The 247,403-nt window shown below is 46.2% G+C and overlaps 1 protein-coding gene across 3 annotated transcripts; it reads right to left on the reverse strand.

The window, feature by feature from the left end:
• Positions 1 to 47,295: 47,295 nt before the first annotated feature.
• Positions 47,296 to 203,595, reverse strand: GABRA3 (gamma-aminobutyric acid type A receptor subunit alpha3). 3 transcript variants are annotated; one of them, XM_054040638.1, is made up of 10 exons: positions 203,562 to 203,595; positions 150,192 to 150,323; positions 144,929 to 145,050; positions 91,841 to 91,908; positions 85,890 to 86,110; positions 74,651 to 74,733; positions 68,246 to 68,389; positions 65,758 to 65,910; positions 60,835 to 61,046; positions 47,296 to 50,618 (listed from the first exon to the last, which is right to left on the reverse strand). In XM_054040638.1, exons 2-10 carry the CDS (start codon positions 150,278 to 150,280, stop codon positions 50,286 to 50,288), a joined length of 1,425 nt encoding a protein of 474 aa, XP_053896613.1. In that variant the 5' UTR covers positions 150,281 to 150,323; positions 203,562 to 203,595; the 3' UTR covers positions 47,296 to 50,285. The 3 variants fall into 3 exon arrangements, with proteins under 3 accessions (XP_053896613.1, XP_053896612.1, XP_053896614.1); XM_054040637.1 differs by lacking the exon at positions 203,562 to 203,595 and adding an exon at positions 166,290 to 166,606; XM_054040639.1 differs by lacking the exons at positions 144,929 to 145,050; positions 150,192 to 150,323; positions 203,562 to 203,595 and adding an exon at positions 101,490 to 101,628.
• Positions 203,596 to 247,403: the final 43,808 nt, after the last annotated feature.

Here is a 247,403-nt window from a genome sequence, read left to right on the forward strand (position 1 = left end):
TTGCTATTGCAGCTAGAATACTGAAATCCTCTTCTCTCTGTCCCCCTCCTTTTCTCTGCCTCTCTCTCTCTCTATTTCTTCCTTCTGTGCTTCTCTCCCCACCCCTCCCAAACTCTCCCACCCTCCCTCCGGCTTTTAATCCTTCCTTTCTGATCCTTTTGGAAAGAAGGGTCAAAGTTGGGCATTTCTTATCCTACTCCTTGGCAGAAGAGGAGCAGAGCGAGTGAGAGGGAGACTGGCAGGGAAGAGGAAGAGAGATGCTCAGAGGTCTCACGCAGGGTCCTAGCTCCCCCCCGTTTAGTGCAAGGGGTGGAGGAGGCCTTCTCCTTCCCAGCAGGGCAAGGGTTAACAGCTTCTTCTTGCTCCTTTCTTAAAGGGGAAAAAAAAAAGCAAAAAAAGTTCAGTTGCTGTGCTGACAAAGGCTGTATCCAGAAATCAAAGGGAAATGCCTATTTGTGTGTCACCGAGTTACCAAACGGAAGCTTTTGGGAAGGCGAAAACCGGAATTCATTAACTTGTGTAAAGCTCTCGCTCTCCTCCTTCACCTAACGAGACATGACAAGGTCGTCGCTCATTAGTCACATTGTAGCGTAAAACCTCGTGCAACGTTTTGTTAAAAGCTGGGGAGCGAGGCTGTTGCTAGCAAAAATGTGCCAGAAGCAAATGCCAGCAATGCTGAGCGAGGCTCAGCTCGGCCAGTAGAAGGCGGCCTCGCACCCAGAGCATTGTGGGTGCTAATGCACTAGAAAGCATAACCACTCACTGCCGCCTCCATGGGGTGAACCTCTCTGTGCACAGCCTTGCTCCTGGGTTACATCCAGGTCTAGTTTCGGCCCATCAAAAAATAGCCAGGGCCCCAACTTGCAAGTGCTCATGCATGGGATTCTCACTGAGTGCAGTGGGCATCTCTTGAAGAGTTGGGATCCTTCACTCTAAAGGACATTCCGAAACCCAGCTTTTGTCCTGTGCCTCCCAGAGCAGCCCAGGCAACTGGGTATCTTATTGCATCCCTCCTTAAACTCTCCTTTGCCAGGATGCCAACAAAAACTTGACCAAGCACAGTGGGGTCCTGTCCAGGGCTGGGGGTCCTAGGCACTAGGATAATAATAATAAATAATAACTGACTTGTGCGCTATTGCCAATGCCGTTCTGTTGGGGGATTTGCCGTATAGGGAGATAGTGCTCCTTTGTGCAGCCATCAGGAGACCTGTGGGCTGATCCCAGCTTTGCCACTGATTCACTGTGAGACCTTGGGCAAGTCATTTCACTCTGTGCTCAGTGGCCCCATCTCTTAAACAGGGATAATATGTGTTCACCTTTTCAAAGCACCTTGAGATCTTTGACTGAAAGACACTGAGAGGATTATTGAAGAACAATAATCACATCCCGCATCTTGTCTCTGGGAGCAGTTCGTTCTGCTGAGCCAGAGGTGAAAAGGCTGTAACACAGCTTGTAAGGAGAAAGGAAAGTTGGTCTTGTGGCTATGACACTGGTGTAGGCCTCAGGAGTTCTGGGTTTAATTCCTGGCTCTGCCACTGATTCACTGGGTGACCCTGGCCACATCGCTTCATTTCTCAGTACTCACTCCCCCTCTGTTAAGTGCTGATAACGCTTCCTTTGTTTAGCTTGAAAGGATGAAAGTCTTACATCTCAGTGCAGCCCCTGGCCCAATGGGGCCCTAATCTCAGATGGGACTTCGGGATGCTACCATAAGACAAACAGTAAATAATAGTAACACACCTGGCCAATTTTGCAAGGCTGGTCAGTAGCAAGGCAGCCATTGCTGACTCTTGCTGCAATCACCTTAAGCAGTGAAGCGTGAGATTTGACTACCCATCATAAACCACAGGAGCACAGGTGGTCTCACGGGAGCTCCAAGATGGAATGTCCTTTTATTAAGTGGCTGTGTATTATGGTTGTTATATTCACAGCAGTTTGCAATGAGCTGGTGGGGTCTCTAGGAAGGTAATGTCAGAAAGAGTAAATAATGCAGATCAAGGCTGCAGGGAGTGGGGGGTAAAAAGGGCTCTTCATACTCCAAAGAAGGTCTGGGGGGCTGAAACATGCTGGGAACATTGGCTCCTTCATTAAATCTGGCCTCCATTTCGATTTGTACTGTGCGTCCTGCTTGACCAAAACAGCACTGGAATAATCCCAGCAAGCAGGAAGGCTTGTTTTCGGGGTGTGTCGGAACCACTGAACCCTGGGGATCCAGCTGACAACAGGAGATCTGGACTTTAGTCTTACAGAGCTTGCTCAGATACAGACCCGTATTGCCTGCCAGGGGAATTTTGCTGGAGTAAGAGTGCAGGATCTGGCCCTTGGGTACTATTCCTGGCTAGGCCCCAGGGACCCCTGAGCCTGAATCCCATCCCAGCCCAGGGTCTGATGACATGGGCAAGTCTCTGCTCCACTTTTCCCCTTCACAGTGCTGTTCACAGTCACATTCATGAATGTCTGCAAAGTGCTTTGACATCCCTGGCTGGAAGGGACTAGGGAAGGACAAAGCATTATTAGTGTATTGCTCCACCAGGTCTCCTGGGAGAAGTTTCCTAGCCAGCCTCTTGTTCTTTACTTTACATATGGAGAGATACCTATCTCATAGAACTGGAAGGGACCCCAAAAGGTCATGGAGTGCAGCCCCCTGCCTTCACTAGCAGGACCAAGTACTTATTTTTGCCCCAGATCCCTAAGTGGCCCCCCTCAAGGATTGAACTCACAACCCTGGGTTTAGCAGGCCAATGAGCTATCCCTCCCCCCCTTACATTAGACCAGAAGGTACCTCTTGCTTCACTTTCCCTGCTGTTCTGTTCTCATCCAGGTTAATACCAGGCAATGGGTACTAGGGCCCTCCAGACAGAACAAGGTTATCCAGTGATAGGCTTACAGCCTCCCATCCACATGCACAGCCATTTTAAATGCACCGTGCTGGTTCTTACACTTGGCTGAGGTGATGGTGAATGATGACCCCTCTTCCACATTTATAATAGCAGGCTAGTGCAGAAGGTGAAGGCTGAGTTTAATACACCTTCGACTCCTATCTGCCTGTCACTTGCACTAAGAGGTGGTGGAGAGCTGGCACCCTGGTCACTCGTGCAGTGGCTTCCCTCTCTAGCTCACCAGTAAAACTCAGTTGATTGTTCTCTTGCCTGCAAAGGGTTTGAATGGAGTTTGAGCTTATGCTAATATTAATCAGAAGTAATTCTGCTAATTCAATGGGGGGAAAGCTGGTGTGAGAGAGGGCCCAGGCCTTAGGTGCCTACTCTCCAGGAGAAAACCAGGCCCCTGGCATTGGCAGATTTGTGAGGTGTGGAAGCCCACAGGTGGAATATGAGTGGATGTTGCAAGCCAGGGTTGAAGTTCACTGGCAGAGCTGTATGGAGGCTGCCAGGCCCAGAAGAGCAGGGTGGGATGGGGGTGCATCACAGAGTGGAATGGAGACTCTGGGACTAGAATGACTGGGGATGTCTGCAGGTCAGGATGGCGGGGCAGCGGCAGAGTGGGGTTGTGTCCCAGAAGTGGAATGGCAGAGGGTGCCGACGCTCTGGATTGAGGTGAATTTGCAGTGTTGCTTGGGGAAAGCTGGCACCAAGCCTGCCCACCCTCTCTCTGGCACTGCTCTGTGTTATCAGTCTGGCAGCACAGCTAGGGGTGCTGTCCTTTCCGTGGGGTCCCTCCTCTCTGGCTTTGGTTGGCAGCCCAGGAAGCTAAGTGTCCTTTGGCACATTTGGCAAAGAACAGGGGATAGTTCTGGCATCCTGGGCAACATTCCCTGTTGGAGCAAACCAGGTTCTAACGGCCTAGGTACGTATGCTGCAAAGCTGCAGTGGTTCCTAGGGTAACCGCTGCACTTTCAGCCCCCGAGCCTCCTCTCATAGACTCATAGATTCATAGACTTTAAGGTCAGAAGGGACCATTATGATCATCTAGTCTGACCTCCCGCATGATGCAGGCCACAAAAGCTGACCCACCCACTCCTGGAATAGTTCTCTCCCTTGACTCAGCCATTGAAGTCCCCAAATCATGATTTAAAGACTTCAAGTCACAGAGAATCCTCCACCAAGCGACCCCTGCCCAGCAAGTGACCAGTGCACACCAGTGCAAATTGAGGCCAAGCCCATTCAAGTGACTGGGGTAAAGATGCTCACAGTGTCTCCTTGTAAAGCCCTCTGGAAGACACTGAGTAGGGTATCCTCCTCAAGCACCAACCTCTTTTCTACAGTACAAAGTGGCCTGTTCTGTTCACCCCGTCAGGACATTTGTTCGCCATCACAGGGCATTTGTACCTCTTAGGCTCACTAGAAAGCCCCAGCATGGCGGCAGATGCTGCATCCTAGCTTACGCATCATCAATAACCCCTCCAGCTGGGCTCCGACTCCACACTCATTATGGCTGGCGATGATGTATGAAGCAAAGAGGACACAGCTTGATTTTCAGGTGCCAGGTTGAGCTTGCTGTGCTGACAGGTAGAAAGATTTTGTTTTGACTTGTAAGCTGAACAAACATGACAGGGGAAAGTCACGGCAGGAGAATGAAGAGGGACAGGACAGCAAGGCACCGTTGTTTGCAGATTTGCTTTTCTAGCTCCTCCCCTGCTCAGATTTTAAAAGGTTAAACCACTGATGGGGTTAATGTGTTAAAGGAAGGGACCCGTGATGGACACAAAAACATCAGACACGAGACACTTGAAAGAAAAAAACATTGTAGGGCTTATATAGGGATGGGTGAAGTCAGGGCAGTTTGAAGGCCTGAATATCTCCTTGAGATGCTAATTTATTTTGAACTGGGAGTCATATAGATATAGATAGAATTGCAGATATAATATCTTATCTGGAAACTATTGTAAATATACACACTACAGAAAAACACATGCATCCATACTCACACATGCAATGTGTTTTTCCAACTAACAGGAAACCTGTGCTCTGTATTAAGGATAGAAGGACCCACCAAAATCTGGACTGACATAAGTGAGGGCCTGTATATGGCAGGGCACTTACCTCATCATGGGAACACATCTCATTCCTCTTTGCTCCTTTTGTCCCAGCCTTTCTATTTGTTTTCCTCCATCCCCTCTCTACTCACCTTATTCACCCACCCAGCACAGCTGAAGGCAGAGTAAGCATCCTCCTCAGGGCCCTACCAGTGTGTCTCCGCCTTGCTCCAGGGGGATCCTTTCTTAGGCTGAGAAGGAAGTGCAGTTTCCATGGCCCATTCAGTCTGGCTCTTCTGCTGAGGCTGCTAACAAGACTGCTGCCAGCTGCGGCCAGTTGTGGTAGTGATTTTATGCTGTGGACATTTGCGCACTAGCTGGTCTAAGAATACTAACTCGTTTCTCTGTCTCTCTCTTATTATATCATACAGGCCATTGAACAGCCATTAGATGCTGAAACTATATTAATAATTCTACAGAACATTCATGCGATAGCTTTCGCCCCTGAAGAATTCCAAAGCACTGCTCTGGATATACAAACTGCAGCGAAGAGAGCAAACTCTTCAGCTGTCACTGAAATGCAGCTCTCTCTGGGGTGAAACATTTCCACTTCGTAGCTGCATACAGCCTATGTCAAACTGAACCTTCAGGGGGAATTGAGGAAGATGGAATGTAAGCTTAAAAGCTTGTCTCTCTCACCAATAGAAGTGGATACAATAAAAGATATTAACTCACCAGCCTTGTCTCAGTTGAAAAACCTGGCATTCGGCTAGGAAGTGGGGTCACCACGGCACTTCTTATGAGGGTTCTTTAATGACTGTGATTTCAGGATCTAGATCTTTCAGACGAAGGCACCTGCAACCAGAGGCACCGGTACAGGGGGGACCCAGGAGGCCATAATCCCATCACTTTTAAAAGCAGGAGGGCTATGACATGCCACTTTTTACTCTCCGTAAGGGTGAGCAATGGGGGTGGGGGGGTGGGAGGGTGTTAAGGGGGGAGAGAGAGGAGTGAACAGGGGGCGGGGTCATGCGGGGGAAGAGGCAGCATAGGACTGGTGCCTCAGGGGAAGAGGCGGCGAGGGGGCAGGTCCACAGTTCCGGGGCTGGTGGCCCCCTGACTTTTAGGGAGCTTCCATTGTCCCTGCCTGCAGCAGAATAAGCTCCCTATCCCCATATTGGTGCAGTAGTTCAGCACTGACTCAGAGAGACCAGTGCCGCTTACCGACTCACCAACACAACTTCCTTGCGTGTCTCCTATCTAAGTGCTAACCCAGCCAGAGCCTGTTTAGCTTGTGAGATCTAACAGGCTCTGGGCTCCAGGCATTCTATTGCTACTGACCTGGGCAGGATTCAACATAGCGAGCTAGTGAGGCATTGCTTCTTTCGCATTATTAATCCCCCGAGGCATTTCTGTCCTGAGACGTGGGGATTTCAACGACTTCTTTATATACGTGCTCTGTAATGTTTATTCAGTAGTAAGCAACTTTACTGCTCATGTGTGTCTGACTTTAGCTTAGGGTGACCAGAAAGCAAGCGTGAAAAATCAGGATGGGGGGCGGGGGATATACTAGTTGCCTATACAAGACAAAGCCCCTAATATCGGGACGGCTGGTCACCCTAGGTTAGCTCGTGCCTTTCACAGTGCAATTACCAGCTACCTGCTCTGGCGTTCATATTTGGGTACTGAGCACTGCACTCTGTCCTGGACTGGGTCTTTGGCCATAGCATATTCGCAAGCCTCAAGAGCTACGAGGTTTTAACGCAGCAATCAAAGGTTTAACTCAAGGAGCTCTGTGTAAGGAGAAACAAAAAGGTAGGGTAGTTCTGCTCACCTTAGTGCAGGCGGGACACACTTCCTGTTCCAGCTACAGAGACCTGGGAAATCCAATAGTCCCAAATTCTAATCCTGGCTCTAGCACGGTGAGGCCAAATCACTTTGCCTTTCCAGCTCAACTTCCCATCTGTAAAATGGGGATAATATGACTTACCCACCTGCTTCACAGGGGTGTGGTGTGGGTTAATTAGTTGGCCTTAGACCCTCAGGTGGTGTCAATCAGTGTCATTCCAGCAACTATAGAAACGTCCTGCTTTCCTAGCCACCAGAAAGCCTTTCGTTTGGGTTGCCAGTGTTCTACTATGACACAAAAGCAGGGGTTGAAAATACAACTGTGACCAGGGATCTGGTTTTTCCCAGCTTGAGATTCTCTCAGTAGAGCCTCTCTGCACAGCCCCCCAAAGTGAGCCACCTCGAATCGTGCCACTGTTCAAAACCAAGAGATGATCCTCTGCACATGGTGAGGGATTGACTCTGATTTTCATTTAACCTTTTGGAACAAATTATTCCCTGTATTCCATGAAGCCTTTTCCCCCCAGGGTATTATTTCTTTGAATATTTGCTATGTCTTTTCAGCACCTCTTCATTTTAGTTTGCTCCCTCCAGAGAGCCCCTGGCTTGCTTTGGTTCATAGAAGGGGATTTTTCTTCTCTTAGAAGAAGTGACAGAAGCCCAAGAAATGCGGGGGCCTTAATTCTTCAACATCATTGGTAGGACTTGTGGTGGCCCCTAGGAGCAGTCCCGGAGCAGGACCCATTGTGCTAGGTGCTGGACAAACACAGAACAAAAAGACAGTCCCTGCCCCCCAGAGCTTACCTTGGGAGTAGCCCCTCATTGCTTGGGACATCTCTCAGGGTGTGCCAGAGCTGTGCCGTGAATCTGAACTCCTCCTGCCAAAGTGGGGGGCCTGTGAGAACTGGCTCGGAAGTCCCCCTCCTCACTTTGTAGTGGGGTTTTGCAAAAGCAAGTGACCCAGCTTTGCCCAGCCTTAGGTGGAGAGATGCCTTCTATCCCTACCTGCTGCAACCCAGCCCTTAGGGTGCTCAGCACAATGCTTTTGGGCAGGGAGTACAGAGCATCCCACTCAGCTGAGCCTGCAGGGGAGTGAATGAAACGAGCCATGCTCAGGGGTTAAGTAAGGGGGAAAGAATCACAGCTCCCCCCTCCACTCACAAACCTGGGGGAGCAGGGCTCTCATACAGCCCTGCTTGGCTAGTGTGATGAGAGCTCTGTTTTACCCATAGCCCAAGCTGGGATTTGGTAGGATGCTTTAAAGATCCCAGGTAGTCTCCCAATACCATGTCGCACCATAGATTTAGGGGAGGAAACACCAACCCTGTTTCCTGCCACAGCTTAGAGGTCTCCCTTGAAATACTGACCTAGATCGACCCTGCTTAGAGCATGAGCTCCCAGGCCAAGCTAGTCTAGCTGCATGGCACTATAAACTGCCATGCTCTGATGTGCCTGTCTTTGTCCCCAGGTGGGTCTCCGGAGCTCAACAGGTTGAGATCATTGCTCCAAACCAGCCCATTTCATGGGTGGCAGGAGTGTACACATCTGTACACAGCAGCCTCCTTCCTACACAGCTCTCACTTTTCTTCCCCCTCCCCGCCCCACCTTCACCAGCAGTTGCTCAAAGCTGCCAGCCTGCGTTTGAAGTGCAAAGGAGCTGATGTTGTGAGCTGCATTTCTTCCACACTCAGTACCCTCTAGCTTTTACACTCAGAAAATAAGAGGCGCCCAAGTGCCCCTCCCTCCGTCACCCTCCCCTAATGAAACAGAGACGGGGTTGCTGGGATCTGGTAATTGCCATCGCCAGGAAGGAGAGATCTTCCCATAATACTCACTAAGCTCCAATCTTAATCTTGTTCGTCGCTATTAAGTCTGGGGGAAATCAGGCTGATACGTTTAAAGAAGGCAAAATGAAAAAGCTTCAAGAGGAGGCTGAAGTCTCTTCAGGAAACTGAAGGGGAATAATCTTCAAAGGCTCCACAAACCAGCCTGCCTGAGCCCAGCAGAACTGAATGAGTAACAAGGAGCTTGGCGGTTAGATCCTCATGTTATTTGCCTCTTTCAATCCCTGGCAGGGAGAAGATAGAAAGATTTTCAAAGACACCTCAGGGAATTAGGCACCCAGGGCACCTAACTCTGTTAGGGTTTTCTGAAAATCCCAGAGCTTGGCAGGTTTTTCTAAGGAAAGCCCAATGCAGATCCCAAGAGTGGTCCCTTGTCCCTGGACCAGCAGAGGCTGGGAGAGCTGTGGACAGGGTTCTCGGTCCCTGGAAAGGAGAAGAAACCCTTGATATCACACTCTGGTGGCTCTGCCCAAGCGACTTGTGCCAAGCCCTTCCTGGCGAGAAGGATGTTTGGACTGAATGAGGGGGGTGTGGGTAAATGGGGTGGAGGGGAGGAGTGCCCCTTTGAGGAAGGAAGGAATTCCCAGGGTATTGTGGTGTAAGGTTCCAGCAAGGGTGGGATTAGACACTGGCTTTGGTCCAGCTGTGTGGGTGTGGGGGCTTCTGGCCCCAGCACTCTGTCTGACAAGCCATGGGGGAGGAGACAGATGGGAATCTAGGAATCCTTGAAAGCAACCGGATTCCATGCAGTTCCCACACCCGCGGGATTGTCCTACGCCTGATAAGGGCTTCATCCTGCCCACAATATAGGAGTAAATCCCCCATGACTTCAGCAGGAGTATCCCCAGGCAGGAGAGCAGGCCCCTGCAGGGCAAGAGTGACACAAAGAGACACAAGGGACCAGGAGCGGTAGAGAACAAATGAGAGATCAGAAGCCTGAAACAGAAAAAGGATATGTGCATGTGTGAGGGAGAACAGGAGCGTTCACCTACTGTGAACAGGAAAGGACACGCATTGCAAACTCCTCCCCCTCCCAGCTGCCATGTCATCCCCAGAAGGGAGTGCTGAAGGGCTGCTGGCCAAGATGAGGTGCTGGCACATAGAAAGCACATAGGCCGAAGATCTGTGGAGTTTGCAGCCCCGGAGGATGTCAGATTACCTGCCCTCATGGCTCCATGCCCCAACTGCCCCTCCCCAGTCCTGACAGAATGGACCACTCAGCTAGACCCTGGCTGCTGCACTCTCATGCCCTGTCCTTGGTGGAGAAAGGCTGTGGAAGGGGACTTGCGCCTTCTCAGGAGTATACAAGTATCACATTGCTGGCTACTCAGCCCTAATAGAACATGCCATGTAGAATGGCTGTTCAATGATGCCTGCCCCTGGCTGGCCAGAGCACAGTGCATGGAGCTGCATTTGTGCAGAAAGGAAGGAGGTGGATGCCCTATTAGCTACCTTTCCCCCCTGCATGCCCCTCCCCCCATTCCGTCTCCCCTCCCCCCCATGCCCTGCAATGGAGCCCACCTGGCCCAGTGACAGCACCAATGCAGAGCTGTAGGTACAAGCTGACAGACGGATGTCTGGATGCAAGGATCTGGCTCAGGTTTATGCTGAACCCTGCTTTGGATTTAGGGTCTGATTAGTAGAGACATGCAGAGACTTCAAGGAAAAGTTGGGTCCCAGCTCTCCTCCGGCGCCTAGTTCCCTTTCGCCAATGGCAGCATTAGGACAGCGACACCAATACGGTTAATGGGCTCTGACAATGAGTAGGTTTTGGAGCACAGCTGAGCGGACCTGCCTGCCGGTATTACACATTCGCTCTGATTCGTTGTGCCGTTCTTTGGTGACAGCTGCCACTTGGAGGAAGCCGAGGCTGCTGGGTACCCCCATCCACCCGCTGGATGCATCGATTCTGACAGAGGCTGTCCGCCCCCGTGGGCGAGTGCGCAGTGGGGGAGGCAGCTGACATCAGCAGGTTTGTGCTTCCCTCCTCTCTGGGTTTCTGGGCTGACATGCCTCGAGATAGACATGTGGGCTGTCAATCAACCAACCTGGCCTGTTCACGCACTGCGCGTGCTCTACAGCCACCCTCGGTGCCTTCCATTCTGCCAACAGGGTACACCCACCCCCACGCCAGGCACGGACCTAAGGCATCTCCTAAGATGTCGCGTTGCACTTACATAACGCCTGCACACTCATGCCCAGACACCCTGCTAGCCCAAGGGAACACTCCAACCCCAGAGGGATCAGGAGAGATCAGTAGCAGAATAGAGAGGCTTCTGTTTCAACCCTGTCCCAGGCTAACAGTGAACCACAGTGGTTGTCTTCTGATGGCGGCTAGTAGCCTCTGAGAAATAAGTGGACAGTGTGAGCCTAGTTCCTAGTGGTCTGGGGTCTGCATGTCCATTGACACTCTTTGGCCCTCTTGTCAGCTATCCCAGGGGAGAGGCAGGAATGGAGCTGCTTGGGTACTGTTGATGACACCAACACTTTCCAAGGTACTGTATGGCTACCACCGAGAGCTTCCTCAACTTCAGGATGGAATTTCTTATCAAAACCAGGGACCCCCATCCCACAATAGCCTGGGGGGGTGGGGCACTCTGCTAGGATTCAAGGCCCTGCTCTGAATCAGGCAGAGCAGAGACCTGATGCCGGGTCTTGACATCCCAGGTAAGTAGCCTGGACATTGGGATATTGGCCAGGCTGGTAGCTCGCTTTTGTTTTTCATGAAAAAGGTTTGTCCCGGTGCAGAATGGGAAGACTTCTGTGGTTCAGGAACATCATCTCCTGCCCGGTTCTAGTCAGGAAGTCTGAATCCCTCTGGAATCCCTAGGGCTCGGGCTTCCGGATGTAGGGTTGAGGCGCAGCAGCAGAGAATTGTGGGGACTCTTGTCCTGCCATTGCTGATCTTGTAACAGTTCTGGGGACAGAGGACTTCACTCTCCAGGGCTGTCAGGCCAGTGCCATCCAACAGCAGTAAAAGTCACTTTTAAAAACCCCAAACCAAGCAACTAAACAAGTCATAATTACACCCATGCAACTCTCCACAGTCCACATGGCTCTCCATCCCCATCTCTCAAATACCTATGCAGATAAAGCCAAAAACAAAACAAGTACAGATCAAGAGACCTCTGCCTTTCCCCTCCAGGCAACGGTGAGGCGCCTTTTCATTAGGGACAAAGAGATGCAAATATCCTGAGTCATCACATGCAACTAGCAAGGTAGCACCCACCAGAACAGGGATCTAAGTTCCCTTGTGAACAGCCCTACAGAGGGCAGAGGCCTTGTATCAGAAAAATCCCATGGACAGGGTGAAAACCATAATAATTGGGATGGGGGGAAGGCCCAATCAATCAACAGATAAGAAAATAAACAAGTATGGTTCACTGGTGGTGTTGGATGAGATGGCAGGGAGCATACTGACCTAGACTCCAATTTTCACCCAGAACTCAAACTGAACTAGAACAGAATGATCTCAGAAGTTCAAAAAACTCAGATAAACTTTGCTAAGGTTTCCACTGTTCCAGCTGGAGCCAAGACTGGAGCAGAAGTGCCACAATCCCTCCAGAAAGATCTTTCTCCAGGTACAGTCAGGAGCAGCAAGCACTGGAAATCTCACAAGAAAACTCTTTTTGAAGCCCACCAAAGGTTTGCATTGTCAGATGGGCACCGAGGGCTGAGGCCTCAGTACATCATAGTGCTAAGTAATCCTCTTTATCCAGCATCCGAAGAAGTGGGCTGTAGCCCACAAAAGCTTATGCTCTAATAAATTTGTTAGTCTCTAAGGTGCCACAAGTACTCCTGTTCTTTTTATCCAGCAAAGCACTTAAGCACATGCCTAATGGCAAGCACATGAATAATCCCATTGAAATCAATGGAACTACTTAAAACATGCTTAATTGCTTTGCTAAATTGGGGCCAGAGCAATCAGCAGCATGTGGGATCAAGCCCTTGGGTTCTTCTCCAAGCCAAACCCCTAAACTTTCTAAGGTTTCTACATGCCTAATAAAAGGGGATTTAAGACTTCCCTGGTAATTAAAAACATCACAAATGCATTTCATTGGCATGTGGGATCCTTACAGATCTTACCTGCCTCACCATGTGCTTGTTTGCAAAGTACTTTGAGAGCCTGGATGGTAGCTCCCATGTAAATTGAAAGCATTTATTATTAGTGTCTATTATTACAGTTTAATCTGGTTCAAATGATACCATGCACATCATACCCAGAGTGCACATGGAGAGGAGAAAGCCACAGAGGGCACAGCAGAGGATTTGGGCTGATGAGGGGCAGGAGAGGGTTGGGGAGAGATCTTGGGGACAGGTACTGACTTGGACTTTCAGAGACAGAATGAGAGAACCGGGCTGCTGTACTTCCCATAAGCAAAAAGCCAAACACCTATTTTTTTAATCTAAACAGTCTTCATTTAAGATTCAGGAAAACTAGCAAAGAAAGAACAGAATGTAATGTATCCATGAGAGAGCATAGTGCGTGTGACTCGCTCTGCAACATTCTGCATCTGAATTGAAACACAAACTGACTGTTGCTTCCCAGCTTCACCCCTACAGGAGGCAGGAAAATCTTCCACATTTAAAGGTGCGGTACACAGACAATAGAGAGCCAACATTTCCTTCCCGGAAAGCACGCGGTCCAATGAGACAGCCAGCAACATGTGATAGATAAAGCAAAAGCTTCCGTAGTTTGCCCCCAACCCTCTCCCCCCAAAAAGTAATTCCAAGCGTTGGGGAAGGAGGAACTGGGACAAATGAAATGAACGGAACAAGTATGAGGAAGTATGGTGAGAGACAACTTCATACAAAGAAGACAGAGGGACGTGGCTGCAAATGGAAGGCAGAGCGTAAGGAGAATGACTGGAATAATAAGTGACGGATGGATGCCTTTGAAGGGGACTCAAGTATCTTAGGTCTCCAGTCTGACCTACTTAAATCTGTCATAATCTGATGCAGAAACATCCTCCAGATTCTAAATATAAACTGCATTCTTTTTTATTTAAATTGCTTCCCTCTGCCACCATGAAATAAAACTCTAATCAATAGCCAGTGCTAACGTACTGCAGGTACCCACTGGGCTTTTGGGCACAGCTGAGGGACCCACCATCTAACAGGGGGAATGCCAGTGACCCAGGTCCCTATAATCCCACAAAACAAGCAATGCCCAGAACTGGAAACATCGGGTATATCTACACTGCAAGCAGCAGTGGTGCTGCAGCATCTGGAAACATACCTGTGCTCACTTTGATCCAGCTAGCTCCAATAACAAACAGAGAAGCTGCAGCAGCACAGGCGGCACAAACCCACCCAGGACCTTTTATACATACTTCACGAGTAGCCCATGCTACCACAGCTTCACTGCGATTGTTACTGGAGCTAGCTAGATCAATGTCACCCCTCTGATTGCAATGTAGGCACACTCTTAATACAAGATGTGATAAAACCCTGTCACAACAGTGTAACTTGTTTGTAAAATACTGCACTAGCGTCCCCTTTCACAGGTGGATGCTTGGCAGCACATAGCTACCGGGGGTAGGGGGGCAGAGGGGAGCTACTTTGTGCACTGCCCTGTGGCTGTGTAGTGTTTACTAGCTTTGTGTTTGTGAGTGAGGCCAGGGGAAGTTGCCCTGCAGTGGCCAGTTCACAGAGAGATTATGGGACCTACTACTGGTTATGAAAAGTTATGAATGGGATTATATGACAGGGCTGCCTGTAACAGCAGGGGATTGGACTAGATGACTCAGAAGGTCCCTTCCAGTCCTGTGTCCTGTCAGCTAAGGGCTTCTCGTTCTTGCTGATTACAATGGGAGACAGACTGCGCCTCTCCAGATCAGGCCTTATGTAACCTTCCTCTAGAACAAGAACCCTGCTCTGTGTGACGCCAGCTGTCCCCTAATCATATTGGTTAATCTACTGCCTCTTCTCCCTGCTGGCTGCCTACTTCCTTAGGATGCCCCAACAAAAACACCCCTCCATCTGCCTTGCCCCAAGGAGATACCCCTGTGGCCTGGAAACATCATGCAGCACACAGTTCCATAGCGTTTCATCCTGTGTATGGGGCTCCTTTAGCCTGTCCCATGTGACGTTCATTGGAAGCTAAGCCTCCTAGCTGGAGCCCTGCTGCATGGCAGTTACAGTCTTTGCCCAGGAGCACTGAGCTAACCAGGATGTTAGTCTACATGGGCCGGCTAGCCTCATGGGTGAGGTATTTGCCCGGTGTATAAGTCGAACTGTAACCAGGGATACTATAGTTCCAGGGCTTCTTGCCATCCTTCTCCTTTTGCAGCCACTGTAGCACTCACATCTATTCTTTGTGGCCAGTGACTTCAAGGACCTCCAGATCATCCTTGACTATGAAGTAGTAAAGCAATCCATTGGCACATTGGAGATGAATCCTGCACCAAGGAGAGTTTTGCCACAGTCTTCAGTGGGAGCTGGATGGGGACTCAGGTTGGCATTCTTAAAGGGACACTCTCAGGGTAAATATACTATATAGAAACAAAACAAAACAAAAGGGTCAAGTTTTCAAAAGCAACCAAGCAATTTAGGAGCCAACCCTTTATCCAAGCTTCCTTACCTACATTAGAAATAAAAATATGGCTGATTAGAATGGAAAGAAATGTCAAAATCTAATGGAGTTTTCACTAATTATATGCACTTTTTACATTTATCTCAGCGATGACAATGAAATTAGATGAATTAGTTTCCCTTTTGTTGATAGTCCACTCCCACTCAGTTTCCTTGGCAGGTTTTCATCCACTAGCACAATGCTGCAACTGTTTGAACTGATAAGTATTTTTAAACTTGTGGAATCTTGGAGGAAAAAAAAATCAAAGAAACTTTTCATGGGCTTAAATTTTGGGCCAAATTTAAACTGACAAATTTCCTGCAAGCAACAGGAGGGGCAGAAATTCTTATGTAGCAGAGAGAAAAAGAAAGACCTGATAGGGAAAATGCATTTAAGCTTTTAGGAAGGTATTAAGCGTAATAATCAAACAAAAAGAAAAATCCTATCAAAACAAAGGCACTTTAAGGTCTGAGCTTTTTGAAAGTGTTTTTGAGTACTTGTAAAAAATGTTGCCTCAATAGATTTCAAGCTGAAATCCTCTCTTTATCTTTAATTTTCCATTTGTGGTACTATTTGGTTGGTCACCTAAGCCACAGGGTCTTGTTTCTGTTCCTTGATTGGATAACTAAAGCTTTTATTAAAAGGAAGAGGAAAATCAAAGAGATTTGAAGATGGCCGAGTGAACACTTTTGGTGTGAAGCTTTGCACAGATACAAATTTGTACAACTGTTAGTGAGTTCTTCGCTTTCTGTGAATGTTCTTGTGAACAACAACAACAACAAAATCACATGAACAAAAGAAACAGGGTTCCATATGACCATATGTTTATTTGCACCCATGCTGGTGAATATGTCTGTGCAGCATTCACCCTGCTACAAGGAGAGAGTAGAACAGTTCATTTTGGGGGCTCATCCACCCTTTGGTCTCTCTGTTGCAACTGCCAGAAAAGGGGCCCACCAGTGCTAGCTGCAGTGGTTATTGTGCAATATTCACACCTTGTCTGTCATCTAGGAACTTGATTGGGACCCACTCTCACCAGCTGTCCACTCCTGACCTAGGCTGGATTTGCACTGCTAGAACGAGAAGGCAGCTACTAATTCCCTATGCCTTTCAGTGCCTGCAGTGGTAAGATCTTTCTATTGTTGATGATGATGATGAATTAATTACTAGTATACAATAGTGTCCAGAGCCATGATTAAGATCACAGCACCATTATGCCCCGTGCAGGACAAACACCTAAAACAGTCCCTACCCCCAAAGACTTTATAATCTACATAGACAAGACAGGCAACAGTGGGAGAAATGAAGGATTATTAGAACACCTAACACACTAAACTTCCCATGCTCTCCCCAGGTAAGGATTAGCTCTTGCTGACTCCTGCCTTGCTATCATGGTGGAATGCCTGTTCCTAGGTAATAATGTTTACTCCCACACTGATGCCTTTAGTTAACGGAAGCATTCTGAAGCCCCTTGTGCCCTGCTGCCCCTTTAAATGCCACCCCAGCTTGGCAGCAAGCCGGCATCCCATTGTCTTGCAATTTGCAGAGCGGCTGTGTCACACTGAGGTGATCAATTTGTGCCTCAGCAGTGCCAGGTCTCCCATGTATGAGTGCAAGTCATTTCATTAAGGCCCGGTCTGCATGGCCAGCACTGGCCCTCTCTCATCAATTTCGTTCCGGTAATGGATCTCTCACCGACCCCTGCTCCTGGCTGAGCAATGCAAAATCTGCTAATTTGATTGCAGTTCAGCATATTGCCTCTTCCAACAACAGAATTTTATGGGTGAGGGTAAGGGGTTTACTTGAAATTATTCCCTTTAGATCCATTAAAGGGATGCTAAGTGCTTTTCATAGTTACTCTCCATTAAAGTTAATATCTCTGAACCTGGAAATCAACATTTCTTTCTCTACCAATTTTCCCTTTTCATTTGGCAAGTAGTTAGATTTTTCAGCCACTCCCTCACTTAACCCCCCATCCTTGTGCTTCTTGCAGAGTGTAGGGGTCCTGTTCTCCGCCCCACAAAATAGAAGTAACTTCCATTGACTTCAATGGGTTGGTTCTATTATCTTTCCATCCATCCCCTCCCTCTGACCATATTAGTGCTGTCTCTTTCACCCAAGCAGTTAGCCAATATTGGGGGCCTTATCAGGTTGTTTCCATCAGGTGAAGAAATGATTATATGAGTGTGATATGATCTTTGATGCAATCCTGTTTATTTACAAAAAATGTGCACAGAGCCCTGTTTTCCTGAACACACTAGGAACAAACAGCAGGGAGCTTCCTTACTCACAATTTCCCAGCCTGTCTTTCCATAGTTCTGCGCACCAAGTAGTGCTGTCCTTCTGCAACCTCTCAGGGCTGCACTCAGTCCTGCTTCTTTCGCTGTCTACCTCTCTCACACACAGCTTGACAAGCAATCCCCTAGCATGTGCATTTTCAACCAGTCCTAGAGAAATGCCTCAGGCCACGTAGCTTAGCCCTGCTTCACTGTTGGGTTGACTGCCTTGGGCAGTAGCTTCTACAGTCTCTGGCTATCTTAAGGGCGATTAGACTGCACATCAGCTTCAATGAGTCATGTGATTGTCTATAGATCAAAGACTCACCTGATGACCTCCATTACCATCTTCCAAAAGAACAATATCTATCTGTCTTAGAGCTAATGTAGATTTTTTACAGAAAGTTTTTTGTCAAAAAAGACCTCTTTTCAAAAATGAAATTTTGTAAAAATTGTCAATATTATCAACATTTTCCATGATATTTAACCAATTTTTTTGTTGACATTGTTTTTTAATTCATTGCAGAAATTTGTCATTGACTGAAAACTTCATTTTCTTACTGAAAGCTTGGGTTTGATAAACAAAATATTCAAAAGTGAAAAAAAAAATCAAAATTTTTTCTCAGTGAAATTGTTTTTCCATTTCCCAACCGGCTCTACTGTTATCTAGTCACCCATTTCAAATGTGTGGCCTTGATATTCATGTGTTTAAACATCTTTCTTTTGACCATTTTACTCTACTCTTCCGATAAATACCTATCCACTATTACTAACATCTCTTTACTAATCCTGAGTAACACACTTCGCAATAAAACCTTTGTCCTGCTCCATATCATCCTGTGTATATAGTGTTAGTTTCTAGGAAGATGTGCACAGTTCTGAATGAGGTTTCGACTATGGCTTGGAGGAATCAGGACTAGCTTCTGAGTTCAGATATGACAGCATCAAACTGTTCATTAGATTTTAGTCCAAAGTGGTGGTGATTATTATACATTATTTGCTAAGCACTGAAGACGTGCTCTTGCGCTGTACAAGACACAAACAGTCCTTGCCCTGAGTAGCTTACAGTCTATCAGACAAGTACAAAGAAGAGAAGAGAAGTAAAGTAAAGTAATGTAATGTAATGTAATGTAATAGCAGGGAGACAGATAGCTCAGTAGTTTGAGCGTTGGCCTGCTAACCCCAGGGTTGTGAGTTCAATCCTTAAGGGAGCCATTTAGGGATCTGGGGCAAAAATCTGTCTGGAGATTGGACATGCTGTGAGCAGGGAGTTGGACTATATGATCTCCTGAAGTCCCTTCCAGCCCTGATGTTCTATGATTCTATGCTATGAGGCATCATGATCTTCTTTCCAGGGATGCTGGAACAATTTTTATAGTGGGGGTGCTGAGAGAGCCATTGAACCAAACTGTAAACCCTGTATATAATGGAAACCATTTCAAGTCAGGGGGTGTGGTAGCACCCCCTATACCCCTAGTTCCAGCACCTATGCTTCTTTCTGATGCTGTTGTTGCTGGAGAAGCAGTAAATCATGGATTAGGGGGTGTGGGGCTCTTGGAAGCATGCCTGGGGAAAGGACAGATATCCTGAAGCATTCTGAAGCCCCTTGTGTCCGGCTTCCCCTTTAAATGCTATCCCAGCCTGGCAGCAAGCTGGCATCCCATTGTCTTGCAATTTGCAGAGTAGCTGGGTCACACTGAGGAGATCAATTTCAGAACCAGAAGTAGAAAACAGGTCCCTTCTGGTGTGGTTTTAGTGTCAGGGATTCAAACATGAGCTCCATTCCCTGGAAATTCAGGCTGCTGTTCCAGGGATTGATCTGAAGTTCTGGTTCAATCCCACCCCTACTGTCAGTTTTTCAGGACAGATTCAGCTCCCTGTTACACCCATCCAAAGCCAGAGTTAATGGATTTACTCTAGATTTACTCCAGCATAGCTGAGGTCAGATTCTTGCTCATCATGTGTACGTAATATGGGCCAGATCCCTAGCTTGTGGGAATCATCCTAGTTCTATTGGCTTGAAAGGAGCTACGCCGCTTTCCAACAGATAAGCAGCTGGCTGTGTCTGTTTACAAATATAAACAAACAGGCAGATCCTCCCTGAGTTAAACTGGCTCAGCTCCATGAATTTCATGGAATCACACCGACTGGCACTAGCGGAGGAAGTAGCCAGCCCAAATACGATATTTCTGCCAGTTACTGGCAATGATGGGTGAATGGAACATGGAACATATCAACTATATACATAGTGGACCAGATCCTCTGCTGGTGGAAAGCCCTGAAGTCAGTAGAGTTATACTAATTTTCAACAGCTGATTTGGCCCATCTGGATAAAGGGTAGCTACCCACATAACAACAGGAATTATGGTGTGTGTGGGCGGGGAGGGGTTAAAATTTCCATTACATTTGAAGCACATGGTAATTTTTTCTTAGGGTCCTAGTTGTCAGGCGTGATTGCAGAGCAGTTTGTGTATCAACATTCAAAACAACCAGCGACAGGTCAGGGGAATAATTGAAAATGTCACACAGTGCCAGATACCCAGAACAATTAGATCAACAAACTGCATGTTGGTGTCTTTGCATGTGAGGCCAAGATTCTATCTAGGTATTTTGTTTTCCTCCTCCTCACCCCCAAAACCTCTGAGTGTGTTCAGGTCTCAAAATAATGGATTTTCTTTTTTTATCCTCCACTGTTGCTCACAGTTTTGCTGGGGAGTGAATTACAATCTCTGCTCCTTCTGTCACAAAGTCTGATTTCAGGGGAATAAATCTCACCTCCAAGCCCCAGTCAAGGCATCAAGGACTGCGCTCTGTGAAGAATATAGGAGAGGGAGCTAGATATGCGGTTCTGTCTCCTACTGTGTCTAATTCAGGTGAAGATAAAGATAATGCAATTACGTCAGTCACTTTTTAGTGCCCTTTGCAGACTCTAGGATCCCTTTTATCAGGCACGGTGGCCATTTTCCTGGGTTTTCCCCCATTTCCAGGAATGCCGGTATCTTTCAGCTGTTTATTTTTCTTAATTATTTCTATAATGCCTATTACTACAGTATGGAAGTACTGAACAAGTTAAGCTAGATCTTCCTACTGTTAAGAGAAGCAGTGTGGCAGGCTGGAATTGAGGAGATGTGTTTTTGGGCCTTGACAATGGCCTGCTGGGAGATCTTGGGCAAGTCACTTCCCTTCTCTGTGCCTCAATTTCTCCATCTGTAAAATGGGGGTAGTAATACCAGCCTACATTAAAAAGCGATGTATGGATGAAGAAACCCTGCACAATGCTGGCAATTATTATTGTTCATGGAGAGGTTGCGCTTTGCCCTGGTTGGGTTAGAGATTTTCTTTCTAGATATTGTGTGCAGGGACTCCCTCTCAGTTTAAAGGATTCTGGGGATCAAATCTTCCTTAATCCTTGGGGATCTGTTATTGCCTTATTTTCCAGACCCCCTAACCTCTTTCCACTTTTCCAGGGCTTGATACCACCTGTCAGCCTGAGGGTTGTTTTCCACAAGCTATTGCAGCCCAGAGATTGCAATGCTCAATAAAAAGAAATGGGCCATCCTGCCTCCAGGAATAGCCAATGCTACTGGGCAAGGCAATACACACACTCACACCCCATAATGAGACTAGCTACCTGGGCAGTGATCTCATCTGTGGGTCTCATTCATCAGAGCTAGCGCACACATGTTTTCTCAAGGTGGAAATTTCACCTCCAGATCAAGAGCAAGTTTTGAGGACTGGCTGCTCAGAGCTGGGTTAGGCCGATTCAAATGCCAATCACCTGGGTTAATTCTGCAGTAAAGACAAACCTTCATAGGCTAAATTTGCTCCTGCCACATGAATTTGGCCTGTTGCACGTCTAATATATTTTATAGAAAAAAAACCCACATGAAAACTTATATTTAACAGAGCAGCTCAGACTTCATTCTCAAGGCCTCTTTGGTTAGCAACTTGCTCATTAACTATTCTGATTTCTACAACTGTCCATGCTATTTTCAACTCTTTGCCAAATAGTTTTGCATATTTGCTGTTCATGATCATGAAGTGTTTGTAAGTCACTATTCATGCGATGTGATTTAGCTGACCAATCACAAGTTATCCTTTCCATGCCCTGCCTGGGTGACAAGTGATTTTAAACAGGTGAATAATGGCTGAGACATTAATGTAATAGTAAGTTTCAGACTAACATGTATTTGTGCTTATGTGACAATTTGAGGAAGGCAATATGCTAATGGCAGGTACAGGGTATTTTTCCTTCCCCTGTACCTCAGTTTACTGTGGTTTAGGGTTCTCATGACTTTGATATATAGATTCATAGATTTCAAAGCCAGAAGGGAACAATGTGATTGTCAAATCTGACCACCTGTCTAGTACATGACATATTAATGTGTTTGAATGAGAATCTTTTTCAGAAAAAGAGCCAATCTTGATTTAAAAATTGCCAGTGCTAGAAAATCCATCATAACCCTTGGTAAATCGTTCCATTGGTTCATTATCATCAGTGTTAAAACTTTACTCATTACTTCCAGTCTGAATTTGTCTAGCTTCAACTTCCAGCTATTGGATCTTGTTATATCTATGCCTGCTAGATTGAAGAGCCCATTATCAAATATTCATTCCCCATGTAGGTACGTCTAGATTGTGATCAAGTCACCCCTTCATCTTCACTGTGTTAAGCTAACTAGGTTGAGCTCCTAGATTCCATCACAAGATATGGTGTATATATTATACAGAATTAAATCTCTAATAGGAGAGTGACACAAATCTCTACAAGGAAAACATCTATAGGAATATAGTAGTTTACTTATAACCATTGAAACAACTGTGAATATTATCAATTGACTCTTCTGAAGACATCACTTTCAGGGGTTTTTACTACTTGTTATTCTCATAGTTCAAATGAGAAATATAATTATGCCTGCACAAATACACTTCCCTTGGGCTCTTCTCTGAGAGATTTACCCTTCTGAGTCACTGTGGAATGATGTTCAATCCCTCGGTAGGGCACACCAACTCCTTAAAGTCTGGGAAACAAATGATAGTCCCACAGCCTCATTCCAACTCCTGTTGAGTCTCTGCAATATCAGCCTGCAGTTTGCACAGCCTGTGGAAATTCTAACAATCTTTTTCTCCAGTGAGGTGAGGGAGCCTGCAGTCTAAATGTAATACGCTGGCAAGGTCCCTAGAACACAATCTTTACAGCAAACCCTCCTGGTTCCTGTGCTGCTTCACTAATGAGCCCTGAATCCTCCTTCTCCATTCTGTCCCCCAATCCTCTTCTTTATAAACTCCTCCCCTTGAGTTCCCATTGGTTCCTCCCTTAGTGGGTGACTCTGGGTATGTTGTGCCAGACTGCCTGCCCACAATGGAAATCACCTGAGTAGCTGCAAGCAGCTAATGCATATGCCTAGCAGCCACCATACCCAGTTTCTGGGTGACTCTAGACCACCGTTTCACAAATGCAGCCACCATGGCCGCATGTGGTCACCAGGGGGTTTCCCTGCAGCCATGGCAATTTCTTGGGCAGTGTGTGTGGGGGGGAAGAACCATCAGCCCCTCTCCTTCATCCCCCTTGTTCCTGCATGCGCCACTTCTCTGGAGACACAGGTGGGACACATAACGCTTCAGGAGCATGGTGAGGCGGTGAGGAAGGGGTGAGAAGGAGAGTGGCAAGGCGAGCAGTGCGCGGGGGGGGGCCTGGGGAGGAGTAAGGAGGCAAGCAGCGAGCCAGCAGCAGGGTGAGGAGGCGGGCGAGGGGAGCTGGCTGCGAGCCAGGGAGTGAGGAGGCGAGCAGGGTGTGTGTGAGGAGGCGAGCAGTGAGGCAAACACTGGAAGGGGGGTGAGGAGGTGAACAGCGAGCCAGCAGGAGGATGAGGATGGCTGGTGGGTTAAAAATCGGGGCAGCCAGAATGGCTAAGCAACAAAAAAAAAAAAAACCTGCGGCGCAGCTGGAGCGGCAAAGCAGGAAAAACAAACAAACAAACAAACAAACCTGTGGCCCAGCCGGAGCGGCAAAGAAGGAAAAAAAAAAAACCTGCGGAGCGGCCGGAGCCAGGGTGCAGGGGGACTCCCTGCGCTGCAGACATGCCCCGGCTAGCGGGGGGGAGGGGAGGAAGCGGAGGGAGAGAGAGAAGGGGGGCGGCCAGAGTTTCAGAGGGGTGCTCGCCACACAGCCCCGACTGCTGCACCGCCTGCCAGGAGGGCTCTGTGCCACTCCGGTGGGCGGGGAGGGAAGGACGCGGGCTGCCCTGCCAGGCTGGTTACAGACCTGGAACCGGCTGGGGCAGACGGAGTGCGCAGCCCGCTCCCAGCAGGGTGCTCTCCTCCTCCCCGCCACCGCCCCCTACAGGGCGGCTGGATTGGCAAAAAAAAAAAAAAAAAAAAAAAAAAAGCGGCTGTGCCGCCCTAGGATTGGGCGGAATGCCGCCCCGTAGAATCTGCCGCCCCAAGCATGCGCTTGCTCGGCTGGTGCCTGGAGCTGGTCCCAGTAAGGAGGGGAGCAGCGAGCCAGCAGAAAGGTCACGATACAGGCAGAGGGGTCTGGCTGCGAGCAGGGGAGTGGCGAAGCAGGCAGGGAGGTGTCTGTGGCAGGGGAGTGAGGAGGCGAGTAGCGGGTGGGGGAGTGAGGAGGGACACAGGAGGCGAGCGGCGGGTGAGGAGGGACACAGGAGGTTGGTGGAGGGTCAGGAGGTGAGCAGGGGGCACATGGGCAGCAGATGGAGCCCCCCTTTGGGGAGGCTAGCCCCCGACTCCACCCCTTCTGCCCACGCTCCCCTTCCAGCACCTGGAGCCACAAGCCCTCCGCCCGGAGAAACTCAGAGTGCCTCCCTGCCCCATGGCCGGAGGAGCTCTGGGCTGGCCGAAGCCCAGAGCGCCTCCCCCTCGCCCGGAGGAGCCCTGAGTCAGCCGCAGCTGTGCGTCCCCTCCCTTCCCTGCCCGAGACCCAAGCCACCCAGATATGTTTTTCATTATTATTTGGACTTTTATTATGTCAAAGCATTTTTAAATTTACTTCAGAATTGTTATACAGACAACCATTTTTACCAAAAAAGCAAAAGAAACAATAATAAAAAAGACAAGAACGTGCAAAGCACCTAATTTGTGTTTCTTTTCTGTTAGGTCCAGTGAAGAACCTATTAACTGTGCATGATTTTTCTTATCAAGTCCGCAAAAAAAACCCCCAAACCTTACATAAATAAATTACAATGATTTGGATGTATATATGTGCATATTACTTTATTAACTTTAGGAAAAATAAATAATGTTAGGAAAAAGTGTCAGTGCGGTGGCCGCACTCTGAGGCCACCAAAAAATTTGTTGCAAGAACCTCTGCTCTAGCGCATCCAGCAGAGTCATCCTGCCTGGCTCTGGCAAGATTGCAAGTACATCGAGCCCCCTAAAATAATAACAAGAATTTCATATCCTTTCATGGTTCCTTCCCATATTTACACCCCAGAATGCTGTGGGTTACATTGAGATTTGTGTGCTTTTATTTGCAAAATATTCATGAATCAGGGTTTTTGGTTTTTTGCTTTTTAACCTTTTGACCAGCTATAGCATTTACAAGGAAAACCAAAAAAAGACAATATGAGCCAGATGCCATGTAGATAAGTTAACAGTGGGGGATAGAGGGAGGTGTCTACATATACTGACATTTAAAGTCCTTGATTTCACAATCCGCACCTTGCATTAGACAGATTGTTGGGAAGTTCTTTGTATTTAATTCTGCTGTGCGTAAAATTGTGCTGTATATCTATGGAGCAATGTGTAGCTTTAACAGTGTGCTTGAGGCACAGCGAGAGCCTCTACACTCATGTCTTGTCCCTGAAGGTCTGTCCTGATCGCTAGTAAAACAAGCTCAGTGCTCTAAACTACCACTTTGTTTGGCATAACTGGCAGTCTCTGGTCAGAAGAATACCAGGAGTGGACCAGTAAGAGCTTCAGGTCAAGATGGAGGTTCTCTTCCCCTCCCCTACTCCAAAACAGTGCAGGGGGAGCTCGGATCAGGATAGCTGAGGTGTTGCTGATGTGGATGGGAGTTCATTGTCTGAGCTGGAGGCGGGTTCATTAGCGGCCAGTGCCAGAATAGCGGGGAGGCTGGGGGTCAGGACTGAGGTTCATTTTCAGAGCTACCCAGAGGAATCTTGCACAGCACCTGTCTATTCTTGCCTCTAGTCCTCACCACTGGGGACTCTCATTTACATAATCTTGAAAATTTACCTTAGAAAATTGTAAAATAAAAGGGAACTAGAGCAGCAACCTGGCGGTGTTCGCGCGAAGAGCTGCAGCAGAACCCCTGACTTGTGTGAGAGTCTCTCCTCCCTTCTTTCCAGGGATTTAGGTGCACCAGTCCCACTGAAAGTCACTGGAATTTGCACTCCTAAATCCCACAGGTGTTTCTGAAGATATCCCCCTGGGTAAAAGCCGAGGCTAAAACTTTTCAAACCTTGGTGCCTAAAACTAGACTCTTAAACCCACGTGTCAAGTGGGATTTTCCAAAATGCCCAGTGTTGGTCTAACTCTGCTCCCACTTAAATGGCTGCTGTAGCTGGCTTCCATGAAAGCCATGCCAACTGCCATGGCAGTTAGGCCAAGGCTGAGCAGTTTTGCAAATGCCACCCAAAGGCATCTTAGTGAGTGGCCTGGTTTTCAAAGGCGCTGAGTACCCAGCAACTCCCATTAACTTCAGGGAGGTGCTGTATGCTCAGCAGTTTTGAAGATCAAACAGTTGATATAGATACCTAACTATGGATGTAAGAATTAAACTTTAGGCACCCAATTGGGATAAATCTTGGCGAAAGCTTCGGAACATAAGAATGGCCATACTGGGTCAGACCAATGGTCCATCTAGCCCAGTATCTTGTCCTCCCGCAGTGCCCAATGCCAGGTGCCCAGAGGGAATGAACAGAACAGGGCAATTTATTGAGTGATCCATCCCCTGTTGTCCAGTCTCAGCTTCTGGCAGCTGGAAGTTTAGGGACACCCAGAGCAGAGGTTGCGTTCCAGACCATCTTGGCTGATAGCCATTGATTGAACTCCGTTATACTTTTGGCCTTCACAACATCCCCTGGCAATGAATTCCACAGGTTGACTGTGCATTGTGTGAAGAAGTACTTCCTTATGTTTATTTTAAACCTGCTGCCTGTTAATTTTATTGGGTGACCCCTGGTTCTTATGTGAAGGGGTAAATAACACTTCCTTAATCACTCTGTCCACACCAGTCATGATTTTATAGACCTTCATCACATCCCTCCTTAGTTGTCTTTTTTCTAAGCTTCTATTTACATGCTAAATAGAACGGGTAGAATAGTGTACAACTGGAATTCCATCTCTCCCTGTCCTGCTTCAAACATGAGGTGAGTAGGCTGCATTGCCATTCATTCCCCATGTCTTTTTCTTTAGTATCCCAAGGCTACATTTCCTCAGGTGCCACACTAATTGCTCTCTGCTGGGTGCCCCAATTTCACAGTGCTGTCTGATTACAGGGTTCAATAAATCGCCACCTGGTCAGTTTATTTTTACTGGCTCAGCTGGGTTTCCCTTTGTTATTCCCCACCCCAATGCTAGTTGCAGCTGAACTGAAATAGGCTTCCTTTTGTAAGTGCCTTTAAGAAAATAAAGTTTCCTTTATATGAGAAAGTGATAGGTGCCTCCTTGACTATGGTAAGTGCTTCCAAAAACTAGTCCCCCAACTGAGCCTAAAGGAAGAGCCAGGATATTTTAGGAAGGCATCAGCCCAAAAGGTTGAGCATTAGGATCTTGCTCCTACAATGACTTAAATGTATGCTTAACTTTATGCACAATGAATAATAATCATACCTAGCTCTTATATAGCACTTTACATCCGTAAATCAACCTGTGGAACTCTTTGCCAGAGGATGTTGTGAAGGCCAAGACTATAACAGGGTTCAAAAAAGAACTAGATAAATTCATGGAGGATAGATCCATCAATGGCTATTAGCCAGGATGGGCAGGGATGGTGTCCTAGCCTCTGTTTGCCAGAAGCTGGGAATGAGTGACAGGGAATGGATCACTTGATGGTTACCTGTTCTGTTCATTCCCTCTGGAGCACCTGGCATTGACCACTGTTGGAAGACAGGATACCGGCCTAGATGGACCTTTGGTCTGACCCAGTATGGCTGTTCTTATGTTATGTTCTTAGACCTCAAAGCACTTTACAAAGGAGTTCAGTATCATCCTCATTTTACAGATCGCCAAACTGAGGCACAGAAAACTGAAATCACTTGCCCAAGGTCATCTGGCTCTGCGTTCCAATTCAGTTCTCTATCCACAAGGCAACACTGCCTCCCATTGATTTAATTAGTCCCATTGACTAAAGTATTTGCAGCATCCGATTCTTGGAATTGTGTGGAACTCTGCATTTCATTCTGCAGGAGTTTGTGGGAACTTTTTCTTGGGTCTGGGTCTGAATTTCATTTTGGGGTCTGGGTTCAAACTGAAAAGTAATTGAAGATTTAGAGTTTCATCTGTTTTTTGCATCCAAACTGGGAATCTCAGTTCTGCACCCCAGTGATTTTTCATTTTAGGGTGGGGAATGCTCACTTGTGAATCCGTAAGGCATGGATCTGTCCTTATGATTCCAAGTCAGACTCCAATTCAGAAGGGCCATATATTCCTCATTCTGGACCAGATGACACCTAGTCTGGATTCTCACAGGAGCTGTGTATGTTCAGCATCAGGCCACTTAGTTGCCTGAATTTGGATTTAAGTACCTAACTTTAAAAGTGCACAGCAATAAAGATGGACCCAAGGTGCAAAAGTGTGGGTCTAGATCCCAATTTGTGCACAGTCTGGTGTGTTTTGAAGGCAACATTTGGATGGAATCACAGATGGTGACTGTGATACCATCAGGTCCTACTACCCTTGATATGCTGAAGCCAATCAGAAAAATGCACATTCACATGCAAGTACAGTTCTTAGGCTCTTCAGTTGACTTGCTGAATGTTGACTGGCCTTTTTAAAAATGCCTTTTCTCCTTGCTATTTTATGATTCATTAATTGATACCGGGGGGCGGGGGAAGGGAGAAGAGAGAAGGCTTTTTGGTCAACTTGCTACCAAGCTGACAGAAATTCTTTTTTGTGTGACAGGGGATAATTCTGGTGGAATGACCAATATCCCCAGTCGGGAAACCCAATTCTAATCTAAAAGGCAGTGTGTGTGTGTTTAACTCAGTTTGCCTTATAAGTGTTTTAGGATATCTTGACTATGAAAAGCACTCTCTCCATCCAAATTTCATTCCATCTCCTTCAGACAAGAAAGCAATTTAGTGTATAAAGTATTTCAGTGGGACATTTGAAATTTCATTTGCTGAAATTGTCCTTAGACTTTGAAACCATGCTGAAATATGTCAAGTGAAGGCAATTTCAAAACACTTACCTGTCCTCTTTGTGTGAGCCTCAATACCAAGAAGGTTACCATGACAACAAAGCCCACTCTCCAACTGGTCGAATTAATTATTTGTTTTCAAATGATGTCACTATTAGCTGTACTTCAACCAAATTGCGCAAACCATCTCCATAGACAACAGAACTACAAAAACCCCAGTGATGCAGGCCAACAATTATGCTCTAAAATTAGCAAAGGAAGTAAAATGTCATAAAACAATGATCTTTAACCTATAAAAATATATAAAAGGCCATTAAATAAAAAAACAAACTCTAAACTTCTTCATATGTATAAAAAGAGAATAGGTCTGACTTTGATAAAATTTGAGCTCACCTAATTAATACAATTGCAGGCAAAAATTAGTCCACTTACCCAATTTGTGTGCACAATCCGAGTGCAAATTAAGCGTGCAATTGTTCTCACGTTAATGGATCCAAAGTTTGTAAACATGACTCTCAACATGATCTGGTAGCACTTTTTTTGGCATGTCTCAGAATCTCACTTTACAGCTCTGCTCTTTGTGGATTCTGTGTTGGATCAAAGAGCATTAGGGCAGATGTTCTGTATTGCAACCCACATCATGACATAGTCCCTGCACAGACAGATCAAACATACAGGATGGGCCAGATCCTCAGATAATGAACTCTGGTGTATCTTCAGTGAATGGCAGAGCTGGCTGGACACTGGAAAATGCCGATTCATCGCATTCAAAATGTTTTGCAGGAATTTGCCAAATTAGATCTGATGGAAGATGGGCGGATTTTGAAACATGCCTGCCAGTTCATCCACCCAGCTCCTTGGCAATCTGCCTGGCAGATTGCCTCATTATCGGGGCTCTAGGGTCTTTCAGGGACCACAGCTCCAGGATGGCCCAGCCATGCAGACTGCCTCAGCATCAAGGACCCCAGGACTTCCAGGATCCTTGCCATAGAGCTGGAAGCCCTGGCAGCAACAGCTGAGCCTAAAGCCTTAGAACTTGGGCTCCCTGGTGAAATTTTGTTTCAAACTCTTGGATCTGATCCAAACTATCTGAGGTTTGCACAAGAATAGTGGGAAGCTGTTGTGGAGAGGAGGGCACTGGGGAACCTTTTGCAAAGCCAGGAGATAATACCAAAAGGATTGTCTTCCCCTTAACCAAAAGGGTACCAGGTTGTTGCCAATTGCAATATGCTTAATGCAGTTCCAGCTTTCAGATCAGACCAATGATAGGAACAGAGGGTTCGTGATACCGGTTCAGATGATTGGCCCATCAAGCCCAGTATCTGCCTCTAGCAGTGACCAACTCTCGCAGTGAATTCATAATGCTATATGTGATTAGAGAGATGTCACAATGACACTCCTTTGCTACGTATCCCCAAAACGTTAATAAATAAACAGCTTCATCTGGTTGGGAGAATTCTAGTCATGATAAAAGGGGTTTGTTCATGGATCCACTTATTCCTCAGCAGTAGGGATGCCAGGCATCCATTTTTGACCGGAACACATGGTCAAAAATGGACCCTGGCAGCTCCGGTTATTTCCTGCTCCATCCTGGAGCCCTCTCCTGAACCCTGAAACCCTCATTTTTGGCCCCACCTGGAGCCTGTACCCCCAGCCCAGAGCCCATATTCCCCACACCCCAACTCCCTTCCCCAGCCTGGTGAAAGTGAGTGAAGGTGGAGGAGAGCGAGCGACAGAGGGAGGGGGTATGGAGTGAGCAGGGGTGGCGCCTCAGAGAAGGGGCAGGACAGGGGTATTTGGTTTCATGTGATTAGAAAGTTGGCAACCCTACTCAAAAGAAATAATTCTTCATTTTCCCATGAAACATCAGGTATTGACAATGCCGGAAGCCATACTGGATAGAGGGGTGAGCTTATTATGCTCAGCAAATCCTGTGATTGTGTATCTGCTTATAAGCAAATTCTCTCTCTCTCTTTCTTTCTTTCATGCTGGCTAGACCTCGCTGCGGATGTCAGTGCTCCATCTACATAACAGGTGCGGCATGATTGAGGACAACTTCCAACACTGCCCCATCAATCTGACTCCTGATCTGCAGCGAGCAGTTAAGGCTGAGAGGAGAATTCAGACTCTAAGGCCTTGGCTACACTTGCGAGTTGCAGCGCTGTAAAGCCGCCCCCAGCGCTGTAACTCACTCCCCGTCCACACTGGCAAGGCATTTACAGTGCTGTATCTCCGTGGTTGCAGTGCTGCATGCAACCCCGAGAGGAATAGTGTGTTTTGCGCTGCCGCTGCAGCGCCAGTGTGGCCGCCCAATGCGCTGTGACTGGCCTCCAGAAGTATTCGGCAGTATCCCACAATGCCTGTTCTAGCCACTCTGGTCATCAGTTCAAACTCTACTGCCCTGGCCTTAGGTAACCAACCATGTGACCCACCCTTTACATTCCCCGGGAATTTTAAAAATCCCCTTCCTGTTTGCTCAGCCCGGCGTGGCGTGGAGTGCTATCAGCGAATCTTTCCAGGTGACCATGCCTCCACGCGCCAAGCGAGCCCCAGCATGGAGCAATGGCGAGTTGCTGGACCTCATCAGTGTTTGGGGGGAGGAAGCTGTATGGTCCCAGCTGCGCTCCAGCCGTAGGAATTATAATATCTTCGGGAAGGTATCAAAGGACATGATGGAAAGGGGCCATGACCGGGACGCCCTGCAGTGCAGGATTAAAGTGAAGGAGCTGCAGAGTGCCTACCGCAAAGCCCGCGATGCAAACGGCCGCTCAGGTGCTCCCCCCGCGACCTGCCAATTCTACAAAGAGCTGGATGTGATACTTGGGGTAAACCCCACCTCCACTCTGAGCACCACCATGGACACTTCAGAGCCTGGGGGGGGGGGAGGAGGAGGAGGAGGAAAATGGGAGTGAGGGTGGTGGGCCGAATGGAGAAACCCCGCAATCCCTGGAGCCATGCAGCCAGGAGCTCTTCTCGAGCCAGGAGGAAGGTAGCCAGTTGCAGCAGCCGGTACTTGGTGGAGGACAAACAGAAGAGCAGGTTCCCGGTAAGCGGTTTTTTTTTGGGGAAGGAATTTTTTCGGTGCGGGCTCTTTGGGAGAGGAGGGTTAGGCATGCATGCCTAGATGCGGAATAGTGCATTGATGTGGTTTATCACATCGCGGTAATCGGCCTTGGTAATCTCCTCGAATGTCTCATCCAGAATGTGTGCAATGCGCTTGCGCAGGTTTATTGGGAGAGCCACTGTGGTCCTTGTCCCAGCCAGGCTAACGTGTCCCCGCCACTGTGCCGTGAGGGGCGGGGGATCATTGCTGCACACAGGCAAGCTGCATATGGGCCAGGGGGGAAGCCGCATTTGCAGTAGAAGACCCTCCCTTGCTTCTCAGGTCACCCACAGGTCACTCGTCCAGGACGAACTCCTGTGGAAAATGTTGGGACAGTGTTCAGCGTAGATGCCCCCTGCAGCTGTTGGCTCTCCCCAAGGCACAGAAACCCAGAGGACAGTGCAGCCCTGAAACAATCAGTCCCCCTTACTCACCATTTTGAGACTCCCGTGGGATATGTGTGCTCTGTTTCGGACGGGAAAATTATGCTATTGTGTAGACCCTGTGTGTTTTCTACTCCTTAAGTGCGGGGGGAATCATTACTCTGTCTGGTATAAACAATGCTGCCTCTGTTAAATGTTGCATTTTGTCTGTACAGCTGCATCAACCGTGAGACCTCAGCAGTCCCTCTTACCGCCTGCTCTGAGACTGCAAAGATGCAGGAAGAGACCGCGAAAAAGCAAAGAAGACACGCTGCAAGAAGTGATGCGGCAATCTTTTAAAGAGAATGAGAAAGCACAGGACTGGAGGGAGAGAGAAAGCAGGATCCTCCAGGAAAACGCAGCGCACCGGCGGCAAAGCATGGAGCACCGGCAGCAAAGCATGGATCGGCTCATAAGCATCCTGGAGCACCAAGCAGACGCTAACCAGGAACTCGTAGCTATGCAGAAGGAGCAGTACCGCAAACGCCACTCCACCTACAGCCCTTGTCCCAAAACTCTTTCCGTTGTGCCCCACTGTCACCTCCAACCCACTTTCCCCAAATTCCGTGTTCTTCACGCCACCCACTGCCTCCAACACCAGTATCTTCACCATCCAGCCCTGAAAACCACGACCCTTAGCCTCTGCACTCAACCCCCATCACCATGCAGTATAGCTATCCTGAAGTGCAGCACTCATCGCACAGCGCACAGCACACCAGACAGGACATACGCGAATCTGTGATTGTACCATTCCCCACTCCACCCCCTTGTTTCTTTTCAATAAATAATTTTTTTTCTTTTCAATAAATGGATTTTTGGCTTTGAAAACATTCTTTATTATTGCATAATGTAAAAGACTGCTTAGAACAGGAAATAAACAGGCACTGCAAGTCTGCTTGTCTGCTTAGCAAACACTGATTCCTAAAGATTGGAACTACTGCACTTCACTCCCGTGCAGGGCACCAGATATCACTGCTGGTTTTCAGCCTCAAATTGCTCCCTTAAGGCATCCCTAATCCTTGCAGCCCCGGGCTGGGCCCCTGTAATAGCCCTGCTCTCTGGCTGTGCAAATTCCGCCTCCAGGTGTTGAACCTCGGAGGTCCATGCCTGAGTGAAGCTTTCACCCTTCCCTTCACAAATATTATGGAGGGCACAGCACGCGGATATAACCATGGGGATGCTGTTTTCGGCCAAGTCCAGCTTCCCATACAGAGATCGCCAGCGGCCCTTTAAACGGCCAAAGGCACACTCCACAGTCATTCGGCACCGGCTCAGCCTGTAGTTGAACTGTTCCTTGCTGCTGTCAAGGCTCCCTGTGTAGGGTTTCATGAGCCACGACATTAACGGGTAAGCGGTTTCTCCAAGGATCACAATGGGCATTTTGACTTCCTCTACCGTGATCTTCTGCTCTGGGAAAAAAGTCCCAGCCTGCATCTTCCTGAACAGCCAAGTGTTCTGAAAGATGCGTGCGTCATGCACCTTTCTGGGCCAGCCTGTGTTAATGTCAATGAAATGCCCACGGTGATCCACAAGCACTTGGAGAACCATAGAGAAATACCCCTTCCGATTAACGTACTCGGATCCTAGGTGGGGTGGTGCCAGAATAGGAATGTGCATCCCATCTATCGCCCCTCCACAGTTAGGGAACCCCATTTGTGCAAAGCCATCCACTATTTCCTGCACGTTACCCAGAGTCACGGTTCTTCTGAGTAGGATGTGATTAATGGCCCTGCAAACTTGCATCAACACGATTCCAACGGTTGACTTTCCCACTCCAAACTGGTTTGCGACCAACCGGTAGCTGTCTGGAGTTGACAGCTTCCAGATTACAATAGCCACCCGCTTCTCCACTGGCAGGGCAGCACTCAATCTCATGTCCTTGTGCCGCAGGGTGGGGGCGAGCTCCTCACAGAGTCCCATGAGAGTGGCTTTTCTCATCCGAAAGTTCTGCAGCCACTGCTCGTCATCCCAGACTTCCATGATGATGTGATCCCACCACTCGGTGCTTGTTTCCTGAGCCCAAAAGTGGCGTTCCACAGTGCTGAACATGTCCGTGAATGCCACAAGCAATTTTGTGTTGTACGCATTATGCGGCTCGATAGCATTGTCGGACTCCTCACTCTCACTGTCACTTTGGATCTTAAGGAATAGTTTGACAGCCAAATGTGACGTGCTGGCGAGATAAGTCAGCATACGCCTCAGCAGTTCGGGCTCCATTTCCCGCAGACAGATCGCGCTGCAACAGAAACCATTGAAAGATGGCGCCAAAGGTGGACGGAAACAAAGGGATTTCTGGGATGCAAAGCGATGCATCACGGAGCATTGGGACAGGACCCAGAATCCCCCACACCCACGCCCCCTTCCCACAACCCACGGCGCCAGAATGGGAAGAGGTGCTCTGTGGGATAGCTGCCTATAATGATCCGCTCCCAATGGCACAGCAAATGCTGCAAATGTGGCCACGACAGTGCGCTGGGCAGCTGTCAGTGTGGACAAACTGCAGCGCTTTCCCTACTCAGCTGTACGCCGTCAGGTTTAACTCACAGCGCTGTATATCTGCAAGTGTAGCCAAGGCCTAAACCTATTCAATCCTCTGTGTGGAAACTCCTTGGAAAGGGACTGAGACAGCTGCTTGTGTCAGGCATGGGCCATCACACACCATCAGATGAGAAAAGAATTCTGGTCATGACCAAAACAGACCTGGATTGACCTGGACCACACTGGGAGGAGAGTGGTCTATGCCTTTAACTCCCACAGCCCGTTCTGTACTAAATTAGGCAGACACTGAGGCTGAGTCTTGCTTACTCCATTCCTGTTCTTGTGGTAGGTACCAGGGTGTGTGTGTAGAAAATAAAGGTGGCTTTAAGTCTTTGCATTCCCCGTATCCTAGGGCCATATAGTGATCTAACCAAGCTCCAGTGTGAGTTTCCTATGAGCCCTGGAAAGCAGAGAATAGCTGTAGTGCAGTGAAATCCAACAACATATTCGGCATACCTGTGATCCACTCCCTATCCTGAGGCCTGGGAGTAGGTCCTTCTGCCTATTCAACACTTAGCAGGTAGGTTCTCTGCACAGGAGTGTTTCTTAGGGAACCATTTCTGCCTACAGTCAGGCCATATCACACTGCCTGAGTAGTGTCAAGGGGACTAACCATAGCTGGGAAGCCAGCCTATTGTCTCACATTGCTAAATTCCTGGAGCCCCTATATTCTACCACTTGTCTCCCCCCTCCCCAAGCCTTCCATGGAGAATGGAGAGGATAACATGTTTCTCTACATGCACATGTAAAACACTGAGAACCAGGGGCAGTCTAGAGAAACTATGCTTTATAGGAGGAGAATCTGCCCTGCTTCCTATTCTTCTCAGGATTTACAAGTGGGGAATTTACCTCCTTAATTTTAGCTAAGTGTGAAAAGGGGGGAGGGGGAGGAGCATCATATAAGGTTTTTTTGACACCTCCAGTTTAAATGAACAATATTTGTTTCTTGTTCAAAAGCATGAAATTCCCCACTGGGTTTCAATAAAGACTACAACCTGCCATCCATGAAATTATGAAGAATTAATAAAAAATAAGTCTCATACCAATTAATTTAAAATGGCTTCATGAGACACACTAGCAAATTAAAAGAAAAAAATCCAGCTGCCACGTTCCTTTAAAAGCAGTCCATCTCTTTAAGCACAGATGAAAACAGAGAGGTTGACTTACCTGCCCAGTCAGTGACACACACCGGGTCACTTTTGGAACATGGCTATCAGCCATAGCGGGCTCAGCAATGCTGATTATAATCAGGGTCTTATTTTCGAACACAATTGACAATTCATAGAGTCTGTGATTGGAAATGCTGGTCCCGATGGGAGAATTGAGAATGCAGCACTGATCAGTCCAGATGCAATCTTCTTTTACATTCTAGCAAACAATATCCCAGAGCCCAGCGCATTCTTGTGGCTACTATCTGTGATGAGCTGAGTGCATTTTTTGGTACTTATGAAAGCAAAGGGGTTGATACTGATTAGAATCAAGCCTAGTGCAGGCAATGCTCTATACCTCCTGAGAGTTGCTAAGCATCTTCCAAAATGTGCCAGGCTAGCTTTTCCGCTTAGCTCTGCCAACACGACTTAGTCTCAAATCACCAATACTTCAGGATCTTCTCATAACATTAATTGCATCCAGTTCCTTTTCTGCTGTTCCCTCTGCCATTTCAATTAATACATCAGGCCAAAATAAGTAAGATTTAACTTGCAACAAACCCACCATTCAAATTTAAGGTTCTTCCCACATCTCTCTCTGTGTTCCTTTCTCCTACCCTTTGTCTGACTTGTGTAGCTGGACTGTAAACTCTTTGGCGCTAAGTCAGCTCACTGCACAATAGGGTCTTGTCGTAGGCTGTAGCCCTTTAGCTGCTCCCTGCAGGCCCCTTTAAATTGCCCTCACCTGGTTCCACCCAGACTGGCAGCAAAGGCTTGTGAAACAAACAGAACACCAAACAAAACCTACATAACAAAAGTACTTTCCTCCCAGGCATCTCTGCTAAGGCACAGTCTTCCAGCCTTCCTCCACCACTTAGGGGTCAAGTTAAACCACTTCAGTCCTTTCTCCCCTGGGCAGGGGGAAGTCATCCAGCAAGCAGTCCTTCTCCTGCTAATGGCTCTCTCCTATGAGGGAAGAGGCAGATTTATAGGCTGCCCTCTTTTCCAGAGCTTGTCCTGATTGGCTGGGAGAGATGGGAGCCTTGTCCCACTCTACACTACAAGGCTCCTCATCCTGATCCCTTAAAGAAACAGTAGCCTGGGGTTTATCCTCAGACACTAGCTATTATCCTGGAACCACTTCCAGTCTCCAGCATCTGTCCCTGCCATTCAGTAGGTAGTCATCTGCTCCGGAATTCCTGATTTGCCCCTCTGGCCTTAAAGGACCAATGTATCCTATTACAGGCCTCAGTCTTGACTGGAGTCTCTTGTTATTCCTATAATACAAATAGGTAATAACATTATCTGTTGTTTCTAATAAGCCTGTATCTAAGCACTTGCTCTACCAGTGCAATTAACACTCTCTCCTGCTATGCCTTCTCCTACTGAATTCTCCTGGCTCTATTTACTTTTATTAGTACTTCACTTCTTTGGACAATATCATCTGTTCCTCTTTATTCCTTCTTCCCCAAATTCAAATAAATAAGCAACACTATAGTGAACCTCTTTTCATCAGTGTATTTTTGCTTTCAGAATCAGAAAGATCTTTCCACACTAAGCCCAACCCTGTGGAGTTTTGACTAAGCAAAACGGAGTAACGAATAAGAAAGGACTTCAGGTTCCAACAGCCTAATTTTTCTCTTTCTTTCTTTCTTTCTTTCTTTCTTTCTTTCTTTCTTTCTTTCACACTCCTTCTTCAGGAATAAACATATGAGCCCCCAAGTCCAAAGCCCATGGTCACCATCCATCTGCCACAGCAGCTGTGAGCCTGACTGTCCCTTATTCTCCTATGTCATCTGAATCTTGGAGCAAGAGGGTGGATTGAGCTGAATACTGCAAATTCCAATGCATAACTTTTTGTTCAAGGTTGCAATATGTTTGGAGATATTGTCCTGCCAGCAAGCCTCCGGTGCAGCATCCAGATGGCATGCAAGGAAATCCAGGGAGGGAGAATGGTGTTTCACTCCTCTCTCCACAGAGCCTCTACAGTAGAGCTGGTTAAAATGATTTTGCACACTACTTTTTTTCCTAAAAAATATTGGCTCCGCCCCCACCCTAAAACAAAACGTTTTTGAGAACAATTGCCAGCATTTTTGTCATTTCCATGCTGTGTTTTATTGCAATCTTTCACTTACTGAAAACAGTATTTTCTTAGTAAAAACCCATGTGCCATTTATCACTAGCTGCATGCTGAGGGTAAAGTACATGTCGTGAGGGCCAGACTCTCTGGGGTGGATGATTTCATCTAACCTAATCTATCTAGCTAAAGACTTTTAAATATTTCAACCATAATAATGTTATTTGTGCCCTAAAGAATTTAGTCCGGTAGAAATCATGCTTTGTTATTAAAGATTTATAGGTTGCCAAACTAAAAAAATGTGTTTTATGCAGACTAAAGATATCATCACATTTAGCTTGTAAAGCAGTCAATACCATGTTCCCAGCTACCGTGCCAACTAATATTCTCCAGTGTAGTCAACCTTCTATGCCATGCTGGGTTTGGTGCAATACAATTCTGCCCCCTCTTTCTTCTGTTCTGGCACTGCCTAGCAAGAAATAGGTTGGATTTTATACATTTTTTGAGGCAGAAAGGACCATTATGAATATCTAGTCTGACCTTTGCATAGCCTGGCCCATTGAATTTCACCTGGGGATTTCTGCATCGAGCACGTAGCTTGTAGTTGAACAAAGGCATTTACTGTAGTCATACCTGTGATTTTTAAATCATAACACTATAGTGCCTGTTAAAAAAATCCTGCAGTGGTTCCAAGATATTTTATTTTCCATGGAATGTTTCTTTTTAAATGGGTAATATATTTACTACGCTCTGTCAATGGGACTACTTCTTGCATACGGTGGATGCATCATCCAGGCTCCGAGCACCACCTCCCGGCTCACCATTCCCTAACACATCAACTCCCCTTTGGAACTCAGCACATTCTGCTTGAAGAAAATAAGTACTCAGAATTTGTTAAAATATGAATTTTTATTTATTTATTTCAGTTGGAGTTTGAGAGAGTATGTAGAGCGGATGGCGGGATGATCTAATTCAGTGAAGAGACTGTACAGTCCTGTCTGGTGTAGTATAGCAGGCGATTAATAAGGAATCTTCCTCATCCACTCAGATCACTGGTCTCCGTCATCCAGTTTCTCTTTCAAATCTCTCTTCAGAAATTTGTTCTATTTACTTGCTTAACATTTTCCCTTGCTTTAACTTTCAAAAAAGCTAAAAGCTGCAAAAAATCACAGGACTCTGAGCCCCGCCAATTAAAACCGGGCGAATTAGGTTTCCAGCAAAGGTTGAAAATTACACTTCAGAAATACAAACAGCATTAAACATTGCACCAAAAAGCATTCGAAACACACATCTTAGAGACCAAGAGAGAGAGATATCACAGTTTCCATAAGAAATCCTTTAAGAAGGTCGCTAATAGCCAGTCAAGAAAGAAAATAAAGTCAACAATTTTTTTTTAAAAAAAATCTCTATTTCTCAAGTCGTTAATTATTTACAGCTGCGCTCTTAGGAGTAGTAAGAGGATTGTCATGCATTAAACTGCTGCTCGCTAAGTTCTTTCCCATAGTGGAGTAAAGACAGTCTTACAAGATGGGAAACAAAACAGAAGAGGCAGCATGGGAGGAGATTCAACTTGAGGCAGCAGAACGAGGCTGTCTCTGGTGTTTTGTTGCATTGCGATGGACTGCCTTGGCATTTTGCTCATGAAACGTTACTAACATCTATGATCAGACACCAATGCTGCAGCTAAAGAAATGGCTGGTGCTGCCATCTTGAAGTCAGATATTGGTCTATGGCACTCAAAGGGCCAATGGGCAGCGAGAGTCTAAATGATTTGTTGTCACATGACAGGACAATAGGGCGATTTGAAAATACTACCTCATCTGTTTAATTAAAGGGACACCTTCAACTTGAAATCTAGTCCATTAAAAGAAATGTGATGAAAATTACCCCTGTTCCACGATCCTACTCCCAGGTTTTGGGTTGTTACAATCAAATTGTTATTATTTTTAATGTCCCCCGCCCACTTCCTTGTTGCTGCATGAAAAGCAACGGGGAAAACTGGCTGACTATAGAGGGGAATGCAGAAAGTCGCAGATCCTACAGTATTTAGGCACCTAACTCCTATTGAAATCAAGGGGAGTTTGGTGCCTAAATACCTTGGAGGATTTGGGCCAAAGTGCCAAATGTACAAAATAAGCCAATATTAAGACAGAAATGGGGTTTTCAAGTTGACGGTCCCTTTAAACAGCATTGAGTAAAGGCTGTATCCAATACCCTTTGAAGTCAGTAGGAGTCTTTCTGGTGATGCCAATGCATATTGGATCGAGCACTGTGCTAGCTCACTCTACTAGGTAGAAGGGATCCTTAGAGCTAGGTACAAAAGTTTCTCCACATTGGTAGGTAACGAGTGCTCAGTGGTACTTAAAAAGTTGTTTGACAGAAAACATCTCTTCCCTTAGGTTTGTGTGAAAGTCACACTTCACCCAATATTGGCTTTCATGGTATTTCTGGTGATGAAACATCAGCACCAGTGCAGGATCCAGCCCTTATTCATTAAGGCTTTAGACTTTCTATATCAGGACATGCACCATTACTATTGACTTCAAGGGACGTTGCACATGTGTCTGAAGACAGAACTGAACCTGATTTGTTTGTGACTGGTGATGTTCTTGGCTTTCTAAATATATCATACAGTAACTCCCCTCAATAACTAGTTGTAGTATAAAACGTTCTGCTGTCCTGCGATAGAACATGAGAGACTGGCAGCTGACGATGCAGCTGGAGTGTGGACAGAGAAGCCAGAGAAAAGAAGTAAGGGAGTTAAACCAGGCCACCACTGCAAGAGGATCCACTGTTGTTAATGCACACTGAAACAGCTATGTGATGTCCATCTTATACGTTCGGGTGGGTATCACCACAACCTGTCTTTGGCTTATACTGTATGATAGTTTTGCCCCACAAGAGCCAGACCCCAAATACTTAACCTGCAATGGTTGAACTTTTGCATAATAGCACCCCATTTTGGCCACAGCCAGGAACTGCTCGCACCCCAGCTCTTTGATGGTACCAGAAGCTTGATTTGCTCCTGGCACTGTCTGCTGGAGCAGCTTGGGACACTCTGTCCCACCCCACTGTAGAAGCATCTTCTCAGGCCTCCAGGCTTCCCTCAGGCTTCCCTCAGCAGTCAGGTTGCAAGATCACTTTCTCTCCAGGGATACAGAGAAGCCTGGGTGACTGAATGTGAGGCTGGGTGACTGGCTTACTGGGTGTGTGGCTGGCTGGGTGGAGATGACTGGGTGTGGGTGAGGAAGAGAATGAATAAATGAGTGGGAAGATAGTAGCGGAGGGACTGAATGGAGGTGGAGAGCAAGCGAAGGAAGAAGTAGGAAATGAGGAAAAGAAGAAGCTGAGAAGATAGAGAATAGAAGCTTGAGAGGCAGAAAGGGACAGGAAACAAGGTAAACATGGAGCAGGGCAGATTTCAAAAACAATAATAGAACTGAAAGCAGCTGGGCCTGCAGACTGTGGTTGACTCCTATAGTAAAGGGGCCAAGAGTGGACCAAGTGCATGTGTAATCTACACACATTCTGGGTGTGGTGTTCTGTCCCATCTAGTGGCACCGAGACCTCTTAAAGAGATAGATAAAATGAGTCTGTTCTACAGCCAGTTGGCTTTTAGCTCTTGCAGTAGAGGCTCATGCACTAAGCTCCAAAGATCCCAGGTTTGATCCCGCCTGCCAACAACTGGGGTCTGTCAGCGTTACAAGTGGGGGCTTATCTGGGATTCCCAACTGGGAAGTCTCTGAAGCTCAGGACATGCTTCCTCAACTAGGGGAAGTATGTAATCCACACACATCCTGGGTGCGGTGTTCTGTCCCATTTAGTGGCACTGAGACCACTTAAACAGAGAGAGATAAAATGAGTCTGCTCATTAGCTAATTGACTTTTAGCTCATGCAGTAGAGGCTCATGCACTAAGTTCCAGAGGTCCCAGGTTCAATCCCACTCGCGGATAACCAGGGTCTGTCAGTGTTACACATGCACACGAGTGGTCTCTAGAGAGAATACCTGGTGGTATGGGCTGCTTTGCCTGTCTCGCTCATCACTCTTGAGTCATGCTGGTCAGCCCGAAAAAACCTTGACACCGCTGACACCATACCGTGCTATCATGTTACCTCACTTTCTGTGTGCATGTGGCTATAGAGCAAGGCATATATATGTGTCCCTTTCTGGTCACATGCAATATTTCCAAGGTCTGTTCTAAATATCGCTTAAAATATTGTGCCTATCTGTCTATACTAGGTGCTTGTATGTCCCCTGCCACTGCAGGGTCTGAAAAACTCCCAAGTATTTAGCAATCACAATCTCTCTCTTTTTCTTCCTTCCTAGCCTCCAGGAGAAAGCTTGATTAGTTCATGGAGCTAACTTTGTTTTTGCTTGTGTGTTATTTGTGCCCACCTGGCATGGATGCTGTGCAAAGCCACGGGGAAGAGAACATAAATGACTTCCTGTGCCCAGCTGCAACAGACCCTGCTGTCAGGCCCCAGGAAGAGAAGAAACACAAGTGAATCTCTGTGTCTCGCTGGAACAGGGCCTGGGGACAACCCCCCTCCTCCTCCAAGAAGAGAGGAATCAGAACAGGATTGCTGTAGTTAGCTGGAATGGACTCTGGGTACAACCCCCATGAAGAGAAGCAATTAAACAAGATTTCTGCTCTCCCCTTGGCATAGATGCCAACCAGAGAAGGGTTTGTGGCTTTGTGTGGCCACCCAAGCATGTTCTGAACAGCTAGCTGGCATTACCGGATAGTCCAGCTCTCCGTACCATTTGGCTAACTGCATTTTTGAGGGAATAATTGAATTCAGTGAGGTGGGCATTTGAAAGTCATGCAGCCTTCCTGACAGTGTCCTACCGCCCCTGTCAGTAATGAATGGGCAGCGTCAGTAAAAGTTGTGCCCTATGTCGGTACATTTTCCTGACAGGTGCTTGGCGGCCCTTCTGGCAGTGTCCTTGGTACCAGGCAACAATCCATTACCGAGCCCCGAATACAGATTGGATTCGTTCTCTCGCATCCCCATGCTTCCTGCTGCCCCCGGGCGATTTGGGGAGGATCTGAGAGGGACTCGGATCTCTCCTGGCCCTGTTTTTATGCAGATGTAGCAGAGAAAGAAAGAATTTAATAAAAATGGACATTTCCCCTGCTCTAGAGAGGAAGTGTTTTTACTTTTAAATATGCCGAGCTTGTGAACCACAACTCCCCCCCCACCCCCAAGCACTTGGCTGCCTGAACAATAACAAGGTCAAATACTAAATATTTCTGCCTTGAAGCCATCAATATCATACAGAGCCATGGCCTCTTGCCAAACCGCCTTCAGGAGCAGTTTAGCTCGACACAAGGAGAGGATTGTTTTTACTTTGGCATTAATAAAGTGTTTAAGTTTTCATGAATGCTCAGTCCTCCCCCCCTTGCTGGAAACCACAAAAGACCCTGAACACTGTAGATTGAGGGAGAGAGAGGAAGATGGGAGGGCATTTGATCTAGGGGCAGGTGACACCTCAGAGTCACATGAGAGATGGGACCAAAGGGGGAGGATCCCATCCAGGTGCTTCTGGCTTGTGGCTGCACCATCCATTGATCTGCTCTGAGATAGCATGAGAAATCCTTGGCCTGTCAAGTACCCAAACTCAGAACAGCATAAACCAATTCAACAGCTCATGCCAACACACAAAGTAATGGGCTACTATAACATGCTGCTTCCTTAAACAGTGCTAACTGTGCTAGCCCTTAGGTAGGCATATACCTTTAAGAAACATTTTCCTTTAACAGCTCTTTCTCTTTAACAGCATTACTTCTTGAGCACACCTGTCCCTTTAACACTGTTGTCTCTTACGCGGGTTTATCCTTTTAAGGTGTCCCTGCATTTAACAGCATGATATATTAAACTGCTCTGTCCCTTTAACAATCTTATCCCATAAGCACGTCTCTCTCTGCAAAAAGTCAATTTCTAGAGCAGCTTCATGCTTTTCACAGCTCTGCTCCTTGAATAGGTTTATCCCTTCGGCAGGTCTATCCCCAGTAAAGTCATTTGCTCAGTAATTTTCCTTTAACAGGACCCCTCTCTCTATGAGCCTTGCTCCCTCTGTGGGAGCAAGTGTTAGATTAAGGTGTCAGCTCCACTTGGGGCACTGGAGATCTCAAGTGAGGTTTATAAAGGTGCTGGATCTCTCACCAGTCTAACTGGCTTGGACCAAGAAACCCCTCCTGGTCTGCACAAGACATGCATGGCCGTGTCTGCCTGAAGGAATATACCATTGACCCTCTGCACTGTGACATCATTCCTTGATTCCTTAATCATTTCTTTAGAAGAGGAGCATTATCAAGAACCCATTACTACTGTCTCCCCTATCCTCAGCTGTGTGGTCTTGGAACTGCTGGACACTGATGATAATTCGCACAGTTCGACTGAACTTTCTCTGCCTTTGTTTCCTTCAGTCCCCTCCCACCCCATCACACAGTCTTTTCACTGCAGACTCACTCCACCTCAGACCTTCTTCCCTGCCCTCTTCTCACTAGCTCTGTCCCCCTCCCTCTTCCCTTGTTTTTCTGTTGGCTAATCCCTCCCTAACTAAACTCCCACCCCCCAAAAAATCATGGCACTTGTATAGTGTCTGCCACCATCACACTGATCGCTCTGCTTGCATCTTATATTTAGAGATGGTCAGAAAAGCTTTGACAGAACCGTTTTCCATCAGAGGATGCAGTTCTGTCAAAATTGAAGCACTTCATGACATTCTGTCAATTTCACCAAAATTTCATTTAACAGAAAAGGAGGGGGGAAATGTTCTAACAATATCAAAATGTTCTGTTTTGACATTTTCCAAATAAGATATTTTGATTTTTCCTTTCATTTTGATTTTTTAAATTGTGGCTTATATATATTATAATATAATATGGACTAAAAGAGGTCAAAGTCAACACAAAACATTGAGATGTACCTGAAACAAGATAGTGGGTTTTTAAAATTTATTTCATGGAGAATTTTGAAATTTTGGGGTTTCATTCCTAATCAGAACAAAATCAAATGACCCAATATCAAATTCCTCCATGAGATAAAATTTCTCTTCTCTGCCCAGCTCTAGTAGTTCCTGTGTCTGCCTTGTTGGTTTAGAGTGTAAGCTCTTCAAAGCAAGTCTCTCTACTCCTCTGTGCTTGCTCAATGCCTAGCACAATGGTGACTTAAGCACTACCATAATAAGCATGACTGCTAATAATCTATAAGCTAGTGTTAAGCACAGGCCTTATCTGGGGTTCCTTTAGAAAGGTAAATTGATGAACAATCTAGTGTTAACTGGAAGGACATGTCCTAATCTCAGCCTCCAATAGAAAAGAGCATTCTCTGTTCCCTGATGTCAGCTGGCAGGGAGTGTTAAATCATTTATTTATAACTATTTTCCCAAAACGCTTCCTTGCTTGGAAGCAAAACTACAAATCCTGTTTGTTTTGTTGTTTTTTTAACCAAAGGATGCTGGTCTCTCTGCCTCCAGCTGGCATTCTGCAGCGCACATCAGTGCCAGGTTTTGGTGGGAACGCACTTGGCTTTTGCTTAGTGTTAACACACACACAGGAAGTGAGCAATTTATCAGGCAGACATCTAAAATCTAAGAGTAACATGGTGGGGTGACCCATTATCACTTCACCATCACTAGCCACCTCTGTAAGAATAACCGCCCCAGAGTGTCAAGTATCAGAGGGGTAGCCATGTTAGTCTGAATCTGTAAAAAGCAACAGAGGGTCCTATGGCACCTTTGAGACTAACAGAAGTACTGGGAGCATAAGCTTTCGTGGGTAAGAACCTCACTTCTTCAGATGCAAGTAATGGAAATCTCCAGAGGCAGGTATATATCAGTGTGGAGATAACGAGGTTAGTTCAATCAGGGAGGGTGAGGTGCTCTGCTAGCAGTTGAGGTGTGAACACCAAGGGAGGAGAAACTGTTTCTGTAGTTGGATAGCCATTCACAGTCTTTGTTTAATCCTGATCTGATGGTGTCAAATTTGCAAATGAACTGGAGCTCAGCAGTTTCTCTTTGGAGTCTGGTCCTGAAGTTTTTTTGCTGTAAGATGGCAACCTTTACATCTGCTATTGTGTGATATCTCAGGAATGGCAATATACAAAAACCTGTAGGAGAACACTTCAACCTCCCTGGCCACACAATAGCAGATGTAAAGGTTGCCATCTTACAGCAAAAAAACTTCAGGACCAGACTCCAAAGAGAAACTGCTGAGCTCCAGTTCATTTGCAAATTTGACACCATCAGATCAGGATTAAACAAAGACTGTGAATGGCTATCCAACTACAGAAACAGTTTCTCCTCCCTTGGTGTTCACACCTCAACTGCTAGCAGAGCACCTCACCCTCCCTGATTGAACTAACCTCGTTATCTCCACACTGATATATACCTGCCTCTGGAGATTTCCATTACTTGCATCTGAAGAAGTGAGGTTCTTACCCACGAAAGCTTATGCTCCCAGTACTTCTGTTAGTCTCAAAGGTGCCACAGGACCCTCTGTCGCCCCAGAGTGAGAAAACAAGGGGTTGAAAGGCTTCATGCTAGATATGGGCATGAAACACACTCTGAAGGCTAAGGGTGAGACAGATGAGAACATCCATGTTGAATGAGAGTTTCCAAAAATCACCTTAAGAAAACACTCACTCAGAGAAACATCAACCAAGGCCTCTCCCATCTCTTACCTTGCCTAAGGCTTGGGCCTGGCCCAAATGTGGATAGAAGAGTTCCAAGGAATAGCCAGGCTGTGGCCCTGATAACTCAGTAGGCAGCACACTTCCCTGCGTGTCAGTTTGGAATCAGTGTCCCAGTTAGGGGTAGGGGAGGTGAGGGATCACCCTACTGCTGGCCGCGGCATTTTTCAGAAGCCGTGTAGGGGCTAATGAGAGCTGCTGGCAGTTTTCAGTTGGTTTAACCTAGATGTTTGCTTTATAAATAATTTAGCAAGAGTTATAATAAACAGACATCAAAGAACATTTCCAGGAAGCAGGACTGTCAGCAGCAAGAACACGCCTAGTGAGACATTGGACAAAGGGATCTGTGCTTCCCATGGTGGAGCGGCTGAAGGGGATGAATGCGCATATCCAGTTGGACCACGTTGCTTATCACTGCTGAGGTCATTGTGACATTGCAGGGCCCATGTTTAAGTTTGCATTCGATAGAATACCTTTTGTAAACACCTGATATTCTTTAGTTACCATTTTATTGCATTTGCTTTCATAGAGTTTCTATTTCACTCACTTAGCTTGACTATGATCGCACATGACTATTTTATGACATTCACTTTGTCTTGGCTAGTTAAGAAAATGACCTGGAAATACTTTCCAAAACACCCAACTGACCCTTGGCAAAGGGCTGCCCCCTGGTGGCCATGAAAGAGGCTGTCAGCAGTTAGCCCTTGTGGTGTTAGTCGCAGAGTTTGGGGCAGAGATAATGTTAGCTCCAGGGGTGTTAAAATAGCAGTGCTTGGAATACTTAATGGTGTCAGTGCCCCGGGGGTTAGAGTAGCCTGTTTGCCATAGGGCTGGCTTTAGTGGTATATGGTAATTTAGAGAAAGGGTGTTTGTGACAGCAATGGTGTGACAGTGGTGTCAGAGTAGAGGAGGTTGCAAAAGCTGTGGGGTTAGCCCCTACATCCTGGCAAATTCCAAAACTGGAAGGCCCTCTGCAGCCTCCCTGGTGTATCCTAGTTATCGTCACCTTTTCATTGTTTGTCATTGATGTAAAGTGATACAGCTGCTGTACCCCACCCCAGTGTCACTTCCTGCAGCGGCAGGTAAGGCGAGCCTTTGCTGGGAGCTGAGTCAGCTCTCTGGTATGACAGGCATTAAGGAAATATCACATTCGTTCGGGGTCTGTGTGCTCCTCACTCACCCCTGAGCGGAAGGGAGCACAAGCCTGTGGATGTCAGATTATCCCACATCTGTCTACTGTGGGGTTCTTGCACCTTTCTCTGGGGCTGGGAACAGTCAGAGACAGGATAGTGCAGCAGATGGAGCATGGGTTTGATCTAGTCTGACCACTCCTAGGCTCCTGTCCCAGTGGCTGTGAGAGGACAGCCAGTGCAATGCTGCCATTGAGTCAGTGGAGGGATAAGAAGCTGTGGGAGCATGTCTGTGTAATAAGAGCTCATCCACATGAGTAACAGTTGCACAGTCTAGTCCTAAATTCCCTGTGCTTCCCTGCTCTGATCCTGCAGTCCCCATGAATATTGCAGGAGGGCATGTACTGTTCTTAATAATCAATTAAGCCTTTGCCCACCAAGGGTGAAATTGATCCCTGAGGGCCAGAACCAGGCCAATGCACCATTTAAGTCCCACTGGTGTTAGTGCCCTGCATAGGTGTCTATTTCACCTGAAATGCACATGGGTGTACACAGAAAGGAGGCCACATGATGCTCGCAGGCAGCGAGCCGGGCTGCCAGCAGCCTCCTCGCAGAAGCCACATGACTGCATGGGGGCAGATGAAGGTGACACCAAAGAATCACTGGCTGGGGGCAGGAGAGTGTACCAGATGCAGCATGTAATTCCCGACATCTGGGCAGTGTCCCCGTATGTCCAGACTAGTGGGAAAGGGGACGGGAGGAGGAAAGGACAGCTGGGATCCCAGCATATTGGCACAACTGTTGGGAAAGGTGTGGCTGACCCTGGCTGGTGGGAGGGGGTAAGAGGCTCTCTCAAAGGGAGCAGCCTGGGGATTCAGGTCTGGTTCTGACCTCGCTGGCCAAACTCCATTGGCTTCAATAGAGTCCTTCCTGATTTACACTCGTCACAACTCCTTGTAGCCCCTGCCCCCAAGTCAGGATCTCCTCTCCCTCTTGTAAGGAGAGAGTCTTATTCTTTCATAGCCAAGGGCCAACATTGCCACTGCACTAGGGCTCCACCTTATCAGAGCAAAGATGCTTCCTGGGCCGGGCTCCAGTGGGACTGCACATCTTGGTGCCATGCTGCTGCTAACACTAAGGCCCTGTCCAGTTCCAGACACCTCCCTTGTCATGTTTCACCCTTAGACGGAGAGGTCTGTAAAAGCTTGTAGCTTGTGGCAGGAGAAAGGATGATTTTGGAGGAATGGGAGTGGGGAGGGGAAAAGTTAATGAAGAGGAGGAGGAGGCAAGGAGATTGGAACAATAGGAAAAAAATAAAGCCACCCATCAGCCCACACATTCCCTTCCAGCTTATAACTTTCCAAGGATTTGGAAACCTCTCCTCAGCTTCTGGTGCTCCTCACCGAGGTCAATCACTGATTCACCCTGAGGACACTTATGTGTCTCTCTGTCTAATGGAAAGCACCATATGAAGTGTCCACTGGAGGCACGAATAACTAATGTTCTGCTTGTTTTCACTCCATTAGGAGAGGGTGGTAGAACTGCAGTGGAAGAGAATACTCTGACAGGGTGCTCAGTTCTGCCCAGAGAGAGGGAAGGAGGATGGAAGGCAGATGGTTGGGCAAAGATGGAGAATTGGCAGCCCTGAAGATGTCTACATGACACTGCAGCCAGTTACATGACAGCTACGGCCTCACCCATTGCGTTCAAACATGAAAGCTGCATGTGGCAACTGACTATGGTAACACAGAGGTTGCCTTGCAGTGGAGGCTATGCAGCTCCCTCAACAGCTCACAAACCAGTCGCTGCTCTAAGAATAAAGCTACTGCAAAGAATAACACAGTAAGTCAGCCCAACTGGCAGGATGTCCACAGAGGTCATTGCATCCTTGAAGGCCCTATGCTTCCATGAGTCTCTAAGCAATAGTGATCCACAAAACCAGGGCAGTCTATCATAGGGTGGGAGTGAGGTTGAAAAACACACCAGCCGGCCTCAGTAAAGCTTAGCATGGAATGAAAACAGCATGCAAGCAGCTTTCATTTCACAGGGAGTCGAGGGGGAGAGACATGGGCGGGGTGAGGGGGGGGACAGGACATCAGACCCATGATGTTAGAGGCACACATTTTTTTCTAATCCTTTTTTATCATCAACAGCAAAAAATAAACTAAAATAAACCAAAAAGGAGTTAAATAAATATCACAGTTTTGTTTACATTAAAAATGTTCTAATATAATCAAAATAGGTCAAATTAATATTATTAATAATAATAAATCAAACAAAGAAGAAGAAGAAAGCCCCGGAGAATTCCTGCCTGGATGGCATTCACAGATGGAAGGTTTGTGTGGCTGCGTTATTGTTTGGGGATCATGCCCTTGATGGCCGATTCCCGGTTTACATACGTGGCCCAGTAGACAAGGTTGAAAATGGCGAAGAGGACGGGAAAGACAATGCGCGACATCTTGTCCACCTTGCTGACGCTGTTGTAGGTCTTCTTGCTTTCCGGGGGCTTCTCCTCCACGCGGGGGCCTTTGGGAGGCATGGTGGCAGTAGCGGTGGCAGTGGCGGCAGCACTCTTGGAGATGGTGGGCAGGCCAGGATCCTTGGCGATGTTGAGGGCGTACGTTGTGCCCACAATGTTGTAGGTGTTGTTGGCTTTCTTGGCCAGTGCCACCGGCTCTTTTTTCTAGGGAAGGGGGAAAATCTGTATCAGACCATGTAAAAGTGTAAGGAGAACATTCCCCCTCTCAGCTGGCAGCTGTGTGGGTGGCAGCTGTACTATGACCCAAAGGAAAAGACGGTGGGGGGAGAAGACTAGTGTTCAGAAGCCTCATCATCCCTGCTCTACTTGGACTGCTGAAGATGGGGAAGATAGCGTTCTGGATTCTCCTCTTGCTTACACCAGTTGGAAACAGGAGTCACCCCCTAGAAGTACAGCACACAGTGCCTAGCACTATGGGGTCATGGGACTCCTACATGCTACTGCGATACAAATAACCACCCAAGGTCAGGTGCTCAGTACAGTGGTATCCCCTTAGCAATGTTCCAGTGGCACAACGGACAGATAGCCAACATGCTGGCTCTGCTCGAATCCCTCCCTCTTCCATGTATGTAAAACCAGCACCTGACGCTACGGGGAGGCACTTTTGTCTCCACCTCATCTGGGCTGAATCTTGCTCTGGCACATGTAAGGAGTCACACGGTAACCGTGGTGTATGTGGGAGGAGAATCAGACCCAATGAGCTCAGAGTCCTGGGAAAGAGCTCGAACAAACTATCTACCCCTGCTTCCTGGCTCATGTTGTGGTGAGGAGCATCACTGATACGGATTAGGGGTTGCCATGTATTTGTATTTGTCCGGTGGGACAAAGTGAATTACCTTGAGATACCGGGCTATATCATCGTGACCTTTGTGTCTCCATGTCAGGATTCCTGTAACCATGCATGATGACACTTGATCGTGGTGCCATGATGCAACACCACGTGCTGCCTCCATGCCTCAAGGGCAGGTCATCCACCTTTTGCACTGCTGTGCTGCACAGTATGATGTCATGAGGATCCAAATACGTCCAAGGGACCTTTTAAAGTGCCTCATGAGCTAGGCTGGCAGGATGAAGGACAGACCCTGGCAATCAGGCTGGCCCATGGATTTTGGGATGGTGGGCATGGCAGTCCCAGCACTGAGGGAAGTTTCCATCTCACCCTCCTGTCTACGGAGTGCTGCACCTTCCCCACACATATCCCCTCTTACCAGTCATGAGGCTTATATGACAACCAAACTGCTAGCAGAGTGAGCTGATGGGAAGGGAACTTTCTGCAGCACGTGAAGAAGCTAAATTGGCTGTGGGTTAGTCACGCTGCATGAAATAGAGATGCAAAATGGACAACGTTAATGGCAGGTGGATGGCAGGCTCAGGTTTACCAATGGTGGAAATGGAGTGTGTGTGTGTGTGATGGGGGGGATTTGGGCTAGGAAAGGGGATAAAGAGGAGATTCGATGTCTCGAGGATGAGACCAGACCCAGCGAAGGAAATCTGGTACGTATTACACAAACTGACCTCATTCATGTAATGAAAAGCCCAGGGAGACTCCGACAGATCGCCCATACATCCCACTCTACGCTCATTGCAGCTGCCACAGAGCAGATCCAGGTGCCAGAAGTGCAAGATGTGGCATCCTAGGGATTTATGCTCACAATGACACATAGGTGCAATGAGTGTTTGCAGCCTTAATGTGGACAACAGTTGCTAGCAGCAACTGCTTTACGAAGGGGAAAGCATTTCACAGATGTGCCTGCTATACCATGTAGGCAGCACTGCCGAACATTCTCTGGCTATGGCTGGAACAGACCAGCCGGAGCTGCTAGGACAACAGCCTGGGAGGCAAGAGCCACAAGAGAGGCACTAACCCACTGCATAATCCCAGATCAAACCATTCTACTTGTTGTGACTCAGACACACCCGGCATGAAGGTCTGTAAAAGCAGAAACATCATTGCAATCCCTATGCTGCACCAGTGCTGAATAAACAGCCTGCCCAGTGGGAAGCCTGTAGGATTCTATTCAGCCCCAGCCTCCAGCCTGGTGAATTCGTATCAATCACTATCTTTAGGTCTGGAGGGAGGGCTATCAGGCGATGGGAGCCCAATTCATCCCCCGTGTCCTCCATTAACTTCACTAGATTTCCACCAGGGACACAGCTGACTCTCTCACTGTATATCCCTGTCAAACATGGACATAATCGCCAGAGTGCTGACTGAATAATGTGATGCCATCAGAGCTTTGAACATCACATTACATCACCCACCTTTTCCAAGCGCCTGGCCTTTGAAGTGCCTGTCAGCAGAGCTGGCCCACCTCTTCATTGTGCATAGCACTAATACAAACTTAATTCCTTTTTTGGTTCACAAATTGTTCACTGAGCCAACCCGGCTTATCACCTGGATGTTTTTTCTACTTCCTTTGACTGCTCACCACCCATTGTCCATGATTTGTCAGCTAAGTTCCTGCTCATAGGCTGGATGACTGCAACTTTTAAAACGGAAGGAGCCTCAACAAACCCACTGCACTATCTGCTATGAATGTTCAAGATAAATATTAACCTTTGCTAAAGTCTGTGAAACCTTCAGGATACCTGGGTATTTCCAGGAAGATGCTGCCAACTTCAAAAAACATGTCAACAACAAATATTAAGACCACAAGCATCAAAGCGAACCTGACTCAGTGATTGTATTTGCAAAGGTTTTTTTCCCCAATTGCTTGTGCTCCGAAGGCGGTACGGTCCAGCCAATCAAGCCCCTGCACTCCCATATGTACCTGGCTATGGCCATTAACCCTGCGTCTCCCTCTCCTGCGAAGGGAAGATTCAGCAGTGTTCTTGCAATCTCCCGTACTAAAATGTGTCATTAATCACATAGGGTGAAATAAAGCTCCAGTGGCTGGGTTTTGTGAAGATCACTTAGCAGAGGCTGGGATAGGCCACCCCAGAACAGCAACACAGTCCTTTTCTAGCCGCTCTTCAATCTGTAGACTGCAATGGCAGCAACTGCTCTTCTGCAACCCCTAGACAGGGTGGTAGGGCATGGTCCATACCCAAAGCTCCTCTGCATGCAAATTTAGTTGCAGGCACCCTCCTGCAGTACCTGGGGCATAGAGACTCCCCCACCTGTCTACTCTTTCTGCAGCCTCACAGTGCTGCTGAAGCACAGGTGAATTTTACCCCTGTTACCTCAGGAAAATTTGACAGTCCACAATGCATGTTCAGTGGGATGCTACAGGCAGCAGCTGATCATTCTTTAAACCCGTATCCAATCAATACATTAAGTGATGGCAGTTCCAATAATAACTCCTGCAATTGCACAAATAGAACTGCAAGTGACAAAGTGCAAAGACTGACAAAACTAATGATCAGGCCATGATTGTAGTATTTTATTGAGAAGGTGGTAAGGATTGCTATTATCTTCAGTGGTTAACTGAGCAACTGATTAATGATCAATTAATTTGATCAGAGCCATGATTAATTGTACATCCTCAAAGAAGGTGAGTTGTATGAGCATGTTGCTAGCCATCAAGAGATACATAAAGGTTTGGAAATGTTTTACCATTTAAACACTACATATACTGTGATTACTTCTTATTGTAGCTACAGGGTGTAGCAAGATTATTAATACGTAATAATGGATTGAAAGAATGATCAATTACTGCTTGCAGAATTCTACTGAAAGTGCACTGTGTTTTATTTTATTGTTAATCAGCCATGTTACTGACTGGAGATGAATGAGAGACTGCAACTGACATGACATTTCTCAGCCTGGACAGTGTTTCCCTCCAAGAGGTGACCTTGCCAGCCTGGCGTAAGCATGTGAAAAGTTGCTTGGCATCTTTTACTCCTGGCACTCGCTATAATGAAGACATTGTAGCTAGTGAACTCACTCACTGAAGTGAGTGCCTTCCCGTTGGCTTCAATGGGCTTTGGATCAGGCCCTTAAGCCCTAAGGAAGGCAGGAAGTGCAGGAATGCTTGAAGCCTAATAGCCTTTGACTTTCAACTGCTTGGGAATGTGGAGTGTGATGACGCTTAGAGCGGTAAGGCTGTGCACACATTGTAATGAGTTTCCGAGGGTACCCTGGTAACCGAGGCTCAGAAGCTCAAGAAATCAGATTCTTGAGAGATTGGCACACATGGTCTGTCCTTAGGTTCCCTGGGCTGTGTCTTATATAGTTGATGATTCGCGCAAGATTTCAACAAGGAAAAACATGTTTATTACAATCAGATACAAACCAGTCCTCTGACCTCCCGGCGTGTTTATTTGTGTGAGATTCCCTTTGCTAGGGAAATAGAAAGGAAAAGTGGAAAATCAAAAAGAGCAGAAAAACAACCCAGGTCCTTTAAAACCAGTACAGGTCTCACCATTGGGAGAGAATGTGCCGTCACCCTCCATCATTCATCACAAAGCTGACTTTACACACTGCATTCCTAATGGAGGAAATGCCGGGAAAGCTAGCGTGACAAGACATACATTTCTAGCGCATTATAGACCTCTCATCACATCATGTTCTTGAGACAAGCTTCCCTCCTCCCCCTGCCGTACACACACACACACTGGTTGGCAATGAGATTTTTGCTGAATCTGATTCTGTCTATATATAGCTGAGCCTTCTCCTTTGAGAGACAAAAGCCATGACCCTGGAGAGGTGGGTTTCATCCCCCACTCTGCCATTGACTTTCACTTACCTTTTCTGTGTCCCAGTTTCCCAGTCAGATAGTGATACCTACCTACCTCATAGAGGGCTGGGAGGATTAGTTCACTGCCATTTGTAAAGCACATTTGGATCTTGGGCTGTGCTAAAGAAATGCAAAGGATCTGTCTTCTGCCATTATTTATAGATAGGGTATTTGTATGTTGTAGAACATGGTTTGATTGCTCCCTGAAACATTTTCAGTTCAGGAAATTTTCAATCTTGGGTTTGGAAGGGCACAGTGGACTCTACTGCTTCAGCTATCTAGTGGGAAAAGTGTTGGAGGAGGGGCTACAGAGTTGGCATGAGGACTGGATCAGAAGGGAAAGTGTTTTCTGAAACAGTGGCTGGTGTGTTTCGAATGATAGGGCTCGCACACACTGGAGACTGGATCCCATACAATGAGGGTGTTGAATGTAGCACAGACAGGTGGCCAGGTAGCAAGTGCTGAACAGGACAGGGAGCACAGAGAAATGCAACCTTGCATTAATGAGAATGACGCATGGCCACCAAGGGACTCCTGCCTATTAGCAAAAATGTAGCTAAGCACCTCATTCGTATGATGAGGATCATATTTATGCCCATGTGGCCTCTGACATGCTTATTCTTCATTGTCATCCATCCCACTCTTTCTTCACCCTGCATACCTGTAGGGGAGCAGATAGACCAGGGGCCTCCAGCTTGCTTTTGCTCAAGGCAGAAGGCTTTGTTCAGTGCTTAACCCCACTCGTGCCCATGTGTAGCCTTTCCTTTTGTTTGTGCTGGTTGGAGCGCAAAACCTTTGCAGGATCAAGGCCCGAAAGCAGGCAGGGCTGAGAGAAGGATGCAGCTAACCAGCTGGAGAAGGGAGAAGGAGGAGGCATGGCCAAGGAACTGCAAGTAGGCTATATCAATGGGCCTTTGAAGTGAAACCAATTTTAGGGCTAAAAGGAGCCAACGGGCAACACTGACTACCCAAGGTACAGGATAATGGAGACCTGGGTCTGCGGACAGCAAGTAGGTATGGGTGAGAGAGCTCAGCAAGCTCTTGTTTGCTCTCGGGGGGATGGGGAGAAGCAGCTAGTAGAGATGGGCCCGAGCCATTAAGTTTGGATCTGGTGCATAACTTTCTCAAGGTTTGACAGTGATCCGATTGGGGATTTGGTACCAGTCCATCTCCTCTGGTGAGGGTGAGAACAAAATGAATGCACTGCGTACAGTAACAAAGGGGAAAGAAGAAACCATTCCCATATAAACCGTTTTCAATATTTGAGTTTGCAGACTTGCTTTATGTGATGTTCACTGGTGAGCAGATGAGGCACACAAATTCCGCGTCATTCACTCACTCACTCACACACTGTTCATACTGTTGTTCTCACAAACACAAGGGAGGGAACAAAGATCAGAGACTGAGTGAAAGAGTTTTGCTTATTTTTTGGGAATGTTCTTTGGTGACATTCACCCAGAGAAGACAGGTGCCTGAGAGAAGGAGAAGAAGCTGCCTGAGCTCAACCTCACAAGTGATTAGAACCATGGCCTGAGGACCAGATGAGAAAGGAGAGATATCCTCTCGCTGCCTGACATGGGACTTTACACTGCTGCGTTTCCAGGTGTCTGGTTGCAGCTACTCCAATTGGGAGCTGTTTTGCTCCCAGACGTTCAGGTGAGTGCAGAGCAGGCAAGGAGAAAGAACTAAGTGGTGACGCTTGTACAGACAATGATGCCATTGCAGGGAAGTGGCAGGTAGACAGGCCCAGAGGACGATCCCCTGAAGATGCCCCACCCTCAGGGAGGGACACTGTTTCTGGGTGGCACAATCATTGGCAATTTTTATTCTCACAAGTTTGGCGGCCTTTCCAGAGTCTGGTGACAAAAGCCCATTAGAAGTGATCTCTCTGGATGCCAGTTGCAAAGATCACCATAAAGGTGGCCTGCATAGATTCCGGCAATGACAATCTCACTGCAGTTGGTCCCTTGGGATTACAGTGTGGTCAGAATCCTCTCTAAGGCAGCCAATCTAGCCATGAGTAGTGGGGAATCCCCTCAGATGTGGCACCTCCCTTCAGAGGCTGCATCACCAGAGTCCAGTAGCAACACTCCCCTTAGATGCAAGCCATCTCCTTTCCAGCGACGAGGCTCTCTCACCACAGAGGCAGTCCCTCCAGGTTCCATTTGGGGGGACCTCCTTAGTGGGACCACTCTGGGGATTCCAGCGGCGAAGTGGATTGTCATGAAACCATTCATCTTTCATGGGCACCTCAGCCTTTTCTCCTCTCTGATTTATTGCTGCATTCCAGCACACCACTGGAGATTGCTCTTCAAAATTGATCCCCTGCCCTCAAACAAAATAATGTCACTGGGCACTAGAGACCATTCTCCAGTTTGATCTATACCCCCAGGTCCGTGGCAGCAGCTCTAACCTTGTGAAATAGAGCTATTGCAAGAAATTCTTTGATCCAACAGGGCGCAGCACACCCCCTCCTTCTTAGGAAGCAACTAGCGATGGTGAGACACAAAAGGCTTATCGGAGCTTTGGTTCCAAGAAGCATTAGTCAAACCATATCAGGATCTGGGCTGGGGCTGGGTGATTTTCTCATGAGATCTGTGGTGCTTTCTGATTTTGCTTGGATGTGAATTGCAAATAATGCAGCATTTTGGCATTTCCTAGCTAGGGCCCAACACAGATACCCTGTAGCTGGGCTGTAAATTACTGGACAGATGAAGGGTGAGGAAAAGGGGAAATAACACACCAGCAGAATGCACCACAATTTGCCTGGTCCTCTAGACCTTTGGTGCCTGTAGTGAGAGGGCAGATGTCCAGGTGGGGGAGGTCAGCAAGTTAGCAGATTCTACCGAAGTCCTGAAAAAGCAGGATGACTCCATGAAGTCAAGACACCCAGTCACTCTAATTGATGGGTTGTGTGGGAGAAGTTGCTGCTGGCTGTGCCATAGATAAAGAGAGGATTTTAGCCTCAAGGGCTTTTAATCTGGCCCCTTTCACGAGTGCTAATAGTTACATCTTTTTCTTCTTCTTCTCCCTCATCAGGGGCTGGGGGACTGGGTAAGCATCCACTACCTTCATTGGGCCGAGGCAGCTCTAGGGTTCACTTGCTTACCATCGTCTTTGGCACAATCCACCCACTGCTTCCTCAGCTTTCCTTCGGGTCTCTTTCCTATCCCCACTCTTGACATCCTGCCTTCACCAGGTCCTCTTCATTCATCTTCTGTATGAGACCAAATTAGCAAAGTCAAGCTTCCTGGAGTCTGTCAGCTACATCAAGGACTCTGACTTCCACCCTAAAGCTTTCATTTCACAACCTGTCTCTTTGTGTAACTCCTTTTATTGTGCAAAGGCATCTTATGGTAAACACCTATAGGCATTGAACCTGCTGCCTCTTTACTGCCCAGGCTTCTGCACCATACAGCACTGTGGGTGCATCATTGATCTAGACAACTGGGCTTTTAGTAATAATCACAAGGGTGAATAACAAACCCTCTGGTTTCAGGGACAGCTTTCCAAAGACCAGAGCTCAGCTTGGGCATATCACTTGGGTATATCACTGTTAGTTCTACTGCTGGTACAAATACTTCTAACATTGCCAACATCCAGTCTTAAGCCAGTAGGGTGTTTTTGTTTTTTGTGGGTTTTTTTTTCCAGATTCAACCACCTAACTTGTCATTTGTTTCAAGATCAGCTCATTGAAGGCTGAAACTGAGCCAGCGAGGAATCATCATAACACTTTGCCTGGAAACATGTCAGCAGGATAGAAAAGCAGAACAAATATGGCGATGTAGCTAATTCCCAAGCCCCATGAGCCCACTACTCTTCCTGGAGTGCTCTTTTAATAGTTGGTGTTAGACATGGTGGGAAAAAGAATAGAACATACGTTGGAGATGGAAGGAATCTGGTCAGCTTTCCTGATCTGACCAGAAGTGGGTGAAGCTCATAAGGATGGATAAGCACCAGGTAGGTAAGCACCCAAAAATGTTTATCTGACCGTCTTGAGCTGCAAATTTCACAGGAAAGGTTCCCCTTGGAAGATTTTGGGTACTTCACGTATCTGCACTGCATTACTGCAAGGACAAGATTTTTCATAGTATCTTCGTGCTATTTTAGCACCTCTGATTCAAAGAGAGCAACTCAGAAATAAAGGAGTTTTTTTTAAAAAAAAAAGTTAACTGAAGTTTTTTTTTTTTTTAATTTAACTTCTGGAGTCATTTGAGCTGAGTTTGGTTTAAGTGGTGGGTGAAGGGCCATATCTGTCCTTATTTTATCCACTCTGTTCTGCCCATTCCTAAATATGACCCAACCAATTGAGGTCCGACAGATCTGATCCGACAGCCACTGACGTCAATTGGAGTCATTCAATTGACTTCACTGGGTCTTTAATCTTTATGGGCCAAATTCAGCCCTATCGTGTGAGGTTGATCTCAATGGCGTTGCACCTGCTTCCATCAGGTCTCAATTGGCCTTACAGAACCACTCTGCTAGGCCATCTCTTTTGAAGTGCAGACTCAACCTGTAGCATCACACTGATGTAAAGAAGATCCAAGGACCCAGAAGAGGCAGGGAATCAACATTAGAGGTAACGAGGGCTGGGCTTGCTATGGCAGGGCTGATATTGGCTCTAGTTCTTTAATCTGCCCCCCATTTGCATGTTGCCCCCCTCTTTGACCTTGTTTGCAATGCTGCTGCTCAGTCAAAATCAAAGGACTGAACTACTGAATTCCCTCTCCCCAGATCTTCTTTCAGTGATGCAAGATATTTGCACACGGTCCCTCAACAGTTCCGAGCAGCACATCATGCAAAAAAAAAAAAAAAGTGCTCCAGAACCAAGAACAAGGACAAAGCTGATTTTGAAATTGATTCAATAAATATAAACAAGGGAGCAGCGTGCAACAAGCAATTCCTCTAAGCAGCCCCAATTAGATCAGCATGGAGGGAGGAGGGTGTCAACGAAGGCCAGCGATGGCTGCCACAAAGGAAGCTGTCAGAGAAGCTGATCCGAAGCCAGAAGAGAAAACCTGGGTGATACCCATTTATTTTCTGCCAGTTGCCACTTCGGATCACTCTCTGCCCCCCCCAGTGTAGCCATCTGCCAATGGCTGAGGGTAACACAGAGCACCTGTTAAAATCACCCTCCCTCTGATATGCCTGCTCTGCACTGGGGGGAAAGCATGGGGCATCCACCGTGACAGGTGGTGAGGGAGCAAGAAGCGTGAGGCTGGCGGCTTCTCTTCTTCAATGGGGCCAGCATCCCACCAAGCACCTGGCTTTGGGACTTTATGCTCACGCATCAGGGCAGCAACATGGCGCAAAATGCAGCAGGCAGTGAGCAAAGGAAGAGAGAAATTGAACCACACAGAGACGTGCACAGATGCAACCAGAGAGAGACAGACACACTTACATGAGTGCACACACGCACAGAGAGAGGAACAGATGGAGACATGAGTGTTGTAGGGATTTTTTCCCAGCTAACGATAAAGACAATGTATTGCACCAGCCCTTTCTCCTTCCACCCCCAAGAACCGCTCCAGTCAAGACCTGAATTGATGACCCCAGTGAATAGCATCCAGCCTACCGGAATGTGCCGGGCTGCACGTTACCCACTCCTGGTCCCAATGCAGCTCTCTCGTGGGACGTTTCTTTGCCCTCCCGTGCTCCCTGGCCTTGCCTACAGGACTCACCTTCATCTCCTGGGCCTCCAGCACCTTCTTGCCATCCCAGGCCCAGCTCCGCTTGGTGAAGTAGTTGACAGTAGCAAACTCGATCAGCGCAGAAAACACAAAGGCGTAACAGACGGCTATGAACCAATCCATGGCCGTCGCGTACGCCACTTTCGGTAAGGAGTTTCTGGCGCTGATGCTCAGTGTGGTCATGGTGAGAACGGTGGTGACACCTGCGGGAACAAAGCAGGAGAGGACAGTGCTGTCAAAACATGCAACCATGTTTGTGTGCCTGGTCAATGAGCTCTCTCTTCCCACTCTCTCTTTGACCTCCCAGGAAGAGATGCCATCACACCCATGGACCAAATGCACCAAAGGTGCAGGTAGGGCCAGTCCCATTGATTTCACTGGGCCTGTGCCCACTTACCTCAGCAATGAGTTTGGCCAGATGCGGGATTCAGGAGGCCTGAGTTCCATTCCTGGGTCTGCTACTGGCCTTCTGGGTGACCTTGGGTACGTCACTTCACCTCTCTGTGCCTCAGTTTCCCCTCACATCTCTTGTCTACTTAGGATGGCAAACTTTACGAGGCAGGGCTAATCTCACTATGTGTTTGTACAGAGTCTAGTACACTGGTGCTTCTGGTTGCTACCATATAAAACAGCAAACAGTGGTAGAAGTGGTAAGGTGCAGCCAGACAGGCAGATCTAACTGGACATTTGTGAAGGAGCTGCTATTAGGACATTTAAAATTGTGTTTTGAGGAGTATTTAATACCTATCTGTCTGTGCTCCCCTCCTTAATTCCTCCCACAAGAAAATAACTAACACTTAAGACTTATACAATCTTTTCCATCTGCTGACCTCAAAGAACCTTACAAAGGTGGGTGAACACAATTAACCCTATTTTACAGATGGGGAAACCGAGGCACGGAGTGGTGACGTGTATTGCCCAGATCACACAGAAAGTCTCTGGCAGAGCTCGGAATAGAGTCCAGGTATCTGGACTTACAGGCTGGAGCTCTCACCACTGGACCACGCTATCAAGAATTTTTGCAATTATTCATTGCGAAATGGCCTTTTAAACAAATGACATTCTTCATGAAAAATTGTTAACAGTGTCAAAGCTTTTCAATTCATGTGAAACTCGTGTCTTTTTCAAGTTCAATACAGCAACCTGTATTTCTTTTGTGGACACAGAATATCTCAGAAGTATCCCTAGCATACCATACCACTTCAACACGACAAATAAATATATGTTTATCTGGTAAGGTGGGGTGGAGTTTAGTGACCGGCCTGGAGAGTGGGCTTCTCTCCACAGCATGCAAGTTAGACGTGGTTGGGAATTTGTCAATGAAACTTTTTTTTTCCCATCAGAAAACACTGATTCATTGAAACCGACACTGTTCCTGAGAAAGGCTGTGTTCCAATAGATTTTTGGACTCAAAAATTAGTTTTTAAAAAAGTTTTGAAATTGTCAGAAGATTTCATTTTGATGTTTCTGAAATGAAAAGCTCTGGTTTTCCGGTTCAAAACAAGATTTCATTTTGAAATGTAAGCCATTTATAGTTTTTACAAAATGGCAAAAGTGAAATGAAATGTTTCAAAATTATTGAAACCTGAACCGAAAGGCTTTTTGCCTTTTCAGTTTACAAAGATTTTCTAGATTTTGACTTTGTCCTGATTCAGGATGGGTTTTTTTTATTTTTAGATCTTGAAACTTTTTATGGGACAGGAAAAAACATTTCCCATCCAGCTCTAATACAAGACTCCCCCATAGCTCCCTGCCCATCTGCCTCAAGCATGATCTGCAAAGAGGAACTCTGAAGGGATGTGTCTCCATGGTATGTTCAGTTTTGGCCTCCCTGCTTAGACTGCAAATACGGGTGCCAGCTCTGGGGCACCCTGCCCCTGAGCAACTGGACTGAGATCAACCAATTCATTTCACACAGGCCAGCACACATGGAGATCTGGACCAGCAACCTGAAAGTGAAAGACTCCGTATCCTATTATCCATTCTCAGAGCCTCCAGCTTCCCATACATGTGCATTACCAGGAAATTAAACAGCTTTCCCTACTTCACTTTTCTGATATCACTCACCCGGGGAGGAAATTTCTACATTTCAAAGTTTTCTTTGCTTTGGATCTTATAAATGGACCCACTTTTCTTTTCTTTTCGTTTCTTTTCGTTTCTTTTCGTTTCTTTTCTTTCAATTGCCAGACATTCACTATTTAATGTTTTTATCAAGAACATTATTGAAATCCTTCATCTATTAGAAACCTGGTGCGAGGCAAATGAACAAGGTCAAAAACTTGGTTGAAAGGGTTTCTGCTATTACTGACTGTGACAATAGTTACTGTCTTCCCCACACCTCACACAATCTAAGGTTGCTATCACCTGCCATCATAGGTAGAAGATTAAAATATCATGGGGGACGGAGGGGCTGGGTCCAGCTCTATCCCAGCCCAGTGCACAGGGATCCAGAGGGGTGGGGAGTGGGATGCTGGAGTGCAGGCCTGCCCCGAACTCACCCAAGCAGAGATGGCTCCACTCCTGTCCCATGGGGCTGGACTCAGGGGATGGAGAGTGAGCCCTCCCACCCTGCATTCATCCTGGCTCCATCCTGTCCCATGGTCTGGGCCCAGGGATTGGAGAACGAGCCTGAGCAGCGGCGGCTCCATTCTGACCTTTGGTGATGGCCTGGGCCAAGCTCCTGCTCCGGCCAGTTGGTTCTCACCACTAGGGGAAGGCTCAAGGCGCCCCCTGCACATGGCATGCATCGGGACTGTGACTGCAGAGATGGGCATGTGCACGGGGGCAGCCAGGCAGCTGGTGAGATGGTGAGGTGGATAGATTTTGGGGGGCTGAGCCCCCTCTAGCTCTAGCAGACTGCCACCTACACCTGTCATGCTTAAATGGAGCCCTCTCTAATACCAGCAATGTTGTAGAGGGAATGAGGAGACCCTGGTCTCAGGCCTTGGCAAGTAAGTGAAGGAGGAATTCATTTTAAAATAGTTTGTTAATATATTTGTAACTCTGGCCCGACCTTCTGCCTCTGACAGCGAAGTGAAAAGATATTGTGTAAAGAAACCAAAATAATTACAAACAATTTAAGGCTCAGTCCTATTGACTCAGAACCAGGGATCAGCACATGCACAGGTCGGACCAGTAGCGTAATCTGCAGTACGAGCTGTGTATGCAGACCCATAGCCCTCTTCCCCATTGACACCTGTTACATCCCGCAGCCAGTTCTGTGTAACTGGCTTATCAGTATCAGGATTCTTGTTATTATTCAGGAGAGCTGATCAGGAATTTGTCGACAGATAGTTTTTTGCTGAAGAATACTGATACTTTGAAACCCAAACTGTTTCTGTGAAACAGGGTCAGTTTCGATGAATGCACTGACTTGAAAAATTTGGGGGGGAAAAGTGTCAATATTGTCGAAATGGAAAATTTCAGTTTTTGTGTTGAAAATCTTTTCATTGTTAAAATAGGGAAAAGGTCAGAAGCGAAACAAAACATTTTGAAATTATCAAAACAAAACATTTTGACTGACCCAAATTGATTTTTTTAAACATTTTTGGTTCATGAAAATTGTCAATATTCTGAGTTTTCATCCCCATTGGGATGGGAAAACTTTTTGATGTCTTGAAAATCTTCATGGGAGGAGAAAACTGTTTGCTGCCCTGCTCTATTACTCAGCACTGATTTGGCATCACTTGGGGTTTTCTCACTGATTCCAATGGCTGCACTATGGGCTATTCTGAGGAACACAAATGGTGTGTAGGGTGCTGTGGGAAACACAGGGGAAGGAATGGAGCTCACAATCTAAATCAGTCATATTTCCAGTAAAAAACACTCCCCACCAAGCACAGTAAAATCTATTAAATAGCAGAGACAACAGAATGTTCTGTTTACGTGAGGGGCCACTGGACAATCAAATTACATTAATTTCTGCCTGGTTCTGCCAACAGATCAACAACATCCATGATCAGTCTGAGAGCTAACAGTGTTATCCAGGGCACCTGAACTCGGTCCACTGCCTAGAGAAAACCAGCAGCAATGCTGTCTCCAAGTTGCACCTAGGCCTCAGTCCTAACTAGAGGGAACGCAAGGCCGAAGGTAGATTCTGCTAGCATTGTAAACCTTCTCAATGACCTTCCCCACGGAGGGCAGGTTTTAACCTAAGTGCTAACTCCTAGGCTCACGGATTTCAGGTAATGACTGGCTAACTACAGAAGAAAGGCTCCGACACCTGCTCCTTACTCATCCTGACTTCCTTCTTGCTTCTCAGCCATCCTCATCCTGTTCTGAGTTGCCTCCCTCCTTGCCTCTTCTGTTCTCAAGGTGCCTCTTTCCCCCTTGTGTCCCATGTGGCGCATATATATAAGCGGTTAGGCTGATTAGAATCCAGGCCAGCAGTGCTTCGGAGATCAGGATTCTGGTTACTTCAACTTGCTGCTTGCCCGCCAGATAGGCATTAATAAGAAGTTTGAGGAAGGATAAAACCCCCATCACTAACATTACTCCTTAGAAGTTAAAATGAGAGGTGGCAACAGACACAACATATGCCTGTCTATGCCCCGGGGCTGGCATACTTCAGCAGAGGGCAACGGTTCACGTGAATCCAAGGCACCTATTAATAGGTGAGAGAGAACAGACTTCACTGATCCCCAGCACAGCTCAGCAGCCCTGCACACTAAACTGATCCCCAAGCAGAGGGCTAGGGATACTTCGGAGATCCCTGTGTCCACAAAAGAAATACAAGGTTCACAAATGAGACCTTCAGGTAGCACAGGGAGGAGCACCAGACAGATTAGAAGACACTGGCAGGCAGACAGACAGGTGTGGTGCCATTCCCTTCAGTACTATGGTTACCTAAGCAGCCATGGTTGCTCTTCCACTGAAATCCCTCACCCATCAGCATACTGCATGTCAGAAACTCACCGAATACAGTCCGGGCGGGAACAGACTCCCTGTTAAGCCAGAAGGAAACCTGTGATAGGATGACTGTCATAATGCAGGGCAGGTACGTCTGGATCACAAAGTACCCAATCTTCCGCTTGAGGTGAAAGTGCGTGGTCATGACGACATATTCCCCTGGAGGGACAGCAGGTTAGAGCAGAAAGCAGCAGAACAGTTGTTACTTGCCAGGCCTGAACCAATAAATCCTCAGTCCAGATCTCACAGTAGCATTTTTATCCCCAGAGGGCATGAGTCGTGTGAACATCCCGGTCCTGTAGGGCTGTATCACCTGATATTGCAGCATGTGTATAAATTACCATCTGACGTATTATGATACCTCATGATAAAGTAGATCATACCACAATGGCATGAAACTGGTATATATTTGTTGCAATACAAAATTGGGGTCTATGTCACTCTTGTATACAAACATAGAGATTGCTTTGCATGTGGGTAGGTGGACGTTGGTGAGAACTGTCATCAGCCAGAGAAGTGATATAAAGATCCAAGCACTAGAGCCCCTTTCCTCAGGACTTGACAAAATGAAAGCAAACCAACTGAAAACCACTGAGCAACAATCTCCAGTGGCTTTCCCTGCTTCACCCAGCCCAGAAAGAGAGAAGACACACCCCTCCCACCTGCTTCTCTTCTGAACCAGCTTCCACTCAATTTTATACTCCCCCCCTCCCATGCAGCCATGTGATAGGAAGGGCCCAGTAACCCTTTACAGACTGCATCACCTTTACCTTGTCACAGTAGGAGTCTGGTACTCTCTATGGTTTGACAAAAGACGTTATGATCTGTCAATACCCAACTCCTCCCTCGTATCGTTCATTTGGAAGGTCGGGACAGGATGCTGGTTGTTCAAGGGTTGGGGTGTGACCCAGTGAATTATGTCTATTTGCCATCTCTATTTTCCTTCCCCTCCCTCTGCCCCAGTGCTCAGGGTAATGCTGAATCTTTCAGTTTGGCTTCATCACTGCTGGAACACGGTGTTCTTTTGTTTTGACTCTAGCTCTGTTAAGCCATTCTGCATTGGTGTCTTTTGCAGATTTCATACCATTTCAGCCTATTACTTTGTTATTATTTTTACTACAACTTGAGGGCAGAACTAGATCAAATATTATAACATTTAGTTCTCTGGACTCCCCACATGTCCTCAAGGGAGGCGATATGAGCTGTTAAAGACGGATACAATTAACATCAAGTGCAACAGAGAGGAAATATCCTAGAACTACTGGCACACACACACACAGAAGGAGAAAGTTAGAAGAGACACACGTGGGGTAACTGCAGCTCTCTGTACCTGAATTCACAGGGGAAAGGGAGGAGCGGCAGATGGGGAGAGAGAGAGATGATTAGTATTGGTCATTAAACAGAAAACATTTGTTTGGGACACTCTTCTAAAACTGATGTAATATTTGCCGAAGAAAATTCAGTGAAAATCAGAGTGAGCAACATCAGCATGGTGGCCTCTCTTCACCCGTGACATTCTTCTGGGAGACTGGAAGTTCAGCCAATTCAACTGCACCCCCAGGTGATGAGAAGCAGCTGGGCAAGGCGAGAGAGTTACAAAGGCACACGTGGCTGTTAGCTGTCTGAATTGGTTTTCAATGGGAGTGGGCAGAACGACGCCTGTCTGCCAATGGAAGTGAATGGCAGTTGGGCACCTAACTGCCATTTGTGCCTATGAAAACCTCCCCTGACACTTCCTCTCCTGCTCCATTGCCCAACAGAATATGAGCAGGTGTCTCTGCTGCTGCAGATGCTGTGTGGTACCTTATAGTGTGGATATGCTCCATCTACAAATACCCCAGCATAGGGAGATAAGCTCTGCAATGCTGGGGTAGGGTCCTGAAAAAACTGGATATATTCTATCCGCCAGTCTTCCTAGCTAGGCATTTTTATGGCACTCGACACAATGGTACCTGAACACCAGCATCATGTTATGGAGCTCTCCTTCATAGCATGGACATGCTGTGTCCACTCGAACAGCTGAGTGTCACATCAGGTGACCCTGTGCAGCTGGAGATTCCGTCCACCATAACCTAGGAATGTTCCCTCTCCCACCAGCCAGCTTGTTCTTACGGGGTGCTGTGCTGCTTATCCTTCAATACCTCCCTCGGCTCTGTCCAACAACAAGAACACAGCGTGGTGTTAAGGAGTGTTGTGATGCCCATGCATAGCCTGGACTGCTAGAATGGCTCCATCTCCCATCATCCCAGCTTCGATCTAAGGCTACTGTGATGCTGACCATGCTATTCTTGGATATGATCCACTGCTTGCAAGTGTCACTGGAATCACTAGAAGTTCTGCCTTTGACTGAGATACCCCCTGTGGCTCCAGTTTACTTTGCAGACATGATGGACCCAACCACGACAAAAATATACATTCAGTTCACATGGGAACACCCCACCTGACAGCTCACACAGCTCTTATGTCCACTTCCAGCCCCACCTCACTCCAGTACCTGTACTGGATCGGACTGTCTCTGTTCCGACCACATGGCCCAGGAGGTCATACTGATTCAGGCGAGATCCACCTTTGGCCACTTCCACTGATTTATCCTTCCCCAACGTCCAGGAGTAGATCACCTCTGTCTTTGTGTAGGCATCTGCAGAGGAAGAGGAGGAAGGAGGTCATGCTTCTGACCAGCCTAAAACATACCAAAGATTTGGGTCCACATTCAGCCCCGGTGCATCTTCAGAGGAGCCACAGCGAATAATATGGTCAGTTAAGTCTAACCACCAGATGACTTTAGAAACAGTTAATCATATAACCAAAGTCAGGGCTGTCTGTCGGATGTTTAGAGTTTAGGGAGGGGTCGAAGGACACTTTAAGGGGCAGCGCACTCCCCTTTAACGTTCTGGTCTACCTGGCAGTGACTTGTCATTTCTGAACACATTGGAACATGGAGAGCTAGCTGCTTCTCTCTGCTCTAGCATCTGCCTCAGATATCGGTTGGGCTGCGTCAGAAACAGAATCTGGATCTGGCAGGCCTGGGTTTCCCAAATCACAGCTATTCTGCATACAGAAGCTCCTTTGCTCCTAACTCCGTCCATGCTTTTGAAAATTTGCCCCCTTTATTAAATGAGGCCCATGCCACCATACAAATGGCATGGACTTTCTCCTCAAAGAGCTTCTGAGCTTCCTCTCTCTCCTCAGTCCTCTATCTTCCCTCCCCAGGCAGGCAGCTGAGCAATCAACTGGGCTCTACTCTGTCCTCTGCAGTGCTCAGCCTCCATGCCCCTGCTCCATTGGGGCCCTCACTAACACACAGTCACCAGCAGATTGGTCGGGGATAATTAGTCTAATAAGCTGGGGATCTGAGGAGTGCTGGGCTCCAGCCACTGGAGGGGTGTGTGCACTTTCTGCTGAACATTAGGTCATTTCTTACCAGGGTGAGAAGGAAAAGGCAGAGATCGCCTCACACTCACCAGCCTGCAGCTCTTGACACCTGCCATTAAGCTCCCCCCGTGTATGTGAAAAACTGGCTCTTTAGAAAGTTTTCCCTCCCTCATTCTGCTCCCTCCCCCAGTGTTCGGCACTGTGCAAGAACAAATCGGTGCTCCAGCTACCTGCTTGGTTACTGTCTCCATGCACCCCTCCCCTCCGCCAGCCTCCCCATGTGCTCACACACCCCTTCAACCCTTCCACCCCATTCAAAAACATACTCATGTTCACACCATCCCCACCTGCACTCCCCCCTTACACTTGCATGCACAAACACCCCACTCACACTTATACATACTCACATGCTTGCTTTCTCACTATTTCCGACCCCGCAGCATTCAAAAATCATGAGTCAGGCTCCAAAGAACCATGAGATTGTCTTAAAAATCATGAGATTATACACAAAACAATACATTTTGGATTCTTTGCATTTGCCCTCTCGGGCGGGAGTGTTTAGAGAGTCACATTTTCAAGATTTTCACCTCAATCAGGTGGACTGGAAATGGCCTCATTGTAAAAAAAATTATAGCTGGGGTTTTTGCAAAATCACAGGACTCCAGGAGCTGGCACTTGAAGAAAAACACCAAATATCATGAGACTTGCAATATGCTGATAACTCTGGTCTCTTTTAACCTCCCACCTCCTTTCCCCCTGCAGTAAGCCAGCGAGTCCCCCTGGCTCAGCAGGGGAGTTGCTAGCTGTTTCACTGGAGGGTAAAGAGAAGTGGAATCCCATGTACTTCACTGCCACCTGCTCCTCTCCCCCCACTAGGGAAAGAACTTGCAGCTCAAGTCTATCTCAAATCCCTGTCCCCTCAAAAAAGACATCTAATGGGCCTGAGTTCTCCTGGAAGTACTGCAGGGGTGGGAGGAGGTTGTAGACAATGAGGTGCATACCTTCAGATAGCTCCATGGCAGTCTGTGATGCAAGTTCCCTGACATGGGTGTTCAGAACCAGGGACCTTCCCAGCCAGCCAGAGGCCATTAGCTGTACCATAAGGGTCAGATGTCAAGATTCCTGCTTTAATCCACCCCTGACTGCAGCTCCCTGAAGTGATCACGTCTACCGCAGAAGCCTGCTAAACAGATGCTGGGAAAGGACACTGACAAGAGATTATTAACTCTTCCCCTTTCCCTAGGTTTTCCCTACAAGACCCAAAATGAGACCAGGATATTTTTCTGCAGGATCGATGATGGGTCAAATTCCAGCCTGTGAAGTTTTGTGGGACATTGTGGGTTGAAACTTCAATGATTTGTCTAATTAAAAAAGAAAAGCCATAACTGCATTTTCGCTTTTGGCAAACCTGTTAAGTGTTAAGGAATAAAAGGTGATTTTGATGAATGGGCGACGTTTCTCTGTGCATAATGGTGCTGTGTAAGCACTTCCAGCGCAGCTCAGCTAATGCATCTTCAACCTGACCAGCAGCGCTCTGCTTTTCCAAGCCTGCCCTTCTCCCACCTCTGCCAGTGCACCGGCATCCTGATCTGTAGCACCCCCTTTTATTCCAGTCCTGGATCCCCACAGTCAATGCACCTTAATCTTAGACTAGAAACCCTCCTGTTATTTCAGTGCTAGACACCCCCCCCCAGTGTTATCCTGCATGCAAATAAGGTTGTCAACTCTATAACAGTTGTCCTCTGGGACAAAGGCATTCCTTGTGTCATGTAGCAGTGGCACAGATATTTTGGATCCGTTTAAAGCCCTGAAGATATTTCTGGTCTGTTTAATATCTTCGTTGCACAATGTGGGGCAGCCCAGTCCAAATCAGGACTGTTAAGTGGCACAACTCCTGCAGCATCCTCTGCTTCCCTAGTCTTGGGTGTCCCCGGCATAGATGTCCTACTTTGAGCCAGACTGCATGGTATTTTTCTGGTGTGTGTGATGCTGGCAGACCAGGTGCCAGCTCATGCCATGTCTCAATGGATCACTGACAAACACATGGCTGAAATCGGCCTGGCTCACCTGTGTGTTAGTGTTGTTAAAATAGGTGTTAGAGTTATAAGAATGTGTTTAGTGTTTAGACTTTATTGAATGCTTGTAAGTTGCTGCATGCATTAATCTCATCTACAACATATATCCCCATATTGTAAGGCAATATTTGAGCCATTGTGTTGTAAGCCTCTGTGACTGTGTAAATCATCAGGCAGGAGAGAGACATTAACCAGTGTGAAGCGCTGGTCTCCAACAGACGGTGTTAAGTCCTGCCCAACAGGAAAGGTCCATGGACACCAGACAGACTATTGTGGAACATTAAAGAGGACCAAAGATGTTTGTTTTGCCCTTCCCCCCCATGAAGATGAGTCATGCAAATGGATTCCTCCTGTCAGCTGTGTTTGTCACTAAGAGCACAAATGAGGAGAGAGATAAAAACCTCTAATAAGACGGAACAGGATCTCTCTGCTGCTTGGACTCTTGGGGACAAGGTTTACTAGGCATAAGCTAGAGATCCCTAGCGTTTAGCCTGGGTTAGCCCTAAAGGTCACAAAGAGCTTGCTTATTATAGAAGCATCTATTAGTTTTTGAAACTTAAGATTGTAACTCATTTGTGTTTATATATTTACCTGGTTTAACCTTGTAAATAACTCTCGTTTCCTTTTCCTATTTAATAAACCTTTATATATTGAGAGACAAGGTGGGTGACATTGGGCAAACTTCTGTTGGGGAGAGCAACAAGCTTTTGAGCTTACACAGAGCTCTTCTTTAGGTCTGGGAAACATACTCAGAGAGTAGTAGAGCAGGGGTGGGCAAACTTTTTGGCCTAAGGGCCATATCTGGGTATGGAAATGGTATGGCAGGCCACGTATGCCCAGTGAGGTGGGGGAAAGACTCTATGAGGTGTAGCATGGCGTGCTCTATAAGGGATGTTACCGAGGTGGAGGGAGAGGGGACCCATGGGGTGTGGCGCCGGGGTGGGGTGGGAGGCTCTACAGGGGTGTTACCAGGAACTGCTAGGGGCCCTGCTGGCAGTGACACCAAGACAGCTGCACCAGGTACTGCCATGGGCGAAGGCACCGTAGCTGGGACGGTTGTGGCCCCTGGCCGGTTTTGAGGCTCTCAAGCATGGAGCTGTAGGAGATTGGGAGGGGATTGGGCGTGCTGCCGTGTAGCGGGGGGCTGCCATGTAGGGGCGGGCTTCCAATCCCGGAAACAGCATGGTGAAGTCGCGCCTGCGCAGCGTGGCTCTGCGTGCTGGAAGTTGGTGCTCATCAAGGGAATTGTGAGTCGGGGGCTGGGGAGCGCTGGGTGGGCAGAGTAGGGAAAGCCCCTGACCCCGCTCCCTGGTAGGAGCTCAAGGGCTGGATAAAAACATCTGATGGGCCAGAAGCAGCCCGCGAGCCGTAGTTTGCCCACCCCTGTAGTAGAGTGTCCTGTGAGTACATTTCTCAGACTTGAAGAAGAGCTCTGAGTAAACTCGAAAGCTTGTCACTCACCCCAACAGAAGTTGGTCCAATAAAAGATATCACCTCACCCACCTTGTCTCTACAACAATACTGCATACAACAAATCTTTATACAGTTTATTATAGGATTGGCTATGAGACAGGTTAAGATTTTGTCATGGTTATTTTTAGTAAAAGTCAGGGACAGGTCTTGGGCAATAAACAAAAATTCACGGAAGCCCATGATCTATCCCTGACTTCTACTAAAAATAACTGTGACAAAATGGGGCTGACAGGGAGGATGAGAATTTGAGCCCTGCTGTGGGAGGGGCGGGGGGAGTCCGGCACCTGCCACCTCTGCAGCTGACAGCTTCAGGGTCCCCCGCACTGCCCATGGCAGCTGACAGCTGTAGAACTCACAACCAGTTTGAGGATTGTGCCCTGGTTCCTAACAGTCTGCCCTGAGCTTGGCACTCATGGTCTTGAGTCACTGCAGCATGGCATGACAATGTGCACATACATCTCCTAGGGAGCACGGAGATACCTTCAAACTCATTTCACTTCTAGTCCTTGGAACAATGTGCACACAGGGGTTGGTTGGTGGGTTGGTGAAAAGTGAAAGCTGCTGTGCAAAGCTTGGCTCCCTGCTTTCGAGGGACCGCTCTACCCTGCAGCCACTGGGAAGGCTGCCACCGCTAAGAAGTGGCATAGGGACGAGAGATTGGCAATGATCCATTCAGCTTGCCAGGATCCTCAGAAACCTGAGCTGAGTTCTGCTGAGTCTTTAAAGAATATGTCTGGTGAGTTAAAGGGACACTGCAGAAGCCCTTTAAGCCTCAGATCTGACTAAGCCTAAACTCCTTACAACTACGTGGTGACCAGTTTCCTGGTCTGTGGGGGGATTTGCTGAGGGTGCACTCCTCATGGGGGTATAGGTGAGGTTTTGATGCCATTCTACTGAAAGTATGAGCCGTGTGCTCAGACACTGTGCTGATGGGTGCCGTATGGATACTGATCATAATCACGGCCAGTTTTATAAGCTCTCAGCTTCTTATTTCAACACTCCCATCATTCAGATACTGAAATATTAAAAAAAAAAAAATGACACTCCACCACTGCGGGGGCCTGCCAAAAATGTGTGCGAGAGTCTCCTTCCTCTGCCCTCTCCCTCCAGGCCTGCGATGGGATCTGAGCTGCAGAGCGGATTCCAGGCTTTGCTAGTGTAGGAGCAGATGCTACCCTTGCCCCAGAGCAAGCTGCTCTTCCTCTGGGACTCTTCTCCTGGAGTGTCTATCCAGGACACTGTTTTGTTTAGTTGGGAATAGGTAACCCTCAAGGGTTAAAGTAGATTGAACCAGATGGGCAGCTCTCTGCTCACTAGGCAAGGAGGTGGTGGCTATGTGTAGAGCTATGCAGAGGAAGGTGATTCTGTTTCATGGAGGATTTAGATATTTCAGAATTTGGTTTTGTTCTGATTGGGAATGAAAACAACCAATTTCAGAATTCTCCACAAGAGGGAACAGAGCCCCAGCTCCAGGACAGCTCAGCTGGCAGGTACTCTGGAAGTGGGGACCCTGCCCAAGAGCCCCGAGTCTGACAGCTTGGGAGTTCAATAGTTCAATAAACCCTATGGACAAAGGTTTCATCAGAGAAATGCCACCAGCTCCAGCTCTGTGGGACAGAGAGCTGTGGGGGGAGCACTGCTTACCCAAGCCAGAGAGAGGTGAGTGAAGCTGTTTGTCCCCGTACTAGCCTGGTAACCTTACAGTGAGACCCAGGGTCACTTACCCATCCCTGGAGTCCAAATTACCTGCAGCTGCACACACACAGCTCCTATGGACCACAGTGGGAACTGCTGCACAGCACAGTTTGATTTCATTATATGGAGCACCTGGCAAATGTGTGGGTGCTGTATGATTAACAATAATGCCATCTAAAATACCTGACTGAAGGTAAATTAAATAAATAAGCTACCAGCATATGGGCACACAAAACTGTACTGTGTGCCCTTCTCCCTTTAAGAAGGTTGAATTAGGCACTTACAGCTCCCAAATTTCAGCGGGCAGGCATGCACGTCCATTGGGAAGTCCTCCAGGTGCATGGGGCACTCAGCGTGAATGGTTAACCTACAAGACAAACATAGGCCATCGTTGTAAATGCTCATCTGCTAAGGATCCAGCATGGAGCTGCTGCTGCAGCTTCTTGTCCCATATCCACCAAAGTCTACACAGTTTTAAAATGCTGACTACTAGCAGATCTCTTGGCAGCAGGGCCTTGGGTATGGAGAGAACAGGTTGCACTCAATTCTTGCCACCTTCCCCATTTTGCAAACTGAGTCCTACCGGCCAAGTTCACCTTTATCCACTAATTGCCATCTCGAAAATCTATCAAAATCCTGTTCATTTGTTTGCCTATGCATTATGTGCGGAGAGATCATTAACACCTCGTTCTAGCAATGCCAGGGGTTGCATTGTGGACCTTATTGCAGAGCTGATGGATTATACATTCAGAGTCTCCACATGCTATATGGTTACTAGGGTTAGACAAACCATCAAAGCACTTCAGAGAGTAAAAACCTGGGAAGAACTGGGCACAGCTCTTCATTACCTTCCTGAGCTCCCTGGAATCCAGGACAATGTGCCTTCTACTACAGCAGGGTACAATGTACGCCCCTAAGCATGCCGGCCAGACGGACTGGCTGATGAAGTAGGGGTATCTTTAGGCCACAGTTCCACTTCTTCCTACTCCCTTATGGCCCCCTGAGAGGGTGCAGAGATACAGACCCTGCACTTTGGGAAGGGCAGGGACTGTGATTGTGTCTTGCTGCTGTGCAGAGGAGGGGATTGTTTGTCAGGGACTCCTTGAGCGCACTCCCCGACTCTCTCCACACATACATCCTTGTGAATCCATGGAGCAGCAGGACATAATGTGGTCCTATCATCACTTCACCTCCACATTAACATGCAGCTGATTCAAGGGTGGGGCACAGCAACCATTATAACAGCACCAATGACACTAAAGTACTTGGGGCACACATGGAGGGGACTGATAATAAAAGGATTCAAGAAAGTATTTTTATTCAGTCTAGAAGCTTATGCTCATTCTTGAACTATTGCAACTGGCGGTGAAAGTTTGCAGCTGTTTAATATACACAGAAGGGAGCCAGAACAGAAGGGGCTTTAGAGACCCCAAATAACTCTGTTGAGAATTCAGATGGTCAAGAAAGGTTCCTATGGCTTTGCTAGAAGGCATGGCTGATGGACACTGCAGGTAATGGAGCTAGACCAAGGCTAACGTTGTCTTAAGAAGAACCTAGATCACAAAGACTAGCTGAAAATTTTCCATTGCAATATTTTTTGATGAAGAATGGCTTTCACCAAACTGGAATTTTTCACCAAAACAAAATATACTTGTTCATTGAAAATGTTCAGGTTTTTGTAAAAAAAACAAAACAAAACAAACAAATCCAAAGAACCCTGAAGAGATTTTGTCTTTCAGATACCAAAAAGAAAAAAATATAATTTGGGAGTTTTTGACAAAACCCAAAAAAATTCAAAGAAAATTTCTGATGAAAATGAAGAAAAAAAAAAAGATTTTGTTGAAATTTTGTGTAGAACAAAAATAAACTTTTCTCAAGCAGGTTTACAGATCATTGTTGTGAAGCAAACCAGAAACAATGCACTTGGGAACCAGTAGATCCAGGTATCTGGATCTACTGAGGTTGACACAATTGATCAGTTTCTGGTATGACATTCCCTCGGCAGCCACACTGAAATCACTGGGATAGGGTGACCAGATGTCCCGATTTTATAGGGACAATCCCAAAATTCAGGCTTTGTCTTATATAGGCACCAATTACTCGCCACCCCCCATCCTGATTTTTCACACTTGCCATCTGGTCACCCTACACTGAGATTGCATGGAGCGTATGTTTGTGCAACATTATTGTGAGTCAGTAGATGGAGCTGCTACAGATAGCACTCTGAGTTCTGTTCAACTGAATACAAAAGCAGATAGGTCTTGCAGAAATGCTTATTGTCAGCTAGCTGTTCACTGAACAAATTTTGTTAGAAAATTGCTCTGATGCAACGTGTTGTCATGTTTGTCCTGCTGGGTTAGCAAATAAATCTTGTAGTGATGGAACTGGATATCACTTCCAGGTAGAGGGGTCTGGTGACTTTATAATTCCCACAAATCCTCACACTCCCATCATCTAGAAACACACACTATAAGAACAACACATTCTCTAAACTTTACAGGTCCCTATTTCTGCAATTCTTCTGATTGCCTTTCTATAGGTTCTTGCAAGGCCAAAGAGGCAAGAGAAATGTAAGTCTGACACTTTTAACAACATGCCTTTTTGCTTTTATGCCTTTCACAATCCCATGTCTGAATGAAATGCAGATTTATATTTTTCTTGTAATTATATCCACAGGACCTAACAGGCCGTGCAGAGCTGCCATTCCCAGTTCCTGTTCCACCTCCCAACCCCCATGGTGTAGAGGAAGGGGCAAAAACAGGGAGTGGCAGGGAAGGGCCATGGCTAGAGGCCAGGGCACACTGGGCATACAATCCATGTAGGACTGCTGCCAGCTGGGCCCAGACTGGTGCACAGAACCCACTCTCCTGGGCAGGGTAGATCTCAGTGAGGGTCTTTAACTTGTTAGGCAAATGACTGGAGTATAGTGAAGAGTAATTTCCTTCTGTGACAGTTAATGGGAAAGGCAAACAGGACCACTTGTACCCTACATTGGCCTGCTAGCGTCCCAAAGTCTCTCTCATCTCCACCCCCATGTTCCAGTACTACGCCACTTTCTCTTCACGTAACAGGAGCACGTTTTCACTTGTATGTTTCTTCAGCAACTACAGATACTGGGGCACTTCTGCCAGTTTCCGTGATCCTATTTACATTATTGATATTAATCCTATATGGAGCATGGGAGACTTGTTTTTGTGCCCTACACACAGATGTGAGCAGGGCTATAAAACACCAGCTCTCTCACTAGGGAGAGGTCCTGCATATTTACTGTGCACCAGACTGAATCCTGTATTCCCAGTGGGGATCGGTTAAATGGAAGTCAATGGGACTAGTCATGTAATGGCTCCCCTTTGGGAGTGAGGGGCTCCCAATCCAGCCCACAGCTGGTGAGGTGCTTCATACTCCTGGCTGAGTGTGATCTGCTGCCCAGGCCTCTCTGACCCCAGCTCCGGCTTTTTGGCCTGGAACAGAAATATTGAGCAGTTTGAAGTAACATCCCCAAGCAACAAAACCACATATGCTGCCCCCGGTTTGCTGATGTCCTCTTCACTCCTCCTCATGTGCGGACTGGACAACAGGGCACGTAGGCAAAGGTATCTTTCAGTGCCTGATCCAAAACTCACTGACATCAATGGAAATACTGCCATGGGCTCTGTATCTGGTCTGATGTTTGCAGTCCATTTCCTTCGTTGGGTTCACATACTAACACTGCATGCACTACTTATTCCAGCTTCAGTTCCTATGTCTTAATTCTAGATTTCTGATCCCAAATATAAAAGGCAGACAAGCAAGCTCCCAAAATGATTGGGGACGAACACCCAGAAAATCAGATACACTTGCTACTTCTCTTTGGTTTCTTAAGTGAAGCGTCTCTCTCTCAGCTACAAATTTGTTTGGGGAACTTAGCATTTTGTTAGCTCTTCTGTCAGGTCTGCATAGTTCTTATCACTCCGTCCTTGAGGGAGACATATGTCTTTCTGGGCTGCAAATGTCTCTTCTCCAGCTAGAATGGATTTTTTCTTGTAACACCCTTCAATGTTATTGGCATAAAAATACTGTTGGGACCTTGATGCATGCATGGGACTGTTGGTGCATGAACTTCAAACTTCCTTGCTGTTTTCATCCATGTGGAAATTGCCCATTTTACCATCCATGGCCTGTTTTACCCTTTCTTTTAGCCGCCTTCTTCGGCCCAGATCCTTCTTGCTTCACTGATGACCTTATCATTTCAAAAGCACCCCAGCGAGTTGATTCCAAAGTCATCCCGCCCAAAGGACATACTCTCATCATTAGTGCTTTTCTAATAAGCCAAATCTGCCTTTTTAATTAACTATACAGGGCTAGATGCTCAGCTGCCATCAGTGTCCCCTGGGAGTGGCTGAGTCACGGAGGGTACAAAGATGCTGGTTACAGACCCCAGATTTTTGGGTCCCTGCCACGATGGTCCTAGTGTACTTTAGAGCAGCGCCAAGGCAGTCTCTCCCACAGCTGCACCTTACATTAGCAACAACAGTATCCACCTGGCCTTCAGCCTCAAATTCCTCAATCTGGCTGCCCATAGATCAGAGCAATCAGTCTTTTTGACTGAGGTGTGAAGGATCCAGCACAAAGTGTTCCACATCTGTAGGTGGAATCAGTATTGTAAGTCTCTGGACACTTCCGATCTGCTTGACCTTGTCTGCATCTGTTTCTGTGTATCACAGATGTTTGCATGCCTCTGGGCATTGCTGTAGCCCTGCACAAGCCAGAATGGCCAGAGACGGCTGCCATGGCCACTTCATGTGAAATTGCAAATGTATGGAATGGATGGAATTTCAAGCTCAAAGAGAATTTTACTAGCTGATACCAAACCAAAAGGAGCCCATCCCCCCACCACAAAACAACAGCTTCTCCCCATCCCATAAACTGGGGGAATATGGGGGTCCCTGAAATTATACAGAAAACTAAACATTGAGGTCTTGAAAAACCCTGGGAAATGAAATGGCTAAAATGTTCAGGCAAAATCTCACCTGAAACTTTTCAGCTATTTCAACCAGCCAAAAAGTTAATGCCTCAGATAACATGACCAATGGTAGCATTTTCTCACTGTAGGGAAAAGGGGAATAGGCCTTAGAACTCTCTCTCTCACACGCAAGGGCACACAGGGGCAGGCATGTGCTCTCTCTCACACACACATGCACTCTCACACGTTCTTACACACACATATTCTCACATGCAACTGTATGTGCTTTCACATACTTTCTCTCACACATGTGCACTTTCATATGCACTCTCTCTCTCTCTCTCACCCACACACACACACTGTGCTCCTCCACGTACACACACTCCATGGCTTTCACACATGTGATCTCTCTCACACACACTTCCTCTCTCTTGCACATGTGTGTGCACACTCTCACACATGTGATCTCTCGCTCTCTCATACCCCAGCATGCTCACTCTCTCATCCTGCTGTGCACTAATTAGCTAAAATATTGATGTGGACTCTGAAATCAATCACAGCTCAGGAGAGGAGACATCCCTCCCTTTCCCCTCTCCCCCCAGATGGCCTCTCCTGCTGAGCCCTGTTCCTGGCCCAAGGACTCTTCAGGACCATATGCTTTGCCTAATGAAATGTCAAAATGTCAGACTAAGAGGAATATGTCTCATTTCTCAGGCAATTACCACAGCCTCTGCAGCACTTGTGCAAAAAGACTTGTTGCAGAGCTAAGCTATCCATATTTACTGCAACACTACAGCGAACAGAGACAACAGTCCTATCTCAGAGGTGCAATGCCATCTTGGGGCTCAGATAGTTTAGCTGTGAAATATCACTACGAATCCCAAACAGCACGTGATGATTGGCTGAGGTACCTCTGACCTGGCCCTGGGCAAATAACGGATTTTTCAGTTCAGTGACAGAAATGAAAACCCTGGGGAAAAATTTATTTTGGGTCAACCTCAAATAAACATTTTTTCAATTTTTTTCACCACAATGAAAAATGGATTTTTTTTTTGTTTAGGGTCAAATAATATGTTTAATTTCACTCAAAACAGGATATTTCATTTAATTTTTTTAAAATCCTTTGTTTTGTTTTGTTTTTAAATAAAATGAACTAGGTTTCACAACAAAAGCTCATTTCACAACAAAGAGCTGAAACGTTCTGTTTCGAAAATGTTGCACTGAAATGTTTTGACGTAAAAAAAAAATGTCTTTTTTTTTCTTGGCTGAAACTATTCACTGAATCTGACCCAAACTCATAAACGGTTTCAATCAACTCAAAACTGCAGTTTTCAGCAAATAAATTATTGGTCCAAAACATTTCACCCAGCTCTAGTTGATCTCATAATCCTACCACTCTACCCTCTAATCAGTAATCTTCTCTGTCCCACCCACCTACAACACACTTTTTGTTTATAGTGGTCTTGAAATCACCCTGCAAGCGCTAAGTTTTCTCCTCTCCTGCTCCACCCCCAGCAGGAACAATCTGACAAAAATTAGACACACAGGAAGAAATTATGTTTTCCTTCATACAATCAGTTGAGTTCCTTTAAACAGCTAAATCCAATGGCAAGAAGTATGTATCAGGCTAAATACACCTCTCCGGGGCTGATGGTACTACAAACTACTTCAGCTTCAGTTCTCATGGTTACCATGAGATTATCAAAACCTTTGATGTGTCATTATCGCTCATGCAGTTAGCTGTGTAGTGCTAGCGGATGAGCTATAGACTCATTCCAATTTCTTGGAGTTAAATGCCACAGAGGGTCCTGTGGCACCTTTAAGACTAACAGAAGTATTGGGAGCATAAGCTTTCGTGGGTAAGAACCTCACTTCACCTTACCCATGAAAGCTTATGCTCCCAATACTTCTGTTAGTCTTAAAGGTGCCACAGGACTCTCTGTTGCTTTTTACAGATTCAGACTAACGCCTGCATCTGTAACTTTCACTCTATGCATCCGAAGAAGTGAGGTTTTAACTCACGAAAGCTTATGCCCAAATAAATCTGTTAGTCTTTAAGGTGCCACCAGACTCCTTGTTGTTTTTGTAGATACAGACTAACACGGCCACCCCCTGATACGGCTACTCCTCTGATACTTGAAGTTAAATGTGATAATCCTTCGGTCTATATACGGTACAAAAGCATTATAGAACCCTGTACAGCACCAGAGACTCTGTTTATGCCAGTTATATCATTTTGGCTTTGTCCTTTCCTATACCTCACTTTGCTATCCCAGGCTATTCCTTAATAATCACAGGTAGGCTGAACAGGTGGGGTTCAGCTCTGAGTTGGGTTTAGGCTCCAGTCTGGGGTTTGGGTTCAAGGCTGAGTCACTTCTAGGATTCAGAGTTTGGATCTGCCAGCACTGAAATCTCATTATTGTTTTCAGGAAATTTCAGCCCCAAAAGGCAGTATTTCAGCCCAAGATGGGGATCATCTGGTCTTATGAGATTTCTGCCATCTAAGACTGGTCCTTGCAACTGTTCAGCTGCACACAAACTGAGCAGGAAAATAGGCCTCTTCTGCTGTTGGATCCAACATGGAAGCTTAATTGTAGAGACAAATTTGGCTCTTGGGACTGAGATCTCAGGCTTAATGTTCCAGCTTTTGGTCCCTCTCTGTTAATAACAACTATGGAATCTGTGACACCTTTAGCAAGGGCAGAACTCAGGCTGTGTCTATGCTGAGCTTTCTCTGTAACTTCCTCACTGTTCTACCACCAACGGTAGCCACAACAGTTTACTAGTTTTGCAGTCCCTTTGAAGACAAAGAGCTGCATGTATTTCACTAAGGAGATAATTTGGTCCCCAGAACCTTTATTGCTTGAAGATGGTGCCTGAAAACAAAAGAGCCCAGCTTGCCTTTCAGGTCCCCAGTTGAGTTTGCAGGGCTGGCAATCAAAGAAAACATCTTTTTCCCTGCTTACCTGAGCACATATAATTTGGAAATCACAGAAACAATACATGTGTAAACCCCACAATGCCTTTTTTTAGTTGCTTTGCAGAGCAGAAGGACTCTTTAAGGGCTAAGTTCTCAAAGTGTTGTGCTCTATGCACAGAATTAGCCATGTGATATTTTCATACATTTTAAGGCCCGGAGGAGGAATCATTATGATCATCTAGGCTGACCTGAATAAAACAGCCCACAGATTTAACTCTGACATTCCTGCATCAAGCCCATTGCGTCTGGCTGAGCTATTTTCACACCCTGTGCAGATCCACATACACTCGTTAGTCAGTCTGGGCTCCAGAGCTACATTTCGACTGTGGGAGGCTGAATGTGGCTTTTGTGAACTACATGCGCCTGAGACTTGCTCTACAAACTGCGGCTGGCCTCAGACAAGGCAGCAGAGGAGCACTGCATAACAGGACTAAAGCCCCTGTGTTCTACTGCTGTTCCTCCAAGCAGGTGGGAAAGTAGGGAACCAGGGCTGGCTCCAGGCACCAGCTGACCAAGTACATGCTTGGGGCGGCACCTGGAGGGGGGCGGCGCTCCGGCCGGCTGGGGAGAGAGGGGCCACGGCCGGGCTCGCCGCCCTCCCCCTGGTGCTCCGGCCGCCAGGGAGAGCGGGGCTGCGGCGGGCTCGCTGCCCTCCCCTGCCACGCTCCCTGCCGGGGGGCCGGGGGCAGTGGGAAGCTTTCTTGCCTGAGGCGGCAAAAAAGCCAGAGACAGCCCTGTAGGGAACGGTAACACTGATCACTATAACTCAGCAACCAGGAGGAGGAGAACACAGAGAGGATATATTTGTGCTGGAGCTGGGAAGGCCATAAAACAGTCCAGGTGGGATGCCCTGACACCGTGTGCTGATGTCTGCTTTGTGACGCTGCGTGAGAAGGTTGTGTTGTGATGCTATGATATCTCTGGATACTAAGCTGCAGTTGGTTTGCGCAGTTCAGTGATGAAGGGGCCTCTCTCCAGGAGCTATGAATACTGTCACACGATGCTGGATGCATGTGTCAGAATTGCTGTTCCAGCAGAGCGGCTACAGATGAATGCAAACTCTTGGCGAAGAGAAGTTTGGTTTCCTAACAGTATAAATAGCATTGGAAATGCCTCTATTTGCTTATTTTAGCATTTGATGCCTCTAGGGGGCTGGACTAGGAGGGACCCGCTGCAAGCTTAGGGAGAATGCAGTATCTCGTGTGTCCAATTGCATAGTGCCATACTGAGCTAGACTGAACACGTTGAGTAGAGGGAGTGCAGAGTGACACCTTCCCAAGGGAGCTCAGAGAGGTACAATCAGTTCCCAGGCTCCCCACTGCATAGGTCTGGGGATGTGTGCATGCACCACCATGCTATCAGGACTGTGCAGCCCCATCCCCTCTAGTGTGACTAGGCTGGGCCAGTTCTGAGGTGGGGAGGGGATCAGGGCACGGATCTGCCCCCTCACTGCTCCTTTTAGAAAGCTGCACACACCTGGGGGTCATGGAAAGAGCTGTCTCTGCACCCCTAAGGGGCAGGATGCATGAGGTGAGGGGAGGCTTCTTACACTGGCCCTGATTCTGAGCACCCTTACAAAGGTACTGTCACAAATCTAGTCTGGCCCACAGCAGGTATTTCCTTTGAGGCCATGGGGAAGAAGTCATGTTAGATACATATGGGACAAAAAGTCATGCTGCATTTCTGGAAAGGGGCAAACCCTGAAGTAGTATGCTTGAAATGGGCACTTTCCTACACAGAGCACTGGCCATTTTTTTGTTACTAGAGCTGTGTGGAAAACAGATTTGCTATTTCATAGGAAATTCTGCGATATCGGCCTTTTCGTGTATTATGAAATGGAACCCAAAACATTCTCACAATTCCCTTGGAAATAAAATTCCATTTCTTCGTTTGCTGGTGGTTGATTGCAATGCTTCGTTTTGAGAAAATCAAAACATTTCAATCCAATTTCAACTGTGATTAATCACGTTATATTATACAAATTGGAAACAATACGTCATTTTGAAATGAAAAATCAAACCGTTCTGTTTCAGAAGGGACACTGCCCCTAAGAAGTGCAGAGGCTGCTCTTTCACCCTTATCACAGTGTTCTGTTCTGATTAGTTTTTACAAATGAAATTTCATCAAAACTGACGTTTCGATTTCAATGAAATGGCAATGTCAGTTGGAAAATTTCCAACCTGCTGTGTTTGTTACCCTGTTCTTTCTAAACTTTTCGACTACACTGTCCAGGGCCATCTCTTACAAAGCCTCCAACTTCAGCGTGACCCACTGCAGCCAAAGTTCCAAGCCAGATGTTCAAGTAATGCTGCTTTCATAAAGAGTTGGAATGACTTTGCAGTGACTAACTCAGCTGGATGTGGAAAGTTTGGATTGCAGCAGAGCTACTGGTGCCATTTGATATTTTACCTAATGAAAAGCCCTGATCTTGGCTATGGGCTGCTTTTGGTATCCAGTGCCATGCGGTCTCTTGGGAGTAAATACTGAGAGATGGTGAACCACTGAAGGGATTGCAGGGATTCAGCATCTCTCAGGATGTGGGGTCCTTGCTTTGGGCTAGATCTGTTGGATCATTCATTGTGGTGGCTTGTCGCTCTCTTCTCTTATATCCTTGTAATAGACTATTTGAGGCCAACTATTTTTCAGGCTTTGGGCTCTGATGACCCTTGGGCTTCATTCTTATGGCCTCTCATTCCACTTCCATGTAGATGCTCTACACATCTATAACTCCTTATCAGCATTTTCAGATTCCCTTCATCTCTGTGTTCCATGTTGTCTTGTGACGTCTCAAGCTGAGTGCAAGCTAACCTTTAATTAATGCAGAAAAATCCAGAAATGATTTTGGGGGGTCTTATTACTCATTCTCTTAGGTATTTGTCTTTGGGGTCTGATCATACTGCCCAGCTTCCCAGGCATGTAGAGACAACAAATGCATTCAAGATAGCGAGGCACTCAGATACTTATGATAATGGAGGCCAGACAGATATGATCCCTTCTGACCTTCAAGTCTATGAGTTTATGAGATTGAGCCTTCTCTTACTTGCATTAATTTAAAACCAGTGTAACTCCACTGAGTACAATGGAATCACTCCTGATTTAAAGTGAGTGCAGTATAGTGTAAATGCGACTTCCATCCTGATGCAGCAGCACCTTATACTCACTTTTCACAGGTTTAAATGAGTCCACAGTGGTGTGAGGCAGTGGAGCATCAAGCCCAGTATTTTCACCTCTTTACTCAGGGACACCCTGTCATTTAGCCTCTGTGCCTCAGTTTCCTCATTGGAAACAGGAGCATATTGATCCTGAGAGACCTACATCCCAGGACCGCAGTGAGGATTAATGAATGTATGAAATGTGCTACCGAAATGTTAAGCATTGTTTTCCAGTTGTAGGCGCGATAGCTTGTTGACACTATGCAGATTAATCTGCAGCTCAACTGTCAAGAGATTAAACTCATTTTGGTCCTTAAAAAGTGGGAAGCTTGCACAGCCCTGGACAGAGCATGCCATAGGATCACCTCAGCTCGGGCCCTGCCAGGGCCTAGGGCTTTCGCAGAACCATGGGCTCAGGTTCTGTCCATGCCCAGGATAGGCACACCTACCTCATGGTGTACAAAAGGGTGCCATTGTCCACCAGGCGCAGCAGCTTGTTGGGTGTGGTCATGTTGTGGGCCACTGATTTCTTGCCATTGTGAAAGAAGGTGTCAGGAGTCCAGATCTTACTGGCCAGCAAGTTGTTAAGGGGGAGGACCTTCATGGGGCCATCAAACTTAAGCCGCTCGTCTCTCCAGGACTGCCGGAAAAAGACATCAATAGTGTATTCCTAAGGGGGGAGAGGAGAGCAAATCAGACCTGATTTTATCTAGTTCTTCATTGCAAGCCACCCCGTAAGCTCTAGAGAATGAAAACCGCTCCCTTCATTGAGTGCAATGGGGTTTTGGGAGCACTGCACTCATGATTGTGGACCGGAGTGGCATTTCAATCATTGGAGTGGGAACAAGAGGTATTTAGCAGGGTGACATTCTCCAGGATTGATGAGACCATAAGGTAAGCTTGAATTGCTACCTCTGGTATAATGACTTTACATGAATACCCCATAGTATTCATCTACATCTTTCATCTCAAAGTGCCCTATACACTGTACATATGCCATTGGGATCATACACCAACCAATGAAATGCAGCCACCCCTAGAGTGGCACTGCTCAGCCATTCTGTATCAGCAACATTGCATAGCAGTTTCAGGATAACAGGAAGCAGAGGATGCAACTGACACAGGCAGATCCTAATGATTTCAACTCGCGTGCTTAAATATGGATTCAGATGCCTAACTTTATGCAACCATCAGGGCCGGCTCCAGGCACCAGCTTGGCAAGCAGGTGCTTGGGATGGCCTCTCCGGAGAGGGGCGGCAGGTCCAGCGATACAGCTGCAATTCGGCGGACGGTCCCTCACTCCCGCTGGGAGCGAAGGACCTTCTGCCGAATTGTTGCCGCAGATCGCAATCACGGCTTTTTTTTTTTTTTTTGGCTGCTTGGGGTGGCCAAAACCTTGGAGCTGGCCCTGGCAACCATGTTTGAAACATCAGGACAATACTCTAAGTCACTTTCAGTCCTAAATTGTTGTGCAGTGCTGCCAAGCACCATCAAACAGCTACCACTTTTCACCCCAGAGGTGGCTGCATTTCAGTGATGTGTGTAACGGTTCCCACATATGAAAGGTCAGGACTCGGGGATCCTGCAGGCATGCCATTAGCACTGAATTAATAATATAGAAATCAATTTTATTCACTGGGAGAACAGAAATGAACTTTCCCAAGAACGAGGAACCCAGAAATGCAGGAAATGTGTTTAAACCTGGATAAAATTACAATTAGGATACTGCACATGGGGCCAAATTAATCTTGGTGTAACTCTTTTTGAAACCAGTGGGGTTACACTAACGCTGAATTTGGTCCCTTAGAGGCTTGGGCTCAGGTCTTCAGCTGAAGTAAATTGATTACAGCTGCGTGAAATTTGTCACACACTTTTTTCGTTGAAAAATTCAGATTTGGTGACACCAAAATGTTTCATGAATTTCTGTTGGTTTTGCCAAATTTTTCATTTGCGGAAAAACGTTCTGAAAAGAACAAAATGTTTCATTTTGACATTTTCAAAATGCAACTTTCCAATTTTTTCAGTTTAAAATGACTTTTCATTCTTTAATTTTTAAAATAAAGTTCAAAAACATTTTAAAATGGTGGAAGCAAAACATTTCATTCCCACAAAAATAATTTTTTTTCAGCTTTTCACTTCACCCATAATTTTCGGTCCAACCTGAAATGATTTTTTTCTGACTTTTTGAAACTGCCAACAAACTGAAAAATCTGTTATTTGTCCAGCTCTAAAATTGATGTTATTCCATTACAATCAATGGAATGATGTGGATCTACTACAGCTGTGGGTCTATGCCTTCATTTTTTTCTTATGCTGAATCAAACAGAAATCTGACACATGACATCTTCGTCCAGATGCTGCTGACCACAAAGTATAAATGCCTAGCATCAAATTCTGCCCTGCTGTATGAGGAATGCAATCCAAGCTAAACAAACAGGAACACAAGAGTGTGCCAGGCCAGGGGCATTTGTTCCCATGATTTCTCCTCTCTGAAATCCCCTGTAAAATTTTAACCTGCAGTCTGTAATTTGACCGTGGTCCCTTTGGGAGCCTGTAAACAACCATCTTTAATAGCGAGTGCAGCAATCTCTCTCCAAGGCCCCCTGAATGATTCTTTGGCAGCGTGGGGACAAGAGGCCCAGCAACAAGTACAGTGAAACAAAGCCCTCTGCTCCTTGCCATGTCAGGAGAGAAAGAGTCCTTGTCAGAGGGAGAAGAGAAATCTAGTTCAGGATCTTCACTCTGATGAACAATTTCCAAACTACACCACAGAGAACACAAACTCAGCTCCTCCTTTTCTCCTTCTGTACTAAGAGTCTAATCCTCAGAAGAAGAGAAACCATGGCCAGGGTCTCTTTCCTCTGGCCCCCAGTGTTCTTCCCATGTGAGCGCAGTCCCTCAGTTCAGATTCACCTCCTCCCAGTGCCTGCGCCTGCACACCATTCAGGTGAACCAAGAATTGTAGGTCATATTCTTCTCCAGCCAGGGCTGTGACTAAAATCCATGCCAGAGAACCACAGAAACATGGCTCACGTTCTTCTCCTCTGCAGGGCCCCTCTCCAGAGTCTCATCTTTGTTCCAGTTAACAAGCTGAGGGACAGCTGGAATACCCAATATCTGACATTAATGTGGACCTTATCAGCCAATGCTTTTCATGTTGAATAGCTCGTGAGTCTGGAGTCCCCTCGCCCCCACACGTCAGACAGAAGCAGACAACACTCCTCTGTAGTTAGTAATCAGCTGCTCTCCGCTCTCAACAGCAAACATTATTTGCCTCACCTCCCAGATCCCTCATCATCATTATAATCTGTCTGAATCTGGATGCACAAGGCAGACTTTCAAGTGCAGATAATGATGGCTGTGGTACGCACAGGGGGCTGGATCATCAGACAGATGCCAATGTGGAAGGAGTGACTTCCTCACTTTTCTATCTAAGATAGGAGAACAATCCTGAGAAAGGTGCAAGTTCATCCTCCTTTCGCTGTGCGGTTCTCTCTTGAACTCCCATTTCAAAGTGTGCTCAGTACCAGAACTGCACGCAGTAGCACATCTGCTATGTATGGGCAAAATCTATGGAACTAAAGCATGCAAGGGGAGAGAAAATTTATTATTCTTTAACTGTCTTTCTAATTTTAAATTCATTTTGTCAAATCACACAGCGGAGAATAGTTTCCTCTTTTCAATACCTCATATTTCTTCTTCACAGTTCATTATCCATGCTCCCTTAATCAAATATGCTCCACCTTGGAAGTAATTATCAGATACTCCCTAAGGGCTGGGATTGCTGAATATATTATTGGTCTTTGCTGCGGTGTGAAAGAGAACAAGATGGATAGAGAGAACTCAGATGAGATTAATACTCTCAGCTAGAGTGACATTAACTTAACTTTTAACCCTGCCAGGAGTGGTCCTTCCAAAGCAAGACAGATTCCTCTGATGGGGGGAGGCATCAAAATGAAATTCAGAGATTTAATTCTCCTCTAATCCTCTGATCACCAGTGCTAATAGTCTGTGGGGGGCCCCGCTGGTAGAGCAGCAGGACAGATGTCCATGGCTGAATGAACATGGAGAATGAAATCCTCTAGGGTTCAGAGGTTTGGAGGAAGGTTGTTTCAGGACACTGATCCTACCCAAGCCTGCTTGGTTTCAATTCTTGTCCCCCTGCTAGGGAGAACCTTCAAGCCAAAGTGAGCATCCAGCAGCGTGGGGAAATCCAAGACGAAATGACACTCAGAGATGAGGCACACACCAGGGTGTCGGTCCCCACTAATGATGCCAGCATGTAATTTAAAAATAAACACAAACTACAAAATCCTCTTTTTGTGCAATACAAGCTGCAAGAAATGCTTTTGAGAAAGCTCACTATTAATTATGCTCCAGAGTTCTGTTTTAATTAGAAGACAAACTGTTGAGGGAATATAAACCTAGATTCACTCCTCAGGCCTTTTCATTAATAATTTTCCTTAAACATATCAGAATATGCCAGTCAGTTCACTTGTTTTCTCTGTCTCGCTTACCCTGTATAATTGTTTCAGGCACTTAGAGCAGTTTGGTGAAGGAAAGGGGATGATCCATCCCTCTTACATAGGGTCAGAATCTGACACTCTTACTAAGTAACTTACTCCATGAGTAGTCACATTGAAAAAAGCGGGGTGGGTTATGAAGAAAGATGCTACTCAAGATGAATAAGGGGGGCAGAATCATGCTGTAGGAAGCTCTTGCTCTTTTGGTGGTACCCCCCAATTTGCTTCCCTTTGCACTCACTGAAAAAACCCACAAAACACCCTCGCTTCATCAGGCAGGAAAAAAAGGATTAAAAGACATGATTCATGCTCCTCTAAATCAAAAGAATGAGCAGGTGTCTGAAGTCACGCAGCCTCTTCTTGATGGGAAGCGGCACAACATGTCCCAGCAATTGGAGATACAATAAGATGTCATTGGACCACATTAGAAAATACTTTTGGTTTCCATGGACTTCCTTCTGGGGGTAAACATGTCTCTCCTCCCCTGTCCCTTCCATTCACTTGGAAGTCGCAAATGGCTACGCTGAGCAATGAAACATAGGGAGAAATCCTGCTCCCTACCCCCACACTGATGTCAATGAAAAATACTCATCAAGTTCAATAGGCCAGGATTTCACCTTTTGGCCCATGTCTACACAGAGATAAAAAACCCGCCTTATGCCCACAGCTGTCCAAGCCAGGATCAGCTAACTCGGTTTCATGGGGCTCAGGCTCTGGAACTGAAAAATCTTTGTGTAGATTTGTGCAAAGCCTCCAGCCCAAGCCCAAAAGACTCTACATAATAATTTTTAGCCCTGCAGCCCAAGCCCCGCTAGCCTAAGACAACTGACCTGGGCCAGCTGCAGCTATGCTGAGTGTCTTTTAGCCCTGTATAGACGTACCCGTAGTGTGCAAAATAGAGCTGTGTGAATAACTGATTTTTTTGTTTTGTGAGCAGTTCTGAAAAATAATAATAATAATAAACAAGAAATAATTTTGGGTCGACACAAAATGAAAAATTGTCAAGTGTTTTTGTTGAACCAAGAAGTTGAAAAAAATTCATTTCAAGACAAATGAAATGTTTTGTTTGACCCAAACCAAAATGTTCTGTTTCAGTTTGAGCATTTTTTTCAATATGTCTACATTTTGGAAATTTTGAAACAAAAAGTTGTTCTGAATTGAGCAATTGAAATGATTCATTTTGATAATGTTGAAATCTTTTGACATTTGTAGACTGTTTTTTGTTGGTGCTTTTTTCTCAAAATGACCAGTTCAACAAAACTGACATGAATTTGCAAAACATTTTGGTGTTAACAAATCTGCATTTGTCACTGAAAAAGAGCTTTGGTTGAAAACCTTCACCCAGCTCTAGTCCAAAGGATATTGACAGAAATTCCTTCACAGATTATTGTACCTGGATTTAGAGTAATGCCAATGATTATGTTTGGTGGATTTCCAAAAACCAAAATGAAATTGAGAAGGAGAAATGAAACCAAAATAGAGTCTTTTTTTTTTAACTTCTATTGCAACTGCTTTCTGTGCTAAGCTCCCACCAAAAGCAACAGAATAGGATTTCTTGATATTTGTTACTGAGGAATGAGACCTCATCTAGTTCTGTGATTTATGCTGTACGAATTTATGCTTCCTGAATTACTGTGACCGTTGCCCTCTTGAAGATATCTCCAGCTCCATATCTGCTGGCTGCCACTATTGCAAATGACAAATAGCAATGCACACTACCCAGATTTTATGCCTGAGTAGAAATTTCACAGGCAACCTGGATAGATTTCTTGCCACATTGTTTCTGTAGTTCATACTTTTGTCCAATTAACCTGGAACAAGAAGAATGCCCACTTCCAGTGTCCCAGAGTCAGACCTCTGTGATCTACAGCACCTACCATGTCTGTATCTGAGACAGGGCCGAAACTCGTCACATAAATGTCTGTCTTGACTTCAGTTACGCTGTCTGGGAAAAACAAGAGAGAAAAGTAATTAGAGAAGTATTTTCATTTGCATAGAAACGATTTTAGCATTTCATTGTGTTTTGTTTTTTCATACCAGATGCCTCCTTGCTGTAGTGTTGAATTGTCATCTCCATCATGTTGTGAACAATGGCCAATTTTATAATTCATAATAGGGCAAATTCACCTCTGGGACAGCTCCATTGACTTCCACAGAGTTACACCAAGGATGGATATATCCTAGTACATTCAGACAGTGCATATTTACATAATGTACACAGTCACACAATGCACAATTTTCTATGGTTCTATCCATCTTAAATACAGAGGTAAATCCTGATGTTGTGAAACTCTAATCCAAAATCCCTTTGTATTTGCCAGCCTGATCAGTAGGCCATTGAATTTCCCCCCAGTTTTAAGAAACCCTGGTTTTGTTAAAGTTTTGGGTTTCTTTGACTGTGCAAGAATCAATATTTGGATTGCCTTTCACTCTCATCACATTTGCTGTTTTCCTGCTTGTCTCTTTCATGAAGAATGATAGCTCTCGAAAAGCTAGTATTGACCCATCTGCTATAATCTCCTAGCTGCCAGACTCTACTACCTGTATTGATGCCAAGTAACGTCTTATTCCAGGAATAGCCCAAAATCATTGGGAGGCCCCAACTCAGGAAAGCGCTTTAAGACGTGCTTATCTTGAAGCACTTGTAAGTCCTATTGTCTTCAATGGGAGTAAAGCATGTGTTTAAAGTTAAGCATGTGCTAAAGTGCTTGAAGCCAGGTGTAGTGGGATGATCACCCGCTCCTGCCTTAAAAGGCTTAAAACATCCCAGGGAGAGGGCTGTGGCAGGGAAGGAAAAGCAGGGCTGATTGGGGAAATCAGGCCAAGTTGGCTTAATGAGGGCCCAGCTGGCCCTTATAAGAGGGCTGGGGCCAGGAGCCAGAGACAGACTCTCTCTAGCTTTGAGAGGGAGGGACCTGGCTGCAGGGAGCTGAGAGAAGGTACCTGGAGTGGAGCAGGGCTGGGGGAAGGTCAAGGGAGCTAGGGAGCTCCGGCCTGAAAACTCCCCAGGCTGCGGCCTAGTGGAAGGCCAATTAGGTACTGGAGTTGCAGGGGGCAGCCCATGGGTAGGCAGAGGCAGCCGGTCCAACGCCCACTTGCCTATGATGAGTGGCTTTTACACTGCAGTCTGCCTCAGTGAGCGGGGGCTAGATGGTGACTGGCAGTAGTCCATGACTGAGGCAAGGTGGGGATAGAGTGTTGGGGGTTCCCCTGGGTGAGGAGACCCTGAGACTGGGGGGGTATTGCCCGGGGGCAGCACCCCAAAGACAATGGGCACCGGGTCCTGGGAGGGACACGGGGGCCAGCGGCAGTGGGACACTGGCCTGCAGAGGATGCTCCAGAGGCTAATTCCCTGAGACGACCAGCAGGAGGCGCCGCAGCGGTGAGTCGTGTGCCATGACACCAGGTCAAAGTTAAGTATTGTTCAATGTGAATAATAATAATAGTAGCTAGCTCTTATACAGCACTTTTCATCAGTAGATCTCCAAGCACTTTACAAAGGTGTTCAGTATCATTATTCTCATTTTATAGATGGGGAAACCAAGGCACAGAATGAAGATATGACTTGCCCAAGGTCACCCAGCATGTCAGTATCAAAGCCAGGCCTCCTGGGTCCTAGTTCAGTGCTCTACTCACTAGGTATCTCACAGAAATGTGGCCAGATTTGGCCCCTAGAATGGAAGACTTCCATTAACAGATGTTAGTCTAGTCCTAAATTGATTATGTGCTCTCACTTCCTTTGAATGAGACTAGATGTCCAGAATGGTACCTCCTGATGGAATTGTCCATTTGAAGCCACTAAGAGAGATTCCTGGCTTCATCTAAGTACCTAGCATTGGCTGCTGTTGTAGATGTGATCCTGGAGTAGAAGATGGCCCATTGATCAATTCAGTTATGGAAATTCCTCTGTTCTCAGAGGGATAGTTTGTCACGTTTCAATTTATTTTGCGGCATTATGAGGCTTCATTCTGCAGTTCAAAGTTTTGCAACTAAAGTAAGATAATGCATTCTGGCAGGGTTTTCTCCTTAATGGCTAAAATATAGTATACGTGTCTCTAGTTATTATGATTGGAGAGCTTCCGAGGCAGCCTGTGGCTGATATTGTTGTGCTATATATGTAACCCTTGATCTTGTCTTGATTCTGTAAAAGAAGGTTAAAGAGAAATATATGTGCAGTACACTTTCTGAAGTACATAGTAGTCAATTAGGCATTTTTGTAAGCCAAGCAAGTTACTTTGTAATACTTAGAGGCTCGGAGTATCTCTCCATGTCCTTCCAAACAGGACCCAAAATGAGACACATAGCAGGGAAGAAAGTTCTACTGTTCTAAGGTTCTTTTCTTTAACATGCACTACTTTTTCTCCCTCTTCCCTTTCAGCATTCCTGACATCCATAATTTACAGCACTAATCACCATGCTGAGATTCAGGGCCAGCCATGGTCCCTGTGGTCTGCAGAATGAAATATTTTGAGGCTCAGACAGAAATGTGTTGAGATGTTGCAAGGGAAGGTGGATCAGCGAGAGGATCTGTATTTCACGAAGTGACCTGCAGGTCTCAAGTGTTGGAGAACTGGCACAGGAATTGACGAGCAGATGATAGCAGGCTTGTGGGGGGTAGAGAAAACTTTGGTACATGCTTTTGAATGATCTTGGTGGCTTTATTTCTAAGCTCGCGTTGGGCACAGTCCCAAGGAAGATGACTGGTGTATTTTTTGCAGACTCTTCTTAGTAAGGTTAGTTTCAGCATAACTGAAACTCCCACTGTCTCCATACCAAGCTTACCAATGAGGCCTCTGTAACAGAAATAGCTGAAGAGTGGCTGGGCCTAGGAAGTTGTGAGGGGGGGAAAAAACAAACAAAACAAACTTGGATGGATCTGACCTGATCCAGGGTCTCAGTGAATGCAGCCTATTGTAAATTTTCCAGTCCCTAGACTCTACGGTCCCTTTGCTCCTGCAGGATATAGCAAATCTCACTGAATTCAGTGGGATTTAGTGATACCCTTTATTAGGAGAATACGGCCCAGGATTTTCCTCATCTGGACATTGGCATGTGCTTATCCATTGAGACCTGCAAACCTAGGATGAAGGTGCACATCCAGTAACAAACTTGCCAGGTTACTAAGAGGAGGACAGACAGAACAGCTCACCTCCCTACCCTGCTGATGACTCATTCACACACTCGGACCGAGAGAGCGCAAGTAAGGACTGTCGCACGACAGGACCTCACAGTGCAGTGAAAAACAAAGCCACGCGCATGATGTACTGGGACAGAGACTGTTGGATCCAAGTGGATGGGACCATTTGGTAATATAAGCTCCCAAGGGCAATGGGTTTTCCCTGGTCTAGTATGTACTTATTCCTTCCCGTCTCCTTGCATAAATGATAGTTCTTAATATAATATATAGACAGCTGCAATCACAGTGTGACAATGTATTGAACAGTCCGTAACTGCATCATGTCAAAGACTGCATGAATCATAATCGAGAAAGCGAGTGTCAGCCATCAGGATGTCCAGCAGTTACCATTCATCCAAGTGTCCATTTAATTAAAACAGTCATAGTCACAGGGATGTTCTGGAAACCACAGGTCAAATGGCCTCAGGAAAAGCGCTGGGCAATGGCCTCAAGCTGTAGCCAAGACTTGCTTGGTGCAGTTGAGGAGGGGAGGGGACAAAGGTGGCTGTAAATATCGCCACCTTTGTGTCCCCCTGTTCCTGGGACTGAATGGGGACCAGACCAGTTACCAAGGCTACCTCTAAACTAGACCCAGTTGCCTGTAGCCCAAAGGGACTGTTGTTGCAGATGGGGTCATCAGGGCAGAGGGACACCATAGTCATTCAACCTCTCTCTCAGGAATGAACCTAGCATATTCTGGCCAAATCCTCTTCCAGTCTTTTTGTCTGTTACAGGCCTGCATCACATTACCTTCGACAAGAGCATGATGATTGCATCTTTCACTGACCATGCTTTCACCTTGGTCCAAAGATCACAGTAAGTCACATCTTACCACCCACACAGAGCTCAGGGGCAGCACCTTGCTTCATCCACTGTGCCCCCTAAGCCAGAGAAGCCAATTTATCCTGTAGATTCTCTACATCTAGACTATCTTGGCCATTCACCCTCATGACATGGCCCCGAGAGCCCCCCCCGCTCCCCCCCAGTTTCTAGAAAACCCAGACACACCTCTCTACTCCAACAGACTTGGGCACAAATTCCACTCTGCTTGCTGCAAATGCTACTGAATTCAACGGAGTCACTCCACACCAATACATCTTGCATCTCGGCAAGGGGTTGGACTTGATGACCCTTGCAGTCCCTTCTAACCCTATGGCTCTATGGTTCTATGATCAGCACAAACAGTGCTCTGTAGGGGATAAGGGGACTTCAGACAGTGGATCCCAGAGTCATAGAATTGCCAGCCTCAGTTGCTCCTCTTCTGGGCCATTCATCCTCCAAGCCTCCTCTGTGTGACAGCACCCAGAGAGACCCCATAGGCATGCTGCCTTCCACAAACCCTGCCCCCATAAACCCGTGTGCCTGGGGGACATCCCTGGTCATACAGGAGAGGCAGAATCTGACTCTCCTTTGAATTAGAAGGATTCCCACAAAAAATAGCTGCTACTCTCATAGAAATTCCAGTTGAGCTGTGAAAGTTGTAACTAACAAAAGCACAAGCAGATCACAGCAAACTACTGTCTTTGGGATTAAGGCCATTCATGATCCTAGCAATATTATGCAACCCAAGGACTTCTGCAATGCATTGCATATAGCACTGTATGAGTTCATTGGCTCTGTGGCAGGGTGGATAAAAATCAATTATTTCTTTTTAAATAAAAAAATGGATTTTTTTATTTAAATTGGATTTTTTTGATAAAATGCTTTTTGATAATTAAAACTATCTTTAGATAGGTTTTTTAAAGATACATTATAGTTCAAAGATATCTCATCATGGAATAGGGATTATAAATTCTAATTCTCTAGTATGAGACAATATATTCATGTAATGTTTAAGAAAAGTTTTGTAAATGAGTTCCAATAGTTCATAGATTAGGGACCCAATCTTATGGGGTTCCACAGGCTTCTGTATAGATTATTTAGGTTAATCTTGCTATCTATCCAATGGGACTCAGTGCTCAGTCTAGAAGATAACATCAGAGATGCTTAGTTTTTCAGTTCTCAAACTGTGGATTTGTGTCTCCAGAGGTAACTGCTTGTTAATAGCAAAAATGTTTTTAAATAAATAATATATAGAGGTGAGAAATAACAGCCCTCAACTCTATTGTCCCTCTGCAAATTTGTGTACACAGAGTCAATCCCTTACCTCTCTCTAAAAGTGCAAAGTTTCAGAAAGTTCAACGAATAGAAGATTGTTGGGGGTGTAAGAGATCTGGACAAGGAGAAGAAGTCTGGAGATAAATGTGAGAAGCGATGGTCATATGCTTTTTTGTTAAAATATTATATGTTTGCTGTTGAAGAAAAAAAATCCAGAATACTTAACATTGTTGTTTTAGTTAAATAAAACAATTTAAATGTCTGTCTGGTGATGTTCTCCTCCTAATACAGCATGGCAAGAAAATCCTCCAAATATTAATGATTAACCTGTTGAATTGGAGATAGTTGATCTCCCAATGATTTCATAAATATCTGTTTCAATTACCTTTGGTAAATGAAATAACCAAACAATCATTTGTTTTCTGATATAACTGTAAAACTAATCTGAATAGTTTTCAAAATCACTGTTTAAAAATGTATAGTGTGTACCTTCTAAAAATGAAACCTACACCTATCTCTGAGTTGTGAAGAATATGTATTAAGGTTATAACAACCAACAAGAATGCACTTTTATGTAGAAAACCATGAGTAAATCGAGTCTTCCTGACAAGTGATTTAAACCAAATCCACCCTGCTCTGTGATAATGATACATTCTCTCCCTAGCAGAATCCTACAGATATTTAGCTTGGAAAAGCAAATATCAGGAACACATTGCACCTGTTTTTACCGGGGCAGAAAGCAAAGAGCAGCCTTTTCTATTACAATCCAAAATACAATGCAGAGTAGCCTGGCTAATTCTCCCCTTCCTAATCTGCAGACCTGATCATTTGCCCATGGAAATCTGGCCATCTCGCCACACATCTCAGCAAATATTTAATAGCTGAGTGCTGGATCACGGCCACTTCAGCGCTTTCACCAAATCTGCTGCAGAACATTAAATAACAGTTGGTTCTTCTCTAACATCTTCCCACCGAGCCTCTCAAAGCTGGTTGCACACAGGGCCAGCTCCAGGCCACCTCCAGATGAGGAAGCACATTCTAAGGGGCGGCATTGCGGCTATTCTTTTTTTTGCTTCAGCAGGCCTGCTGCCCCCTCCCCCCCTTTTTTTTTTTGCTTGAGGCGGCAAAAAAGCTAGAGCTGGCCCTGGTTGCACACATTCATGAATGAAGCCTTGCAGTCCCCTTGGAGGCAGGTTAGTGTTATGATCCCCATTTTACAGATAGGGAAACAAAGAGAAAGAGACTTGCACAAGGTCACTTAGGAAGCTGGCAGTTGACCAGGGAATAGAACGCAAGAGAGTCAAGTTCTTAGCCCACCTTTCTCCAGTGTAGGACGTACGGTGCACTGTGATGCAGTGCAATTTATTAATTAACACTAGTATTGATACTGCAGCAGCACCTAGAGGCTCCAATCAGGGATCTGGGCTTTGCAGCGCTAGGCGCTGTTCAGACACAAAATAAAGACACAGTCCCTTTCCTAAAGAAGCTAATGACAAGAAGTAACAGGTGGCTGTAATAATAAATGGGGAGGGATAGCAGAAAGGGAAGAATGAGGCAACTACAATAAGTATCTGAGCAACACACACTCTGCATGCTGGGTCTATGCTGATTCCGGGTCTGCGTATCTAGGACAGAGTCATTAACCTGTAGGGTAACCAGACGTCCCGATATTATCGGGACAGTCCCGATTTTAGGGGACTTGTCCCACGTCCTGACCTTACATCAGTCGGGACGCCCTTTGTCCTGATATCGGGGACCGTTCAGACCACAGCTGCAGCGCCGCTGCTTACCGCTTCCTGGGGCAGCTCCTGGCGCCCGCCCGCCAGCAGGAGCGCCGCGTGCTGCAGGGGTGGGGCTTGAAGGCTCCGGAGTGGGCAGAGAGCCCTCTGCCCCCCCCCCACCCGACCCGACCTGACCCGCAACCCTAGGAGCTAGAGGGACCAACCTGCCGGATGCTTCCCGGGACAGGAGCCGCCCCAGGTGAGCACTGCCGGGACTCCCCATCTCGCCCCCTGGCAGGTCCCTCTGGCTCTTGGGGGGGGGGGGGGGAAGGAGGGGCTCTGCATGCTGCTGGCGCCTGTAAGCCCTGCTCCGCAGCTCTGGCAGCTCCCATTGGCGCTTTTCCCGGCCAATGGGAGCCACAGAGCTCGCGCTTGTGGTGGGCACAGCATGTGGAGAGTGTGGAGACTCCCCTCGCCATTCTCACCCAGAGACCTCCCAGCTGGGCTGGTGAGTTCGGCCAGGGAAGGGGGCAGGGTGTAATGGAGTGAGTGTCTGGGAGGTGTGTGGGGTGCTGAGCTGTGAGGATGTGGAGGGCGCTGGGCAGTGGGGGAGGTTTGTGTGTTTTGGGGTGCTAGACAGTGGGGGCCTGTTGGGGGGTGCTGGGCAGTGGGGGAGATCTGTGTGTGTCAGGGCGCTGAGCAGTGCGGGTCATTGTGTTGTTGTGGTGGTGGGGCTGTGGGGAAGGGCACTGGGAGGGAGGGGAAATCTGTGTGTATTGGGAAACTAGTGAGTGGGGGGTTCTGTGTGGGGTGCCGGGCAGCTGTGGTAGGGTTGTGAGCAAGGGGGTGCTCGGCGGGGTGTGTGTGCACAGCACTGTGCATTTGTAGTGGAAGGGTTGTAGGGGGCTCTGGGCATAGTGGACCCAGGGGGCGCTGGGCAGGGGAGCTGTGTGGTGCAGCATGGGCCCACCCCCAACAGGAAGGGACACACTGGTAGCACAGGGCTGGTAGCACAGGGTAGTGTGCCTCTGGCTCCGGTCGGGGCTGTGCACCTGTGTCTGTCTGTCTTCCCTCCTCCCTCCCCCCACTCGACCAATGTGTCCTGATATTTCACTCTTGTGATCTGGTCACCCTATTAATCTGGAAGGGGAGGCAGTGTTTTCGAGCAACTAGGGCACTAGCCTGGAGTCTGGAGAGCTGCCTTCTATTATTGCCTCTGCTGCATGACCTTGAGTAGTTGCTTTCCTTCAGTCTTGTCATGAGCCTTCTGCAGCAGAAAACTTCTGCTATGTTCATACAGCACCCGGCACAATGAGGTACCTGTTCCCAGATTGGCACCTCTTCATGCTACTGTCATACAAATAAGAAATAATAATATTAATCAATACACCCATTTTCATGATAGATTATTAACACTGAATACCAATTGGTAAAGCATTCTGTGCATGAACACATTCAGATTGTTTTAAGCCCTTTGAGGCAAGGACTGTCATTGACATGTTTATACAGCACCTAGCACAATGGGGACCAAGGCCATAACCAGGTTAGGTACTGCTGTATTATAAAGTGTTTAATAAAGGGAATATACCACTGCAGCCGGGTTCTTGAACAATCCACTGATATTTATTGTCACCCTTTGCACCCTGGTGGAAAGCCAGGGAATTCTGTAGACAAGCTAAACAGATCCTTCGGTGCTTGGTATTCCAGCGGGGGGAGGGAGAGGTAGGGGAAGGGGGTGTTCTCATTTGTTAATGGTGATTGGGAGGGAAGGAAGGAGCCAGACTCATCCTACCCAGGTACTGCAGTGTTAGTTAACCAGCGGCTTAAGGTGCACAGTGAGGCCAGCCGTGACGTCAGAAATGGATATATGTAGGTGCCCTCAGTAGCCATTTGCAGCAGTCAGGAAAGATCATGGCATAGATCAGGTAATGTCCACCCCCACTCCTGAGGAGCTGCCACTGAGCATAAGCCTCTCTTCTCCCACACTTTCCACTTCCCGTGGTAGTGAGCAGAGATCTTGGACTCACCCTGCCCAGGACTCCTGCACTAAATGTCGTGAGCACTCAGCACAGCTTAGGGTCTGTGGCAGAACAATGAATTGAACACAAGGTCTTCCAAGATTCTGGCTAGTTCCCTAATCACTGCACCATCCTTCCTTGCCAAAGAGTGTATTCCCTGGTCTGGGTGTACTTGTGTTGCTAATGCCATCTGGAGAAATTTTGCAGGCAGAAGCAATGAATGCACTGCAGGCTGAGCAGAGGCATTTCCCCCTCCCCCCCAGCACAGAAAAGTATTCATTAACTCACCCCTCCTCACCAGGCAATGCTGCTTGGCTCCTGTTGCAAAAATCCCCCAGAGCTGGGGCAGATCTTCAGTGCAAATGTAAAACAGAGGCTAGAGCATCCCTTCCCCAAGCATTACCCCCTGTTATTCTCAATACCTGCTCCTCTTCAAAAACTACCGTCCCCCTCTCCAAGAAATTCCCAAGCCAGATCTACCCTGCTTGCAAAGACAATAAATGGCCATATTCACTTGGCAGTGAGGACTGAATTCTTCTCCCACTGATTCCAACAAGCAGAACATTGACAGTAGCATTATCGAGGGCACCGCAGAGCTTCCATGCCACAGCATTTGTGGGACATGCCTCATATAAGGGGCCAAAGGCCCATTTGCTCTCTACTCCTGGCTGTTGCTGCTGTGCATCACCTAGACTATGAACGATCCAGTCCCTGCCTCTTTTCCTTGCTGGCTCCCGTCCTTTGTGCTGCAGACAGAGCCAGCCTGCCACCCCCTCACCACCCACTCATTCCTGAAATCTCCCGTTTAAGTGCTCACGACTCCCTGGGCAAGCGAGGGGGTGTATATTATTTACAAAATGACTGAGTGCTATTTTTATTTGCTTCTCAGAAGCACTAGCTGCAGCTGAGCTGGAATACAAATTACCCTGTCTCAATTCCTCTCCCTTCTCTGGCTGTCTACTGTGGGACTGCCTCTACAAGTGATTAGGGGAGGGAGGGAAGTAAGAAGGCTGTTATTAAAAATTCAGCTGTAATCACCAACTGTTATTTATTTAAGAATCTCAGCCCTAATATAATCTGCTGGTGTGTTTGTGTGTCAGTTTGTGGATGCTGCGCTGTGATGTGCCGTAGCAGGAGTAATGCAATGCTGGGGGATCCCAGAGGCTGGGCTGCATTCTAGCAGAGATGAGGCAGTAGTGTCTCATTGTGGGGTGTTCCCGATGGTGTACTGTAATAAAACAGGGAGTGAGGCAGTTGGGGCTTAGGACAGGAGCTTTCCGAGTATTGTGCCAATATAGTGGAGGTTACACAGTCTTGCTTCTGCGCTGGGGTGTTCCAGATGCTGTGCAGTTATACTGCAGTGGTGATGCACAGCTGCAAAATGCTGAGGGGTCCCAGGTGCCGTGCTCATAGACTTTAAGGCCAGAAGGGACCATCATGGATCATCTAGCCCGACCTCCTGCACCTTGCAGGCCACATAACCTCACCTACACCTGAAACAGACCCCTAACCTCTGGCTGAATTATTGAAGTCCTCAAATTATGATTTAAAGACTTCAAGTTACAGCGAATTCATCATTTACACTGGTTTAAACCTGCAACGCCCTCTGCTGCAAAGGAAGGTGAAAAATTCTCAAGGTTGCTGCCAATCTGACTCAGGAAAAAATTCCTTCCTGACCCCAAATATGGCAATCACTGAGCATGTGTGCAAGACCCGCCAGGCAGACACTTGGGAAAGAATTCTCTGTAGTAACTCAGAGCCCTTCCCAGCTAGTGCCCCATCTCCAGCAGTTGGGGATTTTTGCTACTAGCAGTCACCAATGGGCCATTTGCCATTGCAGGGAGTCCGATTGTATCATCCCCTCCATACACTTATCAAGCTCAGTCTTGAAGCCAGTTAGGGTTTTTTTGCCTTCACTGCTCCCTTTGGAAGGCTGAGCTATATTGGAGGTTAGGCAGTCATTCTCAATGCTAGAGGTTCCTGGATCCTTTGCTGTATTATGGCAGAGGTAAAAGTGTCATGTCTAAATGCCAGGAGCTTCTGGGTGGTAGGTGCTGTGCTATAAGCCAGCAATGTCAGAGGAAGGATGGGCTTGTGGTTTAAAGCACCAGCCAGGGACTGAATTAAATTATTGACTCCAGTCTTCATGTGTAATTTTGGACACACAAGTCACTTAGCCTCCCGATGCCTCAGTTTTAAAATGAGACAACAATACCACCCTATCTCTGAAGGGTTTTGTGAGGTTAGCTGCATTGATGTTTCTGAGGTGGGCAGGGTCAACAGAGATAGGCGAATAGAAGTGCCAACAGAGAGAGATGCAGTTTTATCCCAATCCTGGAAGTAGCCATGTGCTGTGAACTGTATCGGTGGGTCCTGGCTACAGTCATGACTTGAGCTCAGCAACATATTTTGTCTCTGACAGAAATGTCTCAATAAAAAGCATTTTTCAGGGCTCTGGAATTGTTTGTGAATTCAGGTCATAAAAACCTAGAAAAAAAATGAGTTTCGACATGACATTTTGTTTTCAAATTTGGCCAATTAAAAAAATTAAGTAAGGTGAAAAACACCTGAAAACTGCTGAATTTAAACAAAAAGATAAAAAAAATTGTTTTGTGTTGACACAAAAAGTATTTTGGTTCATTCAATGGAATTTTTTTAGTTTTTTATGTGACTATAAGCTTTTTTAAAAAATTGGTTTCAGTTCAAAGTGGATTTTCCCCCCCCACCCCCCCGTGGATTTTTCTGTTCTGCTGTAGAACCAAAATAATCCATTATTCACTGTGATGTGCTTGTGTCTCAGTGCTGGAGCTCTCAGATGCTGTGCTATGATCTAGCAGAGGGAATGCAGTGGTGTCTCGGTGCTGGGGGTTCCTGGAGGCTGTATTATGATCTAGCAGAGGGAATGCAGTTGAGTCTCAGTGCAGTAGGTTCTCAGATGCTGTGAAGTGATATAGCAGGGGCTTCTTTCTCCCTGAGAGTTGTGTCTACTTTGCTCTTCTTTTTGCAATTAGTTTAAACACAACACACTGAGCAGAAGCACACTGAGCAGCGTCTGGGCTGAAAACTTTAAATTCCTGCCACCTCCCACGTCCCTGCCATCGTCAGATGGATGAAACACCTAAGTACTAGAAGGTAATTTCTACAGCTGCGCACAGAGGCTTTATGGCTCTCTCATTCTTCATTTTCTCAGCTTCTCGTTTTGGGGATTTAATTTCTTTCCAATTTTAGCCCTAGGAACAAAAGAGGAATAGAAATGTCTTTTCCTTCTGCGACCTTTGCTGCCGCCCCAGGAGAACTGCCTTCGATTAATGTGCCTGAGGCTTAACAGAGCTGGGACTGTGCAACAAAGAGTACTTGAAACACGGCAGTGCTCTCCTGAAGGGGGAGGAGCGCTGTAGTCCCCTCATCAAGAAGCTCCACCCTCAGGTTCCTCCCTTCTTATTCCAGAGATCAAATCCCACCTCCCTCATTTGCTCTCCAAGCCCCCTTCATCACAGGGACCATCTGGCTAAGATCCAGTGCAGCACCAGTTGTTGTCTCTGACAGACCTTTTCTCTGGGTAGCAGGGGGTCCTGTCAGTTTCAGCAGGGCAATGGACTGCACCACGCAGACATGAAATCCCACTACATCTTTAATACCACATAATAGTGACCGAGCCTACCCATTGCAAGCAGGACTCTCCACTCTCCAGCCCCTTTTGATCCTGAGCAGGTCCTTGTATGATGTGCAGCAGGGAACCGGGGCTTGATTCTCTACTCCTGAGGGAATTTTGCACCAAAAACTTAAAAATTCTGTGCCAAAAAAATAAAAATTCTTCACACAATATTTTAAAATTCTGCAAAATTTATTTATCAAATAAATGTGGAAACTCCAGCATGGCATTGGGGAGCACAGGCCACTGGCTGCACAGAGGTGGGAGATCACTGTGCAGCTCCCCCTCTGGGACATAGACTCAGCGGTGAGGCTGCACCCAACCCTGACACAGCGCAAGGACCGGGCCTGCCCCAGAAACACCCCAGGGCCCTGGCCCTCTATGCCAGGTGCACCAGGTGTGGGCAGGCAGGCTCAGCAAGGCAGAATCCAAGTGTGGAGGGGCTTAGTAGGAGAGGGGAATCCATGTGTGGGCTGAGAGTGTTCTGTGTGGGGCAATCTGGGTGTAGGTGACTCAGTGGGAGATCCTGGTGCATGGGGGGGGGAATCTGGATGCACTTGGGTTTGTTGGGGGGCTCTTGGTGCAATGGGACTCTGCAGGGGAGTCTAGGTGCAGGTAGTTGGGGCTCAACAGGAGAGGTGTCTTGGTGTGAGGGGGATAGAGCTTGGCAGGGGGGTCTGGGTGTGGGGGGATCAGTGGTGGGGTCCAGATGCTGCAGGAGTGGGCTCAGTGGGGTGGAGATCCAGGTGCAGCTGGTTGGGGCTCAGTATGGTGGGGATCTGGGTGCAGGGGGCTTGTTGGGGTGGTGCAGGGGAAGTGGGGTTCGTTGGGGGTTTGTTGGGTGCAGGGAAGGAGGTGAGGGTTAGTGGGGGGTCTAGGTGCAAGGGGGTCTGGATGCACGGGGGTTGGGTGGATGGGGGAGCAGCTCCATGTACAGTGATTCCTCCCCCTGCAGCTGAGGAGTGATGGGTGCAGGAAGCGTGCAGGGGTGAGTTTGCAGAACTTTCTACAGCCGGGGAAGAAATCTGGGGGTGAGATGCCATGCAGAGAAAGAGGAAGTCCCGTCCTCCCCAGCCCAGCCGGACTAGCAGCTGAGCCCGGCGCAGGGTAGGAGCCATCAGCTGGGTCTTCCCCAGTCCTTCCCCCTGCCCCACAGTGATTTACCTCTCTGCTGACAGCCCTGGGCACCTGAAAGATACTGCTGGGGAGGGTCAGTGCTCTTGTGGCTTCCTTTTGCTTCCCCATCAGAAAGTCATTTTTCTGCAGGGAAGCAAAGAAATCTGCGGGAGTCATAAATTCTGAAGATGAGCAGTGGTGCAGAATTCCCCTAGGAGTAATACTCATCATACTAATGAGGGGCTAAGCCAGCACTCCCCTAGCTGGAATTACTCCAGCATTCCCTGGTTCTTTTGTGCTTCCACTCCTGCTCATTCCTTCCTGTCTTGAGCAAATATGCACCATACTCTGCCCCTGAGCTCAGCATGAGTAAACTCTCTGTGACTTTATCACATCCCTAGTTACTCAAGCAACCAAACCCCTTTTGTTAACAAGGAATTCTCTCCCGCAACACACTGCCCTGGTCCTCCTCCCCTGGCACCACTACCGGCTCAGCCCCATCTCCGTCATGTAGGGAGCAAGCCAAATGCCGGGTGTAGGCTGGGAATTACGCCTCACTCACTAAATCCAAAAATAGGACAACACAATCCCTGCAAACTCTGTTGCCTCCAGCCAAATGAACCACATTGCTGTCCAAGATATACTGGGCCAGATTTATCCCTGGCACAGCTCCCTCAGAGTCTCTGGAGTTAGCAGGGACCCATCCTGTTTTTTTCTTTCATCGGAGTTAGAGCTTCAGTAACAGCTCAGGTGACCAAAGTGCACAGATCACCCACTGAACAACTACATGTAAACTCTCCCCAACAGCATGGGCCTCAGCAATGACCAGGAAGGAACCACTCCAGGCCAGAGGGTGCCCACCAGGGTCTCAATAGTGCAGGCCATTTGGGGCCAATTTGCTGGTGCAAACACTTGCCCAATAAGGAAACGGATGGAGACCAACAGTGGCCCTCACATAAGCCACCAGATGGCCATGACTTTCCGTTCCTGCCAGCCTGACCTGGGTTTCAGAAGGCAACCTAGGAGTGGAATCCCTGGGGCTGTTTCATTTCTCCAGCCTGTGGTTCTGGAATCAGGACCACTGGCAAGAATGCTCCCCTCCCAAGTTAGAAGGGTGCAGCTTTTACTAGCAATGAGGGAGGAAAGAAAGGGATGGGTGAGAGAACCCTGCAAACGGAGGATGGCTGGTCCGTGTTACAGTAGAGAAGAGACAGGGCTGGTCTGGAATGAATACAAAGGGGGTTCTGTATTGAGGCTACTGGACACAGCCAGACCCTGTGGTCTCTCTAGTTCACTAATGCAATCCCACAGGGTCACCCTGAGGCCTGGCACTACAGTATTAATAGAGGAAGAGGAAACAGGAGCAAAGGAGGCGATGCAAAGATGCAGTAATGCAAAGGTGACCTGATAATCTAGTGTCACTAAAGAATACACCAAGCCAAAATGACAGAAACAGGAATGCCTTCCTCCCAGGTCTCTTCTAGGAACAACAAACCCTTGCTGTCTCCCTGACTACTGCTCTGTGCTGCGGGACAGTGCAGACCTCTGAGGCTGTTGCTTTCGCTTGGGAGCAGCAATGCAGAAGAAATCATCTTGCAGAACAAGGCTCACCAAGACTTGCCACCACTGGGCCATCAACTCCAGACATCCAAGCCCAAGAAAACCCATGTGCTGTTGCTGGTGGGGAAAAAAGAGACGAGAAGAGCATCCCCTGCCAGCACAGTCCAAGGCGCAGGGGCTGGGGACAGGCAGGGGTGAAGAGAGGAAAGCTGCTGCTGCCTCCTCCAGCATCAAATCTGCATCTGAGAGAGTGAGAGAGACAAGGGCCAGGAGCTCAGGCACATCTTAACAGCTCTCAGCAAAGCCACTTTTCTCCTCTCGACTGGTTTTGACTTGGGGATGTTTCTTGTTTTCTTTGATTGCATGTCCGCCTGTGACAGCCACAATGTGTTTTCATAGTGACTAGTGGGAGAGAGCACAGTCCAGGGGACAGAGGGGAAGAAAAGAGCTTTTCCTCTCTCCATTTCATTCACGCTCTTGGAGGAAGGGCTTTTGTTAAGAATGAGCCACTGGGAGCAGGGAAAGACACTCCATAAACAATAAGGACCTGAAAGGAAAGGGGCTTGGGAATCATTTCGGAGCTGGGGGCCAGATCCTCAGCTGGGATACACTAGCTCAGCTCCATTGACTTCAGCATTCACCAGCTGATCAACAAACACCGTATAATTAAAGAGTTTCTGAAAACCCATGCAGGGCAGCAGAGGAAAAGGCACATTATTCTAGAAGCGATTCCACGTCACATGTCATTTTCTCCCCTTGTAGACAGAATGTCAATAGAAATCATTTCAGACAAGCACTCGTAAAGGTCTTTTGGCCACATACTTATACAGACAGGTTAGCAAGTGACCACATGCATGCAGCTTCAGGAGCAGCACTCACCACCTTTCCCTCCAGAAACACAGGCCTCTGCCACTAAACTAATTAAAATCAATAAACTAAATAAAATTAATAAAATTAATAACTAACTCTTAAATAGCCCGTTTCATCACAAGATCTCAAAGCACTTTGCAAAAGAGGGCAAATTCATTATCCCCATTTCACAGCGTGGAAACTCAGGCACAGCCAAAACGTTCATACTTGTGTTTCTACAGTCAATGGGTTAAATAAGTGGCCTGGTTTTCAGAAGTCAATGGGAGTTTCAGTGGCTCAACATCAGCAGATTCTGACATTGAGTAGCACCTTGCTCCACAAGTGGCCCCATTAACTGCAGTGGGCCACTTACAGAATATGGTATATTCAGAATTTGGCCTAAAGCAACTTGCCCAAGCTCACACAGACAGTATTCTCTTTGAATGTCAAGTTACTTATTTAAGAGCCTAGACTATGGAGGTTAGCCTCAAAGGTCAGGCACACAAGTTTGAAAATTTTGGCTTATATTTATTTGTCAAAAGCATACTGTAGTGTGTGCACACATGAGAGAGAATATCTTAAATATAGTTTGAACATTATAAAATGTGGGTATTGTTGTTGGCATCCTTTCGTCTACGAGAGATGGTGGAAACTGCAGCCTGTGATGTAGGTGGTTTGCAATGTCTCATGTGACTGAATAGTCCAATCTGAGATTTGCATGATCTTTGGCAGCTATTGCAAATGTACGTATTTTGGTTGGGAACTGCTTGCTTCCTATGGGCTCTTTTCTCTTCCAGCTGTAGGAGCCAACTCCTTTATGATTTTTAAATATACAATGTACCACTTTACAAAAAAGGGACAATTTGATATAATGCTCAACATATTTTATATTATAGCCCATTGTAAATGGATGCACAATAAATTTGAATGTATATATAATACGTGAATAATTCTGCCATTAAATAAATCATGAGAGCACCCTCATCTTGAATACTGTGTTCAGTTCTGGTCACCCATCGCTGCAAAAATGTTTCCAAAATAGAAGAGGTCCAGAAAGAGACAGCAAAATGATTGGGGGCACAGAAAAACTTCAACACAAGATGAGAGTGAAAGGACTGGGGCTTTTTCATTTAGAGATGATGGCAGAGGTCTATGAAATAATGAACAGTAAGGAGATGGTAGATTGGAGCACTTGCATTTATTTTTTCTCATAATATTTAAGAATAAAGGGACATTCCATACCATTGAAATGAATACAAACACAATATATAGTTAACCTGTGAAACTCCATGCCACAAGATAACACAAGGCCAAGAAAAGGATGGATGTTTAAGTGGACAATGAGAACAATCCACAGTAACATTAGATAGGATCAAAATAAAAGGACAGAAGCCTCCTTGTTTCATGGTATAAGCCAACCACTAACTCACTGCAGTTAGGAAGAAAGTTCTTCTATGAACAGGTTATTACACTACAAGGTTTCTTGCATGTTCCTTTGAAACAACTAGTGCTGGTCCCTGCCAGAGATGATATATATGACTAGATGGGCCACTGGTATGATGGGGCCTCTGAGTCCAGGCATAATCTCCTGCACCTGATGCTGCTGCAGCACACTGGAGGGAAATGACACTTGTCCCTGTCAAGGTGTATTATCCCCCACTACCCCATCTCCTATCAGGATCCATGATTGGTTCATGACATTGTATATGTAACCCTTCTGCCCCTCTGAGTTGGCAGCAACAAGGGCCGGGTTCAGTATCTAGGAGTTCCATTTCAATAACGCGATGCAAAACCGGCTCGAGCCCCCACCCAGTGACCTGGGACAATTACATACCACCCCCCGGGCGCCTCTAGGAGGCAATACTTCCCCTCTCACAAGCACGGAGTCTGAGTGTAGCAAAAGCCTTTTAATAAAGGAGGGAAACAATGTGGCATTATGTTGGGGAAACACCACAAACAGGATTCATAACACAAACCATGAACAAAAGACCCACCTCCAAGTAAGTTTGGCAGTGTCCTTTTCCCCTCAGGGTCTTAAGTCCAATCACCCCAAAGTCCAACAACGCAAAAGTCTCTGTTCCGGGTCAGTGCCGCCCCAGAATTCAAAAGTTTATCTGCAGAGTTTTACACCACCCCCCAGCCTGGGTAGAAATGGGTGGGGCACACGGGGTGTTAAGGGGCACCTTTCATGGTCCGAGGCCGACTGCCCTGCCTCTCCATGGAGTTCTGCTGCAGCCTTCACCACGAATGGCTCCGCTCTACCAGCCGCGCCGCTCCGCTCCGCTCCACCAGCCGTCCCATGAACCAGTCCAGCTGCCCCCACAAACTGCTCAGCTCACTGTTCCACAAACTGCTCTACACTGCTAGCTGCTTAGCAATATATCTTCAGGCTCCCCCCACTAGTTAACACAGCACTCAGTGATCTCAGCTCAGCAATTTTAGCTCTTTTAGTGATTTCAGCTTGTAGTAGGGGAGCCCCAGTGCTGGTGCACTATTGGCCCAAAGTGAATTCAGCTCAGCAATCTCTAGCTAGACTCCTAATGGAAGCAAAATTAGCTCTGCTCTGCTATGCAACAGTGGAGAGAGGGAGTAATGCAATTGGTGTTCCAGGCCCTCAAAACAGGTTCATACCATCAGATAGACATACCTGCTCCCAACCTCTCTCAATTCACAGGGTTTTGGAACCCATGTCCCTTGTCTAGCGAATGCTACTTAGGTGATGGTGAGACCCTCTGTCATAAAACAGTTTCATTGTTCTTGATTCACATAATCAGGGTAACAACACTTTATTCCTCCTGCCCCAATAACAGGGAAACTGGGGATCACACAGCAGCCAAAGTGACCATTTTGGGATGCCGTGGGCTCATGCTAGGCGGGGTGGGTGTGCCTATGCAAACAAGATCAGCCCTTGAAGTTCTTTTCCACACTGGCCACAATTCACCACCAGATGTCAGGGTAGAGCTCATCCTGACTCTGCTTACATCTACAAACAATACAAATCCATTTATGGAAGTTAGGTGCCAAATCCCATTGACTAACCCCATTAGCTGGCGGCAATAGTAGACTGTTAACCTCTCAGTGGACTAGTCACAAGAGGAGAATTCAATTTAAGAGAGAGGTTGTGGAATCCCTGCCATTGGAGGTCTTTAAGAGCAGGTTAGACAATCACCTGTCCAGATAATACTTAGGACTAGCTTGAGAGCAGGGGACTGGACTAGATGACCTCTCGGGGTTCCTTCCAGTCCTACAATGCTATGAAGAGCGGAAGGATGATTCAATAGTTAGGGTGCTAGCCTGGGATTTGGAGACACCCAGGTTCAGTTCCTTGCACAGCAAAAAACTTCTTGTGGACCCTTGGGCAGATCACTTAGCCTCTCCGTGCTTCACTTCCCCATTTGTAACTTGGGGACAATAGTACTGCCTAGCCTCACATTAACAATGCATTAAAAATTGTGAAGTGCTCAGATACTACAGCAATAGGGGCCATAAAAGTACCTTTGATAGATAGTGTGTTGGGGACTGTAAGTGTGGGGGGTTGCAAATGCACTTATTGCACTGGGTTTGGGCAATCTGTCCTCTTAAGTACTCTAGAGTATATTAAAACACACAGTGATAAAGGAAGCAATATAATGAATGAAATAAATATCATGCTCTAGTAAAGTCGGGGCTAGTGAAAGCCTTAGGGTATTATCAAGGAGAACCTTGCATCAGATTGCCCTCTAATTGCATTGAAAGATTTGTCTTTAACCATTTGTCTAATGCAGTTTTGTTTTGGCTAGTCAATAGCTTCCTGAAATAGTATCTTTATCTGTTTTCTAAGGCTGCAGATTTCATTCTCCTCGTTCTGTATCATGGATCTGACTCCATCCTAGTTATGGTTCCAGTGACTTCCAAAGACTTGAGACCAGAAACTCACATATAAAAGAGTGGCTGCCGATCTCCCCCAAAGTCAGATCTGTACATCCAAACACCAAGAGGCCCAATGTCTCTCACCAGAGGCTAGTTTATCATCTATCAATTGCAGAGAAAATTCCTTCATTATAACTGTACTGCCAGTTCCAGCAAAGTTGCATGATGGGCTGGCTGAGATAATTAATCACTTCCTTCTCCCTGGTGCAATGGCATGTCACTGTCTAGAATTAGGTGTCCTCCAGCCAGACTGGAAGAGAGCCATCAGGACTGTAAACCTAGATATGCATATGGCACCATTTCCTGCCTTGTTCTTTACTCCAACCTGGAAGGCTCAGCATAAAAGAAGCAGGAGTTAAAAAGACTTCCAGGAAGCATCTCGAGAGACGCCCGACAATGATGCTGGTTACACTGAATGAGAGAGTTCAGCATGTTCTACAATTATGTGTCTTTAATTTTTCAGCCCAGATAAAGTAAAGCAATATCTGTCAAATCCCTCCAAGGGACAGTCTGCTGCTGTGCTCATTTCACTCAGTGTAGTGAAGGTTTCAGAGTAGTAGCTGTGTTAATCTGTATCTGCAAATAGAACAAGGAGTCCTTGTGGCACCTTAGAGACTAACAAATTTATTTGGGCATAAGCTTTCATGGGCTAGAACCCACTTCATCAGATGTAGTGAAGGTTATAGAATGGGAAGCCCTTTTCTTACCGTTCACAGACCATGACATTTACATACATTTAATTACAGCTGGTATTCCAGTGCCTTTTGCTAGAACTGATCTCACTGATAAAAAGTGACCATGTCAGCTTGCAAGCCAAGGGTCAGAGTAAGTGTTTGGTTGGGCGTTGCAAAGGAATATAGATGTCGAACATGTATAATCACTAGGACTGGGATCTCACCAGATATTACATGCTATGTAGGGTCAGTGCTTGGATGAGAAACAACTAAAGAAACCCCCAGGTGCTCCATGATGTGCAGAGAGGCCCAAGTCTCAAGGATCAGATACGGATTTGAATTTCCCCCGGATTTGGGACATATTGGATGTAGTGTTTTGACTGGGGCTAATCTACTGTAGGAAGTAGAATAGACAATGCAGTAGGCTTGGTTTAGGTTCTGAATTAATATTGCACCAGTGCACCAGTTTGGTGCTAACAGGTACTATGCTCCTGGATGTGCCGTACATTGGATGAGAAGTAAAACTGTGGCCATTAGTGGTTCTATAGCACTATTCATAATTACATTCAACCTCTCTAACCATGCTACTCCCTTCCCAGCAGTTTCAATTGCATAGGATAGCCTGGACTTCCTGTCCAAAACCACTGTGTGGTGAAGCGGTGCACAATTACACTGCTCCTTAGTTCCACTTGAGCCAGGGATTATAAATATACAAGGTGAAATGTTGCTCACACAAAAATCAATGGGAAAACTCTCATTGATTTAAATGAGGCCAGGATTTCACCCGTCTAACCCATGGTGGTGTGGTGTGTTCCCATTTTATCTGGACGAGATTGGGACGGGAAGAAGATCTGGGTCTAGCCTATAGAACTCATTCCTGGCAGAGACAATATTGACTGCAGTCCTCACCAGAACAGATGACGCAAAACTGGGAGGTGTTGCCAATATGGAGGAGGATCAGAATATCAGACAAGATGATCTGGGTGACCTTGAAAACTGGAGTAATAGAAATGGGATGAAATTTAATAGTGCAAAGTGCAAGGTCATGTACTTAGGGACTAAGAAGAAGAATTTTGCTATAAACTGGGGATTTATCAGTTGGAAGAGACAGAGGAGGAGAAGGACATAGGTGTATTGGTTGATCACAGGATGATTATGAGCTGCCAATGTGATGCAGCCTTGAAAATGGCTAATGCAGTCCTAGGATGCATCAGGCGAGGTATTTCCAGAAGAGACAGTGAAGTGTTATTGCCGTTTTACAAGGCATTGGTGAGACCTCATTTGGAATGCTGTGTGCAGTTCTGGTCTCCCATGTTTAAGAAAGATGAATTCAAACTGGAACAGGTGCAGAGAAGAGCTATTGGGATGATCCGAGGAATGGAAAACCAACCTTTTGAGAGGAGTCTCAAAGAGCGTGGCTTGTTTAGCCTAGCCAAGCGAAGGCTGAAGGGAGATATGATTGCTCTATATAAATACATCAGAGGGATAAATACCAGGGAGAGAGAGGAGTTATTTAAGTTAAGTGCCAATGTGGACACAAGAACAAATGGATATAAATTGGCCATCAACAAGATTAGGCTTGAAATTAGAGGAAGGTTTCTAACCATCAGAGGAGTGAAATTGTGGACCAGCCTTCCTAGGGGAGCAGTGGGGCAAAAAAACCTAACTGGCTTCAAGACTGAGCTTGATAAGTTTATGGAGGGGATGGTATGATGGGACTGCCTACAATGGCATGTAGCCGGCCTGCAACTGCTATCAGCAAATGTCTCCAACAGCCGGTGCTGGGACACTAGAAGGGGAGGGCTCTGAGCTACTACAGAGAATTCTTTCCTAGGTGTCTGCCCGGTGGGTCTTGCCTACATGCTCAGGGTCTAACTGATCGCCCTATTTTGGGTTGGGAAGGAATTTTCCCCCTGGTAGGATCGACAGAGACCCTGTTTTTTTTGCCTTCCTCTGTAGCACAGGGCACAGGTCACTTGCAGGTTTAAATAGTGTAAATGGTGGATTCTCTGAAACTTGAAGGCTTTAAATCATGGTTTGAGGACTGTAGTAACTCAGCCAGAGGTTAGGGGTCTATTGCAGGAGTCGGTGGGCAAAGTTCTGTGGCCTGCAATGTGTGGGAGGTCAGACTGGATGATCATGGTGGCCCCTTCTGACCTTAAAGTCCATGAGTCTAACTAAACATTAACCTCAGTTATTTGATTTAGTTTCCCTCCCTGTTACTAACACACACACACACACTTACTTTTATTATTCAACATTTATAATGCAGTAGCATCTAATTGGCACAATCAAGTTGGCCCCATTGCACTAGGTGCTGTACAAACAAATAATGAATGACAATCCTTGTCCCAAAGGAGCATTCAGTCTAAAAGACAAAACATAACTGGTGGCTAAGACAAGCAAGTGAGCTGGTGTGGAGTGGGGAGACAGGCTAAGAAATAAATATAACAAGATGTACATAGTTCACAACAGACATATCACAAGCATCTTCAATTGGTCAGACCCACAGACAAGTACACACCTGCAAACATGAAACAAACCCTATATACTAGTCAAGTTATTTCTGCTACAGGCTGGAAAGGAAGAAAGAAAAAAGCTATTGTAGTTTCTATTTATTCAGATATTATAGGGATTAAGGGGACAAGGCATGTGTGTGTGTGTGTGTATATATATATAACTTTACAATAGCTTTTTTTGTAAAGTTTGTTCAGGGATTTGAGATCCTTCAGTAATGGGATAAAAAGTGCTATATAGAGCTAGGATATTTATTATAAAGAAGGCAGCCTGGGTGAAAGTGATCATGAAATCATAGAGTTTGCAATTCTAAGGAAGGGTAGAAGGGAGAACAGCAAAATAGAGACAATGGATTTCAGGAAGGCAGATTTTGGGAAGCTCAGAGAGCTGATAGGTAAGGTCCCATGGGAATCAAGACTGAGGGGAAAAACAACTGAGGAGAGTTGGCAGTTTTTCAAAGGGACACTATTAAGGGCCCAAAAGCAAGCTATTCCGCTGGTTAGGAAAGATAGAAAATGTGGCAAAAAACCACCTTGGCTTAACCAAGAGATCTTGCACGATCTAAAAAATAAAAAGGAGTCATATAAAAAATGGAAACTAGGACAGATTACAAAGGATGAATATAGGCAAACAACACAGGAATGCAGGGGCAAGATTAGAAAGGCAAAGGCACAAAATGAGCTCAAACTAGCTACGGGAATAAAAGGAAACAAGAAGACTTTTTATCAATACATTAGAAGCAAGAGGAAGACCAAAGACAGGGTAGGCCCACTGCTTAGTGAAGAGGGAGAAACAGTAACAGGAAACTTGGAAATGGCAGAGATGCTTAATGACTTCTTTGTTTCGGTCTTCACCGAGAAGTCTGAAGGAATGCCTAACATAGTGAATACTAATGGGAAGGGAGTAGGTTTAGTGGATAAAATAAAAAAAGAACAAGTTAAAAATCACTTAGAAAAGTTAGATGCCTGCAAGTCACCTGGGCCTGATGAAATGCATCCTAGAATACTCAAGGAGCTAATAGAGGAGGTATCTGAGCCTCTAGCTATTATCTTTGGAAAGTCATGGGAGACGGGAGAGATTCCAGAAGACTGGAAAAGGGCAAATATAGTGCCCATCTATAAAAAGGGAAATAAAAACAACCCAGGAAACTACAGACCAGGGAAGATAATGGAGCAAGTAATTAAGGAAATCATCTGCAAACACTTGGAAGGTGGTAAGGTGATAGGGAACAGCCAGCATGGATTTGTGAAGAACAAATTATGTCAAACCAATCTGATAGCTTTCTTTGATAGGATAACGAGCCTTGTGGATAAGGGTGAAGCGGTGGATGTGGTATACCTAGACTTTAGTAAGGCATTTGATACGGTCTCGCATGATATTCTTATCGATAAACTAGGCAAATACAAATTAGATGGGGCTACTATAAGGTGGGTGCATAACTGGCTGGATAACCATACTCAGAGAGTTGTTATTAATGGTTCCCAATCCTGCTGGAAAGGCGTAACGAGTGGGGTACCGCAGGGGTCTGTTTTGGGACCGGCTCTGTTCAATATCTTCATCAACGACTTAGATATTGGCATAGAAAGTATGCTTATTAAGTTTGCGGATGATACCAAACTGGGAGGGATTGCAACTACTTTGGAGGACAGGGTCATAATTCAAAATGATCTGGACAAATTGGAGAAATGGTCTGAGTTAAACAGGATGAAGTTTAACAAAGACAAATGCAATGTGCTCCACTTAGGAAGGAAAAATCAATTTCACACATACAGAATGGGAAAAGACTGTCTAGGAAGGAGTACGGCAGAAAGGGATCTAGGGGTTATAGTGGACCACAAGCTAAATATGAGTCAACAGTGTGATGCTGTTGCAAAAAAAGCAAACATGATTCTGGGATGCATTAACAGGTGTGTTGTGAGCAAGACACGAGAAGTCATTCTTCCGCTCTACTCTGCTCTGGTTAGGCCTCAGCTGGAGTATTGTGTCCAGTTCTGGGCACCGCATTTTAAAAAAGATGTGGAGAAATTGGAAAGGGTCCAAAGAAGAGCAACAAGAATGATTAAAGGTCTTGAGAACATGACCTATGAAGGAAGGCTGAAAGAACTGGGTTTGTTTAGTTTGGAAAAGAGAAGACTGAGAGGGGACATGATAGCAGTTTTCAGGTATCTAAAAGGGTGTCATAAGGAGGAGGGAGAGAACTTGTTCACCTTAGCCTCTAAGGATAGAACCAGAAACAATGGGTTTAAACTGCAGCAAGGGAGGTCTAGGTTGGACATTAGGAAAAAGTTCCTAACTGTCAGGGTGGTTAAACACTGGAACAAATTGCCTAGGGAGGTTGTGGAATCTCCGTCTCTGGAGATATTTAAGAGTAGGTTAGATAAATGTCCATCAGGGATGGTCTAGACAGTATTTGGTCCTGCCATGCGGGCAGGGGACTGGACTCGATGACCTCTCGAGGTCCCTTCCAGTCCTATAATCTATGAATCTATGAATCTATGACAACCAGAAAGTGCTTGAGTATAAAATAACATACAGTGGAACCTCAGATTTACAAACACCAGAGTTACAAACTGACCGGTCAATCACACACCTCATTTGGAACCAGAAGTACGCAATCAGGCAGCAGCAGAGACCAAAAAAAAACAAAACAAAAAAGCAAATACAGTACAGAACTGTGTTAAATGTAAACTACTAAAAAAATAAAGGGAAAGTTTTTTAAAAAGATTTGACAAGGTAAGGAAACTGCTTCTGTGCTTATTTCATTTAAATTAAGATGGTTAAAGCAGCATTTTTCTTCTGCATAGTAACATTTCAAAGCTGCATTAAGTCAATGTTCAGTGAAAACTTGTGAGTCATGAACATTTCAGAGTTATGAACAACCTCCATTCCCGAGGTGTTCGTAATGCTGAGGTTCTTCTATACACCATCATATTAAATATTAAAGTTCTGCCTCTGATGATTAATCTGGAGTAAAGGCAGGATGGGAACTGGTTTATGACACCCCTTTCATTGAGGGCCAGGCAGCTATTGTCTCAAATGGTGTTATTGCTAAAACATGCCAATTGCAACGAAAAGCTTTAAACCATCTGAGAATTCAGAGGGCTGGATTCTTAGCTAGTGTAAATAGACACAGCTCTACTGGTGACAAGGGAACTACACTGATCTACAGCAGCTGAGAACCTGGCCCAAGGATTCTGCAAGCATTCAGCTGGCTGCAATAGACAGCTTTCCTTTTAATCATGGTCTGAAGGCTAGTGGTGAAATATCAGATCACACTTAATACTTTAGGAGTTACCTCCTAACCTGCCCGTAATACAGACTGGGTCTGGTTCTGTGACCTCCCAACAACCTGTGATCCTGGTGACGTATTTGGAGTAGACACTGATATTGATGTTTATCTGATGGCACACCCTCATGGAACTACTTACGCATGCCCGAATATCCTGGCTGCTCATCATGTACCCATCCAGGAGATACTACGTCTGCACAAATCAGACACTGGACTGCTGACTTCATAGTGTCTCCTCTTCACACAATGTGCGCTGGTAGCTCAGCTGAGAGAGAACTATTATACTGTGTCTAAGCAGAACTGCTGCATGCACAACAGCAATACACCTAGGGAGCAGTCAATTCACCCCTATCACCCTTTCAATAATGTGGTTTGTTCTTCCAACCAAACTATTGCACTGGGAATCAAAGGATCAGATACCTCCCTCAGTAAGGACTATGGGATTCAGCCTATCACCAGTAACCCCCCACTTAAAGAGCAAACATAGTTATTTATCAGCTAGGAACCCAATCTGTATGGCACCTTCACTAAACAGTTATAGTTTAAAGACTGGCTCTGCTAATCAGCTCTGAGAGAACCATCTCAACCTGGTAGCTGTCATATTTCAGCACATACGCTAGTCAGTTCACCAAACTCGCTGCTGACCAACGGGAACATGCACTTGGAGCTATAAGTAACTATCCCTATACCACAGGCAACTGTTTGGTGGTTGTCAATAATACTGGTCTAGGATGTTGAGAAAAATGGGTGCAGTTTTCCTTTGCAGCAAAGTTCACATGGTGAGAAGTTATATCACCCTGCAGAAACTGTGCACTGTCTAAAAGTAATTAAATTCCAAGCGGCATCCCTGAGCTTTGGGTTGGGTTGCACTGCTCTAGTATCTCCTGCGGACTATATGGAAACCCAATGTCAGAGACAGCAGCCAATTTCCACCTAGCTTTAACACTGGTTTAACAATCAGAAGACAAACTTAACTGTAATATTTTACATTAAATTGCCAAGGCAGTCTCCCAGGAAGGAACTTTTAACCCTATCTGGAGGAGGAGAGCCCAACACAAATTATTTACTATTTGAGACTCATTAATACAGAGAAAATGACTGAAAAAGATGGTAAAGCCAAAAAGCAAATGGGGAAATGCACATGAATATCAAGCACAGAAGCATGCCATCCTGTTTATTGGATGTTACCAGAGGGGGAGAGGAAGCCAGTAATAACAATAGAGAGAGCAATGTGGTCTGGGCATAGCACTGTGAGCCTGGAACTCCTGAGTCTTAACTCTAGCACTGACTCACACCTCAGTTTCCCCATCTACACTTTAGTCCTAACTCACAACAGCCCTGCTATATCACATCACTGGGCCTCTCTTGCTAACCTGCTGCCATTTGTGCTGAATTTTGCCAAACTACGCAGAAACTGTGTAATGTGCATACAGGAATTGCCATACGAATCTGACCAGTTGGCCATCTAATCCACTATCCCACCTGACAGAGGCCAGTACCAGCTACTTCAGAAGATGGTACAGGAAACCCTGCAATAGACAGCTATGTGATAACTTGCCGCCCGGTTTCTTCCTAACCCCTCTTCATTAGTGGTTGGCCAACAGCCTGAAGCATGAGGATTTATATCCCTTCGAAAAGGGTTTTTATATTCCTTCTAACATGGGTTTTATCCGAGCTAATGATACTGTGCATGTTCTCATTATCCATATGTGGTTTATGCAGGGGGCACTGTAATGCCTTCAGTATTAATTTTCCACCCTACTCCTTATGGATCCTAACATTTTGCTTGCCTTTTTGACTGCTGCTGCTGCACACTGAGCAGAGGTTTTCATTGAACAGTACATAGTTGCGCTGGTCGTTTTCCATGAGCAGTCACCATTAATTTAGAACTCAGCAACGTTTATGAGTAGTACAAATTAGTCTTTCCAACATGCATTTGTCGGCAGTCAGTTTCCTCCGACATCGGATTTCCCATTCATTTACTTTGGTTAGGTCCCTCTGAAGTTCCTCACAGCCTTCTCTGGCATTGACTAATTTGAATCATTGTGTATCACCTACAAATGTTGACACCTCACAGCTCACCCTATTTTCTAGATCATTGATCACTGGATATTTGTGGCATTCCACTGTTAACCTTTTGCCATTTGAAAAGTGAACCTTTACTCCTACTTTTTGTTTTCTGTCTTGTTTTCACTTGGACTATTCATCAGTAGGTCTCCAGAAAGACAAGGTGAAAATATTCATGGAGGCAGTGTTACCTAGCGGATAGAGCATTAGACTGGGACTCAAGAGACCTGGATTCTATTCCTCACTTGGCAACTGGCCTGATGGGTGACCTCAAACAAGTCACTTCTCTCCCCATCCCTCAGTTTCTCTATCTGGAAAATGGGATAATGATACTGACCTTCTCTGTAAAGCACTTTGTGATCTACTGATGAAAGGTACTAAATGAGAGACAGGTATTAATTATTATTATTATTATGACTAAACCCTCACATCACCTACTCACCAATATAGATTTCTATACCCACCTAGACAAGTCCTTGGCTAACAAACATGGCCAGTTCATCCGAACCTGTTAAAGCATAACCAGGTAGTCCAAATTTCAAAACTATTATGAATTATGAAAACATACACAGAAGACCAAACCCATTTACAATCGGCTCAGTTCAAGTTCAGCATCTTTCATTCTATAGCAATTTCAGGCCTATTCTGAGTATAGGACGGTTCTTTGTTTACTGCAGTCATGTGAGGCGGTAAATGCTCACTTTTCAATGGTGCCCACTACATCTGCCAGCAAGAAACATGAGTTATGATAACTCTGCAATCAGCCATAGTCAGAGAGCAGATGCCTGCAAATGTAATTTTTAATTTCCTTTGCTGGGGATAACGTTTCCTTGTCTTAGAGATGTTGCGTTCCAGTTGTCATGGCAACTTTCTGGTTCCATTTGGGATGTCATTTTTCACCACATCTCTTCAGAACAAGACCACCTCTTGTCAGAACTTTTAGAGAAAACTTCTCAGATACAGCTTCATTGCCATGTTTCTCTGCTCAGTCACAGCCTGCTAAGGAGAAAGCTGTCTCCAGAAATATGTTGGCTGCCAAGCTGCCTTTTCTCAGCTTCGCTTTCCAGCCAACACTCTTATTTTTTCTGCCACATGCATATTAGCCAGCACCTGCTCTTTTTTTCTTTCCCCTTCTGTTCCTTTTCCTCCTCCTCCCCACCCTTAAAGTAATTGTAGTGTGAGAAGTGATTGTTCAAGTTGTCATGATATCCACACCTGGTTGGTTTCTGATTGGCACAGACACCATCAAATCTGTGCCTTTTCATAAGGGCAAAATGTGGCTGCTAGACCTGTAACAACAGCTGATGGACCTGCCAGGGTCCTAAGTACCCGACTCAGCCTTAGCCCTGATTTTTTAGGGAGGCTGTGCACTGCTACTCCTTTACACACAGACCCTTCAGCTGCTGCAGGGAATGCCTGCTGGGGCTGCATAACCAGATTTCATAGGAACCAAAACACCTTGGGATCTGTGTTCGCTTATCAGGGGATTTCCTTTTGGTTTGTCTTAGAGAGCCATTTTTGGGTCTGACCATGCTTCCATCATCCAGAATCCAACATATTGCAAGGAGGACTGCCCTGAGATCCACCTGGCATAGGGGGATGTTAGCAAGTCAGTTACAGACCTCACTCACAATCTACATCAACTACATCCCCGACCTCAAACCCTTAGATGGCTCTAGCTTAGGCCAGCTGTCTACAGCCCCTATGGGATCATATGCCACTGGACAGTCGGAAAGCACAGCTGTGCTCTGCTCTACCTCCACCCCACCTCAACTTTTCCCCTGCTGCAGAGGGAGCAGGGGAACAGTTCAAGTAAAAAGCCAGCATAGATGGGTCGTATATGCTAAGCACTGACTAAGGCAATTCTAGCCTGGGCAGGAAGGGCCAGGATCCACAAGGACAATGCAAAGGGACCAGAACAGGGGGAGACAATCAGGCCCAAGGTCTTGCATTCTTTTGGCCCCATAAATGGTTTCACAGTTCAGGGCAACTGCACCTGGGCTCCCTTTCTGTGGTCCCTTGAGGGCAACCACCCTAGGCTCCCAGTTCCTCAGCCATCATCCCTCTTGAGTAGATACCTGTGTCTCTCTCCCTCCTCACTACGGTTCTTCCAGGTTGCACAGTTCCCTGCCTATGCTGTGATATCCCCAGCAAGCCAGACTGCATAAATTGGCCAGCATTTGTGCTTTGCTTTTTCTCCCAAGACTATGAATAGAGTAATGGCCCAAAGTTTATAAATTACCTCTCAGTTCTTTCTAAGCAAGCACATTTATGAGGAGAGACTGTAGGCTAGATGAGCTAGTGATCCCTTCTGGCCTTGAACTCTATGACTCTGTAACAGGTGATCAGCAGACAATGGCCCTTTCCTCAGGGCATAGCTGCAAAAGGCTCGGTTTTGCACTACGGAAGATGGGGAATTTGCACTCACCTCTGCCTAGATATTCTCCAGGAAAACCACTTCACAGTCTTGATTCCAAGAGTCTATTCTTTTCTGGTCCCTTGTTCAATATAGGCCTTTGAACCCCCAGATCTCACCTCTGTCACATCTTCCCCCTCAAGAGATTACATACAACCCTTGCGCACAATAATACATAAACCATTAATTTGATACAATGGACCCCAAAGAAACTTAACCTTAATTCAACAAGGTCTCCCAAGGATATTGCAGGAAATTGCCATACGTCTCACAAAGAGATCCTTGCAGCAGTGAAAACCCCACTCAAAGAAACAGAACTACTGGAATCATACCACCAAACTTCTTTGGAAGTAGGGACCATGTCTGGTTCCATGTCTGCACAGTGCACAGGGAGCTGAATAGGATGGGGGCCTCTGAAAGCTACTAAAATATTTATCTTAAAAAGTGACCATGGACCACGCAACATACAAATTGAGCATACCTCATCGATTCAGTGACAGTTCCATATCCTCCCCATCCCACAGAGAATGTTTCCTTAACCTGGGATCCAGCAAGACACATGGGCTCAGGTTGCGTGGTACCACTGATGCCAGACTTTATATCAATGGAATCACCCAACCAGCCATTAATCAGACATCATCCATAGGCATTTTTACTGAAAAGTCTCAGCCAATTAGTGAAGTATATGGAGAGCCACGTGCTTCCATAACATGAGATAAATATTCATGGCAACAGCTTTGGAGGGAGCGAGACTTGGTCTTTGTCTACCCACAGTAGTGGTATCAACTTAAACAGAAGGTGTGGGTTTAAACCAGTTTAACTAAACTGGTAGAGAAGGCCGTGTGGAGACTTATTTCAATTTAAAAGGGGCTTATTTTGGTTTACCTTAAGTCAGTTAGGAATCAGTTTAAGCTAAACTGAAATAAGCCCCTTTTAAACTGAAAATACACCCATCTTAAACCGAAATCTAAGTGTCCACATAAGAGTTTGCTGGTTTAGCTAAAATGGGGGGTTTACATTATTTCAGTTAAACTGGTGCTATTTGTTCATGCCTTAACATACAGCTCAGCTGGCCCTTGCACAAAGAACCTCTTGAATGCATACTGGATGAGACTCACAAGCTCTGTGCTGCGTTGGCCCTGAAAAGTGCCCTGGAGCAATCTTTTGCCATCCAGCCAGCAGCACCTTGGCAAGGATGGTGTCTGATTGGGAAATGCTCTAAGTCAGTGGTTCTCAAAGCCGGTCTGCCGCTTGTTCAGGGAAAGCCCCTGGTGGGCTGGGCCATTTTGTTTACCTGCCGTGTCTGCAGGTTTGGCCGATTGTGGCTTCCACTGGCCTTGGTTTGCCACTCCAGGCCAATGGGGGCTGCGGGAAGCGGCGCGGGCCGAGGAATGTGCTGGCCGCCCTTCCCGCAGCCCCCATTGGCCTGGAATGGCGAACCAAGGCCAGTGGGAGCCATGATCGGCTGAACCTGCGGACGTGGCAGGTAAAAATACCGGCCCAGCCCGCCAGGAGCTTTCCCTGAACAAGCGGCAGACCGGCTTTGAGAACCACTGCTTTAAGATTCCAGAGCCAGCTCCTCAGCTCGTGTAAATTGGTGTAGCTCCATTGACTTCAACAGGGCAATGTTGATTTATACCAGCTGAGAATCTGGCCACCATTTTTAATATGAGAGTGACCTCAGTGTAAGACTGTGGCATGGTTCAAATGGCAAAAAAACAAATAAAAATCCTCCAATCTTCGGAAGTTTCCTTCCTCAGCATTTATTCCAAAGGGTTAGACTCAGGTTCTCAACAAGAAAAGGACATAGTTTAATAAACCAGCAAAGAAATCAAATAAAGCCTGCACATTTGGGTACATACTGGTCCCATGATCACTGGGCATGAAGCCCAACTTTCCCACATCCGCAAGTTCGGCCGATCGCGGCTCCCACTGGCCGCGGTTCACCACTCCAGGCCAATGGGGGCTGTGGGAAGGGCGGCCAGCACATCCCTCGGCCCGCATCGCTTCCCGCAGCCCCCATTGGCCTGAAGCAGTGAACCGCGGCCAGTGGGAGCCGCGATTGGCTGAACCTGTGGACGCGGCAGGTAAACAAACTGGCCTGGCCCACCAGGGGCTTTCCTTGAACAAGCGGCGGACCGGCTTTGAGAATCACTGCCATATAGAACACATATCAAGGATCCTTATTTGAGTTCTCCTTCTGAAGGCAGCAACTAGCAACCAGATGGACAGACATTAAATCTGACACATGGATGAAATTCAGCAGTAAGCCCACATCCAGATAGCCCCTATCACTGAGCGCTATTATAGCCTCTAACTTCTTCATTGTTAACTGGAGCGGTGAGGAGCTGCAGCTTCTAAAGCAGCAATGCAGGGCAATTTAATCATGGCTAAAACTCCCGTCATGTTATCCTCATCAATACCCATCCCTTTAAAGAGGCTGCTTTCAAAATCAAGTGCCTCATCATTTTGCCTTTGTCATTAACACAAACTGACTTGTTTTCATCATTAAAGCCTCAACCTCATTCCTATGCACTTTCTCCCTACAGCGCTCAGATCTCTGGGCAGGATTTGCTCCCCCGTTTCCTTTTCAGTGTTTTAATGACATGAAGGTTGTGACTAGCCCTGCAGAGGCACACAAAGGGAGGGGTGGGGAGAGGCTGCAAACAGTCTTTTCCACCCCTTTTGCCTGGGTGCATGGAGCTAGTCACAATCACATCCCTTGTGCACGAAGCCTGTGTGAAGATAATGCTCTCAGTGGTGCCAGGAGCCACTCTGGCTAGTTCTCCCAGGCCAGGAACAATACCTCTAGGTCCGCTCCCACAGGGACAATGCTCCTGTATAACACATGGGCACTGCTCAGTGATTAGAGCCCACTGAAATCACACACAAACAGTTGTTTGGTTCGATCATATTCATTACTGGTAATCTGCAAACTTCCATCTGGGTTTTTGGTCTCTCTCTCTCTCTCTCTCTCTCACACACACACACACACACACGCACACCCAGCCTGACTCTTCGTTTCCTCCCTCTATTAAAACAGGAATCCTGAACCTCAATGATTATTCTCCCCATAGACAGCCAGTAAACCTGCCTGTCTGAAAGTAGTGCTAGACATATGATACTGTACTAGATGGTGTTATTCTTTTAGTTTACTTTCTCTTGGATGCAGGTCAGACAACTAATGTCATCTCCAAAATCCTGGATGTAAAAACATAAAGCTTAATTGCCTTGAACAGGGCCTTTTCTATTGGCTTCAACAGAAGGGCCATAAATATTAATACATCTATAATTAGCCCCTTTAAATTATACATACAAAATTAAACCTCTTCCCTGGAATAAATCAGTCAGGATACGATGTGGGTTTTTTGCATCTATATCAAAATACCAACATAATAACTAAAGTTTTCAAGGAGAATGATGGAAGGAGGTTAAAATATTTTAATATGGTTTGAACGTTCAGGTAGGTTGCACAAGATTAGGCAGATCACTGTGTAACTGTTATCTTCATTTTCCCTCCTATTGTTCATTTAATGTACCGATTGAATCTTGTCAAAGTAGATTCTAGGTTCTTTGAGGCATGCAGATCATGTCACCGTATACTTTTGTATTGTGCCCAGCAGATAAGGGCCAGCCGACGGTATTGTGTCTGATCCTGATTGGGGCCTCGAGCCATTATTAGAATATAAATAATAAAAGTAATGCCCATTAAACAAAATGCCAATACCTTCATCATCTCTCCTCTATAGCCTGAAATGAGAAGGCCTCAACTGCAGTCTGTTCATGCCAAAGCAATCTCTTGTGTAGTTAAAAGCCTTCTTGTATGAGAATCACATCCGCTTTCCTGATCTGCAAGTTAATTATATGTAGCTTCCCTTGCCAAAGTAGACTTAATGTTATTAACATTACATGACATAAAGGGAACTGATCAGGAAGCCTCTCTCACAGCAATTCAAAGTAAGTGCGCGGGGGGCAGGGAAGAGAATCAGATTTTACACTTTTTTCTTTAACTGTTCCACGTGAAGGGAGAGATGATCCTCTCCCAGAAACAGCAGGTGTTCCAGAATTCTCAGACTCACCTGCCAAAAAGAATTAAGGCCCTGATCCTGCAAACACTTATGCACATAACTTTATGCACGTGTGTAGTCTATTCAATCTCTTTGACACAAATGGGACTATCACACGCATAAAGTGAAGCATATGTGTGCACATTTTTGCAGATCATGGCTGTGATATTGGAGACTGTACCTTTATCTTAAGGACTGACCTTTCCAAACAGCGCATCATAAGAATATAGTGAACTGATTTCTGACCACCACAGCCACCTTAATTTGCAAAAGTGATCTCTGAAAGTGTGCAGAAACCTGCATTTGGGTGAGCAAATGGGAATGTATGTGTGAATCCCTGATTTGCATACTAAATACCTGTAAGTGAGCAAATGTGTGGGCATGGGTAGAACTGTGAATGGACAAGATGCACACGCAGTACTGTGTACACAGTAACTAGATCCACTTCTGAACATTTGTTCCAAAATGTTCAAGAGAGGAATCAATCCCATCAATCCTATCAATGCATCTTTCTCTCCAGCCTCCAGATCCTGACTACTCTGTTCAGCAGTCCAGCCTTTATTGCCCAAGTGCTCACTAATTCTTAGTGGATCTTATCAGCTTCCTAAAGCTCAGATGGGTAAATAAGATGGCTTCCTTCTTGCCTTTCAGTAGTTCCTGTAGAGGACACTGGCACCTTTCTCCTTTCTAGAGTGCTGCTCCTTTCTCAGTGTCCTTTCTCAAAATCCTCCTTTCTCAAATCCTCTCCTGCTGAAGTTTCTCTTATTAGAATTTCAGACAATCCAGTCTGGAAATATCTGGAATGACTTTTGCATAGCTGGAATATTTTCTCTGAAATTTTCAGAACCAATTTGTTTCACAGCAGGTTTATAGAACTACACTCATTTTCCAAGTCTGCATGCTCACTATTCTGGTTTAAATTATGTTCTGCCAAAGAATAAAGTGAACAGGATGTCCTTTCTTTGACACATAAATTACAAACAATCTCTCCTCTATTGTCCACACTGGCATATCCCATTCCCCTCACCCCTCCACTTGCTTCTTTCTCAATCACTGTGGATAATATCACCCTCCTGCTTGTCAGTCAAGCCTGTAATCTAGGTCTCATCTTTGATTTGGACCTCTCTCTAGGCCCTCACACTTAGGCTATATCTAAGTCTTGCAGATTCTAACCTATGGCCTTTCCTACCCATCCACACATCTAAAACTCTCATCATCATCTTGATTACGGCAACATCCTTTTCTCTGGCCTTGACAAATGCAGCCAATTCAGAATGCTGCTGCAAAGGTCATTTTCCTAGCCTGTGGCTTTGACCATGTCACCCCTCTCTTTGCATCCCTCCACTGACCACCCCTCCTCTATGGTATCAAACAAGCTAACAGTCTTCGCTTTCAAGACCCTTTATGGTCAATCCCCACCCTGCCTATCATCTCTCATGTATTATTAAAAGGTCGGATTCCGTCTCCAATCAACCCATGAGGCCAGCCTCCATTACCCACTTGCTACATTTTCAAACAAGCACCTTTGTGCTTTCTCCTGGACTGCCACTCACACTTGGGAGGTGCTCTCTGTAAACATCTGCCAAGCCACTTCATTGTTCTCCTTAAAGCTCTTTGTCATGATGTCTACAAAAAACGTGGCAGCAGTTAGGTTGCTGGCATGCTCAGACCACTGCCTGTCATGCTCACCGATTTTGCCTGTGTTTCCTTGTACTCCCAGTCATATCCATTCATTTTGTCTTGTCTTATACCTTGATTGCAAGCACTCTGGGAAAGGAACAGTCTTTTTGTTCTGTGTTTGTATAGCAGCTAGCACAATGGGATCCAAAACTCCCATTGACATCAGTGGGGCCAGGATTTCCCCCATAAGTAGATTACTAGGTCAAGAGTCCCAGTGTAATATAAACTTTAGAGCTTTGCAGACCTGGGATCCTTTCAGAACCTAAGAAAATCCAACACGCCCCATTTTTTATGTAATGAAACGTAAATATCCCTTACTCTAATGAGACAATGTTCCGGGCCTTAACATGGGTCCGAATCACAAAATGGTCCCAATTATAGTCACAATTATTGTAGCCAAGGAATTTACCCCTTGTCAATCACCACATAAATTATCTGTAGGACCTGACCAGTTCTATAGGTGGCTGAATTATATTTGCCAGAGTAATTAGTCACAATTCTGTCTCTCAACTGATAAAATATTTGCAAGGCACAATGTCAGGGCTTAAAGACAGAGGGGACCACCAGATCATCTCATCTGACCACCTGTTTGTCACAGGCCACCAGCACTACCCAGCCACCTCTACTCAAAGCCCAACAATCAGAGCTGGACCACAGTATTAAAACCCTCAGGAGACTAACCCATTGTGTGGCACAGGCAGAGAACGAGAGACACTGAGGTGCACCAATACCCAAGGCTGCTGCAAATGTTTCATTATTCGATCTGATCTACCTCCAGAAGCTTTCCAGAATGCCAATGAAGTAACTAAATTTGATTTCAAACTCAAGTGGGGAAGGCCAGGAGGTATGGAAGCAGCTCAGGGAAAGGCAGCAAGGTGCAGGAAATGGACCTTGGCTGGTCTGTAAAGGGTCCCTGAGCCAGCCACTGTGGGAGTGGCACTGTGAGGCAGTGAAGCAGAAGAGTGGCTGAGACTGATGCAGAGCAGGAACCTTGATGCACTGCCCCACAGAAGGTGAAATCACAATGGTGACCTAACCGGAGGGCTGAGTCATGAAGAGGACAGCTGCAGCTCCTGAGAGTGAGAAAGAGTCTGCAGAGGAGAAACTGATGGGGTGAAACCACTGGAAGAGGCGTTGGCCTGACCAAGCTAATCCCCAAAACTGCCCGGAGGCGGCGCCATCCAGCAGTGAGTGGAGCGACAACAGAAACTTAGAATACAACCATTTGTAACTCACCACAGTGCCTGCTACCATTAATTTCTCACTTCAAACCCTTCGTGCCAGGGTTGTCTTTAGGCATATGTGGCTACATAGGGCACCCAAAAATTTGGGGCATCATTCCCCTCGCTGGCCGCAGCTGGAATCCTCTCTTCTCTGGCTCCTCCCCTGCACTGGGCCGGCGGGCTTCTCCCCACCCTCATTCACTCCTTAGCCAGCTAAGGGCTCCAGCCGCCCCAGCCCCGGGGAGTCCAGAGCAGCGCGGCCAGTCACTGGCGGCCAGGGGCGGCTCCAGGCACCAGCCCACCAAGCACATGCCTGGGGCGGCCTGCCAGTCGCCGTGAGGGCGGCACTCAGGCTGCCTTCGGTGGCATGCCTGCAGGAGGTCCGCCAGTCCCGCGGTTTCAGTGGCAATTCGGCGGTGGGTACGCCTAAGGCGCAGGACCAGTGGACCTCCCGCAGGCATGCCGCCGAAAGCCGCCTGACTGCCATGTTTGGGGCAGGACCAGGGCTAGAACAGGAGGAGCGAAACTTCCATGTGAGTCAGTGGGTGGGGGGTGGGGGGAAGGGATAAGCGGGGAGGGAGCCGGGCTGAACTGGGGAGGGAAGGGAACTTAAAGTGTCTCACACTTCCCTAACACACACACACACATACACACACACACTGTCTCACACACAGACTGGCTCTCACATCCACATACACTCTACCTCTCACGAGTCACAGTCCTCCAACACTGTCTCTCTCACACACACTGTCTCTCTCGCTCTCTCTCTCTCTATCTCACACACACACACTCTCACTCTCACACGCGCATACACACACACACACACACACACACACTTGTATTATTGTTGCTCTTATTACTGCTTAGTACTTCCTGTCAAAATGCTCGTGGTGAGCCAGGCGTGGTTAGGGGCTGCATGGCAAGATGCAGACCCCATGTGACAGAGCGAAGCCTGTCTTGAGCCACTGCATCAGCATCTGCTGTGTACGAAGCTCAGTGTGTGTCAGCAATGGGGGCGGGGATTCTGGGGGTCCGCGGGTAGGGGTGGTAGTTGTGCCCCCTCGACATACTGGGGTCAGTGGCGCTGGCTGGTGACCGCCTTCAGTGGAGCATAGGGGCACCAGTTTAATAATACTGCGTAGGGCGCCATAAATCCTAAGGATGGCCCTGCTTCATGCATTACAATCTGACCCCCCAATTGCCCACTTCATTTGAAGTGACTGCTTCCCACATACTGCCCCTTCTGTTTCACACTCTATATTTAGCTTGTATTTAGCTCAGGCACCCTCTTCCTTCCCCAGACCTGAAAAAGAACTCCATGTAGCCTGAAAGCTTGTACAGCAGTTGGTCCAATAAAATACATTACCTCACTTCCCATGTCTCTGCTATACTTTAAACGTATGTTTAAGTGTTTTCCTGAACCCATCACCCAATGAAGTCCAAGGAAAGCTTGCGTGATTTAATTGGGCATTGGATTAGGAATCTGGGATGGACCTCTCTCTAGGTTACATGTACACCAGGAGTAATGTGTCCCTATCCCAAACAAGCACCGGATTTCGCCCATTCCTACAGTTCTGGTGGCTGGTTAGGTAATTGCCATGGTAGGTAGTCCCTGTGGAAATCCCAGGGGTACATAACCCAGGCTTAGTTTCCTATTTGAATGTGATGTATTTAGGCAGGAAACTGCTTTTAGAGTGAAAGCTGTTGGGGCAGGGACACCGGCATTTGTTCCATTTTCTATTGTACAGTGCCATGAGAGCTCTGTTGTAGGAGGGAGAGCTGTAAGGCTTACCCCAGGTGCGTATGCTTGGATATTCCAGGGGATATACCCCAAACCCTGTTTCACACTGAAAGTTATTAGCCTGATTTCACAATGGATTTCTAATACCTTTGGCATGTGTATGTTCTTTCTGCAACTTTGATCTACTCATGTTGCTCTAAGCAAATTTAGAACTTATTTAAGACGGGACTTTTGGCCTTAGGCATAGCCATCAGCTCTGCCTTTCTCACATGCCTTGGGAGTTGTAGACAGACCAGACCTCATCATGCAAAACTGCCACTTTCCATATGACATGGGCTCTAAACAAAAGCACTATGGTGAACAGCTGCAAAAGAGGTAGTGGCAAGGTCTGAGTATCTCCATTGGTAATGCTACCTTCAGAGAAAGCTACTCATGGGTAAGCCAGCTTTTTCTACTACTGATTGTAGATTCAAAGGCCAAAAGGGACCAAAGGGAGATCCTCTAGTCTGATCTCCTGTATAGCACAGGCCAAAGAACCTCACCCAGGGATTCCAGTATCAAGCCCATATCTTGTGATTGCATTAAAGCATTTTTTTTAGGAAGACACCCACCCCTGATTTAAAGACCCCATAGGATGGAGACTCTGTCATGGTCCTCGATAAGTTCTTCCACTAGTTAAGTACTGTCACTGTTACAAATGTGTGCCTTATTTCTAGCCTGGATTGGTCTTCCAGCTCTTGGATCTTGTTATGCCTTTGTCTGCAAAGACAAAGGAGCAATATACTATCAGAAACCTTCTCCTCATGTAGACACCTATAGACTGTGGTTGCATGACACAAAGCTTTGCCAGGAGAAAGATCTATACTATGGAATTTACAGCCACAAGAAAGATGAAATGAAAGGTCATTTAAAATAAATCTAAAAAAACTCTCCTCTTGGATTTCCTCTTCCCTCAGTAAATTCTTCATACACACACAACATGCACACTCACCCATAAACTCTATAAACTATTAATCCAGCTAGTTCTCCTACAGGCTGGGAAGTTAGAAATTGTTATTGCTGCATCTATTTTTAAATACCTGAGGGCAATATTCAGATATTGCTTATGATGACGGGGGCCAGACAAGTGAATAGATTCAATAGATTTGGTACATCCTTAATCCACAAATGCAGCCTGTGTTCATAGATTATTTGCCAAACTCCCAAAATGTAAAGCAGGGTCCCTATTGGTCTGAAAGGTAAATACAAGAGAGTGCTGGTAAGACAATTCTCCAGCATTAAATTATAATTCTATAAAGGAGTCTCAAGGAGACTGAAATATTTTCTTTTGGAGTCAAAGACAAGATACGCATTTTCTTAAGATAGAGGGTCAAATTCCACCCTGGAGTAACCAATCCCAGGCATCAATTCAGACCACAAACTAAAAAAAAAAAAGTTAGGATTGGGGGGTAAGACTATAGAAATAATATGTTCTGTGCTAACAGGCTGTCCTCACACATGGGAACTTGTAGCATAAAACACAAGGTGGAAGGGGAGAGAAATCCCCATGCTCTGCACAGATAGGGGAAGACCGGGATAATGTTACAACACAGACACACACTGAATGCCTTCATGACACTACAGTGAGAAAGCAGTGTTTGTAAGCTTAAGGACTCTGTGTCACCACATTTCCAGTCTCATCTGGGTATCCTAGGCACAAGATTCTGGTGCTGCTGTAAAACGGAATGAACCTTGACTTGCCCCTCAAGTTTCAATCCCAGATCAAGGTGATATGTGATAGGACAATCAAGTGCCAATGACTTATGGACACAGGATGCCTTAGTATGTCCATGTGCAATGGAATAAAAGGCTGGGAGGGCTTTTGAAGGTGCTTTGTCCACTCCAGATGGAACTTAAAGGCCCTCTTTAGATCCAACTTCTGCTGCAGGAAAAGCATGAAGGCAAGATACTGAGCAAACAATTAAATAGCAGAAGGCTGAACTCTGGCACCACCTTAGAAAGGGACTTCAAGGGAGGACTTCAAATCCCCTTGTTCTTATAAACTGCAGCATAGGTTGCATCAGTCGCTACAGCCCAGAGATGGCTGATGGTATAGGCTGAAGATGTACATCTAAAAATCAGGGAACTCTCTGGGTCTGCTACTAGGAAAACAAGCTTTTTAATAAAGTACTTGCACTCAATTTACCCTTAAAGCTCAGAGGGGCGTTCATCAAAAAACAACACCACCACCACCACCACCACAGGGTTTCCTAGATGGAGGTTTCAGATGTACCAAATACCTCATACTCTGGACTATTAAAGTCTAGGCAGAAATCTTGTACAGGTTCCAGAGAATCTGAAACTGCAGCTACATGGACTTTCAGAAGCAATGTCCAGAGGCTGGACTGATAAATGCAGAAGGTGCTTATGCCACTGCTTTTGCCCAAACTTCTTCTGAAAACCCTGACCGGAGCAAAGGGAGAAGAAGGGAGGGTGGCAAATGCTGCTGCAGGGATTCAGTCATACACACCCATGCTTATGTAGTGGTCTAAGGTGGAAAGTCTCGGATTATTCTGCCAAGAGGGGAATGGAGAACCTGCCTTTCCCCTGTGCCCCCCAGTGGTTTATAAAGCAGCTGAAATCTGAGCAGAGACATGAAATGAGACTTTGAATGTATAGTAGGGTTGCTCAGGATCCAGAATTTCCAGTCCGTCGAAAGTTTTGACATTTTAAAAAAAAGTTCGGAATTGAAATGAAAAGCTGAAATTTTGAAAACACCCGTGAAATGAAAATTGCAACAATTTTTTAGTTGAGATCATCAAGATGAAACCATTTAGGACTTTTGCATTTTATTTAAAATATATCAATTATATTATTACATGAAATATTTTACTATAAAAGTAGAAATGAAACATTGATTTTCCCATCTGAAAGTATCATAGACATTTACATGTTCCCATTGAACATTTCAATTTCAACAACATTGCATTTTTTAAATGGAAAACTTCCATTAAAAAAAAAATCAACCACACTAGCCTTCACCTGTCCCACCCCCTTCTTGTCTATGCTCACACAGGCCCAACGTAGATGCCTAAATACCTTTGAGGATCTGGGCCATAATGACTAATATGTCCTTGGTTGAAGGAGACCAGGATAAATTGATGCATTGACATGCACCAACATTTTGACATTGAAGGTCCCAGTGCAACATTGTGATTCAAAGGAATTAAGGCAACCATGGGTGGAGAGTGCACCAAGACTCAGGTTCTCCATGCATCAACATTTGAGTCAATGCAATACAGATGGGATGACTTCAGTGCTAAGTGTTATCAGCAGAAGGGTATCTTGGTTGTTTTTGAGACATCCTGACAAACTACAGCTGAATATTTTAAAAAAGAAACAGTGCACTGTGTGTGGGGGTGAGGGACACACCCAATCAATGAAGCAAAACTTTAACTTTATTGAACTTTGCTTATTAAAGAACAAAGGACTATGGAGCTGCTTCTGGGAAAAATAATAGAATGAGGACATATAGACCATGAAAGCATGTTCAACACCAGACAGACAGATTAAATCTAAATATCCAGCCCAAATCCTAATGAAATCAATGGGAGTCTTTTTCTTGACTTCTGTGAGTACTGGATCACATTCCTAATGACCAAGCACACATTACTCTTCTGCTGCTTTGAGATCCACTGACAGAATTGACCTTAGCAATAGCACATTCAGTAGCTTATCTCACGTCCACAGCATATTCTAAAGCTCTTAGGTGTGGGAGAAACATAGGAGCTGCTATCATGTAAAATGCACTGCAATAGACCTGGGCTTTTTTATTTGTCTCCTCTTTAATACAGAACCCCACGTAGCACAAAAAAATAACTAGGGACAAAATACCTACCCAGATTATTTAAAGTTACTTTTAAAGCTGGGAATATAAAATCCTTCCTGTTCTTCAGGAAGAGAATGTGTTTCTTACAGGAATTTAGTGTTATCCATCAGGCAGGGCAGGAAAAATGTTGTAAAAGTGTTGAATGTGGAAAGTGGCAGGACTGTGCAGAGATAACCCTCATGGATAGAAGCCTGAAGCAGACAGAGTAACAGAAGATGATCTTGTGTTATCTCAAAGTCCCTCTCTCTCCTTCAGAGATCTTCCACAAAATCCTAAAATCATCCAAAGCGATTTTCTCAAGGGATCACGAGGCTCAACTCCAAGCCAAGATTTTGGAACTCCCTCCCAAAGATGATTATGGTCAGACCTGTGATACCTCTTGCATTTCCCAAGGAACAAGAATGATGGGGAATGAGATGGTAAGATCAAAAGTAACCAAGGTTAAACCAACAGCAGGACCAATGACCTCAGCATGGCCAGATTAAAGCACAGACACTATATGCCCTTGCATCAGGGCCCAGATTCTGGAGTCACATGATTACAGAATCTGAGCTTCCATTTAAAAAAAGATGAGCCAACTGTAACCAATGCAGTGAAATCTGCCTGAGTCTGCAGACAGCCTGAAACAACAGCTCTGGTCTGTGCCTGGGGGAACTGCCCCCAGAATAACCAATGCAGTGATGTCTTCCTAAGTCTGCAGAGAGCTTGAGTCAATAGCTCTGAGAGGGAGAACTGCTCCATGCTTTTGGGGGGTCTTGTCAACACCAGCCCAGCAGAAGACTTGTGTGTGTGGCGGGAGAAGAGGCCAGTGGCCCAGCCACCAACCCAAGCAGATATACCCTAGCTGGTGGGGTAAGTAATGGCTACCTCATGCCTCTCTAGGGGGAGGGTAGGAGACCCCTGCTGCCACTCCTGAGGTGGAGAAGGGGTTCCATGCCACTAACTCAGCCTCTGTGGGAGAAGAGGCCCCTGTTCCACTGCAACTCCAACTTGGATGGATTCATAGCATGGGAGGGTGGGCTCACAACATGATGACTGAGCCACAGGGAGCTGTGTGCCTCAACCCTTGGATTGCTTTAATCCAATTGTGTGAATCAGGCTCACATTATGGGCCCTGATTATACCTATGTAGGATGGATAACCGACTGCCCCATGTGCATTTCACTGTGCTTTTAATCCTTGCACAGTGCTTAGATCCTATGGTGACAAACACTGTACGAAGGCGGATAGACAGGCAGGATGGTTGGTCAGTGAGAGTTCCATTAATCAGGTGCTGGGGAGTAGGGTTGGACTGACTCTCCTTAGGAACATGGTGGGAGGCTCCAAAAAGATAATAATTTAAATTGTCTTGTGAGCAATGATGTGACTGCAACTGAGAAAAATAATCAATACCGGCCTATCTGCTGAACATGATACAAAGTGCACTTTCTTTCTTTCTTGAAAACTGCTAATTTAGAATTTTAACCCATTTTTTAAACAACTGCAAACTGCATCGTTTTCTCTCTTGGGGTAAAACTTTTTCCTACTATGATTCTATGGTTCCCGAAAGGCAATTTAAATGAAATAATATCCAGGTCGCACTCAGAAGCCCTTTGGACTGTGCACCAGCCATACGCTGCAGCCTCTGCTCCTCAGAATGTTCCCTGGATACTCTCCTGTTGCATTGTAATACCACCTCAGAACACCCACTGAGTTGTAGTGCATGCACTGTAGCACAGTGTATTTGGGATGGATGGGGGGCCTCAGAAGGCAGGACAGCTTCTGGATGGGGGAGGAAAGGGCCTTAAGAGATCCCAGAGCTTTTTGTTTTGTGGGGAGGGCTGGGGAAGGAGAGACCTGGGAAGATGCCACAGCTTTTGGTTGCAAAGGGGTGGAGGTGTGGCTTATTTTACTATTCAATGAGGTACCTCATTGAGGTTATTTTCAGTAGAATCTCATTTCTGTAGTCTCTCACAGTTGTCCCCACTCTCTGCTTTTGGCCCTGACACACAAATCCCTTCAAATTTTTCCCCACTTATCCCCCTCATTACTCTCACCCTAAACCATGATTGGGGACAGTGTGGGTAATGGATTCTCTTTTTTCTCCCACCTCACCTGCACCAAAATGGCACAAAGGAAAAGGCCTGGAAATTGGGCCGGAAGATATGCTAGTTGGATCATCCTCAGCTGGTGTAAATCAACATCCCTCTATTGACTTTGGTGTGACTACACTGATTTACACCGAGGTTCTGGCCCCATAAATCCAGAACCTCCGAACCTTTGGAAGTTTGAAATCTGGATCTGAGGTTTATGGTTTGGGCCTATCTTTAGGTCTTACTAGACAGTAGCAGATCTCATAGCCACTGTTCTCCTGGAGGATTGTCCTGCAAACTGGAGTCTCCTTATGAATTGGGATCACACCTCAAGCTGTGTGTTCTGTGCGACACAAAAGCTACCTCAGGGAGGGGGCCAAGAAGAGGCCTCCAAAAAACCCAGATCTCTGGGAAGGGGAACGAAAGGTCTCTGTAGAGCCCAAAACTCTCCACTGCCGATGTCCTTGAAGCTCCATGACATGATGGAAGAGAAGAAGCATCAACATACCCCCACATTTCTCTGTTGTGGAGGTTGGAAGAGGCCTCAAGATTGTGAGGAAGAAAAAGCCTAGGAATATCCTACACTTCCATGTTGTTGTAAGGAGGGAGAGTGGCTCAGGAAATTCCCACAGCTGCAGTCCGTGAGCGAAGGGTAATACGGACCATAAAAACGCTATCACCGTGAGCTTTTTTTCTGCATGGTTGGCCATTATGGCAGATGTCTCCATTCCCTTGGGGTACACTCCATTCCTCCTCTGACTCAATAACCAAGCTGCACTGTGTATCCCCAGGGGAGACATTTTATCTGTTGAAGTTTTGTCTTTATTTTAAAAAATTCTGATCCCATAAAGTAATCTGTTCATGCAGCTATACCTTTGAAAAACAGTTGGAGCTTGGAGCAGGACTCAGGCCTGTGCCAGATTTGCCCCATAGCATCAGCCTGTTCCCTCTCTGCACTGACAGGGGATGGGATTGGTGCAGAGGGGGCAAGGCAGGGGATACTGGGAGGGGGCAGTAGTAGAGGCTAAGCCTTACATCAGTCATTACACACCTCTCATTGCTGATATAAGCAGCAAAAGCATCTCTTGCAGTCCCACCATATTCTCCTCAATGGGGATTGCCTTGAGGGATCAGGAGATTTGCCAAGGGGGTGGAGGGCTGTTCCCTAGGGGAGCAGGGAAAGGTGCAGCCATGCTGCTCCATGGTACACAGTCCAAGTTCTGCTCTGTGTGCCGAGGGGGATCGTTGTAGGAACAGCTCACCCAGCACACACCGTAGGGTTTTCACATCTCCATTTCTTTAAGGGTCACCAAAAATAATCAGAGTAGGGTGAGGTCCCCCCACCTCTGTTTTCTCCTCAGTGTGAGGCCGCTGGGTGGGAAAACTCAGTGCCCCCAGAGCTTAGGCAGCCGGGAGAGTTGAGGTGACCCCCAAAGCTTTTGTGAAGGCCAGTGTGTCCGATTTGCTAACCCTGACTTGCCAGGGCTGTTTGGACCTGCCTTCAGCAGGGAGGCAGGCACGAAGGTGCTCAGAGCTTATCAAATGCTGCTGCCAAGTCAGCCAGCAGGGGCTGCTAAACCCTTTCTCTCTCTCTCTGCACAGGAACAAGAGTTTTGGAAGCACATTGCCACATCACAGCATCACTCCTTTCTAAGTCAGCACTCGAGCACTGCCCCATGTCTTTGCTTGTCACACAAAACCACAGTTCAAACTCCAGTCTCTCCTGTGAGAGAACACCAGGCCGCACTCGGCTGAGGTCTGGCGTCCTGGTAGAGTCTGTCTCCCACGGCAACAGTGCTTAATCTTCTCCCGCCATGGTGCCATTCTCAGGGCCTGGCTCAGGAATGCCAGGCTCTTCTGATCAGCCTCAGTTCCATTTTGCTAGAGCAATGCTTCTCTGGCATCCTGGCAAGAGAAACAGCTCTGGCGTGAGAGCTGTTGGAGTGGGCCAGAGCAGATGGTAAAAACAGAAGGGATAAGAAAATAAATATAAAAATGGTAGAATGAGGGGAAAAGTTGCCACATCAACATTCTGCTGCTTACATAATCTCTTCCTAAAGCCTGACAAACATTGCTCAGCACCTGGCAGGACATGGGGAAGGCTCCGCAGAACGTGCAAGATGGGCAGCCCCAGCTCTCAGAGCAGCATTCAGCAGAGAGCAGGTGGCTTGCACCCTCATATGCTGTGCTCAGCGCTTGTTGTCCTGGCTAAGTGTTTTCAGATGGATCTCTAAACGTTTGCCGCGAGGTTGTAAATATTTCACAGGACATTAAAAGCAGACTGTGCCATCTCTGCCCGCCTCCCACCCTCTCTAATTTTTCTTGTCTCACACTCTCTCCATCCCTTCTTTTATCCTCCTCCTTTTCACTTCTCTACATTGCTCTTACTTTTGAATTGATCCTTCCATTATTACTTGTTCAGCATCTACACTGTGCTCAGTGCTGTATGAGACCCCAAAAGGGATTACAATATGAGTGCCTCTCCATCAGGAAAGCCATTTAGAATCACTCAACCCTTCCCTCCCACCCACGGATTCCTTCCTCCTCCCCCTCCCCATAGATTCCAAGGCCAGAAGGGGTCACTGTGGTCATATAGCCACACTGCCTATGTAACACAGGCCAGAGAACTGCCCCAAAATAATTCCCAGAGCAGATCTTTTAGAAAAACATCCAAGCTTGATTTAAAAATTATCACTGATTGAGAAACCACCATGACCTTTGGTGAGTTGTTACAAGATTAATTACTCACTGTCAAAAATGTACACCTTATTTCCAATCTGAATTTGTTTAGCTTCAACTTCTAGCCATTGGATTGTGTGAGACCTTCCTCTGCTAGACTAAAGAGCCCATTGTTCACACTGTAGATACTTGTACTGTGATTAACTCCCCCTTAACCTTCTTTGTGTTAAACTAAACATATTGAGCTCTCTAAGTCTATCACTATAACACAGATTTTCTAATTCTTTAATCATTTCATGGCTCTTTTCTGACCCCTCTCCAATTTATCAACTTCCTTGAATTGTAGGCACCAGAACTGGACACAGTATTGCAACTGTGGTTGCACCAGTGCCAAATATAGAGGTCAAATCTCTCTACTTCTATTCAAGATTCCCATTGATGCATCCCAGAATTGCATTTGCTCTTTTGGCCACAGCGTCACCCAGAGCTCATGTTCATCTGATTATGAACCGCGTCCCCCAAATCTTTTTCAGAGTCACTGCTTCCCAGGATTGAGTCCCTAGGAATATCCTTGTTGTTCTGAAATTGGGGCTGTACCAAGCCACCAGTAGGGTCAGCAGCTAAGTCCATCTGGAGCTCTGCTTCCCACCCAAGTTGGCCATTCAAGCTGTACTATGCCTACCCTCTCCTGTCTTTCCTGGGAGTAAAAATGGCACCGATGGAGTGACCCCAAGCTTCCATCCATCCCTGTGAATTTGCTTGCATTGTAATTCATGTTCTTTTAATGGAAATCTATGCAATGGCAAAGATATCAAGCCGAAATGCCACGGAAGGGTTAAAAGTTCCTCAAGTCCTTCTTCTTCAGCAGCTGCAGTAGCAGCTGGAGAGTTAATTGCCCTATCATCCCAGAGGTTTTGCAGCAGATAGCCTCTCTTAGGGTATTGGCTTTCCAGGGAATAATGGGTTCATGTCAGAGCATTATTTATTATTTCTAAAGATCCATGGGACCACTCAGCACTTTCAGTCACAGCACGGACATGAACCAGGGAAAGCTCAGGCAGGCCCTGTGTGATCTTCCCTTTGCAGCTTTGCCAGTGCAACCATGTTTATTTCAGTCCTGGGCTAGCTCACAGCTCTGCAAATGCCCCTCAGTCACAAGCCGGAGGACCCCCGGCTATTCCTGACATGGCCTGAAATAGTGATTGCAGTGGCGTTGGAACAATTTATATAGTGGGGGTGCTGAGAGCCATTGAACTAAACTGTAAACCTTGTAAATGATGGAAACCACTTCAAGCCAGAGGGGTACAGCAGCACCTTCGGCACCCCTAGTTCTAACCCCCTGGAGTGATTGCCACTTGTACTAAGTTTTTGTGGCATACCCCAGTTTAGAGTGAGACACCAATAAACTCATTCACATGTGGCTCAAGCCAAAATTTGAATTCAGGTCTACAGCAGCAGAAGGTGAATGAACAATCCTGCTAGATCTGGGCCCAGCTATATCTTTGTGCCTGGAGTATGGTAATGGGATTTCGCCCTTTATTAGGGAGTCTGTATTACTTAGGTGTGGCTTTTCAATGGCAGAAATCTGCAGACTGCCCCCGGCCCAACCGTCATTATTTCATTATCACTAGAAACATACAATTAATACTTTGTGCTTTTTAATACCTTCCTTTGGGGGATCTCAAAGCCTCTGTGGGACAGGCAGCATTATCTCTGTTAGTAAAATGGAGACACTGAGGCAGAGAGGTTGTGATTTGCCCAAGGTCACACGGAGTCAGTGGCAGGGCTGGAAACTGAACCCCACAAATCCTGACTCCCAGTCACTTGCTAACCAATTGGCAACACCCTCTCCTAGTTATCCTTGACCTTTGCAGCCTTGCTGCATATGGTAGCTAGGGACACAATAGACTCAGCACTGTGTTGTGTGTGAGGATAAACCACACACCCCAGGGCAAACTGTGCAGAGCTGATGAAAGCCTCCTCCTGAATGAGGTATGCGGGAGGGAGAAAGGCAAACAGATGGGGGAGGGGATCCCTAAAAATGTCAGGAGGGTTGGTGCGTGCTCTGTAAATGGTGTGGTCCACACAGACGGCAGATTGATATCCCTGAGATAAGCCAATGTGCTTTCCAAAGCAGCATGCTAGCTACCGGCAGTGCAGTGACTGACTTAAAGGGAAGCAGAACCCTCACACAATCTTGGTCATTAGACCCGAATGGTGCCCCAAGACACCCAGGTTACCCTCTACCCTCCACACAGTGGGATCATTAGTGTCCACCTCTCCAGCCACAAGAGGCTGGCAGACAGGACTCCTGAATATCACCTCTTCCAAACAGCCACTGGCAACATCCCCCAGAGACCCACACTGCAGTGTCAGCAATGAGCTTGAACCCACAGCCTAGCTCAGAGGTGAGAGGGCAGGCTATCCAGACACATACACTGGGAAGCTCAGCCCTAGCTCAGAACCTTATTTCTTACCTTTGCCAGCCCTTCCCCTCTAGTGCAGCTATTAACGAATCCTGCGTGAAGGGAAAGCAGAGGTGAGGGTGGCTTTGTGCAGGGTGTGCCTGTTCTGGCTCAGGCAAAGGCAATTCATTATGTTAACTGTTTTGCTGAAGGACCTAAGCAATATTCCAGAGACATTCCTAGGAAGGTTTTAACTTCTCCAGAACCGGCTCATGGGAGTCCTCTTGTTAATAGTTTGCGCTGGGGATTGGTTTGCTATTGAGCTCACAACGAGCCACAGATGTCCCCTAAGTCCCCTTTCAGATGCAGTTCATTGGAATCGATCCACCCATCAGAGAGGTTTGAGGAAGCAAAGCTATCAGTGGGATTGCGGTTAATTCTGGGGGAGAGAGATGAGCAGTAAAAGCGATAAAACTGATGGATGGCCTATGCAGATATTTTAACCCTTTCCCTCCTGGGTGAAAGAACCATGCAGCAAGGCAGGTTTTTGAAGGCAGAAGAGCTTGCTGGCATGCACCTGGATTTTGGCTGATCTCTGCCTGAGGTTTCTTTGAAGAGGTATAGGCATGCAGTAGCAGTGGCGGGGGGAGAGGGGAGAAGGGAGTGACAGTTTAGGACTTTGTTAAAAAAGGAGAATCTGGCTGTCTTAAATGAAGAGCAGGGCAGACAGAAGCAAAGAGGGGAGGCTGAATGCTGGGTGTTAAGATTAGAAAGCCTCTCCCAGCAGGGAATGGAGCAAGAGCCTCCCACCAGGGGAAGATCATAGCTGCTCTAATCCCAGGCTTTCCCAGCAGAAGTTCCCATAGGAGCAATAGAGTATGGGGAACTCAGGGACTTCACTCTCCACCTCCCCAGCAGGAGGTGCTGTTGGGAGTAGTAAAGTAGTGCGGCTTGCAGGGGAGCCCACAATTACTTCAGTCCCAGACTCTCTCAGGAGTCACTATAAGAAGCTTCCGAAGCACTAGCTGTGGGAGAGATCGCTGCCATTCCAATTCCAGCAGAAGCAGCTGGTAAACGTAGTGCAAGACTGCTCTGTGGCTCCAGCTTCTCCTCTCTGTACTGAATGGGATGGGGGCAGTGACTGTGGGGTGGGGGAACTCTCAGCTGTTCCCTACAGACACAGTGCAATTCAACCTAAACCCATTGCTCTGGTTTCACAAACAAACAGTGGTCAGCAACATTCTGGCAACGGCAACCCCCACTTGAGAGGAGCCATCTCCCATGCATCAGTCACATTCCTCCGAAAAAATTCGGATGCAAAGCCTACACAAAGCAAAGGGGAGGAAAGGTAACAAAATCACCCTGCTCCTACCAAAACACCCATCATGTATCCATGCCTCACTGAATAATCCCATCACCTTACTGGTGTAACTCTTGTCCCCCTACTCTCCATCCCATCTGTGGTCCTTCCTCATCATGGTCATGCCATAGTCATACTGAGTCCCAGTGAGAGAGGCCTAGCTGAGTAAGACCCAGTGTGAAAAGAATCTCCAAAGTAATTTCTAAATGGGACGTAGACACAGAAGAAATTATTTTGATACAGAAAGCATTTCCCTTACAAAACCCGCTGAAGTCAATTGGAAAGAAGGACATCAGTCTGACATGCAGGTCCCTGGGGCTCACTTGGGTTCTGCTCTATGAAAGCAGATCACAATAATGCCTGTGATGGGTTTGGCTTGGGTTTGTTTCTAGGGTTTCATTTGGCAGAGCCTTGAAGTAGGAGCCCAGGACTGAATGAACTTGAAGACCAAATTCCATTCTCTCCACAGGAGAAGGAGGTCTTCTCTAGGAGGACGTTGGGGTCCATTAGTGTAGGAAGAGAAGCCCACATTGGTCGATCTACAGGTCTATTGATGAAGCTATCATAGAAACTCAGGATATAGGTCAAAGAGAGATCATCTTCCTATCTCACCTCAGGAGAGCAAGGTGGGTTTCTCTCCCACCAGAAGATTGTTGCGGTTATAAAGAACCAGGGAAAAAACAACAGTAGGACTGAATTCCCCCTTTACGCCATGAATGATGTTTGATATTACTCTGGGAGTAAACTTTATAACTCATTTATGAAGCTATGTAGTGAAGGAGAATAAAATCCTCACAGTGCAGACTGACCTCCAAGTCCAGGTCTCAGCCGATTGTCATACCCATCCAACAGCCGGTCCAGAATACGTGTGAAGATGGTGATATTGTCCTTGCTGTCATCAACAATATCTGGACCATGCTTCTGAGAAAGCCTGGGGAAAGAAGAGAGAGATAAAAAGGGAAATTGGACTAGAAATCTGCTCTTGATATGCCCTGAGCTCTTGTTTTAAACAAAGATGTTCATTCAGACATGGTCTGCCTCTGCAGGCTTGCGCTGCAGTATGTTTTATGTTTGTCCATAGAATAACGTGTGTAGGAGGCTGATTGCAAGAGACATCACACCTACTCCAGTCCCAGCCTCTTTTCCTTGTAGCCACTGCAGAGGCTGACTGCAGAGATCTCACCACTACTTTACCCATTTAAAGTTGCTGTACGGGGGTGCTGGCAACTAAAGTGCTAGAATCTCCCATCAACCAGTCACGTGGGGAATGGTTTAGGAGTCCTGATTGGGAGAATCATCTTTCCCTGTTCCAGCATCTCCCACTCAACATCCTAATGGAGAAAGGTTTAGCAGGAGCTAAGGAGACATCACTGTTACTCCAGTCCCAGTTTCTCCCAATAAGAGACATTTAGCAAAAGATGCAGAAGAACTCAGGGATAGAGGAGCTTACAGGCTCTCCACTTCAGGAGGGGCCATTGCAAAGAATTGGAGATAAGCAAACAACTTTGGATGTGAGGCACTGAACTGTCACTTAAAATCAGAAGTGAATTGTTTCTGAAGTTGGTTGAAATTTTCTCCACTTTGAATTGAATTTCATTCTCATCTGCCTATGTTTCCTGGCTCTGTTCAGAGCACAAATGCTGAAATACCATTTGTATGGAAAGTCTTTTTTCACAGTATTTTCTGGCCCAGGAGCAACCAGGAAAGTATCAACACACATGAACAAGCTTCACCTCACAAGATTTCCAATGCAATTTTGCAAACCTCAGGAGAGATTCAGATAAGCATCCAAATGTTGCAGTCTGAAAATCATGCCCATGGATTGAATAGAGGTGCTGAGCACCCCAATTCTCATTGGAATCAATTAACTTCTGAAATTCAAGTCACAAACCACTAGATGCCCAACAGTGTAAGGGACAGTGTAATGTAGTAATGCTGTGTATAAGGGCATTCCCAGTCATTCGAATCCCAGAAGGAGACATCAGTAGGAACTGTAAGTGGACAGACAATAGGCTAAGTGAAGGAGAAAGCAAACGGAAGAAGCTAGAGAAATGCAGAAATTGCAGGAAAGATCAAGTTCAGCTACAAGAAATTGCAAGGAGATAGAAGGAAAGATTAAGAAGCCTGGACATGCAGCATGATAGATAAAAAAACACAGGAAGGTACAGAGATGAATTGGTGGTTTAGCGGATGAATTGCTAGAAGTGGTGCAGGAGTCTCGTCTGGTGGGGGTTGCAGTCCAGCGCTGACAAATCGATGCATTACTGCTAAACAGAGAAATAAATGACTTGGGAGCAGCAGCTTGATTAAGATGAGTGAACATGGCAAATGGGAGAGACACCAATGTTGGTAGTGGGGGGTTGTAAATTATACAGGTGCATTTGCAGAGCAGCACCCCTGGAGCCACTGGAATGGGTATTAGGAGGCTGGTAGAGCAGCTTTGGCAGTATTCCTACCCCATGACTCTGCACATTTAGTTTGTTTTCTCCCTTTCCTTCCCTCTCTTTCTGATTGTTTTCTCTTTTACTCTTAATTTTTCTATTTTTCTTCATTCACTTAAGTGTTGTTTCTTGGGTGCTGCTGCATTAAGGTTGATCTGTAGAATGGGCAGCTTCCCTTTGTAGAGCAGAAAACAAGAGAGAATGTACATTCCCAAACTGCAGACTTCGATTTCGCTTCCTCCTTCCCCAACGTATTTCTTTTAGGAAGGTGCTAGCGGTGCTGCAGTGGCTAGGAGCTTCCGACATACCTGTGCTGGACTCTGGATGTCAGATGGGTCGTGCATTCATCTCTCTGACAGTTTTGCTAAGCATGCTGGATGAAGCCACCACCAGCTTGGTATAATGATTACTAGCTTAGCTAATCCCTTACCACCACAGCTAGTTAGTGACAGGACAATCTCACAAGGTTCAGAGGAGCACCCCCAGAGGTCCATAGGCCTATATGAACTTCAGCCAAACTAGCCAGAGATCTTGGCTTAGGAAGCAACAAGATGGGGTCTGTAAGCTCATGAAAACAGGCTCTCATGAGAGACCTATCATTTGCTGGAAATACAAGAACAGCATCTTCTCAATGTATTTTAGTACTTCTAGTCTGAATAATAAGGGGAGGAATGGTGGCTAACATTTTCAAGACCAATTGTATATTATTATTCTTCCATTTTGTGGCATAATGGTGGGTAGATCAGAGGGACAAGCAGCTATGTAAGAAGAGGTGACAGACCGTAGGATAATGCCAGGCCAGAGTGAAATGGAGGAAGATTCGGATCTATGATGTGGGACAAAAGAGCATGGGATAATGCCATGTCTGTGTGGGTTGGAGGGGAATTGGGATCTGTAATGAGGCCCAAGACAAGGAGAGAGAGAGGACCAGAATGCAGAAAGGCTGCTTATAGATAGCAAGATTAACAAGCAGGGCCCCTTGCAGGCACAGCGCAGGCTGGCTTCCAATGTGGCTCCACAACTATCTACTATCTAAATAACTACTTTCAGCACAACATAGAAGGACTTCATGACAAATGAATGCCCAGATTCCCAGGTTAGAGACAACAGAAGAACAAGTAGTTCACTTTCATTGCCTTAATCTAAATTGCAGTGGCTCTTGCTGCCACCGTTATCACCAGGGGCCTGTCGGCGTTTCCTTTACAATGAAAACCCTTACCTTTGTGCTGGGTTTATCTTGGGCGGGCAATGGAGATGGAATGAAAGTTCACATTGGCAGTTTACTGCTCCCTACACACCAGTGACAGCTGTGATGAAAACACTGAGGTAGTGCAGTTGGAGGAATAGCAACTCAGCAAGTGTTCTGGCTATTGCTCCGAAGCCCATTTACTGTGTCAAAGAACAAAACGAAGCCTTTCTTTGCAGCTTAGAGAGAAGGGGGGTTATTGCCTCTCAGGAAGAGTCGAGCAGTTTTTAGAGGGAGATTTTCATGTGCAGTAAGGGAGAAGGAGCCATTTTAGCTTGCGGGTTTAACTGCAGCGAGAGTATACATGTGTGTGCACAAGGGCATGTATGCACATGTAGGCATGCGAGCACCTCTCTCTATGTTTACACAAGTGTGTGTGCACATGTAGGTATGCGCTTGTAAGAATGGGGCATGGATGTGTAAGTGTGCATGGGGGTGTGCTTGAGTATGTGCAAAACAAATATGTATCAGTGCATGTGTACACTTGAGAATGTGTGAGGAGACTGAGTATGCAGAAGTGAAGGCATGTGGCAGGTGTGCACAAGTGTGTGTGTGTGATAAGGGTGAATAAATGTGTCTGCATGCTTCTGTACACACACAAAATCATTAAATCTAGTGGGACCTTATTTCCCTATGCTGAATACGGGACACCTGGTAAAATTACTCGTATTAAAGCCAGTTCAATGGCAATCAGTCAGAACTATGCAGTACAAACATTCAAATTAACATCAAGTTGACTGAGTCCCCATTAAAAAGAAACATTGTGTAGTTGGATTCTTTTTATTTACCTTCTTATCTTTAAGGCTTTAGGGTTCAGACAGCGAGGGGTGACATACACACCCCTGCTTCCCCGCACACACTCACAGGGAGAGGTGACACACACATACTCCCGTACACCTCTCTCACACAGGGGGGTGACCGACTAACCCGATCCTTTCTGCCCGGCACTCTCTGCCCTCCATGCCTGGCTGGGCCCCCAGGATGGACCTGCCTCTCCTGGTACCTGGCGCTGCATCTTCCCAAGGCAACATGTGGATGGGGAGCATGCGGGATCACATGCCCCCTAGATTTTTGCCATGGTTCACACCAGAATGTGGCCAGCAGCAGCCTTTCAGCACTGTGCGGAAGGGAAGGGACGGGAGCTGCTTCCAACTGCAGGGGAGGAAGGGATGACCTGGCCAGTTTCTTTGTAGAGTTAATTCCCCCCTCTTCCCCCCCCACACACCATCCCCTGCCTTCCCCGCACTGGAAGCAACTTGTCCCTTCCTGCCTGCACAGTGTTGAAAAGCAGCTAACAACTCCAGGCTGCTGTTAGCCACCAACATAACCCAGCCGCCTCCTGTCCCCGGGCTACAATACAGGCAGGAGAGGGTTAAGTGCTAAGGATGCATTGTGCACCAGTGCCCAGGGAACTTGACTGCAGGGCCTTCAGCAAACCCAGTCAGAGAGATGGCTCAGCAGGGGAGGATGCCTGGGGACAGAGCAGCCTCACGCTCCCTGGGGGCAGGACTCAGGGCAGGGGAGAGGTGGGTGAAGAGGGTGCTAAGCCCCTGCCCCAGGGGTGCTGTGCAGCCTGCAGGTTTGGGGCATGAACAGGCTAGAAATCGCTTCCCCACCCCCGTGTGCCACTCCAGAGCTTAGCTGAGGGCTCGGCTCCTCCTGGGCAGCATCCCAAGCCAGAGGGTCTTGGGCTTTCCTGGGGCGCCTGGGGAGGAGGGGGGTGAGGAGAGACAGAAAATATGGGACAATTTGCCCGAACAGCTGAATCAATTCCGTTTTTCAAATTTTGTGAAATAAATAAATAAATAAATAAATAGCCTGGAAGCAATCTGCCAAGTTTTAGCCCAGAGCGAATTGCTCATGGGCCAAGTTAGAAAATTGGTTTTTGTCATAAAAGTGCTGACATAACCTTAGCTATAGCAGCTTGAACAATGCTAATGTAATCTCAGTCACTCGCAGCTACAAGGGAGTGAATATTCCAAGGGGGGGAGGGACTTGTTTTATGTTAAGCTAGAATATTGCATGCAGACAGGAAAACAGAGACTTGTGCAGCAGCGAAATATTGCATATGAGATGGAGGATGGTGCAATCAGCATCCTGGAAAATATTTCAGAAGACTAAATGGAGCAGGTGCTAGAGAGGGGGACACGTGAACCCTATAGCAAGGTTTTGGCAAGGGTGCGGGGAGGGAAGTGGACACTCTTCTGGATTTATACTGGAATGGTTTCAAGAAAATTCAGGGGTTGCCTTTTTCTAGGTTATATTGGAATTTTCCACATGAAGAAAAGTGGGGGTTGGGGACCTTACACTGGAATATCCCAAGCAGAGCACACGGAGTCCTCAGTCACCAGTGTTATTAAAACCCCCAGGTTCTTGTCATCTTACCCAGCTTCAGCAGGGAGAGCATACACCATGAGTAGAATTCCAAGGCTAATGGTACAGAGAGGAACAGTTCCTGGGATGCTCAGCGCCATGTCCTGAAGATGCAGCAATGGAGAGTAGGAGAGTCTCTGAGACCTGCCAGGGTAGGGGGCGGGAGAGTGGAGCAGGGGACAAAGAAAAAGAAAAGAGATTTTACTCACTAGCATGAAAGTTTGTCACCGATTTCCCCAGAAGCTCACAGGTTTATCCACAGTCCCTTCACAGCCAGCCAGGGCTGGGCTTGGGGGTACAGTATAAATGCGGTTACAAGTCCCTTGAGTTTTGAGAAGACCCCAAATCAGTTCACGGCTGTGATGGACAGTGTCACCCCAGCTACCACTGACAGCACTAGCATTGCTGACAACTCCTGCCTCCCAGCTGCCTATAACTAAGCCAGCTCCTATGCGGAGCCACCAGCAAGAGCTTTGGCCACAAGAAGGTGCAGTTGAATAGCATGAGAGGCAGTGGGGTCTAGTAGCCTACGAAAGCACCAGAGCTGGGGACAAAAATCTCAGCTCCCTTTGTGGCCTGGGCAAGTCACAGACAGGGATTTCCACACTTGGGTGCCTAAAATTTGTCACCCAAGTCCAGACGTGCTGAGTCCCTGCAGTGCCCATTGAGGTCAGCACCTCTGACAATCAAGCCACTTAGATGCTAATGCTTCAATACCAAGTTAGGTGACTAACTTAAACCCAAGCTTGACAATTTGGGCCTTAACCTCTCAGTGCCTCAGTTTCTTCATCCGTGGAATACAGAGAAAAATGCTGACCTCGTTCACAGGGGCAGCTGTGACTATTAGGGCAGTCAGTGTTTGCAAATACTCAGAGATAAATCTTAAACTCACCAGAATGCAGGCAAAGTCCCCTCACTCCTGGGGGGCTCACATCTCCCTCAATCCCTAAGCTTACTTGGGCAACTGCCCCTTGCAAAACTCTAACCACTGGCAGCCAGGCAGGTACCCCAGCACAAACAGCTTGGCTCCACTTCTGTAACAGGAACTCTAGAGGGGACAGGACCCAACTGAACCTTGCCCTACAAACATACATTTGACATCCAGCAGCAGTAGCGGTCATTATTATTTGTACTGCAATGATATCCTTCATGTTATAGGCATGGTACAAAGATATAGCAATACACAGTCCCTTCCCTGAACAGCTCACAAGCTAAGAAAACAAACAAGTAATTGAGGATGCAGGGGAGGGTACAGCAAACAATCAACCTTCCCCGCCCATCAACATCAGCACTTCCCAAATGGCCTTTGCCCTAGACATTAGCAGCTGGTTGATGTCTTCTAGGAATCATGGTAGAAGTGCGTCTTGAAGAGGTGACATTGGAAGGAGAAATGATCAGCGTCCTTATGGATCGGACCGGGGAGCACTATCTGTGACTAAGATGCAGCATGAAAGGAAGCAAGATGGCAGCTTTAGGAGGAGCAGCAAACGGGGTGACTGCTGGTATCATTGGCAGGGGAGAGCGGCTATGAGTGGATAAGCAGGGTGGACAGAGTAGTGGAGAGCCACTTTAGTTTGGGGCCGATGCCAAAGAAGTGTGGATGCCGATTCCCAGTCTGATAAAGCAGCCACCTGCTTATGGCAGTGGTGCACTAAGCTGCCTGCAGGCTCACAGCAGAGAGCCAAATCCGCATGGGTCTGGCTCTGTGGATGTGGGGAGAGCTGAACTGAGATGGGGGCTCGCTAGGAAGGACAGGAGGACAGCATTAGTATGACAAAGCAGGAGGAGATCCCTGGGCTGCATGCATGCTCCCCCAACCCGCTGCTGATCCCACCTGCTTCTGAACAATTCACTGAGTGGTACCAACTAAGCTCTGAAACATAATGGGGAGGGCACTATGTACAGCAGTGGATCCAGGTGGGGTATGCTCCCCTTCTCCCTGCTGGGAATTCTTTGGAAACACCCAATACTCAGTGCAAGATGCTGCATTCCAAAGTCACTAACCATGAGCTCTACAGAAACACAAGGCCCCCAATCAAAGTAATCTCTGACCGGGGTGTTTTACCAGAGAGGGGTGACTCCATCAGACTAAGGGAAATCTCTCCCCCCCACCCACCCCGCCGAACATTCCATTTAGTGGTAGAGATTTTGCACCCAGCTCCAAGAGCTTCCTCCACTAAGCACGTCGCTAACAGGGGCCTACATGACACAACAGGTTAACGCCGTTTTGGACGCCAGAACTCACCTGATCTGGCTTATGAGTGGAGTGAGAGCAGTGGTCTCAGGTTAGTCACTAATGGACATTTTTTCCTCTCTTACACCAATATTAGTGACATTTGTGCGGTGGTTCCTGCCTGTTTAATCAGAAATCTAGGGGTCGTATCAAAAGAGGAACTGTGCAATCAGAGCCTCATTTCCAGGTAATTTGGTACTATCGTAGTGAACTGACAGGCCAGGCCTACACGAATGCTCTCACATGCTGGCTGCAAGTTGTTGGAGCACGTTACTTTTGTGTCCAGCATGCATTACTTTGCATTTATCAACATTGAATTTCATCTGCCATTTTGTTGCCCTGTTACCCAGTTTTGTGAGATCCCTTTTAACTCTTCGCAGTGAGCTTTGGACATAATTTCTCTCTAGTTCCACAGACAAGGCTCTGCACAAGCAACAATTGCTACAGTCTGCTGCTAGTGGTGCTGGCTGATGCAAATAGCTCTCAAAAGATCTCAGCAGCACCAAAAACAACAAGGAGTCTGGTGGCACCTTAAATACTAACAGATTTATTTGGGCATAAGCTTTCGTGAGTAAAAACCTCACTTCTTCGGATGCATAGAGTGAAAGAAGAAGAAGAAGGAGTGAGGTTTTTACTCACGAAAGCTTATGCCCAAATAAATCTGTTAGTCTTTAAGGTGCCACCAGACTCCTTGTTGTTTTTGTAGATACAGACTAACACGGCTACCCCCTGATACTTAGCAGCACCAAAGTGACTTAAAGATTCTTCCCCTTCCATTCAAGTTCCTTCCCACCTCTCTCCCCACCCTCACCCTTGTCACCTCAGGTTTGGGCATTCCCCATTATTGGGGTCATGACCTGCATTTGTCCACATCTGCAAGGCAGTGCTTGCCAGAAGTCCAGAGAAAGGCTTGTCTCCCAGTGCTCCATTACTCTAAACCACACTCAGACTAAGCACATCCAGACAGCAGAAGCTTTCAGCATTTTCCATTCATGTCTGAAGACCCATTTTTTCCAAATGGCCACTTTCAGGTGGCTATTCCTAGTTTCACCCTGGTAATGACACTGCCAAAAACGGATCAAGTTTGGGCATCAAGGCCTAAGGTGGTTTCAATGGCCACTTGGCTGTCCTGTCTCTCTAGTGTGTTCAGATTTTACATTAATGCTCAGTTGTATTTTTGTTGTAATGTTACTACATAGTTAACTGTCTTTCCCTTTTTAGGTCTCTCAGTATGCTGAGGCACCTTGGAGTGGCAGTACCAAGTAAGAAGCTGCATACATATAGTTTGTTAGGATGCCTCCACATCACACCGTCTCACATTTGATAAGTTCAGTTCAGAGGAGGCCCACTTCTGCAACACCAGGTAGAGCTGGCCTTTGAGAACCCAAAAAGCCTGCAGCTGCTGGCACCCCAATTTGGAAGACCAAGAAATGGTTCAGCTTTCAGGTTGTGAAGGCTCAGTTTATTGCCAGTCTGCTGTGGTTTACAGCAACCAGGAAAACATGCTAGCTTCAGTCAAATCAACCAGGACATGAGGCCAGGCCCCATGCAGACATTCCTGGTTTCAGGGATGCAGTATTGCCTTAGCTAGCTCCAAACTGAGATGATAGTTATCCATATTAATGTGGAATTGAGTGTGAGCATGAGGTACAAGAGTCAAATACCAGTTCTGTGGAGAGTAGAACTGGATCTGGTCATGAATTTTTCAAGTAGACTGTTGGTGCTCACTGAAGGTTCTCTAGTGTGCTTTAAGGTAGAATCATAGAATATCAGGGTTGGAAGGGACCTCAGGAGGTCATCTAGTCCAACCCCCTGCTCAAAGTGGGACCAATCCTCAGACAGATTTTTGCCCCAAATCCCTAAATGGCCCCCTCAAGGATTGAACTCACAACCCTGAGTTTAGCAAGCCGATGCTCAAACCTCTGAGCTATCCCTCCCCCCAGTACTGGCTAAAACAGTAATTAACACCAACAGGGCCTACATGGACCAATCGATGTGCAGCATGTTAGTGTGCTTTAGAAATCACATCCCCATAGAGCACATTACCCCATGGTATAGATGAGCCCTGAGATGCATTGAGAGCTGTATGAAGACCCATGATTGGAGCAGCTAGGAGCACATCTCATCAGGAATGAAGTACATTAGCTGAACTGTGTGGAGACACAGCTCGTGATAGCAAGGGCAATGTAGATCAGGATTGAAGTGCATCAGCAGAGCAGTTTATGGGCCCAGAACCGAAAGAGCCAAGGGTGTTATAGATCAGAAGTGATGTAGAAGGGCAGAGTTCCTTGAAGGCTCAGTACAGAAACTAAGAGATATACCCACAAAAGTAATCCAAGATTTTACAGCCATGATCCCCAATGCTGCAGTAACATCTTTGCAATCTGTAGTGTTTTGGACCTACCCTGGAGAGTTTTTCCTAAGGATGAGCAAAGAAGAAAGTACGTCCTTTCCAGACCAGCTTTGCAAAAAGACGGCAGAGTGGAGGGATGCAGGGAGCCTGATGCAGAGGAGGAAGCCACGCACTAAGGGTCTGTCTGTGCTTTGAACTGGGGATGTCATTCTGACTGAGCTAGTGTGTTAAAAATAGAGTAACTGGTGGGGCAAGCAGCAGGAGTGGCTAACCACCCAGAGCACATGGCTAGCATCTTAGATGGGTATGTACTGGAGCCATTAGCCTCTCCTGCCACTTGCACCACTGCAGACACACTATTTGTAGTAAGCTAGCTGGGTTAGAGCTAGCATAGGTATATCTCCTGCAGCTGGGAATCACAACTCCAGCTCAAAGCATCAATGGACACATACAAAATGGGAAATGACTGCCTAGGAAGGAGAATTGCAGAAAGGGATCTGGGGGTTCTAGTGGCTCACAAACTAAATAGAAGTCAATAGTGTCACACTGTTGCAAAAAAAGGCAAACATCATTCTGAGATGTATTAGCAGGGTGTTGAAAATAAGACACAAAAAGTAATTCTTTCACTCTACTCCACACTGATTAGGCCTCAACTGGAATATTGTGTCCAGTTCTGGGTGCCACATTTCAGGAAAGATGTGGACAAATTGGAGAAAGTCCAGAGAAGAGCAACAAAAATGATGAAAGGTCTAGAAAACATGACCTATGAGGGGAGATTGAAAAAATTGGGTTTATTTAGTCTGAAGAAGAAAAGATTGAGGGAGGACATGATAATAGTTTTCAAGTACAGAAAAGGTTGTTACAAGAAGGAGGGAGAAAAATTGTTCTTGTTAATCTCTGAGGATAGGACAAGAAGCAATGGCCTTAAATTGCAGCAAGGGAAGTTTAGGTTGGACATTAGGAAAAACTTCCTAACTGTCAGGGTGGTTAAGCACTGGAACAAATTGCCTAGGAAGGTTGTGGAATCTCCATCACTGGAGATTTTAAAGAGCAGATTAGAGAAACATCTGCCAGTGATGGTCTAGACAGTATTTGGTCCTGCCATGAGGGCAGGGGACTGGACTTGATGACCTCTTGAGGTCCCTTCCAGACCAAGGATCTATGAATCTATGAATCTAGATAATACTTAGTCCTGCCATGAGTGCAGGGGACTGGACTAGATGACCTCTTGAGGTCCACTCCTGTCCTATGATTTTATGTATCCTAAGACTGGAAAAGTTGTGGGAAGGGGCAGAAAGGAGGATGATGCCAGGTATGTGGAGGAACCAGGGATGTAGCAACAAAATCTATGGTAATGCAGGCTGGTTCAAGACTATAGTCAGTGAAAACAAAAGCTGAACTGGATACTAGGATTGTATTAACATTGACCATAGTTACACACCAGTCTACACCAGGAAACTGACTATGGCTCCATCAACTTCCACGCATGCATCCTGTAAAGGGCCCTCATTCAGCAGGTTATCTAGACATATGATTAACTTTACAGTCACATACAGTCCCATTGACGCCAATAGGACTGATCACATCCTTAAAGTTAGGCACATACTTAAGGACCTTTCTAGCTCAGGGCCATGGTGCTGAAAATAATTTGGGCCCATCCACACTAGGGGAAAACTGTCTTCACTACCAATTCAGGTAGTGCTTTGCCAGCAATAGCTCAATAGTGCAGATAATGCCACTGAGACTACAGGAGATAGCCTGGCACACCACACAATCTCTCCTTCCTTTCGTTTGTGCTTGATTTTTATTGGGAAAGGTGAGGTGGGGTGATGGAGTGTGAGCTACAATTAGAGCAGTTTGTGGTCCTCAATCTAGTAAGGCTTTTTCTTAAAGGGAATGGAGAGAGAAACAGGGCCAGATCCTGAGAGTCTATCCCATTTGACACGTCTGCAGGGCCAGCTCCAGGTACCAGCATTCCAAGCAGGTGCCTGGGGCAGCAATCTGCAAGGGGCGGCAGTCCGTATGTTTTTGCCCCCCCAAGCAGGGCGCCGAATTGCCGCCCCACACGGCAGGGGCTGTCTGGATGCTGTTCGGGCAGCACGTGCGTTTCCATGGCGGTGGCAATTCGGCAGCAGCTGCTATGTTCAGCTGCCCGTGGCGGCAATTTGGCGGCTTCTGTCTTCCGGCTGAAGACAGAAGCTTCTGACCAATTGCCGCCGCTGTGGAAACGCGCATGCCGCCCTAACGGCACGTGGACTGCCCCCGCCATGTGCGGCAGCAATTCGGCGCGCTGCTTGGGGCGGCAAAAACAGTAGAGCCAGCCCTGCACGTCTGCATACATTTTCTCTGATGCATTGCTTCAACTGTTGTAAACAAAAGCAGGGGTCATGGGCTGGATTGTTACTGGTGGGCACTGGCTGGCCCCAGGGCAATGATGGGCCAGATCACCCATGTTCTTATATCGACACCCATAAGCATCTGATCACCTCCTATGAGTAAAAATAATGTACAACTCAGCATTCTTTCTCCCTTCCTTGCTGGCACAAGGCAGGCTTAGGGGCTCTTTTAAAGCTCCCCATTGTTCCCAAGCCAGATCCATGGGCTATTTGGGATGGTTTGAGTGCATAGGAGCACCCCCGCTGCTCCCCCATGCAAATGGACACTGGCTGGACCCCTTTGAGCACAGGGACTTTGACTGCACCTGTCCTTTTCACCAACAAAAGGATCAAGCAAAATCTAGCTCTGTGCGAGGCACCCTCCATAAATCCAACAGTGATTGTCTGAATAGACTGTTTAATTAAAAGGATGGCAGGGCTGTGGGGAGGTGATTGGTTAAAGCACCTCTGTTTTTAACTGACTAGTGGTGGGGACGCCAACGTGCTAGCACCGAGGACCCTCTTTCTGAATGGCTGTGTCTCTCAGGCTGTTTTCATGCAGCGTCTGTAAGGAGGAGATGGTTTATAGTAGACTTTGATCCAGCCTGGAATAAGAAATCCATTCCTGTACAGCAGAGAGCCCTCTAGTAAGCATGAGCAGCCTGAGTGCTTCTGGAGTTCATCCCCACAACATTGTAATGCTAGTAATTCTTGCAGTCTGAATTAACCCTGCATGGCACTGTCCCCACAGGAGGTGCTTAAAAAAGTCTCTGTTTACCTCAAGCCTTTCATAGAGGAAGGTTCCAGGGAACCTAACAAACTGATCTGCTTATTTTTATTATTACATGCAAGGATCACTTTCCCCACCATGGTAAGAGAGAGAACGTAAGAGCTTCCTTTTCCTCTCACCAGCAGAGGAATCTTTGAACTCACAAACACCTGTGAGATGCACACAGAACAACCCCAACGACTCAAAACACACACAGAGAGAAAACCTGTGGGACTCCCACACATACCCAGGAGGCACAAAGCTTATATATTTATCATCAGGCCTTGCAAAGAATCTGCCACTCAAACCAAGTGTTAGAGACACATGGAAGCTCCCAAGTATGGTTTCGCACTACAATACCAATACAAAATACTCACAAAGGAGGAGGCATGTGAGGGGGAAAATAAAAAGACAGGGCAATATGGAAACAAGAATGCTCATTGGATTGAGAGTCGAACCCCAAACTGGGTCTGTTTATGCACATTCCCCAGTATGCTGGTGACTGTGATAATTATAAGCAGGGTCCAAACCACCACTGGGTTTAATTCAGCAAAACCAAAAGCCGCTCAACAACCATTTCCCATAAACCAAAACTAATCCCAGTTCCTCCCTCCCCTGGTAATTTCCCTGAAAGTGACTCCAGGTAGAGACTAGTTCACAACCACCACAGCTACAGGCAGGCACACAGACTCAGCCACAAGTGTAACAAGTGTGTGGTCTAACACTAGTCCGACCACACAGCAATTAGAGGCAGACACAGATTCACAACCCCTGCAACAGCAGAAAGACTGACTCACAATCACAACAACTGCCAACTCAGACTAACAACCACAACAGCACACACAGTATTGGAAATCTGATGCTGCAGACTATACACATGACTGACAATGCTATTTTTGTGGTAGGAAGAGAGCCTGAGACATAAGCCCTTGTATTAGAGGCCTGAGATAAAGTAGTAGTCAAAACTTTGCTGATATAAAGCAAAGTTAAGTTGTGAGCAAGAGGCAGGACCTGCTCGCAGAATTTGGCAAGAACAGGGCTGATATTGCAGAAACATACATTCCTAAGTAGTGCTAGGCACAAGAATATATACGTAAACATATTCCAGAAGGGTGGTCTCAGAACACTTTGATACCAACATATTCCCTAAAAATAACAGGAACATGCTGACCCATCCTAAAGATAAGGTCAGGATGACCGTGTAATGAATAAAGATGTACAAGGTAATGGGTGGTAACTGGCTACGTCAGAGGGTGTCAACTAACTACATCAGATGGCCAGTATGTAACTTGTTTATATTGATGTATAAAATGGAGCCTCAAAGCGAGTGTCTCTGTCTAGCCTAGGGAGGAAAAGAAAGTCCCACTGTTCACTGAGCTAGTGTTACAGGCATACAAGTATTAGTGGTTCGGTATAGTCTCTGGGATACTAGTACCGTGCTTTGTCAACAATAAACCTGGCTGGGTGCCTTTGTACCTTAACAGATCTTGTGGCCATTGGGGGGGTTCGCTCAAGATCTGCTGTGCCAGCTGTCTCCCTGGGACAGCCACAGGGAGAAAAGACACACACAGCCAAACATCTGACCACATTGGTGATCCCCGACTACTGATCTGGGAAGTAAGCAAGCTGTCCTCTGTAATAATTGCATCCCAGAAACCAAAAACTCCAAAAAATATCAGTATACAGTGAAAAACCCCCAAGCATAAAAAAAAAAGTGCTTTATAAATAACAAACTGACCAAATACACCTCAATCTACCATATATGAACAATTAATTTGGCAATCGCATAGAAATCGCTGTCAGATAAATTAAACTTGGCTACTATGTAAAAGCAACTGTATTATTGCTTTATTACTGTATTATTGCTGTACTGTTGTATTATTGCTGTACATCATTTATAATGTGCATAACATTGCTAAACTGTTTAACCAACACACAGGTAAAAAATCAACAAATGAATGGCAGCAAATAACACGAAGGCAAGAAAAAAAAACAAATTGGTAAAAAAATTAAGTTACACAGTAACTACTAATTGGGTAAACAAATTCCCTGGTAGTACCAGTCACAATTTGGGATCAGTAAGGAAGGCACATGTTATTCAAAACAATCTTGTGCAGTGCCTGGGTACCAATACTAAATCCTAACACAACAATATTTAATAAATTGGTTACTGTCCATTCAGTAGGTTATCTGAAAAACAGCATCCATAAAAAACAACTGAATCTATGTCAGCTACTGGTGTAACACTAAGCAATGCAACCAATAAAACAAAAAAGCTGGCTGTTCCTGTTTCCTACCCAGTAAAGCTTACCAGAGGGTAACAACCAGCAGTAAGGGTAACCTATAACATGGATGGACAGTACTTTGTAGTAACTAATTACAAAACATTTATATATAAAGGCCTCATTTGTAATGTCACTGCTCCAAATGTCTGTTTTACTTCTCATATACATAGCACTATGGAACACACTGTAATAATGCCTATCCCAGTATTTGAAAACACTCAGCCTACTATTAATGATAATACAGGTGGTAACTGTAATTGCCCTAATAAAAGTGTATTGCCATCTACAGTACCACAAGGGCCAAACTATTTTTTTTTAATTATGCTTAAATATAAGGTGGTGTCATATGTACACACACATACTATACATATATACCCATATACACTACAAATATATGCACCATATCCATATTACTCATGTATAGTAATTATTCAAATGTGCCACCAAGGCTCAATCATAAAACTACATTCCTCAAAGTCCCGGGCCTAACATTTCCAGGTCCACCATAAGGAACTAAAAATAATTGAAAAATAAAACCTGTCCATCGGTTGTACAAAAAAATGTGCAAACTATGGAACAAATGGGGCATAAATGTATAAATGGTAAATAAGGTACCCACATAACAGTGTTTAGTCCAATGAGTCATCTTCAGTCCATGCATTATGCTTTTCTGAAACAATGGGTAAACATCCTCCTCATAAAAAGACAAAAAGCGGTGGAATGTAGTAGGAAGAGAGCCTGAGACATAAGCCTTTGTATCAGAGGCCTAGTATGAGGCCTGAGCTAAAGTAGTAGTCAAAACTTTGCTGATATAAAGCAAAGTTAAGTTGTGAGCAAGAGGGAAGCCTTGCTCACAGAATTTGGCAAGAACAGGGCTGATATTGCAGAAACACACATTCCTAAGTAGTGCTAGGCACAAGAATATATAGGTAAACATATTGCAGAAGGGTGGTACCATAAGACCTCGATACCAACACATTACCTAAAGATGACAGGAACATGTTAACCCATCCTAAAGATAAGGTCAGGATGATAGTGTAATGAATAGAGATGTACAATGTGATGGGTGGTAATCAGCTACGTCAGACGGTGTCAACTAACAATGTCAGAGGGGCAGTACATAACTTGTTTGCATTGATTTATAAAATGGACCCTCAAATGGAGTGTCTCTGACTAGCCTAGGGAGGAACGGAATGTCCCTCCATTCACTGAGATGGTCCATTGTTACGCGCATACATGTATTAGTGGTCCGGTAGAGTCTGGGGATATTAATACCGTGCTTCATCAACAACACACCTGGCTGGGTGCCTTCGTATGTTAACGGATCTTGTGGTCATTGAGTGGTTCGCTCAAGGTCTACTGTGCCAGCTGTCTGCACAAAGCTGGGACAGCATACCAGGAGAACACACACACGCAGCCAAACATCTGACCACAATTATCTATACATAAACGTACGTGTAAAACTAACTAGAACCTTTGGCATGCCATGCATCACTAACTGAAACCATGACAATCTTTTGTTGTGATCCTTGCACCTCTCTTCACATTCCTCATTCCTGTTGCCTTCAGTGATGTTATTGAGTCGATAAATAGGTGCTTATTCTTTACCCAAAGAGCTACATCTTCTGTTTGCAAAATGCTATACACACACAGCACTAAACAGATTAATAAAAATATCCATACATGTAACCCACACACCTCCTGGCTGTGGTGTTCTGTCCCCTCTAGTGGCACCAAGGCCATTTAGAGATTAATGAGTCTGCTACAGCCTTCGCTAAGAGCCATGTGACTTTTCGTTCATGCAGTAGAGGCTCATGCATTTAGCTTTAGAGGTCCCGGGCATGATCCCGTCAATGACTGGACTCTGTCAGTGTTAGATACAGATAGCAGTACAGTGTAATGCATACACAAACATTCTATGTACACATACAATGTAAACAGCCATGCCAGCCATGGATACATACATACTGAGATACTATACACCAGTGGTGGGCAACCTGCGGCCCATCAGGGTAATCCGCTGGTGGGCCACCAGACAGTTTGTTTACATTTGCATGGCTGCCCACAGCTCCCAGTGGCTGTGGTTTGCCGTTCCCGGCCAATGGGAGCAGCGGGTGCTGGCCACTGCTTCCCACAGCTCCCATTGGCCAGGAACGGTGAACTGTGGCCACTGGGAGCTGCATGTGGCCATGCAAATATAAACAAACTGTCTGGCAGCCCACCAGCAGATTACCCTGATGGGCTGCAAGTTGCCCACCACTGCTATATGCATATACACTGAATACCCAGACTTGGTACATCTGAAATGTACGTATGTGCAAAATGAATACACGTTTAGCTCAGAGACATGGGAGCAGGAGAAAGTGATGGTAGTAGTAGGGACTGGAGGAGTATTTGAAAAGCAGGATTATTTACTATGCTATCTGTCTGGGTGTGTAAGTATGCCAGGATTCAGTCTGTACATTGTGCTACTTTTTGTAAACATTTGGAAGGAATACACCCACAGATAAAAGGCTGGGCTTTTTTCTTCAGAGCTGAGCTGGAGCAAAACTGAGGAGGAGGAGGACTTGAAAGGAAAGAATGAGAGAGCGAGAGAGAGAGAGAGAGAGAGAGGAAATGAGAGAACACTGAAACAGGAAGAGAGGAAAGGAAAGTGGGGATGCTGAGAAGCAGAATGAAAGTAAGTCTACAAAATGGAGAAGGACGGGGAAAGAAGGAGGGAGTAAAGGAGAAATGTATAGAAAGAAGGGGATTGAGAAAGAATTAAGGTGGAAGGAGGGAAGTTTCATGACATATTTGTCAGAAAAGACACAGAACCAAAGAAAAACAGAGCTCCCTAGATGCTGATCTATCTGCAGAATGTACCTGTACATATACACCTACTGCATTTTTTACCATACAGGAAAAAGCAAGAGAAAATTCCATGAGAGGTGGTGGAATCTGTGTGCCAGAAGGTACCATGTACAGCCCAAGCACCAGCAACTTCTCAGATCTCCACTTGTTAAGAGAATTGGATACCACTGTGCTCACTTGCCTCTCCTGGCTTTGTGTATCAGGAGGGAGGGGAAAGCAGACACTGGGTATAGTCTGGACAGGCAATCAGGCATTGGGCACGCTCTGAAGGACAGGTAGATTGAAAGTCTGCAGGAACAGCAGCGTCGTTTTCAAAACCATTGGAGATCCTTTAGGTTGAAGGCTCCTCCTTTACGGCAAAGAGGTGGTTAAAAAGCTACACTGAAAGGCCAGGACTGCATCCATAGCACCAGCATCTTCATCCATCTGTAGAGCCACCTCACCCTGACTAATCCCATTGTCTGGAGTAGGCATGTGCTTGTCTCCTGCCTAACTTCTCTCCTCACAATCTAGGACCCTGTTAGTTCTGTCTCTCTCAAACTCTTCCTTGAAAAAAATGAAGTGGCTGGGTGATGGATTAAATCAATTGCCCTCTATGTCACCGAATCAACACCAACCTCAGCGAATTGTGCCCAGAAATCATTACTCACTGGAGGGCCTCAGCCCATTTTCTCTGTCTGAAGACACCACCACACGAGCAGATAGCTGGCAGACTCAGCAGGGAGGCCAAGAATCTAACTGGCCATGGGATTAACTGCTCACTCACCCCTAGGGGTGGTTCCTCCCAGCCGGGTGTACAGAGGCAGCGTGGGGGAAGCTCGCACTGCTGCTGCTCAAACTGTGACTGCTCTGTGGGTAACTGATTTCAGTGTGTAGGCTTGTCAATCCAATGCTTAACAACACTATTCCTTTTAACAGGTCTACGCCTCAGGGTGCCCAGGTCTGGAACCCCATATCCCCACCTCTGCCAACCCCCCAGCTTCAGAGTCCATCAGGCCTGCCTGGTGGTTGCGTTGGTTTCACTCTCTCCTCTTTCCTTCATGCACCATCTCACTCTAGAAACGTGGCTACAAGATTATCCCAGTCCAGAAAGTTTGTATATCCCATTCTTGACCTCACGTCCTACCAATGGCTGCAGTACTTCAAGCTCCGAGGAACCTTCTCTTTCCTCTACCAGGCATGAGATGGTGTATATAGTAGAGCCCTGCAGTGGGTCTGGGATCCTGAAGAACCTGCTGCCATAATAGCGGGAGCCAGTAAAATGTACTTTTTTGCAGGTGGGATTGGGTGGGCAAAAAACAGACTGTGGTAATTTGCAGGAAAATACTAAATCTCTTGTCAGTTTGCCACATAAAAATTGTGTCTAATTCTGTTTATTTATATACTATAGTGACCAACCAATTTTGGTGTGTTTTTTTTTAGTAGTATGGGAGAATTGGTCTCTCTTGCGAGATCTAAGGTTTTTGCAGATAGGATCAGGATAAAAATCAACCAGAAACAATACAGGAGTGGATATTGCGTGGTGGGACAGGAGTGAGATTTAAAATAGTCCCTCTCAGGGCTCTAGTATACAGGACTGCATAATAGTTAATTCCCAGGAACTCTACATATTTTATGCAAATTCCACCAAGCATAAGTGTCCCAGAATGTCCTGTAGCACCTGTATCATGCCAGATCAACGAGAAGCACTATAGCATTGATGCCTTAGCCTTTGAGGGTTAATCACCTTTGCAACACAGCACTTGCAATAACTAGGAAACACTGAGCCCTTACTACTCGGCGCTGTGTTTTGCTCTCTCCCCAGTCCCTTTGCTTGGGCACCTGCACAGATGATGTGCCCCCACCGCTTAATCAATACACCCTTCCAAGCATCTCCATTGGGGCTGCAGCAGTCAGCATCCTCCTCTTGAATCAACAAGCTAAACGGCTGCTCCCAGAGAGCAATCGAAGGGGCTGTCATTTAAGCACACTGACTTTTCATGCAGCTCCCTCAATAGCCCCCTCTTTAAAAAAAAAGGGAAAGAAACTCCTTCGCCAGAGAATCCCTCCAGAGCAAGCAGGGTGGAACCAAAACTAAACTGCAGCCCTGATCATGCTGAGCAGACTCCAGCTTGCTTCAGTGCCACCAGCATGATTTAACCGGCTCTTTAACACTGCAGACCTGCTGCAATTGCCATCAATGCAGGGGAAGTCACTGGAGAAGGTGGTGTAGAATGGGTCCATTCTAGTCCACAGCTAATTCTCCTCTCAACCCACACTCCCCTTTGCTGATCTCCAGACCAAGCTGACCCCATTAGCCTATCATCTCTCATTCCCTTCTCCCTCCCTCTATAACAGAGCAGATACCCACAGTGCTGCTCAGCATTTCAGATAAACGCCACAAAAGGATGTGGGTCTATCAAACAGTTCTTTAGCCTCGCAGGTGTTTGTGTCCACCCATCCAACAAACAAACTGTCTTTACGCAGATCTGCAGTGTACTGAAGAAAAGAATAAAACATCTGTTTGTTTACCCTCTTCTATTGTTGTCCACAGAACAAGCAGCAGCTTGGATTAAAAAAACCCCTCAAAGCAACAAGGAACAAATAAGGTTTGCACAGGTCTAGAGAAAAAGCTGGGCTTTGTACTTCCCATCAGAAATACCCCCTAGATTCTCAATGTATCTTTACATTCTACTCTCATCACCCATCCACAGACAGACTCATTTGTTTCCCTGGACAAAATTGTTATTTACAACTTTGCTGTACACACCCTGCTTCCAAGCAGCAGTAGCAAGGGGGAATGCAGTAAAAGAGTCTGTTTCTTTCGATTTCCCTTCTGATGTGGGCAGTGAAAGAGAAAGGGTTAAACAAACACTAGCCATTAGTCATTTCCTTTAGGTCCCTCTCAGGCGTGTTGATGGCTATGGAGAGCAAGAGAGCTGTATGTGTGCGCAACGGTATATGTGCGTATATAGCTAGATAGTCATTGGCAATAAAGAGGTCGACCTGCCTGCAAGTTAATAAGAAGGAGAATGGTTATAAATAATGAGTAGCAATTAATAATAATTGTTCCCATCTCCAGTGACCAACATTTAATCCAGATTAAAAAAAAAAAAGCCAGAGACGCACAGAGCTTGCCATCGCATCAGCAGATTGTAAAGAGGGGAAAAAATAACCCCAAATCCATCGAATTAGAACCCCCTGCTACAAATAAATTCACTGGGACAAAGGAAAAAAAATAGAGAAGCATTTGTATTCCTTACCACGCCACACGACCCCTTCCCAAGAGCTGCCGGGAGAAGAAAAATGAATGAGCTGGAGCGAGTTATGGGATTGTTGACGTTGGGTTTCCTGCTTTCTTTCTTTCCTTCTGTCTTTCGCTCTCCCTTTTTTGTAGGCTTGGGTTTTCAGTTCGCGGCTGTCTGAGCTTGAATGCTCTGCTGTTCCAGCAGTATCTGAATACAGTGGTTGAGCTGAAAGCATTTAAACCTCTGTTGCTTCAATTGAGGCTAAAGTATGGTATTCTTGTATCTGTTACAGGGGAGAGAAGCCCAGAGAGACAGCCAGATAGGGGTATTATTGTAGGGACGGCTGCCTGAGATTCTCCTTTAGCCGTTCTGAGATTGGAGATGAAAGGAGAAAGTCTCCTCCCCACCTGCCTCATTCCCTCCCCTCCCCAGTCTCTGGAGGAGGGTTTAACAGCCCTGTCCGTGCAGATCCCTTCTTCCCCGAGAGCAATGAAACAGAAAATACACAGCAGTGGCACATCAGCCACACACAGGAAAGAGCACAGCGTGGCAGGGACACCCACTCTCCCCCCTGCCTCGAAACACTTCAGGTGGGAAAGCCAGTGTCACAAGGCATGGCCCAATGCCCTTTAAGAGTGGGGCACTGACCTGGCCTGCAGGTGGGCAGCAGGGCCTGCCCGAGCAGAGTCCTTCTGAGGAGGGGAGGGAAGCAGCAGAGGGGGCTGTCAAAGGACTTGGTGCTGATACTTCCTGGTCAAAACAGCTACCTGTTGAGCTGGTAACTCCCAAACGCTATAACCAACATGTAACAGATGGTGCTAAGCCAGGCACTCACTTGCACCCAGGACAAAGCTCCCCACCTCCTCCCATCTTTTAAGCACATTCACTTGGCAGGGGAGCATTCACTATGCTGAATCCACTCAGGCACCGTGGGTGTGAAGTTTTTGCCTTGAACTTGAATGCTGCTTGGGTTCCTATTCCAGTCAGAGACTGGAAAGAAAAGAATCCAGGCAGAAAACAAATGCAGAGAGAAAATCAGGGTTAAAAATGGAGCAGAGAGTGGGCAGAGTGAAAACAAATAGAGACACAAGCAGGGGCGAAGAGACGTTGGATAGACCAAATACAATCTTGCACTGGCTGAACTCTGGGGGATGGTTCTGTCCTTAATTCATAGCACAAGCTCTTAGCTAACTAGAAAGAGGAAGGTTACTTATCGGTAACTGGAGTTATCCAAGTATATTGCCTCTGAAGATCTACACTCTTGAGACACTTGCACCTCCTTACAAGCAGCAGCAGGGACTTCAAGTTGCACATACACACATACACACACACACAAACTCACTGAGCATTTGATATGAGATTATAAACCCAAACACCTCTGCAGATTCCCCATTCCTGGGAGAGCAACTAGGAGTAAAAGCCCCTGTATGAGGGCTGGAAAGCTCCTAATTGGAGAAAGAGGGCTGCCTTCGCATAAAAATCTTCAGACTTAGCGCTTAGCTTAAGAAGCTAATGGGGAATGGAGGGCTACATTGCAGTTTTCAGAGATGGAGACAATTCTCAATCATTCCACAGAAGCTGCCTTAGCATCTAGTAAAATGTTCCTCCATGGGATCTCTCACTGGCACACCCACTTGGTCGTAAAAAGGATTGAGTAGAGAGTCTAGTCCACTTAGACAATCTCTTGGAGGTTGACTGTTCACTTGAACGTCTCCATAAACACCACCCCCAAAAATCTGGAGGCCATAGAAAGGATTTGTCCTATCCAACTAATGGACCAATGCTCTTTTGACATCTGCTTTATGTGCTCTGAACTTCTCCTGGCTAGACACGTGGTTCTGGAAAAGAGACCAGTGGACTATTTGAGATGGCATCCAGAGAGGACTTCAGGGAGAAATTTAGGGTGCAGATTCAGCACCACTTTATCCTTACAGAACATTGTGAAAAGGATTGGCCATAGGCACTTTATCTCATTCACCTCCAGGCTGATATAATGGCTGCTAGGAATGTAGCCTGGGGAACAGGTCACAATGGAAGCACTGGCCCATGATCTCCAAGAGAGGTGCTTGAGTCTTGCCAGTACTGAATTCAAGCTTCAAGGTGGCGCAGGGTGCCTAGAATGAACCAGACCCTTGAGGAATCTTGTCATGGTCAGCTGAAAACAGTGAATGATCCATGGAGTGGAGGGTAATAAGCTGCTAAACCTGCCATATAGAACTTGAGTAGCCAAAGCAAGTGCTGTTTTTAAACAAGGAATTGAGGAAGACCTGTGAGAGTGCTGGTGCTGGATTTACCTGTGCTTGACCAACCATGGTCAGAGAGAGATCTGCTTGTTCCTCTCACTCACACGAGCTTTGCACAAGTATAACTGGAATTGAGTTCCACAAAAGTTACGCCTGAGTTACAGCATTGAGAGCAGAATCCTGCCTTTAAGGCTGAGTTTCTGCTACTTGTCTGTATGGTAAAGGATCACCATGTCTAGTACGTGTCTAGTAAAAGAATTCTTAGATTCCAAAGGAACTTGGAGTTGTGCCTCAAATGAGCATTCAAGAGCTACAGCTGCCAGGGTGCGAAGACCTGTTATGCTGTTAGAAGGAGTGATTCTGGGCCTGGATAAAGAATCTGCTGCTTCTAAGTCCTGCTTCTAAGAGGGTCAGAGGAATTGAAAAGAAGCACAGTGGTTCTGGTGACATCAGGGAGCAGAGGGATTGGGGAGGCAACATGACGGTCCTGACTCCAGTTCACAAGGAGTGAGTCTGGATCCCTGCCTGGTTTTGAGTACTGGAAAGAGAACTTGGTGCTGTCTTCCAAGGCACACAGCTCCACTGCCCATAGACTGACAATGGTCTTTTCTAATGAAGTGACCAGGGGCCACTCTTGTTGGCTGCGTTCAGACCATCTAGGAGAGATCTGCTTTTCCCAGGCAGAGAACCAAGGTGAGGTCTGGCAAAGTGGGCATGAGTCCCAGAGGCCTCACGACATAGGGTGGGGGGGTGGGGATCAGACACTCCCTTCGGAGCTGAGATAATGAATGGCTATGGTTTGTACTGACAAGCCCTTGGACAGGAGGAAGGAAAGTTTTTATTAACGCTAGCCATAGCACTTGAAGTTCTGTTCTGGATTCCTTAGACTACTCTCAGTTATTGAGATGGGCTTCCCAACCCTTGTTTGAGACATCCATCCCCGGTCCCTGCAACTGGAAGTGGAACACTGCAAAGGACACTTCTTGAGCAACCGTGCCTCCAGACTGTCCACTCCTCATCTGTAAATAACAGGCTGAACTGAAGAGGCCTTATCATTGGCTCATGGACACTCATAGACTAGAAGCCATGAGACCCAGAAACCTCAGAAAGGTGTGATTGTGCCGGAGGTTGCATCCTTAGGGAAGGGGTGGTCTTTCAAGTGCCTGCAAGCAGCTCTTGTAGGCAATGGCAGTTCCCACTATGGAACAAAGAGCTGCTCCCATGAAAGTTAGCTTCTGCCCTCAGATCAGGCTGGGGCCCATCTCTGGAGGAAAGAAGAAGGTATATGCAGGCAGGAAGAAATTCCTTGAATGTCATCCAGGTAGGGGTAGAACTGAACCCCTTAGTAGAGGCAGTATGGTCAGGAGACCTGGGTTCTATTCCTGGCTCTGTGGCTGACCAGCAGGGTGATCTTGGTTTAGTCACTTCCACTCTCTGTGCCCATTTCCCCTCTCACTGTCTTTTGTCTGTCCTTTCTATTTAGACTGTCGGTCAGGGACTCTCTTTTCACCATGTGTTTGTACTGCACTGAGCACAATGGTGCCCCAAACTCAGTAAGGTTCTCTAGGCTCTACCATAATACAAATATCTCTTGGATGAGCTGCCAGGCATTTAGGTAAGCACTCAGGGGGGCCGTGGCAACCCAAAGGGGGAATGTATGAGGTACTTCCTATGAGCAGCTCTCATTGGGATACTGAAGTAAGTAGACATCTCTCAGAACCCTGGCACAGAGGAGAAGGTGATGGTTAACGAAGTGAGAGCAACTGACTGAATTTGTTCAGCTTCCTGAAGCCCACAATGGAACAAAGTCCTCCTGTTCTCTCAGGGATTAGAAAGTACAGAGAATAGGAGGTCCTGTCCCCAAGGTGTGCTGTAAGAATGTTCATCCTTCTGAGAAGCTTCTTTGTCTCTGGACCATCCATTTCTTGTTGGGGGGATCCCCCAAAAGAGATGGGGTGGAGGGGCAACAGATGGTGGGGAGGCAACATAGCATGGTGCTGGACTGGTTATTAATTATTTGTATTGCAGGAATGCCTAGAAAGCCTAGTCTTGGACCACAATCCCACTACACCAAGCACTGTACAAAACCACAGCAGAAATACTGCCCCTGCCCCAAAAAGCTTACCCTCTAAGCATTGCGTGATTACCCTTACTTTACTCTTGCAGCTGGTCTGAGGTAGTTCCCCTCCATGGAACAATGGAAAACAGCAGTCAAACTCCAAAGCCCCCTTCACCTTCTCATGGGTTGCAGCAAACTTTCAGCACCCAGTGGCTGCATCAGGTTTGGAAATGTAGGGAAAGGCCAGCTGAATGATGGAAACTGGAAACCTTGGTTCCCAGTGAGCTTTTGTTTGCTCCCAAGCCTCCTCAGAGAAATACCCCTCTGCTTTCCTGCCCTTGAGCACAAGGCTATTAGGAAGGTTAGGGTGGAGATAAGGAGGAGATGGGAGAAAGGAGAGAGACCCTGGATCCTGTCGTTCACTCACAAACTGCCATCCATCAATCCATCACACTCCTTTTGAGAATGGCACTGAGGGGTTCAGGAACAAGGCCCTGTCCTGAGCAAATGGTAACACTGAGGCCATAAGAACAGCCAGCGATGCTCAGTGCTCAGGTACACCAGGCCCCAGACAGTACCACAGCAGGCTTAGCATGGAGGAGGTCCTAGCTGCGTGTGCTCTCTCAGTTCCAAGCAGACTCACCTGAACCATAGAGAGCATGAATTCTGTGGTGAAGTGGGGTCAGAGACAAGTCTATTCAGAAACAGAAGTGACTTGCGATTTTAAGGGATCATATTCTAAAACATTGCTATTTTTTACTTGCTTTAGCACTGATGAGAAGTACCTATGTTCCAGCCTTTGAGATCAAAGTCCTTTCAAATCACAGGGCAGGTCCATCGCATGTAATAGCACAAGCTTCCCCAGTGGCCTCCCCCACAGCTTGCCTATGTCCTGAGTTGCTGACACCACCTCTAAAGGTGAAAGAGGAGCTCATGTCTATGGCCCATTCAATCCTTGGGATTTCTTGAGATTGCCAGCAAACAGGGCCAGTGGAGATGCTGGCTCCGGGATGTGGACTGAGATCCACCAGCTTGTCCCATGGGGGCTACTAAACAGCTGCCAGGTACTAACAGCCACTCCCAGATTCGGCTGGCAACAGCACGAAAAGCTCCATTTCCCTTAACCCATCTCCAGACACTTTCCATTCTGAGGTTGCTGCACCTTAAAAGTTCCCCGTAGACCTAACACTCTTTGTCTCCTGCAAATGGGACCAAGTGCTGGTTCCCTATGCACAGCTAGAGTCAATGGACCATATTTGGGGAGTTACACTGGGGTAGGGAGGGACAGAACAATAGTGTATGGGGACATGTGTGCAGCCACTACGTACACACAACTGCTTGGCAATGGGAGCAACCCCTGCAGCCCCCCAACACTGGGGATTGGGCCAGTGGATCTGCATATTTTACAGACATGCTGGCCCCATCCATGCCCAACCCCTGCAGAGTCCCCCTGCCATTCCCCCCAGGTAGGGTGACCAGATAGCAACTGTGAAAAAACGGGACAGGGGGTGGGGGTAATAAGCGCCTATATAAGAAAAAGTCCCCAAAAATGGGACATCTGGTCACCCTACCCTCAGGCCTTGGGGGGTACACTGATTCCACTGCATATTGGGTTATATGAGCCCTTGGCAGGGTGGGTACCTTCGGTGCAGAGCAAAGCCAGGTCCCAAGTGGTCAATCTCTAGGCATCTCTCCCTGTGTTCTGGCTAAATACCAACTCTCTCACTCTTTGCTCTTAGAGCTTTCCCAGGACAGGCTCCAGAGAACTCCTGCTTCTTAGCTCTGCCCCGCTTACCACCCAGCCACGATCTTTCAGCCAGCACTTTGAAAGCATTGAGGAAGGCACTGTTGTGACATAAACGACAGAGGACCCGGGGCTTTGAGAGGTCATTCTTCATCCAAGCAAGCAGAGAAAACCAGCCGACCGACAAAGGAGCCAACTACTCTTGACATCTGGGTGTTTTATGGTGACACATTTAATAAAGACACAAGGATTGCCCAGAGGTAGCACAGCCTGGCTCGGAGATCAATGGGGAGGACGTTATCAGGGAAAGGCTCTGTCTGTGGAAGGAGGAATGTTATCAAGATGTTAACTAGTTGGGAATGTCCAGATCTGGGGCTTCTTCAGAAGGAGGGACACTACTGATCTCTGTGTTACCTGGCTGGGAATGTCATGATTTCAGCCCCCTTGGCAAGAGAATGTGAGACTCCATAGAGCTCAGTGCAACCCCTAGGACATCCATCAAGCTAAGAGTCATGAAAGCACCTTGTGAAACATGCAAGCAACTATCCTTTAATGCTTCCATCAAATGGTTTCTTTTCTTTTTGAATGTAAATCCTCCCTCCCCCCCCCCCCCCCCGCCTTTCTCCTTTACATCTAAGGCAGCTAAATATGAACAGAAACTAAAATCTGGGACAGTGGAAGCTGGGAGAGCGTTTGAGGTGGAACCTTTTTGTTATGTTCTGGGTTATTTCCTGAAGTGATTACAAGATAACTAAGAAACATCTCTCTGACTTTAAGCAAAGCAGCACAGAAATACATTACAAATAAAAGTAGCTAAGGCCCGATCTAGCAGAGCACTCAAACACATGCTTAAGATTAAGTATGTGAGGTAGTGCCATTGAACTACAGGACTATTCACCCCTGTAAGTGCTTTGCTGGATCAGAGAGTAAGAGTCCCCTCTGATGGTGCAGCCAGAGGGGGAAAGGTGCAGGGTACGTAGCACTACTCCAGTACAGCCATGCCTTCACTAGCCCTGTTTGCACTACTAGCAGGGGATCTGATGGTGGTAGGGCACAGGCCATTGTGCAACTGTGCTGTCTAGACCAGCTCTAGATGAGAAATTGTAAAACACCCTGTGCCCCATGTCCGCTAACACTGGGGCAGCTGGACCCTGTCCAGCACTGATCACTCCTGTTGCCCAAATATGCAGATCCTGGCTTTCTGTGGAATTGTGTCTAAATCATCAGACTGCTACAGAAACAGCCCTGATGTCTGGTACCCAGGGAAGGAGGGGGAAGAGTGAGGGTTGATGTGTGCAGGTGGGGAACAGGTGTATGATCTTTCCCTGCTAAGGGCCACCCGACCCGGTGAAACATCGCTCCCCAGGGGCTCCACACATTGCGGTCCTGTTTCAAGGAGGCAAGACTGCAGGGCCAAGGGCTCTCAGAGCAGAGGCTTGGATACTTTGGCACAGAGGGTGCACTGGAGAGTCAGCACTGCAGCACCGGGCGAGGTGCTGCTGCGGTTACCACAGCTGCCAGCTTACTGTGCAAAGAGATGGGGGCAGAGAGGTACAGAAACCTACCACACATCCCTACCCCAAGCCATGGCACTAATGAATGTGGTGCCATCCTCTGGGGAAGGGAGCGCTTTGGGGATCTAGAGACAGGGCCTAGTTCAGTTACACTACGGCCCCTTCACACCATTCCGCCAGCATAGCAGGGCCTGAAAGAGGGTATCATTTCCGCCTGCTTTAAGGGCCCTGGACACGGCCAGAGCAGTGCACAGGGGCCTGCGTGTGAGAATCAGGCCTATACCACTGTGGTTATTTCAAGGAAATCAATGATGGTGTGAGCCAAAAGGAGCGATCCCGGGTGTAAAGCGCTCTCCCTCCATGCGAGTGCGCTCCTGTCAGACTCGCAGTCCCGTCTCCTTCCCCTCTCATGTGGCTCTCCTGCCCCTCTCTCCCGCCTCCCTTTGCCCTGGCAGTGCCATTAAGGCAGGGGTCCCATTGTCTCCAGTCAGCTCTGCCCCCATGATCATTTGGAAAAGGAGAACTCCCCCGAGTTGCTCAGCACCAGCTCAAAGCTACACGGGACCCATCTTTCACTCTGCTTATTCTGTTTCCCTACCACACAAAACTGATGCTACTGCTCCCCCCTCCCCCCACGCCTTTACTCCTTGTTTCCGTATCAGGGGCTGCATTGTCAAAGTCGCTGCTGCTGAGTGCTTTATTAGCCAGTCTCCATGGCAACTTGTCTACAGCTTAACTCCGAGACCCCTCTCTCTCCACAGCCATAAATCAGCCACCCGACTTTGTGTCCTCCTTCATCACGACACTGTATTCTCTGTGCCTCTGCCAGATTCTCTGTAGTCTCTGCAGCCAGATTAGCAAGTCCTGCTGGAGCTGTCGCTAGCTACCCTGGCTCTGATCGGTCCTTCACAAAGCTGGAGCGGGAGCCAGGCAGACAATAGGCTGCATGCATGTCAGAGCTCTTTGTTTGCCTTATACAGAACCATGTGCAGGCAGTAATAACAGGAAACCGGCACAGTGCTGGGCTCTACTTCATCCTTTCAGACACACCATGACCCAGCCATGGCCTCTAAATCCCAACTGGGCATCATCTGGTTGGCCAAGGAAAGAGCCCAGACAAGCTGTGACATTCCAGTTTCCAGGCAACCTGGAGCCACCGGCTGGAAATTATTTGGTGGTTTTTGCAGGGGCCTATTATCTGCCAGGGAATAGAGGGGCCAAAATGGAGCTCTGAGCCAGCATGGCACAAGCCCCAGGAAAGGAAGGAAGCCAGCCCTTCCCAAATTCAGGTGTGCAGGCAGGATGCAGAGACACATCAGCTGCTGGAGGGGGCCACAGGAACGTTTGGCCTGCTCCTGGTGCAGGATACAGAGACCATGTGTAGGTGTAGGGCAGAGAGACCTTCTCCCTCTTGTACAGGGCACAGAGTCCACACAGTCCCTTCCAAGGCAGAGGTGGACAAGCACCACCTGTGTCCAATGGGGCACAGGGTCACCCCCATTCTTTCTCCCCCAAACACAGAGGAATAAAATTATCTCCATTCTGTGTTCCCATCTAGAGCCAGAGTCCTCTTGCTGCAGCCCACAGACAGCAAGTCCTCTCCCTCCTGGTGCAGGGTAGACAAGCCCAGCCCCTGTCAATATGGGGCATAGACCCAGCATGCTGGGTGACACAGAGACAGCCCCTTATCTTTTGCATTGGTATTGGCCAAAGAGACTGTTCCCTTCCTGCGTGTTCTGAGAGACACTGACTGTCCTTCTGAACTGCAAACTCTTCTATCACCTGCATTTGCTGGGGAGAATGAACCAGAGCCAACAATGGCCAGCCTTTCACTCAGCACTTTCACCACCGCACAGACAGGGAGGAATTCCAGGATGGGCAGTTCCAGTACAATTTATTCTGGCCACTGAAATTTCCTGATCCTTAAAATGAATACAACACTCTACTTCACTTCCTATATTGAGGATGTACACGATCATGACTAACATGTTACTTGCAGTCCTTGAGACAAACCGAGAGGCCCCAGCCGACATCAAGCTCCCATGGTGTAGGGAGTGTACAGACACACAGAGATAGACAACCCTTGCCCCCCACACATTCACACTTTAAACAGACCAAGCTAACAAACGGTGTGAGAAAGCAAGTGTTAACCCCATTTTACAGAAGGAGTACTGAGGCAAAGAGACAGCTTCTGGGGCATAGCACATAAGTGGGGAGTGAGTAGGCAGAATGGACAGAAAATACAGCCCCAGGGAGCTATGGGATGGCACTGGAGGACTATCAAAACCTCTGCTTCAGCTGCATTCCTACTGCAAAGCAGATGGGTTTGAGCCTGTATTACAGCAGTGTTCTGGCTCCAACCTATGCCCCCCAGCTGGCCAAACCAGCTCAAGCATAAGGGGTTTGGGTACAGATGGCGGCAGGTTGAGTTAAAACCCAGGTAAGAGCTTGGGGGAAGCCTGAAGTGAAGATATACCCCCAAGTGTCTTGCCCAAGGTCACACAACAAGCCTGTGACAGGGCAGGAACAGAAATTGGATCTGGCAAGTGCTAGACCAATGCCTTAGCCACACTGCTCTCTTTCCTTTCCAGCCACATTCCCAGAGATGCCTGCATTCTAGAGGAGGATGAAGCAATCCTGACTTATACGTATCACCCCAAGAGACACACTTGAGGCTTAACTGATATATAGATCAACAAACGTTTAAAGCTAATACATCCTCATGTAGCATGTCATGGACCTTTGGAACTGTGGCCCACCACGTCCCCATGGCAAAATAGATAGCTGGAATCATACAGTTTTATCATGCAGCATGAGCAATCTGCAGCAATGGTAGCCAGAGAGTCAAGTTAAAACGCTACACAAAGTATCAAAGATCATCACAAACAGGACAAGTTGAAATGGTTCGAATTTCCAAACTTCAAGCAGTGAGTGAAGCAACAACATACAACACAGCAGAGAGAGATGGACATTGCATTAGTCCTGCAGCCATATATTGGTTACAAGAGGAAAAAAAAAACAACGGGGGGAGGATGTGTCAATGTGCCCTCCTCTGATAGTAAAAATAATACCTAACTTTTATATAGCACATTTCCACCAGCGGATCTCAAAGCACTTTACAAAAGGAAGTCACTATCATTATCCTCAATTTACAGATGGGGAAACAACTTGCCTAAAGTGACCCAGTAGCATAGCCAGGAATAGAAACTAGGTCTCTGGAGTCTCAGTTCAATGCTCTACCTGCTAGGTTAAACTGCCTCTGCTCTTCTTAGAGCTGCATCTTTGACTCCAGTGTTGGTTCAAAAATCATGATGGCCTCCTTGCACAAAAATCATGACATTTTAGAACTGAAGCATTTGGAGTCAGATTTGCAAAGTAATGTAGGTGCCTACAGATGCAGATAGGTGCCTTGTGGGATTTTCAAAAGCCACTGGGCAGATTAGATATCTAACTCCCAATGGGATCAATACCTTTGTACATCTGGCCCTTGGAGTCTTATTTATTTGCCTTCTGGATTTTGAACCTTCAGGGTTCACATCTGCAAGTTATTCTCTACAGCTATGAAGGCTAGAAACTTATTTGTGTTTTTAAGTGAAAGCGGAGATTCTGGTGTGTTCAGCTGACGCAAGAGTCTGGGCCTTAAAGAAAGGCATAAAATATATGAGACTTAGGATAAAACCAGAGGAGTTGACAGCACTGACTGGGGTGAGCATCTGATGTTCCTATAAACTGAAGGCATTGTTCCCAGTCCTCCCTAGCCCAACCGTGCTCTCTTCAGCCCACTGGCTCCCCCAATATGGGAAGGCTGGACTCATTACTTCACCACCACGAGTGCAGCCCTGGACTCCTCCGTTGTTGGGCACCGAGCGATAACCAGCAGCCAGTCCCCAGGATGCCACCAATTTGAGAGTCTGGAGCCCCACCAGCGCTAAGAGCAGCTAATCTGAGACACTGACGAAAGGCTCTGCGATAGCCAGGCATCTCCTGTGATCTCTGTGAGGGGACCCCATAAATAGGTATGGGGTGGGGCCACTGGGGACACTGCCTGGGACATGGCATAGTAGGCATTGGCCTGTGGTGGCAGTTCCATCCCCAAACCTGTCCACAGGCAGCAAGCCAGCCATGCTGCATGGCTGTAACGAAAGCTGTTAGTGGCAAGGAAACTGAATCGCGCTTCCTAAAGACAACAGTTCACTCAGGACTGATACCTGCTACTCTAACAAGGGCTCTAACTAGCCAGGGTGGAGGAGGGGCTGAGGTGTGATGCCACCACGGTGCCCGTGTTTTGGTCCCTGGAAGATTAATATCTTGCCATGTTTGGTAAACTTTAGAGGGATAATGGGAAACGGGGGGAGAAAGGGGGAAAGAGAAGCTGCCTAACACTCAGAGTGAATCTCATTAGCTCTAATTAGCTGAAAGGAACCAGCAGAGACCCTGGTAATAAGAGCTCCTGATGATATTAAGGTGAACTACAGCAGCAGGAGATGCAATTCAGAGCCCTGGCTCCTGGAGGACTCAGCGCAGGATGGTGTCAGGCAGGGACAAGTCACATGCTCATGAAAACGCAACATGATACAGAGCACAGCAGCTTAAAGGAAGAAACAAATCAGTACATACTTGGTGTGCCAGTGCTGCCACCTCTTCTGCTCCTGATGAGGCACCAGGGCCCGCGGGGAAGGTCTCTGCACACCCGATGGCTGCGCTTTGGTCTGTCAGGCCTTCAGAAGGTTTGTATGTTTTTTTCAAGCAAGTGCCTAGAATAGTGGATGCTCCTTCCAGTCTTTTGGGGCTGGAGGTTTGGCAACAGCAGCATTTCTCAAGATCTCTCCTTCCCGCCCCTGCTGGAATCAAGCAGCCCAGATTTCAAAGGGATAGCTAGCACAAACGTTCAGACCATTTGGTCCATCTGAACCCAGACACCCATCTCCAGTACAGTTCCCAACTTATGCTCTTCCATTTGATTAAAAATAAACATGGATCCTAACTGGAGCTGGGTGACTAGCAGAGTTTTTGGTTCACAGGAAATTCTGATTTTTCTTTAAATAATCCTTTTGGGATTGAATGAAACATTTGGTTTGACCCAAAATGAAGCAGCATTTAATTTAGATTCTGAGCCATTTTTTGTGTTTTTTTAAATTTTAATATAAAATTAAAGAAAATTTCAAAACAAAGTCATTTAAAATAGGGGAATAAATCTAAAATGTTCATCCCAAAATGTCAAAACTAACTGTTTCAATTTTGGGGGGAGGCAGGGGGGCTTTTATAGTTTTTTTTTTTTTTTTTTACCAAAATTCAGTGACATCAACGTGCAGTCACAAAATGTTTCAGTGGTGCTGACTCTGCAGTTTTGCCTAAACAAAGCTTCAGTCAAAGATTTTTGCCCAGCTCTACATTTGGTTCATCCAAACCCATACACCCAACCTTTGCACTGTATCCACATTTTTGCTGTTCCAGTTGATAAAAAGTAGAGAGGGGTCCTAAACTGCATCCCGCATCTAAAACTGCTGTCTGAACTGAGTTCCAAATTCAAACACCCTCGAATTTACCAACTGAAGCCTTCTCATTAATTCTACATTGCAATACAGACCCTCAGCAGCAATTCTTAGAGCCTGGATCAACAGACGTATGCGCACACCTGACTACCCATGCTAAAAATAGCAGTATAGATGTTTCCACTTGGGCTGGGGTTTGTTTCTGAAACCCAATGACACAGGTGGGTCTCAGAGCCTGAGCACAAACATCTATGCTATTTTGAGTGCCGGGGCACGGACCCTGAGTCTGTAGACCTGAGTTCTGAGACTTGCTACAGTGGGTTTTTTGGTTTTGGGTTTGCTGGTTTGTTTGTTTGTTTTTTTGGGCAGTGTAGACATACCCAAGAAGGCTAGGATCATTCCGCTATAACTTCTGGTGGGGGAAGGGAAAGAGAAGCAACAATTAGCATGTTCCCTTCCATCTAGCTCCTAGCCATCTCCATAGTTACAAAGGAATACTCCTCATTTATGGAAGCTGCTGCATTGTGGCACACAGCACTTTCTGTAATTGTAATTAGTGGATTAAGAATGTTCAGTCAATCAGGAGATCCAACTGACTAAACGACATTCCCTAATGTCAGCATTCAACTGCTGATAGGTGTGCACCAATTCTCCAAAAAGGGCCATATTTGCGGCATTTAATGTACCCACCCTACATGCATCTATACAATATATGATTTGAAAGCTTAGTTTATGTACATCAGATGAGGTATGATGTGGAGCTGTCAAGTGGGTAAGCCTCTACGCAAGGTGAAACCATAGTACCCAAAATGAGAAAAGTGTCATTTTTTTGCACAGTTCCAGAAATACCGCAACAAGATTATGATGACAGTTTTTACTGTTTACATTACTTTCAGCACCTTAATGTGGTGTTTATTGATCAATGCTATCAAATAACAGTGTATTAACAGATTGTTTTGTTAGTTTTGCATGGGGAAATATTTTTCAGAAACATATAAGCAAGTTGAATTGGGCACAGTTCATAGTTGTAGGGAACCCAGGAAAGGAAAACTGATCAAAGGGCATCTTGTTCACCTGCTTCTATAGCCACCAGAGCAAGTGCACCCTCCAGCGACTGGTTCTGGTGCATTGTTGAGCAAAAAACACACAAGACAGACAAGGAACTTCATAAAACAGAAATATTTGAGAGAGCAACTAATCTAAGGGAGGCAGCACTTTAAAGAGGAGATGGTGACACATTGCGCAGAATATCGGTAGAAGACTTGATTGCTAAAGGTGCAGTTTATCACTCAAGAGGCCTTTTTTCTACTTGATTAAAACAAATCAAAGCAAAACCACGCAATTACAACTGCAAAAATACAGTCACCTTATGACATTGCATTTTATGAGCTGAGATGGTAGACAGTGATTTTATATACAAGAAGGTTCTTCTGTACAAACTGCTACAAAGATATAAAGCCCTACTTCCCTCAGATGTAGAAACTGCAAGCTATTCCAATAGCAAATTACAGGCAAGATTAGAAAAAACATTATGGCTCTGCAATTTCATTCCATGCACAGCATGGACAAGGCAAGTCTACCATTGTTCTATGCAGTGCAATGTCATTAGCTGATGCTATGCAAGCTGCTAGCAATCTGAAGCAGGAACTTAAGTCATCCAAATGTTTTGTGGATGTTTTTCTGGAGAGTGAGCCTGATGAACAGCTTTCAAATGAACAAATGGTTTTGTAGAATGCTGCTTCAATCCTTCAGCCTGAAGTAGTCCCAATGAAAGCTTCAGTATATTATCCAAAGCCAGGTGATTGTAGTTTACAGAGGTCAACTACTTGTGTCAGCACCACACCTTCACAGATTCTGCATCAGTTAGGATGAATGGAGACAGTTCATTACTAGTGCTGCAAAAAATGAAGTAGAAAGACTCCAGGGAGGTGTGTTCTTTCCAAATGGAATTGTACCACTTCATATTGGTGGAAATCTCATCCATGAAGGTGATAATATAGACATCAGTGCAGAGACCAAATACCTCCCATTCAATGGCGAGAGTGGTATTTCAAGAACAGTCTGCAGGTATTTCTTGTGATGCTGGAGTATCACTGAAGTGTGGAAAAGAAAAGGCACTTACTCTCTCCGGGCAATCAGAGTCTCTGATGCAGTGTGCAGCATTTGAAAAATCTAGAACCAGCCATGAAAAGGTTCTTGAGAAAATAAACCCATCACCTACAAATGAACAGTGTCTTAAGACTGCTACCTTGGATGGTCTACCAAATGACACTTGATATTGTTCACGTTCAGGTCATCCCATTTTGCACTGGTTACAACCACAAGCTTGCAACAAAGGGCTTGTCTTTACTACCAGGGAAATTGACACTGCTGCAATTGATGTAGTGGGTGTTGATTTAGCGGATCCAGTGAAGACCCGCTAAATCGATGGTAGAGCGATCTCCAGTTGATCCCGGTACTCCCGCTCCCCGAGAAGAGTAAGTTAAGTCGGCCGGAGAGCGTCTCCCATAAATGCTGCGCAGTAAAGACACCACAGTAAGTCGACATAAGCTACATCGACTCCAGCTATGCTATTCACGTAGCTGGAGTAGCGTAACTTAGGTCGACTTACCCCAGTAATGAAGACAAGTCCAAAGAACACCTACACTGCAGTTGCCTATGCACCTATAGTGGATGCCAAACCAGCTGACATTGCCACAGTCTATACTACTGAAATGTAAGGAAATGTTGGCAGGTCTAGGACACCAGCAGGCTGTTCAAATGACGGATCAGCAGCTGTATGGTGTTGTTCAGCAAGTGAAATGGACTCTCCCAAATGAACTTGGTACAATGTGATTTGCCAGGGTGGTTTTCACACTCCAGACTGTTGGAAAATTTGGGGGAGATGCAGGATTGCTAGACCTTCTTGTTGAGTTGGACGTGTACGCAGCATGTACTGCAGATCAACATGAGATGCTCACTGGTAAGCAATTCAACCATGCTGTGTGTGGCTTGACTATAGCATATGAGACCCTGAGTGCTCTGAAACTTTATTCATTTGTTCAGTGGGGTGAGCAGGGAGTTCATGTAGTTCCAGCATTTGTCTGGTAAATGTTGGCTGACACTCAAAAGGTATTTAAGTCTGAAGACACTGAGTCCTTGCAGCATGTTAATAAAGAGCTTGATGATACTGTAACTCAGAATATGCCACCTGCCACTGCTGGAGGAATTTCAGACATGGGGGTATGCGCAGTCTCCTACATTCCAGTTCCAGGATCATTTTCTCCAGGTTATGCAAAGCCAATTTCTAAATGTCTGTACAGAGCAAGAGGGTGATTGGAAATACCCTGCATGCCACACTTCCATACTTCTTTACTGCAAACAGGCCCAGCTATGCCAGATGGATGCCAGTCTACATTCCTGATACATGAAATCTCCCTGAAGAAGTACCCAGTGCCTTTGGATCTGTGCACATCAGATTTCTGGTTCTTTCAATGGATTTTGGAGTGACAGGGGAACAGAGAAAACTGTCAAAGACTCAGAAGGCAGCAGAGGGATTATCAGACTGACAAGAAAGCAGCCAGCCCTTGTCAGATTACCCTTTAGATCATTGTTGGGATTCTTTGAGGTCACAAAGAAACCCAATTTTATGTTGAAATAATACACAGTCATTAAACTAACAGAAATGAATGAAAATATTTCTAAGGAGTCATTTTAGCATGTTGATGATGTAACTGTTTATCCATTTCTATGGAAACAGTACCACTTGACAGTGCCACATCATACCTCGTCTTAAAGCAGACATAATAAGCTTTCAAATGATGTACGATGTGCATGTATATAGAGAGGGTACATTAAGTCGACCAAATCAGTGGTGTCTGCCACTCATCTATGGGTTGTAGTGTGAAGCCAAGAGCTCTCTCCATTACAGGCCCATGTGTGTCTTCAGAGCAATTCCATTTCCATTAGCCATCCGGCCTTTCACCTGAGTAAACCTTCTAGTTTCAACCATAAATTACAATTGGTCTCACTCTTCTCTCCCTAGTGGGCATTTGTTTGCCTCACCATAACCCTGCTTCCATCAGAAAAAAACCCAAACCCTAACCAGGACAGCCTCATTTGCAGCCTCTGCTCAAGAAAGACCCATAGCAGAGGGCAATAAGTCACAAAATAGGTGTATTGGCAGAGCTAGGTGGCAGTTCTAGGACTGAACCAGCAGGGGGTGCTAGAGACCACAAAATCGGTGCATTGGAATTGCTGGGTGGGGGTATAGGATGGAATAGCAGGGGATGCTGCAGTTCAAGGTATTGGTGCATTGGCATCGTTCAGTGAAGTTCTAGGATTGGAATATCTGTGAATCAAGACAGAAGCTATCACAGTGGCAGTCATGCTAAGCTTCAGCCAGTGCTATTAGCCTGCCACTTTCCTGAGCACTAAAATAAATCCACACCAAAATATAAACCACATAAATAATCATTTGCCTCTTTTAAATTCAAATGCATGGGGGATTCCATCTAGGTAATTTATGGTGTGTAACTGCTGATACGCCAATCAAAGGAAACCCAGCGTAACAAATGCATTAAGAGAGACTTCACTGATCTTATCTCCACAAACAGTGGCTTAATTCCCTCAATCCCAGCTAATCAGTCTGCTTCGTTACATCTCTCACACAAAGGAGGATGCGTTCAGTGGCATGCACTAAGAATTAGTCATGCAATCCCCAGCTAATTTCCCTCACACCATGCCCAGGAGGCTGTATTGGTGGGGAAGAGCATACTTGGTGGTACAGTGGGTCAAATACACCCTATAGAGCTGGTCGACAAATCTCCATTGAAAGGTTTTTTCAATTGAAAAATGGTTTTTTTAAACAAACTGGACATTTCCACCCCCCAAAAATCAAGTTTTTGATGAAAACTTCCAACTAAAATTAACATGTTTTCATCAAAGCTTTTTTTTTTTTTTTGCAGGGAAAATCGTTTCTTGACCAGCTCTAACACCCTTCATATCTGGAGATCTGTATTCAAAACCAGGCAAGGCTCACCAGTGACACGAGTTTGCATGCCTCTGTAGACCTTAGTTGCATGCAACTTCTTCACAGCATCTAGCAACTGCCTGCTGTACAAATCCATGTATGATTGATTGTAGTTGTGATTTCAACCACAAGAGAAACCATCCTGGATTTACTTCCTCCCTGTCAGTAAGAAGATGAGAAGGAATGGAATACGCAGTCACAAGCTACTGTAATTCAGCGGAGGAAGCAATGGGATCACATAGGTCAGCAACAGCTAGGTATTAGACTTCAGGATGGCAAATTTGGGGGACCCAAGTCATCCAATGAGCTAGCTTTAGTACACTAAGATAGTTGGTGTCTATATGGCACAATGTGTCTATGTTGCACATTGTCGATTTGGATTGTAATCAGGGGCCTGTTTTACTGAATGTAAAGCAACCAACATTTTTGTACTGTATAAATACAATCATTAGAAATAAGATGGGAATCCTAAAAAAAACCCTAAGGTGCCACAAAACTCTTGATACAGAATGGCAAAGGACTACTTAGCAAATCTGAATATACACAAAGTATCCAGTCTGTATGGTAAGGTCTTCCCTGGGACATTAAAGGAATTTGATATCACACATAGGGATTGCTCATGCTCCCTTTAAAGTCAATGGGAAAAGTCTCATTGAAATCATTGGGATTAGGGAATATGGCTGGGATTTGGAAAATCAGGGGCAAGTGCTAGGATAGGAAAAATGCAGTACCAGTTTTTAAACAGGGAAAGAAGAGTGAACCTGGCAGCTTATATCCCATTAGCCCCTTTCCCCACTAATGGAGCATGGAGCAGGTCCTCAAGGAATCAATTATGAAACATTTAGAGGAGAGGAAAGTGATCAGGAACAGTCAACATGGATTCACGAAGGGGAAGTCGTGCCTGACTAACCTAATTGCCTTCTATGATGAGATAACTGGCTCTGTGGATGAGGGAAAAGCAGTGGATGTGTTATTCCTTGACTTTAGCAAAGCTTTTGATACGGTCTCCCACAGTATTCTTGCCGCCAAGTTAAAGAAGTATGGGCTGGATGAATGGACTGTAAGGTGGATAGAAAGCTGGCTAGATCGTCGGGCTCAATGGGTAGTGATCAATGGCTCCATGTCTAGTTGGCAGCTGGTTTCAAGCGGAGTGCCCCAAGAGTTGGTCCTGGGGCCGGTTTTGTTTAATATCTTTATTAATGATCTGGAGGATGGTGTGGACTGCACTCTCAGCAAGTTTGCAGATGACACTAAACTAGGAGGCATGGTAGATACACTAGAGGGTAGGGATCGGATACAGAGGGACCTAGACAAATTAGAGGATTGGGCCAAAAAAAACCTGATGAGGTTCAACAAGGACAAGTGCAGAGTCCTCCACTTAGGACGGAAGAATCCCATGCACTGCTACAGACTAGGGACCGAATGGCTAGGTAGCATTTCTGCAGAAAAGGACCTAGGGGTCACAGTGGACGAGAAGCTGGATATGAGTCAACAGTGTGCTCTTGTTGCCAAGAAGGCTAACGGCATTTTGGGCTGTATAAGTAGGGGCATTGCCAGCAGATCGAGGAACGTGATCATTCCCCTTTATTCGACATTGGTGAGGCCTCATCTGGAATACTGTGTCCAGTTTTGGGCCCCACACTACAAGAAGGATGTGGAAAAATTGGAAAGAGTCCAACGGAGGGCAACAAAAATGATTAGGGGTCTGGAGCACATGATTTATGAGGAGAGGCTGAGGGAACTGGGATTGTTTAGTCTCCAGAAGAGAAGAATGAGGGGGGATTTGATAGCAGCCTTCAACTACCTGAAGGGGAGTTCCAAAGAGGATGGAGCTTGGCTGTTCTCAGTGGTGGCAGATGACAGAACAAGGAGCAATGGTCTCAAGTTGCAGTGGGGGAGGTCCAGGTTGAATATTAGGAAACACTGTTTCACTAGGAGGGTGTGAAACACTGGAATGCGTTACCTAGGGTGGTGGTGGAGTCTCCTTCCTTGGAGGTTTTTAAGGCTCGGCTTGACAAAGCCCTGGCTGGGATGATTTAGTTGGGAATTGGTCCTGCTTTGAGCAGGGGGTTGGACTAGATGACCTCTTGAGGTCCCTTCCAACCCTGATATTCTATGATTCTATGAAACAGATATTGAGAGAAAAATCATTAAAGCACGTAGGGTGACAAACACAGAGGTGATGCATAAGGTGGAGAGGTGTAAATTTCATGTTGTAAATGGATGCAAAAGTATGTAAATAAATATATTTTAGGTAAATCCAGAAGGAGTTCACACTGGTGTAACTTGCATAGTGGAGGGCTGGAAGTAGATGTAAATTACGTACATTTAAATTCCCTCTAGATTTTTTTTAAACTCACCTCTGAGTTTGGCTTGCAAAGCATAACAGAACCATGAGTGAGAATCAGCATGGGTTTGTACAAAATACGCTTTGCTGCAAAATTAGCGTATGAAGGGAATGCAGCAGATGGAATGTTTTGGAGTTCAGTCAAGTGTTTGATACTGTGCCTGATAAAAATCTTATTTGAAAAATCCATTCAAGTTGACTTGGGTAGGGACCGTGTCATATGAACTGAAAGGCTGCAAAGCAATCGTTAATGTAAACATTGTATGATAATGTAAATTGCAAACAGCAGTGTGTTGAGCTGGCAGGAGGTGTATAGTAGGAGGGATAATGCATGGATCAGGGCTAGATCTGGTCTTATTTAACATCTTAATTACCGATCTGGAAGAGGGAAAGAGTGGCATGTTAATTAAATTTGGAGAGGATCCTAAACTGTGAGGAGTTGCCAATACTACAGAGGGCAGAGAAATCATATAAAAGGTGTGAGTGAGATTAGACACATGAGCAGGAAATAGAGCAATCCATTACAGAAGAAAAATGCCCCAGGGGAAGGGGCATAGATGAGCCCTGAGAGATTAACCCAGCAGAATCCCTGAGTTATAACAACCTTCTTCCCTGAATCAATTTACAGCGCTGCAACTTTCTCACTCAGGGGTGTGAAAAAACACCCCCCTGAGCGCAGCAAGTTTCAGCGCTGTAAAGCACCAGTGTACACAATGCACCAGCACTGGGAGCTACGCCCCTCATGGAGGTGGGTTTTTTAGAGTGCTGGGAGAGCTCTCTCCCAGCGCTCTGCCGGACCACACAAATCATGTTAAAGCGCTGCCAGTGTAGACTAGCCCTAACAGATGCCAAATGGAGAAAGGATTGCAGGAAGCACACTACACTGCTGATCCCTCTCCATGGTCCCTGCCCACTGCACTACAGAAATAGGGACTTGGGCATGCCTTGCCTTAGAGAAAGGATCCCCTAGAGAGACGTGCCCGCAATATTCTATGTTCCCTTCGGAATCAAGGGCACGGGAGAAACCAGCAGTGCCTGCTTACTGCTGGGAGACCCCGTTGAAGAATCATCCGATTTATAGCCTCACACAGCACCAGGAATGTAGTACTGCAGCCTCTCGTGCAAATGAATGGGCCATAGCACATTGAAGGGTTTTTGTTCTGTGGCCATGCTGCGGCTTTGCAAGGCTTAACCCATTAACATAATGTAATCCCATGAAACAAACAACATTCTGAAGGAAAAAGATGCCTGCAAATATGGAGGGAGCTGATTGGTTGAAGCCAGAGGAAGGAGGAGCCAGCCATCTATAAAAGCACTCTCTGGGAAGTAGGCAGGGTCAGGGCAGTTTGAGTCAACACTCCATGGAGGCCAGAGAACTTACCTGGAAACCGAGCTGCTTTTAAGTGGCAATTATTGTAGGAGATGATCCAGTCCAGTTTGTTTTAGGGAGCTGTATGTATAGACACACTGTTCTGGTATCAGTTGTGTGACTTTGAGCAAGTCACTTCACCATTCTGTGCAGCTTCTGTTTATCCATTTATTACATGGGGATAACAGTACTTCCCCAACTTCACAAAGCGCTTTGAGATAGCAGCTTCTGTACACCAATCTACACACTAAGTGTTAGTTTCATTTAAAAGTTGTCTACAGCATTGAATCCCAAATGTAATTGTACCAACATGCTGAGACAAAAGGTTCTGCTGACCTGTCCCATGGCTGCTATTAGCATGTTTTCACATCCACTTAATCTATATTCTGCTCTGAGTCTGGGCACTTTCCAAATCCCTTTGTTCCAGCTTAAGGCACAATGATTACTTACGTGCTCCAGCAGCATCCTTTCCTTCCAACACACACCTTTCCTGCCTCCTTTGTTGAGACATGTGTTTTGTGTGTGCATTGCCAAGCCAAACCAAGATGTCATTTCCAAAGGGAACCAAGGAAAGGTTATTCCTTAACATGCATTGCAGTCCAGATCTTAGTCTTATTCATTAACATCATTAATATCATAACCAGCACGGAGTTAGCAGAAATGATGCCAGGGAGAAATGAAGGCTGGGATTTCCCAGGGTGCTCAGGGAAGTTAAAATTCAATGGGAGTCGGACTCAACACCCAGCTGAAGTTTTGTCAAGAAACAGAGGAGTAATCTCCAAATATTAGGAAAGTGATAAGGGTGAAATCGGACAGAAAAGCAAGTATTTGAGGGGGTGGATTGCTAGTTGGATGGTTTATCATGGTGGGTCTGGTAGCACTGATTGACCATTGTCAGACACCACTTTCAGTTGCTTAAAAGTTTTCCAAACTTTAATGGTTTAGGCTGAAATTTTCCATGCCAATTGTCTGCCTCAGGCTAATAATTTCTGTACATTTCAAGTAAACCAGTTCAGCTACTTTTGAGAAGGAGACTAAGGGAGATGATATCATTTTGTCCATGCTAAAAAATTCTGGTGACTTTAAAAAAAAATGCTCTAGTGCCTCTATGCTTTGGAGCAGGGATTTGAAATTGGCCAGGGGGAGCCTTTTGACATCCCTATGAAAAAATCAGCCCAAAGTCAGCCCCGTTATAAGCCTTTGAAAAATTGCAGTTCGCACCTACTTAGTAGAGACTTCACAGCTTTTAGCAGCTAAATTATCCAAAGATTCCATCCATAGGGGGCATGTTTCAGCCTGGCACTGAGCAAGACTTGCTCTGCATTTGCAGCTCTGGACTGTTGCAGGCAGGGCCCAGGTCCAGGCATCTACACTTAAAGCAGGGAGACTGTCTATCCTGTGTTCTGAATGACACTCCCCCAGGCCCAGGCAACATGAAGGAGGAAGCTGCCTGATTCAAATACAGAAGTGACAAGAGACAAACCAGTGGGGTGTGACGGGCAGGAGAAGTAGATTGGGACAAGGAGCCTGGGAACAGAGAGACTGGGCCTGACGGCTGGTGGATGTGGGAAGAAGGAAACCTGGGAGCTAGGGTAGGGACTGGGGCAGAGATGGGGAAGATTGGGAACCAGTAGGTTGGGGGAGACTGAGGTCAGATGAAGAGCCAGGAGGAGACTGGGACTGGCTGAGAAAGGAGACTGGGACTAGGGAGGAGGAGGTGATGGGGGAGGAGAGACAGATCTAACAAGGAACTGGGAAGCAGCGGTAAGAGACAGATTAGATGAGGAGCCCAGGGAGGGATATTTTGACTGGGAGCCAATGGGAATAGGGTGGTCAAGGGGTGGGGCAATTTGAGGCCAGGGAGGGGAAGAGAAATAGAAGATGAGGAGCCGAGAGGCTGGGACTGGGGGCAAGGAGATTGGGCTTGGGACGGGCGGAGAGCTGGACTGGGACAGGAGTGTGGAGGGGTAAGACTAGTACTTGCTGAGCATTGAGGGACTGGGATGAAAAGCCTGAAGAATAGGGTCTGAGACCAGCTAGATGAAGAGAATGGGAACCTTCTGCAAAAAGGCGCCGGAGATGGGTAAGTGACATGACTGGGACAATGGCAGGTTGTTGAGGATGGGGCAGAAGGAGTCAAGTTTGGGGGGAATGGGGAGAAGAGTCTGTTACCACCAGGGAATGGAATCCAAAATTCCCGAGCCTCACCAGTCCTCTGCTGCCAACAAATATCTGTGAAACCCACTGGCAAAGTGTCCCATACCCTTCTAGCGCTGGTCCACATACAGGATGACAACCTACTACAGCTATCAGTTACTCAGTTAGCTCAAGTGGCAGTGTAGCAAATGTAAAGGTTCCAACCCTGATGATGATCCTTGTGGGTGTCAATATGGTGCCAAACAATGGAATTTCTATTATTTCTGTTTGCCTTTTTTTTTAAAGTAGGAAATTACAAAGTACATTAAAAGAACATTAAGGTTGCATAGTCAAGCTCTCAGAAGTTAGGAAATGCCAGAATTAAATTTGCCTGTGAAAATACAAGACAAATACAGGGGAAAAAGAGTTGAAATAAAGCAAAGTTAGTCTTTCGGTGAATTCAGGTGTTGGAGTTAGGCAAACAGGGCCAGATTTTCAAGAGAGCTCAGCATCCAATAGGCAAAAACTCTTCTGAAAATCTAATCACTTATTTAGATGCCTAAGGGGGAACGGAGATCTCCTGAAAATCTGGCCCTAATTGTGGGTTGTGGTCCCTTGTGAAAATTCTAGCCATGTAACAGAAGAGAAATAAAAGGGGAGGGAGCAATGAGAAAGAGCATCCGAAGCCATGTAGAGCTCAGCAGTAAAATTTCAGTGCTTGTATAGAGAAAATTAATAGCACTGAGGCTTTATAAAAACCCGAAATGATCTTTTCCTGGATCAATCAAGTTCTTATCCCTAATACTTGAACTTGAAGGGTCCAATCAGTGCAGTTAGACCTCCAAAAGTGCACACCGATGAGATGTGCCAAAACAAATTCAAAGGCTGACCAACATATTTTACAGCTGACTGAGAAGTTAGGTGCGCAGACAGCAATGGGTGGTGTCCAAGATATCTCGTCATGATTATCGAGGAAGGGGGAATGTGGCACAAAATTGTGTCACCAGCTCAAGGTGGCAGCAACACAAGTATGAGAAGAAGAATCTTGATAAGCAGTCTCAATTGGGAGATGGCCATTCAGTGGGGAGGTACATGCAATGTAATCATAGAATCATAGAACTGGAAGGGACCTCAAAAGGTCATCTAGTCCAGTCCCCTGCACTCAAGTCAGGACTAAGTATTATCTAGACTATCCCTGACAGGTGTTTGTCTAACCTGATCTTCAAAATCTCCAGTGACAGAGATTCCACAACCTCCCTAGGCAATTTATTCCAATGCTTAACCACCCTGACAGTTGGGAAGTTTTTCCTAATATCCAACCTAAACCTCCTTTGCTGCAACTTAAGCCCATTCCTGCAAATCAGCTGACTTTTACTCATAGGCTGCTCTTTGAGATTGTTTGATGAATAATGTCTTGTACAAACAAATCTGAAAGCTGTCCCGGGTCTGGCTTGGTGTCCCATTATCAAATAATCTGCCATTGTTTGTGAACCTGTCTCCTTCACTATTAGACTCCCCACCCACCCAGGACCACTGATTATGGCCTCCTTCCTGCTTCCCACCTTTGATTATGCTTACACTATGGCACCACAGGTATGTTGAAGCTGCCTAAGGCCAGACCATGGACATGCTCCTAATTGCTACGACCACACCATGCTGGCCATTAGCACTGTGAAAGTCAAGTTTGCTCTAAAGTGCGCTTCTCCTTGGCAAGGGGATAGAATGCACTGGCTATTTTTGATGTACTGCATACTCTTGAGTTTCAGGTAAGTTGGAGCTGTGGGTGACTCTTGGGTTGGCTCTTTTCTTCCCCAAACCTGTCCATCTAGCCCTAGCTATCATCGGAGTCTCCAAAGCACATTCACAAGGCACTCCACAGCTACTTGAGAGCTCTGGAGATCAGGATTCTAGCTGCTAGGCTAGCTGTGTTCTTGGGGGCCACAGATGGCAGTGGCAGGGAATGTCCCTCAAACTCTGTGGGGAGGAGAGAGAGAGAAAACAGGACAAAGGATGGTGAGAATGTGAGAAAAGACAACTGGTGGTGAAGAGGAGACAGCAGAAGATGACGGGGGAGAGGGCAACTGGTAAGGGATGGCAAGACAACTGCTAAGAACCCCCACAGACCTCACTGCCCTCCACTACAACTGCCGGGTGTGCTTGCGGTTTGCCATTGCTAATAGAGACATAGCAAAGTACACAGGATTTATTCAAGTCTCCTGCTTTTAAAGCTGGTCAGCTTCCCCTCCCCGATGCCACCCGCCACCACTTAAGATTTTATGCCAAAAAAGGAGTTTAATCAAAAACAATTTTTCCCCTGAAGACACTTTGGTTGGAACATTTCATTTTGTGGGGGGAAAAATTTGCATTTAAAAAGACTGAAGTCTCTTCAAAATAACGAGAACATTCCCACTTTAAAAAACAGCATCAACAACTTTCTCCTCCATTTTTCCCCCCACTGGAAAATGAGGTGTGGAGGGTGGGAAGGAGGAAAAGGTTAAAATGTTAGACAAAAATGAGAAAAAAAAAGCTCTCGTTTGTTTACTTTTTCTCTCTTAATAGAAAAAGTTAGAAAAAAAGTTTAAACTAATGAGAGAAAATGTGTGTGGGTAGAATGTTAAGTGAAAAGGAAAACCCCTGAAACTTTGAAAAAAAAAAATAGCATTTCTTTGGTGCCAGTGTTTTTCTATAAAAAAAAAAACCATCAAAACAAATTCAAATAAAAGAAAACCACGAGTTTTCTTTTTATATTTCTCATAAGCCCTATTTCCAATAGCTCTACCTCCAATTCTTGCCCTTGGGAGAAAATTAGACTGTTTTCAATGCTAAAAAAGAGGTGTTTTTTACCATGGGTTAAGTGGCAGTAAGGCACTGTAAAGCACAAGATAAATTAGGTGAGGTCGAATGGAGGGGTGGAGGAAGAGACGTAAGTGTTGACCTCGCACAGCTACAAGGTGGCAACAAGTGCAGATGCCTTGTCTGCACAAGTGTTTTCCAGCAGGATAGCTAATGCAGGTTCATTATCGTGCTGTAAAAACATCTTTTGGGCAGTGAAGACAAAGCCCGAGGGAGAACAAACCACACGTGAGAAGGGGGCTCAGCTACTAGTGTGATGAGGCTGTGTCAAGGCTGATTCCTGACTCTGGCACTTTGAGTGCAGAAGGCAGGGGCATTCTAAAAATTAATACTGGCCACTCCAGGCTTGTATTAAACTCCCAAGGTTACAGCTTTTCTCTGACCTTAGATGGGTCAATGCTGTTACCACACAAATGCAAAAAATCTCTTTTTACCCAGGAAAGTGCACTTGGGAATTCCTCCCTGTGGGGTACCCCCAAACCCTTTCACTCCCCCTCTGGGGAATAGCTGAGAAAGAAAACAAAGGAAATCAGCTGTTGCCACCAGCTAATTAAACAACATGCACAAACCTCTTAGGACACAAAAAACCCAATCCTGTTCTTAAAAAAGGTAAATTTTATTAAAAACAAAAAGAAAGAAAATACATCTGGAACTTAGGCTATTGGTAGATTTTAAAAGCGCAAATATAATAATTAAGCATCAAGAATGGTTTTCTTGAGGTCCAGCTTAAAGGTTATAAACAAAACAAAAGCACTTGGGGTTAGCACAGAGGAGTCCACAAACCATAAAGAAATAAAAGAAATAAACTTAATCGCGTCTTCCTAGACATTTCCTGATCTACTTACATATCTGGGAGTTTCAAATGAGTAAGTTCTAGGTATGATTTGATGATTTTTCATACCTGGCGCAAGCATCTTGCAGCATTGCTGCAGACAGACAGGCAAAGGGAAAGTTTTTTCACAATTTAAAAAAATTCTAGCCCTCCCATTGGCTCTTTTGGTCAGGTGCCCACTCCCTTCCTTTTACCTATGGGCTTTTTTAACACTTTACAGGTAAAGCAAGTAGAGAACAGCTACTAACAGGAATTTTGTAGCTAACTGGCTGGCTGGGTGTCCATAAAAGGGAGCTACCTCTCCTCCCCCCCTCCCCCTTCATTTATCACAGGCAGGTACAAGAACTTGTACAGAATCAAAACAGCCAAAAAGCCTACCTGGGATATTTCCTTCCTAATACAAAAGGAAACATGTGAGGGGGAAGAGGTGGGCAGTGCCAATCTGGGCTTCCTTTGCCAAAGGGAACATTAGCATTCATTCCCCAGGAGTTAGCTGGCAGGCAATGGCCTGACCTGAGGGCATCTGAAGGCAGAGGCTAGGAAGGCAGTGGTAAGATGGTGCTCGTTAGGAGTGCAGGGAATCCCTTTAGTAACATATCCATACACCAAGGCGCACTCAGGAAACCAAAGAGAGACACAGATGCTGTGCAGGGTCCCTCTGGGGCTGTTACGAAGAGTTTGACTGAAGTGGAAATCAATGTGAGGCTGGAGCTAGTCTAGAGAGCAAAGCTTCTTCCACAGAACCTGCACTCTGGCCGCCTGCGTTACAGGAGGGCTGGGGGACAGAGTCTCAGAGGACGCTGCATGCTGCTATTCAGCTGCACTCCGCTCATGGAGCATGCAGAGAACAGAGTGTCTCAATAACCCTATTGTAGAATGGGGAACAGGGGGACTATAAACAGAAGAATACGGCTCAAGTGCTGAATGCCCCCCAAGCCCCACTGTGAATAATCAGGACTCTTTCCCTTCACTCTTTCCCTGTCTTGCAGGGCCGGCTCCAGGCACCAGACACCCAAGCACATGCTTGGGGCGGCACCTGGTAAGGGGCGGCGGGGGGAGCGCGGCGTGGCATTCTGCGGGGGTGGGCGCTCCGGCGGCGTGGCGCTCGGCGGGCTCCGGCGCTCGGGCAGCGCTCTGGGGGGGGTTCCGGCGGCGCTCGGGGGGGCGGGCTCCAGCGGGGGGGGCAGCGCGGGGCTCGGCGCTGGGGGGGGGGTCCAGCGGCGCTCGGCACGGCGGGGAGGTGGGCTTCTGCGCGTGGCGCTCCACGGGGGGGGCGGCGCTCTGGGGGGGGTTCCGGCGGCGCTCGGCGGGGGGCGGGGGGCGGGCTCCGGCGGGGGGGGGGGGCGGGCAGCGGGGCTCGGCGCTGGGGGGGGGGTCCGGCGGCGCTCGGCACGGCGGGGGGGCAGGCTGCGGCGCTCGGCGGGGGGGGCCGCGCTCGGCGGGGGGTTCCGGCGGCGCAGCGCTCGGTTGGGAGCCTGGGGGGGTGGCGCTTTTTTTTGCTGCCTGCCTGGGGCAGCAAAAAAGCTAGAGCCGGCCCTGCTCTCTTGCACTGCTTCCTTCTTCACTCTGGCTTTACTAGGGCTGTTTTTGGAGGCTCCTTCCCACCCCTCCCCCCAAGGCCACTCCTGCAGCCTGAGCACCTCCCTCCCAGCCCTGACCCCCTTGCAGCGTCCCTTTGGAACTGCCTCTCTCCACAGCCTGGCTGGTCAGGCCCAGGACAGACTGGGGTCCCAGCAGCAAGGCAGCACCTCAGGGGAGGGCGCCTCTCTTGGAAAACAGCCTCACTTGGACTGATTGACTAATGGAGATGGGGAAAGCAGCCTCTCCAGAGGGATGGGGAGGGTGGTGTAGAGACAAGTTACAATTCCCCCTGCTTTGGGGATGAGCAAGGTCTTCGGCCTGAGAGGCTGCCAGTTCAGCACTAAATACACCAGGAAACATGCCAGTGAAAGCCAGACCACTTAGCATTGCAGGGGCCCCTTTAGTGTGGCCGGAGGGGCTGAGGCTGGACAGATGCCTCAGACTGGATGTAAGGCATGGGATGAAGAAGGAGAGCATGTTTATTCCAGACCTGGCCCTGCTGCTTCTCCTCAGCAACATGTCAGCTGGAAGAGAGGCAGGGAACCCATGGGAAAAGGAAGGACTCTGAGCATTTCCAGACATCTGCAATGCCCCAGGGTACATGCAGAGCAGGGCACCCAGTGTGTGTCAGCAGTAACAGCATCAGGCTATGACAATGAGTACAACAGGAGCCCCTTAAGGAGACGGGAAAGATACAGTGGATAAATTCAGCCAGACACAGTATAGAACAACCTGTGAGTAAAATGCTGCCTGTTGCCAGGTCCCTGATGAACTCTCCCATGGCAACCACAGAGGCCAGCTCAGCATCATGCCTCTCTAGTCCCAGGGCTTCCTCTCTTCTTCTTCGCCCTTGCTCCGGGGCATTGACCTCAGCAGCCAGGGTGCAGTGGGTGAGGGCTAGAACAGAGGAGAACCCAGTGCTTTTGTGTCACGCAAATTCCTCCCCACTGCCTCTCCAGTCTTCTGGAAATAGAGATTTGGTTACGTGGCTTCTGCTGCCCCCTGCCTGCTAAAGGGGGCATAAAGCTGATGCTATAAAAAGCAGGCAATAAAGAAGTGGGGAAATAACTAGCTCTTTCTTGGAAGTACTTTCAACGAGCTCCTGGTGAGTTTACTCAGAAACAGAAGGGAAGGGATTAAGCCAGCAATAGCTTAAACAAAAAAAATCAGACACAGGCAGGCTCATAATCAACAAATTAAACAAGGACAGACTTGCAAATAAGCAGCCAACCAGCAGGTAGAGGTTGATGCTTCCCACTGTACTCCCTCGCTCTGCATAAATTCTGCAGATAGGCACACAGCTCCCACTAGGAGATGCAGTCTGGGGACAACTGAGCACATGGTACTGTACCCCCTTTTACTGACACCAGTGTCCCATTCTGCCATGAATGTCATCACATGCTGAGCAGTAGCAGAAGTCCGTGGCCTTGCCCCATCCTCCTCCCAGTGCAGGAGAAATCAGTGATGCAGAGTATGGTTATGCTGTGAATATAACTGGCTTTATTTACACATCCACACCAGTCCTGAAATGAGAGGACCAAGCAGCATGCAGGGCAATCCCTTCTTTTGAAACCTTCCAACACCAAACAAAGGCTTGTGACCGCAATGCTAGGAGTTTGCCTCTCCTTCCTAGCAGGGCTCCTCTGTCACTTGCACTTGTTGAGACTGCAGCACTTGCTCTCTAGGCTGAGCATCCATGATCCCATTATACCCGCCTGCATGTTATGGCTGCCTAGGAAGAAGAGGACGGGCTTTAAAGTTCTCCATAGAAAAATGACCGTAAAAGTGGTACCTGCTTTCTCAACGGATCTGCTCCCAGAGTATATTTAGAGGCTGACCTGATTGCTCTAGTGATTATATTTTTAATACTTGCCAGAGGTCCTTCAAGAATTGGATAGGCACTCTACCTTCTGTTTAAACTCAGATAAATCAATAAGACTTTAAAATAAGAAACACTCTGCTAGCCCCGCAGAACCAGCACAGCTACGGGCCAGTGAGACGGGCAGGATTCTGGGTTGTGCATCATCCACAGAAGTGTTAAGTAAGTTCCAACTGCAGGGCTAAATTCTACCCTTATTTATGCCTGGGCAGCTCAGATGAGGACAAGCTGTTTCCTTGTTATAACTACTGATGGCACATACATATTGTTATGAGCTGAGTTAAACCTTGTTCGGGGTTGAGTTAAAAATCTCATTGAAACTGTTGGGTGTGAATATGCCCTTCATTTAAGATAGCTGTAAAGAGCAGGTAAGGGGCCCCACCTAAAACAAGATATAATGGACAGGGGCAGCTCTATGTATTTTGCCGCCCCAAGCACAGCAGTCAGGCGTCTTTTGGCAGCATGCCTGCGGGAGGTCCGCCGGTCCTGCACCTTTGGCATACCCGCCGCCGAATTGCCGCTGAAACCGTGGGACCGGCGGACCTCCCGCAGGCATGCCACCGAAGGCAGCTTGACTGCTGCCCTCACGGCGACCAGCACGCCGCCCCCCGTGGCTTCTCGCCCCATGCACGCGCTTGGTGTGCTGGTGCCTGGAGCCGCCCCTGATCATGGAGTCAACCCCGCAACTAGCACCCTTGCTCTGACCAGGTGTGTGCCAAACACAAGCTGGAGTGCAGACAAGAAACAGAGACTGAGACAGAACAAGAAAGCTAAGCAGAGGCCAGATAGCCCAGTGTGGCTTTGGGAGAAGTCCACACAGATTCTGGGTTGGGTGTGCAAGAAGTGAAGAAAACTTGGGGCTCTAAGGAGAGAAGCTATCCCCTGGTTTGGGGTCTTTTTGTGTTCACAGAAGCAGGACTTTGTACACTCCTTGTAAATCAACATGATTACATCAAAGAAAGTCCCAGACACCACTGTCAACTTCTCCTCCTGACTGTAGGAACAACCTACATGGTCCCAAAGTTTGACTAGCCACTCGGGTTGAAAGGGGATAACAATGTTAATATCTCTACTTTGCAGGTACAGTATACTCGTAGATTCCAAGGTCAGAAGGGACCACTGTGATCATCTTGACTTCCTGTATGACACAGGCCAGAACTCCCACAGAATAATTCCTTTGGGGGGGGGGGTATCCAACCTTGATTTAGGGGAATCTAACCTTGATTTATAAGTTGCCAGAGATGGAGACTCAACCAGGACCTGTGATAAGTTGTTCCAGCAGTTAATTGCCCTCACTTTATTTTATGCCTTATTTCCAGTCTGAGTGTCTAGCTTGGATGGGTCTTGTTCTACTTTTGTCTGCTAGATTGAAGAGCCCATTATCAATGGTGCTACTGATAGACTATGAGCAAATCACCCCTTAACCTTCTTTTTGTTCAGTTAAATAGCTTGAGCGCCTTCAGTCTCACAACAAGGTGTGTCTTTCTAATTGCTTAATCATTCTTACAACTCTTCTCTGAACTCTCTCCAATTTATCAAAATCCTTCTTGAAATGTGGACACTGGACCTGCACACAGGATCCAAACAGCAGTCACACCAGTGCCAAATACAGAGTTAAAATAACCTCTCTGCTCTTACTCAAAATTCCCATGTATGCATCCAAGGATTGCGTTAGCCCTTTTTGGTTACAGTGTTGCACTGGGAGTTCATATGCACACTGACCCCCAAATCTTGTTCAGAATCGCTGCTCTCCAGGACAGAATGCCCCTCCCTCAAATATGGCCTACAGTCTTTGTTCCTAGATGCACATAGTTACATTAAGTCATATTAAAGTGCATAGTGTTTGCTTGTGCCCAGCTTACCCAGCAATATTTGGGGTCTTTTCCTCTCAAGGACCTCAAAAGCTTTTCCAATATGAATAAATTGAATCCCATTGTCCGGATGACTGCATAGAGAGGCTCTTCGGGCCTCATTTTCCCTTCTCATTTGTATTTGTCTCCCCTCCATGTGCTCCTAGATTTGAAATTTAATGAATGTAATTATACTTATGTTATCTAATGCTTTTATCCTATTTATCAAGTTTTGTAGCGGAAAGGTGTAGAAGCTGGGAGAGCCAGGATCATGGAACCTCGATATAGTGACTGGAGCTGTTTAAATACCATAGGTAGGTAGACAGGAGAGAGGTGCTTTGTAAATTATTTATTTAGATGTGTCCCATTAAGTGCCCACAGGAATTTGAGATCCAGAAATCATCTGAACACATGCTCGTTTCAAATTCCGTACTCCATTGTGCTGCGCAGCCTGAACTGCACAGTGCCACAGAGCACAGAGTTTGGGAAATCCAGGCTCAGCCAGGACTCCTTCTGGAAAGCTGGGAAAGAAGAGCAAGCAACAGGTGAGGAGAAACACAGTGGGGGAGACTAGAGAAGGGCAAAGCTGAAAGCTGGGATGAGAGAGACCAAAAGGCAGAAGAACGTTACACCAAGCAACATTTTCAGCGAGAATTTGCTGAAATAAATGTTCTTGACTTTTACTTTTTTAAAACAAGAGGCATGGGTGAGATGGGATTTGCTTTCACCTCCTTCCTTTAACTCTTGTTCCAGCCACTTCTCTTTTCCATTGTTTTCCGTTGGGGGTGCGTGTGCAGCCCTCTTTTAATAGACACTCAGGTTAGGATGGGCATTGGGGAGCTCTGATATCTCCTCACTCCCTCCACATACACATAGGATAGTGGTTAAAAGAGGAGGCTTACCTGAAACTCCATCTTATCCAGTCCTACCTGGACTGTGCCCTTCAAAACATGTATTTGTCTCTCTAGGCTTTGCTGTACAGTAGCTGCTGTTTCTACAACAGATTAATTTGTCCCTCGGTTCAAGCTGCTGCATTCACTGGACTTCCCTGCCCTTATGGCCAATCTACTTCATTACCCCATTAGCCATCAAAGATTCTGGGGCAGCTAGCAAGTCCACAAGAAAGGAAAATACTTTGTACAGCATACAGTGTTCTGTGGGGGAATGGGATTAAAATACAGCATCTGGGCCAGATTGTTGCTCTAATTTACACCCATGGGAGGGTATAAATTAAAGCAAGAAAGTTGGAGATGCTGCAAAGTGCTGCTGCAAGCAGAATCCGCTGACATGGGCAGGTTCTGTACCTCATAAATCATCAGGAGGGGGCACAGAACCAGTCACCATCTCTCATCAGTTAATTACCACTGTTAATCATATTTTCATTAACATGAAGTGAAAGCGTGAGCATTTCCCCTGCTCCACCCCCCCATGCCTCCAGTCCAACTCCCACATTTCACAGATAGCTTTATTCCTGAATGATGAGAAAGATCTGTCATCCCAAACTCATGGCAATAGAATCAATATACATCATGCCGAGCCATCCTGGATTCTCTCCCCCTACACGTACCTGTATGTACACCACACTGGGCTTTTTAATTATGTATGCACCATCTCTAGTCCCTTTCATTTCCCCCTAACTATATTGCTAAATGTTATTCCTAAAACTAGTGTCCTGTTCCTAAAGCTAAAATAATTCTGTATATTTATTTATATTAGAAACTTGCTTTCAGGTAGGCAGTTGGCACGAACTCTGCTCAGATCAGCAAAAGAGAATTTGGGCTTTCGTCCTGGCTCTGGCTTGCTGTGTGACCTTGGGTAAGACGCTGCCCCGTGCCTCAGTTTCCCCACCTGTAAAATGAGGATTACAAGACTAACCCTCCTTTGTAAAGCACTTTGGGCCCTGCAGATGAAAACGTACAGCCATGCTAAGTATTTGTAGTATGTACCAAGTGTGGGTAGGGGGAAGGTCTTGATTCTTCAGAAATGATGGGAAATGGACAAGTAAAGCTGCTAGGGTCAAGCAGTATGGTTTGTGCAGTGTCTGGCCCAGATGTTAGCATTAATATGACCAATTAATAGAAGCAGAGCTGGGGCTAGGGATAAGCAGACTAAGCAATTCCTTAGGTCACCGAGTAGCTCAAGGGAGCTCCCTATTTGCTAGCACCACTGCTGATAGAAGTGTTATGACAACGGGGCTTTGCTCACTGTCTGGGTTGTGGCTTACAGAACGGCAGGTTATGCCCTTTGTAACAGAGGCAGGTGAGCAGACAGGATCCCTTCCTTTCTCACCAACCCTAGAATTGAGACGCTCTGCCTCCTTCATGCCTAGTGCTCTTCCTTCTCTCTGCCGCAGTATTACCAGTGACCACCAGGGGCTTGTCAGGCCTGACTCCAGCACTGCTCCCGCTTCGCTAATTGACTTCTTTGCCTTTCAGCTTCCATTTCTTTGCTCTTTATTTTTCCTAAGGAGAAGGGGTGTTGATTAATGCTAATTGAAGGCTTAGGATGTTACACACCCCTAGGCTATGTAGAAATAATAGGAGCTGTGACATTTAAGATCCCTTTCACCCATGCTTTTATGGAACGTCAGTCCTGCCCTAGATGGACAATTCTGTCCTGGGATGAGATGGGAATTCAGGGTCCATATTCACTCAGTGCTCTTCCTCCTCCCATGCTGCTCCAGCAAGGAGCCCCAGATCTGCCCTGTGGACTGCTCCTTCTCGTGGCCTGTGAAAGGAGAATTTATTCCCTACATCCATTTGCTTCCCATGCTGTGCTAGCGAATGGAGCCCAGCCTGCCCCAGAGGGACCACATTCTCTGAGGGTGACAGGAGAATTCTGTTTGAATGCACAGTATTTCAGAGTGACAGCAGCACATCGTCCCAGACCATGGGGGACTGAACCCTGCCCCAACCTGGAACTGCAGAGCAAGGAAGGGGGCTGGTGTCTTCATTTCATCTCTTCTGCTTTGCCTGTTTCCCTTTTAGCCAAAGGTTCCAGAGGGACACTTAGCAAGAGAGATGCTATGTAGCACAGCATGCCCATGGTCAAACATACAGAGCGGGCTGCCCACCAATCCCTTACCATCCATATTGAGTAATCCTCTGTACACAGGTGCTCTAGCAGCATATGCTACTGAATCAAGGCCATTGCTCAGACCCACTGGGTTAAAATCTCTGCTGATTTAAATCCCCTACAATCTCACTGACTGCAGCAGGGCTGCAGGGGATGAAAGTCAGCATGGGATTTGGCCTGCTGCATGCATTCTGAAATCAAAGGGGTCATGCGCCCCCCAGGCAGTTGGAATACTAACTCCAGCTGTCAGGTAAATAACTCCTTAATCTGCCATAGTTAAGAAGCCAGTTAACCTCTTTGAAAGGACAGATTGATTTCTAAAGTATTGTACCCCAATCCTGGTGTATAAATCCCCCCAGAAAAGCCTGTGGGATGCTGTCAGTACTGTTTCTCCTTTTAAGCAACATCACTGGATGAACTGTGCTGTAGATCATACGTCTCATCCACCACCCTGGTGAGGTTGCCCCTTGTGAGTTGGCAGATTGGTCCACAAGGCACTGAATGAAGCAGGGCAACCAACCAAATCAGACCATAACCAATCAGCTATATCTAAGCTGGACAATAAGGAAGTGCTCAAGTCTGAAATATAAGGGTCCAGCCAAGGAAATGACAAAATCCCGTTAATCCTCGAAATTGAGGAATGAAGTTTTAGCTGTACATTTCTCTATCCCAAAGATCTCCTGGTCATCTTTCCTTCTTTATATCTGCCTTTCCATTCACCTGGACTGCAATAAATATGTTCTTTAAACCGTCTAGTTTACTCTCTTTACTCATCTCTCATTTGTTCTTCTCCTTTTCTTCGGCTATCAAGGCCACTGGACTCTAGGGATGGACCCTGCTGTGCAGACAGAGCAAGAACTAACTTAAACCGTCAGACTCCACCAAAATGAAATTTGGAGGCTGAAAAGGAGGGTTCCCCCTTTCGTTTTCATTGTTATGGCTGCCTCTCCTGTTCCTGGTTTGGAAGACCTCCCTTTTAGTCCTAGATCCTCATCCATACTTAGAAGTTGATGGGTTGACTCCTCAGTTCCCCGTTCCCTTCTACTATCTGCAAGGCTGAAATGAGGTCATGAAAAACGTTAGCCTGGAAGTGAAGAAAAACTTAATTATAAATAGTAATTAGCAAAGTCCAGACACTCCAAGCTCTGCTGTTGCTTTTCTGGCTCCCCCACCCCAAAGATGGCCTCAGATGTGTGCTAAGCAGCGTGTGGAGGTGTTAATGGGGAACGCATCACCTCTCTGTCACAGTCATGGTGCGATATGGCACCCAGCACAGAAATGAGATATAAAGAGTGTACTTACGCTCTCAGTGTGAAAACCGCTGGGTTAAATATAACCGAGATTTGCTGGCTCCAGCGAACCGAGCTGATCTCTTCATTTGATGGTAAAGCACTTGCCTTGGAGAAAGCAGCCCTCAATCCCCAAAGGAGCAGGCAATTTCTCCCCTATGTTAAATGTGTATATACATTACTGGGTATGATCGAGGAGCGCAATTTGCCTTCATTATATATATTTCCATAGAGAATGTCACAACATGATGTCTCAGCAGCCCTTTGTGTGGTTTTTGTTCTTGCTCTTTGGATTCTTGACTGAGTTTGAGTAATTCCTGTTTTCCTGAATGTGAGAGTCTGAGGAAGCTGGCTAGAGTTAGGCAGAGTCTGGCGTGGGGCCAGGAAGACTCCTCTCCCTCCCCCCACCAGCACAGGCCACATCTCTTCTCTTCTAAGTCCAGAATTTTCCATCAAAACTTTTTTTGGGAGGAAAAACCCATTTCAACTAAATAAAAAAATGTCACAGGCATGGTCTGCTTTCAGAAAGTTTCACTTTTTCATTGAAAAACTAAAAACCAAAGTGTTCCAGCTCAAAAAACTAAGCTTTGGACAAAAAAATTTTGGTTGTCAGTTGCCTTTTTTTTTTTGATGATGATGATGATGATGAAAAATTAAATTTTCAAAGTTGAAAATCCATTTTCTGACCCCCCCCCCTTCCAAGTCCTTCTGATCTGCACAGCCCCCTGGGAGCCCAGCAAATGTCTTTCTTCAGCCTAACAGTATGCTGGGACTGCAGTGCTTAGGTAGAGGCCAACCTCAGATCTCCTGTTAACCAAACCCATGTTACCTCCATTAGTTCCAGGTGCTCTTTATATTATTTTTGTGTTCACCCAACCCTGGAAGTAGCTTGGGGGTAGTAAGAACATTTTTTGGGGCTGCTCTAATTAACTCCTGCAATACTAGCCCTCTGTGACCACGCTGCCACCCTAGAATCTCCAGCACACAAGGTGCCCAGCTATGCCTCTCCCACTCAACGTATATTGGGAAGGGCCTGGGGGCTCCAGACCGGGTTAAAGTAGAGCTGGCTGTGCCAGTCAGGGATTCTCCTGCTCAAGTGATACCTCCATTTGCCCAGGTAGCTAAGCAGCTTTCTGGCCCATTTGCACCAATGAAGAAAAAGAGAATGGTCAGAATGGGGGGCATGAAGCCAGCCCAAAGTAAGAACATAAAACCCCAACCCATATGCCTCTGGCTTGAACAGTTGTTCTTGAGAATATAAATTCAATACGACTTCAGGAGATGAATCAGGGCTTGTCTACATGGGTGTCAGGATCCCAACACAGGCAGTCAGGAGCAAGGGTCACAACTGGGGCAAACCTGAGGTGGGGAGTAGCAGAGGAATCTGTAATCAGGTTCCAGGCCAGGGTCAACATCAAGGGTCAGAGTCCGAGTCAGGTTTCAACTCAGAAGATGAATTCCAAATCAAGCCAAGGTCAAAGCCAAGAGTTCAGAAGGAAGGAGCAGTCCTGGCAGCTACAGGAGATCCACACTGCTACCTGGACACTTCCTGGAACACCCCTTAGGTTTATATTGGGCAGGGAGCCAATCAGAACCCACTGGATTGCTGCTTGTAAGGCCTCTAGAAAAGGGACTGCCCATGGTCTGTGCCCACAGTAGATCATGAACAGAAGAGCACACACTGGTTACAACTGCTGCTAAATGGCAGCCTAGAGATGCCAACTACCTAGCAGCTCTATTGGCTCAGATTCTAGACCTGTGAGCCCCTGCAATAGCAACATTGAGGCAAATAATCCTAATTAATTAATGCATTTAAAATTTACACTTTTACTAAAACCCCTGTGTCAACACTCTAATTCAGTATTAAAGTGGCCTTAATTTGGTTTAGTTTAATTCACTTCTAAAGTATATTAAGATAAACCAAATTAAAGCTACTTTAATTCTGAATAACAGCATCTACACCAGGCTTTAATGCAGTTTAACTAATCCACTTCAAATTTAGTTAATTCAGATTAACTTTCTTGGATGTCCCTGTGTAGACAAGCCCTCAGAAGAAAAGACAGGTTAGAGAGATGCTTAAGCATGTGATACTGGTATGGCATTTGACACCAAGAACAGCCAACACTATGGAATATCAAGTAAGCTACATTTTCCAAGATTAACCTTTCAAAACCAAGTCTTGGCACAAGGCACTGTGTGTAATGCAGCATGAAAATAGCCTCACAAGTGCAAGGATGTCAACAGCAAAATAGGGATGTGCTCATTCCAAGTAGAAAATATGCTACTAACAGGATCAAAACATTAACCACTTTTGTGCCCACAGATGATGAATCCAGCACATGGCCATGAAAGAAGCTCTGGACAGCAGCACTCTGGGCATTCTGCGGGTTCCCCTGGGAGCATTGCCACTCCCTCACTATCCCAAACATCATATGGCTACCATACACAAGGGGCAAAGATAAATAGATGCTCAAGGGAAGGTCTGAATTTCAATGCTGAGTCAGGGACTCCCTCTTGTAGTTGCACTCCTTCAAAAATGTTGTACAGCACTTAGTACAATGGGATCTTGACTGGAGTGCTTAGACACTACCACAATATAGCACGTTAATAAAACACTTGTACACAAGACACACATGCAAACATGAATATGCACATCCTCACATGTGCACTCACAGAATCGCACATGCATACACACACCATCCATACACTCATACACCTGCCCTCCCACCCGCACGGCACACACAATCACACCGAGCCAATTTGTGTCTAGGATTTACTTCACCAAACCTGAAAATTGACTTGACCATATTCAGTACTACAGAAATCACACACAGCACAAGCAAATTAACACCGGGTTTATCCCTTGCAAATGCAGCACAAGGGAAAAGATCACTGCAGTTATTCTAACAGCCTAACAATAATTCATATCGCAGGTTATAGCTCTGGCAAAGCATCACTATATGAAATTTGTAAATAGAAAGGAATAGGTTCCTAAGGGATGGGCCAGACCATAGGTTCTTCCTACCTTTTATTCCCCAGTCACAAGGTGAGACAGTTCCTTTTGTGCTGGCTACCACACAAAGAATACAACCATCATACACCAGGGTATCTCTGCCCAGGGTGCCCACGACACACCTGCAGTTATGCCCTGGGTCACATGCAGCTGGTCACCCCTCATTCACCCTACTCAGTAATGCTCATGCCTGTGATGGGAATGTCGGAGTATTAGAGTCGGTCAGAACTTTTTAATCTTTTCACTCTCCCCCTTCCAATTTTTTTTATTTACAAAATGTTTTTTTTCATTGTGGTCAACATTTTGTAGTGGGGGTGGGACTGCATCAAACATTGTGCAGTAAAGCATTTTGGGTTTACATTTTCAATCATTGATTTGTTGTTTCGCGTTTGTTTTTGTTTTTGTTTTTGTTTTTTTTGCTAAAAGCAGGGTTTTTAGTAAACACTTTTTGAAAACAGAAAATGTTTACTAATGCCCCCAAATTTTTACTGAAAATGGTTTTTGAAAGCCAATTTTTGTTCTGTTTTTAATTTCACATAATCAAAACTAATTTTCAGACAGATCATTTTTAAATGATTTAAAAAACAACAACAACAACTTCCTGATGAAAACAGTTGCCATTTCCCAACTAGCTCTAGTGTGTGTCTGTATGCTGCTCATTAAAGAATCCATGCTTTAAAGAAGCATATTGTTCTAGAGCAGAGGTTCCCAAACTTATTTGGCCTACCGCCCTCTTTTCAGAAAAAAAATTACTCAGCGCCCCCCTTTTCAGAAAAAAAATTACTCAGCGCCCCCCTAGAAATCTACCTTCCTTAAGCGAACAAACAGAAAGATGCAGTGACAAATTTGCGTTCTATTATGTATCTATATTTCTACCTACGTCTTACAATATAGTAAAGAAAGATGTGTTATTAGAATATCGCCCACGACATCAGGTATACAGTGGTTTTTGCGTAAGACGGCAAAAGACAACCAAACTAAAATACTAATGAAACTAATAAACTGGGTTTTGTTCTTTGCTCAGCATTAGATATATGTATTTGATATTAAATTGTCAAATATCAAACTAAATTTATCCAGAAATAATTAATTTAAAAAATAATCAATATGCAATTAAAAATCAGTTATAGTTTTAATTTAGTTTGCCCTTATTTAAATAATTGTTCCTTATTAACACAAGCCTTATTTACCAATTAACACAGATGATTCGATAGATATAAATAAATGTTAATAGTTAACATTTTTTTTCGATTTCATTCCCCTGTTTTCGTTAATATTGTAATAAAAATATGACAAATATATTGACTGTACACTTCAAATAGTACTGTACCGACACAAGCCTGCTACGATTTTATTATTAGTAAGCACTAGAGACACAGAAACGTATGGTAGATATGTAAGAAAATGTATAAAAATACTCACGTGTTAATTGCTGTTTTATTGAAACAACAATAATACAATTTGCTTTGTATGTGATCCATAATCCGTAAAGATCGAAGGTATTGAATGTGAATAAAATTTTTTAAATACTTATTGCACTATTGTTAACTGCTTTTTACACAATTCAGAAACAATCTAAATTAGATTTCATACGTCGCCTATTTATAGTATCGTATTGTAAACAAGTCATTACACGCACATATTCCTGCCGATGCATGCTGGACTTCCCGACAATGCGCGACATGCTCGCCTGCCAACACTTGCTTGTTAAGAGCTGTTGGCGGACTTGACACCTGATCGGTTATAATTTGTGAATTTATTTGGAAAATAAAGTAATCACTACAACTTTAACTCTATGTTACACAACAGATGAAACATGTACGAACGGTTTTTCAAAATTTTCTTATATTCTCTTCTTTCTTTATGCTTCCACCGCCCCCTTATTTTTATTCAATGCCCCCCAATTGCACCTGAGGCTACTACTGCCCCCCTGGATCGTTCCAGCGCCCCCCAAGGGGCAGTATCGCCCACTTTGGGAACCTCTGTTCTAGAGAAACAAACACAAAGGTCCTGCCACAAAGGGTTTGCAACCTAAGCCCCTGATCCTGGACTACAATCCATGTCTTATGTGCCTCCCCACACTGGTGCAGTACACTGCAACACTGAGCAACACTCCTGCCAGCAGCCCTGTGAGATAGGGCAGTGCTATTGTCACCATTTCACAGATGGGGAACTGAGGCACAGAGGCTAAGAGACTTATCCCAGGTCATGCAGGAAGTCTGTGACAGAACAGGAACTTGAACACATGTCTTAGGTCTAGTGGACTAGACTTGAGATCAGATTGCTGAATTCAGAGTCTAGAGTGCTGACTGTTACAAGAGACCAGTGAGTCAACAGTGCCCCACATGGGCTGGGCAGCCTGGTCAAATAGATTTCACTCATGCATTATGAGCTATATGTAGCTGTGATGCAGTGGCAATGTGGATTATCAGGATCTGGTCATGCCATTAGTAACTCATGTTACATGCATATCTTGCTGGTTCCATTAATTAATCTCTCGGAGAACATGATTGGTCTTCAATGAGGAGAAGAGAGTTTGAGCAAGCAGGAACTGGCATTTGACAGTGGGGCACCAAGCCACTCCACTGTTATAAACTGCAATGTTTGGACTTGTTAGGATGAATAGAGCACTGAACTGATACGTCAAAGACAAGGGTTCTAGACCTTGCTTTGCCATTGCCCTGCTTGATTCCCCTGGGTAGGTCACTTCCCTTTCCTTCAAAAATTTCAAAATGATCTGGACAAACTGGAAAATCATCTGAAGTAAATAGGATGAAATTTAGTAAGGGCAATGCAAAGTACTCCACTTAGGAAGGAAAAATCAGTTGCACACATACAAAATGGAAAATGACTGCCTAGGAAAGAATACTGTGGAAAGAGATCTGGGGGTCATAGTGGATCACAAGCTAAATATGAGTCAACAGTGTAACACTGTTGCAAAAAAAGCAAACATCATTCTGGGATGTATTAGCAGGAGTGCTATAAACAAGACACAAGAAGTAATTCTTCCACTCTACTCTGCACTGAATAGGCCTCAACTGGAGTATTGTGTCCAGTTCTGGGTGCCACATTTCAGGAAAGATGTGGACAAATTGGAGAAAGTTCAGAGAAGAGCAACAAAAATGATGAAAGATTTAGAAAACATGACCTATGAGGGAAGATTGAAAAAACTGGGTTTGTTTAGTCTGGAGAAGAGAAGACTGAGAGGGAACATGATGACGACAGTTTTCAGGTATACATAAAAGGTTGTTACAAGGAGGAAGGAGAAAAATTGTTCTCATTAACCTCTGAGGATAGGACAAGAGCAATGGGCTTAATTTGCAGCAAAGGAGGTTTAGGTTGGACATTAGGAAAAATTTCCCAACTGTCAGGGTGGTTAAGCACTGGAATAAATTGCCTAGGGAGGTTGCGGAATCTCCATCATTGGAGATTTTTAAGAGCAGGTTAGACAAACACCAGTCAGGGATGGTCTAGATAACACTTAGTCCTGCCAGGAGTGCAGGGGACTGGACTAGATGACCTCTCAAAGTCCCGTTCAGTCCTACGAGTCTATGAGTCCTGTGCCTCAGTTTCCCCACATATAAAATGAGTGTATTGATCCTTGCTTTTTTTAAAAAGCGCTTTGAGATCTACTGATTAAAATAACTATAGAAGAGCTAGTGGTTGTTATTACTACAATAAATGCAATACATTTTTATTAAATGTAAATGTAATAACACCCTCGTTCGGTCATCTTGGGGTAGTCAACCTGACACCTGTGGATCTAAAAAGAGGAATTACTGTGTATAATAGAGTTAGCCTTCAGATAGCTCCAGTAGACTGTGAAGTAATGACTCAAAGAGGTGAGGGAGGGGTGAGTTTCCACCTTTGTTGATGCCATTGCTTAGCTGGAGAGGGTGGGGCATCCTTAAACACTGCTGAAATCATAGGAGATGCCCAACAGAGCATCCTCAGAAATGATTTTTCCCAAGCCAAGCAAAACCACTAGTCCTCTACAAGAACTATGGGCCTAATCCAGAGCACACTGCAATTAACAGAAAGGCTTACATTGCTTTCATTGGACATTGAACAGGGTCTAGATCTATACTGACTATCAAGCTTTAATCTACAACTATTTTTCTTTAGCTGCTTAAAAATAGATCATAAGCATATCCTTACAACAGGAAAAGAGTATTTCCCTTCCCTTCCCCTGCCTGCCCCATACAGCTTCCTAAATCCAAAACAGATGAAAGGACAGCACTGAAACTATCACCTAAGAAACAGATACATCCCTCTAGGTAGAGATCAAACCTGGACACTTTCAGCCCCCAAGGGGACAGTTTTGGAATGTCAGGAGCTTGAGAAAACAAGGGGAGATTTCAATGGAGACAGTTTTGCAACCTTATCTATTGATATAGGAAGTGCTTGCACACCTGCCAAAATAGTGTACGTGCACATGCTTGCACAAGCATGGGAGAGCAAGCATGGGTGCATATTATGGGGTGGGTGAATTCATATAGTCAGCGCCGTCAGAGCTTGGCTTGCTTTCATGTCCAGTATCAGCACCGGTGTTTCACGTCTACCCAAAGCAAACATTGCTCTGCTGCGTTTAACTAGAGGTTTGTGCTGCTCATTAGATGGCACCTGAACCTCAGACCACATGTCCTTTGGCAGGAGCCCCGTTCTGCCATGAGAATGCCCTGTGCTCCTGGCCCTGCCCCTTGTGGAGCGCTGCAGACTCCACTGTCACTGGAGCTGTGTCCCACTACAAGGGGCACGTCAGAGGCCTGCCTGCTTCCCTGCCAATCAGTAACACTTGGACTCGCAGCAAAAGGACGTCCCTGGAGCATCAGCTTTGTTTCCTATTAATTGTTGCTTCATTTTAATTAATTAGAAGGTCAGAAGTCAGCCTCCCAGGGAAACAAACAGGACAGGGAGGGGCTTCTCTACCCTGCGGAGGAAAAATGACCTTTCAACCTGTGCAGAGAGCAGGCATGATCCACTTCCCAGCTTGAGTGGGCAAGGCACACAGTCTCATGGCTTAGTGCTGCTGGCTACTTCACAGTAACCCCTAGCACGAAGCAATCACTGGGCTCTCTGGCAGAAGTGTTTTGAAAAACAGTGTAGCCTCCCATGTCTCTAGAAGGCCGATGTGCATCAGGAGGCATTGCAGAAACAGGAGATGCTTCATGTTTCCAATCCCAAGAGGATTGATTTGTATCTTAGCAATTGATTTGTATCTAGAGATGGGGCTGCAGGTGCTCAGCATCTTTGAAAATAAAGTCCCAAATGCAGACTCCCTTCTGAATCTGTTTAGCTATCCAAAAGAAGATTGAGAGGTGACTTGACTACAGTGTATAAGAACCTTCACAGAGGGAAAATAGTGTGTACTACAGGGATCTTTAATCTAGCAGAGAAAGGCAGACAAGAACCCATGGCTGAAAACTGAAACCAGACAAATTCAAATTAGAAATTAGGCACACGTTTTTAACAGAGAAGGTGATTAACTGCTGGAACAAACTACGAAGGGAAGTGGTGAATGTTCCATCCCTCGAGGTCTCAGATCAAGACTGGATGCCTTTCTGGAGGATGAGCTTTAGTTACTGCAATCAATATGGAAGTAAGTGAGTGAAATTTAATAGCCTGTGATATGCAGATGGCCGCACTATGATTTAATGCTGCGCTCTGGCCTCAACTCTATAGGGCTGAACCACTCTAAGGATTGCAATAGGCCACAGGTTCAGGATATAAACATTACCAATACCAGAGATAGCAGCTAGCAGGTGAACTATCTAGTAGGGTGGGAACATACCATTCTCCTTAAGAATAAGAACGGTAGAAGTCAATACTTACTGGTAAGAAGAGAACTGCAAAATAGCCACTTTAGGACTACAGCTGTTTGTCTCCGCCCAGTTTAAAGGACCAGCCCCAGAAAGGCATGCTGGGGAAAATGTTCCTACAAAAGGGCAACCCGGTAATCAGAAAAGTTAGCAAAGGGCAGGAAGAAAGTGGTCTAGGTAGGTTATGTGGTAGATAACAGAGTTTTTCCTGTGAGGAGTTAGTTTTGTTACTAGTCAGGAGAAAAGCCATTTGCACAGTATTTTCATACTGCTATGAAAAGAAAATGAAGATTTAACTCGAGAAGCTAAAGTGGTTGTTTGTCTTTTTTATGTGTACTATTGTAAGCTGAAGCTTCCTTCCTTCCTTCCCTTTTATTAGCTGTACTTCAGCTTCACTCTTTGATGAATAGGGCCCTACCAAATTCATGGTCCATTATGGTCAATTTCACAGTCCTAGCATTTTAAACATTTTAAATTTCATAATTTCAGCTACTTAAATCTGAAATTTCATGGTGTTGTAATTGTAGGGGTCCTGACCCAAAAAGGAGTTGTGGGTGGTGAGGTCATGGTACTGCTACCCTTACTTCTGTGCTGCTGCTGGCGGTGGCGCTGCCTTCAGAGTTGGGCAGCTGGAGAGCAGCAGCTGCTTGCTGGGAGCTTAGCTCTAAAGGCAGTGCCGCCGCCAGCAGCAGCGCAGATGTAAAGATGGCATGGTATGGTATTGCCACCCTTACTTCTGTGCTTCTGCTGACAGGCCGCTGCCTTCAGAGCTGGGCATCCAGCCAACAGCCGCCTCTCTTTATCCACCTAGCTCTGAAGGCAGTGCAGAAGTAAGGGTAGCAATACCGTGACCCCCTGAAACTCCCACTTTGAGAAACGCTGGTCTCCCCTGTGAAATCCCTATAATATAGGGTAAAAGCACACAAAAGATCAGAATTCATGGTTAGGAGACGAGATTTCACGGTCCATGATGCATTTTTCATGGCCCTGAATTTGGTAGGGCCCTATTGATGAGACCTGAGAGTTATGTCTCTTCACAACTTTGGCTCAGGTCTCAGCTGGTGATGCTCCTTTCCCACAATGAAACCTTTCTAACTATTGTGAGATGCTACCGGTGTGGTGCTTCTGCTTTCTCCTGTTGATATCACTCGGCTGCGTGCGTGTGTTCCCTCTGTGTGCTGCCCCAGTTCTGCGCAGATAGCTGACACAGCAAACCCGACGAGAACCCCCAATAACCACAGAGTCTAGTAAGGTATGAAGGCACCTCGGCCAGGTTTATTGCGATCTCAGACACAATTGCAGTTCCCCGTAGATTACTTAGTCTACCGGGCATACTACGAGAAAGTGCCTCTTGGCAAGGACCCGGCTCAGTGGCAGGACTTTTCACTGCCCCCGTGGCTGGACAAAGACACCACCCCAGGGATACATTTTTATACATGGGTACAAACAAATTACACATCACTCCTGACGTATTAAGGTGCAACCCCCTTCACGTAGTAAGGTGCCGCCTCGCACCTTGTACATGTTGGTTCGATCAAAACAACTCTATCCATCATTTTACCCTTTTGCCCCTGTCATTGGGATGGGTCGGCCTGTTCCATATTATCTGTGGAATGTTCCGGTATAGTGTATCTCGGCACCATGTTTATACTTTAACTATGCGAAGTGAATATATATTTATGCAACATCAGCCCTTTCCTTGCCAGCTTCTGTGAGCAGGGCCTGCCTCTTGCTCACAGCTTAACTTTGCTTTATGTTAGCAAAGTCTTGACCATTACTTTAGTTCAGGCCTCAGGCCTCACACTGAGCCTTTATCAGGGCCTTCGCTTACTACATTCCCCCACTTTTTGTCTTTTTAAGGGGAGGATGTTTACCCATCGTCCCGGAAAAGCATAATGCATAGACTAAAGATAACCCAGTGGGCTAAACACTGTTAGGTGGTTACCTTATTTTACCATCCATACACTCATGCCCCATCCATCTGTTTAGTCTGCACATTCCCTCGTACGACTGGCAGACAGATTTTGTTATCCAATTATTTTTTCAGTCCCTTATGGTGGGCCTGGGAATGTTAGGCCCGGGACCATAGGTATGTGGGGTTTAGTAGTCTATCTGGTATTTTATCAAGGGCTTTGTGGGGACATACAAACTATGCCCAGGATATAGAATTATATGAATTGTATGTCCCCACACTAACCACCTACTGAGTGTGTCTAATAACTACTCCATTCTTCTATTAATGTTTCTGGGTCCTTCTTGATGAGTTGCTCTGCCGATGTGCAGACACCGAGGATTCCAGCTAAACTCCATGTCTCCTCCCTGCTGTTTCTCTCCCTTTCTTTGGGCCAACCAAAATCAAATGCTGCTATATAATGCCTATAGTTAGATCACAGTGGGTCTAAAAATGGTCTCCGAGGGCTGGCCTTGTGGTCTGGTATCTGTGGTGTGAGGACTTGAGAGTCTTGCTCCTCACTCCTTGGCAGAAATGAGGAGTGTTTTGGGGGCAAAACATGCTTAGCTGTATAGATGGTGGAACTGGGGAGGGTTCTGCTGCACCCCCTTGCATGAAGTGGTCTCTATCATATACAGGGCTTACAGTTCGCTTCAATGGCTCTCAGCACCCCCACTGTGCAAATTGTTCCAGCACCCCTGCTGAACCGGTGCAAGCAGAAGGAAATTTTGGAATCCTTAAAGCTCTTGGGAAAAAGCCATCTCCATCTAGCCTTCACCAGAAGGGAAGGAGACTCCAGAGTGCCCATATATAAACAGTATAAACTCTTTCCCAAAATCCACACAGCTTCTTCTCCCCCTTTGAATTTCTGATCCATGGCTCCTGCAGATGCCCGTCTGACGTGTACACATAATCATTGAACCTTTAAGAGCTGCCTAGTAGGAGGTCCTAGTGATTCTTCTGGGGCAAATCATAAGGTGGGATTTCAAAGCTCGTGCTAAATAGCAGCATTTGCCCTGGGAGTTAATCTCAGGAATCCTCACCAATCACTTACCAGATGAGCTATGGGATAAGTTAAATGAAGAAATCAGGACTCAAATGACTGCAGAAAAATTAAGGGAGTGAGATTAAAAGGGGAAGGAGAGAATTGGGGTACAGACAGAAATGGAGAGCAGGAAGGGCTGGGAAGACCAGCCTATACATCCCCTCTGGCTCCCTCCCCCTACCTTCTGGGGCTTCAGTTCTAGCTGCTGACCTAGAGACAGCTGAGTAGTATAACCACATTGGAGTATGATTTCTCAGGGGGGCCTTCTTGACTCCCCTGGCTTGGATGGTGCATTTTTCTCCCCTACAGCCAAGGGAGCAGGTGGATTTCAATGCAGTGCAGAAGCAATCTATAGGTCAAAGTTTTCTGATGCTCTCCAAATTGTGTTTTGATAAGGCAATGACAATAGACAAAAGTACTGTGTGGTTATTAATAGCCGGGGGCTTTGCTGCCCTCTGTGGGCAGGACAGAGCTCTTAGCCAAGGTTCCCTTTTGTGACCATCACAGGTGGATGGTGTTTGCTAACAGAATCTGGGATTTCCCTGTAACTAGCAGGTAAACAAGGCTAGCCGAGTTGGTGCTACCATCGGACAGAGAAAGAGCAGTCCTCCCTTCCCCCTAGTCTGAGACTTTTCACTGAGCTTTAGAGCTGTACCTTCTTCTCCCTAAAATTCAGTCACTTTAAACCATCAGTGGTACAAGGCTCTCTGATGCTCCATGCATGCACATGTCTCATGGGGCAAAGGCCATCAAAATGGATTTGTGGGGAGTACTGCAGGAAAGAGAGAGAGAGAGGTGAATTCCCTGAACTGAAATTATCCTGAGCAGAAAAAGCTGCAGAGCAGTGACAGGGTGAGGCAGAAGATATGTATACAAGGGGAAAAAAGAGACAGGGAAGAGCAGAGAGAGGGAGAATGGAAGCTAGAAAGACTCAATGGGGGGCGGGGGAGAGGAGGGGCTCTACAATGACACATGCAGGGGCTCTTCAGAGGGGATCTCTCTGTCAGCAGCTGGCCGGGCTTGACAGTGCTTCCCCTTCAGAGGAATTCCCTCCGCCTTTCTGCGGCTATTGGTCCCGGTTTAGTGAGGAGCTTCTGATTGGATTTGATTTCATTTTCTCTGCATACGTGGCAGAGGTATAGGGACTAACAGTCTTCCCCCGCTTCCCCTGAGAAGGAGGATTCCTTTCTCTCTGAGTTAGTGGATGTTCCATGCTAGGAACAAGCACACGGACAAAACCGAAGGACCCGTCTTCAAGAAAAGCCTGTCCATGTTCTCCTTCGGCTCAGCTGTTGGAGGCTTTGTGAGGTGAGGGGGGGATGCCTTCCTTGCCCAAAATATGCCGTGAAATAGATTTGAAAATTCCATCCATCCTGAGGCAATGTGTTCCAGGGCTCCTGCTGGCAGCCAAGCCCTCCCTCTGAAAATGACTCCACGTCTGATGCAGCCAGACCAGGGCAACCCCCCATCAATCTGCAAGATGGTACAAGCCCAAACTTCTAGCCCTTCTGGGGATGAATACGTACACTGTAATAAAAACACCACGGCACTGAGTCTCAGAGCCTGGGTCAGCTGACTTGGGCTCCTGGGGCTCAGGCTGCGGGGCTAAAAATAGCAGTGTAAATTTTCGGGTTTGGGCTGGAGACTCACAACCCCTTCCTGGAAAGCAGACCAGGCCTCTGCTCCCCCCAGCATTTCTATGGTACAATAATGGCCTAAAATCCTACAGCTGACATTAGTCTTACCTGAAGTGTGCTGGACTATTATTGTAGTATGCTGTGGTAGGGAGGCAGCCTATTGCACTGGATAGGGCATGAGTTTAGGACTTAGGGGACCTGGGTTCTAGTCTCTGCTGTATGACCTTAAGCAAGTCACTTTTGTTGTCTGTCTTACCTGTTCAGATTGTAAACTTTCTGGGAGAATGGACTGTCTCTTACTGTGTCTGAACAGCACACGGGGCACTACTCTCAGTTTGCACTTCTAGGCACTATCATAAGATGATAAGGTGATCCTACCCTATGGGTCCCTGCCCTTCTGGAAGGAGGGAGCTGACTGGTATGCAGGCCCTCTCACCAGTGTGATGAGGCAGGGCTGGGGTTCTTTCAGAGAATGAAGGGAACTCTCTAAACCAGGGATTGGCAACCTTTGGCATGCAGTCTGCCAGGGAAATCTGCTGGCGGGCCGGGATGGTTTGTTTACCTGCAGCGTTCACCAATCGCAGCTCCCACTGGCCGCGGTTCGCCGTTACAGGCCAACGGGGGCTGCAGGAAGTGGTGTGGGCTGAGGGATATGCTGGCCGTCGCTTCCTGCAACCCTAGTTCAGACCCAGATCTGAGTTTCCCCTGAAACTTGGAGGGGTTTGGACTTGGCAGTTTGGTTTTCTCCCAGCGCCAGTCAAAACTCACGTGAAACCCATCAGTATGTTACACTACACTCTCTAGGGTGACCAGATAGCAAGTGTAAAAAATCAGAACAGGGGGTGGGGGGTAATAGGTGCCTATATAAGTAAAAGCCCCCCAAATCAGGACTGTCCCTATAAAACCGGAACATCTGGTCACCCTAACACTCTCTTGAATTATGAACAGGTCTTGAGAGATACATACTACTTCCATTGACTACGATGGAGCTACTCACATGAGTAAAGACTGCCGGGTTGGCCCTGGGTCACCTCCAAGGGAAACAGAGGTGGCTGCTGCTGCCTCCTTATGCCCAGAAGAGGGTTGGTATTTTCAGAGGCATGTCATGGCTCACATGGAAGCAAAGGACTCCTTGGTCATGCAGGTGGGTAGAGCTCTCAAGATACGCAGGAGGTAGGAAAAGCATACTCTGTAAAATGAGAGAGGCCCCAGTTGTGGGAAACCGAAGCCCCTGACACAAAGGACACTGAAAATGATCAGTACGGGAATTGCTTAAACTCAGGTGAGATCAATTTCTTGAGCACAAAGAATGTTTTCTGTAATGGAGACTTCCCACTTCATCATTTCTGATGGGAACAATTTGGGCCAAATTCTCCTTCGGGTTTCACTCCTGGCTTGAGGAAAGTTGCATTGATGTAAACAATCAGGTAGGCTAAAATCTTCATGGGGATCGCTGGCATCCTTTGCAGTGTCTCTGGGCCTGTGGGCTGAGCAATAACTGTCATCCCTGGTAACGAGGGCAAGGGGAGAGATACGGTGCAGCTTTCTTTCAGGGCAATGTGTCCCACTGAGATACAGCCCCTGTCCCCCAGGACCTCAAGATCTCTTTAACTGACCCAACTCACTGTACACTTCCAGCACCTGTCTGTGCTGCACAGGCATCATCAGGAGGCATGTAGGATTTCATCCACCTTTCTTAGGGGTGACACTAATCTTTAAGGCCCCAATTCAGCAATAAAGAGCTTAGTCAGTAAAGATCATCTGCTTAGGTCTCCGTGGTATCAGTGAGATGTACTTAAGTGCTTTACTGAGCTGAGGCTTGTGAAGGTTCAAATTCTGCTTGACTTATACAATCCAACGGAGTTGGCTTTGACTTTTCCGCAGCCAGATATTTCTTGGAGTCTTTAATCCTTCTCCTCTCTCAACCCCAAACCCTATCACTCCCTCTCTTTCCCAGTGATATTGTCCCGCTGCTGGTACAATACCTAGCATTTAACAATCCCAGGACCTTAAAGCATTTTATAAAGCTGTCAGCATCTTTCTTCACATTTAGAGATGAAGGAAACTGAGGCACAGAGGTGCTGGGACTTGCATGAGGTCACATGGCAAGTTAGTAACCGCTGGAAATAAAGCCCAGGTCCCCTGACTTCAGTTCAGTGGCTAAGGCATTGGACTGACCCTGCCTCCTTTATGGAGGATGGGTGGGAATTGAAAAGGAGAGCAATCTAGTACCTAACAAATTAAATGTGTGTTGCTGGCCCCCATGCAGTCTGAGCGCAGTCATATTGTTTTTCTCCCCGCAATAAGAATCATGTTTTTCTTATCAGTGGCACAAGGTAGTGGTGGTGGTGGTGTGTTTTAATCTATCCAACGTTTCCCTGATCGGCCAATTGCAAACTCTTGCCTAGTCGTCACTCGCTGCAGCATTCCACCATTGCCATAGCGACGGAGATTGTCATTCCCCCAGCGTTGTGAGGGAATGCTCCTTGATTACTAGGGACCTGGGAGAGGGGTGGGGAGCAGAGGTGCCCGTGCAGAACATATGCTGACCCCTAGCCTTGGCTCTTTCCTGGGGCTTCCAGTGCCGGCAGATGATTTATCCCACCCCTCCCTTCAAGATGTCATCACCAGTGCCTGACTTAATCAGGACACTTCAGTGTGATAAACAGCCTTCTCCCCTTCTCCTGATCCTAGCACTTCCACTGCAAATATATATATAGATGCATACAAGCTATAGTACAGCTGATATATATATCAGGAGCCTCTATGTGTGAGGGTAGAGGGAACTGGGGATTTGAGGGGGGCAGAGGTTTCACTTTATTTTTGTTTTGACTCTGCAATGTCTTCCAGTCCCTGGGAACAGTGGGCGTGAATTCCAGACAGCTTAACAGTGCCTTGTTGGGATGGTTTCCTGCAAGGCACATTTATATAAAGGATCTGCTCTCTGGGGTGGGGTTTGTGGGAGGCATTTGGGTGGCTCTTGCATCTGCCCAAACCTCCCCCTACAAGGACTAGTTGGGGATGGAGAAATAGCAGGGGAGGGTTGGTCCCCTCCATTCCTTTCCAGCCTAGAGATGCCACTCTCAGAAGGACCATGCAAATCGGATCCAAATGCCTTCTTCCAGGGCTCCTAAATAGCTGTAGAAGGTATCTACTGTAACTTGGGGAGGACTCTGCAGACAGGTATGGAGCATGCAACAGCTGGGGCCCTGAAACTGTCCCTATCGCCCACTTGCACAAAACACCCTTCTTAGCTCCCTGTACAATGAAAGAGGGCATCCTGGCTAGCTGGGGCTGGTCCAGGGCTTAAGTAGGGAACACAAAAGGAGTGACAGCTTCCCAACCTCCACCCACTTGAGACACTTAAACAAGATTCCACTCACAGGGGATTGCCCCTCTCCTTTTCTGTGTGCCTCTGTCTGTGATGAAATCACTTACAGTGTTGACACTTGTGCTTCATTATACTGTAGAGTCAACACTCCATTGTGAAGAAACTTTGCACCACTCTGAGCACAGATATAGAAGGCTGTGAGGAGTGGTTCTTCTGGAAAACCGCATTCTGCATCCCCATCAAATTTATGATTCATTATCTGTGGTAGCCCTGCTATGTGCTAGGCCCTTTCCAAACACTGAAGAAAGACACTCCTGCTTTGAAGAGCTCCCAGTCTAAGGACAGGCCAAATACCTAGAGAGGGGTTAGGGGAAGGGGAACAACCATAGATAATTTATATACAAGTTAGCTCATTTCACCATAGACTGAACCATTGAAACAGGAATTTAAGAGGAACTTAAACATGGGGCTTTGCAGATCAGTTCAGGGAGATGTGTAGGGTAGGGGCTGTGTGGAAGAAAGCATGGAGGTCATTGTGCAAAAAGCTAGCAAGCAGGGGACTAAGCTGGGAGCAGTGACTGAGATCAGAGGATGGGCATGCAATGCCAAGCTGGGCTCCAGCCCAAACCTAGATGTCTACATGTCTGACAGCTCATGTCCCACAAGCCCAAGTCAGCTGATTCAAGCCAGCCAATGTGTGTTTAACTGCAGTGCAGACATACTCAATGAGTCTTAATAATTGAGGCTACTCCAGAGGATTGAGTTCTGGGAGGCAGGTTCCCCCTCAGCCTACCTGTGCTTTAGTGATGTGTCCATCCAGGTTTTGAAAAACCGGTTTCTTCCGCCTCCTTTGAATTCATTCCTCATTCCAGCTCCGAGTTTTGGGGACTAGGCTCTCATGAGGCCATCCTCCTTAGTGGCAGCTGCAGTTCTCTTGAGTTGAGCTCTGGTGACTGAGTGTACCCAAGATTTAGTTAAGCTAAAGCTTCTCTCAGCACTTATTTGAATGCTGAGGAGTGGGTTCCCTCTGGGCCTATTTGAGTCACTTGGATTGGATCCATTTGAGTTCTGGTAGTCAGTGTCTTCCTGGGACCATCTAAGGTAATGGGAGAATGCATCCCCCTTGAATTCTGGGAAATTGGCCTCTTGCATCATCCCTAGGTGTTCTAGTGAACAGGACCCCATGCAGCCCTTTGGAGATGCTGGTGTATCATAGAATATCAGGGTTGAAAGGGTCCTCAGGAGGTCATCTAGTCCAACCCACTGCTCAAAGCAGGACCAATCCCCAGACAGATTTTTACCCCAGTTCCCTAAATGGCCCCCTCAAAGATTGAGCTCCCAATGCTGAGTTTAGCAGGCCAATGCTCAAACCACTGAGCTATCCCTTTCCCACTGTAGCACTCCTGAAGTTTGAATTGTAGTAATCCTTTCTTCACACCAGGTGAGGGGAGAAGGCAGGGAAGAAGAGTCCAGGTGACAAATATAAAATGTGCTTTTGGAGAGTGCAAGTCTTGATGGGCACTCAAGCCATTTCTTGAAAGTCTCTCATGGGTGTGAACTTGTCAGGGGATGGGTATATGACTGTGAGTAGATCAGTGTAAAAGCATTTACATGTGCATGTACAACAGGGGCAGTTCATGGGAGCTGGATGCAGGCAACAAAAATCCAGGGACCTGCAGATAAAGCTGTACTATAGCTTGTATGCATCTGAAGAGAGATTGCAGCTTTATCTGTGAGGTGATTGCAACTGATGTGTGACTGATATGAGTGCACAAGTACAATACCATACCTTTCCACTCCTTTCTTTCTCTTGCTGTTACCTCTCTTGTATGCTCTCTCCCCCCAAACCCTGCTCTGTGTCCATCCTCTTCTCTGCCCCCTCTCTCTTCCCATCCTTTTTGTGCCTCCTTTTCTCTGTGTGTGTCTGTTTAGGTGCTTCCCTCTCCACTACTCCATTCTCTGAATTCCCACTCGCATTCTCCCTCTCTGTTACACACGCACACAGACATTACATCTTGAAACGATTCTTTCAGCTCACAGGCTTGGAAGAGAGCTGCCCTGCACTGCATCAGCTCTCCCAGTCTGTTGCTAGGTAACACAGCATCAAATGGAGCCCCCCCCCCAATACATATATAATGGTATATTTCCCCATGTCTCCTACAGAGAGGATGTTCCTACACCTTCTCCTACATTCAGGACGTGGCAGGTCTGAGTGACGGAGATCTCTCCTGGCTCTGCGTTTGGAACTGGCCTTGTCCCAGAACACCACAGGGAGCAGAATGCATTGGCTCTCCATTAAATACACTGCACTCATTCTCTCTTACAAAACAACAGCTCCCAGGACCACCAAAGCCTGGCTAATCACCTTTAAGGTGAGGGGAACGTTTGGCACTTGGGAACACAGGAACTGCAGGATGCAAGTAGCTCCCACTGAAGGGAGTTCCAAATGACTTGTGACAGAGCCTATTAAAGGCACAGTTCTCCACAACAGTCACCACCATGGGCTGTTTCATCTGGCCATTGGAAAATAGAGGGGCAGGGACTAGAGCTAAGATACAAGTGGCTTGGTGTTGTTTTATTTATTTTATGGTTTGGCTGAGTTGCACCTGGCTCTGTACTGTTGTGGGGAAAGTAAAGGCAGATGTAAGCCACGTTTATGCCCCTGCCCCCAGCCCTGAGGTAGCCTAGGGGCTGGCCGAGGCTCAGTTTGTAGCTAATCTAATTTACATTTCTCTGCCCCCAATCCCCAGGAGACATTCCAGCTGCCAGGAATAACAAGGGTCACACGTGGCTCTTATCTCCATCTATACTGCAGGCTGGATGGGGGTGTAATAGGGCCATTGTACTGACTCCAAACCCCACTACCCCAGGGATTCCACTTACACAAGGAGGAATCCTGAAGCACCTGGACCTGCCAGGCTTATACCTGCCCTGGAGCCTTGCAAAGCAGCTGGATTGTAATGGAGACCTTAGTCCAATAGCCAAGTATTCTAAAGCCAAAGGACCATATTCTGCTATGGTATGCTGGTGTAAATCTGGGGTATTTCTGCTGAAACCCATGGAGCTACTCCAGATTTACTCCAGTGTAACAGGGAGCTGGATTTGCCTAGTAATGTAGATCTCTGTGGTGGTTAGTTTTCATGGAACAGGGGTTTTCATATGAACCCCCATGAGTCACCCAGACCATTTTTCCCCCTTTTAATCTCACAGCTTCACATTCTATAATTGTTCTGGTGAAGGACAAGGAGACCTGGATTTAGATCCCTTTAGAAGCCATCTGATAACTCGATCATTGCTAAAGCCAGTGCCAGAAGCTCCCTCACCAAAGTCCCAGGAAGAGTGGGCAGCCAATCCTGGGTTTTGAGTTCCAATCCTCAACCCAGTAATTAATTTAACAGACTGACAGGTGTAGGGGCTAAGGATTGGTAAGTGTAGGGGTCCAATCCTACAGACCTTGCTTATCCATAACCCCTGCTGATTTACATGGGACAGCTGGATGCACGTGGCATGAGATTATCAGGCTCCGAGGCCTTCTCAGTAAATGCTGACATGACTATCAGGCATGACCAGAGCTGGTTTGCTGACTGTCAATGGGGTTGTACCCATTTGAAGAGCACTCAGCAAAGACAGAAATATCACTATCTTCATTCCTGCTGTCCTGTTGTCATGCATAAATTCCATTTCAGGAGAGCAATCGAAAGTGAAATTCAGTACAATTATCACCCCTCTCACATGTCACTCAGCCTTTGACCTCCTGCTCAGTGGCTATCAGCCAAAGCCAGTTGCAATCATTAGAACTGGGCAAATGCCTCAGAAAAATGTAAGTGAATCATCACTCAAATAAGAGATTGAATTTGCTTAGACCATACTCACCCCTTGTGTGTTCACCCTCAATATACTGGCATATTAGTTACTGGCAGGACTGCTCCCGGAGGCTGCGGATTTTACATACACTGTAAAGGATGACTGCAGAAAGCAAATTTCAAATGGGTCGTTTCTACACTGGAAACCTGACTCAGTGAGTTACACTCATCCAATCAGGGAAATGGAAACATACCATGTAATCTATGTGTCAATCAAAACCAAACATCAGAGCTCAAAGTGCGAGGCTTGGTACTCACAAGAAACTTCCTGTAAACAATGCACAGACCAAGACTGGTTCCAGAAAGTATTCAGCATGTAGTTCTGAATAACACATTTTTGGGACCAGTTAACCTTTGCTTCAAAAGCTGGTTCAAAGGTGGTGCTGTGGTCTGGCCAGGTGAAAAATCGCATACATAGCCTCCTTCCTGGGTCAGATCTTGGGCTGCATTAGGGCAGCTTTCTATCACTCTGCAAGCACAAAGGTGCCCTAAAGCCAGTTTACTTTAGCCTCTCCAGTGCAGGGAGGTCCTCAGCTGGTGCAAAGCTGTCATCCTAGCTCCTTCTCAGCTGGTGCAGGGGGCATGGCTGACGGGGTCCTGAAGGATGACACTCCCTGCCAGCTGCTATGATTGTCATTGTCATGGACCAGAACTCCATTTTACAAACACAACAAACAGGTGGTCCCTGCCCCAAAGAGGTTACAATCTCTATATAACACCCCAAGGGGGCTGTTGGCAAGTGGTGTAAATTAGAGCTTGAGGCTGGGGACTGGACCACAATGATGCAGAGTGGCCCCAAGGCAGGCAAATGCTAAGCTGGTGAAAGCCATCTTTGTATCCCTCCTTTCCTGGCTGAACCAAGTGTCCCTTGGCTGCAACTGAGGCTCTGGACCTTTCTTGTCTGGTTGCAGCCAAATCCCTTTGCCAAGCTTTAGAAGATGGTGGCTTCTACTTGCCTCCCTCCCCTGTCTTCACTTTTCTCTATTCCTCTTCCTTAAGGCTTTTCTCTAACCACTTTTGCCCCCTCTTTGTATGTCCACAGGCTCTCTCTTCTCAGTGCCTGGGGGCGTTCTTTCCCAAACTTGGGTTCTAACACTCAGCAAAGAAAACTGTATAATATATTTTAATTGCTGGGATGAAGCAGAACAATCTCTTGTTTATTGAAGTAAGAGACCAACATGGGGAATTCTCATGAGTGAAGGTCACCCCACTCAACCAATGTTTGTTTGTTCCCACGCACCTTCCATTTTGTGTAGGGACCCTTGAGTAGGTGAGCACTTCATTTCCAGCTTTGGAACAACCCCATCTCCTGTCTTACTTTGTGTGTTGTAAAGACCTGTCAGTTACTGGGCACATTCTTCAAAACTGATCTTACATTATGCCTACAGGGTGGTTGGGTGGTCTAGTAACTAGAGCTCTGCATTGGGAATCTCTACTCCTGGGTTCTATTCTTGGCGCTGCCATTAACTCACTGTGTGATCTTGGGCAAGTTATTTATACTCTCTGTGGCTCCATTTTCCCATTTCAAAACTGGGATATTGCTGCTTACACAGCCTATTGAAATGCCTTGATTTCTATGGATGAAAAGCTCTGTAGAAATGCTAATGTGACAGCTACCATCTTGGCTGATGCACTGGGGATTGAACGGGGGAACATAGAGAACTGAAAGCAGGAGCTGTTTGAACTAAAGAGCCCAGGCTCTGTAGACAGGGAGCTGTAACAGCTCATGTCTTCTATGGAGTGGCATAGAGTGGGATGTGTACTATACTTGTCAGCGTGTGACACTAATATTATTTCATAGTCTGATTTTGAAGCAAATCCCTGCAAGAACCAAGTGTTAAAAGTGAAGTAGAATTGTTTAGAGTTTCTAATATCTCATTTATGGTTAATGGAATGAGATGTAGCAGCAGGACACTTACAGAAGCAGCAAACTACACAGCAGTAACATATCTAAACAGGCCTTGTGGTGACCCAAAAGCTTCTAGCACCAGCATCCTTCCCTTAAGTCTGGTGACTGAATGCTGGGTGCAGCCACCCCACTCTTCTAGAACCTTCCCATTCAGGTTGGATCACAGAAACCCTCTTGGAGCTACCACCTGTTGTGCCAAGACTACTTCTACCCCTGCTTTCCCTGCCAGCTCAGGGCCCCAGCACCCTGTCTTGCTGAGCCAGACACTCCCGTCTGCTCCAGCAAAGACCCAGGGTCTGAATTACTGCCCCAAAGCTGCAGGTTTACCTGAAAGCAGCTAACTGAAGTGTTCCTGCCTTTAACACTCAGATACCGAACTCCCAATGGGGTTTAAACCCAAATAAATCCGTTTTACCCTGTATAAAGCTTATAAAATGTTCACCCTCTATAACACTGATAGAGAGAGATGCACAGTTGTTTGCTCCCCCAGGTATTAATACATACTCTGAGTTAATTAATAAGTAAAAAGTGATTTTATTAAATACAGAAAGTAGGATTTAAGTGGTTCCAAGTAGTAACAGACAGAACAAAGTAAGTCACCAAGCAAAATAAAATAAAATGTGCAAATCTATGTCTAATCAAACTGAATACAGATAAGATCCTCACCAGTTCCAGAATGCTCCCTTTTACAGACCAATTTCCTTTTAGCCTGGGTCCAGCAATCACTCACACCCCCAATAGTTACTGTCCTTTGTTCCAGTTTCTTTCAAGTATCCTGGGGGGTGGAGAGGCTCCCTCATTAGCCAGCTGAAGACAAAATGGAGGGGTCTCCCAGGGTTTTAAATAGACTTTCTCTTGTGGGTGGAGACCCCCTCCTCACCCCTATGCAAAGTCCAGCTCCAAGATGAACTTTAGGAGTCACCTGTCCATGCAAGACTCACAGTTTTTACAGGCAGGAGCGCCGCCAGCTTTTCTGCCACCCTAGGCAGCGGAAGGTCCCGCCCCAAAATGCCACCCCCCACAGAGGCAGAGGAAGGTCCCGCTGCCGAAATACCGCCGCGTTCACTGCCCCCCAAATTGTAGCACCCTAGGCGACTGCCTAGGTCGCCTAATGGTTGCGCCGGCTCTGTTTACAGGTAGCCTCCATTGTTTACATGCTACCTTGAATGTCCTCAAGTAGACTTCCTATGTGGATTGGGGCATTCCAAGATCCATTGTCCTTTAAGTGTTTCTTGATTAGGTACTTAATTTCAACATTCCTTTCTCCAGGAACTGACCAATTGCTCTACTGAGGTTATTTAGAAATCAAGCCAGTACACAGCCAACATTCATAACATTCATAACTTTGAATACAAAAATGATACATGCATACAAATAGGATTAATACATTCAGTAGATCATAACCTTTGAGATTTGTTACATGGCATCTGTAGCATAAAACACATTCTAAGCATATTTCCATAAAGCCTTATGGGAGATACCATCACAGATATTAACAAGTGGGGAGGAACACAAGCCAGAATAAGAAAAGAATGGGTTAAAGAATATCATAGTGGCGCAGCAGCATCAGTATAGTTAAAGTTGCATCACAACTTGGTTTAATGGTTAATCATTCTAAGCCTTCTAAAATTGACATGCTTAGCAGATTCTTTTGAAATGTGGTGTGCCTTGGGAAAGTTCAGGGCAGAGCTAGTGACCCAAATTTGGGGTCAGTTGAGCTAGGTGTTAGAATCATAGAATATCAGGGTTGGAAGGAACCTCAGGAGATCATCTAGGCCAGGGGTCTCAAACTCAAATGACCACAAGGGCCACATGAGGACTAGCATGTTGGCCCAAGGGCCGCATTACTGACATCTCCCCTGCCCCACCCTTGGCTCCGCCCCCACTCCACCCCTTCCATGAGGCTCCACCCCTGCCCTGCCTCTTCCCACCTCTTCACTGCCACCATTCCAACCCCTTCCCCGAAATCCCCACCCCAACTCTGCCCCCAGGGAGTACAGGAGGGGTGAGGGGTGTGGCGGGGGCTCAGTTGCAGGAGGAGTTCAGGGGCGGGCTCTGGCCCGGCATGCACTGGGGGCAGGGCAGGCTCCCTACCTGCCCTGCCCCCGCGCTGCTCCGGGAAGTGGGGCACAAGAGTCTATGTGTTGCTGTTGCTTCAGGCACCGCCTCCAGCAGCTCCCATTGGCCGCGAATGGGGAACCGCAGCCAATGGGAGCGCTGCCAGAAGCAACAGCAATACACAGACCCATGTGCCCCCCCCTTCCCCTACGTTCCCGCCGCTTCCTCGAGCGGCGCGGGGGCAGGGCAGGGAGCTTGTCCTGCCCTGCCCCCAATGCGCATGGGGCCAGAGCCGCTCTAGGTAAACGCTGGGGGGCCTGCGAGAAGCTTGCGGGCCACAGAAAATAACCCCACGGGCCGCATGTTTGAGACCCCTGATCTAGGCCGACCCTCTGCTCAAAACAGGACCAACACCCAGACAGATTTTTGCCCTACATCCCTAAATGGCCCCCTCAAGGATTGAGCTCATAACCCTGGGTTTAGCAGGCCAATGCTCAAACCACTGAGCTATCCCTTCACCTGAGATATAAGCCCCCTACAAAAAGCTATTTTTCAAAAAGTTTCTAGGGTTTTTTTGCTCAGAGATAAGATCAAACTATCGGTGTGATGCAGGTCAAAATGATATCAGTCTTTCGAGTTTTACCCAACGTAGTGCATGGCACCCACTAAATCTTTGGGAGACCTCAGCTGAGAATGATATTTAAGAACATGTACCTTTTTAGTGTGTATGTGCCAATACAGAAAAATGGCTTCAGGGTTTCCATTCCCAATATTGAATATACTTTAAAGCAGTTCTTTGAATCTGAATCATTGCTCAGATTGCCTGGAAATTTGGTGTGTCTCATTCCAAGTGGTGCAGGGTAGTGTTAGGATGATCCAAATTTTGGATAATTTGACTGCGGGAGTTCCCAAGTTACAGGATCCTCAAAAAAAAAAAAATGGTTTTCTTCTGCTGCCTTGTACTGTTAACCTGAAAGGTACTAATGACTGACCTGGTTGGAATTGATGGCTTTGAACTCAGCCTTCAATTAACATAAGTACAGATAAGTTAATCACAAACTGCCACCTAAGACAAAATGAGTTTTGGACTGAGTGCCCGGAGGTTGGTACAGTTTGTGATTCAGGAGCAGCAGTTTTATTTCAGAGGGAATGTATTCAAAGTCTTCCGGTGGATGGGCTTAGGCATGTTAATGCTTCCTGGGAGGGGAGGGGTAATTAGGAAGTGGGGGAATAGAGGGGAAAGGGGGTTGGGGATGCAGTGAGGGGAGGAGAGTTATGGGGATGGGTGGTATGGGAGGAGAGAGAGCCTGGGGGCTCAGTTGTAGAGTTAGGGGAATCAAGGGTTGGGACAATGCGAAGGGGGATGTGGAAGTGAGTGGAAAGGGGACTGGAGAAAAGAAGCACCTGTCAACCACACATTCTCCCTTCCCATGGGTGCCCAGCTCTTGCCCCACTTGGAGCATCTAAGCTCACATATATGAGCTGAGATATGGGGGGCCTTGCCCCTCTGGGAGCATATGAGGCCCTCTCACTTCCCCCCATGTGTGTGCCAGGATTTGGGGGACTGTGCCCATCCACCAAGGGTTGGACCCCCTCTTTAGTCCCTGATGTGAGCCAGGTTTGATGATTGCCCTTTTGGGAGGGTCTCAGGTCCTTCCCTGCCCCTCATATGAATCAAGATGTGGCAAAGTCCTGCCCCTTTGGGTGGGGCGCTCAGAAATGCTCTAAAATCTGCATGCTTCTGTGGATTTTCAAGGAATGTGCTATGCCTTATGAGAGTGCAGAGTAGGGTTTGTGACCCTAATGTCAGGTCAGTTCTGGAAACATAAGCCCCAAAAAACCAGCCACTTTCCAGGAAGTTTCTAGGTGGTTTTTTTGTGTGCAGAGCTAGAGATCAAACTATGGCTGTGATGTGGGTCAAAATGTCTCAAAGTGGGTCATTTTTTACCCAAGGTAACGCATGGGTTTAGAGGACCCAAATTATGAATGGAATTTGAGAACTTCGAGTTGATCAAAGCTCAACTTCTAAAACCCAGGAAATGCACAGTTAAGGTTGCTCATGCAAATTATTCCCATTGGCTACTACCAGCTCCAGAGGACAAGAGGGCAACTTTTCCCTGTTTGTCCTTTTATAGTGCTAGATAGAATCTTGTGGGTGAAAGAGACTGGGTTGTAAAAGGAGGGGAAGAGCCTATACATTTCAGCAACTTTGGGACTGGCAGAGTAAAGTATAATAGAGCATATTGGGGCACTGATGAAAGAGGGCGGAATTAAGGCTACATGGAAAAAATTAACTTTGCATTTCCTGGCTTTTAGAACTTGAAGTTTTGCGCAACTCAGTGTTCTGGAAGAGGATGACATGCCACCAAGCAACCTTAACTTGGCATTAACATAGTTTTTTGCCACTGAATTTAGATAAATTAGTTGTAATCAAAACTGCAGGGCCTGAGAAAATTTACCCTAGGAATTAGCTGAAGAAATCTTGGAACCATTGGCGATTATCTTTGAGAACTCATGGAGAAGCGGTGAGGTCCTGAACGACTGGAGAAGGGCAAATATAGTACCAATTTTTAAAAAGGGGAACAAAGAGGACCTGGGGACTTATAGACCAATAAGGCTAATTTCAATACCTGGAAAGATACTGGAACAAATTATTAAACAATCAGTTTGTAAGCACCTAGAGGATAATAGCATAATAACCAATATAGATTTGTCAAGACCAAATCATGCTAAATTAATTTCCATCCTTGAGAGGGTTACTGACCTAATGGATAGGGGGAAGGTGTAGATGTGATATGTTTTCATTTTAGCAAGGCTTTTGACCCAGTCCCACAGAATATTCTCATAAGCAAACTAGGGAAATGTGGTTTTGATTAAATTACTATAAGGTGGATGCACAACTCAAGACCACACTCAAAGGGCAGTTATCAATGGATGATTGTTAAACTAGTGGGATCCTGAAGGGGTCAGTCCTGTGTCTGGTACTATTCAATATTTTCATAAATGTCTTGGATAATGGAGTTGAGAGTATGCTTATAAAAGTTGCGAATGACACCAGATTGGAGAATTCAAAATGACCCTGACAAATTGGAGAATTATTCTGAAATCAACAAGATGAAAGTCAATAAAGGCAAGTGCAAAGTACTACATTTATTAAGGAAAAATCAAATGCACAAGTACAAAATGGGGAATAACTGGTTAGGTGGTAGTACCGTTGAAAAGGATCTGGGGATTATAATGACTCACAAAGTAATTGAGGGCTTGTCTACACTGGCAATTTACAGCGCTGCAACTTTCTTGCTCAAGGGTGTGAAAAAACACCCCCCTGCGCGCAGCAAGTTTCAGCGCTGTAAAGCGCTGGTATATACAGTGCACCAGCACTGGAAGCTATGCCTCTCGTGGAGGTGGGTCTTTTAGAGCACTGGACGAGCTCTCTCCCAGTGCTCTGCCGTGACTACACCAGCCACGTTAAAACGCTTCCATGGCAGCGCTGCCGTGGCAGCGTTTTAGCGTTGCCAGTGTAGACTAGCCCTCAGTCAACAATGTGAGGCAGTTGAAAAAAGGGGTAATATTCTGAGTGTGGGAGTGTGGTATGTAAAACACTAGAGGTAATTGTCCTGCTCTCTTCAGCACTGGTGAGGCCTCAGCTGGACTACTGTGTCCAGTTGTGGGCGCTACACATTGGGAAAGAGGTGGACAAATTGGACAGAGTCCAGAGGAGAGCAACAAAAATGATCAAAGGTTTAGAAAACCTGACCTAGGAAGAAAGGTTTAAAAAAACTGGGCCCATTTAGTCTTGAGAAAAGAAAGGTGAGGGGGGACCTGATAACAGTCTTCAGATATGCTCAGGACTGTTATAAAGAGGATGGTGATCAATTGTTCTCCATGTCCACTGAAGGTAGGACAAGAAACAATTAGCTTAATCTCCACTCAGGGAGATTAGATAGTAGGAAAAGCTTTCCAACTATCAGGATAGTTAAGTACTGAAATAGGCTTCAAAGAGGGGATGTGGAATCCTAAAATTTTTAAGAACAGATTAGACAAAAACATTTAGCAGATAAAGTCTAGGTATACTTTTCCTCAGTGCAGGGGGCTGGACTAGATGACCTGTCAAGGTCCCTTCCAGCCCTACATTTCTATGATTTAACTGCAGTTCTATGGTGAGGAGTGAGGGCATGTATGACATTTGGGGATTCCCTGTTTCCTCCCTCTCCAGCACAAATGTGCTCAGTATACAAGCAAAAACAAGCCTTTTTCCCAGCAAATTTATCCTGGGATCTGAGAGTCAAGCTGGGATCTTCCTGGCTTAGGCAGTAAAGATGATGCACTGGGAACTGTTTAGCCATTTTGCTGATGATGGTGTGCAAGAAGGACTGGACTAGCGGTCATTCTTGGGGCTATACTGCAGGGTTAACAGGAGGAAATAGTGAAACATCTTTGTGACTAATATCAGCAGATCTGACTGGGGTCTGATTGTCTTCCCATGCAAGTAAATCGGGAGTAACTCCACGGAAGACAGTGGAGTTATACTAGTGTAAAACTGATCTGCTTAAGGGAAGAATCGGGTCAACCAGACCTACTGAATTAGGTAGCACATGTCAGAGCCCATCCACATCATAAGCAATAAGGAGCAGGGAGGCATTTCCTGGCACCGTAGCTGTCTGGAGGGCATGAAGGCCCTTGTCCCTTCCTTGGACCTTTTACCCAGCCAGTCACAATATAATGGGAAATTCCAGTCCCCAAGGGAATTACTGCTATTGCAAACCATGATCATATAAATGCAAAGAGGAAATAAAATAATTATGGTCTGTTATGTGTGAAGTTCAAATCTGAACTGTCCATGGCCAAAGATCAGGAGTTTTGCCTGAAGCCAGATCCTCTAATGGTGTAAGTCAATGTTGCTCCACTGAAATCAGGAGAGCTACACTGATTTACATCAGTGGAGGCTCTGGCCCATGCTATTGGAGGGATACAAGAAGAAGGGAGGGTTTTAGTTTGGACATTCCATTAGCATTACCCATAGACGTGTGTGGCTGTAAATTGCTTGGGGCCACGAGACAAATGGACAGGGCCAAAGAAATGTTGATTTTATTCAAAGCAATTTTACAAACCTGTAATAAAAAGAACTGCCCTAAATACCCTAAACAAAGTGGATCCAATACTCTGTGAAGGGGCAAGGGTCAGACTAGGGCAGCCCTCTGCATGGGCATGCTGGTGCTTGGGGAGGAACAAGGGCTGCTTAAGGAAAGTACCCTGGAATTGCTCACCTCTCCTAAAGGGGCAGGGCCATGGCTGCTTGCTGAACCCTAGAAAGGGATGTGGCAGCAGCTGAGCTCCCAGGAGGTGCTGTGTTTCCCTGTAGCACAATGCATCTCAGAGCTCCCCCTACTCTAGTCTGTGCCTTAGTGGCCTAAGAACATGAGAACGGCCATACTGGGTTCGATCAATGGTCCATCTAGCCCAGTATCCTGTGTTCTGACAGTGACCAGTACCAGGTGCTTCAGAGGGAATGAACAGAACAAGGCAATTATCGAGTGATCCATCCCCTGTCATCCAGTTCCAGTTTCTAGCAGACGTTTAGAACACCCAGAGCATGGTGTTGCATCCCTGACCATCTTGGCTAATAGCCATTGATGGCCCTATCTTCCATGAATTTATCTAATTCTTTTTTGAACCCAGTTATACTTTTGGTCTTCACAATATCCCCTGGCAACGAGTTCCACAGGTTGACTGTGCATTGTGTGAAGAAGTACTTCCTTATATTTGATATTAATAGGCAGCAGGTTTAAAACATTGGGTGACCCCGGGTTCTTGTGTTATGTGAAGGGGCAAATAATACTTTCTCTGCACCAGTCATGATTTTACAGACCTCTGTTGTATCCTTCTTTAGTCATCTTTCTTCTAAACTGAACAGTCCCAGCTTTTTTAATTTCTCCTCATATGGAAGCTGTTCCATACCCCTAATCACTTTTCTTACCCTTCTTTGTACCTTTTCCAATTCTAATATATCTCTTTTGAGATGGGTTGACCAGAACTGCACATAGTGTACAAGATCTAGGTGTGCCATTGATTTATATAGTGTCATTATGATATTTTCTGTCTTATTATCTATTTCTTTCCTAATTGTTCCTAATATTCTGTTAACTTTTTTTTTTTTTTACTGCTGCTGCACATTGAGCAGATGTTTTCAGAGAACTATACACGGTAACTCTAAGATCTCTTTCTTGAGTGATAACAGCTACCTTAGACCTCATCATTTTGTGTGCATAGTCGGGATTATGTTTTCTAATGTGCATTACTTTGCATTTATCATCATTGAATTTCATCTGCCATTTTGTTGCCCAGTCTCCCAGTTCTGTGAGATCCCTTTGTAACTTTTTGCAGTCAGTTACTATCTTGAGTAATTTCGTATCATCTGCAAACTTTGCCACCTCACTGTTCACCCCCTTTTCCAGATATCAACTTGATCGCTCTTGTCTACATGCTTGTTGACACCCTCAAAGAATTCTATTAGATCGGTGAAACAAGATTTCCCTTTACAAATGCTGTGTTGTCTCTTCCTCAACATAAAGTGTTCATCTATGTGTCTTATAATTTTGTTCTTTACTATCATTTCAACCAATTTGCCTCGTACTGAAGTTAGCCTTATCGGCCTGTAATTATCAGGATTGCCTTTGGAAACTGTTTTAAAACTTGGTGTTACACTAGTTACCCTCTAGTCATCTGATAATAGAGGCTGATTTAAGCGATAGGTTATGCACCACCGTTAGTAGGTTTGCAATTTCATATCTGAGTTTCTTCAGAACTCTTGGGTGAATACCACCTGGTCTTGGTAACTTAGTATTGTTTAATTTATCCATTTGTTCCAAAGCCTCCTCTTTTGACACCTCAATCTGGGACAGTTCCTCAGATTTGTGTTCTAAAAAGAATGTCTCAGGTGTGGGAACCTCCCTCACATCCTCTGTAATGAAGACTAATGCAAAGAATTAAGTTAGCTTCTCCACAACAACCTTGTGTGCTTCTCTAGCACCTTGATCATCCAGTGGCCACTCTGGTTGATTGGGAGTGTTCCTGCTTCTGATGTACGCCAAAAAATTTTGCTGTTGGTTTCTGTGTCTTTTGCTAGCTGTTTTTCAAATTCTTTTTTGGCCTGCCTAATTATACTGTTTATACTCCTTTCTATTTTCCTCAGCAGGATTTGACTTCCAATTTTTAAAGGATACCTTTTTGCCTCTGTCTGGCTCTTTTGCTCTATTCTTTAGCCATAGTGGCATTTTTTTGGTGGTCTTACTTTTTATTTTATTTATTTGGGGTATACAGTTAGTTTGAGCCTCTATTATGGTGCTTTTAAATAGTTTCCATGTAGTTTGCAGGCATTTCACTCTTGTGACTCTTCCTTTTAATTTCTGTTTAACTAGATTTCCTCATTTTTTTCGTAGTTCCCCTTTCTAAAGATAAATGCTACAGTGGTGGGTTTCTTTGCTCCTACAAGAATGTTAAATGTATTACATTATGGTTGCTATTACCACACGGTTCAGCTGTATTTATATCTTGGACCAATTCCTGAGAGCCACTTAGGACTAAATCAAGGGTGGCCCTGAATGGACAGTACATTATTGGAAATAACCATCACTGGTGGTCTAGATTGGTGGCTCTCAACCTTTCCAAACTACTCTATCCCTTTCATGAGTCTGCTTAGTCTTGCGTACCCTCAAGTTTCACCTCACTTAAAAACTACTTGCTTACAAAATCACACATAAAAATACAGAAGTGTCATAGCACACTAGTACTGAAAAATGGTTTACTTTTTCGTTTTTACCATATAATTATAAAATAAATCAATTTGAATATAAATATTGTACTTACATTTCAGTGTATAGTATATAAAGCAGTATAAACATCTCATTGTCTGTGTGAAACTTTAGTGTGTACTGACTTCGCTAGTTCTTTTTATGTAGTCTGTTGTAAAACTAGGCAAATATCTAGATGAGTTGATGGACCCTCTGGAAGACCTTTTGTGCCCCAGGGGTACGTGTACCCCTGGTTGAGAACCAGTGGTCTAGATGACCTCCTGGTCCCTTGTGGCCTTAAAGTCTATGATTCTATCACTTGACCATGTCCTGCTAACGTAAAATAAGAGAGGGGTCAAAACCAGAAGTCTCTATTTCCAGCTCTGAAAGGTCAGATTGACATCTGTTGCTGAACCTGAACCTCAGGTCCATCTTCATCACGGCAGATGTAGGATTTTAGGGGAGATTGAAGACAGGATATCAGGTGGCTTTACATATTTTTATGGAGGGGTTCTTCCAGTGTATAAGAAATAGCAAGCGAGGCGATACCTGTGGGAAAAGCAGACAAGTGGGTGAGCTGAGAGTTAAGGGTCGGGAAATGTTCTCTGGCCTGGTGAAAAGTCCCTTATTTATTCTAGTCCGCTGGCTGTGACATTTGCCATCTTCCAAACAAAAATAAACCCACTTTCTCAGCGTTTCCTGTTGTACCCATCACCGCAGCATCTAAGTGCTTATGTAACACTGGCTCTTATTTCTGATTGCTCTCTTCATTTCTTTTTCACTTGTCCTTGTTCTTGGATGCAGAAACCATTGCTTCTGGAAGATTTCAGCTCTAAAAAATTAGCAGACCCTCTTCTCCTTCCCATGGGTGGAGGATGGGGCAGATGGATCTTTACCAAGCTTAAGTACAGACATTGAAAGAAAAGTGGCACTTAAATGTTAATTATGTTGGCAAGTTAAACAGCTACTTCTTGTTTACTATTGTGAGATTTTCATGGCCAAAGGTAACTCCTTACAGCTAAGGAGCACTGGTGCATGTTGTGTTTCAGATGACCTCTAGTGATAGCTCCAGTTATATTACTTCCTAATGCAGGACATTTCCTATTAGAATACCCTACCCAGAATCATTTAACAGTCTGTCTGCTTGGTGAGAAAACGTTGGATTATTATCAGCAAACCTAACTGTCTCCATCCTTAGTCTACAGGAATTCACTATACTGCCTTGCTGTCCATGCAAAGCTTCCAGGAAAGTGTTGGTTTAGCTTTCCACACCAGTCCCTGCAACTGATCCCTTTCCCCCTTGCAATGACTCTGAAACATGGCGGGAACTCATGCAGAGACAAGAGGAAAGGGAAAAGTGAGACAATCCACGAAGAAATGTTTCTACGACTTCTGTGCCAAAGTGACTTAGATAGGTCATGGTCTCTAGCCCACAGTACTGGGCACAATGTGCATTATGCTGGGGCTCTTCAGGCTTCAGCGTAGAACAAAGTACAGGTCATGAGCAGCAACAGTAGGTGTGGGGTCTCTGGCAGGGTAACGAGGCAGAGCACTGAGGAGGGAGCACAAGTGAAGGATCTGACAGCAGAGGTCATGGTTTCTGGGCAGCTCTCAGAGCAACCGGGTATAGAAAACCCTCTTCCCCCCAGTTTGTCTCTTCAGTGTTCTGACAAACACTTTCCAACAACCCTGCAAGATGAGCTCGGGAACTAGACTGAGCTCCAGAACATCCCAGTCCATCTTGTTCTCAGCCAAAAGACAGTCACCCCCCAATGCTGTGGAGAGAACTAAGAAAGGAGAATGGGAACAGACCCTGGGCTTTGAGGGGGCTTCAGGGGATGCTTTCTCTTCCAAAGAAAAAAATAATAATCACACTATATTGTTCAAAACAGTATTTAATGGCAAAAGTGCATCTGACCCTAATGAGAGTCAGTGGATATGGGTGGATAATTCAGAGCAAATAATTTGTTCAGTGAATGTGGCCTCTTGCCCAACAGCAGATTACAGTTTCTTTGCATGTATTTGTTATTCTACAACTAGCTTTTCAGATGTTATTTAGCCTATGGCTGGACTGTACATATTAGACACTTGAGCTGTGTTCCTTAGTTGTGATTGCATGCAGTGTCGTTGTGGCCACGTCGGTCACAGGATATTAGAGAGACAAGGAGAGTGAGGTCATATCTTTTATTGGACCAGCTTCTGCTGGTGAGAGAGACAAACTTTCGAATTTACACAGAGCTCTTCTTCAAGTAGCTAGTTGTGAGTGGTCAAGTGAGTCATGTAACACTGTTTTTGTTCCCTGATTGGATGAGCTCATGAGCGTAAACACTGCCACATGTGAATTTAAACTTTGCTCTCCACCTGTGACTTTGAAATTCACTCTTCACAAACCTTTTGGCCAATCAAATTCAATCGTTCTCATGTTTTCAGAAAAGAGAAATATGAAAGTGGCGTAAAGGTTAGTGGGGCTAGTTCATTTAAAAAAGATTCAAACCAATATTCCCAGCAATGGGGATCTTTTTGGTTTGTTCTCCCAGTGTTTGAAATCTGTGAAATACAGTCCTGTATCAGGGCAGGCAAAACCTAAAGTGCCTATGATAGATCTGCCCACGTGCTTCCTAATTTAAGTGTAGGTGACCCTGCTTCTGTACCAATCATTTGGATAGGAAATGGAAACCAGTTCCTGTGAAGCTCAAAGCACCTACCTGGCGTTCATAAATAATTGAAACCCCCCAGGATTAAGTACTGAGGTGCAATAGACAACAACTGATAAAAACAAAAGAGGTAGTTAATAAAAGCCTTAAGGGGCCAGAGGGCTGAATATTCAGCAAAGGTCCAGGAGCGTGTGCATACCTTACTGCAAGGAGTAGAGGAGCAGCTGGGCAGAGGAAGCCAGAGAATCCAGTGGGTGTAGGAGCAGGGAATAGAATGCCCACAGTGGAGGGGTAAGAAGTAAGACACAATTGTGGGCCTGTCCCAGTGCCAGTGCAGTGGTGGGGGGCAGGGCACAAGGATCTCCTTCCAGCAGGGGCAGCGATGAAGTATCTGTCTGCATTCCCTGAGTACAGGGCTGGAGCACAGGGGGGAAGCACTAGTCCTCAAAGGCCCAGAGGGGTCATGTCGGGGTGGACTGAATGAAGGCCATGACCCCGCCCCTCCCATGACCAGAGCCTTGAGGGTGGGCAAGTTACTATGTCATGCCCAATGGTCTAACGGGCCACAGGTTAGCAGCTCTTTACACCTGTGGGCATTGTGGCTGCCCTCGGCCTCCCTCCACTGCCGCCGCAGGGGGCACCATATCCCCAGCACTGCTTGGACTCCATTCAGCCATAGCTGTGTAATGCAGTCAACTGCAGCACGTGAGACGAAGTGGCAGACCTAGTCCTTTCACCATTTAAGAACTGGTCTACGTTACAAAGCAATAGAAGAGGAGACTGATCTAACCTTTGAGGCAGGAACCCCCTACTACTGGGAGCTGACACTTTCTGTGCTGAGGGCATTTTTTGATTTGTGGGCTAATTACTTTCATAGGCTTCTTGTTCTCTTCTCATTAAGGCCAAATCTATGTTGTCCTTTCTCCACAGATAACCTGTTTTCTACTGACACTGAGTTCTACTGATGATCTTATCACCCGGTCATAAAACTCTGTCTGTAGTGTGCTCTAAAGGCCTGGCTAGGAGAACAGCCTTTGCCCAACCCTCTTTCTGTGTCTGCAAAATGGCAGGCACTAAGGAAGTCCCTAAGTGCTGGACTGTACCCATAAATACCAAGCAGTGCTGTTGAATGTCTCAGAGTATGGGGCAAGGATGAGAGTCTGCTGGCTGAGGCTCAATCCAGACAGGTTGGAAGTGGTGTTTGCTAGCATGGTGGTGTGGCCTGGAGGATTTGGCATGGATTGGATCTGCCCCTTAATTTAAGGGGTATGACCACTCTTTGTCACTCATGCTTACAACCTGCAGAAGGGCTCAGTTGCATCTCTAGCTGTTGTTAGATGATCAACAATGAACAGCACAGGGTTTTTTTTTGTTTGTTTGTTTTTTACTTGCATCAAGCCAGCGAGATAGTGAGAGTGTCTTTTGGATGTGGGCTTTGCTACCATAAAAAGAGAATTGCTCTAAAATCAACAAGGTAAAATTCAATACCGACAAGTGCAAATTACTTCACATAAGACGGAAAAATCAAATGCAGAGCTACAAAATGGGGAATAACTGGCTACGCAATAGTGCCGCAGAAGAGGAGCTGAGGGTTATAGTGGGTCACAAATTGAATAGGAGTCAACAATGTGATATCATTTTGAACAGGAGGTATTTTCCTGCTCTACTTGGCACTGGTGAGGCCTCAGTTGAAGTACTGTGTCCAGTTCTGGGGGCCACACTTTATGAAAGATGTGGACAAATTGGGGAGAGTCCAAAGAAGAGCAACCTAAATGATAAAGGTTTTAGAAAACCTGACCCATAAGGAAAAGTTAAAAGAATTGCGCATGTTTAGTCTTGAGAAAGAAGACTGAGTGGGGACCTGATGACAGTCTCCAAATATGGTAAGGGCTGTGATCACAGTTCTCCATGTCCACTGAAGGCAGGGCAAGAAGTAATGAGCTTAATCTGCAGCAAGGGAGATTCTGGTCAGATATTAGGAAAATTTTTCCAACTATAAGGATAGCTAAACACTGTAATAGGCTACCAAAGGAGGATGTGCAATCCTAGTCATTGGGGCAGGGGGGGAGGAGGGCTTGGGGGGGGGTGTTAAAAACAGGATAAACACCTGCCAGGGATGGTCTCAGTATACTCAGTCCTGCTTCGTCACAGGGGGCTGGATTAGACTCCCTCTCGAGGTCCAGACCTATAGTTCTATGATTCAATGCCTATGCCAGCTGGAGACAAGATTATGACAATGTGTGACATGTGGGACTTCCCCTGGAAATGAGGAAAGCTAATGCAGAACGCAGCAGCTAGCTTATTAAGTGTGACTTCTGTGCTGGGGTCACGTGACCCCGGTGCTCTGGTACCTGTTAATTCTGGGAGGAGTTGAAGGTGCTGGTTTTGATTAGGACTGTCAAGCAATTACAAAAATTAATCTTGATTAATCGTGCAATTAATGGTGCTGTTAATAACAGAATTCTATTTATATAAATATTTTTGGATGTTTTCCACATTTTCAAATACATTGATTTCAATTACAACACAGAATACAAAGTGTACAGTGCTCACTTTATATTTATTTTTTATTATAAATATTTGCACTGTAAAAATAAAAGAAATAGTATTTTTCAATTAACTTAATACAAGTACTGTAGTGCAATCTCTTTAGCATGAAGGTTGAACTTACAAATGTAGAATGATGTACAAAAAATAACTGCATTCAAAAACAAAACAATGTAAAACTTTAGAACCTACAAGTCCACTCAGTCCTTCTTCTTGTTCAGCCAATCACTCAGACAAACAGGATTGTTTACATTTGCAGGAGATAATGCTGAATACTTCTCATTTACAGTGTCACCTGAAAGTGAGAACAGGCATTCGCATGTCACTGTTGTAGCCGGCGTTGCAAGATATTTATGTGTCAGATGTGCTAAAGTTTCATATGTCCCTTCATGCTTCAACCACCATTCCAGAGGACCTGAGTCCATGCTGATGATGGGTTCCACTCGATAACAATCCAAAGCAGTGCAGACCATCACATGTTTATTTTCATCATCTGAGTCAGATGCCACCAGCAGAAGGTTGATTTTCTTTTATGGTGATTTGGGTTCTGTAGTTTCTACATCGGAGTGTTGCTCTTTTAAAACTTCTGAAAGCATGCTCCAGACCTCGTCCCAATCAGATTTTGGAAGGCACTTCAGATTCTTAAATCTTGGGTTGAATACTGTAGCTATCTTTAGAAATCTCACATTGGTACCTTCTTTGAGTTTTATCAAATCTGCAGTGAAAGTGTTCTTAAAACAAACAATATGCTGGGTCAGCATCTGAGATTGCTATAACATAAAATATATGGCCGAATGTGGGTAAAACACAGCAGGAGACATACAATTCTCCCCTAATCAGTTCAGTCACTAATTTAATTAACACATTATTTTTTTAACGATTGTCATCAGCATGAAAGCATGTCCTCTGGAATGGTGGTCAAAGCATGAAGGGGCATACGAATGTTTAGCATATCTGGCACATAAATACCTTGCAATGCCGGCTACAAAAGTGCCATGCGACCATCTGTTCTCACTTTCAGGTGACATTGTAAATAAGAAGAGGGCAGCATTATCTCCTGTAATTGTAAACAAACTTTTTTCTCTTAGTGATTGGTTGAATAACAAGTAGGACTGAGTGGACTTGTAAGCTCTAAAGTTTTACATTGTTTTTGTTTTTGAGTAAAGTTTTATGTAACAAAAAATATATACATTTGTAACTTGCGCTTTCATGATAAAGAGATTGCAATACAGTACTTGTATGAAGTGAACTGAAAAATACTCTTTCTTTTGTTTATCATTTTTACAGTGCAGATATTTGTAATAAAAATAATATAAAGTGAGTACTGTACACTTTGTATTCTATGTTGGACTGAAATCAATATATTTGAAAATGCAGAAAAACATCCAAAATATGTAATACATTTCAATTGGTATTCTATTGCTTAACAGTCTTATTAAAGCTGCAATTAATTGCGATTAATTTTTTTTGAGTTAATTGCGTGAGTTAACCATGATTAATCGAGGGCCCTAGTTTTGATCTACTAAGATATAAATGGCCTGGGACCTGCCTATTTCTGAGGCCACTTCTTTGTCAGTTTCCCCATCTGTAATTTTTGTGTGAAGTGCACTGAGAACTTTAGAGGACAGACGCTCCATAAGGGCTAATTATTGTCACACAGTGTGTCAAGGTTTCCAGCGGGCTGCTAGCTTGCTGGGCTGTGATCTTTGGCAGGTGAACTTCTAATCTCTGTTATGTCCAGATTGTGAACTGCACTTGCCACTAGGCCAGTGCAACAGCAGTGAAGGGGTTCATGAAAATATCTGCCCATGGATACAAAATATCTGCAAATAGGACATGGTGGGTGCTCTTAGAAAGCTCATTCCAGTCTAGAGGTGCCCGTTTTTGACTATAGGGAATATGGCTGCATTCAGCCACTATATGTCAGGACTACTGCCTAAATGAAATACCAACACATGAAGATGGTGGTTCCTCTGAAGCATCTGGGGGCGGGGGAAGCTCCCTGTGAATGTAGAAGGAGGGATAGAAGGAGGACTTTTCAGCTTGGAAAAGAGGAGACTAAGGGGGGACATGATAGAGGTATACAAAATTATGAGTGATGTGGAGAAAGTAGATAAGGAAAAGTTATTTACTTATTCCCATAATACAAGAACTAGGGGTCACTACATGAAACTAATAGGCAGCAGGTTTAAAACAAATAAAAGGAAGTTCTTCTTCACACAGCGCACAGTCAACTTGTGGAACTCCTTACTTGAGGAGGTTGTGAAGGCTAGGACTATTACAGCATTTAAAAGAGAACTGGATAAATTCATGGAGGTTAAGTCCATTAATGGCTATTAGCCACGATGGGTAAGGAATGGTGTTCCTAGACTCTGTTTGTCAGAGGGTAGAAATGGATGGCAGGAGAGAGATCACTTGATCATTACCTGTTAGGTTCACTCCCTCTGGGGCACCTGGCATTGGCCACTGTCGGTAGACAGGATACTGGGCTAGATGGACCTTTGGTCTGACCCAGTACGGCCGTTCTTATGTTCTTATGAGTGAGGGGAGGTATTCAGACTCAGTTGGGGGAAGGAAGGCAGCTCCAGGCTGGGAAGGTGGGTTCCCAGTCCAGTCCCTCCAGGTCCCACTCCCTGCTCCCAAGTGCCATAGTGGCCTCTACAGCACCTCTGGATACTCCCGCCGGGTATGCAGGGGTATGCAAGGGAAGAGCCCCCACAATATTTCCATTGCAGGGGCACTAGTCCCCCTTTCACAAGCCCCACAGTTCACCACCCTGTCTGGTATTGGCCCCTGTAGGAGACAGGACATTGACCTAAAGGGAGCATAATTCTGATCCACTCTGCCAGTTCCTGTGTCCCTACTGCAGTAGACAAGCAGTGCCAGTGTACTTCCTTAGCCATGTTACACCACATGCCTTTAATACAGGTGGGCTTGGAAGGATTACATTTGTGTCGGTAAATGTAGATTTCACCGAAGACACACAAACCGACAAAAAAATATTTCCATCGATGATAATCGAAATTTACTGACAGTCAAAGTAAGTAAAATGCTACTTGAGAGCTTTTCATTGGAGTGTGATTTAAGGATATTTACTTTGTCCATTTTGACACATGATGTTGGCAGTCTGTCTTTTAACATACCGGTTATAAAGCTTTACCTCTTATAATCTCATCGTCTGCTGTCATAAAATAATTGTTGACTGATCCCCTGTAATTTCCCACAAATCTGAAAGTTTAAACCAATGAAAATTGGAAAAAAATGCTAAAGCCCCATAATTCTATGCAACTGAGAAAATTTGAAAGGATAAAAATAGGAAAACAATGCTTAAAAATAAACATCACTATTATCTGCCAAAGTTATAAAAAGAATTGAATTGTTCCAAGCCTAAATATACAGAAGTTGTCATTATGTCATTTGTTGAAGAAATGTGGTTGACTGGCTGACTTTGGGGCTCATCTCCTATTAAACAGAATGCAAGTTCTGGGTGCATACAGCCCTGGTGCTAACAATCCGCTTGGCATGTGTCCCATGTAGCTAGCCAAAGGCAGGTTAGGGCTAAAATGCCCCTAAATATTTTCATTACTAGCAGTCAGGTGCAATGATCTAGGTTTGACCGATCTCTATGTCTATGTCAGAGGAGTAGGAGAATAGGAGGAGTTTTGGATAGGGGTTGACCATATAGAATTTCCACTTCCCTTCCCAGTGGGCCTTGGGTGATGCCTGACCTGAGACCATCCCCTCCCCCCGGGGTACCTCCTCTAGAGATTAAATTTCTCCCAGTCATGAGAGAGCCCACTTCTTCTACACATATCTGTCTCCTAACCCATTGCCAGGGGTCCCACTTGCTTGTATTTGTCTCAAGTCGGCAGGAGGGATGAATGTCCAGGCTGTGATGGCACAACACAGGGTTGCAATATTACACACTATACCAGGGGTCGGCAACCTTTCAGAAGTGGTGTGCCGAGTCTTCATTTATTCACTCTAATTTAAGGTTTCACGTGCCAGTAATACATTTTAACGTTTTTAGAAGGTATCTTTCTGTAAGTCTATAATATATAACTACATTATTGTTGTATGTAAAGTAAATAAGGTTTTTAAAATGTTTAAGAAGTTTCATTTAAAATTAAATTAAAATGAAGAGCCCCCCGGACCGGTGGCCAGGACCCAGGCAGTGTGAGTGCCACTGAAAATCAACTCGCGTGCCGCCTTTGGCACGCGTGTCCTAGGTTGCCTAACCCTGCACTATACCGTCATGAGTCTGCATCACGCTGCAGCTGAGTCAGCGTCGTGACGGGGAGAGGCAGCTCTGATCGCAATGTCACAGTGGCACCATGGGATTAAAGCACAGAGAGGGCAGCTCCCCTTCCTCCCCCTGGCCTGGATAATCACTTCCCCTCCCACCATGTCCTCCTGATGTGGGTAAGTAGCACTCTGCACAGGTCCCCGTCCTGTTCCAATCTGCTTTAATCTCTGTGTGGGACTCTGAAAAACCTGGCCCAGAACAAAGCACACAGAACCCCGAGAAGCTGCTGTTCTTGTCCCCCTACTGGTCCTAGAAGGGAGGCTCTGACCAGGTCCTCAGGATCCTTCATTTGCCCCTTCCCCAATGGCCCAGAAAGTGGGACCCTCTCTCTGCAGGTTAGGTAGAGTCCGGAGAGAGGCCCTGCTGACTTCTCTCCACACGGCCCCTGAGCATGGTTCACCCTGGCCCCTGGCCTGGAGGAGTAGCCTATTAGGGCACTTCCATTTCCATGGTGTGTCCTGGCCTGAGGCTGCCAGAAAGCCTGTTGATACTGACCTCAGGTTTGTAAGTGGCTGTCTTTCCTAGCAAACAGAGACCACTAGCTCATTTGACACAGGTCAGTGACTGGCTATCAGGGCAGCAGCTTGCAATCACTGCTGTCCTGGGCTGAATATGAACCAGTGACCTAATAGAGAGAGGCTGCGTTGCTGGCTACTCAATCGCCAACCCAGCCAGTCCCCCAAACCAGCCCTGCCTGGCTTTCAATACCACCTCACCATCAAGGTTTCTTCCTTGTCCCGCCCAGGTCCCATCAGTTATGCTCCCCGATCACTGAATGTTATCTGTCGATAGTGTGAGTTGGACAGAACATAGCATGGGCTGACAGGGTTGGATCTCTGTTCTGGGAAAGGTAAAGCAAGAGAGAGGGGAGTCACTTGAAAAACAGGAGATGGGATTAATCTTCTCTGCTATGACATGGGGAAGGCGAGGGATTCTCTGCCCTGGGGGAAAGAAGACGGGGGGGAACTCTTTCCAGCTATCAACAGAGCAGGGAGCACCTCTGCAGCAATGTTCTGCCTGACGGAAGAAAATGAATCTGCATGTTCAATCTTTAGCTCCCGTGTGCCTGTCCCCAGGACAGAAGCTTGAGGAGCACTAAGAATTGGCCACTTCAACCATGGTGACAAACGCATTTCCCTTTTGGCCAACGTGAGTTTGGGTAGGATATAAACCCTCATGCTTCAGGGCATAAACCAGCCTCTACCTGAGGAGGTTAGGAAGAAACTTCCTACATCCTGGGTTTTATCCACTGTCCTCTGAAGCAGCTGGTAGAGGTGAGGGACAGGATACTGGACTAGCTGGCCCCATGGTCTGGTCCAACCTGGCAGTTTTTATGTTCTTAAACAGGCCATCCACCCGGCTCTGGATTCAGGGGCTTGCCAGAATTCATGCCCTGTTCCCAGGAAAAAAAATCCCCCCAGGAAAGCCTGTAGCTGCATATTCTAGCCAGCAGGGCTGGGTTATTGTTTTATTTCATAGGGTTTTATTAGAAAAAGATCCATAGCTGATAAGGAAAGCATCATGAGGATGACTGTTTGCTTTGTGTCATTACTATTTCAGTGGGCAAATCCACAGCATAATTAGCCGACACTTGGCAGCACTTCCAGAATTTCAAACCCCCAAACTTGTGCTTTGTTGGGCCAATATCTCCGCTCCTGTCTAATTCCAAAAGAAAGAGAGAGCCTTTTTCTGGGTCACTGTCTCTCCTTCCTGGGGGAACTCCCGGATTCTCTCTGTCATCTGCCAGAAACCTTTAGGAATTCTCCCCAAAGGCTTCCTGGGAATGCTATCAGGCCTCTTAGCCCCATGGGATAGAGAGACGCACTCGTGCTTTTCCTTCTCCTCCGTGCTCTCATTGAAGGAAAAGGTTTGGTTTCGTGAGCTCACCAGGCTATTTCAAATGGCCACGGCAGTGATCTGCTCTGTCGACTG

This window comes from Malaclemys terrapin, chromosome 9, assembly GCF_027887155.1.
Source record: "Malaclemys terrapin pileata isolate rMalTer1 chromosome 9, rMalTer1.hap1, whole genome shotgun sequence".
Lineage (NCBI taxonomy): Eukaryota > Metazoa > Chordata > Testudines > Emydidae > Malaclemys > Malaclemys terrapin.

Coding starts and splice junctions, on each gene's coding strand:
- GABRA3 (XM_054040638.1), bottom strand. CDS start 150,280: ATGGCGCTGAGCATCCCAGGAACTGTTCCTCTCTGTACCATTAGCCTT. Junction 86,111..91,840: donor CTGTCTCAGATACAGACATG/GTAGGTGCTGTA, acceptor CTCCCCCCTTAG/GAATACACTATTGATGTCTT. Junction 74,734..85,889: donor ACCCTTTTGTACACCATGAG/GTAGGTGTGCCT, acceptor TTTGTCTTGTAG/GTTAACCATTCACGCTGAGT.